Source organism: Cynocephalus volans, chromosome 8, assembly GCF_027409185.1.
Source record: "Cynocephalus volans isolate mCynVol1 chromosome 8, mCynVol1.pri, whole genome shotgun sequence".
Taxonomy (NCBI): domain Eukaryota; kingdom Metazoa; phylum Chordata; class Mammalia; order Dermoptera; family Cynocephalidae; genus Cynocephalus; species Cynocephalus volans.
Genome location: NC_084467.1, coordinates 14,561,207 through 14,795,587, shown reverse-complemented (window position 1 = coordinate 14,795,587; position 234,381 = coordinate 14,561,207). Strand labels below are relative to the sequence as shown.

The window sequence follows — 234,381 nt, the reverse complement described above, 5'->3', positions numbered from 1 at the left end:
GACAATTATTCTTCCATAATTAAAACAGGTAGATTTTTTAGAGTAGGGATGATCAAAAACAAACAAAAAACCCCAAAACAGGAACAAAAGAATCAAAAAAACAAAAAACAAAACAAAAAAAACAGAGGCACACAATGTCTGGTGCACTTTTATTCTTTGTAAATTGTAAATTGAAATGTTTCAGAGTTACTGAAATTACTTTTGAATAGTGAAGGAGATACTGGTACTTTGTATGAATCAGCTACTTCAATTTTTGTTACCAAGTTGTTTAAAGACTGTAAAAATTATGGTGAGTTTCTCCTTCAAAACCTATCCCCACCCTCTATTTCCCAGAGGTCACCACCAAACAATTTGGTATGTATCCCTCTAGACCAAACAATGTTCTGCAACTTGATGTTATCAACTCATGGACTGCTCCCGTATCAGCAGACTGGATCTCCCACACCACTTTAAATGGTCACAAGGTTGAAATTCTTAAGTGTTATTCCATTAGATTTTTTTTTTTTTTTTTTTTTTGGCAGTTAGCCCAGTTACAGGGATGGAACCCTTATCAGCATCATGCTCTAACCAACTGAGCTAACCAGCTAGCCCTCCATTCAGATATTTTTATGAGATCAAACACTCTTTCAGGAAAGTATCTTATATTATTTAGGCCATTTTTCCAGAAATAATTTATAACATAAAGGATGTGTACACATCCACCTCCCTGTTTTTTAGGGGTTGAGTGATGTGAGTTGAGACTGACCTCCAACCAAGAAGCCTGTTTTCCAACCAGGTCTAAGGCTTATGTAAATTTCTGATCCATGATAGTGAGAAGGTGCCTTTTCCGGTACAGAGACTAAGGCCACTTAGGAAGGTGTCTTTATAAAATAGGCACAAATTTATATTGAAGCACACTCTCCTCTAATATCTGCTAATGTGTAATGTGAACTAATGAAAGTCAAGAAAACAAACTAAAAATACATTTAAAAGGCACACTTAGAAAAATTTCATGATGCTTCTTTATGGTTCCATGTGCTGTGATACGAGCTAAACTAGAAGACTGATAAACTAGAATGCCAGTTTATTGATGACAATGTAGGCTATAATTTGCAAAGAGGGCCAGAATACTTATGTCTACTAGCTGGAATATGAGGGTACTTGAAAAAGTTTGTGGAAAAATAGAATTGGCTCTGGCTGGTTAAGTCAGTTGGTTAGAGCATGGTGTTATAACACCAAGGCCAAGGTCAAGGGTTCAGATTCCTGTATCAGCCAACCACCAAAAAAAAAAAAAAAAAGAAAAGAAAAACAAAAACAAAAATAGAATTGAAAGATAATATAAATCTCTCCATGAACTTTTCTTTTTTTAAAGATGACCGGTAAGGGGATCTTAACCCTTAGCTTGGTGTTGTCAGCACCACGCTCAGCCAGTGAGCGAACCGGCCATCCCTATATAGGATCCGAACCCGGGGCCTTGGTGTTATCAGCACCGCACTCTCCTGAGTGAGCCACGGGCTGGCCCTTTTCCATGAATTTTTTGAAGTACCTTTATGTATATTCTCTTCTATAAAAAAAAAGAAGCTGATATTATAAGTTAAAATGCTAGTATATGTTTGCTTGGTTATTATGGAATTAGAATAGGGGATGTGATATCCTACTCATGGTTTTTACTATAGGCATATAGCTGCATAAAAACGAGAATACTCACTTCCACAGAATACTCACTGTCCACTTTCAGGACAGCCCCTCCCCTCTCCCTACCACAAACAGTGCTAAACAGTACAGAATTTGGCTCCACTTTTCCTAGACATTATATATATATATATACTACTTTCCTTCTGTTCAGTATCTGGCACATACCAGACTTTCATATGTCATTATACTCTAAAGCTTTCCTAATTATAAAGCAAAGGGATCACAAAGCAAATTATTAATAAACAACAGGGTTTTTTTTCCCTTTTTTTTATTTAGACAATTTCAGACTTAAAAATTGCAAGAATAGTACAAGAATTCCCAGATACCCTCCACCTAGATTCCCTGAAGGCTAATGCCTAGCTCTTAATCCTGTTCATGACACCAGGTAAATTCTGTACTGACTGGGCCAATTGTTGAGCTAAGGCTGGGTCTGGAGTCCACAGACCCCTCAAGCTTGTTCACAGACTAGATCACAAACCCTTCACATGCCAGGCTGGGTCTGCAGACCCCTCACATGCCAGGCTGGGTCACCAGACCCCTTCACACAGGTCTATGAGCTAGATAACTGGCCAAAAGGTCCTTGGAGCCATAGGTTGGAAAGCATGGCTGCACTGATGCCTGAGAAACACACCCGCACGCCTGCTTCACTAAAACACTCTCACTCAAGAACACAAGCATAGCAACAAAACTAAAAAAGATACATGGTGGGGCCGAGCCCGTGGCGCACTCGGTAGAGTGCGGAGCTGGGAGTGCGGCGACGCTCCCGCCGCGGGTTCGGATCCTATATAGGAACGACTGGTGCACTCACTGGCTGAGTGCCGGTCACGAAAAACGACAAAAAAAAAAAAAAAAAGATACATGGTGTGCATGCGCACTAACTCCACACACACACCCACACACACAATTTGCTTACATAGGATGCTGAACCACACCCAACCGGACCTGAGATGAGGGCCCTGACCAAACTATTCTATTTTCTCAACACTTAACATTTTGCTGCATTGCTTTATCCTTCTCCCTAGACCTCTCTCTTCTCTCTCAATCTGATGGGTCAAAACTTTCCTGACAGTGTAAATCCTAAAAGATGGGAATAGTAGACCCGAGGACTGAAAAGTAACATATTACAAAACTCTTCTGATATTTTTCATCTTATGTAAATTAAGTTACTTGATTTAAGCTCAATTAATATTTCTAAGTTTCAGTTTGTAGAAGTTTGTGAGGCAAGCATTTATTAATTTACACTGGCTGTTAAGGAACATCATTGCAAATTTGGATGTCCACCCTATTGTACTGGTTTCAATAACTTCAACCTTGCTCTTTCCTTTCTTGGTTTCCTGTAAGTCTAGCTTCCTGCTATTCTGTAAAATTGACATTCTATTCTAGTCCCTGCACAATTACCAAAATTATTTCTCTTTTTCTCTTTTAAAGCAAGAAGGCTGCAAAGCACATTTTCTTTTTTGTTTTAAATTCATACCATATGAAATGCAATATTATAGGAAAAACAATCAATACTTGTAAATTACAAATAATTGTATCATGTTACTAAATTGAATTAGGCATCTAATCTAATTTCTTTTATTCTTGGTAATTAGGGGAAAAAAATCTTTCTTGTAAGTTACCAAAAAGGATCTGCTCTTCATTTGTAGTTTTCAGGATTGTAGTAGGAGTTTCCACAAAGTATGCACTTGTTCTTATAACTTTGTAAACACTCGAGAATAGATTGACCTCTTGTCCCCTGGGAGCTAATAGCTATGGTTTATATTCATTTAATTGTTTCTAAAAACATTGTTATCAAGATTTATTTCAAGCAACTCTGTATCTGATGGATTTCTTTTTTTTTTTAAATAAAGATGCCATATCTTATTATCTCTTGCTTTTGAGGCTCCTGCAGTGAGGCACATTGACATCTTGTTTGTTTTTAGATAGTTCGAGGTATAATTACAACCACTAAAGTGTACATTCATTGAGATGGCTCAATGAGTACTCTGTGTATAGGTATATCCATGTAATTACAACTTGGGTCAAGATATAGAACTCTTCCAGCTTGCATCAGGCCTCATCAGTGCCTCCACACTGATCTTTAATCCATACTGTTCAGCAATGGCTGCTTAATTTTTTTCTTTCATTGTATTTCCTGTAACATGTCTATATCATATCTTTAATCAACTAAAAAATTTACTTCCATTCCTTGCCCAGACACTTGGAATTAGGAGGGAACTAGTATTTTAAGTCCTTCAGTTAATTCATAAAAACTAGTTACTATTCCTTAGTTTCTATCTTATTTTCTTGACCAGACTATCAGAAGCTTGTGTTTCAGGCAGAATTCTTTTTTTAAACCTTTGTCATCTAAATTTAGAATGCAAATGACATTCCAAATCTTTGTGGCAACACAAGAACAAAAACTCCAATACTAAAATAAATGTGGTATTTATTTATTTATTTTTTATTTATTAAAAGATGACCAGTAAGGGGATCTTAACCCTTGACTTGGTGTTGTCAGCACCACGCTTTCTCAAGTGAGTGAACTGGCCATCCTTATATAGGGATCTGAACCCATAGCCTTGATGTTATCAACACCACACTCTCCCAAGTGAGCCTTGTCTGGCCCTTAAATGTGGTATTTGTAAAGGAAGATCTTTATCTGGAGTACTTTCTCCAAATCTCTGAGCCAGAAATATCAAAAAATATATAATAAATGTGAATTTAGGTACAGGTGCAAATCTCCCTGTGATCTCTATTTGCCTTTTACTTTCTCTCTTCCAGCTGCAGCAAATGGAGGGGGTGGGAAAGGAACAGGAATATTTGATCATTTTGTTAAGGGAAATTTCAGGTTCTGCTGGCTAAATCCAGGTTCTTGATGTTTCTTTTTTTTTTTTGTCGTTTTTTTTTTTTTTTTTTTCGTGACCGGCACTCAGCCAGTGAGTGCACCGGTCATTCCTATATAGGATCCGAACCCGCGGCGGGAGCGTCGCTGCGCTCCCAGCTCCGCACTCTACCGAGTGCGCCACAGGCTCGGCCCAAGGTTCTTGATGTTTCCAACAGAACTGAGCGAGACACGCCAGAGGCAAAAAGAAAAGAGCAGTTTTATTTAGCAAAGTAAGAATACACTAAGGAGAGGATGGAGCAGGCTCCAGCTAAAGTGTCTCAAGAGCCTGGATAGTTACATTCCCCTGGGGGTTTAAGTCCTCTTAGCTGGATTCGTGTGGTTTGGTCATTGGTTGAGCCCTGAGTGTAGTCTCTGTCCTATTGGTTAAAATGACTGGTGACCTAGCTGGTGGGAGCTCATTGGTCCGAATGAATGGCACCCAAGGTTGGGGGTGGGGCTCCCTATCTGGAATTGTCTTTGTTTCCTGTGGCAGCTTTTGCACATGTGCATGTGCCTAAGTCCTCAGGGAACCGGTTGTCCCATTTGCAAATAACCAGGTTTCCTCCTTCTGCTCTTGTCTCTAGCTTCCTGCCTCATTTTCCCTGAGAGACATGATCTCCATAAATCTTTATAGGTTGTAAAGGGGCGATGGTCCATCTTCTGTAGCTGTTTCTTGCTGGAGATGGGTGTTGGCCCTGCCTACTAGGGATCACGAAACTCTCACCCTACCTGATCTAAATGGGAGAGCTGGACTAGGGGCAACTAGTTGTGATCAGTCTAAGGCGTGTCAGTGGGTGAGCTGGTGTCTGGCTTGGGCAGTGTGAGGTAGGAGCCAGTGGCGGCTCCAAGGGGTTGATATCCTGTTGCATGATCACCTGTAGTTTTATGGTCTCTAAATAAGAAGAGATAAATTTGGTCAAGAGGTTTAGTAAACAGGGTCCAAAAACCAGGGCCAGAATTAGCATCACCAGAGGTCCTAATAGGGGCAAAGCCATGGGAACCAATTCTAGGTATTTGACCAGGCACCCCAGAACTCAGATGATTGTTGTCATAATTGTGAGGCTCTATCTGCTAATTTCTTTGCAGCATCCCTCACTAGGCCTGATTGGTTAACATAGAAACAATATTCTTCTTCCAAAAATAAGCAAAGTCCACCTTTTTCAGCCGTTAAGAGGTCTAATCCTCTTCTATTTTGGAGAACCATCCCCGCCAGTGAATCTATCTGATCCTGGAGAGTTAGGATGTTTTGGGCTATTTCATCTAAGCCATCTGAGAATTCTTTGGATAGGCTCTGGTAGTATGTTAAGGAAGTTGATAGACTGGCAACCCCAGTACCCACCCTGGCAGAGACCCCCAGTCCCACTAAGAGGGGGATAAGTTGTATGGCTCTCTTTGTTTTTATGTGTCATTAAGGGAACATTTAAGGACTGACTGATTGTTGGGGGCAATGTTGACTTTGGGGAATAGACTAGGGTACAGGTACCTGTCCAGTTCGTGGGGAGGCACAGATAGGAGTTGGTGCCGTAGAGAAAGAATGTAAGAGGGGTTTTAAGGCAGAATTTCATATTGATAGTAAAGAGATGGATTAATTTGTTGTTTTCATTTTCCCAAGCAGAGAGGCTTCCTGCTAAAGTTGCTCCAGTGAGTGGCTGGTATGGTCCCTGTGAGGTGTCTGGGCTAGAATTAGTCTTGTTTTCACAATGTAAGTAATATCTAGAGATATCGATAAGGATCCAGGTGGTTAGGTTTTCATATGATGGCACCAGGAGGCAATTTTTGGCTATGCTTGTTTTTTCCTGGGAACAGTCATGCCAAGGGAAGATGTGAGTGCATTGGGTAGGCCTCCCTTGGCAATAGTGGGAGTTTTTATTTTTTAGGGCAGTAATGTTGAGCACAGGTCTCCATGAAAACCATACAGATTTTTGAAAGGGTGCTGTTTGAGTTACTTGATAATTGGACCAACCTCTGGATCTCTACTGTATGGTCACAGAGGGACTGGTCTAAGGTACCTAATGGCTTGCTGTGTGTGGGAGCCTAAGTTCTTTTGATGCAGATGGGTGCAGGGAACTTTAAGTGTGGAGAGTTGTAACGGGTCCCCAAATTGGGGGTCTCTGTGAGTTTCGGGTTAAATTTTGTTGGTAAGACCCGAGTGGGTTGACTGCCCTTGCGGTCAGAGTGCGTTTAGTTGTTTCTGATAATGTGGAAATCCCGTAAGTTCTGTATATTCACTGAAGAAAACGGTGGGCCCCCTCTGTATTGGAAGTGGGGAGTCATTTTGCTGGTGGCCCACATTTGAACAGGAACAGGGACAGCTGTATATTGGGTGGAAGACAAAGACAAACAAAGCCAGCAATCTTTAGCTAAATCTGGGTTAGAAGAATTCAAAGGACTGTGTGTTAATTTTAAAGTATTATATACGTATTTTGTAGTGAGGATTTCTGCAGTGGGTGAAACTTCTGCAACTGTAATGTCAATCACACATAAACCAATGTAGAAAAGGGGTGCTACAAGGTTTTCCATGCTTCTTAATACTTATCTTTAGTGGCTAAACTAAGTGAGGGCAGAGGAGTTCTTTGCCAGGGGGCCTCACGTCTTCGCAGCGGCACAGGTATAACAGTGATCCAGCAAAGAAGACGGAGGTCAGGAGGCAGAGAAGGATGATCCACATCACAAGGTCTGGTGGTGAGAATCCTTTATTTCCTTCTAAAGAGCCCCTTGAAGTCTTCTAAAGGCTCCCAGGTGTAGGCTGTCTCCTTCAGGGGTGGGTCACCATTATTTTCCTGTAATGAAAGAGGAGCGGGCTTCACTCTGTAGAGATGAACCCAGCTATCTATTTCAGCTATGTTTATTGCTGAGGGGTTGCTAGGATTACTGTAAAAGAGCCCTTCCATTTACGATTTAGTTGTTCTTTGGGGGTTCCTTCCAGGTCTTCATTAGGACCTGGTCTCCTAGCTTTATCCAAGCCCCATGAGTGTTACTGCCAGGAGAAGGTAAGACATGAGCTCTGTATTCCCTTAGGGCTGCTTGGAATTGGCTCAAATTGGTAACGTATTTTATAAGGCCTGAAGCCTTGAAATCCATGACCATATCTGTTGAAAGAAAAGGTCCGCCATACAGCATTTCACAGGGGCTGAAATTAAGCTTCGCCTTTGGGGTATCGCACCCCTCTCTTAAGGGCAATGGATAGCATAGAAATCCAATGTGTAGAGGTTTCCTGGCATAATTTGGCAAGACTACATTTTAGGGTTTGATTGGCTCTTTCTACTTTTCTAGAGGACTGTGGCCTCCAGGCGGGATGTAGAAAATATTGTACCCCCAAGGCCTTTGCTATCTCCTGGGTCACATGGGAGGTGAAGGATGGCCCATCATCACTTTGAAGACTGTAGGTGAGTCCAAACCTGGGAATGATTTCCTTGAGAAGGGCCTTAGCCACTTCGGTGGCCTTTTCTGTTCTAGTAGGATAAGACTCTATCCATCCAAAAAAGTGTCTATGAAAACCAGCAGATATTTATATACCCAGCATGGAGGCATATGGGTGAAGTCAATTTGCCAGTCTTCTCCTGGCTATGAACCCCTTTGCTGGACTGGCTCCCACAATGGAGGCATCCTTGGCCCTGAGCTGTTGTAGGCACATAGAGGACAGGCCCTACAAACCTGTTCAACTGTTTGTGCCAGCCCTCGGGCTGTAGTGACCATGGCCAAATTTGCCTCTCTTCCCAAATGAAAGGCATCAGGTACAGCCTTGATAGCCTTCCATTGGATCATCTGTGGGAGCAAGAGTTTGTCTCCTGTCATCCACCATGACTCTTGTTTATGGCCCCCTTCAGTTTGGGCCTTTTCTTCTTCTACTTGGGCATACTGTGGGGTCATGGTTTCCCCTTTGAAGGGAAAGTGGGCTAGGGTATTTTGGGTTAGAGATTGTTGTGCTGCCAGTTTAGCTTCTCTGTCAGCCCTTTTGTTTCCTCTTGCTACAGGAGAATTTTCCCTTTGGTGCCCTCTGCAATGTATAACAGCTACTTCCCTTGGTAGGTTAACTGCTTCTAAGAGCTGTAAAGTCTTGGGCCCATGTTTGATGGGAGATTATTTGGTGGCTAATAGTCCTCTTTCTTTCCAGATAGCTGTGTGGGTGTGTACAAGGCAGGCATATTTATAATCAGTATAGATATTTAGTCTCTTTCCTTTCCCCAAGGTCCAGGGTTGGGTGAGGGCAATAATTTTGGCCTTTTGTGCTGAAGTCCCCGGAGCTAAGGGCTGAGGCTCCATAACTTGAGTTTCATCCACTCCTCCATATCCTGCTTTTTCTCCCCATGGAGATTACAGCTGTTCCCATTGGTGGGCCAACTGTCTTTTGGGTTTAGTAAGGACTGATCTTTTAATTCTAGCATACTTGGTATGGATTTGGGAGATAGTATGTATGCAAGAGTGGATGCGGGAGGAGTCAGTTGGCATAGGAGGCTGGATTCAATAGATTGCAGGTCTTTAGGGCCACCCCAGGGTTATCTATGAGAATTGCCTGATACTTGGTCAATCGTTCTCCCACCATCCATAAATGTCCCTTTATTTCAAGGACTGACTTAACCTGATGAGAGGTTAACACCTCCAAAGGCTGCCCCATACTTATTCTTGCAGCCTCTTTTACCAATAAAGTGGTAGCTGCCACTTGCTTTAAGGCAGCTAGGCCAGCCTGTAGGAGTGCCATTGAGTTTCTCTGAAAAGAATGCCATGGGCCATAGCTGTCCCCAATTTTTGAGTCAGGACTCCCAGAGCTATTGCTCTTTTTTTCTGAGACATACAGAGTAAAGGGTTTAAGCAAATTAGGGATCCCTAATGCCAGGGCTTGTTTGAGATCACCAAAGGCCCTTTGTTTCCATTGCATTGTAAAGGAGCTTGGCAATAAGGCCAAGGTTGGGGATCCAAATTCAGCAAAATCCTGTCATGCCCAAGAAAGACCTAAGTTGGTGTTTGGTTTTTGGATACTGTAGAGTACAAATTGCTTTAAAGTGGTCTGGTGATGGTTGATGTGCTCCGGGAGTGGGGACATACCCTAAACATTGAACCTTCTGTAGTGAAATCTGTGCTTTTTTCTTTGAAATTTTATAGCCCCGTTTGGCCAGGAAGTTAAGAACTTTTATTATATTAGCATTTGATGTCTCTTGGTCTTGGCTGCAAATGGGAAGGTCATCCATGTATTGCAGAATAGTTCCTTTACCTAGTTTTATATCCCTAAGTTCCCTTACTAATGCCCAGACAACAGGTGTGGGCCGTCTCGAAACCCCTGTGGAAGCACAGTCCAGCTGTACTATTGTTTTTGTTAGTATAAGGATCCTGTCACTCAAAGGCAAAAAGATATTGAGAATCAGGATGCAAAGGCATTGGGGAAAAAGCATCCTTAAGGTCCAGGACCATATACCATTGGGTGTCTCCAGGGAGCTGGGACAAAAGGCTACAGGGGTCTACCATGAGTGGGTGGATGGGTACCACTACCTCATTTACCACCCTTAAATCTTGGACCATTCAGTACTCTCCAGTTAGCTTAAGCACCAGCAAAATGGGAGTGTTGCAAGGGGACTGGAAAGGCCATAAAAGACCAAAATGTAAAAATTCTTTTATACTTGGTGCAAAGGCCTGTTTGGTCTCTAGTTTTACCGGATATTGTTTTCAATTGGGGAAAACACTGGGGTCCTTGAGTTGTATTTTTATGGGGACCGCTGTCTTTGCCCTTCCTGGCTCTCCAGTATACCAGGCAAGGGGATTGACTTGTGTATCATATGGTCAGGAATGTTATTTAGAGTTTGAATAATCAGTAATCTTGGAGGCCTATGTCTTAATTCCAGCTTTGACAGGGCATCCCATCCCAATAGAGGGGAAGGGTAGGTAGGGACTATTAGAAACTCCTGTAGAAATATTTCATTCTCAAATTGGCAAGTTAGGGGAGGTGTGAAGTGGCTGATCTTATTTTTCCCCTCCATACCCATAACAATTGTGGATCATGAGGAAGGTTTCCCTGCAAAGGTAAGAAGACAGAGTAAGTTGCCCCTGTATCTAAAAGGAAGTGAACTTGCTTACTCATAATATCCAGAGTTACCTGGGGTTCCTGGATGTTTATAATGATGTTACTGGACAGGGGTGAGGAGGATGACTGTGGGCCTCTTCAGTTGCTTGCCTCTCCTTCCTGGACTACTAGAGATTTTGTTGGCCACTGCCCCTCTTTGGGAGCATGGGCAGTCATATCTCCAGTGCCAGGGATCACCTTCAATATTTGGCAAAGGTGACATGGCTCTAGGGGTGGTTGGATGCATTCCTTAGCCCAATGTCCATTCTTTTTGCACTTGAAGCAGGAACCCACAACCTTTTCTGTTTGACCTTTAGGTATACCCTTGGATGGTCTCTGAGTCTCAAGGTCTTGCCAATCATGACAGCCATAATTTTGGCCTGTCATTTTTCCTTGCTCCGTTCCTTTTTTCCTTCATCAAGATCATGATTGTTAAATGCCATGAAGGCTGTATCGAGCAGTATAGTCTGATTTGTCTGTGGCCCCAGCTGTAACTTTTGCAACTTACATCTAACATCAGGGGCCAACTGACTTATGCAATATTGTCCTATCAGGGCTCAGCCCTTAGGTGAGGCTGGGTCCAAATTGGTGAACCTTCTAAATCCTTCTTCTAATCTATCAAAAAAGGCTGCAGTGTTCTCATCCTTTCCTTGGATGATTCCCCTCAACATCATAATTTACAGGCTTTTATATTCCTTTTTTCATGCCTCTTAGCAGGGCTTTCAAGAACTTTGTCCTTCTTGTCATTCCCCCTGTGGTGTTGTAATCCCAATCTGGGTCGGTCATGGAGACAGTTTCCCCTCCTGGATAGTTTCCCCTGAGGGTTTCTAGCAAAGGTTTCATCTGCTTTTTTTCATGCCGCATCTAGGATGTGGTCTTTTTCTAGAGAGATATAGCAAGTTGAAAGAATAGAGAGGTCAAAAGTCAAGGACAGGGTCTAGAACCCATCTGTAAGTTTATCAGGGTCCTCTGAGTATTTTCCCAAATTTTCTTTACATTGCTGTGTGTGTGTGTGTGTATATATATATATATATATATATTTTTTTTGTCTTATTCGTGACCGGTAAGGGGATCGCCCCGCACTGCGCTCAGCCAGTGAGCGCACCAGCCATTCCTATATAGGATCCGAACTGCAGCAGGAGCGTCGCCGTGCTCCCAGCGCTGCACTCTCCCGAGTGCGCCACGGGGTCGGCCCTACATTGCTATATATTTGTTATTGCAAAGGGAACCTGGACCCTAATGGGGGTGATGACTGATGAGAACAAAGCAGGGCAAAGAGTGCCCCTTCTTGTATGGGAAGGTCTAAAGAGGGGGGCTGAACTGTCCGGGGAGGGGAGAGGGGTCACAGACGGTAGACATTGGACAATATGGACAGGGCCTATTTTCCCCTTGAGAGACAGGTGGATGTTGAAGCAGTGGGTCATCAGTTAGATCTGCGACTTGCTGTGGATTTTTGGGATTGGTCTTTGAAATTTTATTGTATAATGAGGTGTCCTGATGCACAGCCATGAAGGTCTGGACATTAAGGAACCTCTGAACATTTGCCTTGCTTTCTGCAAAACAGATCTAGTTGGTAGATCTTGTTGTAATTGGTGTTTCCCTTTAGAGGCCACAGCTCTGGCCCCCAAGTTTATATTGAGGCCAGGCCATGCTACAAAAAAAGATCAAGCATTTTTTCTTCAGATTGTCTGGGTCAAACCTGTCCCAATGGTTAAGGAGGCATCCGAGAGGGGAATCCAGAGGAATGGACTGAGGGCTTCCCATGATCCTCCTTTTTTGTTTCCTGGCCAACGCACCACGATGTTAAGGGAAATTCCAGGTTCTGCTGGCTAAATCCAGGTTCTTGGTGAAACAAAGAATTGGGCAAGACATGCCAGAGGTGAAAATCAAAGAGCAGTTTTATTTAGCAAAATGAAAATATACTAAGGAGAGCATGGAGCAGGTTCAAGCAAGAGAGTGGCTCAAGAGCCCTGATAGTTACATTCCCAGTGGTTTAAGTCCTCTTAGCTGGACTTGTGTTTTCTGGTCATTGGTTGAGCCCTGAGTGTAGTCTCTGTCCTGTTGGTTAAAATGATTGGCACCCTAGCTGGTGGTCCAATCCAATGGTGCCCAAGGTGGGTGAGGGGAGCGCCCTGTCTGGAATTGCCATTGTCTCATGTGGCCACTTTTGCGCACGTGCATGCCTATGTCCTTGGGGAACTGGTTGTCCCATTTGCAAATAACAACGTTTCCTCCTCCTGCTCTTGTCTCTATGTAGCTTCCTACCTCAATTTATTTCCTGAAATCTCTCTAAGAGAAACTTTGCAGATTAATTTTCCTCTTTGGTTAAAGATTATTGTCCCCAAACCACTACAAAATTCTTGGTCTCCAGCCTTTCCTGAGGGTTCTGCTTTAATATCCTGAAATAGTGCAATATTTACTGTGTTATGGAAAGCTTTTCCCTCTTTTTTTGTATTTTTATGCTTATGAAACTTGCTGTTATTATCATCCACTGGTAAACAGACACTAAAAGAAAACCCCTGTTATCACTGAAGCCACATTTTCCTTCAAGACTGGTCTTGATGATATTTTATTTCTAATGTAAAATAGGTCTTTTCTTATTTAAAGTGCAGATTAATCATCATGTACCAATTTATTTATCAGCATTACAACCGGGAACAAAAGGAGCTCTTCCAAAACGTAGGGGAGAATCTCGGAGCTTTAGAAATTTCAAACGGTCTTCAGAATTCCTGCAAAGATTTCTTTGTTTAGGCTGAGTGCAGGCCACAGGGCCTAGAGTTTGATGCCCTCTACCAAGATCTCACACAGATTGTCCTCGAGTCGTGCATATCTTTCCTCCAGCCAAATTGCTAGTCTGTTAGATCTGGTGCCCACATTATTTTATCGTCAAAAATCTCAGACACTAATCCCCTGTGAATAAAAGCTTGCATTCTCACTGTTAATAGAGAAATGGGGAAAACGGAACCTTACGAAGCGAATTGCAAAGCGCGATGCAAATACGAGATTGTAAAATGATTGAGGATAATCCAAACACATAAAAAATTTGAGCGCGAAGAGAATAAGGATTAGTGATTAAAATAATAGCGAGAGGTGCTACCGAATTACTATTGGGGAGAAATGGGGGGAAGAAGCGGGTGAGAGTGGGTAGGCTTCGGTCTCTTCTCGTCTTTAGACGTCCCAGGTTGGGGCCATTATATTCGCCGATACATCATCAACTCTGCTGCCCCGGACTTGTCCACTGAACCCAAGTCCCAAACTTACCTTTCCTACGTGTCCAGAAGCCACACAGCTCTCATCTGCATAAGCAGCTCCCAGGGCGCAGGCGCGGAGGTTATCGCTCCCTGGCGCATCCCAGAAGCGCTACGTTCTGCGCAGGCGCATTACCTCCGCCCCGCCCCGCCCCGCCGGTCTGCTCTTCCTGTGAGAGCAGAGAGGCGGCCCCACGCAGCACGTTTATGGCCGGCGACTGCGTCGCGCAGTCTGATGCGGCGGATTGCGTCACTTCCGCCCCTCCCGGGAGGCGGTGCTGGGCCGGTGGCAAGCCCCCGGAGGGAGCCGCAGTAGTACGACGGAAGATGGCGACGAGCGGCGGCGAAGAGACGGCGGCAGCGGCGGCAGCGGCGCCGGCGCCCGGGGCCCCGGCCCCGGGTGGGGAGACGACCCCCGGCTGGGAAGTGGCGGTGCGGCCCCTGTTGTCCGCGTCCTACTCCGCCTTTGAGATGAAGGAGTTGCCGCAGCTGGTGGCCTCAGTCATCGAGAGGTACCGGGCGGCGGCCCCGGCGGGGCGGCGCGGGGGGGGGGCGGGGAGGTCGATCCGGATCGTGTGGACCCACTTCCCGGGCCTCCTCCTGCCACTTGGAGACCCCCTCCCCAGTCACGGCTTCGGGGCTCCCGGGCCCTGGGAGACCAGGACGTGTCCGGGGCTCGTTCTTTCAGCCCATGTAAATCATCCGTGCCTCAATTTCCCCTCCCAAGCAAAACTCTGAGGCCGCCCTTACAGGAGGGCGTGGCCGGACACGTTTGAGAGTGACTTTGAGATGCATCGCGGTGTGAGGGAATGTCACCGGAGCTGCCCCCTGTGTTAAGGTCAAAGCACAGATGAGTTTGCATTTCTCGTCCGCACTCATCCCCCTAGCCTGGGCCGGAGCGGAGCCCAAGGTTTAAATTGGAGACCTGCCACTAAATTTAATAACGGTCTGTCCGCGGTGCTGTGATCACTGGGGACACGTGCTGTTTCTGTGACTGAAGCCACTGATGACTTTATTTCTCCGTTGCACTCCTTGTACATTTCTAGTGTAACGATCTTTGATTAAAAACATTTCGGTGTGTGAGTCTGAGAGTCATTTTACCAAAGGAATGTTCTCTCATTTTCTCTCTCTCTTTCTCACTCAGGATCTTCACACTCTTTTACAAATGAGACTATTGGTTTGTTAATACATGGTTTCGTCTTTTTGCACAGTTGGGTTCGTACAAAGGTGGTGACAGAGTGCCTACCTTTCCCTGACATATGCTCAGAGCAGTCTTCCCTTAGTTTAATAGTAGATTTATGCTTTTAAAGCCAATCTCACTTTGATTCTTCTAGCCTGATCTTAACTTCAGCAACTCCTGGCTATTGCTGACTGGGTCATTGGTTTTGGTAACTTCACAATGAACTTTACAGATGGATTTTCCTATATAATCAGTAAGCCAAGAATGTTCTGAAGATATATATTGAGAATACTCTCAAATTATGTAGCCTCTTTTATTTTTATTTTTATTATTTTAAACATTTGGATTAGCGGTATTTTTTCCTGAACCATAGTTGTCATGTTACTTATAATGAACAATGTTCCACTCTTTTCAGAACATTTATTTTTATGTTTTCATGGACATGAGCTGAATAGGTTATAAAGTCATTTGTCAATACCTTCCTATACATCCTCTATTCTGGGTCCACGCCTTTTAAACTATTGTAGTTGAGTAACACTCTCCAACCCTGGGAAAGAGCCAAAACCAAATGCATCAAAATAGGCTTCAATTTTGCCATATGAGTGATAGCGGCCCCTCCCACACCCTGTATTAGCTGAGATAATCGAGTTGTCTGTGTTTGTAGACATTAGTAAGACCTCTCTTTATGGTTTAGAAAAGAAGTCCAAGCTGTTTAGTAACACAAACTTTTATTGGAAGGCACGATTTTTGAAGTCTCTGTTCTGGTTTTTCTGGCTCAGTTAACTTTAAAAACCTGTTGTGTGTCCTTGTCAGGGTCTGTGAGAGGAGCATGATCTTAAGAAAAATTTCCAAAAGAAATATCTGGCTTACAGGTTTCTTTAGAGTGAGAACAACTAAACATGTCAAATACTCACTTAGGTGTAGAGCAGAGGTTGGCAAACTTTCTGTAAAGGACCAGAAAGTAAATAATTGTGGGTTAAGTGGTCTCTGTGTAGATTGCTCAACTCTGCCATTGTAGCATGAAAACAGCCATAAATAATACATAAATGAATGAGCGTGGCTGTATTCATAATCTTATTTAGGGACACAGAAATTTAAATTTCATGTGATATTTACATGTCACAAAATATTCCTTTGATTTTTTTTTTCAGTCATAAAAAAAGTGCATAAACCATTCTTAGCTATGGGCCAGACAAAAACAGGCAGCTGGCTGGATTTGGCCTGCAGGCCATAGTTGGCCAATCCCTGGCATAGAGCACACATATACCCTGCTATCAGTATTCTGTTTCTCAAAAGTTTTCTTTATTTACCTTTCCAAAAACTGAAGTAGGGGCCTCAGAATTGTGGAGTATTTCTTGCGTAGGGAGTTACGGCCACAGAGTATATTAGCAGGTCAAAGCCAACAGTGTATGGAGCTGAGGTGGGATACATTTTCTAGCTAATCAAAGGTTTAGATGTCTAGGCTGTTACTTTACTGATGTGGTTGCCACTCCCATCTTCTGCAGTTCCCTTGTTTCTTTCTATTGTTATCCTTGCCGTGTTTTTCTGCCTTGTCTCCAGGGACCTTCTATTTGGTAATCTACTACAAAATTATCTGTGGTAATCTACTACTCTCTGCTTCCCTTTTTGATGTCCTGGCTCCATCATGCCAGCTCTTACTTCCTATGTGGCAATCTGTGCATCCGTTGAATTCCTCTGTTTTGACACACACTCTAAGAGATTCCTCAGTACTCCACCATTCTGGTTTCCATCTCTATTCTTTCTTACATTCATAGTTGGAATTGACCTTTTGAGGAAAAGATAGATAAAAAATTCCTGGGTCCAAACTCAGTTTGTTAAGTTTGTTTGACTCTGTAACCAAACTAAATGAAGGAGGAATAGATTAGCATGGATAAATTGGGAAACATACACTCAAAGCTATCTTTAGATTTTTGAAAGAAAAAGATAATTTAGTTTATTTAAAAGGGAGTTCATTTTCATTTCTATTGCCTATAGCTAGGATGTCTTTTAGTAGTAGAGACTACTAAAATCTTTTTAACACTATCATTGATAGTTTAAAAAAATCTTTTAAACACGATTACAGACCAGAATTGGAGCTAGAATTAATTCAGTGGAGCATATGACATAAATTAGTGTAATTGCTGAATGTAGCTTTCTGTGTTAAGGTACAGAGAATTTCTATTTTAACTCTGCAGGATCTGCTGGTGAGCATGATTACCATTGAACAATGTGATTGACTCTTTGTAGATAAAAAATATGCATGCTCTTTTTCCCTGAGCCAGTCCTTCCTGGGCTGACCTGGCCTCTTTAGTGATAAGCCTTTTTGAGAATCTCCGCTTCCCAAATATTTGATAGAATTTAGGGCAAAGAGGCCTGCTTGGCAAGGGGGAGGCTTGTATAACATTCCCATTAGATAAGGCACATTGATTTCCTAAAAATCTTGAAAGGGATGCACTAATGCTATGATCTTTTGAACGTATATACTGCAGGTCATAAGTTGATGATTGACTTACAGGAAGGAAATAAAAAAAGCTCACCACCAAAAGATGGAGTATAATTGTGAGTTTAGTCCTCATGACTAATGTTTCTATGTCTTAATATCACATTCACTACAGATTTGTCAAGTATGAGGGCAGTATTGGAAAGAAAGCTTTCAGTTCTTCAGTTAACACACAGCAGACCGTGTGTGTGTGTGTGTGTGTGTGTGTGTGTGTGTGTGTGTGTGTGTGTGTGTATAAATAAATGAATAAGCAAGATTGTAAGTATCATGAAACAAACATTGGATTTTGTACTTGAGAGTTCATGAATCTGATGAAGGGAATGGGGCTTGTGCAGTTTCCATGATTAATGAATGAGTTAGGTAGTATGTTATCTAAGAGGGAGAGATTCTTCCTCTGTGTTATATTTGCTTTCTATTATAAGAGGTGACCCCTTAGTCTTTTATTATGCCCCATTCTCAGATTTCCATCTCTTCCTAAAAAAGAGCTGGATATTTCCAGATGTTCACCAGTTATTTTTTCACTTACACATCAAATTGGATTTATCTGATCTGGCTGCTTAGCTGCGTTTCCCTTTGTACTCTGCATCACGTTTATTTAGTATGGAATATAAAAGCTTTGGATTCCATGTCTATCAGCAGTGTTTCAGGCTCAGTGGTGCTATTGTTGCAAAGTTTGTTAGAAGCAGCAGGTGTTTTAGGAAGATAGCTTGACCAACCAGTGGAAAGACACACTTTTACCTTTAAGTCTCCTTATTTTTCTTCCTTTGTGTTATGTTTGCTTTCAGTTTGTTCATTCCTCCCCTTCCTACCTTACTTCTTGCCCTTTGTTTCATTTTTCCATTTCTTAGCATCCTCTGCTTTCTTGGTGTCTGTCAGTTTCTTAGGGAATGATGATGGGGAAGTATGGCTTATATATACTGTTTGTTTACAATTCAGAGATATGACAATGTTCATTATTTCTCTGTTCCCTCCTTCAGATCTTTTTATTTATTTGTTTATTTTTAATTCTTTGACTTCAAGTCTTTTAAAACAAATTTTTCCCCGGTTTGTTCTTATTTGCCCTCAGTAAATTTTAAGTGGGGCTGAAGACTACTCATTTTTTTCTCTGCCAATGTCCAACTTTCCCCAGAGTATATTCTTCCTGTTTCTTTATTGGAGTAAGGCTGTTGTATGTTTCTAGGTGAGGAAGTTGGGTTCATTAAATCACAATGAAGTGACACTGAACCAGGCAATTAAATGAGTTTATTTCTATATTTTGGATATATTTTATTATCAGAATGCAAATGAAAGCAACAGAATAATTTCATCTTTTGGGTGGGCAGTTTTCCTCTTATGTTTGGTAAACTGTTCAGCTGAAAGAAGTGGGGGTAAACAGCTCTGAACTTTTGAAATAAATCATGGAAGGTAAATAAACTCAGTAAAACACAACATCAAATTACACAGTAGAAGAGCCTTAGAACAATGAGTAAGAAAGTGTAAGGATGGAAGTGAAGGGCAAGCTTAGTAGCGAGTTTTCTGCTGACTGTATGAGCCTTGCAAATGTGTTGGTCATCAGGAACTTTGCGTGCTGCTTTGTGGTTAAAGGTTTTTGTTTCGTGCTTTTTATCTATCCTGACAAATAGGGGAAAATGACCCTTGGTGGGCAAGAGGATCCTTGCACATCATAAGTGCTCTATAAATATTTTTTCTTGGTGAGTGAGTTATTCTAAGATAAGGGACTTATATCTGATACATACCTGTTTATCCTTGACAAGTCCCCAAATAGCAAAGTGCTTGCCATGCCAAACTCTTAAATGTTATTTGAGGTGTTTCATCACTCACATTGGCACCTTTCAAACACTTGTCTTTTTGGCTCTTGTGTTCATTTGGCAAGAGGATAGTCCTGCCAGCAGTGAATGGAGTCCTCACTCTGTTTATGTTTCCTTTCCTAGGCTGATACTTCTTGCTGGGGAATTAACTTACTAAAGAAACTATTTTTTTTTTTTTTTTGGTCTTTTTCGTGACCAGTACTCAGGCAGTGAATGCACCGGCCATTCCTATATAGGATCCGAACCCGCAGCGGGAGCGTCGCCGCGCTCCCAGCGCTGCGCTCTCCCAAGTGCACCACGGGCTCGGCCCCTAAAGAAACTATTTAGCCACATCTCTCTGCTCTTCTTATTTAATAAGATGCATTTTAGTCTTGTCTTTGCTTTCATGTTTCCTGAATTGTGGATTAGCATCTGAGTTATTAGAATGACTTAAATGTATCCAGCATTTAGACCTAGTTGGGCTACAGATTTTTACAGAAGAGGGCATTTCATCAGCTAAAGATAAGGAATGTGGTTTTAAAAAAAAAAAATCACTGAATCTGTTGTGATCTAGCTGTTGCCTACTTGTGGGGGGTGGGGAGTGAGGTGGAGAGGATGACTCTTTTACCTACTGAATTTTGGATTTTAGCACTGATCAGATGATTTCTTACCTTGAGTTGTTAAGTTACTGTGTACTATGGCTAGCCTTGTTTGGTCTTCAAAATGGGTTACTTTTTTGGGGGAGGGGTGCAGCTGGCTGGTATGGGGATCTGAACCTTTGATCTTGGTGTTACCAACATAGTGCTCTAACCAACTGAGCTAACTGGCCAGCCCTAAAATAGATTATTTTAATCTGTATTCCCAACTAACAGTATTTTGAGTGCTCCAGTCTACCCCCTTTTGGCCATCAATAACGAAGGCATTATTAGCTTTTGGTGTTTGCCAATCAGTAATGTACGACAAATTGGTATCCTGTTATATATTTTACTTGCATTTCTTTAGTTCTAAATGAGTTTGAAAATGTTTTCTGTTTCTTAGCCTCTGTGTCTCACTAAGCTTGATACCTTGAACAAGATACTTAATTTTAATTCTGTAAGGTTCACTTTCCCAGTCTTGAGTATGGAAATGATAATACTACCTACTAAGTAGGGTTGCTAAAAGGATTAAATAAGGTAATGCCTATAAAAAGGTATCTGGCACATAGGAAGCACTAAGCTGGCTGAATTGTTTTCTTTGCAGTGAATCAGAAATCCTGCACCACGAGAAGCAGTACGAGCCATTCTACTCATCTTTTGTTGCACTTTCCACACACTATATTACAACAGTTTGCAGTCTCAGTAAGTATTCCACTCTTGTCATTCCCTTCTGAGGGCTCATGAATAGGGGGATTGTTTATCCTCTTGGTAGAGCGTCTGAACAAGTTGTTAATGAGGTCTATGTTTTAGCACTCCTAAGCTGTTTACCCAAGAGTGGAGACAACTGTCGGCTGTGATGAGGCTCCAGAGGTTACCTTACCTAGGCCAACTGAGTGGGATTTAAAAACTACTAGGCTTGGACACCTGCTTCATAACCATTAAGTTAACCTCCCTTCTCTTCTTAATCAAAACATTTTATTGATTTAATGCATGTAATTATTAGTATTTTAATTTCTTGGGGGTTGGTGGTAGTGGTGAGTACTGACTTCTGTGGTTAGCAGCCACTAACCAAGCCTCTTTTCCTTGATTTTGTTGAGAATGTGAATTCACCTTTTATGTTCTCTGGTGTATGAAGGGATTTTGACTTTAGTTCCCCATTTTCTTTATTTTTCTACCCCCAAAGTGACCAAACCCTACTTTACATTATTTCTGAATTTTTCCTTTTTCAGTTTATTTTTTTATCCTAACTCAGTAGTTCAGAAGAATCCTAATTATTTGTTTACTTGAGTAGTTTGCTAAGCAAGTAAACTGAATGGAAACTATAGAGTTGCTCAATAATCTTTTAGTGTCCGATGCTGTTTATTACAGGCACTGGCTACTGGTGGAAGCATCACTTTTAGTATGTAGAAACTTTGTGTAGGAGGCCATTGCAAAAAGTAATTTAGAATCTGTGGGAAAGGAGAGAGAGTATAGTCTAGTGGTTAAGAGTGTGAACTCTAGAGGCAGACTGCCTGGATTTGAATCTGGCTGTGTGATTTTGGGCAAGTCAGTTACCTTGTCTGTGTTTAAGTTTGCTCTTCTGTTAAAAATGATGGAAGGAGATAATAATAATATCTACCTCATAGAACTGATTTAAGGATTAAATGAATTAATATATTTTAAGTGCTTGGTACTTAGTATGATGTGTTTCCTATTATAATTATGTTAATAGTCAGTAAATGCAAGATGAATTGATCTATAAGCACTTGATGGTTATTAATGCCAAAATGCCTTGTTTGCTCCTTGTGCTGTTAGTTCTCAATAATTTTTATCATAGAATAATATTGGGGATGTTGGACATAAGGAGCTTAACATTTGTTTTGCTTGATTTACTGATTGTGAGGCCGAATAGTCTGAGATTAAGTAAAATTTATTACTTTTTCAGTTCCTCGGAACCAACTTCAGTCGGTGGCAGCAGCCTGTAAAGTCCTAATTGAGTTTTCTCTACTGCGTCTGGAGAATCCAGATGAGGCTTGTGCTGTGTCCCAGGTGAGAGTGATGAGCCCATTTTTGGCCCTTATTTTGCAGTAGGATTGTGAATGACTAGTGGAATTGATGGACAATGGATGGCATAAAGCAGAGGTTGGGAAACTTTTCTGTAATAGGTGAGATAGTGAATAATCTTAGGGACATATGGTATCTGTTGCAACTAGTCAACGTCTGCCTTTTTTTTTTTTTTTTTTTTTTTTAAAAAGATGACCGGTAAGGGGATCTTAACCCTTGACTTGGTGTTGTCAGCACCACGCTCAGCCAGTGAGCAACCGGCCATCCCTATATGGGATCCGAACCCGTGGCCTTGGTGTTATCAGCACCACACTCTCCCGAGTGAGCCACGGGCTGGCCCCCAACGTCTGCCTTTGTAATGTGAAAGCAGCCATGCATGGTACATAAATAAGTGAACGTGGCTGTGTTCCAATGAACTCTATTTACAAAAACAGTGAGCTGAATTGGGCTGTAGTTTGTCAACCTCTGGTACATAGGGCTGTGGAGTCTTTTTCAAGGATTGCAAATTTGCATACCTACAGTGGCCAGGTAACATAAAATGAGTAAAGCATGCTAGTTGAGAAGGTTTCAGGCCCCAACTCAAGGGGCTAATCACTGTTTGGCTCTGGCTGATTATTGCCATGCAGGAATAGAGGCTCAAAGTTGCTATATCTGAGAATTATTGAGAAATTTAAGAAGCCTGGATTTTTTTGTGAATCCTTCCATTTTTTAAAAAAGCTAGCCATAAATTCAAATAAAAAAAAAAAACTTTGAGAACAACATAAATCTGCAAGATGGGGACCATCGGCTTGCAATCTTTGCTTTAGTGTTTTTTTTTCCCTTCAAATTGCGGTTCTTTATATGAACCTAAATATGGCCCTGTGCCAGTTAGAATTCCCAAAACAGTAGAATCTTCTGAAAGACATGTTTAAATTTTTTTTCTTTTCAGAAACACTTGATTCTCCTAATCAAGGGTCTGTGCACTGGCTGTAGCCGACTAGATAGAACTGAAATTATCACGTTTACAGCAATGATGAAATCTGCCAAGCTGCCGCAAACAGTGAAGACACTTTCAGATGGTGAGTGTTCCTTTGACAGACCTGGTTATGTGGCTACCTCCATGGCCAGCTTTTTCCTGTTTTGCCTTCTAGTGGCACTGTCTTTATCTCGTTTTTTGCTTTTGTATTTTACAGTGGAAGATCAGAAAGAGCTGGCCTCACCACTAAGTCCCGAGCTGAGGCAGAAGGAGGTACAGATGAATTTTTTGAACCAGCTGACCTCAGTTTTCAACCCTAGAACTGTAGCATCACCGCCCATCAGTTCACAGACTCTGGTGAGTTCCTTTAGCCAAATGTCCTCATCTTTGTGAGATTTAAGACCATAACACAAGGAAAAAAAAGTAATGTGTTTTATGTATGTATGTGATATAAAATGATATACATGCCTATGGTAGGAAAAAAATTGAAGAATACAAAAAAAGTAAAATTTATGCCAACTTCTGTTCAGTTATCACTATTTTGACGACCATTCTCTAGGCATTTTTCTTTTCTTTTTTTTTTTTTTTTTTTAAAAGATGACCGGTAAGGGGATCTTAACCCTTGACTTGGTGTTGTCAGCACCACACTCAGCCAGTGAGCGAACCGGCCATCCGTATATGGGATCCGAACCCGGGGCCTTGGTGTTATCAGCACCGTACTCTCCCGAGTGAGCCACGGGCCGGCCCCTCTAGGCATTTTTCAATGCAAATAAACAAATATAAAGAGCCTGTGCAGTTTTCTGTAAAAGGCATCACTGTATACTAGTTGAAGAATATATATATTTTGTAAAGCTATATATTTTTCCCCTCTTGGGAAAGTAACCTATATTTTCTCCAACATTAGTGAGGAATTTACCCATCATTAGCTGGAGAGTCTGAAGTGTATCCATGGAGCTGTTGCTTACTTTGGACAGTTGGTTTGGTTCTGAACTCCAAGGCAGCAGGCAAGGAACAGATGATAGTGTCTTGATAAAGCCCTGTGTTTCTCTTCAGGTGGAAGGAGAAAGTGATGAGCAGTCATCCATAGATCAAGCCTCTGCTCTCAGAACCAAGAATGTGTTTATAGCTCAGAATGTGGCTAGTCTTCAAGAGCTTGGTGAGACTCCCAGCTGTTGTCAGAAAGCTGATTTCTCTGCTTACCAAAATTCCTTAAGTGTGCTTCTTCCATGTGGAGAAGAATCAAGCATCAGATGGAGGCATGTTTGTAATGTTGTGCCTTTTTACTAATTCAGGTGGCTCAGAAAAACTACTTCGTGTGTGTTTGAACCTGCCGTATTTCCTACGCTACATCAATCGTTTCCAAGATGCAGTGTTGGCCAATTCCTTCTTCATCATGCCTGCAACAGTAGCAGATGCCACTGCTGTTCGTAATGGGTAAGGTGCTCCACGGTTCATATGCTTTAAAGGAATATAACTGGGTAGTTTTTCATGGCATGCTGATTTTCTTTTTTTTTTTTAAAGATGACCAGTAAGGGTATCTTAACCCTTAACTTGGTGTTGTCAGCACCACGCTCTCTCAAGTGAGCGAACCGGCCATCCCTATATAGGGATCTGAACCTGTGGCCTTGGTGTTATCAGCACCACACTCTCCCAAGGGACCCATGGGCCGGCCCTGATGTTTTTTGACTATCAAATTAGAGAAGGAAGTGATTCTAAGAGACACTTTTGTTGCCCTTCTCTTCTGTTATGTTCCAGTTTTCATTCACTGGTGATTGATGTAACTATGGCATTGGATACCCTTTCTCTACCTGTGTTGGAACCTCTTAATCCTTCTCGTCTACAAGATGTGACAGTCCTCAGCCTAAGTTGTCTCTATGCAGGTGAGAAGTTATTACATCTAGTCCCACTTTCTTAGTCAAGCACAGGTATATTTCCCGGAAACCATGAGAATCTTTCTCACTACTCTGTTGTCTCCCCCTTCACTTGTTCTCTTACTCCATGGATCATCTAACATCATTTCTAGGTGAAATGAGGTCTCAGTAGCATCTTTGTGAATGGTCTTGTTTAACTGTTGGCATCGTGTAGTATGTACATTTAACTTCATAGTATGTGTAGGTATTAAGTATCTACTGTATGAAAAACTAAATGCTAAGGACCGTTGGGATGTTGAGATGAACAAAGTATAGTTCCTGCCCTCAAGGAGCCTATACCTGAGCAGTGGAGAACAGACAGGGCTAAACAGAATAATATAAAGCAGGGGATGATAAAGGCGTTAAGAGAAGTGTAGAATATTTGGGGCACACAAAGAAGGGAGAGATTGAGTGTTGCTGTGGGAGCAGATTTGAAGAAGTCTTCATGGAACAGGCAGTATCTCTTTATATTGATAAATGTGAAGAATGTTATTCTCGATGCTCCTATAAAATCCTCTTTCTTCCTGTTGATCATGGTGCCTTGGAAATGGGGCCTGAGAGCTGGTGTTTACTCTCTTTTAAATTATTGTTAAAGTGACTTTTTTTTTTTTTTTTTGTCTTTTTCATGACCGGCACTCAGCCAGTGAGTGCACCCGCCAGTCCTATATAGGATCCGAACCCGCGGCGGGAGCGTCGCTGCGCTCCCAGCGCCGCACTCTCCCGAGTGCGCCATGGGCTCGGCCCCTTGTTAAAGTGACTTTTTAATCCAAATCACTTATCCGTGGTTTTAAATTTGAAGACATACCATATAGCCCTAGTATGTTTTCGAAGGTATAGCAGTTTCAGAAGTTTACTTGATTCACCATGTTAGGGTTTGAACAGGACAGGCTGCCTTGGAAGCATCAAGAAATTGCTGAGGTTGACTCATCTCTATACATTCTTTGAACAGCTTTAGTTTGAATGTCTGTGTGCAAATAGGACTAAAGATAAAGGTGTCTCTGCTCTTAAGGACATTACTGTCTTTTAGACAATATTAGTAAATAACATATATGTAAAAGAAACTGAATGAGGTGAGGAGAAAGTGCCATGGAAGTTTAGAGGAGGCAGAACTCTTGAGTTGGGGAAGGCAGTAGTCACAGAGGAGTTCTGATGTTATATCTCTCTTGTTAGAAAGATAGGATTTCAGCTTGGCTATCCCTAGACAGGCAAAAGCAGTACCAAAAGTATCCTAGAATTTGGGGGAACATACTGCTAAATGGGTGTGTAAATCCATAGGTTTTATGGGTATTAGTGGGTGTTGTGTAGCTGAACCAAAAGTAGGACTCAGTTAGAAATGCAAGCTAAGTCATTTGGACTATATCCTATGAACAGTAGAGACCATTAAAGATTCTGAAGTGCGAGAGGATCTGAGCTGTATTTTAGGAAGAACATTCAGGCGGTAGTATGCAAGATATTTTGGTGTGGGGAAATACTGGAGTCAGGGAGACTGGTTAGGAGGAATTTGTAGTCATTCAGGCAAGACACATTTAGGGCCTGAGCTAAAGCAGCAGCATTAAGAGTAGAAAGCTAAAGCGGGCCGAGCCCGTGGTGCACTCAGTAGAGTGCAGCGCTGGGAGCGCGGCAACACTCCCGCCACGGGTTCGGATCCTATATAGGAATGACCAGTGCACTCACTGGCTGAGTGCCGGTCACGAAAACGACAAAAAAAAAAAAAAAAAAAAAAAGAGTAGAAAGCTAAAGATTCATGTGAGATACATTTTTCCAAGGTGATTTCTGTGTTTAATTTTCTAGTGCTCTACGTTTGATCTTGCATTTTTAATTTGGGGTTTATTAATTTTAATTTCCAGAGAATTTCTTAACTATCACATGGATTTCAATGTATTTAGTCAATAAGTAATTAAAGTAAATAGGATTAAAGATTCCTTAAAAATTCATTGTTGGATTAAAGATTCCAGACTTGGTTTGTTGTTGAGATCTGATCACTTGGGATTTAATTTAAAGAAAGGGATTTGGCTTTGATGTCTTTCAGAAATACCAAGTATGAGGTTTTTTTTCATAATCTTTTTTTTTTTAAAGATGACCGGTAAGGGGATCTTAACCCTTGACTTGGTGTTGTCAGCACCACGCTCAGCCAGTGAGCGAACCGGCCATCCGTATATGGGATCCGAACCCTGGGCCTTGGTGTTATCAGCACCGCACTCTCCCGAGTGAGCCACGGGCCGGCCCTTTTTTCATAATCTTAAAAAAATTTATTTTTAAAAAGATGACTAGATTTTATGTACATATGTATGTATTTTTTGGGGGGGTGGCTGGCCAGTTCAGAGATCAACACTGTGCTCTAACCAATTGAGCTAACTGGCCAGCCATAGATTTTATTTTTAAAGCAGTTTTAGGTTTACAGAAAAATTGAGCAGATTGTACAGAGTTCCCATATAACTCCTCTTCCCCATACACAGTTCCTCTATTATTAACAACTTGAATTAGCATGGCACATTTGTTATCATTGATGAACCAATATTTCTTTGTTTTGTTTTTTGATGAACCAATATTGATACATTATTATTAACTAAAGTCCATAGTTTACATTGGGGTTCCCTCTTTGTACTGTGTAGTTCTGTGGGTTTTGACAGATGTATAATGTCATGTATCCATCATTACTATATCACACAGAATAGTTTCACAGCCCTAACAATCCCATGTGCTCCGCCTATTCATCCCTTACCCTGCCCTACTAACTACTAGTAACCACTGATCTTTTTACTGTCTGTTGTTTTATCTTTTCAAGAATGTCAAGTAGTTGGAATCATACAGTATGTAGCCTTTTCAGACTGGCTCCTTTCAGTTAGCAATATGCATTTAAGGTTCCTCCATGTCTTTTCTGGATTGATAGCTCATCTCTTTTTATTGCTGAATAAAATTCCATTGTATGGATGTAACACAGTTTGTTTATCCTTTCACCTGTTAAAGGACATCTTATTTGCTTCTAGTTGTTGGCGTTTATGGATATAGCTGCTGTAAATATTTGTGTGCAGTTTTTTTATGTGGACTTAAGTTTTCAGCTCATTTGGATAAATACCTAGGAGTGTGATTGCTGGATTGTATGTTAAGAGTGTGTTTAGTCTTGCTCTTATGGAGTTCATTTTCAGTAATCAAATTATGGAATTGCTTGTGGGTGGGATGTATTTTTATGTTCCAGTTTTGGTAGATTCTTGGAAGGACTCCATAATTGGAATCTATGCATCTTCCTTTTCAGGTGTGAGTGTGGCAACCTGCATGGCAATCCTTCATGTGGGTAGTGCCCAGCAAGTGCGGACAGGGTCCACAAGCTCCAAAGAAGAAGACTATGAAAGTGATGCAGCTACAATTGTCCAGAAATGTGTAAGCTGAGTATCTGGAGATATGGGGGTCTTGATTGTCCCAATGCAGGAATATGGCCAGTTCCACTTTCTTCCTTGATAGAGGAAGGGACTTAAGTATTCTTTATTTTCCTTTTCCTGGGTAGTAGGTCTAAGAAGGAGTCATTCAGCTTGTTTATTTGGCATATTGGTTTGCATAGATGCTTACCTTTCTCTTGGCTCTGTAGAAAACACAGAAACTTCGTGGTGGAAGTCGACCTTGTAAAAGATTAGTCATTCATTCAGCAAATACATTTGAGGGCTTCAGTGTACTTTTTGGGGAGACATATAATAAGCAAGATAATTTCAGATAGTAGTAAGTACATTAAACAAATTATGTTCAAAAGTAATCGATGTGGGGCTGGGGATTGGGTGGAGGTATTGCCTCTGAGAAGGTAACATTTGAACTGAATGAAAAGAGGGAGTCAGCTCCATATGAAGATCAAGGAAAGTGTGATGGAATTGTATCATTGAAAAGTGACCTGAGAATGTTTAACTCTTCATGTTAAATTAATTTGGGTGGGATTTAGTATTTATAATGAAATACATCAACTTATGTATTACTTAAGATTTTTGTGTCTGTTTGATATTGGACAGCTTGAGATCTATGACATGATTGGACAGGCAATCAGCAATTCCCGCCGCGCTGGTGGTGAGGTAAGACGCATGTGTCTGCTGCATTCCTATCTTGTAGTCTCTAAGATGTGGATATCTCTATGTTCATATTTTCATTTTGTGCCTTTTACAACAGCACTATCAGAACTTCCAATTGCTGGGTGCCTGGTGTTTGTTAAACAGCCTTTTCCTCATATTGAACCTCAGTCCTACTGCCTTGGCTGATAAGGGGAAAGAGAAAGATCCACTGGCTGCTCTCCGAGTCAGAGACATCCTTTCTCGTACAAAAGAGGGAGTGGGCTCTCCTAAACTGGGGCCTGGAAAAGGGTATGTGTCCACTTGATTGTCACTAATGTTTTGTTTTATTTTGTTTTCCTGCCATTTTATATTGATGAGGAACTAGTGTAGCTCATCTCTATACCAGTAGGAAAAAAATCGCCTTCTTACGTGGTTTGAATTTAACAACTAAGATGATGACCATGATCTACTGTCTCTACATTAAGCTGTGTGATTTTGGATAATTGACTCATTTTTACTGATCCTATTTTCTCATCTGTCGGAGGGAGAAAATAATCTGTGTAATGTGTTTTTTAGGATTTTTAAAGAAGGAAAATGCTTCTGTTTCTAACGTAGCCTCGTTTGACTTGGAGTTGAGTACTCACATGTTTAACCTGTAAGGTGAGGATATTGTCAGGTCCTCCTGGTTTGCTTCCTAAAGCATTTGCTACTATTTTAATGAAGTTTGGGCAATAAACCCTGCTTGCTAGGAAAGAAGAGTTATGATGAAGGTGATGTTCAAAATTTTGTTTTCTAAGCCCGGGCATTTCTGGGTTTTATTTATTCATTCAGTCCCTACCACGTACTAGGCTCTATTCTAGGCATTGAGGATACAGCACTAAAGAAAAGCCATGTTCTTGCCTTTATGAAGTTTTATTTTCTTATTTTCTATCTGGAGAAACTGTAAATGAATATACTGATAATTACAATATTGATTATGATATATAAGGGTTTTGAAGAAAAAGAAGCCAGAGTAAAGGGCTAGAAGATGACAAGGGCTGTTATTTTAGTTAGGATAGTCTGGAAAGATGACTGAAGACAGGATGTAAAGACCATATATGAGGTGACAGAGCAAGCCATGTTAATTATTTGGGGTAGAATTGTTCAGGTTTGATGTGGAAGTATAACTGGCATTTTTGAGGATCAGCAAGGTCAGTGTGGCTAGCATAGAGAAATTGAGGGGGAAAGTGGTAGAAAATCAGGTCAGAGAGATAGCCAGTGGCCAGATCATCTAGGGCCAAATGTGATAAGTAATGTTAGTTGGTTTTCAGCATGGGAGAGACATGGTCTGATTTAGTGATTTGAAAACCCAGCTGCCATGTGGCGAGTATACTGCAGGGGCATAAGACAGAAGGGAGGGGAACAGTTAGGAAGCTAACGCATCACTCCAAATGAGAGATAAAGGTGACTTGGGTGGTGGTGGTAAAGGCAGAGAAGATAGGTCAAGTGGGGATATGTTTGGAAGGTACAGCTGACAGCATTTGCTGATGGCTTGGATGCTGAGTGTGAAAAAGATGACAACAAAATATTTTGGCTTGAGCTTCTGGGTTGTGTTATTTACTGAGATGAGGAACATAGGTTTAGGAGTAGGTGGAATGGGAGGAAGAGGAAGAAACAAGTAATTTAATCTTGGCTGTGCTGAGTTTGAGATGATTGTTAGACCTCTATGTGAGATGTTGAGTAGGCAGTTGGTTATGTGAGTTTGGTTTTCAAGGAAGAGGTCAAATTCTGGACTTCATCAACACATTATTCACTGAGTATCTTCTCTGTCCCAGGCTCTGTGTTAGTTCTGTAATGCTGTAATGAACAAAAAATGGACACCTTCTCAAGAGATATGAAGTAGATATTCATACAAATGTATGTCAGGTTGTATCTAGAGAGTAGTATAATAGAGGCATTTGACCAGCCAGGGAAACCAAGGTAGGCTTCTCTGAGGAAGTGCTGATGGAGCTGAAATCTGAAATAGGTATTGAGATGGTAGGTGATAGATAGTAGGCAAGGTAGGGAGGTAAGAGTGTTCCAGGTTGAAGCGTAGTTTGTGATTTTATGAGTGACTTTCTACACTTTAGGCATAGTAAAGGAAAATGGGAGAATGCCAAAAGGAGTACCCTTAGAAGTAGCAGTTACGCTTTGCTTTTTCAGATTTAAAAAGAATACATGTACATTGTTTAAGTTACAAACCATACAGAGAAGCAGGAAAGGAAAAACAACATTCCAACTTTTACCACTCAAATTGATAAACACTCTTCCAGACATTTTTCTGTGCACATAGATAAAATACATACGCTCCTTGGCTTATGTTGGGATTATATTCCAAAAATACCATTGTAAGTTGAAAATATTGTTAAGTCAATAATGCATTTGATACAGGTACACCTAACCTGTTGAACATCATACCTTAGCCTAGCCTGCCTTAAACATGCTCAGAACACTTACATTAGCCTACAGTTGTGCAAAACCATCTAATGCAAAGCCTATTTTATAACAAACTGTTGAATATCTCATGTAATTTACTGATGTTCTGCTGAATGTATATTGCTTTTGCACCATTATAAAGTTGAAAAATTTTAAGTTGAACCATTGCAAGTCAGGATCGTCTGCATATAAGTTTGTAAAAATGGATCAATGTATACAAACTACTGTAGACATCTTTTTTGTGACACTATTAGAGAGTCTAATTTTTTAATGGCTGGCAGTATTCCACTACAGTAGATGTACTATAGTTGATTAATTCCCTATTGATGGACACTTATTTAGGTTGGTCCTAATTTCTTGTTTTGATAAGTCATGCTTGGATAAACATGAAACATAAACTTATAGAAACGTCTTTAATTGTCCTCTTGGGGTGAATTTCTAGAAGTATAATTCTTACAACAAAGAACATACATACTGGAAATGTTTTGCCAAACTGCTCTTCAGAAAAGTTATACTAATCTGCATTCCCACCAGCAGTGTGCATATGCCCATTTCACTGTGCCTTCTTTGTCACTGGGTATTAGTCTTCAAGTTTGCAAATCTTAGAGGAGAAAAATGCTATTAAGTTGCTTTTTATTTGTATTTCTTTTATACCCTAGTTTGTGATTGTATTGCATTTCATATATTGGTTGGTCATGTTTCTTTTTTGTGAACTGCCTACGGCCTCTGCCTCAATTTACCCTTTGGTGTTTGTCCTTTTTTTCTTACTGATTTACATGAGCTTGTTGTATATTAGCTATATTAACCCATTGTCATGTGGACATTTCGGACAGAAATTGTTTCACTCAAGTGTGATATAAAACTTTCTGTTTTTATTCTCTTAGATTTGTTCCCAGATATTTTATAAAAGTTGTTAATTTTAAACAACTAAGAATAATTCTTTAAAAATTCAGTCAGCTTTTTCCGCCCGCTCCCCCCTCCCCCCGAGCGCTGCTCCGGCTCCAGCGCGCTCGCTCCGAGCTCCGGGCTCCTGCCAAGCTAGCGCCGCCGTTGTCTCCCTCCGGCCGCCATCATGATCATCTACCGGGACCTCATCAGCCCAGATGATGAGATGTTCTCCGACATTTACAAGATCCGGGAGATCGCGGACGGGCTGTGCCTGGAAGTGGAGGGGAAGATGGTCAGTAGGACAGAGGGTAACATTGATGACTCGCTCATTGGTGGAAATGCCTCCGCTGAAGGGCCCGAGGGCGAAGGTACTGAAAGCACAGTAATCACTGGTGTTGATATTGTCATGAACCATCACTTGCAGGAAACTAGCTTCACGAAAGAAGCCTACAAGAAGTACATCAAAGATTACATGAAATCAATCAAAGGGAAACTTGAAGAACAGAGGCCAGAAAGAGTAAAACCTTTTATGACAGGGGCTGCAGAACAAATCAAGCACATCCTTGCTAATTTCAAAAACTACCAATTCTTTATTGGTGAAAACATGAATCCAGATGGCATGGTTGCTCTGCTGGACTACCGTGAGGATGGTGTGACCCCATATATGATTTTCTTTAAGGATGGTTTAGAAATGGAAAAATGTTAACACATTTGGCAATTACTTTGGATCTATCACCTGTCGTCATAACTGGCTGCTGCTTGTCATCCACACAACACCAGGACTTAAGACAAATGGGACTGATGCCATCTTGAGCTCTTCATTTATTTTGACCATGATTTATTTGGAGTGGAGGCATTGTTTTTAAGAAAAAAACATGTCATGTAGGTTGTCTAAAAATAAAGTGCATTTAAACTCAAAAAAAAAAAAAAATAAAAAAAAATAAAAAAAAAAAATAAATAAAAATTCAGTCAGCATTTAAATGTCAGTATCTTCACATGACCCAAAAGAATTGATAGTTTAGATTCCAAAAATCAGTAGATTTGGAGGAGTTCCGTCTTGTCCAGGAGTTCTTAACCTGAAGCTTGTAGATCCTTAGGTAGTCTATGGATAGGCGTAAGGGAGATTGTGAACTTCTGAAATTACATGCAGATTTTATGTGTATATACAATTTTTTTTTTTCTGGGAAAAAGTCCATGGATTCTCAAAGGGATCTAAGACCCCAAAATGGCTAGATCCCCTGTTTCAGAGGTTGTAATTCATTGTTAATTATTTTAAGGTATGTGTTTTCCTTTTTCTTTGTGTAGGCATCAGGGATTTGGGGTGTTGTCAGTAATACTGGCAAATCATGCCATCAAGCTGTTAACATCTCTCTTTCAAGACCTGCAAGTGGAGGCTCTTCATAAGGTGAGGAGGTTATACTCATGGGAATCAGCATATTGATTGCTAGATTCACTTCTGGGTAAGCTAACTTAATCCATCAACTCAGGTTTTTCTTTCTGGCTAAGTTCTATCATTAATTCCCCTTTGTTATCATTACCTTCAGGGTTGGGAGACAGATGGTCCCCCTGCGGTCCTGAGCATTATGGCCCAGAGCACCTCCATACAGAGGATTCAACGCCTGATTGACTCTGTCCCACTGACAAACCTGCTGTTGACATTACTCTCAACTGCCTACAGAAAGGTGTGTAGGAATCAAGCATTGATAATTTGGAGGAGCTTTTTATAATTATATGACCTTGAAATGACTAAGACTGACCATATACTATGGCCTTTATAAAGCCAAATTTGTGGTAATGGTTTTGAAGAAGGGAGAAACCCTTAACTGGTTGAACGTATCCAAACATTTGAATCAGTTATGGATTTTCAGTGTTGTGATAATGTGGCTACACAGTGATTTGTGTCAGCTGGCATATGAAGCAAAAACAGGATGCTGTGGAAAGCTCCTTTTTAAAAATTCTTGTCCTATCTCTGGTTGGGAATGCTTTTGTAGGATAAATCAGTGATATTCCTAAAGGAGCTATTAGGAGAAATATTTCTTGAATTTAGAAAAAAGAACGAGATATGGAGAAAACTTTTCTTGTGGTGAACAAGATTAAGTAGGATGGCTTCCTTTTTGTAATCATTAATGACAAAAACCTCCTGCTTTCCTAGGCATGTGTTTTGCAGCGGCAGAGGAAAGGCTCCATGAGTAGTGATGCCAGTGCCTCCACCGACTCCAACACCTACTATGAGGATGATTTCAGTAGCACGGAGGAGGACAGCAGCCAAGGTAGAGACCGCTCTTTTCTCTGTCCTAGAGATAAGCCACAGAATGCAATAGGAGCTTTCCCAGTAGGTTCCTTTCGTTTCCTGTTTACCCTTTTGTTTTCACCTGCCTTGCCTAATCCTTCATTTTATGTGTACGCAAAGATGAGATGTTAATTAAAAGCAGGTTGAGCTATTGAAGACTGAATGGTGGGTACTATCTTCAGCCAAGCTGAGGCTGCTTTTCATCTCGTTCTCTCCAAAATCAAAGTACATCTCAGGTGTTCATATTTCTTCCTATGTTGACCCATCTTGTGACCTCTTCTCTGAGCTTTCCCAGTGAAACTCAAAAGGTCATGTGTGATGTGTTTGGTTTGGCTGTTGTCGTAGATTCGTAGCTTAGGGAAGAGTAAGGAGAGAAACTCAACACTGTTATAGGGCCTAACTAACATTCCCTCCTGCCTTAGTTTGGAGAGAGAGTGAATGAGATAAATATCTGGAATTCTTCTTCATAAATAATCAGGTTTGTGGGAACAATATGAAATATTGAGAGTGGTGTGATTTTTATTATCCTGGGGTTTACAGTTGATAAGCCAAGTATAAATTTGCTCTTGAAATGTTTGGCTTGTTGCCAGTTAAAAATAAAACAAAGTTGTTTTTCTTCCTTTGTTGGGCTCCTTTAAAAAAAATTAGTTTTATTGATGTATAACCTACATACAATAAAACACTCTTATTTTACCATATACATTTACATGTGTTTTGACAAATTTATGCAACCTTGTAACTACCATACAGTCAGGATATCTTTGTGTTCCTTTCAATTCGGCACTTTTAGAAAGCAGATGTATGTACCAAAATTGTATTTTTAATTTGTTATTTTTGTTACTTTCTCTTTCTCTATTCAGATGATGACAGTGAGCCTATTTTGGGGCAATGGTTTGAGGAGACCATCTCCCCCAGTAAAGAGAAAGCGGCACCTCCACCCCCTCCCCCGCCTCCTCCGCTGGAGAGCTCTCCTCGGGTTAAAAGCCCCAGTAAGCAGGCCCCTGGAGAGAAGGGCAACATTTTGGCTAGTCGCAAAGATCCTGAGTTGGTAAGAGTGGATTTCTAAGGTTTAGGGGAAGGGAAAATGGGGAGAAGGGACGGGGTGTGAGAAGCAAACCATTTCAACTAAAACATTTTGGAGGTTGGGTAATGTTTAAAGATATTTTTGCTTAGGATTGATGTGTATTGATTATGTTTCATTAAATAATTTATATTCCTGCTATTGTTTTTCTGATTGATGCTTAGTAGCATAGCCTTTAGAATTAGACTGAAGAGGTAGGTTTAAATCCTACTTGTACCATTTATTGGCTTTGTGACCTTGGGCAAGAATCTGAATTTCTCCAAGCCTTAATTTTGTCTCCTGTTGTATGGGAGTGATTGTACCTGCCTCTAAGGGTGTTGTGAAGACTTAAAGAGCGAATACTTTTTTGGAGGGCGGCTGGTTGATATGGAGATCCGAACCTTTGACCTTGGTGTTATAACACTGTGCTGTATGTAACAAGCTGTGCTAACTGGCCAGCTTTAGCGAGAATACTTTTAAAGTATGATACATCGTAATGCTTGTTAATTATTAGTTCATCCAATATTTATTGATTGTCTACTGTGTGTCCGCCGCATTCTGTTACTATATCAGTGAATGAGTTAAATAAAATTCTTACCTTTATATAGCTTACAGTCTATGGACATAAAACATTTACACAGCAATTCAATTTGATCGATTGATTGATCGGAACTGGCTGGTATGGGGATCTGAACCATTGACCTTGGTGTTATAACACCACACTCTAACCAACCGAACTAACCGGCCAGCCCTTCAATTTAATTTTAATAAAGAAGTAAAGAGACGAGAATTCTATAAATGTTTAATAATCATTAGTACAGGCTTCAGGGCTGGCAAATTAGCTCAGTTGGTTAGAACATGGTGTTGATAACACCAAGGTCCAGGGTTTGATTCCTGTTACTGACCAGTTGCCAAAAACCAAACAAACGAACTAACAAACAAAAGGATAATACAGGCTTCAGAAATGAATATATCAATAATATTTTAGAGCTGGACAAAGACAGGACTTTAGAGAAACAAAAGAACCATTTCTATTTGGAAATCCTGTGTCTTCATGTAATATTGTGTGAAGTCTGTTGTATTAAACTGGCATACCATTTTGTGTAATTGGTAGAATTACATGGGAAAGACTCATAATTAAACTTAGTTCCATTGAAAATGATTTAAAATCTGGTTCTTTAATTCATTGTGTTTATTGCATGAGACCTATGGACACATTTTATTTCCTATTTGTGTTCAGGGTTTGTAGGAGCTCTGGGTATTCAGGGTTTGTAGGACCTCTGGGCGTATAACCCTGATATGGGCTTTTTTGTGTTCCTTTTAGTTCTTAGGTCTGGCTTCCAACATTTTGAACTTCATCACCTCTTCCATGCTGAACTCTCGGAACAATTTTATTCGAAACTATCTGAGTGTATCTCTTTCAGAACACCATATGGCCACCCTGGCTAGTATCATCAAGGAGGTGGACAAAGATGGACTGAAGGGTCAGTGGATAGGATATGTGCCTGGTGGATTTTTTTCTAGTGGCATTTGGCTGTTGGCAGGGTGGTTGATACATGACATAGCTGCTTGGTTAATTGGTTTTCCCATTTACCTTCAAGGGTCATCAGATGAAGAGTTTGCTGCTGCTCTCTATCACTTCAACCACTCTCTGGTAACTTCTGACCTTCAGTCACCTAACCTGCAGGTTTGTGTGCCCTGTGACTGTCTGGTCAAGACCTCTTTACACCAGCTCTGTAGGCTACCGTTGTTCTATTCCTGTTGTTAAGGAACAGTTTGTCATTGAATCCAAACTGGAAAGTGTGTTGAGAGATTATTCTGATATGCCCCTGTATACTTTAATTAGGATTATTTCAAGACAAAGAAAATGTGTCCTTTATCCCCAAGTCAGTAAGCTTAAAGAAAAGGAGAAACTACGAAAACAAACTCCCGATGATTAGGCTAGTCAAAAAGTAGGAATACACAAGAGGGCAATTTATAAAAAAGAAATATAAATGGCCATCCAACATAGGAAAAAATATTCAGCGTCACTGATAATTGAAGAAATACAAATTAAAGTGCATGTTTTAAAAGAATCAATCAAATTACAGGAGATAGATGCTATTATAAACATTCCCACTAGTAAATCCACCGCCAAAACAAAGTCTAGGACCTTGATTGTGTACTTCTAGTCTTACGGTTCTCTCTCCCCCCTGAAGTTGCTGATACCTTGAATCCTAAATCTCAAGTTTCTCATTTCCTTACTTCCATATATGTATATATATATATCTATCTCATCTATATTCCTTAAATTAAAAAAAACCCATTATTTGCTTTTATCTTTATAGCAAATGCCATCATGCTCTATGTAATCTTTTCAGGCTTTTTTCTCTTAATATTATATAGTACTATATTGCCAAGATTCATCTATATTGTTGCATATTTCTGTAGTTCTTGTTTAGACTGTTGTATGATATTCCATCATGTTTGTGACTATACCAATTTATTCATCTCCTCTCCTCTCCCACTGATGGATATTTGAATTGTGTCCAGGTTTTGTTGCTATCCCAGATGTTGCTATGATCTTTCCAGGACATGTCCCTTATGATAAATGGACAAGTGGTTCTCTTGGGAATATAACTAGGAGTAGAATTCCTAGATTATAGAGTATGCGACCTTAAGCAGATAATGCCAAACTACTCTGTAAAGTAGCTGCACTAATTTTTACTCCCACCAGCAGTGTGTCAGAGATCATGTGGATTTACTTCCTTTCCCAACATTTCGCAATGTCATATTTTGATAATAATTTTCTTAACATGGTCAAGGTTAGCGGTTTTCAATCTGTAGTGTACATAAGGATTCCTGGGGAGTTTGTTAAAAATGTAGATTCCTAGTTACCCTGATACCCCCCCCTCCCCTAATAGAATTTAGTTTGGTAGTTTTCCAATAATTTGTGCTGAGACTATTTTGAGAAATTTTTTGTTACTTTTAAGATTATTTCAGTGGATTCTCAGAATCAAGATACAATTCAAAGGCTTGTAAGTTGCCCCCAAAGGGATAAAAGCCAAGAAGTTATTTCAAGAGGTTAGAGTTGATTCTCGTACTCCCAAACTATTTGAGAATTTTCTTAAAAATTTCTTTTGTTGCATAAAAAGATGATTATAAAACCCACTTATCTACTGTCATTTGAGAAATTTGATTTTTTTTTGTCTTTTTCGTGACCGGCACTCAGCCAGTGAGTGCACCGGCCAGTCCTATATAGGATCCGAACCCGCGGCGGGAGCGTCGCCGCACTCCCAGCGCCGCACTCTCCCGAGTGCACCATGGGCTCGGCCCGAGAAATTTGATTTTGGCAGAAAGAGAATATAAATTGAGTAGAAGAGTTGTTGACCTGTCTGAGATAAAGAAAAAGAAATGCTTCAATTAGTATATAGTCTACAATACCTTCTTAAACTGTATAGGGTCAAGGTGTTTTGCCAAAGTTGTCAGCTCTTTTCCCAGATGTAAGTTTATTTATGGAAGTTTCAGAGTTCAAAGACTTGTCCTTATCCTGATTAAACTTGTCCAAAGAAATAGGGAAGAAATATTTTTCTCTAGAAAATAAAAGTCCTTAAGAGTCTAGTAATGATGTTACCCTCTTACCATTTAAAAAATAATTGCAGACCTTGTGTGGACTTGCAACCTGGTTGCCCTTAACTACTGATCTTATGGCAAAGGAAATCCTTAAAGCTTTTTCATTCCATCTCCAAAGATGGGACTTTAAATTCTTCCCCCAAATTTCTTTGCTATGTTAGAAGAGAGTGAAAGGTAGTCCATGTAATCTGTCTGCCATTGCACCCCCCTATCTTGGATGTTGCTTTTTAGGAGTAATGTATAAAGCCTCTTTACCCAGATTGCCTGATTTATGTGGCAAGACACACACAGACACACACAGACACAGACATACACAGACACAGACACACACACACACAGACACACACACACACACAGACACACACAAACACACACACATAGACACACACACACACACTGTCCTCTAAGGATACTCAGTGCCTCAGTCTGTGAAAGTAATGGAGTAGAAGTTATGTCTTAAACATTGTCTTTGACTGTCATAGCAATAAAGGACTATGGTTCTGAGTGCGTGAGACCAGTAGGCCTACTCACTACTTAGAGAAGAAATTGAAATCTACTTATCGATGACTTTTGGATGTCTTGGCAAGTAGACTTTCTGCTGCAAGGCGTGGGAGATGTGCTTGGCATGGCTCCTCTCTGCTTTCTTCTAAATTTTTCTAATAAAGCAGTCTAGTAAGCTGGTCAGGGTAAGAAGGTAGCTGAGGTATTCTTTTTGGCGTGCTAGATTTTAGGATTTCTCTTGTTGGAAGTCTGTCTACCGAGGCTCTCTTTTATACATATTTATTAGCACTACTAGGAACAGAGTGTCCTGCTAAGTACTATGGGGAAATCAAAGATAAGACAGAAACCCTGTTGTCTAGGAATAGAGTTTGGTAGGTATACAAATAGCCAATTTAGTATAAAATCTGTTGAGTGTCCAAATGGGGAAAGTGGAATAGAGGGTGAAAGAAGAGGGAGAATGCTTCTAGTTTGAGGGATATAGGCATGGGATTGGGAAGGTAAGACTTCAGAGAAGCTGTAGCATGTGTTCAGAGGTGGAAAGGATGGGTATTGTTAGAATACCAAGTAGCGGGGCTGGCCGGTTAGCTCAGTTAGGCAGAGTGTGGTGGTGTACCATTGTGATCAAGGGTTCAGATCCTTGTACTGGCCAGCCACCAAAAAAAAAAAAAAAAAAAAAAAAAAACCCAACCAAGTAGGGAAAACGGCAGTAGCAAGGGTGAGGTGCTGTAAGTAGAGGGCACAGAAGAGGGTTCACTTTGTTTTCAATTAGCAATAATCGCGCCTCGGATAAACCTCATTGGCTACGATACTGCCACTGCGCAAAGCTGAAGAGGGTTCACTTTGGCTGAAAGAGGATGTCAGATAGTTTGGGATGTATCATTAAGGGGTCTTGAAATCCATATGAAGGAGTTGAAGTAGTGGAGAGCCACTGGGCTGTGCTTTTATAAGATTAGTATGGTAGTAGGGTGGACCTAGAGAAAATGGAAGTCCAGAGTGTCAGTGGCTGTTAAGTGAATTAGGACATGGCAAGTGTTTAAAATAATGCCTGGCTCAAAACCACAATGAAATACCACTTTATGTGTCTCCATTGGGATGGCTATTAAAAAAAACACACCAAAAAACAGAAAACAGGTGTTGGGAGGATCTGGAAAAGTGGAATCCTGGTTCATTGCTGATGGGAATATAAAATGGTATAGCTGCTGTGGAAAATGGTAGGACAATTCCCCAAAATACTACATATAGAATTATGTATAATAATTCTACGTATATATATATGATCATGTACATTATATATACATGATCCAGCAACTACACTTATATACCCAAAAGAAATGAAAGCAGGAACATGAGCAGATATTTGTATACCCACCTTCATAGCAGTATAATAATTCACAATAGCCAAAGGTGGAAGCAACCAAAGTGTCTATTGACATTTGAATGGATCAACAAAATGTGGTACATCCAAACAATGAATATTAAGCCTTAAAAAGGAAGGAAATTCTGGCATGCTACAATATGGTATGAACCTTGAAGTTAGAAAAAAAAAAAAATAGTGCTTGGTACATAGTACCAGTACCTACTAAATGTAAACTGCTATCTTTATAATTTTATTATTATTTAATATGGTTGTTTTGCAGTGATCTAGGTTCATTCACTCAAATATTTATTGAGCACCTCACCTACCATGTGCCTGGTACTGTTGTAGGCACTGAAGAAATAAAGATGATGAATTATGTGGGATCACAAGAAAGGTGGGAGATGTGGTGTGAATAAAGGACAGTGTAGAGATCATCGGAAATTATGTTAATGGGGTGAAGGGCATGGAGAGGAAGGAGTCTTAGGTGTTGTTTGTTTTTAAAAAAAACAAGAGACAAGAAGGATGCTATTGTCATTAATAGAAACAGGGAAGTCATGAAGGAGAGTTGATTTGGTGGTAGAAATATTGGGTTTCATTTTAAATATGAAGTTTTGGGGTACCAGTGGGGTGAAGATGTCTAGAAAATAGTTGAAAATGTGAGTCTGAAATTTTGGAGTTTAAAATTAAGATTGACACGAAAATCAACTACAATGTATATTGAGAAGTTAAAATAAAACAATAAAAAAACCCAATAAAAAATAAAATTAAGATTGATAATACAGCTTTGGGAGTTATCCACAAAGGGGCAGTTGTTGAAGAAACGAGCTGGGTGGAAGTTAGCAAGGGAGCTGAAGGCTGAGGCTGAAACCTCAGGAATGCCAGCCTTAAAGAGGGATGTAGGAAAGGCCCGAGAGTGTAGGGAGGAGCCAGGGTCCTGCTGCAGTGTGAGCTGTGGTGCAGTTTTACTTCGTAGAGAATCAGTTACCTCACTTAGAGCAGATAAAGGGTGGAATGGTAGGGAAAAACCTGGTTCTTTGGAATCTTAGCTCATTTCATAGGGCTCTGAGGCCTAAAAAACTGAAGCAAAGGTGAAAACAAACAAATCCTCACTTAAAAAATATTGTAGAGATAACATTATAAAGAGTATACGAGGGATCTTCAAAAGGTTTGGCAAGTGTCATTATCTTTTAATTCTGTTTTTCCACAAACTTTTTGAAGTACTCTGGTATGTTGTCCATAGTCCATATGTATGGCTGTATGTCCCTTCATTTAAACACACAGATTTTTTCCTTCATTTTTTCCAGTATTACAGTTGTGCTACAGTTAATATTTTTGATGTAGCTCAGGTAAATTATTTTGTATTTTTTTTCTTTTTATTTTAAAATTGTTTTTCTCTTTTTAATTTATTTTTAATTTTTAATTTTTTGATGTTTTTTTTTTTTTTTGGAACTGTTTCCTTGGAGTGTGGAATTGAGAAGTCGTTTATGGCTGTGTTGTGCATAGTGGTTAAGAACGTGGGTGTGAGAGCTAAACCTGGCTTCATCACTTAATGACCTTATGGCTGTGATCATGTCCTTCAACCTCCTTCATCTGTGACACGGAGCACATACACTCACCTCCTGCCAGTGCCCTGTACAGTCAATGTGATAGTGTGTGTACAGCACTTAGCTTGATGCTCAGCCTGTGGTAACTGCCTAATGAATTGAGACTGCTCTTGAGATCTGCTGCATTTTGATTAATACTCATTTCTAAGGAATGGGGTCCTTGAGGATGTTTTATAAGAATATAATTTAATTTGGCAGACTTAGAAATTTATCCTGAGGTAACCATGGTTTGTGTCTTCCAAAGACAAAGCAGGGCGCGTGTGTGTGTGTGTGTGTGTGTGTGTGTGTGTGTGTGTGTGTGTGTGTGTGTGTGTGTGTGTGTGTGTGTGTGTGTGTGTGTGTGTGTTTCAACTGAGAACAGAGCTGAAAGAGAAGCTCATTCAAAAGACATGCTAAAAGTGGAGGCAAAGAACAATCTTAGTGTTGAGGGTATAGTGGTGAGCATAGCTGCTTTCCAAGAACAACCTTGATTAGTTTTAGACGCCTTGACATCTCATAGGCAAAATTTCTCTGCTAATTCTGTTAATACAAGTTGTTGAATCTACAGGTTGTTGGATTTTTCCCTTTTGGGTGTTATTTGTGTCATGTAACTGGTTGTGAAAGAAAAACTGTTGGCTATCACAGTTGTTAAAGAAGTTTTCTTTTGAAGGCACCAACTTTTCACTTTCTATACAGTTACAAAATTAACCTGATTCTGTTTATCTCAATGCATTTCTCCTTTCCAGGAGCCCATTTCTGACACTACTTACCTATAGATGTTAATGGGGATTAGTAATTTTTCACTTCTATTTTTTCATTTGTTGAACCAAATGATATTTCTCCAAACCACTTCTAAATCTGAATTCTGGGTCTTTCTTTCCTTAAAGTACTTCATCCAATATTAAAAAACAAACATTAGAGAACAATATGAGTAACCTTTTGATGTTATCCCATGTCTTTTTCCTGATGGTCTCTTGTATGTCTTTCACATCAGAACACACTGTTGCAGCAGCTGGGGGTTGCTCCTTTTTCTGAAGGCCCTTGGCCCTTGTACATTCACCCTCAAAGCCTCTCCGTGCTTTCACGCCTTCTGCTCATCTGGCAGCATAAAGCTGGTGCTCAAGGTGACCCTGATGTCCCTGAATGCCTTAAAGTTTGGGACAGGTAAGATAACTCCAGAGAGTTGTTTTACTTTTTTATTTGTTGGGACTTCTTTGTATTTCAGCTGTGGTGAGGCATTGCCATGATGATAGTGTTTAGAGTGGGGAGGGTAGAAAGGAGTGATGGGGGAGTTGCAGGAAGATGTGCTGTTAAAAGAACAAGTATGTAAACTGTGGTCTGGAAATAGAATCTTCCTGTAGCACATGGGGGATTTGCTTATAATTATTAGATAGAACCTGAATCCTGAACATAACCAATTTTATCCTGACCTGGTTTTTTGAAAAAGAGGGAACAGGGAAGCCAATTCTGTCCTTGATTATTTTGCTTACGACATGAAACCACTTAGAGTGATTTGCAGTCTTTTTTGGACAAATTTTAAAGAATTTTTTTCCTTGGGGGAAGCTCAGATTAATCATCTAAATCCTCTTTAGAAGGACCTGTATTTGCCATTTTTGTTTACATGGTTAGGAGTCTTCAAAGCAGTTTGTTTTCCTAAAAGGCTTTGCTTTTCTTTTTCCCATTCTAGGATCAAATAGCTTTAATGCTGTATTTGAGAAACCATAAACCTCCTTGAATGCCAAAGACCCACTATCTTTTTCCTGGTGGAGTCTTGCAAAAAGGCCAGGAAGTGGGGTGAGGGGCATGTGGTGAAGGAAACTTATTAAAACACAAATCTCTTTCCTAATAGCCAATGGCAGTGGAAACAGTTGGTTATAGTCATTCCTTTCCTTTTTTGTATAAAAGCTCTTCTGTCAAGTTCTCTGAATAGTATAATTTCTTTTCTATTGCTTTAGGGTCTATTGAATTATTTTTGACTATTATCATATAATGGTTTTAATCTATATTGTAAACTCTGAAAACGAATTAAATTATGAATCAAAGTATAGGGAAAAGTAACTGAATTGGTTCTACCTGCCTAGGTTTATTAATTAAAAAGAAACAACAACAGTATTTTTTTGGGAGCTTGAAGTTCTTTCCATTGTCACAAATGGCAGAGTGGGTATTAACACCATTGTGGCCACAGTTGAGAGAGCTGAAAGGTTCTTGGAAATGTTTTTGTGGCCAAATCTGATGTTTTTGTAGCCAAAATTTAGTTTTTGTCTTCTCTTTACCATGTAGGTTTTTTCTTCCTTATATTAATGCTTGGGTTTGAAAAGTTTCATTCTTCCAGCATTTGATGTTGTAACTCTTGGCGGATGTTCTGACATTTTCCCACCAGACATATTCTCCTTTTCTCTGTGGTAGGTTTTTGTCTACAATGAAGCAGAATGCCCTGCAAGGGCTGGTGCCCAATGAGACAGAAGATTTGAATATAGAACACCTGCAGCTGCTCCTCCTCATTTTCCACAACTTCACTGAGAAAGGCCGGCGGGGCATATTGACACTTTTTGTACAGATCATCCAGGAGTTGAGTGTCAACATGGATGCTCAGATGCGCTCTGTGCCTCTCATCCTGGCTCGCCTCCTTTTGATCTTTGATTATCTGCTGCATCAGTACTCCAGAGCCCCTGTGTATCTGTTTGAGCAGGTACAGAACAACACATTCTTTCTGTTTTACTGTTATTGAGGGCTTTAGTCTTCTCAAAAGTTACCATGATCCAAAGCCCAAATGACCTGCTTACTATAGGTTTTAGGTGTTCATGGCTGTAGGTTTATGGGTAGGATTAGGAAAAGCACTGAGATTTGTGTGTGTGCAGTTGCACTTTATGTTTAGCCAGAAGCAGTAAATGTAGATTACTTGCCTTGATGCTTTTGTTAAAATTGGATTGTAGGCTATATTCACTGGTGTTCTTCCTTGAATTACGTAACCTGCTTTACTTGTCTCACAGTGGCCCTCAATGAGTAATCATTAGTGGTTGAATGATGGCCAAGCAATACATTTTATAGATTGGTAAATTCCTTTGTTGTGAGGCTCCAAAATGAGGATGTGAGGGCCAGTTAAGGGTTATGTTCAGCATTTTAAAAAATGTTTCATTGAGCCCTGTTCCCTTTATGCTCCATCAAAAAATGCTTTCCAAAAGAAGTCAACAGAAAAATCTTTACAATTTTATTTTGGTTTGTGAGTTTCCAGGCTTTGGTATGTCAATCTGTTATCATGTCTGGGATGAAAAGCAGGATGGTTACTGGGTATCTTTCTTAATTTGATTATTTGTGTTTTAAAAGGTGCAGCATAACCTGCTAAGTCCTCCATTTGGGTGGGCAAGTGGACCTCAGGACAGCAGCCGCCGCCGGCCAACCACCCCTCTCTATCATGGGTTCAGAGAAGTAGAAGAAAACTGGTCTAAGCATTTCTCATCAGGTCAGGAAGGAGGCTGTCAATAAGAAACTGGCTCACTGATTCTTATTGGCAGGGTTGGATTTGAAGCCTGGAGACTCCTAGAGGATCATTGGTCCATTTATTTTAGTCTATTCTCCATGGGTGGTAGATCACGGATGGATTCAAACTATTTTTAGAAATGGACTCCCTATGTACTTCACGTTTATTTTTTTAAAAATTGATATGTAAGAATTAGGAATCCTTATGTCTGGCTATAGGGTACAGTATATGGATTCTTTTTTTTAAAAAAATTTATTTTATTTATTGAATCAAAATCGATTATACATATTTTGGGGGTTGAACATTGAGATATGTTGATCAAATCAATATTACTAGCATATATATTGTTACAAATCGTAATTATTCTTTATGCCCCTTGTCCAATATCTCCTCTCCCCCCTCCCTCCCCCTCCCCTGTCTAATTACCCTAGATTTCTTCTCTCCTTCTGAAAGAATAATGGTTACTCTGTTAATTTGTTGTCTCGATGATCTGTCCAACGCTGAGAGGTGTGATCAGGTCCCCCAATATTATCGTAGAGCAGATGCTTCTTCTGAAATGGGTCACTCTGAAATGGGCTTTGTGGAGAGAGACATCCTCTTCTTTTTTTTTTTTAAAAAAGATGACCGGTAAGGGGATCTTAACCCTTGACTTGGTGTTGTCAGCACCACGCTCACCCAGTGAGCAAACCGGCCATCCCTATATGGGATCCGAACCCGCGGCCTCGGCGCTCCCAGCGCCACACTCTCCCGAGTGAGCCACGGGCTCAGCCCAGACATCCTCTTCTTTATCTCTGCTGGTGACTCTCCTTGTGTGAATGCACTCCAGTGGTTGGCGGGCCATCTGCGTGGTGGTTGTGGTGTCCAGCTACTTTCACGGCAGCCATGATTATTGTAGTGGCTGTGGTGGGCCACTCACATGGAGGTGATGTTTTTGGTATACTCCTTGGCGCTGGCAGTGTGCCTGGTTGTGGGGTTTGTCTGGTTCCCTTCTCCATACCTCTGATCCCTGGGTGGGTCCCAAGGCGCTGGCGCCATGTGCCTGGTTGTGGGAGGAGGGTCCGTTTCCCTTCTCTGTGCCCCAGGTCCACGTGTGGGCCCCAGGGTGCTGGCGTGGTGTGCTTGGTTGTGGGAGGGGGGGTCCCGTCCCCTTCTCCATGCCTTGGGTCCCTGGGTGGGCCCCAGGGTGCTGGCGTGGTGTGCTTGGTTGAGGGGGGCAGTCTGGTCCCTTTTTCCATGTCCCCGGTCCCTGGGCAGGCCCCGAGGTGCTGGCGTGGCATGCCTGGTTGTGGGAGGAGGGTGTAGTCCTTGGCTCCATGCCTCCGGTCACTGGGCAGGGCCCAAGGCACTGGCTTGGTGTGCCTGGTTGTGGGAGAGAGGTCCAATGCCCTTCTCCATGCTTCAGGTCCCCGGGCAGGCCCTGAGGTGCTGGCATGGTGTTCCTGGTTGTGGGAGGAGGGTTCAGTCCCTGGCTTCATGCCTTGGGTCACTGGGTGGGCCCCGAGTTGCTGGCTTGGTGTGCCTGGTTGTGGGAGAGAGGTCCAATACCCTTCTCCATGCCTCAGCTCCCCGAGCGGGCCCTAGGGTGCTGGCGCAGTTTGCCTGAAAGTGGGAGTGGGGTCCGGTTCCCGGATCCAAGCCTCTGGTTCTCAGGCAGGCCCCAAGGTGCTGATGGTGTGCCTGGGCCGGAACTAATTTTTTGTCCTTTGCTTCTAACACCGGGGAACTCCCCATGGGAACCAGTACTTGAGCAGTGTGGTTGAGTTAAATTGCTGCTTTGCTGCTCTTTCCCTAGGGAAGGCTTTTTTTTTTGCAGCTCAGGGTTTAATGGTTGACCTTATAGGTACTTCCGGCTCTCCAGAGACATGTTGGATCTGTTTTCTGTAGAATCTGTGATCTGGGCCTGAGTTTTTTCATCAAACTGCACCCCATGCAGTTCTGCATTCCCGACCATTCTCCTCTGAGTGGTCCTGCACTGATTGGGGGGCTGATCGGCTGTCCTTGCTGTGCCTGTGTTCTCCTGGCAGGCCCATCTCCCCCACAGCCTGTGCTCCAAACACTTCACATGGGATGGGCCCTGTTCCCTTCCCTTGCGATGACTCACCAGCCTCTGAATGGCTCCCTTTGTTCGGTTGTTCTGGCTCCTCACTCCTGTGTGCATCCACGGGAACCCTATTAGTGGTCTTGATGTCCTGGGGGCTGCCAAGGCCCTCTTCTCTCCTGCTGCCTCCAAGTAACTCCATCTGAAGGGCACAGCTGCGGCTTCTGCCGGCTCCTGCTCCATGCGCTCATCGGCTTGAGCCTTAAAGCAGCCGTGGCCCGAAACACTCAGAGCAGCTTTTTCTTTCTTTCATTGTGGTTTCCCCCACCTTCATGAACTCCATAGTTCTCTCCTCCTCTTCCCCTGAGCTCCAGTGGCCCCACCTTGGCTGATGTTACATTTTTATATTTGTAAATTGTTTGATTTGTGGGAGAGAGTGACGCTGGGAACTGTCTATTTTGCCATCTTGACTGGAACCCCCAGTATATGGACTCTTGACGCTCTTGAGTGATTAAATTTAATTTTCCTCTTCCCTTAGGGATATGGTTCTAATCCACAGGCTAAATTTCCTTCTGGGTCTTGGTGGTATACTATTCTGAAAGTAATGGGAACGTGATATTCTCTCCAGTGTTTCTTTTCGTATAGTAGTTTTCTGTTCTTTTGACGAGGTATCTCTTGTGTTCAGTTTTAGTGTGTGTAAGTTCTCATCCTGAGAATTATTAGATGTTAAGTGTACTTTGTGAAAACTTTCATGAAGACTTTAATATGACTTTACTGTTATCTCTCATTAGTTAGCCCCTTTGATATTGGGAAAGTAGCAATTTAGTCTAGTGATAAACTTTTATTGATATGATTGTAGAGCACCTTAGTTAGCTCCTAGAGCAATGATTCTCAAGTGGGGTGATTTTGCCCTACCCCAGGGGACATTTGGCAATGTCTGGAGACATTTTTGTTTGTCACAACTTGGGGTGTGCTACTGGCATTCAGTGGGTAGAGGCCAGGGATGATGTTAAATCTCCTATAGTGCAGAGGACAACCTCTCACAGCAAAGAATTATCTGGCCCCAAATATCAGTAGTTTCACAGTTGAGACACCTTGTTTTAAAGTATTTTCTTTATTTTTACATTTTATACATTAGAGTTGAGAATGAAATCATTCTATTAATAATAAGCACATTGCTTTTCAGATGCTGTCCCACAACCCAGATTCTACTGTGTCCTGTCCCCAGAAGCCTCAGAGGATGATTTGAACCGACTTGATTCTGTGGTACCAGGAATTTTAAAGTCCCATTTTATATTTGGGTTAGATGGTCTCCAACAAAATGAGCTTGTCAGGGAGAAAGGGAACAACTTACTTTTAGTGATGAGGGAATTTGGTCTGTATTAAAATTGGAGGTTATTCTAACAGTAAGATATTTTAAAATTTATATGGTAGGCTGCAGTTTTGCTGTAGGGGTCATCTTTTCTGGTGGTTGACACTTCTGACACTTTATTTCTGAAGACTGTCTTTGTTTCAGTGGATTAAAATATTTGCTTCATTCTCTTTCTGAAGCCTGAGGTTGTGTGCTCACAATGGCCCACAAATTGAGTGAGGTTCCAGAATGGGAATCTGCTGCAATGAGAAATTACTAGGTATAATTAGATGGGATATTTTGTCAACCATGAGGTTAGATGATAGTGCATGGATAATAAGAAAAATATTTCAAAAAATAAGAAGAAATTATTGTTTTTCTTTCTTGATGTTAGGCATATGACGTTCTTTTCTCCAAGCTTGTCAAGTATGATGAGCTTTACACTGCGCTGACAACCTTGCTTGCAGCTGGATCCCAGCTTGACACGGTCAGGAGGAAGGAAAACAAAAATGTAACAGCCCTGGTAAGACCATGGAAGCCAGGGAAGAGTTTGAGCTATGATTAATCATTGTTTCATAATTTCTACCAGAAATTTTCTTCTGGGATCTAATCAGTGTATTGAATATCTGTTTGCAAAACTGATTGGTACTTCAATATTTTTATGTAGTTTCATTGGTTATGTTCATCTTAGAGATAATTTTATCATTTTTACATTTTTTTGGTTAGCATTGAGAGAAATGTGACTTTGAGAAACAACAGCTCCCTAAGTGCTCTGTCTCCTGTGAATGCTGGGTGATGGGTGATATTGAAAGCCTCACACTTGAGCTTTTCCTGTGATCCCATGAATTTGTCTCTGTACTTTTAGAATCCATACTGCAATTCTAGGCCACAGAAAGGGCCGGCTGATTGTGGGCCTGCCAAGCAGAATGTTATGCTCTCTTTTGGTTAATTGGTAAATTATTGGGGAGCCAGAGTTGTCTTAGAATAGCTTTTTTGATCTGTGAAACATGCAGAATATGTAAAAGTTATTTATATGTATATTTTACCATTTTTCTGTTTTATTATTAGATGTATTCTCTAGAAAGATCTGGAGAGCAGGCTCAGGGGCCAAATCTCAGTTGAAAATCAAGACTCCACACAATTCTACTTTAAAAGCTGTATTTGGAGCAGTTCTTTCTGTTAGGAAGATCTTGAGGCAGTACTAAGTGCTACCTCTGTGACTGCTGCTTTTGCTTCCTCTAGGAGGCCTGTGCCCTTCAATATTACTTCTTAATACTGTGGAGGATCCTAGGAATTTTGCCACCATCAAAGACTTACATGAACCAGCTGGCCATGAACTCATCTGAGATGAGTGAATGTGACATCCTACATACTCTGCGATGGTCTTCCCGCCTCCGGATCAGCTCCTATGTCAACTGGATAAAGGTACCACAGTGGAACATGGAGCTTGCTGTTAAGGACTATTTAAACCCAATGCGCTGTGTGCTTATGGAAATTTTTAAATTTTAAGATAATGAAAACTTTGGACTCTATATTGATCTCCTAAACACTTTTTTTTTCTTTCTGTCCAAATAGGATCACCTTATCAAACAGGGAATGAAGGCTGAACATGCTGGCTCTCTCCTAGAATTGGCATCCAGCAAGTGTAGCTCAGTGAAATATGATGTTGAAATTGTAGAGGAATACTTTGCTCGACAGGTATATTACTGTTAGAACCATAATGACAGAACTTGACTTCTACCACAGCCTTTTGCCACAGCTAACTAATGTCTTGGATATTTTTAAAGATTTCATCATTCTGTAACATTGACTGTACTACCATCTTGCAACTCCATGAAATTCCTAGTCTGCAGTCCATCTACACCCTTGATGCTGCTATCTCAAAGGTCCAGGTCTCTTTGGATGAGCATTTTTCTAAGATGGCTGCTGAGACTGATCCGCATAAGTCATCTGAGATCACCAAGAACCTACTTCCAGCCACGTTACAACTGATTGACACCTATGCATCATTCACGAGGTACGACAAACTGCCTGTCCAGAGATGCACAAGTCCTTTTCACTCTGTGCAGATCCCTCAATGACTCAGAGTTTTACATTTTTCCTTTTTATCAGCTTAGGTTTTCTTTTTTCCTTTGGTAATGGTTTTTTCTCTAATATGAAGGGGCACCTGATGAGGGAATTTTCAAATAGCTCAGGAGGAGTCAGGAGGAAGTTTAAATATTTTCTGGCATTTTACTTGAAGGATACAAAGAAAGATAATTTAATTTTTCTAAACACTGTCATTTCTGTAACTGATATGAAGTTCTTTAAATACTCTTTAAATTTCTTGGTATGTAGTTAGAGAAAATTTTTTTAATGAATTAGAGATTATTTTAAAATTTAGCTCTTTCTGTAACAAACATTGAAAATTGCATGCCCTGTAGACTTTGGTATATGTGATGTTTAAATATTTAAAAATTCACTTTCAGTATATAAAAATTGGGAGATTATTCATAAATTGAGATTTCTGGCTCTTCTTAAATTGGAAGAAATGGCAAAACGGGGCCTGACTTCCCACATGACAGTGATGGACTAGAGCTGAGAAGTGACTTCCCTTTGCAGTAGTTCTTATCTGGCTCCCTCAAGCTCATTTCCTTTATGTGGTCCCTGTAGGATCTCACTATTCAGCTCCAGTTCTCTGGGGCTTTCATGACGAAAGGGGCCTGGATCTTTGTCAAACTTAACTAACCTCGTCTTTGATTGGGAATACCTTGCAGTAGAGACAGCTGTTGCTTGAGGCAAATTTTCTGAACAAATATGAACAATAAACATAACAAAGTACCTGCTACGTGCCAGGTACTTTTCTAGGTGCTAGGGATATAGCAGTAGCCAAAGCAGACCACGTTATTGCCCTCTGTGAGTCTATAGGATCTAATCTGGCCTATTAGGTCAGGGCTTTCCAAACTGTGCTGTTAGTAGATGTTCCTGGTCAGCTAAGTTTGGGAAATGTTGAGTAAATTAAACAGGTTTTTGTTTGTTTCATTTTTTAAAGTATAGTACTTCTCAGAGCCTTTACTATATACATTACCAATCTTTCAAAGTGGGGGAAGAGAGATAGATATAGTATTCACTGTTTCCCAAACTTGTCGTGGAGTTATGTTTTGAGAGCATTTTGGAGAATGGAAAATTCTTTGGAAAACAATTACCCATTTGAATTCTTATGAGACCAGGAAGAGGCAGGCATTATCAACTATATTTAATAGATAAGGAAACTGAGATACAGATTTTTCAATTTGTCTAGGGTTAGTATATTCTAACTATGATCGGATTAGATTCCTACAGCTTGAACTACCCCCCTAATTTTTCCTTCAGAGCCTATTTGCTACAGAACTTTAATGAAGAGGGAGCCACTGAAAAACCTTCCAAGGAGAAACTGCAAGGCTTTGCTGCTGTTTTGGCTATAGGCTCTAGTAGGTGCAAGGCAAACACTCTGGGTAAGTGAATGAATGTGCTTTTGAGTAATACTATTACTACTGCAACTAGTATTACTGCATCTCTCCCTCTCCACCTGTCTGTTGGCATTCATCATTTATTGGAGCCTTTCTGTGTGTCGAGCACTTACATGGGTTTATCTGTTTTGATCTTCACAATAACTGTATGAGGTAAGTGTTGTTATTATCTCTTTTTTACTCATTAAGAAACTGAGGCTTAGAGAAGTTATTTGCTCAAAATCCTATATTTTGCAAGTGATGGGGCTGGGATCCAAACCAAGATCAGATGGTTCCAAAGCATTAGGCTATTTTGCCTTTAGCACAGATACTTGTTTTTCTTTTCTTTTATAGAGATTAGGAAGACTAGCAAGTTACTACTTCATGCTTGGAAAAATCCCTATCCTGGGTTAGAAATGATCTGGTAGAAATTTAGGATGGAAAATCAAAGGACTCGAGCAAGATTGGAGATAGGTGCAGTAGTTACCCTTTAAAATTTATAGCTGTTTGTATTTTCCTTAATTTAAAGCTTTAAGTACTCCTTAAATATTCTGGTTGTTTCACTTAGTACTACTTAACTGAATACTGTTCTAAATGTGCATTAATGATCCTTGCCCTCAAGATTTGTCTTAAGAAGAGATAAATGATACTTATTCACAGAAAGGGAGCATATGTTTAATGGTGATTTTAGACTGACTTGCAGTGACTCACCCTGATTTTGCATCTTGTTTTCAGTTGGTGTATTTTTTTGTTGTTGGCTGGTATGGGGATCTGAACCCTTGACCTTGGTGTTATCAGTGCCATCAATACTGCGCTCTAACCAGCTGAGCTAATTGGCCAGCTCTTCATTGTCTTGCAAGATTAGAAAGTGAATATGATGGGAACTGAAAACCTTACTTTTGAGATTGTTAGCTATTAAGCAATTAGCTGGTTCTTGGACATAGTATTGCTATTGAAATATCCATCTAAGCTGTCTGAGTAATTATTTTGACAGCCTGGGCTATGGTGGCACTTCTTTTTGCATTTGGACTTGGCTTTTAAAATGCTTTGTGTCATTTCTTTTTGTGATTAATTCCTTGTCCTTTCTCTTGCCTCCAGGTCCAACACTGGTTCAGAATCTGCCCTCTTCAGTGCAGGCTGTGTGTGAGTCCTGGAACAACATCAATACCAATGAATTTCCCAACATTGGATCTTGGGTGAGGCCCTATCTGATCCTGGAGTAGAACTGCTAAGCAATGATCATTCTGTGTTCTCTTCTTATGCTTCAGGTTTAAAGTAGCTACCAAGAGATTGTCATAAGTTGCAACAGTATTTGCTATAGCTCAATCAGTAGTCAGTGCATGTAATTACCCAAGTGGTTCTCGTATGGTCCTTTAGCTAAGAAGTCCGCATGTTACCAGAGGACAAACCCCTTTATAATCTCTGAGTCTCAGTAATACTGGGACATGATTAAATGTATTAGATGTAAAGTGCTAATTCTCAATAAATGTTAACTCTGTTTCCTTTCCTTTTTTAGGTTTATGTCAGGAATGGACTCCTTTTGTCATAATTTTATGGGGTAGCTTTTAAGTTCACTAGGCTTTTAGATTCTGTTGAGCCTTCTGTCAGTTTACTTGATGTTAGTGTGTGTTCTATTTAAACTACCTCTATTAACAGATTATTCTGTTATTTAAGTTCTTTGGAAAAACCAAGTATTATAATCTTGTTATCCCTGCTTTGTAATCATGACCTCTATTTACACCACCCAGAGCTAACTTCAATCTTTGTAATGGAGACTAGATGCATTGCAAAATCCAGATCCTTCTCAATCATTGCAGACAAACAATAGTTTTACTGTTAAATATAGTATATTCTAATCATTTGAAGTGGTATTGGATATTTGTTATATTTAACTATCAACATTGTACTAAAATTTGTCAACTGCTTCCTTCATCCCACCCCACTTTCCTCCCCAAGATGAATGATAGTGCATACTGAGTAGAGGTCATTGTTTACAAGCCTCAATGAGGTCTTAGTTTATGTCAGATTTTTTCCATGTGAGAATTTTATCCAGGGTAGATGGTCTATCCATTCACATCTGGTTTGCTTTCTTTTAGCGCAATGCCTTTGCCAATGACACCATCCCTTCAGAGAGTTATATTAGTGCTGTGCAGGCTGCTCACTTGGGGACTCTTTGTGGCCAAAGTCTGCCCCTGGCTGCTTCCCTGAAGCACACCCTCCTCTCTCTGGTCAGGTTGACTGGCGATCTCATTGTGTGAGTACCTAGGACATAGCCCTAAGCACTCTCTACATCTGTATTCTGTTGTATCTAAAGGGGGACAATGAGAGATTTTATAACTCTATATTAATGCTGTTCTTGTATTCTTTAGCAAAAAGAACCTGTTGCTTTAGAGGAGAGTGTGAGCATTTACCCAGGATGATTTTTAACTTAGATCTGAGGGGCAGCACAGTACTTCCTCCTCTCTTTCTGTGTAGTATTTTTCAGAAAAAGCATGCTGGCTTTAAGCCATATTGTGATTTGGAGGTGTTTTGGGTTTAAATTTTAAAGTGATAGTGACAGATTATGTGATATTGTTTCTCCAAAATCATTGTCGTTGTAGGGACTAGGGCAGGTCAGTGGAATGACTATTTTGTCTTCTTGTACTTAGGTCACAGGTAAAGTCATATATTGCCTTAAATGTGATCAAGATTCCTGGCAATTCTTCTAGCAAACTTGTCTAGATTGGATTACTTATTGAGGTTTCAGTTAATTTTCTTTTTTGAATATTATAAAATGTTTTAATAAACAGATTTTTTTCATATGGAAATTATTTTTGCTTCTGATATAATAATAAAAAATAATATTAAATTATACGATTATACCTATTTAGAAAACAGCTACCAAGGGAAAAAAGATTGGAATAAAAGCCCTCTCCCCAATAAATAATTGAATTACCCTATCCCTGCCTTACAGCTTTTTGGAGGAGTAAATTCATTAACTTGGTTCCATTTTTCTTTGCTGAAGTTGGTCCGATGAGATGAACCCGCCACAGGTAATTCAGACCCTGCTACCCCTTCTTTTGGAGTCCAGTACTGAGAGTGTTGCTGAGATCTGTAGCAACTCCCTGGAACGCATCTTGGGCCCTGCAGAGTCTGATGAGTTCTTGGCTCGTGTTTATGAGAAGCTGATCACTGGTTGTTACAACATTCTGGCCAATCATGCGGATCCCAATAGGTGAGCCTGATTCAGAAGAACAATCTGTTGTGAAATGTACCAACACTAGCTTCTTTATATCATTAATTAATGTTACTGTAATTGTGCTTTTTAACAGAAAATTCTGTATTTGTGTGCATTTTGCATTTGTGTGGAAATGTATGAAGAATTATGTGGAATCTTCTTTTGTGGTTAATTCTTAGGAATCAATTCTTAAGAAAATAGAAGGCCTAATGTTCAGATTTGGAGACTTAAAATTAAATAATTCAACAAGTGCTTTAATGGATGTGATGAAGTGTACAGAGGTGCTTGATAAAATTAGTTTCTAATATTTTTTGTGACCATACTTCTGAAATGGTTGGTCTGTGGAATTAGGAAGTCCCACCACATTGTTTGACCTTGATAGTTTAGTCCATGTTGATGTAGATGAGTCATAAAGAACAGTCACGTACTTTTACCTCACCGAGAACTGAACAAATATAGGGTCTAAGTGTTGGGATTTCCTGTCTCTTTGTTGTTGAAGAGTCCAGGTTTTAATCAAGGACCCTTTTTTTCCCCTTTTTCTTTCTTTTTTTTTTTTTAACAGATAAAGAATTTGAGGCAATTTAGCTATGCAGAAATGATTCATCCAAAGTGTCTCCCACGCCCCCCCCCCCAAAAATCACTAGCAGAATCTAGATTAGGACTCTGAGCCTCCAGATGTCTTTCCTGTTTAATTTCCTAGGAAAGAGGGTAGTAAAATAAAATCAAAGTGCTGCTGTTATTAGTTCATTAAACATTTATTGAACATCTACTGTGTGCCAGGCTTTATATTAAGCTTTGACAAAGGAAAATTGAGCGTTGTCCTCAAAGTCTAGTTGTAAAAAACAAACTTTGGATTTTTAAAAATCAGTATGGGGAAGATATTGAAAGAGATTTCATTATTGGTAGTTAATTTTTCCTTTTGATCCTCAGTGGACTAGATGAATCCATCTTGGAGGAATGTCTCCAATATTTGGAAAAGCAGCTGGAAAGCACCCAGGCTCGTAAAGCTATGGAGGAATTTTTCTCTGATAGGTGAGCTGTATTTCACTTTGTTCAGTGAACATTTTTTGAATGCTTCCTGAGAGCAAGGAGCTATGTATGTTGACTTAGGTATTCTTCCTCAGGGAATAGTTAGGGCCTGCTTAAGTGCCTATACCTTGTTGGGGGTAGGGTGGTGGTGGTGGGGGATAGGTCAGTTGCTGACTCCTTGAGGTTATTGATGAGGGGGTTGATTTTATGAACACCTTTTGTGTTGATTCACCAGTGACCATTTCCCTAGAAGAGATGAGATTGTGAAAAAATAGAAACAGATGCCTTTTTTGTGAGGCTTAATGTGATTCTTCCATTTTTCCCCCCTCCTGCCGCCAGTGGAGAACTTGTGCAGATCATGATGGCAACAGCCAATGAGAACCTCTCTGCTAAATTCTGTAACCGAGTTTTGAAATTCTTCACCAAACTCTTCCAGCTGAGTGAGTGACAGCTTTTAAGTAATCTTCTTATGGGAACTTTGATGTCCAGTTAATACTGTGCATATCTTCTGCCCAAGTTTAACTACAGCATGAAAATGCTAACAAGTGGAGAGAATCCCTCAAAGAAAGTTTGGAAGGAAGCTGAAAACTTTCTCAGAGCCCTTGCCTTTTCCTCTTTCCTGGCTCACACTTTGCCCCTTCTTTCCCTTCCCTGGCCCTTCTTCACTGACCTTAGCCTCTTGATCTGTTGTAGCTGAGAAGAGCCCTAACCCAAGCCTTCTGCATCTCTGTGGCTCTCTGGCACAGCTGGCTTGTGTGGAGCCTGCGCGTCTGCAGGCCTGGCTTACCCGCATGACCACATCGCCCCCAAAAGATTCTGATCAGCTGGATGTAATTCAGGAGAACCGGCAGCTGTTGCAGTTACTGACCACATACATCGTTCGGGAAAATAGGTAGAACAATTGCATTTATGTCATGTGTCCCTAACAACCCTGAAATATGTTGATATTTGCAGCTATCTTTCCTCAGGCTACAGTTTAAGCATTTTCAGCATTTCCTTGTCTCGCTCTTGCTAGATTCAAGGAATCCAGTATAGCTCCTTGGTTTTTCCCATGGAGAAAACTTTTGGAATACTTGGTCAGTCAGTCGCAACCTGAGAATGTTTTGTGCTCTAATTAGCCCAAGTCCAAAGCTGGGATTGGTATATATAGTCATATATTTAATGTTTAATTTAATACTTCTTTTAGTTACCCTTACAAATTTGAAATACACGGAATGAGATTGCTGTTGGTCACTCACAATTTGCTTTTTTCTTTTCCACCAGTCAAGTTGGGGAAGGTGTGTGTGCTGTGCTTCTGGGCACCCTGACCCCCATGGCAACAGAGATGCTGGCCAACGGTGATGGGACTGGCTTTCCTGAACTTATGGTTGTGATGGCCACCTTGGCCAGTGCAGGTCAAGGTGCTGGTCACCTTCAGCTTCATAATGCTGCTGTGGACTGGCTGAGCAGATGGTAAGATGATGAAATTGTAGGAACCTGTTTATAGCTTACAATATTTCTCTTAGAGAAGAAGGGGGTAATTTCAGGTTACTTTCTTGGTAGCACAGAGTGAGTATAAAAGAAACTTGATCTTTTTATTGGGGGTTGAGGAGGTGGCCAGTAACTGCTCATTTTAGACTTTATCTTCTTTATTTTCTTAGTAGAGTTTCCTGTTCTTTATTCCCAAGAGACCTCTTAGAAAGAGTATATCTAATGTCAAGGATAATTGTGAGACCAGAACACCCCAAGCTATGCAGCTATGCATTACTTACATAGTTTTCTAAGAATGCTTTTGCTTCACAGTGTCCACAAATTGATTCAAGGTTCATGAAGATGATTTCTTTCTTTCGTTCCTTAGATGATTTTGTGTTTCCCCCTCCCTTTTTTTTTCCTATGGGACAGCAAGAAATACCTGTCACAGAAGAATGTGGTTGAAAAACTGAACGCCAATGTAATGCATGGAAAGGTAGGTAAGAAGAGCAAGAAGTGGCACAGTCAGGGAGCAAGGGGAAAGATGATTCTTATCTTTGTAATAGGTGGAAGTCTCTTCTTCCTATTGGCTTCTATCCTTGGCTGGCCCACAGAGGATAAGGCTGATAATCTCCAAGACCTAGAAGTGTGTAATTGCTAACTGTGTGCCCTCAGGCCTCTTCCGGGTGGCAAGAAGTGATAGGAAGGAAATATTCTGATAAACAAACATCCTATTGAATCCTTTTTACAACATAATGAATTCCTGCTATTCTAAGATATTTGCGTGCTATGGAAAACTGTCCCCCTGCTTGTGCCTTGGAACCGTGCACTGCATTGAGTCAGTGCTATATGGGGTTATAGACTACCTCTTCAGCTCCAGTACAGATGCTAGAATTGTTCAGTTTGCCTGAAGGTTCAGGTCACTATGCTGATAGAAGGGATTTGAAGCTGACAGAAATTTTGCGTTCAGGCATTTTTCGCCCTACCCAACCCATGAACCTGACAGGTAACTAAGAGCAGATAACTGGCCTCTGAGACCCATCACAGTACCATTCATTTCTTCCTCCTTTCTTGCTAATCTTTATCCTTTCAGCACTGAAATGTCAGAGTGCAGAGCAAAGGAAATTAAAAATCTGAGTCTTTGGTGCCAGACTATTGGGTTTTTTAGGCAAGCACGAACTACCTGCAGTGGTTTGCTGGAAAATTTTTCTCTTGATCTCTGAAGCTATTCCTCTCCTTCTGCATTAGTTTAAAACTTGGTAATTAAAATGACTTTTACTAATGTTTAAAAAAAATGCTAATGGTAGTAATTCTAATGAGAACCTCTTCATATTCATAATGTAGTCTTTTCTTGCATGAGTTTAGTCCCTATTTTTACTCCATTCTCCTAATTTCAGTTCCACTTCATCTTATGTGACTTTGTCAGGAGTTATCTTTGTGCTCAAGAATGAATGAATGCACCCTAATTCAGTAGAATTTACTGACCAGTTATATGTGCGAACATAGTACTTAAAACTGGGGAAGTCGATAATTAAAACATGTTTTCCATTTCTGTTTTTATCCATTCCTTTTGATCTTGAGCTTTATTGGAAAAAGCTTGAAAAGACATATTTTACATAGTAACAACACATGGAGAGCTGAAGTTTCTGTGTGATCTTGGTCTTCTCTTGTAGCATGTGATAATCTTGGAGTGCACATGCCATATTATGTCTTACTTGGCTGATGTCACGAATGCCTTGAGCCAGAGTAATGGTCAAGGCCCAAGTCACCTCTCAGTGGATGGGGAAGAGCGGGCCATTGAGGTGGACTCTGACTGGGTGGAGGAGTTGGCAGTGGAAGAGGAAGATTCCCAGGCTGAGGATTCAGTAAGTACTAAGTAACCTGTAAGTTTTAACCTCTAAAGGGCATGCTAACAAGTGTTTGGCTCTCTTTTTTAGCCTCTTGTGAGCTTCAGAACTCCCTAGTCCTTGTTGCTTTCTTCTAGCTTATGTAACTAATGCCAGGTTCTAATTTTCTAGGCCTGTAGAGCAAACCCTGGGATTCTAATCTCTTGGGGAGAGGACTTATTAATAAGCATATGCCTTTCTTCTATCCAAAGTCATAAGTGATTGCTTCCTCAGTCTTTGCATCGAAAATGGAATTTTAGGGTTGAGTTTTTCATGGAGACGGTGGGAGCTCTTTTGTAGAGAAAGCATAAAATTTATTTATTTATTTATTCATTTATTGGCTGGATTGCAAAGGGATTCAAACCCTTGGCCTTGGTGTTATAACACCATGCTCTAACTGACCGAGCTAACTGGCCAGCCCAGATTTATTTTTGTCTTTACCACAAAACCCTAGTGTCTCATCTGAAATTGCAGCAGATTTTCAGCTAGATAGCTGTTTCTAATTGGGGCAAGTTTCTGTTGGTCATTTATGAATTGATTTACTCTCCATAGGGTGTTGAAGTGTGTGTTTTTGTGGGTATCTGTGTGGAGGGATATATTTTATATTAAAAAGACTTATTGTCATTGAAGGATGAAGATTCTCTTTGCAATAAACTCTGCACTTTTACGATTACACAGAAAGAATTCATGAACCAGCATTGGTAAGAATAGCTCTTCCTTTTAGGTGAGGGTTTACTGGGCCTTGATTGTTGGGACTTCTGATCTTATTTGCTTGTCCTTGTTCCTTGTAGGTATCACTGTCACACCTGCAAAATGGTTGATGGGGTGGGTGTTTGCACAGTATGTGCTAAGGTATGCCATAAGGATCATGAGATTTCCTATGCCAAGTATGGATCCTTCTTCTGTGACTGTGGAGCCAAGGAAGATGGCAGCTGTTTGGTGAGAGATTTGGAACCTTCACTAAGCTATAAATGGTGACTTGTTAGTGACATGGGAATACTTAAGCCAAACTGGATAATTCCCTTGTCACCTCCATGGTACCTGGGTCTAGGAATATGTTTTGGTTCTGTCACTGATGATCTGTACAATCATGGCCTAAGCATTTCACTTAAAATATTAGAACTAGCAGAGTCCTTAGAGATCTTGCAGTCAGTTTTCCTAAGACCTCCCCACAATTTCGATGTTATAATCAAGGCCTGATCCTGTGAGTGGGTAGAGAAGTTAGATATTAGGTGAATACTGTGAAGATCAGAATGTAGGCTTTTGGATAACATTTAAATGCTTTGCCAGTTTCTCTGGGTCAGATTTTCTTCTAAGACTTAGGTAGTATTTCATCTGTGCTTATGGCAAGAATTCTGCTATTTTCTGTCCCTAGGCACTGGTGAAGCGAACTCCTAGCAGTGGCATGAGCTCCACCATGAAGGAGTCAGCATTTCAGAGTGAACCCAGGGTTTCTGAGAGTCTGGTGCGCCATACCAGCACCTCGCCAGCTGACAAGGCCAAGGTCACCATCAGTGATGGAAAGGTCATTGATGATGAGAAGCCCAAGAAGAGCAGCCTGTGCCGCACAGTAGAGGGATGCCGGGAGGAGCTACAGAACCAGGTGGGGCTTACCGATGTTCCCTAGTGCAGTGGTAGACAGAGTTGGGAGCTGGCAAGTTTGTGTGAGAGTAATTGATGTACAAGGCTCCCTTTGCAACTCGTTTTCTCCTTACTCTTAAGTTTACCCACTTTCACAGTGTGAATACAGCTAATGTTTGTTGTTAGTCATTAGGGAAGGATTTATGACTGAAGAGTATTACGAACTTTATGGGGGTGGGTGGGAAGGTAAGTTTTAGTTTTATACTCTAGAGCACCCTTTCTTGGTTAGAGTTCTGCATCTGAATGCAGAAAATGATTTGAGTGATTATTTTCTCAATTTTCCCAAGGATGGTACTTAACTAGAACCATTGTAGATATGTAGGAGAGAATTTAGCTAATTATATATGATGATGCCTTTGTGCATTAGGGTATCTATTTGGGACCTCTGGATTAGAAATATGACTCTAGAGTCAGTAGCACAATAGCTTATTGACTGGAATCAAATCCAGGATTATGGAGAGAATGAGAGAATGGCAAGAATATTTGACTAGAAGTGAGGAAACTAGATTCTGAAGATAGTTACTGGCAAGATTATTATTATGAGTATGGCCCATTCTTTTACTTTTTTTTCTTTTTTTCACTTGTTTATTTTGATTTTTCTCAGGCCAATTTCTCCTTCGCTCCTCTTGTGTTAGACATGCTCAATTTCCTTATGGATGCCATTCAGACCAACTTTCAGCAGGCTTCAGCTGTGGGGAGCAGTAGCCGGGCTCAGCAAGCCCTCAGTGAGCTGCATACAGTGGACAAGGTGGTTGAGATGACAGATCAGCTGATGGTGAGTGCGTCAGGGTCATGAAGTTGGTGGTTGTAGGAACCAGCAAATTTATTTAGATCCAAAATGTGCTAGGTACTCTGAGGAATATACTTAGAACAGTCAATCCTTGGCTATTCAGCACTTAGAATCTAAGATTTCATGACATCCCCAGACCTTATTATGAACAATGTAAAAATCAGCATATGGGGCATGTCTTCAAAAGAAGGGAATCCAGGGTCATTTGGATCAAACCGGGGAATAAATTCCCTTTTTTAGTTCATATAAATATACGAACTACCAAGAGATGGGGAATTCCATTTTGGGGCAATAATAATATAGTTGTCCCTCAGTGTATGTGGGGGATTGGTTCCAGGAACCCCCTGTGTATATAGCAAGATCTGCAGATACTCAAGTCCCACAGTTAGCCCTGAGGGAACCTGCAATGTATGATAAGCCAGCCCTCCGTATTCGCAGGTTCATATCCCATGAATGCTGTATCTTCAATCCGCAGTTGGTTGAAGAAAAATCTGTGTATAAGCGGACCCAAGCAGTTCAAACCCATGCTGTTCAAGGGTCAACTGTAGTTAGAATTTTTTTAAAAGAAATAGAAAATCTCCTTATTATATCTTCTTCCCTAAGATTTATCCAACTTGCAAAATAATATTTTGTCCTCTTTTGCTTATAGCCCTTTAGGAAACTTTCCTTTAGTTCTTCGTATGACATGGTTATAAGCTATAAGTTATTATTCACTTTAAAACCTGGTGCTCAGCACTGAATGAAAGTGACGTGGCAGCAGTTCCAAAAGAGAAATGAACAAAGATTGTGAGTGAGGTACATGACTAGATCTCACAAGGAAGCTATTTTTAAGGGAATATTATTCACTTGGAAATACAGATATACATATGCACATATATTCTGGTATTTTATTAAAAATCACTCACTGTTTCAGAACAGTGGTTTTTAGACTTTAGATATTAAAGGTGAAACTAAAAAATTTTCGTGTGGGGTTGGTGACCCATAAAGTTACTGACTTTTAATTTTAATTTACCAGGTTAGATCAATGCATAAAAAAATTTCATCTATCAAAACCATTATTTTATGAAAGAGGACGTTTTAACATTTTTAAAAAGGCGAATACTTTGTGTTAAATTTAGCTTTATGAAAAATTTACTATGTTGATTTTACTGGACTGATGATAACATTGACAAATTTATCCAGCTGTCCGTGTGTTGGAGGTTGAAATCCATTGCTTTTGAGTGACTGAATTGTTCTTCATTTCAATTACATGAATAGTGTATGAATCCACTGGATTTTATTTGCTTTATTACAGCCTACTTTCTCTGCTTCCCTATTTGCCAGGTTCCCACCTTAGGCTCCCAGGAAGGTGCCTTTGAGAATGTTCGGATGAATTACAGTGGAGACCAGGGCCAGACTATTCGGCAATTGATCAGTGCCCATGTGCTTAGACGGGTGGCTATGTGTGTGCTCTCTTCCCCCCATGGACGCCGCCAGCATTTGGCTGTCAGCCATGAGAAGGGCAAGGTGGGTCCTCCAATTCCTTCGTGCTCATTTTAGGTCTTGTTTAAACATCTTAAGTGCTAGGCAAAACAGGTAGATGACCGTTCTCCAATTGGCCCCCTTTGGGAAAAAGTCCATTGGGTTCCAAGAATGATTTAGGGACAGATCTCATTGAGCTTCTTTACTTGAACCCTGAGTTATTTGATTAGACCTAGAAGTGGTATGGCTAGGACAAAGACTCTGATTAGTAAATCCTCATTCAAAGCATATTCTTCAAGCCCTCCAGGGAAAGGTAATGACTAGCAGTAACATAGGACATCTTGGCCTCCCGTCTTGCCCAGTTTGGTCACTCTGGGGAGCATAAGTTGAGAAGCAACAGTCTTCATAGGAAGACTGTGTTTTCTTTTCTTTTCTTTTTTAAAAAAAATTTATTATTTTGAAAAGATGACCAGTAAGGGGATCTTAACCCTTGGCTTGTTGCTGTCTGTACCACACTCAGCCAGTGAGCGAACTGGCCATCCCTATATAGGATCCGAACCTGTGGCCTTGGTGTTATCAGCACTGCACTCTCCCGAGTGAGCCACGGGGCCGGCCTGGAAGACTGTGTTTTATTATTTAGTCCTCATCTGCCCTCCCAGCCCTCTAAGGGCACAAAGAAGTTTATGTGATTGTATAGAACTAGTAGAAGCTGGAAGAGTGCTAGGTATTTTAACTCATGCTTTCTTGTCTTTTGGCCTCTCCATCACCACTAATGTTATTTTAACCTTATCTTAAGTGAAAATATGAATAGTTCTTAAAATAACTATAAAATAATTTCAAAAATGGTTTCATAGAAACCTGAAAAAGGACAGTGGTACATAAGAATTGTTTAACTGTTTTGTGAAATGATTCTACAAAGAGAAGTTAGTTTCATTTCCCCTCTGTTCTGTCCTCACTGGAAAAAAGGAATGAAGGACATTCCATGCCAGGAGAAATAGAGGCTAGTATTGGTTTAGGATTTTTCTAAGAGACTTTTCTGCCAAAAAAGCCTGTGAATTAACATTCCTACTGAAGGAGTTTTTGTTATTTGCTGTGTGTTTTCTGAGAGGGCCAGGGTTAAGAATAAATTGGCAATTGTTTCTTTGTAGATCACTGTTCTGCAGCTCTCTGCACTCCTGAAGCAAGCAGATTCCAGCAAAAGGAAGTTGACTCTGACCCGCTTGGCTTCTGCCCCAGTTCCTTTTACTGTGTTGAGCCTCACTGGAAATCCCTGCAAAGAAGATTACCTGGCGGTTTGTGGGCTGAAGGTAAAAATCCTTATCCAGGTTTGATTAACTTGAGCTGTGGACCCTACTCACCTTCTTTCCCATTTCCAGCACCGCTTTTTCTTATTTCTTATACTGTTGAGATTAAAACTTAAAAGCTATTGGAATGCAAAAGACATCTTTCTCTGAATTTCTTCCAGGTCTTCCAGATTTCTCCTATATTAGAAACAATCTTTGTGTGTTCTTGACATCTGTCTATGTTACTAGTAAGTTTAAATACAAGTACTGTCTGAAGGCAGGGAATATTAGGGAAGAAAAGAAAACATTAGAACTCTGAAACGAATGAGCCTACTTTCCAAATCATCTTTTAACCATCTTGTTTCCTAAACTGTGTGTAGGACTGCCACGTGCTCACCTTTAGTAGCTCAGGCTCTGTTTCGGATCATTTGGTATTGCACCCCCAGTTGGCAACGGGAAACTTCATCATCAAAGCTGTGTGGTTACCTGGTTCGCAGACTGAGTTAGCAATTGTCACCGCGGACTTCGTCAAGGTACAATTACAGCTCTTTGATGATATGGTCCTAGAATTGTTTTGTTTTTATATTCAGAATATCTGATCTCCATTATGTGCTTGCTTCTCCTAGAAATTAAAAATAAAAAATGAACACAGTTTGTTTCCCTTTTTTATGTGGCTGAGCAGGAGCTTTGTGTATAAGCAATGTGCAATAGATTCTGGTTCTACCCTCACAGTGTGAAGTATGCACCCATTACTGTATTTGTTACAGAATTTGTTTATGTGTATCTGTCTCCTACTCATTCCTTGAGGGAGAGTTAAAAAATATTTTATTCATCTCTATATGCCCAGTGCCAAACACTTCGTAGTTTGCTGAATGGAGAATGAATGTCCATTACTCAACAATTGCAGCTATTTGGATGCAACAGGATATTTTTGGGATAGGACTAAAATAGATCTCCCTTATTTAGTCTTTCTTCCGTCCTGCAGATTTATGACCTGTCGGTTGATGCTTTGAGTCCGACCTTCTATTTTCTGCTGCCAAGCTCAAAGATAAGAGATGTTACCTTCCTCTTTAATGAGGAAGGAAAGAACATCATTGTTATAATGTCTTCAGCTGGATACATCTATACTCAGCTAATGGAAGAGGCCAGCAGTGCCCAGCAAGGACCCTTCTATGTCACTAATGTACTGGAAATCAATCACGAGGACCTGAAGGTTAGAGCACCTGTTGTCATTTCTTTCTATTCCAGATTTAACTATTTAGCAACTCCTCTGTTGTCCTTTTTTTCCCTTTTTCTTTCTTTCCTTTTGCTTCTAACTTTTTACCTAATAGTAAAAACTCTTGTCCTTCAGAACTAAACTGATTCAACTTGAAGTTCCTTTATTCTTGGGGTATTTAGGAAGTTTACCCACAGGGATGTCATGCTTAGAGTAGGAGAACATATAATCATGATTTAAAACTAATTACTAGCATAAACTAGAAGCTGGTAGCCAATGCAACATGAGAAGCTAATGCAAAATGTGTGTTTTTATTTGTCCCGACAGGACAGTAACAGCCAGGTGGCAGGTGGTGGTGTGTCTGTCTACTACTCCCATGTGTTGCAGATGCTGTTCTTCAGCTATTGTCAAGGCAAATCATTTGCAGCCACCATCAGCAGAACAACACTAGAGGTGTTGCAACTCTTCCCCATCAACATCAAAAGGTGGGAATGAGATTTAACGTTCAACTTTCACAGTGCCCACATTTAACAGGGGATCTCCATTCCTCCTAGGTATGGGCGTCTGTTCTGAATCTGGTGAAGCTTACTTTTCTCCAGCAATCCTCTCTCTTCCTTTCTAGGTAACTTTAAAATTAGGCAGCATTCAGGGCTGGCAGGTTGGGCTGCCTGAATGGTTTGTCCTCCACTGTGGACACCCTAAGCTGCAAGAGGTAGTTTGGGGTACCACTGTTACTCAGAAGGAAAACCTATAGTCAAGGCAGCAAACATGATTTTAATGTGATTACTGAGTTTTGAGGAGGGGAATATACAAGTTTCTCCTAGACACTCATCCTTACATAAGACCCTTTATATTTCCATCCAGGGAAACTTACTCTAACAGTAAATAGAACATGATATCAGTAATGGGGGCATGGCTGGAGTTGGGGGACATAGAGACTTGATCAAGTTTCCAGATAACAGAGGAATGTGAGATAGTGAGAGATCTATTTAGGGAGGAAGAAGAAGAAGTTTAGGGTCTTTTCTTGTATTTCTTATCTGCCGTTGAAGAGCCATTACAGCACTTTTTCTCAGGCCTTTCTTTTGGGAATTCCCTGGTTGGGATGAAATAAGATGAACAGCAATTCACACGTATCTCAGTGTGCTTGGAGATTCTTATAGGACAATGAGTAATCGGCCTTCAGCATCTCTGTGTACCTATGCAGTTGACAGCCTCTAGGCACATGGGGCCACCCGTTCCTCAGATTGTGGAGCCTAGTAGTGGAGATTCTAAATGAGGACTCTTCCCAGGGGCATACATTGGGGTGTATGAGAATTTGCATGTGGCTCAGAATAAAATTGACCTGTGAATAATGAGTCCCTAGCCAAGGATATTGCTCTGGTTTCATGTAGCTAGTTAGAAGATGGCCTTCAGGTCAAGAAAAGAACTATTAAATGGAGATTGACACCCTAACTGTGGCCAGTTTTGTTGTCTGCAGTTCCAATGGTGGCAGTAAGACTTCTCCTGCCCTTTGCCAGTGGTCTGAAGTGATGAACCACCCTGGTCTGGTGTGTTGTGTCCAGCAAACTACAGGTGTGCCACTGGTAGTTATGGTGAAACCAGACACTTTTCTTATCCAGGAGATTAAGACTCTTCCTGCTAAAGCAAAGGTCAGTGCCAGATTCTATCATCACTTTGCTGTGAACCTGATCTCTTTTTATATTTGTTTATTTATGTCCCTTTCCTAGCTCTTTCAGTGGAGGTCTATAAAAGATTTTTGATCCATTTTCTCCTAGATGTCTTTTCTTTGCCACCTTTTTCACCTCCCAACTGGCTGTGAAACCAGTTGCTTCTCTGCCTCTTTCTCTCTGTGAATTTTGATCTATAGGTATGGGAACGAACACTCTCCTTTGTCCCCTCCTCTAGATCCAAGACATGGTTGCCATCAGGCACACGGCCTGCAACGAGCAGCAGCGGACAACAATGATCCTGCTGTGTGAGGATGGCAGCCTGCGCATTTACATGGCCAGTGTGGAGAACACCTCCTACTGGCTTCAGCCCTCCCTTCAGCCTACTGGTGTCATCAGCATGATGAAGCCTGTTCGAAAGCGCAAAACAGCTGCAGTCAGTAAGTCCCCTTCCCAATAGACTTGTGGGGGAATGGGAATGGTGGTCCTCTAGACAGTGACTCAGAATAGACTGTCGTACATACACTCATGCACTGCATGATGTTTTAGTTAATGATGAACCGCATATATGAAGGTGGTCCCGTGAAATTATAGGTGTGCATAGGCTATACCGTCTAGGTTTATGTAAGTATGCTCTATGTTTGCATAAGGACGAGACCGCCTAATGACATAATTCTCAGAATGTATCCCTACTGTTAAGCAAGGAATGACTATATCTGTGAAGAAAAGGTGCCTGTCCTGCTTGCATATTTTGTAAAGTTAGAGGTATGTGCTAGCTAATTTCCCGAAATCAGAGTCAAGGTTCCAAATGGCAAGCACCCATTGGCTATTCGCTTCAGGTCAGCAGTTCTTTGGTGCCCAGTAAAGAGTTACGTCTTGAACCTCATTTGAGAGATTTTTCTCTTTGGGTTTAGGGAAACTGGCTTGCCTGAAGGATGGAACTGATTGAAGAGTAGATCCCTTCAGTAGGTTAACTTCCCACTGAGTAGTGAGGAACCCATCACAGGTCTTGCTCTTGACTGATAGAGGACCCTTCAGGGAAGTGAAAGCTTGACTTAAGGAGTGAGTGAATCTGGCTAAGCAAAGACCATCGGAGGGATTATCACATTATCTTAAATTTGTTCTAGAGTCTATGTTTGAGGTAGTAGTGTAGCTTATCCACTTGTAAAGAAATGGTTTTTACTGTTTATTTTAAATAAACCAGCTAAAAGAGAGCCAATTGTTGTTAACTGCATACCCAATACCAACACCAGATTTCTCTGTATTGCTAGGATATGTTGTAGGTACTAGGGATAATAATCACTGGAGAGCTAACCGCATGTAGGCATCATGCTGATGCAAACATAATTCATAGTTTGCTTAGAAAGACTAGCATGTGTGAGTGTAGGCTCAGTCTGGGAGGAGTCTTTATCTGTGGCATGGGAGCAGAGGTGGATGAGACTACGCATACTGATGCTCTCAGGCAATCTGGTACTGTTCTCTGCAGCAACTCGCACGTCTAGCCAGGTGACTTTCCCCATTGACTTCTTTGAACACAACCAGCAGCTGACAGATGTGGAGTTTGGTGGTAACGACCTCTTGCAGGTCTACAATGCACAACAGATAAAGCACCGGCTGAATTCCACTGGCATGTATGTGGCTAACACCAAGGTGAGTACTGCTCTGAGCTGGGTCTAATCCCTGGATAGCAGGACTCATAAATACTATGGTTTGAAAACACATCTCTTTTTAGAACGCATGTATAAAGCATATGTTCAAAGTTACTGACCCTCAAATCTAGTTAAATTGTCCCTCGAATAAATGACATTCTTACTACTCAAGCTGAAGGACTCTCATTCGACAGGCTAGGTTTCCATCGTTACCAGCAAGGTCACTGCAGAGGGCAACAGGAGATTGTTAATGCTAGGGAGAAGGAAACCTGGCATTGAAGAGAATCGCCTCTGTTTTTCCATACTTAGAAGCAAGGAAGTCATCACAGGGTAGTTAAAAGGATAAAAGTTTAATCTAGGTTCACACACTGAGACAGTGTCAGAGGAAGGATTCAAACTCTGAATTTAGGAACTTCTATTAGTTTTCTGATGTGTGCCTTTTCTCCTGTAGCCTGGTGGCTTCACCATTGAGATTAGTAACAACAACACCACTATGGTGATGACTGGCATGCGGATCCAGATTGGGACCCAGGCCATCGAACGGGCCCCGTCATATATTGAGATCTTTGGCAGAACTATGCAGCTTAACCTGAGCCGCTCCCGGTGGTTTGACTTCCCCTTCACCAGAGAAGAAGCCCTGCAAGCTGATAAGAAGCTGAACCTCTTCAGTGAGTTACCAACCTTGGTGCAGACTCTGTCCTCATGCTGAATGCTGCTCATTATGGGCCATTGGTCTATGGCTGTCCAGTATTCTGGGGTCCTGCTGCTCCACTGATTTCTCTGTGGTCGCTGTCCTCAGGAAAGAAGTATGCTTGAGAATGGGAGGTGTAAAGATAGGGTAAAACTCTGTCAATATGTTAAGTATTCACTTCTGTACTGTTGGGTCAGCCTCATTGATGGTGCTGTTTCGTTTTAGGCAGAGAGGAGGCACAATTGGTATGTGAAATCATAAGGCTTTTTTAAAGCACAGATAAAGTCACACATCACTGAGAGGTGTTTAGCAGTTCCTCAGTGTGCCACTGAAAATTTTAAACCCTTAGAGTACAAATCCCTGATCCTTTCTTAAGACTGGCATCTTCTGTGTTATTTACTGGCCACCTGTCTGATATTGTTTCTCCTAGAAATAATTGCCGTTAGTGTGAGTGAGGATGATCTGAACTTTGAACAAAGGAAGTACTTAGAGACCCCTGGTGGTGAAGGGTGGGAGATACAGTACCCTGATAGTGCAAGAGGATGCTTGTGGTGATGTTTAGGGACTCTTCTGAGTAGGGGACTTAATAGGCTTTTGGTCCATGGAACTGTTTTTATACGCATTCAGCATCTATACATGGTTAAAGCGTTGCTGTGTCTCAGGAGGTAAAGTTCTTCTATGTCTGTAAAACTGTTGTAATTTTCTTTTTTGCCTAAACTGGTCTGGTCTTTGCTTTGGAGGGGTGATGTTAGCCCTTAGAGAATGTGCTTCCTAAAGGCTTCTCTTGCTTATTACAGTAGGGGCCTCGGTGGATCCAGCAGGTGTCACCATGATAGATGCTGTAAAAATTTATGGCAAGACTAAGGAGCAGTTTGGCTGGCCTGATGAGCCCCCGGAAGAATTCCCTTCTGCCTCTGTCAGCACTATCTGCCCTTCAAACCTGAACCAGAGCAATGGCACTGGAGACAGTGACTCAGCCACCCCTACTACAACCAGTGGAAATGTCCTGGAGAGGTACCAGTGCTGGCAAGAGTTGGTTTCAGCTTTCACCATTTTCCACTCTCACTGTAGAACCTTCCTGTGTCTTCAGAGGGTCAGCTTCTAATAACCATACCAAGTCTAGCCTGTGATTTTTAAGTTTTCACATAACTCCCCCACATCCAGTGTCTCCCTAGTGTGCAGACAAAGCCTGAAATATGTGCTCAGAGTCATCTGATGCAAGAGTCTCTGCCCAGATAGAAGTTCTGTCCCTTTTCTTAATGCTCAGATACCCTTTGGAGTAGCCAGATGCTGCACGGTAGAAGGTGCTTAAGCCAGTATTCTAGATTGGGATTCAGCTTTGCTGAAATTATGGGGAAATATCCTCCCTTCCATTCTGATCTCATCATCTTATCTTTCTCTGCGGTAGCTTCTTGTGTGGTTTGTCAGTAAGAGGCTGTCTGCTGCATCTTGCAGTAGAGTTCAGAGTCTCCCTAAATCTCCCTACAGTGGCATTCTTAAGCCTTTTGCTTAGCTTCTTTGTGCTAGGTAGCTGCTGGTCTGCCATGGTAGATGAAATAATTCATGATGTAAGATTTTGAGTTTCTTACATTATAAGTCATAAGAGTAGCCTTGCTTGGAATCACTGCCTCCCACCAGCAGTGCCCTCCCCCCTTTTATTTCTCTTTCTTTTTTTCCCCTTCCCTATTCATACATGGTTTGCTTAGGATGTGTTTTCAGGTTTCTCTGAGCTTCACATTTTTTTCCTTTTTTTTCCTTTGCTTCTCCCCCAAGTTCTGAAACTGAGTCCCTAACCAAGCTGGACCGGTTAGTATGCCCTCTTTCTTTTCTCTGCACGAGTGAATGTGTGTCAGAGAGCAGTGTAACCAATGGTGTGGCTTTGCGTTGACTCTGCTTCTGTTTAAAAGTCCTGCTTCTTTCTGTTCTGGTCATTGCATGGCTACAGAGCTATCCATGTGTATAAATGGAGTATCCAGAGGATTGTAAGTGCATACTTGGTGTTGGCCGTGTCAGACTCTCTCTCTCAGCTCTCTCTTCCTTACCCCAGTCCTCTCTGCTCCCTCTCTGTAGCGGGTGAGAAGAGGGTGAGGTGGAGAGACAGACAAAAAAGTCCTACCGTCTGATAATCTACCAGAGAGCTTGCTCTGTCCAAATGTGTTTCATACCTCAGTGCCCTCTTCCCTAGTTCTTTATTGCCTTCCTCTACGCCTTAACCCTTTTCTCTCCAGCTACTTTCTCAATACTTTTCTCTCTCTGTCCAGGGCTTCAGCTGTCAGAATGTTGGTCTTTTTACTATGCCACATTAAATTCAAAGGAGTAAGCCCTGGGGAGCATGTTACTTGGAACCTTTAACAGTTGGGCTTCCTATTTCTTCCCTGAGGGAGAATCGCTCAGTTTTCTAAAGATGCTTTGTACTATCCCTTGAATGTTGGCAATTGGCATGTACCCCAAAATACACTTTGTTCTCTTCCCCATACTTAGGCACTCATAGGAAATGCCTTTGTGCATTTTCTTGATGGTGTAAGTAAAATATAATTTCAATCTTCCCAGTATAAGATGGCTTTAACCTTTCTTTTTGTGTATCCCTTTGCCCATTGATCTCTGGGCACCTGAGCTTTGGGTCTCATTGCATCAAGACTGTTAAGCCCATCTCAGTGATCCCTGCCACAGGCAGCAGAAGGAAGCACATTTATCCTTTTTGAGGGAGAAAAGCCCTGTCTTTGAGTTACGGATTATGAACATGGCCTCAGGTTGATCTCCGAGCAGGAGCCAGGTTCTCCTGGCCTGTAACACAGGAAACGATATGCATGGTGCCTGTGGCAGGTCTTATTGTGCTTTGATTTTGTATTTGGCATTCATTAGCTGTCCCCAAGGTCTTCACAACTATAGTCTGCCTAGTCTAAAGCACAAGGCAGAGAGAACGGTTGTTGTACTCAAGCCAGGTTTTCTGTCTCCCCAGGCTGGTTGTGAGTTCTTTAGAAGCCCTGGAAAGCTGCTTTGCTGTTGGCCCAATCATCGAGAAGGCAAGTTACTTTTTCAAAGCATGTGGGAGCTTTCTGAAGAGGCAGGAAGTCAAGGGAGTTGTCTGAGGCCTCGAGGCCTTGCAGCTAAAGAACATTTATAGTATAATCTTGATTTGCAAAGAAGCTCCAGAGAACTCTTCAGCTTAAGGCCTTTTGTCCTACTTTTGGGGACCCATAGTGAGAGTGTGTAATAGAATAAGATGAATACTGGTACAGGAACACTGTTTTGGGAATCATGAGCTTGGATTCCATTTCTTTACCTATAGTGTAGGAGGATTATAATTTCTGAAAATCTTTTTTTTTCCTCTTTGCAGTGCATGGAGTGTAACCTAGCCCTGATGGTCTAGAAGGAAGGAAGAGGGAGGGCAGAGTGTAGATAGTTCATTCTGCATTGAGTTGGTGGGATTAGTGATAACCCTGCTGTTTTTGTATTAGGAGAGAAACAAGAATGCAGCTCAGGAGTTAGCTACTTTGCTGCTGTCCCTGCCTGCACCTGCCAGTGTCCAGCAGCAGTCCAAGAGCCTTCTGGCCAGCCTGCACACCAGCCGCTCGGCCTATCACAGCCACAAGGTAATCTCTCTCTGCTCCACAAAGTAATTTCTCATTTCTGCTAGAAATCTCTCTATTTCTACAAAAGGCGCACTCTCAGGGGTGCCTTTTGTAGAAATGGAAGTTACGGTCCTGACAAGGAATCAAGTAAGTTTATTTTTCATGTGTAAAGCAGCACATAGCGGAGTAAGGTGGAGAAAAGGATAGCATTGAGATTAGTACCTAGTCTAAAGTTACTCCTGAGAAATCAATGAATAGCACTCAAAACTGAGGATAAGCCGGCTGGTGGGCTGCTGGTTTGCACTTAGTTTTCTGTTACTTTAACAGGATTAGCAAGACTTAAGAAAGAGAGGGAAGGACATTGAGTTTGGGTGCCTTCTCACTGGGAAAGAGTGAGGGGAGGGAAGTCACTCAGGAGATAAGGACTGCTGATGTTTTCATTCACCCAGCAGTGGTATGGTGTGGAAGGTATACTGGGTGGTGGGCCCATTGTTGAGTGGTGTTGGGGAGCCTCTGAAGGGGAAGTCTGGGGAGAGAGGGTCTCACCTGCAAAAGTAAGGCGCCACCAAAGGAGCTAAGTCAGACCAATTTCCATAGATGGAAAAAATGACAATTCAGAGTCACGAGGACATAGGGCTTTGAGAGAAACTGCCAGCCCAGAAGCTGTGGTTAGCTTTTGTGTCCACATCCCAGAGAGTTGAGAAGTGTGAGTTTAACCTGATGAGCCTTTCAAGGAAAGGCAATTTGGAAACATAATCCTTGGGTAATAAGAACTTGTTAAGAAAGGACTCTTCTACTGCAGGAAAGAAATGTTGCAGTTCTGGAGAATTGGGTGGATTCTAATTTTCCTGCACTACTTTGATACTGTTTGCATGACTTTTGATTTTTTAATGACTTTAATATTTTATGCAGTAAGAAGTTTAGCTATATTGGGCTGCATTGAAGATTTGTTCGAAGTAGTTGGTGGTAATGAACCTGTTTTCTTGAGAGGAGGTAACAATCCTGATACTGCTGTTTGCATTAGTATCCAGCCCTTGCTTATGGTTGATCCTCTGTGATCCTGGTGTTTTATAGGATCAGGCCCTACTGAGCAAAGCTGTGCAGTGTCTCAACACATCCAGCAAAGAAGGCAAGGATTTGGATCCCGAGGTGTTCCAGAGGCTGGTGATCACAGCTCGTTCCATTGCCATCATGCGCCCTAACAACCTAGTCCACTTTACGGAGTCAAAGCTGCCCCAGATGGAAACAGGTGAACTAGGCTTATGTGGCTGTGGTCCTGAAGTCTGCTTAATACACCTTCTTTATCTTCTCATCCTCTTACTGTTCTCACTGGCTTCTGCTGACATCATGCTCTGAAACAAAGATTTTACTCCCTGGTCTTTATATCTTGTAGGGCTTTTGACATTTGGATTATACAATTTCACATAAATCCCCTTTTCAGTGCTTAGCCCTTTGATTATCTTTGAGTTTATTTAGTGTTCTGGACATCAGATATAATCTGTGTCTGACGTTACTCCCTCTTGTGATCTTCAGAGAAAAGCTAAGCTTGTTTGGGCACTGGTTGCTTGAAAGTAATAGGGTCATATCTCTTGCTTTCATGCTATTCTTTTGCCAGTGTTTTATTAATAAGTGCAGCGGCCCTTCTCAGGGCTCGATTCTGTTTCCTTATCTCTCCTCACATTGGCTGGGTACCAAACCTGTTTTGCCATTATCAAATAGAGTTTATTGATGCCTTTACTATTCTGTTATTTATATGCTTCCATATGCTGTCATCACCTCCTTCCTCCTTCTAATACTGTTATCCTGAAAACATTCTAGAGTAATCTCAGGTGTTCCCCTAGGTTTTAGAGGTTGAACAGTTGGAACTGAGATCTTTAAATCTGCTGTGAAGATCCTGAATGCTCCCACTTCTATTTAATTCTAACATAAAATGTTTTCTGTGATATTCCTTTCCCAGACTGTTTTTTTCCTAGATGTGCCTGCTGGAGTCTAGGGATAGTTGGCATATTGATTGGGGCCCCACTTGAAACTCCCTCCCCAGGCAAGCTTCCTTGACCTGAGTTAACCTTAAAACAAATTAAATTCCATCTCAAATTTACCACCGTTAATAATTTTTTTCTCTGGCTTAGAAGGACTCGAGGAGGGGAAAGAACCGCAGAAGCAGTTGGAGGGAGATTGCTGTAGTTTCATCACCCAGCTTGTGAACCACTTCTGGAAACTTCATGCATCCAAACCCAAGAATGCCTTCCTGGCACCTGCCTGCCTGCCAGGTATCATGTTGAAGGGAATACTGGAATCTTGACATAAAGGGAAGCCTGATGTAAATTCTGTCTTTGAACAGCTATGACCTTAGCCTTTACTCTTTATCATCCATTTCTTCCAGAATTAATAATTGAGAAACAGAAAGCTGTGAGAACAGTGCATTGTTTCCAATACAGAAGTTTAGTAGTATGGCCGAGAGTGGAATTTTCTGTATCTCTTCATGAGAGGTTGAATATTTCACATAAAGAGACACGCGAATGTGTGCATGTGCATGTGCGTGTCCTTAGAGGTGTTTATAACTGTTTTAAAAAATCTTTGAAAAAGAATTTCAAAGCCAGTTCAAAAGGTAAAAGTTAAGTATCAGCCTTGAATTATTTTCTTCCCAAGGTACTGCTGCCTTTGGTATCTAACCTCTCACGTTATCAGAAGTTCAGGTAGAAGAGTAAGGATCTGAATGGCAATATAAGAAAGTAGAACATCCCTAGTGCTCATTTGTGTTTGGAGGTTACATGGGAAATAAACCTAAAAGGCATGCCAAGGTCATGTTTTGTCATCACTTAAGGTTTGGGGATAGATAATAGGAGTATTAAGTTTTTGCATACCTCTTCACATTTCCCCACTTTGTATTTTGATATCTATAGAGAGTGGACTACTTATTTCTGTGATGCAGTATATCTAGAAAGGCTGTTGACAGTTTGGGAGATTAGAAGACTGTTAATAAAACAAGTCACAAATAATGATGACAATCTACATTCTGTGTGTGTGTTTTATTTGTTTTGCTGTGTGTGTTTTGTTTTTTGTTAGCTTGAACTTTATGTGCAGGTAAGAATTTGTACTTTTGTCTCAGACTCTCAAGTAGCTAGAGGTTTTTCCAACATATTTTCATATAATACTTTTCTCCCCTTTAGGCCTAACTCATATTGAAGCCACCGTCAATGCTCTGGTAGACATTATCCATGGCTACTGTACTTGTGAGCTGGACTGTATTAACACAGCATCCAAGATCTACATGCAGATGCTATTGTGTCCTGTACGTATTATAACCCTAGATAAGTCTCATCAGCCTGGGAATGTGTGGAAAAAATTTTTTAATAAATTTATTAAATTAATGAAATAAAATAGACTTAAAGGAAGGTGATGGAATTGAGACTTTCAAATATTAATAAAAACTTTAGGATTTTACTCCATGGAAGAGAAAGGTTTGGAAAAGGGATGGACTTGGTCTTTCTTGTTCAATGCTGAGTCCCAGGGATTAGTTTGGTGCTTGTTACCTAGTGTGCTAGCTAACTCATGTAAGTATTACTTAAATGAGGGCATGAATAAATGCAGTACAAGATTTCTGTTTCCAGTGACCCTGTCATAGAAGCTAAGTATTAGAAGAAGTACTGAATTTAGTACAGAGAAAAGATGTATACTAAAGGGCCTGATCATCTGATGAAAAGGCAAAACCCATTTGTGGAGAGCCAAAGTGACTTCAGGATCATATGACCTCCTGTTTATCACAAGGAACTAAGAGATAAGAAGGTGGTAAATGGGTCTTAGTATATGCCAGGCCAAGAAATGGGGCAATTTCACCTGCTGAACTTGGTCAGCTGGGTTGCAGATGAGAGTGGATATGTCTTCCAGATGCATGTAAGGGATTGACCAAGACAGGAAAGTATTTTATAAATAATTTCATAAATAATATAAAACCTAAGTATGATTGTTTCCTTTTAAACCTCAGGATCCTGCTGTGAGTTTCTCTTGTAAACAAGCTCTAATTCGAGTCTTAAGGCCCAGGAACAAACGGAGACATGTGACATTGCCCTCCTCCCCTCGAAGCAACACTCCGATGGGTAATGTCAGGTTTGGGTTTAGGCTCGAGTCTGTGTGTGGTGGGGGAGTGGGGAGAAGGGAGGTATGGTGTTAGGATATGCTGCCCATGTTGACCAAAGTCCTGGAGACTTTCACTTATATGTCTATTTTTTTCTTACCTTACCTTATTCCATAAAGAATTTAAGGGAGTATATAAAAATGCATATAGTAAATAAAATTGAGGCCATGAGAAAATAAAGATACCATAGTACAATCAAGACATGAATACAGAAAATCTGCATCACAATGTCCTACATGGTCATTAAGTGAAGATCTTCCCAAGAGCCATAGCAAAAGTAAAATAAGAACAGTTACAAAAATCACAATGACCAAAGATAAAACATAAACCTGTTTTTCAAAAAATATGCTTTTCCTGGCACAAAAGCTCTCCCTTAAGGACCCATTTCGTTGCCTAAGGGGCAGAAGCCTCACTGGACTTACCTACAATATGTTTGATAGCAAATTTCACAGAGATTTCCCTCATTGGTACACTTGGACAGTCAAGGGCATAGCATTTTACATTTTAGTAGGAGCAGTTCTAGAAGGTGACTGAATTATATAACTCTCTGGTTACATGGTTTGATTTAGAAGTAAATTTTAATTGAGAGTTGCATATGTAATTTAAAATTTTCTAATAGCCACATTATTAAGAGTAAAAAATAATGAAATGTATTTACTAATAATTTAATATATGAAAATTATTTTAACATATAGTGAATATAAGAAGAGATTATCAATGAAATATTTTGCATTTTTACTGTCTTTGAAATCCAGTGTGTATTTTACACTAGTGGCAAGTCTCCATTTGGTCCAACCACATTTTAAGTACTCAGTAACCACATGTGGTTAGTGGCTACTGTATAGAACAGTGCAGATCTAGAGGAATGCATACAACTTTGTGACTTGCAGACAATCTTCCTTGAATATCATTTATCTTATCTAAGCTTTCCATGAGTTAGGCATTGGTTTGTCGCTCTTTTCTCTGGCAAGAACCTGGAATGCAGGTAGTTTATGTTTCTAATTAAGGGCATATTTACATGCTTTAACAATCCATTGAGTAGAAGGTGAGGTCTTCATCCTCTTCTGACAATTAGGAGTCTCACTTGGACTTCTTTCTTATTAGAAGGCCTTGCTACCTTCACACAGAAGTGGGCCCAGGAAGGACCTATCATGGTCTGGATCTTATAATGATTACGGAGTGAAAATCTCACTGACCTAGCTGTTTTGAAAAAGTAGGGAAATAAACTCTAAAGTGCCGTTACCGATAACAGACAAACATCTCAATTGTATTTTTTTCCTGTCCAATTCAAGGTCTCCTGAGAGTTGATGGGAGTTTGTGGGGCCTACTGGTCTTAGATTTCTCTGCTTTATGGAAATCCCTTTGGAGTCCGATGTGGTTTTTTTCCTCCATCAGCTGAAAAAGTCTATTCCTCTAGGTGGCAAACTGTCACTGCCACAGCCATCTTCCCAGATTCTGCTAGGCCCAAGAAGCAAGAGAGCAACACCAGGCATAGCACCCTGGAGTTTCTCCTCTAAAGCACAAGGAGCCAGCTGGTGGCTTGTCTTGGGTTTTTGTTGCTATGTGACTAATCACACCATATGCTGAGGGAGGAAAGAGTGAGCACTTTCAGGTGACTGGGGTTTCTTTGACTCAGGAGACAAGGATGATGATGATGATGATGATGCAGATGAGAAAATGCAGTCATCAGGGATCCCGAATGGTGGTCACATCCGTCAGGAAAGCCAGGAACAGAGTGAGGTGGACCATGGAGATTTTGAGATGGTGGTGAGTCTCTGGCAGCAGGAGAGGGGAGGAGGAGCTTCACAACTCTCCTCTAGTTCTTATTCAGTGGACTTCCAGAAGTTACCACTTACCATGGGACACTGACAGAGCTTTCTCTCTGCAGTCTGAGTCGATGGTCCTGGAGACAGCTGAAAATGTCAACAATGGCAACCCCTCTCCCCTGGAGGCCCTGCTGGCAGGTGCAGAGGGCTTTCCCCCAATGCTGGACATCCCGCCTGATGCAGATGACGAGACCATGGTTGAACTAGCCATTGCCCTGAGCCTGCAGCAGGACCAACAAGGTAGAAGGCAGTGCCAGTAACAAAGTGGCCCATTGGCCTTGCACAGGAAAGAGGGTTTGGTAGTTACTGATATCCAGCTGACTTAGCTTATCCCCAGATTTGGGGAGAGGTTGATCTGGGTGAGAGCTGTTCAGAGATACAGGTGGAGAGTGAGAGGGATTGTGGTGGGAATTTCACTCTGGTAGCCGATCTCATGGTTTCTGCTAGTTTGGTCTTTTGGATTATTTCCTCCTGAATCTGTTAGATTCCTCCAGCCTGTGTCCTGCCTGAGGTGATGAACTTCCTCTAGGCCAGAGGGGGTCATATGCTGGTGTTTAGAGACTCTCAAGGGCAGCAGGTGGCCAAAGCAATGCTGTGGATGGGGTCTGGAGGGGATGCTGTGCTCACTCTCCACTTGTTTCCCAGGCAGCAGCAGCAGTGCCCTGGGCCTGCAAAGCCTGGGACTGTCCGGCCAGGCACCCAGCTCTTCCTCTCTGGACGCAGGAACCCTCTCTGACACCACAGCATCAGGTAACTGTCCACAGCAAGGAGCATGGCTCAGGGTCCCAGGACCCTCAGGCCTTGTTTCCAGTGCTGTGAGAGTGTAATGGGCAGCGGCTTTGACAGGCCATTCTGGACTTCCTGCTCTGCCTTGGCGTTGGAAGTACGGGTGTGGGCGGTGCAGGGATGCAGCTTGGTGACGGCGCTTGTAGCTCTGCTTCCTTACATTTCGCATGCTGCCTGGCTTCAGTTCATTTCCTCCCTAAAGGCCGATTGGCACCAGGTCTTGCTTTACAGCTACTAGCATTCTTTGTCAGAGTTTGAGTATTTTAGACAATATTAAAAGGGAGACAAGAAACAGAGCTCCTACCTTAACTTTTTTCTCTTCATTTGCAAATAAAAGTGAAGCTGCAAGAAGCTGGATTGTGCTTCAGAGTTCTCAGTCAACGTGGCCAACCACCAGGGGTCTGAGCTTGAGAGGTAGAGCTTTTGTAGAAAATTAAAATTCATAGGAAATCTTCAGAACTCATTTTGTCTCTCCTTTCATTGTCTTATCATCTTATAAGAAAAACAGTATTTTCTGAATAGAGTTGGATCAAACGGAGACACTTGATCAACCCCCGAGTAATTTAAGAGTTGATATATAGTTTTTCAGACTGATGCTGCTTTGTATTTCTTTCTTTCTTTCTTTTTTTTTTTCCTTTTGGGCATTTTACCTTAGATAGATAAGAAAGGGAGAAATTGGCTGTCCCTACCTGCTGCCATGGCTTGTTGCTTTTCTTAGGTCTCTTTAGTTGCTGTCATTTCAGGCTGTGTGGTCACTGTTGTGTTGTGCCAGTTGTGTTCCTATTGTGCTCCGTGGCTGTCTTGGCTTTCCTCCCCCATGTTTCTCATCTAGCATTTTCCTCCTGTCTCAGCTCAGCCCTGATCCCAGATGCTGTGGCTGTCTCTGGGGAATTTCCTTGCTTCATTATTAGCATCTGATAAGGATGACTAGGAGGTGGGAAATTTCCCAATGAGCTCCCCTCTGGACCACTTGATTAAAAAAAAACAAATGGTTGATTCAAGAGCTCATGATAAATGATTTCCTGACATAAACACAAATTGACTGATTACAAAACAAATTTCATTAAAATTCAGAGTTCTATGCTTTGAATGGTAATGGCCAGTTTCAGATCTCTCAGTAGCTGTCAGTAACACCTAGATAGTGGTGACCATGAAGCATTTTAGCTACAAAACAGCGTCCATGTCACAGATTCTTACTGAATCTCTACACTGTTCTACTTGCACTGTAATGTAACAGCTAAGGAAATGTCCAGTGAACTGGGTTTTCACTTCTGTCTAATTACTGTTTGCAATGCACTGTGTATAGTGTTTGTTCCTGTTAGTGATTAACTAGCAAAGCAAATCTTTCCCATTTTTCTTTGATGACAGGATATATAAACTGCATTGTGTCCTGTGCACTATGTGGTTTGATGCTTTTGCCCCAAGGGTTTTTTTTTTTTTTTAAAGCCTGTAACAGCTCTCGTTACTCTCTCAGCTCCAGCCTCAGACGACGAGGGCAGCACAGCAGCGACTGATGGTTCTACCCTTCGGACCTCTCCTGCTGACCACGGTGGTAGCGTGGGCTCGGAGAGCGGGGGAAGCGCAGTGGACTCAGTGGCTGGCGAGCACAGTGGTAATGTGCCTGGGGCTCCTGATTTCCTTGGGAAGAGGGATGGGACAAAATAGGAATCCCTGCCTGGGTCCTGGGTTTGGATTCAGCAAAGAGAGACTCATTGAAAGTCATGTGGGATTCATTTGACCTCAACCCTGGAGTTTTAAATGTTCAGTGATAATAGCTTAAGCTCAGTTAATATTGAAACATTTTACAGGTGAATTTTAGTGATCTGTTAGTGGAAGAAAAGTAATGACATGAGTAATCCCAGATCGTGATTAATCTAAAACAATTATGGTGTGGCCTTGTAACCCCATTGTCCTATGATTATTGCTTCTTATCTATTGTCAGGGGAGGTATTTTTGGGAAGTCATCTTGTTGATGACCTGATATGTTAACAAAGCAGGTCATCCCGACAGTATACTAGCTGGTAAGGTGGGGCTCTAGAATGAGGGAGCATGAGAAAGCCATTTTGGTTTGACCTTGTAAATCAGTCTGTGGTTAACAATTGAATATGAACCATTGTTATGGAGGAGATTAAGAGTAGCTAGCTGGTAATTTCTAGATTCCCATATCAACGTATGTTTCCTCTGGTGTAGAAGATAACAAATTTATCAGCAGCTGAGATTCAGATTATTCTTGAAGGTGGGTCTTATGTACTGTAGAAGGGTGAGTGGCTACCATTAGAGTAATTTAGCATACTGCTGTGGGGCCAACCCCAAGATCATGAATTCAATCATTCTTTGGATTAGATAAAAAATTTCTAAAGCTACCAGTGATCTTCTGGCCACTGCCGACTTCAGAATGCATTGGGTCCTATCATGCTTTGGGAGTTGATTTGTGCTTTTTTAACCATTTGCCTCTAGTATCTGGCCGGAGCAGTGCTTATGGTGATGCCACAGCTGAGGGGCATCCAGCTGGACCAGGAAGTGTGAGCTCAAGCACTGGTGCTATCAGCACCACCACTGGACACCAGGAGGGAGATGGCTCAGAGGGAGAAGGAGAAGGGGAAGCCGAAGGAGATGTCCACACTAGCAACAGGTCAGGACCTAGCCATTCACAGTTAAGAGGACTTCCTGTCTGAGAACATTTCAGGAATAGGAGGATCGATAAGTTGTAGAAGTAGAGTGGTGATAACAGTATATTTCTTTTTACATATAGCGGTGATAAACCCATGAAACAGTTGAAAATCTTAGGAAGTGTTCCAGATCTGTCTTCTTTGTCCTATTAGAATTATATCAAATCAATTGCAGAGAGAATGGAAAGTGGTCATTCGATTAAGGCTCCCCTAAATCCCTTAAGTTATCATAAACCTACTACCATAAAAACATTTGTATTTGTCTTCCTCACTCGAATCTTTCTTTCTTTTTTTTTTTTAAAAGATGACCAGTAAGGGGATCTTAACCCTTGACTTGGTGTTGTCAGCACTACGCTCTCCCAAGTGAGCTAACCGGCCATCCCTATATAGGGATCCGAACCCATGGCCTTGGTGTTTCAGCACCACACTCTCCCAAGTGAGCCATGGGCTGGCCCCTACAAATGGCACTTTTTGAGGCTCAACAATGATAGTTATTAGCTATATGATACTAGAAATAGCTCCTTGTTCAGCATATTTATGAGGTAAAGGAAAAATATGACAGCAAATACATGTTTATGATTAGAAATGCCAGTGGTGGAGCATTTTGAAATTGGAAAGTTATCTATAAAATCCTAATCTATCTGCCTCAAGAAATTGTTCTGGTGTTTTGTACTGGATTGGTGAAGTGAATGAATTCCTAACTAAGAATTGACTATAGAAGAGGAGGAAAAATATCAAAGAATAACACTTGTGATAAAATGTTTGTTAAATTTGTTGAGGCCAACAGTTATCACATTAGTGCAAAAGTAATGAATCAGACTTTTGAACTGAATGATTTCTATCAGAAAAAAACAATCATGCCGGATGCAGTGAGGCATCAGAGACATTTTAGGAGGGCATCAAACAGTGTCTCCCACATTCCTGTACCCTACTGCTTGAATGTAAATCACTTACAATATCTCCTTGGATGAAGGTGACCTCTAGCTCTGTTAACTGATGGAGTTTTTAACATTCTAACATGAAGGGGCTTTCTATTTAATCTTTTTTTATTTTTCTTAATGATTTCTAGGTTAATTCCATTGTGTGCAGATAACAATGGTCTCTGATTTCTATTTTTTGTAGTTTATGTAAAAATTTTTTTATTCCAGTGTACCTTTGTCTTTTAATTGAATCAGTTGAGTTCATTTATAATTAATCTTAATTGCTAATATATTTGAATTTGTCTGTTGTTTACTTTGTGCTTCTTATTTGTTCTGCCTATTTCTGTTTATTTTTCTTTCCTTTGCAGCCTCCTTTTGGGTTGATTTGCTATTTTTTTCATTCCTTTTTCTTGCAACTCTATGAGTCTGCACTTTTAGGTATTTTAATTCTTTTTAAAAAAATGTCTTTTTAAAGCCTTCAAGACGTTGTTGCTGTTTTATATAGTTTATATGGTCACTGTTTGTTTAGCTTTACTCAGTGTTTTCCACGTGCTGTGTCCAGTATTTCTTTGTGCATGTCAGACCTTCCGTCTAAGATAATTTTCTTCCTGAAGTATATTGTTTAGATTTCCCTTTAGGAACGTCTGCTGTTTGCAACATCTCAGATTTTGTTAGACTGGAAATGTCTTTATTTAACTCACATTTGTGGATGTATTTTTGATGAGCATGACATTTTGTCTTGGCAGTTCCCTCCTCCCTCCCCATCCACCCCTAAAATTGCAAATGGTATCCACTTGTTTCCTGGTTTTTGTTATTGCCAGTGAGAAATCACCTGCTATCATTAACTGTTTTTCGTTTGAAAGTAATGTCTTTATTTCTCGTTTATTTTGTCATTGTAATTTTACTAAGATATGTTTAGGATGGATTTCTTTACATTTGTTTTGCTTAGTAGTCTTTGGAAATCTTGAGTGTGTGGGCTAGTGACTCATTAGTTCTGGAAAAATCTTATCTAATAATCTCATCAGATATTGCTTCTGCCTCATTTTCTGTTTTTTCTCTTTCTGTGATTCCAATTAAATAGATGTTAGACCATCATATTCTCTTTTCCATGTCTGTTGATAACTCTTCTTTTTTTTGTTTCTGGTGCTTAATTATTTATAATTTCTTGAGATCTATTTGAGTAGCATTAAAAAGCATCAAATATATAGGAGTAAGTTTGAAAGATGTATGACTTCTTCGTTGAGAACTATAAAACCTGATGAGAGAAATTAAAGAAGACCCAAGTAAGTGAAGGAATATACCATGTTTATGGATTGAAAGACTCATTGTAAAGATGACAGTTGTAATCTCAGTCACAAATCCCAGCTGGAGTTAACGCATGTGTCAAAATTAACAAGCTGACACTAACATTTATTTGGAATTGTAAAGGGCTAAGTTTAGCCAAGGCAATATCAAAGAAAATTCATAAAGTTTAGGAGACTTAATACAACTATAGCTTATGATAAAGCCATGGTAAGTAAGACTGTGATATTGGTATAAAGATAGACAAATAGATTAATGGAACAGGTTAGAGTTCAGAAACAGATTCATACATACAAGATCATCTGGTTAATAACAAAGGTGACACTCGTGCAATGGGAGAAAGGGTGATCTTTTCTTTTTTTTTTTTTTTGTCTTTTTCGTGACCGGCACTCAGACAGTGAGTGCACCGGCCATCCCTATATAGGATCCGAACCCGCGGCGGGAGCGTCGCTGCGCTCCCAGCGCCGCACTCTCCCGAGTGCGCCACGGGCTCGGCCCTGATCTTTTCAATAAATAGTAATGGATCAGGTGGAAATTGATATAGGATAAAATGAATCTTAACCTGATCTTATACACAAAAATCAGTTGAATTATAGATATAAATGCAAAAGGTAATATCTTTTTGGTTTTAGAAGACACAGTGTTTTCATAACTTGGGGTTGGCAATGATTTCTTAAACAGAAGACAAAAAGTAGTAACCAAAACAAAAAAAATGTATAAACTGGTCTGTATTCTCAGCAGCTAATTCTTTTTCTTCCCTGCTCTCAGTGTTAAGATTTGAGTTGGCTAATTTTTAAACCTTCTTTTAAAATACATATTTGAAACTATATAGTTCTCTTTAAAATTCCGTCTTAACCTTGCTTTGGCTGCAGCCCACATATTTTGATAATTATTTTCATTGATGTTCAAACTATTTTCTAAATTCTGTTGTAGTTAAGTCTTTGGTCCATGGGATATTTAGAAGTATGTTATTAAATTTCCAAACATTTGAGGATTTTCTAGTTATCTTTCTGTTACTGATTTTATAGTTTAATTTGACTTTGGTTGGGGAACATGCTATGTGATTTCAATCCTTCGAAATTTTTTGAAACTCATTGTTGCTTCTAAAATGATGATGTATCTTTTTAGGATTTTTGTTTGTTTTTACGAGGAGGATTAATTTAGGTAACCTAGCCATATTGGCAATGGAAGTCTCTATAGTGGTTTTAAGTTAACTTTTTTTTGTGTGAGTACGTTAATAAATAATTGGTCAACGAATTGTTTTTTGTTTTTGTTTTTTGTTTGTTTGTTTTTGACTGGTAAGGGGATCGCAACCCTTGGCATGGTGTGGTCTGCACCATGCTCAGCCAGTGAGCGCACCAGCCATCCCTATATAGGATCCGAACCCAGGGCCTCGGTGCTACTAGTGCCGCACTCTCCCGAGTGAGCCACAGGGCCGGCCCAGTGAATTGTTTTAAATAATAAAACTGAATTTTACTTTAAGTCACTAAAGAAAGGGAAATTGCAGTTTTTGGTACAGTGTTTAATTGTTTTGTTTAGTTTCAATACTACCACCTAAGAGTTTGAAAATAAGCATGATCTCGGTCCAGGTCCAGACTCTGCTCATTTTGTTGTCTGTTTCTTTTGTGTGTGAGTATTTACATGTATATTTCTCCAAATCTGAAGATATTAATCTGCCTCAAAACAAATCCATTTTGTTATGTTTTATCTACAAAACTATTGAATTGTGGCTGTCATCTCACCTTTCCTCACTGGCATCTCGTCCGTTCCTGAGCAATTCTTATTTATTTGTAGTCCGCACCCAGCTTGCCTAATTATTAATGGATGTGTGCGTGGACTTTTATGTGTTACTGTATTGTGAAGAACAATTAGCTCATTCCTTTGAGTTCTTTTTAGAAGGATAATCCTTTATTATTCAAGTAAGACCCTGTATTTCCCTTCAAACTCTTATTTTGAAAATATTCTTGATACCTGCTAGACTATGTAACAGATGAAAATCACACATTTAAAAAAATATATATAGGCATGTGGGTTTTTTTTGACCAGTCATGGGATCGCAACCCTTGGCATGGTGTGGTCTGCACCATGCTCAGCTGGTGAGCACACCGGCCATCCCTATATAGGATCTGAACCCGCCGCCTTGGCTCTGCTAGCACTGCACTCTCCCAAGTGAGTCACGGGGCCGGCCCTAGGCATGTGGTTTTTTACATACAGTCCTTAAGGTAAAATGAGGCAAGAACAGTTTACTAATCATGAAAGTGAATTTGTTAATTTATTCAGCAACTATATTTTTAATCTGCGTGAGATTGTGTTAAGTGAGACTGCCAACCAACTTGTCAACAGGACCTTAATTAATTAATTTTCATATTGGTTCTCTTGAATCAGCATATTAGCTAGAGGTCCAGAGACACACACTTAGTACAGAAGATCAGCTGTATATCTGTAGATGAAGAAGGCGGGGTGGGGGCCAATTGAATATATGGGAAAACTCAATGGGTCTAGTTGGTGACGGTGAAACTGAAATTAAATTTTACCGTAGGAAAATAATGGCAAAGTGTGAGAGTAAAGAGTTGGGAAACATGAACTAGAAAGGGTTGGGTCACTGTGCAACTGTATGATACAGAATTTATGTATAGAAGAATTCTAGAAAAAAATGTCTGGAGACAGAATGGGCCATGTGTTGGAAAAAGCTATAAATCTTGCAATTGGAGGTTTGATTTTGATGCTGAGAATGACCAGGACCTGATTGCTTGGGGAATATTTTTAACTTCTCTGTAGTAGGTTTTCTTGTAGTACCATCAGTTGTATTTTAAAATAGTTTTGCTTCCTTTTTAACAGAGTGAGATTTCTCCTTCTATGTTGCTGGTGTACTAAACAGGCATTTCATTTTTGCGGGGGGTGGGGCAGGGGGGCGGTGCTGGCTGGTACCAAATAGGCATTTCTTAACATTTTTTTTTAATGTTACGATTGTTCCTAAGCATTAGGCTACTTGTTTACCTTGGTGGCAGGAGGGAAAAACTATATTTAACTGATTTGTGTTTGTGTGCTAGCTTATGTTTTGTATGTTTTCCTTGGCCTTTTAGGCTACACATGGTCCGTCTGATGCTGTTGGAGAGATTACTGCAGACCTTGCCCCAGTTAAGAAATGTCGGAGGTGTCCGGGCCATCCCGTACATGCAGGTATCTCTTAGTTCACCTGGGTCTGTTTCATTACAGTTAGACCATCCTTAAACACACTCACATCTCTCTTCCAGAGGACCTAGAAGCCTTTGTTTGGTGTTAGGTCACAGAATAATAGAATACAATTTTGAGCTACAAGACACAACCCTTCATTTTATAGATGAGTATTTTTTAAAAATGCCCAAGGTCATTCAGCTAGTTGTTGACAGAGTAAGGAGCAAAAATCCTGCTCTTGAGATTCTAGTTCTGTAGTATCTCTCTATATTTTTGTATTAGAGTGTGTTCTAATAGTCGTCGATCTTACTAGCTGCTTTCTTCAGAGGTATAATTGTTCTTTAATTCTTAGCTCAACACACTGCTCAGTCTTAAGTCACTTTGGTTGGATATAATGTAGGTTAGTCAATTAATCTTGCAAACTTTCTGTAAAACATTTTCTGTAATGCTAAGTGTGGAATATATCAAAATTCGACTCTTTTGACTTTGGGTAACTAGAATTTAGAATGCTTTAATGGATTACAGTTATGAGTGACAGAGAAGGCAGGAAGATTGCAATTTCTTCTAAATCATTCTGTGTTTAGAGTTGTTGTTCTTTAGGAAATTTTCTTACATGTTTTCTCTCTCTTTGACTTCTAGGTCATTCTGATGCTTACTACAGATCTGGATGGAGAAGATGAGAAAGACAAGGGTGCCCTGGACAACCTGCTCTCACAGCTTATTGCTGAACTGGGCATGGATAAAAAGGTAAAATTGGAAAGTCATGCTATGTGAAAAGCAGGGACTGGCTGAGGTTCTTTCTCAGGTTCTTATTCCTCTCTTAGAGTTCAAGAGAACTCTTTGAGTTTCAAGGGGTAACTACCCACTGAGGGCTTCAGTTCTGTTGAGTCAACAGAAGTGTATTCAGTGCCTGCTTTGGCCCAGGCATACTTTTGGATCCTGGGCATAAATGAAGAGCAAGACGAAGTCCCTGCCCTATGGACCTTTTGTAGCTCAACAAGGTGAAAGCATTAAATTAGTTGTTTGTATTATAATATGGCCTCCTAAGTGTATCAGGCTCTAGATACCCCAGATATCGTCCATAGGTACTTGGAACGTGTTCTGTTTTTGATTCAATCTGAGGAACACTTAGGGATGATAGGCTTGAGGGCATCTCGTTCAGATGATGCCTCAAGCTTAAACTAAGTGTAGGCTTCTGGGCTTCTGCTTCTGTCTGCAGGATGTTTCTAAGAAGAATGAGCGCAGTGCCCTGAATGAAGTCCATCTGGTAGTAATGAGGCTCCTGAGTGTCTTCATGTCTCGCACCAAGTCTGGATCCAAGTCTTCCATATGTGAGGTATTTTTGCTTTGAGCTTATGGTTTGGGGAAAGGTAAGAGGATTGTCTGGCTGGTGCTGGGGCTGGGACAGAGGTGATAGTTCTCTGTTAGAATAAGGCCTTTGTTGCCTGAGGGGGTAAGAGTCTCAGCTTCACCTCTCAAGAGCAGAACTTCTACCTTTTTCAGAATCCCTTCCAAGCCCTGGTCTTTGCAACAATCCCTCCAATGGAGGGGGTTAAAGGGTTTGGAAATTCCATTATTGAAAATCAGAGTCCTGTTCTGCAAGGCACAGAGTGGCTAAGAGGATTCCCCTAGTGTATGTTGCTATCAGGTATGGTAATAAAGCAGAGAGAAAGCGATGTGTGTGTGTTGAAAGGAGATTAGCACAAAGCAAAGAAGGTAGAAATTGAGGCTGAACTGCATCCAATCTTAATGAGCTTATGAGCTGTGGGGTTTGCTAGGATTTGCAAGGCTCTTCTAATGGTCTTATTTACAGTAGCTTTTTTCCTACTTTTTAATGCATGTGATCACTCCCCCATTTCCTTTGGAAGCTGGTTCTATGGAAGAGCTCCTGGGGGGGGGGGGCTGAGGGGGGTGTTGCTAAGAAGTGCCTGTAGAAAGTTTTCTCTCAGCTTCTTTTTCTAGTTGCTCAGAGAAAAAGAGAAAACCCATCCCCTCCAAGGGAAAGGTCATCTAATCCTTGCCTTCTTGGCCGATGGCACATGTGTGTAGAGAGGTTAGAGTTGAGAACTAGTGTTTCTTTATTTCTCTTACCATGTAGATGTTCAAAAGAGTTGGGGAAATGTTTGAACCAGTTGGGAAACTTTCAATGCAAGAGACTGATTAACTCACTTTTGTAATAGCTAGGACTATTGTGAGTGTTTCTTATCCCCGATACCTGACTAGATCTCTCACTGTTTTTACAAGCCATTCTTACCTTCTCTGTTTGTTCTTTCTTCTACTCAGTCGTCTTCCCTCATCTCCAGTGCAACAGCAGCAGCCCTGCTGAGCTCTGGGGCTGTGGACTACTGCCTACATGTACTCAAATCACTGCTGGAGTACTGGAAGAGCCAACAGAATGATGAGGAGCCTGTGGCTACCAGCCAGTTGCTGAAACCACATACTAGTTCATCCCCACCTGACATGAGCCCATTCTTTCTCCGCCAGTATGTGAAGGTAAGGTCTTTCCTTGGTTAAAGAAATGCTCCTGCCCATCATCCAGAACACTTTTCTCTTTACACTCAGTGAATAAAGCTGAAGGACAAAGGGGGAGGAGCTGCAGGAGAAAACTAGGTTTCTTCATGGGTTTTGATCTCAGCAGGATTTAATAAATGACCACTTTTCCTACCCTTCTGTTGGGATTCTGATTCCTGCCACTTTGTAAAACTGAGGAATTGAATGAAATCAGTCAGTCATCTCATTTCACATTAATCTTCTTAGAAAAAGATGAGAATGTATAAGGTAACTTCGTCGGTACTGAGTCATGCCCTCCTGTGTATGTCAGGTATTCTCCTTGCTGTCCCTTCCAAGAGGCCCTTAACATGCTAGTTAAGAATATGGGCTTTCTGATCAGATGAGCCTGGGAACAGGCCCATTGATTGTTCTTACTTACCAGCCTTGAAGCGTGGAGTTGTTCTACCTAACCTCGGTAAGCCTCAGTTTCTACACCTGGAAAATAAGGATACAAACATTCTCTGCTTTGTAGGGCTGTTGGGAGCATTAAGCGAGGTGATGTTTGTAAAGGACTTAGCACATGCTTAGCACTTACCAATGCTCAATAAATGTTGATAATTATTACCACTCTACTTCCTTTGAGTCCACACAGTGCTAGATGAATTGGACCAGCAGTGTTTGGACTAGCTGTGCATCTTACTGCCTACTCAAAATGGTGTTAAATAGGATAGGAAGATAATAGGCATAAAATGTGTAAATCATGTCCCTCTCTTTTTAAATAACCCTTTAGTGGTTTTCCATAACTTCTAGGCCAAAAAGTTTTCTGAGGATCCAGCCACCTACTTGACCTTTCTAGTGCTGTCACCTTCAACATCCCTACATATAGCCCTGCCAATCTACATTTCCCCAGTTGTGGCATGTTGCCTTTGTACATGCTGTTGCTTCTGAAATTTTTTCCTCTACCTCTGCATCCCTTTCTTCCCCTATGTAGCCAATTCCTTGTCCTTCCTCAAGACTCAACTCAAGCATTGGATCCTTCTCTAACACACAGTTCTCCACTATCAAGTCTGATTGAGAGCACTTTTTCCTGGGATCCCAGAGCACCCTGTGCACACATTCACTTTTCTGTCTTTCCCTCCAAACTATCAGCAGGGACCATGTTTTATTCCTATTGACACCTCCAGTGTTTGGTATAGAACCAATAAATTACTGGGGACTGAATATAAGTGACACATTGTACCTACAGACTGTTACAGATTCTTCGTGTGGGACCACAAAGCTTGCAGGATATCTACTGTTTGCACTGTCCTCAAATCTCTCAGTACCCTTGCCTCTTTGTGGGATGTGAACCCAGGTATCTTAACTGGGTTTAGTGATCCCAGCCCCCTTGGTTTATTTAAGTATTTCATGTTATCATGGGAAGTTTTGGTTCTAGTTAATGGAATACATCTCATAGAAGTCAGAAATCCTTACCCACTACCATTTTTTCAATTTTTTTTTGCTATTCTAGCTCTAATTTTTGTGTAAGCAGAATACAATCAACTCAGTGTCACAAACCACACAGTGAAATGTTAGAACTTTTAGGAGCTGTGAGATTTCTCTCCACTGTAACATTTGCATATAATTAAATTGCCCTTGGGAACCTGGAGTCTTCTGGATTTGTAAATTAAACTGTCAGTCAGTGATGACTCCACCTTAGAAAGGCACCCTTACATCTTCAACATGTAGTATGCCTAGAATAAGCCAGCCTTTTTCCTAATTATGGTCATGGGAACTTTGCTATCACAGGTTCTCATGCAAATGTTCTTCTCCCAGGGTCATGCTGCTGACGTGTTTGAAGCCTACACTCAGCTTCTAACAGAGATGGTACTGAGGCTTCCGTACCAAATCAAAAAGATTGCTGACACCAATTCTCGAATCCCACCTCCTGTCTTTGATCATTCATGGTTTTACTTTCTCTCAGAGGTAAGTGAAGGTCCTGAGCAGTATGCCGGTCAAGGAGAGCACACATCTGCAGTCGCTTTTGTGGCCCCTTTCTTGTTCACTCTCATTCAGTATTTCCACTTGCAAAGTCCCTCTCACCCTTTTAGGCTTGCCATTCTGGAATATACTATATGGTGGAACTGTGGAAGATGTGTGTCAAAGCAAGCCATCTGCTTTAGTTTCTGATTCTGTGTGTTTAACTTCCCCACATATGATGATAATGGGCAAGTTTAGTAATTCATGTTCTAGTGTACTAGTTATCTTACCAGAAAGATTTCAAAATTGTGTACTAGTTATCATACCAGAAAGATTTCAAAATAGGGAGTTGGTTAAATAGCTATTGGAAAACCAAAAAGACAGGGAACATTGAGGTAACACAGGGATAGTAGTTGTAAGAAGCAGCTGTCATCAGCCCTGTGTGTGAAGAGGAGAGGTCGGGTGGATCAGGAACATAGCTCTCTCAGGAGGGGGTGCTCTGAGGGGATGTGATGTGTTTGATTTTGGCAGTACTGAAAGAAGCCGAGGATTAGAACTGCCAGGGTGGCTGCCAGAGTGCAGGGCTGTCACTAGGACTGCAGGTACATGGGAGGTAGCAAGCCCCCCCTGCTTCCTCCTGTCTCCAGCTGCCTTCTAGTGCCCCCTATTGGCTGAACCTAAGAGGGAGCCAGCTTGAGAAGGGGCAGTGAACTTAGCATAGTACTGGACTGGGCAACACGGAACAGAGTATGGTGGAATGGCTTTGGAGTCAAGAGACAGTAGCTTAATAGCACAATAAGCATGAGATTAACTTTGGGAAGAAGAATCTCTTAGCAAAGCCCAGATGGCTATTTCCAGTTCTTTAGCTGTACAGACCCAACCTCTTCCCTAGCTCTTTTACCTGAGAATGAAATTTAAGATGACTTTTTCTTTATAGTTTCCTTTTGGGTGTGCTGGAGTGGAGGCCAGCTTCCCTGTAGATTCCTAGGTACTCAAGGAAGAAGAGTATGAATATTGCTTTTTTTTCCTCTTTGATTTCTTTGTCTGCCTTTCTTTTTCCTGGTTCCTTTAAGGAATACTTCAGGTCATCAGAGGCTGGCTTGGCTGAGAGGAAATAGCTTGGTTTGTGTTTCTCACCAGTTTTAATAATAGTTTCATTAAAACTGAGCTTGCGAGAGCCCTGGTTGATACAAATACTGTCCCAGAGTCATTTACTGTTTGTGGTGTTTATCCCTTCAAGTACCTGATGATCCAGCAGACTCCGTTTGTGCGCCGACAAGTCCGCAAACTTCTGCTCTTCATCTGTGGATCAAAGGAGAAGTACCGTCAGCTCCGGGATTTGCACACCCTGGACTCCCACGTGCGTGGGATCAAGAAGCTGCTAGAAGAGCAGGGGATATTCCTCCGGGCAAGTGTGGTTACAGCCAGCTCAGGATCTGCCTTGCAATATGACACACTCATCAGCCTGGTATGAGGGCTGGGACATGGTAGGGCAGGGAGAGGGCATGTGATGAGGCTTGGTCAAGTAGGTAATAAATGGAGCATCCAGGGCTTTTAAATATTTAGAGTGTGCCATGGCCAGGGTCGAGGTCAGGGCAGATCCGTAATGCCTGATTGGGCGCTATACCATGTGGAGTTGGCTTCAGGGTCTGGACTCCTACCCGACTTGGCAATGGTTTCTCCATTGTGAGTGATGGTGATTTGAACTTCTTACTAGTGTCATTTGATTTCTGTCATGGACAGAATCACCCTGAAATTTGTGCATTTCTTTTTTTGTCCTTGAATACTAAAGAAATGATGAGAGTTGGAGTATAAAAATGTATCAGTGCCTAAAGAGAAACTGTTTGGACTTAGGGGAGTAAATTGAATATTTTGCATAAGATATGAACATTTAGAAAGAATATCTTCAGGGCCGGCCTGTGGCTCACTTGGGAGAGTGTGGTGCTGATAACACCAAGGCCAAGGGTTTGGATACCTATAGAGGGATGGCCAGTTAGCTCACTTTGGAGAGCGTGGTGCTGACAACACCAAGTCAAGGGTCATCTTTAAAAAAAAAAAAGAAAGAATATCTTCAATATTAATGACTCCTAGTTGGCTCATCTAGTGTCCTTGCTATTGTGTTTATAGCAAGAAAAAATGTAGACTAGATTGTGATCTCCTATAACTAACCTTTGCTGCTGCTTTATTGAATAGTCTGAAGGTTCCCAGAAAACAAAGGGCCTTGCGTGGTAGAGAGTAGAATAGAGGCTGGCTCAGTAAGAGCCCAATTAGAATGTGGACCTTAGTCCCAGGTTCACCACACATCCCAGCAAACTCTTGCCTTTCACAGAAGACCATGTTCAGTTTGCAGTTCAAAGCCAGAATGATGACAATGCCAGGCAGCAGCTGTGATGTTTGTTGAGGCTGCTTGGTGGAGTTACTCATTTCTCATGATTGGTTTCCATTTCAGATGGAACACTTGAAAGCCTGTGCAGAGATTGCTGCCCAGCGAACCATCAACTGGCAGAAATTCTGCATCAAAGATGACTGTAAGCAATTCTGCTGCTTCTTTTGGTTGCTGTTATTCATTCATTCCTTCAAGAACTATCTTTTGAGTCCTACTATGTGCTGAGCATTGAGCTAGATGCTGGAGGTATAGGCATGAGCAAGATTTATAGATAGAACTCTGCCTAGTAAAGAAGACAAGTAAAAACTTAAAGAGTGGTTAAAGCTGATGGTAAAAATTTGGGGTACTGTGAAGCATGCAGTGGGAGTATCTGACCTTCAGGCTGTGGTGGTAAAGCTATAGAGGAGTAGGTAGCACCTAGAGAATCCTTTATTTAAAGGAGTGGGGCCTGGATCCCGTCTCTGTTTAGTTGTTATATTGCTTTCCAGATGTTTCCACACAGGGCATAACTTCTACTTGGCAATGTTGAGCAGAGAACTTGGGAAAGAAAGCTGGTGGGAATAGGGCAGTCTGTGTGGGCAGGTTGCTCCTGTTCTTATGTGTAAGTAGTTGTAGTCGTCTCAGAGCTGAGCTGCCATCTCCTCTGCTTGCAGCTGTCCTGTACTTCCTCCTCCAAGTGAGTTTCCTCGTGGACGAGGGGGTGTCCCCGGTGCTGCTGCAGCTGCTTTCCTGTGCGTTGTGTGGCAGCAAAGTACTTGCTGCTCTGGCAGCCTCTGCAGGGTCCTCCAGTGCTGCTTCCTCCTCAACTCCCGTGGCAGCCAGTTCTGGACAAACCACAACACAGTCCAAGTCTTCCACTAAAAAGAGCAAGAAAGAAGAAAAAGAAAAGGAGAAAGATGGTAAGAGTCACCTTCTTGTCTTGGTGACCAGGGGGATGTGTTTAAATCCTGTGTAGCACATGGTTTATTCTGTTCTTCGGAAAGGTCTTTTGTCCCGTTTTACAGGGGGCCTAAAACCCAAATGCTCTCTAGTGTCTACTTTTGGTCTCATTTTTGGTTATGGTGAACGTGACGCCTTAAACAGTGTGACTTCCCATACCAAGTGACAGTAGTAGGAAAGTTCAAAGTGCACTGAACATTTTTAATAGGCCAAGTTTTTTCCTGCAAAATAATGAAACTTGCTCTGTGGAGTGGTTGTCAGAGATAAAGTGAAATGATGTTTAGTTGGGCTGGCCAGTTAGCTCAATTGGTTAGAGCACAGCCTTGTAACACCAAGGTTAAGGGTCTGGATCCCCATGCTGGCCAGCCACCAAAAAAAAAAAAAAAAAAAAAAAAAAGAAAAAAGAAATGATGCTTAGTAAACTGTTAAATGTTCTACAAATATAAGCTTTTTTAGCTGAGCCCTTACCATCAGTTTTACTGCTTTTCATGGTCCTTGGAGACCTGAGATAGGTGATTACAGGGCTTAAGAGCAATGGAGGTGGTCCACATTCCTCCAATTAATTATCAGAAGTCTCTGTAAAGGTTTATAGTTGTGTTGACTGTTGGAGACAGCAGACTTTTGAAAGGAGATTCCTCCTCTAGTGTAACCATATTTGTTCGGTACCAGACTTACGTAGGCATTTTGTCCTGTGGTTTTTTTTGTGACATTATTGTATGTTTCATTTGGCGCTGACATATTTGTCCCCCAGTAAACAACTGGAAATGATTTTGCAAAATAATCACCATTTAGTGGAAACTTGTAGAAATGGATAGAATTCCCTCCTTCTCCATCTGGAGGCCTAGGCCTTAGGACCCTAGATGACTTCTTCCAACTCTTTAGCCTTCAGTCCTGCCGTGATCTTGCAGGTGAGAGCTCAGGCAGCCAGGAAGACCAGCTGTGCACAGCTCTGGTGAACCAACTGAACAAATTTGCCGATAAAGAAACCCTGATCCAGTTTCTGCGATGCTTCTTATTAGAGTCCAATTCTTCCTCGGTGCGCTGGCAGGCCCACTGCCTGACGCTGCATATCTACAGGTATGGCCAAGGCTTGCTTTGGCAGATCTGAACAGGGTGCACGACATAATTCTGTTTTTGTTTTATGTTACGTACTCATGGTCACAGTGTCTGTATTTACACCAACCTGAATCCTTTTGAGTGTTAGAAATTTCTTCATCACACTATCTGCTTTTTAGTTTGGTTTTTATTTATTTATTTATTTATTTCTCTTTTTTAGTTATTAAACTGATATCAAAGGCGAGAGACGATCTGTTTTCCATCATAAGGCTATATTTAGGAGTTTGCAAATGGAACAGGCTTGACTCTTCATACTAAAAAATCTCAGTTTCTGCTCTGGATAATGTTGGATGATGGAAATAGACTACCTCTTAAGATAGTAAATGACTATACTACGCATCTGTTAGGACTGATTGTCAAAAAAGCAACAAAACCATTCAAACTTTTCCCATAGTTGTGGGGAAATAGATACATCTACACGAACAATACCTGGGCTTTGATGATAAATAAAGGTGCCTAAGGGTTTTCTGCTACTTGGTAATATGAGCTGTCATTTATCTACAGAAACTCCAGCAAATCTCAGCAGGAGCTCCTGCTAGATCTGATGTGGTCCATATGGCCAGAACTCCCAGCCTATGGTCGTAAGGCTGCCCAGTTTGTGGATCTACTAGGATATTTCTCCTTGAAAACTCCACAAACAGAGAAGAAGGTAACAGTTGATTTATGGTCAGAGGCTAACTTGCCATATTGAACCTTTTTTCTCTTGAGTTAAGAACATTATGGCCAACCCAGATGGGGGGGTTATACATGAGTACTTCAAAAAGTTCGTGGAAAAGGAGAATTAAAAGATAATATGAATTTTTCCATGATCTTTTTGAAGTATTCTCATTAAAATATTTAAAAGAGATGAAATCTCTTTTAAGTATACCCTATGCATTTCTTATTAAGCACTCCCAATATGTTTATCATGTAGATACTATACACTAACAAATAAGTACAATCTGAATTTGACTTAGTCAAAAGAATTAATGTCAAGTAGGGGAAGACGATACAGCTTATTAAAGTTGCTAGGGAAGGAAAATGTTCCTGGTTTTGCTGGTGGCCCTAATTATGTGCCAGAAGATGTTTCTGCAATTAGATAACCACTTCATGGCTTCTCCATGAGAATAAAAATTATCTTTCGCCAAAGTTTGAAAAGGTGACCTATCACTAAGATTGTGGAAACTTCTACCCTGATATGGTATCATATTGTACTCCATAAATATATACAGTTATCATGGGTCAATTAAGAAAAATAAATTAAAAAGAGAAAAAAGAGATTGTGGAAACTTCAAAAGAAGATAGAATCTCTTCAATGGTTAGGGCTTATCTCTGTGTGATTCTGAATGGAGACTGAGAAGTCTAGTACTTCTAGGGCAGTCTTCAGCTGGAAAGAAGATGATAAAAGTCTTTTCTAGTAAGACTTTCCTTTGGGCTTTAACTATATTTCTTTACTGAATTCTGTTTCAGTTGAAGGAATATTCACAGAAGGCTGTGGAGATTCTGCGGACTCAAAACCACATTCTTACCAATCATCCCAACTCCAACATTTATAAGTGAGCTTTGTTTTGTTTTCTACGTTTTTGAAGCTCAGTCAACATTCTGAGTGGCAATTTGCACGTTGGTAGCCTCTTCCATATGAATTGATAAACCCCTAGGAGAATAGTGAACCTTTCTAGATAGGGTTAGATCCCTCCCATGTAGCTCAGGGCCATGCACATAGAAGGTACTCAAAATGTAATTGCTAACCTCAGGGTTCGGTAAGTAATAGTGTAAGGAGGTCTCTAGTTTCAAGGGTTTAAGTCTAAATAAGGTAAAACAAGTTTACAGGAAATATCTTCCTTTAAAAAAAAAAAACTTATTAAAGAGGACATTGATTAAAGTGACAGTTTTTTTTTGACTTAGTAGTGACTGTGCTTTAAAAACAAAACTTTATTGAGATATAATTTATATACCATAGAGTTCACCTATTTTAAACATATAGTTCCATAATTTTTAGGAAATTTAATTATGACTCTTCTTTGAGTCAAATTTAGAGCATCGTAGGATTGCACTGAAGGACAGCTAAGAGACAGGAAACATCTAAGGCCAATTAGGTGAAATTTCCTTCCTGTGACTTCTGAATCTTTTGGGATTTCTCATATTTCCTTGTGTTTTCATTAGGGTAGGGCTCACTGTGGGGGATATTGAGCCATGGCTTTGTCATTGTTTTCTTTGTGAAGCTCAGTGTTTCCTAAAATGAAGGTTCTTTGTGCTGAGACTGGTTTCTTTCTCAGCACCTTGTCTGGCTTAGTGGAGTTTGATGGCTATTACCTGGAGAGTGATCCCTGCCTGGTGTGTAACAATCCAGAAGTGCCGTTTTGTGTAAGTAACGTCTTTCACAAGGACTGTCCTGAGGCTTACAGGTCCAGATAGTTTCTCATTTCCAGAGATTGGTTTCTATCTCATAGATGTTTCTTTCCTAACGGTCGGTCACCAGTAGTATGGATCCTTATCTGCCACACTTGCTACCTTGAATAGAAACTTCATCCATGGGTGAAGAGTGGGTTACATTGATGAATTTTGAAGAAGGTGGGACGAGCTGTTGTTAGCCTTGAACTAATCCTGTGTTTCGTGTGTACTCTTGTATTTAGTATATCAAGCTGTCTTCCATTAAAGTGGACACACGGTACACCACCACCCAGCAGGTTGTGAAGCTCATTGGCAGTCACACCATCAGCAAAGTGACAGTGAAAATTGGGGACCTGAAACGGACCAAGATGGTGCGGACTATCAACCTGTATTATAATAATCGAACTGTGCAGGCCATCGTGGAGTTGAAAAACAAGTATGGGCTTTTCAAACTTGGGGAAGGGGTAGTGGGTTTATAAGGCTCAACACCAGTTGCTGGCTTTGGTTCCTGGAATGGGGTAAAGCAGCACATCCCTAGAGACCTATTATGTCCTCTTAGCTGCTTCATTTATGATGGAGGGACAAAAAACACCAGTTCCTCAGGGTGTTGACAAAGAGTATTTTAAAATTAGTCTGGAGGAGCCCTGGGGGCCTGTGGAAGCTCTTCACCAGCTTGCTGTGGGAGGGGAAGTTGAGTGAGGGGGCCTCCATACCTCCTTCTCATCCTTATTTTAACTAGAGCAGTTATATTCTTATATAAAACCTTCTATATTGGGAAGTAGATGTCATTTCTTGGATTAAAACAGCTACACTCTTGCTCATAGAGCAGAGAGTATTTCTCAAGAAGGTTCTTTAGTACACGTTACTTCCATTTCTACATGGTGCCTTCCTCTCTATCTGCTGGTGTTGGGTCTTCCATAGCTCATGTGTTCCAGTGTCTGAATCAGGGCATGTCGTATATGAGCCAAAAGAGGCACTACCCTGGGTTATAGTGTTGACTTTCACAGAGACAGATCTCTTTTTGAAGTTTCTGACATTGTTGTTGGACAGAGAACACAGGTAGTTGCTACTTGAATATTATAACTTGCAGTGCTATTCTGCACAGAGAGTGGAAGTATTACTATTATTCTAGGAGGCAGAATAAGGCTAGTAGTGTACCACATCAACAAATACCTGTAGCTCTAAAGGAAGTTTTCTCTATTTCCTTTGAAAAGCAAAGTTGACACTGGTGACCTGAAAGTAGAAGCTGCCCATTAGGGTGACCCATTTCCCTCCAGAGGAGTTGGATTTGATTTCCTGTTGTGTTGAGTCAGCATAGCCAGTGGTAGACGGTATGGCCTCACCACATCCCAGCTCTACTACCTATCTCTGTGACTTTGGAGAAGTTATTTAACCTTGATTTCCGTAACTAAAACAAAGATGAGTTCCCACTTTCAAGGTGTTATATTAAGGATTAAATAAGTTAATCACTCACTCCTAAGTTATTACATGGCTTTTGCTTTTATGACTCTACTTAGCACTTGTTCCAGACCCTGGTTATGTTTCTCTGCCTCTCTAAAGCAATCTTGCTTTATCCTTCCAAGGTAGTTGTCATGATGGGAACTTGGTGGCAGTCATCATCATTGTACCTATTGGGATTATAGGCTTCAGTGTGGCCTACTTTTGGAGTAATGTCTTCCCTTGACATGTGCCTCTGTAGTTTTTCTGGACTTCCAGAAGTTATCACATAAGGGCTGAAAGCACTTGTGTGGTCTATGCTTTTTTATAGAGAAAAGATAGTGGGAAATTTTTAAAAATTAGTTTCCCGTTTTTTGGGATATTTCTTTAGAGTAACCACTTAATTGCTTTAGAAAAACCCATAGGGCAGTCTTTCTCTTCATCTCATCAGACCATCTCACTGAGGGTTAAATGAGAGGATCTCCAGCCCTCTGACCTTCTATCTGATACTCTTTCTCCTAGGCCCGCTCGCTGGCACAAAGCCAAGAAGGTTCAGCTCACACCTGGGCAGACAGAGGTGAAGATCGACCTGCCATTGCCCATCGTGGCCTCCAACCTGATGATTGAGTTTGCAGACTTCTATGAAAATTATCAGGCCTCCACAGAGACCCTGCAGTGCCCACGCTGTAGTGCCTCAGTCCCTGCCAACCCAGGGGTCTGTGGCAATTGTGGAGAGAATGTGTACCAGTGTCACAAATGCAGGTAAGCCAGTGGTTGTCCCTCAGGCCAGGGTCATGCACACTCCCTTTGTTTTTCTGTAACAGTCTCAAGTGTGGGCAATTTCAGTGTCTGGTGCCCTTACAAATCTTAGAGGGTTATGGGTATATAGAATGGGTCAAAGGGTAGAGAAGGGGGTGGGGGACAGGAGGGAAGTGGAAGAGTGATGTGTGCATGTTTATATTTGTGCTTGCCTGTCCCGTGGCAGGGGTGTGGGGCTGGGAGGGAGATCCTTAAGTTCAGTTCTGGGTCTTTCTTGTTACCTGGTTGCTTAAGTCATTTTCACCTTTTTGTTATTTTCCCTTCAGTGGTCCCTGCAGTAGTTTCTAGAGTATAGATGTGGCACAATCCATCTCCTCAAAGTCACCCCTACCCCACCAAACCTCTGCTGCCTCACTGACCCAAATGCTTTGGTTCTTCAGATCCATCAACTACGATGAAAAGGATCCCTTCCTTTGCAATGCCTGTGGCTTCTGTAAATATGCTCGCTTCGACTTCATGCTCTATGCCAAGCCTTGCTGTGCAGTGGATCCCATTGAGAATGAAGAAGACCGGAAGAAGGTGAGGCCAGATCTGGCTACACTCAGGGCAGTGGCCTTGATCTAAACTTCGGGCAGAGCTGGGGCCGTGCAGTGTGCTTTTTCTTCTAGTCCAAGGCTTCCTTAGCTCAACACCATTCAGGTCCCAGCTTTTGAGTGGGAGCAAAGAATGGTGTAAGATATATTGGAACACATGATTTATGTAGGATTTTGGAGAAGTGTTGGTTGGTAATGAAACTAGAGTAGCTCAAGGAGGAAATAACTTTGGATTTGGAAGGGTAGGAAGAAGTTGGACAACTTGCCCTGCATCCATTCCACAGACTGCTTCATTTGAGGCTATTGGCCTTCCCGCAGTACTAACTCATCTAGGGGCTGGTTCCCAGACAGTGTGGTGTGGTGGATCTGGATATTAAAGGACAGTGAAAGGGAGGACCTATTGGGATAGCAAAAGAACATTCGAGAGTCAGAAGGACAAAAGTTCCAATTTAAAAAGCAGCTGTGCTTTATAATACTTGTGTGACCTGGCAGTAATTACTTCTCTCAGAATTGTATTTTATTGTATATCATATATGTATATTGTATGTTATTAAAAATAATATACATACCTCATAGTCTTATTGTGAAGGACAGAGGAGAGGGAATGTGTGAAACGTTGTGTCTGACCTATAGGAAATGTTTCAGTAAATGGTTAGCATTTAGGATTACTCAGGGAAAGTCATTGTGCTAAAAAGCCTTCACACAGGTCCTTGTCTCTTCCTGTATAGGCTGTTTCCAATATCAATACACTTCTGGACAAAGCCGATCGAGTGTATCATCAGCTGATGGGACATCGGCCACAGCTAGAGAACCTGCTCTGCAAAGTGAATGAGGCAGCTCCAGAAAAGCCACAGGTATCCCAAGCTAAAAGGAGCATTTAGAGAGGGCTTTGGGTCATAATCAGAAGACTGGCCCTGGAAGAGATTATTTCAGGGTAGAAGTCTAACAATAACTTACCCCTTGGGATTGCAGGATGACTCAGGAACGGCAGGGGGCATCAGCTCCACTTCAGCCAGTGTGAATCGTTACATCCTGCAGTTGGCTCAGGAGTACTGTGGAGACTGCAAGAACTCTTTTGATGAACTCTCCAAAATCATCCAGGTAGAGAAATGGGAGCAGCTTTTGAATGTGTTTTGTTGGAGCATTATCGATATTATTTTCAAAGCAGTCCTGTTGCTCTTATCCAGCAATTCAGTTCTTGGTATTGCACTTGCCCAGTCCAGCTAAAAAGGCAGGCAGAATGGCTGTACCAAAGAACATCTTTCTCACTGTGGTTTCTGGCACTTGTCAGAGAGCTGAGTTCATGCTAGAAAACTCAGGATAATAGAGATGGGAGGTCAGCATAGATTTGGTTTTTTTGGCCATCAACAGCCTATCTTTTAGAAGAAGAATTACTGGTTTTAAAATATTAAGTTCCAAGATTCTCTTCTCTCTCTTTCTGAAGTGCCATGTTTGCCTGGTGGAACGATAAGGGCACACCAACTGGAGTCAGCCAGGGTGGGCCATGTGATGGTTGGAGTGTTACAAGCCTGATCTCCATGGGATGGGAGGCTGGCTGCAGACAGTGGAGAGCACAAGTTTACCTCCTCCCCACAAATTGCCAGTGTGCCAACTTCGCTACATGTGTGCAAGTTTTCTGACCTTGTCTGTTCTTTAAGAGACAGCGTTAGTGGTAGTTAAGAGCATGAGCCTGCAATCAGTCAGTTCTGACTCTGACTCTTACTTTGGACAGGCCAGCTGGCATGGCTCACTGTAAAATGGGGATAAAGTTTCCTCCTCTGTAAAATGGTGACAAAGTATCTGACTTGTAGGGTTATTGAGAAGGTTCAATTTTATAATGCATGCAGAGTTTTTCTTTTTTTCCAAAGCAAAGTTAATTTTCTAATTACTCCTTATTGTAAATGCTTATTTCTTCCACTTTTGTCTTTTTGTTCTTAGAAAGTCTTTGCTTCCCGCAAAGAGTTGTTGGAATATGACCTGCAGCAAAGGGAGGCGGCCACCAAATCCTCCCGGACCTCTGTGCAGCCCACATTCACTGCCAGCCAGTACCGCGCCTTATCTGTCCTGGGCTGTGGCCACACCTCCTCCACTAAATGCTATGGCTGTGCCTCGGCCGTCACAGAACATTGTATCACACTCCTCCGGGCCCTGGCCACCAACCCAGCCCTGAGGCACATCCTTGTCTCCCAGGGCCTTATACGGGAGCTCTTTGATTACAGTCTCCGCAGAGGGGCCGCGGCCATGCGGGAAGAGGTCCGCCAGCTCATGTGCCTCCTGACTCGGTTAGAGCCTGCATCATGATTATGAGCCTAGTAGTTCCTGCTGACTACTGGGGTTGGTGGCAGAGACAATGCTGGGAGCACTAAAGGGGCAGAGAATTGTGCTTCTCACTACTAAACAGGTTAGGTAGCTTACCAGAGAGGAGGAGTGAGATGATATACAGGGTGTAGATGAGCAGACTTGGGGAGCATTGAAACCCAGGTTTTTTTATAAATGGTATAGTTGGATTTTACTTTGTTGGTTCCAGTGAGGAACACTGAGAAAACTGTCTCTAAGTCCTGGTGAGGAAGGAGAAGGGAGTGACTGGACCCTTGGACTCACACATAAGAAGAGAGTGGAGCAGTGGGGCCTAGGGATCAAGATCCTGGACTCTGGATCTAAAAGACCCAAGCTCAGTATCTGATACTTTGCACTACATGCCTTGGACAAATTATTTAATTTCTCTGAGCTCCCATTTTCCTCATCTGAAAAATACTGATAGTAATAAATGGTTTAAAGGCTTGTGATTAGGATGAATGAAACATTTCAGTAAATAATAACTCATGTTTGTTGAGTACTTAGTATGTACCAGACACTACACCCAGAGTTTTATGTGGATTATTCACTGAGTATATGGCATACATTCTGAAACATGTTAGGTGCTTTATAAATGTTATTTGCTATATTATTTATTCCCTCATTTAACAAGTATTTATTGACCATCCCCTGAATGCCAGGCACTGTTCTAGACTCTGGGGATAGTCGTAAATGAAGTAAAGTCCCTACCCTCATGGGGCCTACATTCTAGATGGCGAGAACTGCAGTAAACAAATTATTACACAATATAATATCATGAAATAAGATCGTGAAGAAAAACAGGCAGGAATAGGGACCCTGATAGCAGGAGGGCAGACTGTTTTGGGTAAGGTGGTCAAGGAAGATCTCTCTGAGGGGGGTGATAGTTGCACAAAGTTCTGTGTGAAGGAAGGGAGCGAGCCATTCCAGTGTCTCAAGCATGAGAGGCAGGCGTGTGCCAGGAGCACTGGGGAGCGACAGGGAGGCCTGTGCAGCTGGAGAGAAGGCTGCTGTAGGAAAGCACAGGGAGAAAGATTAGGTCAGCATTTCCAGGGGCCAGATCCTCTAGGGTCTTGTGGGCTATCCTAGGACTTTGGGTCTTATTCAAAGTGGTTGGGAAGATGTGATATGGTTTATGTTTTTGTTATTATTAATAATAATAGGAACATTATTACAAAGGAGCATAGATAGGATATGTGGGTGCCTTGTGGGAAGTGACATGGAGGCAGTTGAAGAAGATGAGGAAGTTGTGACACAGCCTGAGAGTGGACCCCTAGGTTTTGGAGACTAACACATCAGATAGCACCTGGGGGCTGTGCAGCCTTGGGCGTGGACCCTGTGCATTAGTGCTGCCCTTCCTTCAGTTAGTGTCTGTTCCCAAGAAAGGCCACTGTGACATGCCCTATTTTATTGCAGACCAGGTTTTGTGAGGCTAAAGTCATCGTCTTGCCCCTGGGAAGGAAGTAGCAGATTTTAGGCTAGGTGGTCCAAGATATTGATTTCACTTTCTCTGGGCTCCTTCAGGCAGAAAGGAGGGTCACAACCAATTGTGAATGACAGGCTAACAAGTTCCATTTCTTTGCCTCTCCAGAGACAATCCAGAAGCCACCCAGCAAATGAACGACCTCATTATTGGCAAAGTCTCCACAGCCCTGAAGGGCCACTGGGCCAATCCCGATTTGGTGAGCAGAACTAGGCATCTTCCCCAACTCCTCCCTCATGGTCCTCCTGTGTTCCCTCCTCCATCCAGCCTCACTGTGGTGGCTGAGGAGACAAGGAGCAGCACACTTGCAGGGTCACATCCCAGAGTGATTTTCCCAGGTTAGAACCCGGAGCACAGGGGTCTCCATCTCTCCTTTTCCTCCTGATTAGGCCACCTCTGACCAGATAGTTAAGTTATGAGTCTCTGTTTGGAGCCTGGACCTAACCTTGATCCTTGCACTGACCCTTCAGATCCTTCTCTACTCATGTCTCTTCCTGTTGGCCTTCTAGGCAAGTAGCCTTCAGTATGAAATGCTGTTACTGACAGATTCTATCTCGAAGGAAGACAGCTGCTGGGAGCTACGGCTACGCTGTGGTGAGTTAGGGGCTTTTCAGAGAAAGAAGGCTCCTAGGCGCGGTCCTGACACCAGAGGGGAGAGGAGAAGGGAAAACGACACTTACATAGCCTCTGTTAGGACATGTGTGGTGTGTTGTGATTGTGACTCTGCCTTTCTTGACCATCCACAGCCCTCAGCCTTTTCCTCATGGCTGTGAATATTAAGACACCCGTGGTTGTTGAGAACATCACCCTCATGTGCCTGCGGATCTTGCAGAAGCTGATTAAACCACCTGCTCCAACTAGCAAGAAGAACAAGGTAGTGGGCCAAGTGGGAGATTCTAAGAGCAGGACAGGTCAGCTGCCCACCTCACTCCCTGGCCAGGGAGTGCCCTGCCATGCCTCTTCAAGTTCTCTGCCTTACCTTGAACCCACCTGGCCTGGATGGGCACCAGTGCTGCCTTTGCCTTAGTTCAGCAGAGAGGGATTGGGACTTTTCAGAAGGAGATTGAGAATAAGATAACCATGAAGATGTAAAAACATAGTGCAAAGTCCTGTGAAGGACTGCCTCTTTCTCCAGTGATGTCAGATGACTTGTGGCTCCCAGAAAACACTGTGTTCTTTCCTACCCCTGTGCCTTTGCACATGCAGTGTTGTGCAGTGGTAGAAATCCTAGGCTCTGAAGCAGACTTCTTGAGTTCAAATCCCAGATCTTTCATTACTAGCATTGTGACATTGGGCAAGTTACTTATGAGTTTCTCTATGAAAAGGAAGACAGTCTCCACCTTGAAGTGTTGTGAAAAATAAATGACTTAATGCTCAGAACAGTGTCTGCCTAAATTAGTTCTTAATAAATGTTAGTAATGGCTATATGCTGTTTTCCCTGCTTAGAATGTTCTCCTCTACTTTATTAGCTGCTGCTTAGAAGATCTAGTTCTCTACTGGGCTAGTTGTCAGTTCCTTGAATCCAGGGACTGTCTTATTAATATCTTTTAGCATATAATAGTTGCTTAGTAAATTGTTAAGTGAATGAATATAACCAAGTTTTTCATCCTAAAATCACTGTGGATGAGCCACAGGTTGATTTGCTTATACCAGCTTGTAGAATATGCAGGCTGTAATTCTTTCTCTTGGCCATCTCTGAAGCTGTCTGTCTCCAACTCACCCTGGTCCTTCCTTGGGCCATTCTGATTCCTGGTCCATCCTGATGGACTATCCCTTGGTGGGGAATAGAGTCTTCATGGCAGGAAGATAGCTTTCTGAGTGATAAGCACTAGGGGTTATGGTTAGGGAGGAAGCTGGACATTGAACAATTTCCTTTTTTTCTTGCCCATGTCTGCCCATACAGTCCTCAGAAAAGACAGGACTTGGGCAACCTCTTTCCTCCTTTCCTTTGATGAATGAAGGATTATTTCCTCTCAGAGCTGATTTCCAGCAAATAAAATCGGCCTTTGGTTGAAAGAGGAAATTCATTCCCACATAACTCATTTTTTCCACAGTGAGAGGCAAAAGGAGATTTTCCCAGACTGACTTACCCTTTAAGCACTGAGGCCCAGTGTTAATATTCCCATTTTGCTCAGATTTAACCTAAAGAGACCAGTAGTTCTCAAAATTTGTCTCTCAGACCCCTGGGTATTCCCAAGACTTTTCAGGGAATCTGTGAGGACAAAGTTATTTTTAGAATTATTCTAAGACACTGTTTGCCCTTTTTACTCTACTGATTTTTGTGCTGATGGTGCAGAATCCTCAGTGCTGGGTGAGCCAGCTGGTGCCTTAGCAGGAAAAGGCGGTGGCACCACACTGTACTAGCAGTTCCCACTGCCATGCGCTTTCATCCGAGAACATCCTTGATGAAGCAGTACCAATCTCCACTCTTGAGTACTTATCTTTTTAATGCTCAGTGTGCAGAATGGGAAGTATACAAAAAGCGACCCTGCTGCACCTGCGAGTACCATGGTTGTCCTGAGGAAAAGAAACCGAGCCAGCTGCGTGTGTGCTTGAAAGAATGACTGATGGGCATATGGGGGCGGTTCAGGTTGAGGTACTTAGGTGACATTTTCTGCAAAAATGAATGAAATGAGCTTGTCACTTTAAGAAGAATTGACATAACTCTGTGAACCAGTATTCTTTAAATGACCAATGCATGTTACAGCATCATGCTGGGCAAAAGATGAACTTTAGCGTAACGGACTATGAAAAGTTTACTGGTGTGGTTTCAGAGTCCACATTACAGCTAATCCTTAAGAACCTGTAATTTGTTGAACTTTGGTGTGGTAGCAAAGAAGAAAATCCACGATTAACTAAAAAAAGCTATTAAATTATTCTTCCCTTTTCCAGCTATATATCTGTGAGGCAAGATGTTTTTCATACCCCAGCCAAAACAACATATCACAACAGTTTAAACACAAAAACAGATATGAGAATTCAGCTGTCTTATTAAGGTAGTCATTAAATGATTGTCATAAATACAAAACTCCTTTCTCTAGATTCTTTTTGTTTTGGAAAATGTAAAAAATGTTATTAGGTTGATAAGTAATGAATTTGTTTTTTCTTATTTTAAAATGAATTGCTAACTATTTTAAGAATTTCTCAGTTTTAATTCTTAACAGGATAAATATTGGTAGATATAACTGTATAAACAGAAGCTCTTTGGAGTCCCCAGTAATTTTTGAAGAGTGTAGCAGGGTCCTGAGGACAAAAGTTTGAGAAGCACTGGGTTAAGAGTGCTGTCTGGGCTCTTTGCTGTGCGAGCTAGCTCTTGTTACTAACAGTTCTTTACATTCTGGAGATGGCACAGTGACCCCTTGCAGGTTTATGCTTTGGGAAACTGCAAATCAGCCTTGGGATAGGAATTAGTGCATGTGGCGACGGGATTGTCCGTAGGAAGCCAGCAACATCTCACGCACAATAAAAATCAGTGACCTTAAGTGCAGCATGGAGATGCTTCTGCTAAATTGGATCAAAATAGTTTAACAGGAATACCTATTTGGGCATAAAAGATATACTTGTTTATCCTCTTGATCTTCTTGCCTTTGCACATCATCCCTTGGGGTGCCAGTGTCATTCTGTTGGAGCTGTAGCTTGGGTGTGCTCTCAAGCTCTCTCACTTTGCTCCTCTTGCTTCCTCCAGGATGTCCCTGTTGAGGCCCTCACCACAGTGAAGCCATACTGCAATGAGATCCACGCCCAGGCTCAGCTATGGCTCAAGAGAGATCCCAAGGCATCCTATGAAGCGTGGAAGAAGTGTCTTCCTATCAGAGGTGTGTCTCTCTCTTCAAGACGTGGGGAACCAGTCTCTCCTGCCCCTGTCCTGACAAGCCCCCCTTTTCTATCACTGTTACTTACCTATCCCCGCAACCCTTGGCCTTTCAGGGATAGATGGCAATGGGAAATCCCCCAGCAAATCAGAGCTTCACCATCTCTATTTGACCGAGAAGTACGTGTGGAGGTGGAAACAGTTCCTGAGTCGTCGGGGGAAGAGGACCTCCCCCTTGGATCTCAAACTGGGGCATAACAACTGGCTGCGGCAAGTAAGTGACCGTCTCCCAGGCTCCTCACATACTGTGCCCTGGCCCCCAATGCTGAGCAGTGTGTGTCTGCCCCTCATCACATGTCTCTTCTGCTTTGTCTTCTTTCTCTTTGCTATTCTTTCTTCCTTTCAAATAGGAAGCAGGTAGAGGTTCTTGGTTGCAGCCACCAGCATAGTGGACTGGCCAAAACAGAACTTCCTCTGCCTTTCTTGTCAAGCTCCTCGTGCTGTCTGCTCTCCTCCCTGACTCCCTAAAGGAATGAAACTTCAGTGCCTATGCTTTCCTCTTCTCCTTCCATCTTTCATGTCTTCTGCTGTCTTTCGCTCCCTCTTCTTTCTAGTTAATGTTTTAAAGGGTTAAAGTAACTATATGTTAGAAGATCTATTTGTTCATTGATATGTGAACAAGGAAATACTTAGTTTACATTAAATGAAAATATTTAGCATATAGATGTCTCCAAAGTCTTTGCTAAGGAAAATCCTTGCTTGTCTTTTTTCCTACTTCAGTCATCTTAGGTATGTTCTCCAAATTACTTGATGGAGAAATCTCCATAGAGAAGTAGCCTCTTTCCCAGTGTACAACAGTCAGGTTTTGTGTTAGTTGTTGATTGTTACCTTTAACCTTTTCCTCAAGAGGTTTCCAGAGGACTTCTTCCAGATGGGTGGCAGTTGACTGTGCCCTGCTGGGGGCCTGGTGGACAAGGCATCGTTTGAGCCTGGGGCCTCCCCTCTCCCATGTCTTGCAGGTACTCTTTACTCCAGCAACGCAGGCTGCACGGCAGGCAGCCTGCACCATTGTGGAAGCTCTAGCTACCATCCCCAGCCGCAAGCAGCAGGTCCTCGACCTGCTCACCAGGTACTATTTGGGGGTGGGATGGGGAGGGTGGTTAGACTTCATCTAGAACATTTTCCTCTTTCCTGGGGGAATCCATAGGTCAGGGTGATGGACGGCACATCTGGGGGTGTGTAACCATCTCATTCCATGTAGAAGGCCACAGAGAAAACAAAGTATTAAAACGCTGAATTTTAGTGGTGGTAGTAGTAGTAGTAGTAGTAGTAGTAGTAGTAGTAGTAGTAGTAGTAGTAGTAGTAGTAGTAGTAGTAGTAGTAGTAGTAATAACAGCAGCAGCTAATATTTATTGAAATCTTTTGAGCACATAAATGTTTGGCAAGCATTCCCTGTGTTGTGCATTATCTTATTTATTCCCTGTGGTGTGCAAGGAATTCTTCCCAAGTGTGGGAAGTTCCCAAGTGAAAAGTCTGGAGTTTTCTCAGTCATCCTCTCTCCACCCTGTAAAAGGTGCAGAAGATGGAAAGAGAAAAGGGGAACTGTTGGGCTTCTCTAATAGTGTCCTGTCCCTCTTGATGGCAGTTACCTGGACGAGCTGAGCGTAGCTGGGGAGTGTGCAGCTGAGTACTTGGCTCTCTACCAGAAGCTCATCACTTCTGCGCACTGGAAAGTCTACCTAGCCGCTCGGGGAGTCCTGCCCTACGTGGGCAACCTCATCACCAAGGTATCCCACCCCAGTAACCAGCGCGCCACCTTCCCTTAGTGCTCCTTTCGTTGTGCTCTGATGCAAACTTTGTGTGGTTCTTTTTTACTGAGAAAACACATTTGTTGAAAAGATTATTTTTATGACTTTATTACGTTTATCATATGCCCACAGCAATCTATTGGAGGTGTGCAGGCTGTTGCCAATTTTTAAGCAATCCTCTCACAGCAATACAATTGTCCCTGGTTTCTTGGAGAGAAGTTCTGCAAGGTTTAGAATAAGAAGATGTGACTACTGAGTGTCTTTGGTTGGTGCTGCCAGCTCCTGGGACAGTGGTAGAAGTGACTGGTATTGTTAGCAGTGCTGTCACACTGTGCTTGTCATTCTGTTTAGGAAATAGCCCGTTTGCTGGCCCTGGAGGAGGCCACACTGAGCACTGATCTGCAGCAAGGCTATGCCCTCAAAAGTCTCACAGGTAGGGAGAGTGTGTGGCCCTTCCTTTAGGGCATCCTTGGTATGTTTCAAGGACTGACCCTTAGTTCCTTGGGTGCTGGGTTTCACTCACTTCCCTCTTTTATTGACTGTAGTGCAGATTTAAACGTGGCATATTTCTCCTTATGGATGTGTTTACGTTTTTGAGCTATTGACCAGTTCAGTTCATTGAGCATCTGCTCTGTGCCATGCACAAGGATAGATTTTTCCCTGCTTTTGAAGACACCTACCTTCCTTGCTTATATTATCATGCAAAGCTCTTGCAGCAACTTTTTTCCTGTCTCCACAGGCCTACTTTCCTCCTTTGTTGAGGTGGAATCCATCAAAAGGCACTTTAAAAGTCGCTTGGTGGGTACCGTGCTGAATGGATATCTGTGCTTGCGAAAGCTGGTGGTGCAGAGGACCAAGCTGATTGATGAGACGCAGGATATGCTGCTGGAGATGCTGGAGGACATGACCACAGGTAGTACTGCCAAGCGGCCTGGAACTTGGAGCCTGGGGCTGGCTAGTGCATCAGTCTGATGTTCCCAAGTTCTGCAGAGCCAGAGGAGGGGTGGCAAACATCTCCCTGCATTCAAAGAAAGAAACTCATCTCTCAAGAGTATTGGTTCTTGGAGTTGTAAGTTCTAGAGCTGGGCTCAATCACTTTGGACTTTTTATTTGAGCTCATAGAGCAGGATAAGGTCAAGAGTTCTAAGATCTGTCTTTGATCAGTTATGGAAAATTCTCAGCCACTATCTCCTTAATTGCTTCTGCTCCATTGTCTCTCCCTCATCCTGTAGAACTCCATTTGCACTGTCATCGATATCAATTCACCTCTTTTTCACAGTGTTCATCTTATTGTATGTTTATGCTGCATTTTGGATAATTTTTTCAGTTCATTGATTTTTTTTCTTCAATATGTGTAATATGTTTATTCTACCCATTGAGTTCTTACAGTTGTAGATTTTTATACTCTTGTTATTCACATTTCTCATCTCTTATAATCTTTAAGCATATTACGCATATTTGTGTCTGATAATTCTAACATTTGCAATATTTGTAGGTCTGATTCTGCTGTTATTCTGGCTCTTGCTCATTGTGTCTTAAGTCATGTTATATTTTGTGATTTTTGACTGTGACATCATATTTTTGAGGTTTATCTGTGGAAGTTCTTTAGGACTGAGTCAAAGATGAGTTTATTCAGAGAGGATTTATAACTATTCTTTGAGGCACTGCAGGGTGCTGCTGTCCCAGATCTACCTTCAAGGAAGTTCTGAGCTTCACGTTTTTTAGACCTCCTAGGTAATTTGAGGTTTGAGCCACAAACCCTTATGTGGGGATAGGTTGTTATGAGTTTTCAGAGATTTTTTTTCCCCCTCTACTCAATTCCAAATTTTGAGAGACAATTTCCTTTCAGTTATTTGTTCAGGGGAAAGGGAGAGCTATTTCTAATTGATCCTTATACTAAGAGTATAGCTCTTTTGGGGTGTCAGATTTGTGTTTTTTTGGGGGGCGGTGGTTCCTGCGAGACTCCTCCACCTCAGTAGATTTGAGGCTTTGTATACAGCTTTCAAATCCAGCCAGGCCGTGGAAACCAAAGCTCACGGAAAAAACCACCTTCAGTGTTTTGCTTATCTACTTGGGTTCCTGATTTCTCTTAGTTTTTGGTTTTTGATTTTTCTTTGCCAGTGTGGCAGCTCACTGCTACATCTTTATTCAACATTCGAAATTGTTTTTAAGTGGTGGGGATAGGTCAGAGGACCTCCTATGCCATATTGCCTGATATGGGGTCCTTCTGATGTCATTTTTATCCTGCATGCTGAGCTGGTTTGTGACCTTGTCAGTGGAACCCCTTTAAAGACCATATTTCTTCCCCTTCATGTGACTTGAAGTTGTCTTTTTGGCTGTCTTCCTAATCTTCTAGAACAAAGCTTAAAACTATAACTTGCCTTTGATTTGACTAGAATACAGTTAGGATTATTATTTGACATTTTGTGAGTGCCTGTTTTTGGTAAGATGTTGTTAAATGGAATAAGGCATTGTTCTTAAGAAGGTTTTATCCTTAGAGCTAGAAATACACACAAGTATGATGCAGTATGTTGACTTGTGCATTAAAGATTTTAAATTGGATGTGGTCTGAGTATAAAACCAATCACCATAAAGTTTCCAGTTGAACTATTGATATTGCTGCGTAGGGCATTTAAAGGCTTACCGGGCAGAAAGAAACCGTCAGTGATGGTACTTCATTTAAAGTCTCATCTCAGTTTCTGTGGGTGAAGCTCTTTCTTAACTAAATTTGCCACTTTGATTTCTGGCAGGTACAGAATCGGAAACCAAGGCCTTCATGGCTGTGTGCATTGAGACAGCCAAGCGCTACAATCTGGATGACTACCGGACTCCTGTCTTCATCTTTGAGAGGCTCTGTAGCATCATTTATCCCGTAAGTAGGGTGGCGTTTCCCATGGCACTCAGGTGTCAGCTTGAGCCACTTTGCCGTTAAGCCTCTTGGTGATTCATTATAGTCTTGATGAATCTTACTGGCACTGGGCCGTTTAGTTAATGTTTTAGGGAGATCCACTGACATAAAACAGAAGCAATCTCATAATTTTCCTATGTTTAATGTTGAGAAATCTAATGACTTTTATTGGTCTTATTTCCTAGACTCCAGGTCAAGATTAGCTTTTTTTTTTAAAAAAAAACTAGGTCCAAATTTCCATTGCCAAAATCCCATGCTTATCAACCCAACAATGAGTTGTGGAAGAAGCAATTTTGACCTAGAGTGTAAAGACTTTCCCTCACTTCCTTCTTCCCCCCGCCCCCGCCTTATTTTGCACACACATGCAGCATGTGTGTTTTTTTCTTAAGCTGAGCTATATAGAAGCACCTGTGATCCAAAAACCCACTCCTGCTGATGAGAAAGGATGAAATATGCCAGTACCATCAGTTAACGATGCGAGGTCATTGGGTTGGGCATGAATGTTGTGTCATATAGAGAAGCCCTCCTCTTGACTTCAGGATCATCATTGATGAAGTCATCTGGCCCCAGATTGGTTAGCATCATATGAGATGAGCAGGAGGAGAAGGAAAGCTCCCCAAACTTCATTTCAGTAACACAGCTTTTGTGTCACTCCTTGTCTGCTTATTGCGTTAGCTTTTCTCTCCTAATCCACCCTTGAGTTTCAAGAGGCGATACTTGATGTTTAAGGCTATTTGAACTATATTTGGATTTTTTGTTTTTGTCTCTTTTTTTTTTTTTTTTTTTTTTTGGTGCTGTTATTCAGATTCTAACTGAGGTTGCTGTGGGCACAATGCAGAGTACTAATCACTATATGATCATAGCCTATATTTGGATTTTTAAAATTACCTCTGAGCTTCCTATCCTTTATATCTTTAAGTGTGTACAAGGCTTGAAGAGTTTGGTGTTTCCCTCAGAGTGTCCATAGAACAAGATAGCATGGTATAAATCTCTGCCTCTGCCATTCCTTCGTGCGTCTTTGTCTCTGTCCTTTAGGAGGAGAATGAAGTCACTGAGTTCTTTGTGACGCTTGAGAAGGATCCTCAACAAGAAGACTTCTTACAGGGCAGGATGCCTGGGAACCCGTATAGCAGCAATGAACCAGGCATCGGGCCGCTTATGAGGGATATAAAGAACAAGATTTGCCAGGACTGTGACTTGGTGGCTCTCCTGGAGGATGACAGTGGGATGGAGGTAATGAGCACAGGACTGTGCTGCTGGGTTAAGAGCGTGGGCTGGGATCCAATCTAGGTGCTTCCCCTTAGTGGCTGATTAACCATGGGCAGGTAGCTTGCTTTAGCTTCCTCATCTGTAAGTTGGGGTTAATGATACCTGCCTTCCTACCTCACCTGGTGTTAAGATTAAAAGGGCTCTGCCTAATGCCTGGCATGAAGTAAGCAAATGGTTAGCGGCTATTGGTTATAGTGGTGGTCAGTTTTTATTATTGCTGCTTTTGACAGAGGCTTCCCAATGGTTCCAAGTTGAGGTCCCCAAGTACTGGCATTTTAGCCCCTCTGCAGATTTATGGCCCTGTATCTGATACCTTCTGGCAGACAACCTCTAGGGTCTGGCGTTATATACGTGATGAAAGGCATGTTGGGTGAAATAGAGAAAATTGCTTTTTCTGGTGCTGATCCTGAAGTGGACTCAGGATAGGAGAAGGTCCTCCGCAGGAGTTTCTGAGCTGGAGTCCATGGCTATGTAAAGGGTGTTTGTAACCCTTGAAATTGTGCACACAATTCTGTGTGTTGTGTACATGTGCAGTTTTTGAGTGGAATTGTTGATGGAGAGGTCCATGATGCACAAAAATTTTGAGTTTTGAACCACTGCCATAAAGTGCCCTTTGATCTTAAAATGTATTTGCCTTACAATTATTTGCAATAAAAGCCTCATCTACTTTTCTTTTCAGCTTCTAGTGAACAATAAAATCATTAGTTTGGACCTTCCCGTGGCTGAGGTTTACAAGAAGGTCTGGTGTACCACGAATGAGGTAGGTGCTTGTTTTCTTGTTTGGTGGTGTGGTTTTACTTTTGACTTACGCAGACTTGTATCAGCAGGAGCTGTTGTTAATCATCACTTAACCTAGCTTGTAGCAGCACTTTTATGAGCTTTACTTCCCCTGTTTGAAGTTGTGTGGAGAAAACTGATCATCTTTTCCTCCTTTGGAGGCATCTGAATAGTGAAGCTTGAGGAGCTTCAGAGCATGAGCATTTCCCCTCTGTGCGCAGCGCAGGCTGGCTGTGCAAGTCCTCAAGCCCCAAAAGTTCAAGACCAGCCAGTGTCTGAAGATGCACTGTGATGGGGACCCTCACTGTCCAGGGCCCTTTTAGGATGGGCATGTCTTGACTAAGATTAGTTCTCAGCTTTTATGGGCCTGCTAATTTTTCTAGTAGCTGTGTCAAGGAGCATCGTTTCTGTTTTTACTAATTGTGGAGTTGAAACTTCAACAGGCAGTATTCTTGAGGAGGGGAAAAAGGAAATGGTGGAAGTATGGGGTGCTCTGGTCCTTCTGGTCACCTCAGTGCCATTTGTCCATTATGGAAGTCTTACAGATTCCACTTCACCTTTCCCTCCTCTTAGTCTCTCTCTCTTCCTTCCTTTCCTTTCTTCCTATGTCCTTTCCTTCCCCTCCATTCTCTCTCTTACTCCCATTCCTAATCTTTGGTTTCTCTTAGCAAATGAATCAAATAGGTAACTTCATTATAGAAAACTAGTGAATCAATGAAACATGGCAGACTTTTCTATACTTAGTTCCAAATGTTTCTGTAGAGTTTAAGAAACTAAATTAGCAGCTTGCTGTAGGTACATTTTGTCTTTTAGTTACACATTTTTGCCTCTCCTTTTTGTTCTCCTGCTGTGCTGGGAGTCCTGGTCCCTGTTTACTGTTGGTCTACTGCCAGCTGGGTAGATGTAGCACTATTGGCAGAGAGACAGGCAGAAGACTGTCTCAGCCAGTGCATCTTGTCACCAATATGTTAGCATCAAAACAGAACAATATAGATTTAATCCCTGATGTGCATAAAAAATTAAGACCAAGCGTCTGTGAGCACTCTTGTAAATGATGTAGTGAACCCAAAGAATACACGTGAACCATGTACATTCTTTTGAACCATGAAGCAAGATGGAAGTTGAAAACCATTCGCCCCTCACACTGATGTGCTTAATGCACTGAGGGGTTCTTCTGGACAAGAAGCTTTTTATCTGGGCCTTCAACTTCCCTTCTCTACTTTCCCCTCCATTTCCTTGATAAACAGCCCATATCTTTAGCTACTGACCAGAACCTGTTCTGTTTTCTGTGTCTCTAATTGTGTCTGTGGTTGTGCTCTCTCTGAGGAGTTCCCATTGGGCTTCCATAGCTGGAAGCAGTTCTGGAACTGGCCTTTCTGACAGGTTCTCTCCCTCCAGGGTTTACTGTCCTTTAGCTGAGCTTGGGCTTGGAGGCAGGTAGCTTGAATTAGTGTGGTACCTCGTCACCCACCTAATTTCATATAGTGTGGCTATGAGCTCCCATTTATCATCTCCAAAATGAGAATAATATAATATGTTGGAGTGCCTAGTACAGTACCTGGCACAGAGTGAACACTTAATGATCCTCCAGTTTAGTAAAGTTGCTATAATCTAGTAATTTGCAAGAGGCTTGTTTCTAATCATTCCAATCAGGTTCTGGGTTTTAGCTTGAAGAGGTTTGGATGAACCGTCTCCTTACTGTATGGTTATATGAAGACCTCAGAATCTCATTGGCAAAGATTGATGTTTTCTCTTTTTTTGCTTTTGATTCCTGAGACTTGATTCGAAGCTCTTTGATCTAAATGATCTTGCTTGTTCTGAGTAGTATTCCCTGTTAGTTAGAGAGGTTTCTACTCCTGAGGGAACACAGGCTTGGAATTAGACCCGGACTGGATAACTTTGGATAAGCTGTTAACCTTGTATGAAAGGATAATATAAAAATAAAGTGCTTAATTCACGTAGGGCCTAGCATAGAGTAAAACACTCAATTAATAATTGTTATATGGGCCCGACCCCGTGGCTCACTCAGGAGAGTGCGGCACTGGGAGCTATTACATAGTGTTTCAATAAAATTGGATGAGATAATGTCTGTAAAATACTTCACACAATGCCTAGCCTGTAGCAGACACTAAAGAAAATTAGCTTCCTTTCCCCTAAGTGAATTGCAGTGTGTTTGGATTCTAAGAGATGTTGTGGTTAAGACCTTGTAGAAAAATGGAGGTTCTGCACATTACTGAGGCAGTAAGCAAGACCAGGTGTCAAGCCGTTTGCACTTTTCTGGGCCTATGTACAAGTACCTTTCTCCAATTTTCTCTGCTCAGGGAGAGCCCATGAGGATCGTTTATCGGATGCGGGGGTTGCTGGGTGATGCTACTGAGGAGTTTATCGAGTCCTTAGACTCTACCACAGGTATGGTCTTTGACAGACAATGCTACAGATTGAATTTGAGGCTTGGGATTAAAGAGCAGGTCACGTGTCAGGACTTAGGGGTATTCTCAGTAAATACTCTCTTGTATGTACCTTTGCATCAGAATAGGGAGGACATTACTTCTCCAACAGGGGAAAAATACAGGCCTCTATGGCCTGATCCAGACATGTCCGGGAGTTGGAAAAAATCAACCTTTTAGGGAAAAATGCAATTAGCAACATACTTGACTTCAGATTTACTTTAGCTTAGTGTTTTTTTCCCCCTCCATTGATGACAGTGGTGCTTATATTCCCATGTTTGACTAAATAATTGTAATTTTCTTGAACCTTGAAAAAAGCTCCTATTGGTATGAGATAGTGTAGTTTAGTGTCCAGTACTGACCAGTTTTATTGGCTACATCTTTATTGAACATATGGAAAAGGACTATCAGCTATCAGTCTGAAAGAGGGCTGTTTTGTTCTGGGCTCTCTGTTTTATTCTCATCTTCACCTTCCCTCTGTTTCTGCTTGGCTTCCCTTCTCCCCCAGATGAAGAAGAAGATGAAGAAGAAGTGTATAAGATGGCTGGTGTGATGGCCCAGTGTGGGGGCCTGGAATGCATGCTAAACAGATTGGCAGGGATCAAAGATTTCAAGCAGGGACGACACCTTCTAACAGTGAGTTGGGGACAGCAAGGTGGAGACCAACCTTTTGGCTTTGCAAGAGGCCTCTGGCCTCTTGTGGCCATCATGCCATGTAACCCTAGAGGGCAGCATGGTGCCACGGACCAGTGCAAGCCAATGAAGGACCTGGCAGCTTCCCTGAGCCCTCTACATCTTAGGCCCCCCCCCCGCCCCTCCTCCTGGTCCACTCCCCGCAATAAAACAGTGTGATGGCAGCCTTCTGTGATGGCTCTTTAGTTATCTGTGGAGCCAATGTCTGATAGTCTTTTCCCAAATAACAGCACTTAAGTCAGTCATTATTATCATTATTATTTTATTATTGCATTTTAAGTGGAATTTTTAATGTAACTTATTTCTTGTATGGTAGGATTTTGTTTGGGTGTTCATTCAGCTATCTTGTCAGTAAGGATTAGAGGCTTCCAGAGGCACCACAAGTATTTTACACTTCTTTTCACCCCTCAGCGTATATGAGGACAAATATTATTGTGCCTGTGTTTTAAATGACCTTCTTGGTCCTGAGTTTCCACAGCCCATGAGCTCTGGGATCATTCTGTTTACTATTAATTCAGAGTCTAAGTTAGTGCTGGGATTTCCCCAATACAATAGAGTGTCACCTATTCCATTAAGAATTGGGTGTCACTGCCACGGTTTCAGAGATAGTAGAGATGTACCCAGCCCACAGGAGCTACCTCTGGAGCACATTGCTATTTGAAATGCTAACCTGATAAGGGAGCCAAGCCATCTTACTGTGTCCCCTTAAGGTTCACTTCTCCCTGCTGTCCTCTGCATTTCAGGAAGAGCGCCTGCTGATTGTATATGACCCCTCTTAGACATTTCTTTCCTGCTGGTCCCCACATCTTACACTTCAGATGGTGTCATGGGTTTTGACTGGCTTTTCTTGTCAGGTGCTGCTGAAATTGTTTGGTTACTGTGTAAAGGTGAAAGTCAACCGGCAGCAGCTGGTCAAGCTGGAAATGAACACTTTGAACGTCATGCTGGGGACTCTAAATCTGGTAAAGAATGTGGGCTGCAAATGATGAAGAGTGGGCCTTGGAAGTCCTGGGTGGGGGAAAGACATCTCATTTCCTCTGGGCTCAGATGAAATGGACTTGTGGCTTCTTTAAGCCCTTCATCTGTGCAGCTGACTGCTGTGGAGGCTCAGGTCATTTAGCTGGCCCTTCTCCTATTTGCTCACCCCCATGCTGCTTCCATGGCACCCCAGACCTGAGTTCAGATCAGAGACAAGGACGGCAGTCCCCAAAACAGTCCGGACAACACACCAATGGAAAGTAGCATCCCTCTTCTTGGGGCAGCCAGGAAAGAGATCTGGAACATCACATTTTCACTGTCCTAAAAAGCCCACACACTTTTGTTCCTCTCAGAACACGCATACACGTGCATACACACAGTCTCTGAGAATGAAGTTCTTGAAGAAGCAGAAGCCATGTGAGTGGCTGTGGCTTTATCCTGAGAGTGACTGGCTCTTTCCTCCTATAGGCCCTGGTAGCTGAGCAAGAAAGCAAGGACAGTGGGGGTGCAGCTGTGGCTGAGCAGGTGCTTAGCATCATGGAGATCATTCTAGACGAGTCCAATGCTGAGCCCCTGAGTGAGGACAAGGTAAGTGGGGCCCAGTCCCTCCATCAACAGACACTGGGAGCCTGCACTGTTTCAATACCAACAACAGGCTTGTTTGTTTCTGGCTAAGCTCAACCAGGGATGACTGAACCTGCTCAGGTCATAGGAATGGCAAGGCTCAACTAATAGTGACATCATTGCATTGAAGCCTGAGATCTTTGAATTCAGAGGAAACAAAGCTGCTAAGGATATTCTTTCACTCAGAAGCTGCTCATTAATGGAATCCTGGCATGTCCCAAGTTATAGACAGGGGCCTTAGTCCAACCTTTCATTTCACAGTTGAGGAAACTCAAAGTCCAGAGAAATTAAGTGAGCTCTTCAGTGTTATATAGTTGGTTACTGTGGAATCAGGCCTAGAACCCAGGTCTCCAACCCCTGTTCAGGTTCTCTCCATTGACTGCACCTCTCACTTCCTCCATTCTTATAGATGCTAATGGTTTTGCTAGAGCTATGACCAAATGAATGTCCAGCCGTCTACATTCTCTTGGAGGATTGGGGGGAGGATTATATTGGTATATTTTGACCACCTGAGACTATTAACAGAGACATCACAGAAACTCAGAAACTAATTTATCAAGTGAAACATGCTGTTAATTCTCCAGGAAGTGCTGAGACACAGTTCTCCTAGGGCTACTTCTGGTGGCTTTGATGGAAGTGGATGACCTTTGGGGGTCACTTGCTGCAGCCACAGACATGACCACATTAATGGGCCTTTCACCTTCTTTTCTGTTGCAGGGCAACCTCCTGCTGACAGGTGACAAGGATCAACTTGTGATGCTGTTGGACCAGATCAACAGCACCTTCGTTCGCTCCAACCCTAGTGTGCTCCAGGGCCTGCTTCGCATAATCCCATACCTTTCCTTTGGAGAGGTGGAGAAAATGCAGATTTTGGTGGAGCGATTCAAACCGTACTGTAACTTTGATAAGTATGTTGCTTGGATTTCTTAAAGCTAAGTGAGAGTCCCCACAAAAATTCTTAAATAGCTTTGTGAGACTCCTGAATTTCTGGCTTTTAAGAGGCTCAGTCTAGTTGGTGAGTCAGTAGTTAAAATATATTGTGTTAAAGTGGCAGATGTCTAGACAGAGAAGGTGCAGTGGTTAGTGAGACTGGCAAGGGGTATGACAGAATGGAGGGAGTAACGTATGCAAAAGCATGAGAAGGCAAGAGAACGTTGTGAGTTTGGGAGACATAGAAGGTAAGAGAGAGAGTGATAGGAGTCAGAAGAGTCTTTATGTCCTGTTAAGGAATTTAGACTTGATCCTATAGGCTGTTGAAGATTGTTAACCAAGAAAATGACATGATCAGTTTCTGTTCTGCCTTTCACACCCTCAGACTCTTAGCTCTTTCCTCCTAGGTATGATGAAGATCACAGTGGTGATGATAAAGTCTTCCTGGACTGCTTTTGTAAAATAGCAGCTGGCATCAAGAACAACAGCAATGGGCATCAGCTGAAGGATCTGATTCTCCAGAAGGGAATCACCCAAAGTGCACTTGACTACATGAAAAAGCACATCCCCAGTGCCAAGAAGTAAGAAGCCCCTCCCTCAGAGTGCCTGCTTGCCTTTTCTTTTTCCATCATTATCTTGGCGTAAAGCTTCGTGTGTGCCCTTTTGCCCTTCTTGGGGCCTCCATCCCCTTCTGGAAACTATCAGGGTGACCACTCCACCACTGCAGAGTCCTTTGGGGCTAAGGGAAAAGGATGGCAGCTTGTTGGTTTCTATTAAGAGTACTCATTTCTATCTGGCTTCTCAGCTGGGTGTTCATTGTGATTCTTTTTGATACTCTTGAAGGGTCACGTTTAAACAAGAACTGGGAATTTAAACACACTAGAATCAACAACTGGTTTCTAGGTAGTCTTTACTTTCTGGCCTGCTAATACCTTCCTTTGCTTTGCAGTTTGGATGCTGACATCTGGAAAAAGTTTTTGTCTCGCCCAGCCCTGCCATTTATCTTGAGGCTTCTTCGGGGCCTGGCCATGCAGCACCCTGCCACTCAGGTGAGTAGCCAGCATGCAGGTGGACCTCATTCTACAGATAGGACATGTAGTGTGAGGGAACGGGAACTGTATACTCTCTTCTCATCTACCACTGACTGAACAGCTATAACCGCCTTGATTTACCTTGATACGTGACTTGCCCTAATATGTAAGACTGCTAGAGTAGTAAGGGAATCTCAGGGGTCACTAGTTCATCTCATTGTGTGCAGAGAGGAGGGAGTTATCTTTATGGTTACTTTATTCAAGTCATTCTTAGGTGGGGCTTCATTATCTTCTTGGTCAGCTGTGCAGCAGTTGAACTGTGAGGGTATGGCTGACTAGTGTGTAAAACAGTTTGGATTTCTGGCCACACTCACTGGGACATTTGTAATACCACCACTGCCATTTTCTGCTCTGCCTCCAGTAGCTGAAAACTTTGTTTTAAGGGAGGCCCACCCATTCCACTGTGCAGCTCATTCCTGATCTCTCCCCACTGGGCTGAGGTGTCTGCTAACCCCTCAGAAGTCCTAACTGGCCCTAGAGAGGTGAGCGGGGTTGGATTTTTTTTTTTTTTTCTGATCAAAGTTTTAATTTTGAGGTAACTGTAGATTCACATGCTATTGTTAACAAATAATACACAGAAATGGTATGTAACCTTTACCGAGTCTTCCCCAGTGGTAACATCTTATAAAACTATAGCACATATCCTAACCAGAATATTGACATTGATACAGCCAAAATAAAGGACAATATCATCACCACAAGGATCCCTCTTGTTGCCCTTTTATATATCCTTGGAACATCTCTATTTTGTATATGAGTAAATCAAGGAACCGAGTTGTGATTTGGCCAAAGGTAACATGATGAGCTTGAACTCAAGTCAGCTAGTTTCCAGGCTTATTCCTAGTTACTAAATTGAATTATTTTCTTTAGAGTAAGGCTTTATCTAGTTAGATGCTACTCCAAATTATCACAGGACTATTCTTGGCCATACACTATACAGCAGACACAACAACAACTCAGCATTAACACTTCTGACCATTCAGTATTCTTTCAACATGTCTTTATTGAGCACCTATTGTGTGCCTGATCCTGTGCTAGGCTGAGACATTGATGAACAAGACAGTCACAGTCCGTGCCTGCCAGGAGCTTACTGTCTGGTGGAGTATATAGGCAAATGCACAATAATGACCAAATGATGAGATAGGTGCAGTGTGCAAGGGGTCAAAGGAAAGAGGATTTTTAAGAAGAGATCACTACACCTGCAAAGGCTCGGAGACAAAAGAGCTTAAAGCCTTCCAAGAATTGAAAGCAGTTGCATATGGGAGGTGAGGCATGGCTGGAGCTGCTGAAGGAGACAGAAGCGTGATTCCAGAGCTCGCTCTTCGATGACATGTGGGTCCAGAGATGCTCTCTTGAGTGCAGTGCCCTTGATCATATTATAAAGAATGAATTGGAGCGAGGTGAGATTGGAGATAGGAAGAACAATTTATAGGCTTTTATCACAACCTAGGTGAGAGAAACAGCAGCCTGAGCTAGTTAGTGAGTAGATTCAACAGAAATCTGGGAGGAGGAATAAATGGGATTTGGAGGTTGACTGTACACGAGGGGTGAAGAAGCTGGATGAATCAAGAACTCTGTTCAGTCTCTGGACTGGGTGATGAGGTGAAGGGCAGTGCCATTGAAGGAGATGGGGAACATAGAAGGTTTGAGTGTAGGGCAGAGGAGAGCTCATTAGATGATACTATGAACGTGTGGTCTGTCCTAACCAGAGTGTAAGCTTAATGAGAATAGGGTCTTTGTTTCTCTAGCACCTAAAATGCTGCGCACCCCCCCCCCAAAGTGTTGTTGAATTGGGGTACCTGTGGAAAAGTTCAGTTGGGGTTGAAGTATGGGCTCAGCATTTAGGAGCATGAGACGTGAGATAACATGTAATTTTGCTGAGGTGCAAATTTGAAGCATACCTGCTGTGAGAATAGATTTATGAGCTAGTGAGTGACCTGAGTTGAGTGCTGAGCTTTTGCATTGCAAGTTGGCTTTGTTTTCAATTTATTGTCAAATACGTAGTGATTGGTGTTGGTTCACTTGTGACAGAGGTGGTGGTGATTTTGGGGATGCAGTGATATTTCTCAGCGAGCTCACCTGGATGGCTTTTTCGGACTATACCTGCCTTCAGTGTTCTGACGTTCTCCCATTCCTGTTGATAGTGTGTTGCTATAGTGCAGGGACTGTCAACCTTTTCTTTTTTAAACATTTATTTTTTATTAGCATATTCATTATTACACATCATACTTATTCTTTATGCCCCTTATCCAATCTCTCCCTCCCCTTTCCCCCTCCCCCCTCTAATAACCATAGATTTGTTCTTTCTATCTGATAGATTAACTGTTCCTCTGTTCGCTTGTTTCCTAGATGATCTGTCCAGTACTGAGACAGTTGTGATCAAGTCCTCCCCTGTTATTGTAAAGCAGGTGCTTCTTCTATTACTCTGGAGTGTGCTTTGTGGAGAGAGAGGACCTCTTCCTTTTTTTTTTGTTCTTCGCTGGTACCTCTCCTCGTGTCAATGCAGTTGAGAGTCTGGTGTGCTATCTACATGGTGGCTGTGACTGCTGCTATAGAGACTAGCTGCTTTTGCGGCAGCCGTAGCAATTGCGGTGGCTATGGAGGGCTACCTGCGTGGAAATGGTGTTTCTGATGTGCTCTTTACCTGGTTGCGGCTGGGTTCGGCTTCCCCTGGCTTCATGCCTTGGGGACCTAGGGCGGTGACTGCCAAACTTTTCAAGCACAGGGGTTTCTTGTTGATATCTATCTTTAGAAAGTTTAAAAAAAAAAAAATCTCCATTCCTACTTGTAGTAGTTGTACCTTTAGTATCCCTAGATTGAGAACTGTGCTCCCAGTTTGGTGGACCCAGAAGGCTCCTAGATGAAGAACTTAGGGCAGTCCCTTATGAACATCCAGGGCCTGCTCTGTCTGGTGAGTTCACCACTCAAGCTTCGTCATGGCTGCTTCTGTCTTACCAAGGGTAAGGGTGTTTTCTCCTGGCCTCTTTCTACTTCCATCGTGCTGGATGCTTTACATATGTCACCTAATTTTTAATCGTTACTGCAATCCTGGCACTGTCCCCATTTTATAGATGAGAATACTGTAGCTAAAGAGCACAATAACTGGTCAAAGTCAGTGGCAGAGCCAAACCCTCTTCCATTTGTCTGTATCTTTCAGAGTGTAGAGTCAAAGGATCTGATTGCAGCTGAGCAAATGACATAAGATTATGCACATTTAGTTGATTTTCTAAACCTTTAAGGTCCTGGGAAGAAGGCTGGCCTACGTGATTGGAGGCATGCATCTCTCTGGTCTCTTATTGGCAGGTTCTGATCGGAACTGACTCAATCACAAACCTGCATAAACTGGAGCAGGTATCCAGTGATGAGGGCATTGGGACCTTGGCAGAGAACCTGTTGGAGGCACTGCGGGAACACCCGGATGTGAACAAGAAGATTGACGCAGCCCGCAGGGAGACACGGGCTGAGAAGAAGCGCATGGCAATGGCCATGAGGCAGAAGGCTCTGGGCACCCTGGGCATGACGGTAAAGTCACCTCCCAGGCCCACCTTGCTCACACTGTTGATGAGGATTTGGCCATGGGATAGCCATCTGTGCTTTGGGCTAGAGCTGGGGTTGAGGACAGTGAAGGTGAAGGATGGGCAGATGGAGAAGAAGGAACGAGGTGTGCTAGACACTCTCAGAGGTGAGACTATTATTGTTCTGCTATATAGCTGAGACTCAGGGGTTAAATGACTTAGCAAGTTCACAAAAACAGTAAAACTAGTGATAATAACCATTATTTATGGAGGATTTGCTATATGCCAGGCACTGTGCTTAAGCACCTTACATGTAGGATTTTATTTAAGCCCTCAAGTGCTTCTATGAGGATGACATTATTGTTCCCATTTTCCGGATGCAGTAACTGAGACTAAGAGGTAAAGTAAATAGGCCAAGGCACATAACTAATAAGCAGTTGACAGGATTTTGAGTCTGGGTCTGTTTGACACAAAGGGCTCTGTGTCACTGTCCCGCCCTGGAGGAAGCAGTTGTCTTACATGCGCCTTCCCCAAACCAGCAAACTTGAGTGTCAGCAGTTTTAAGACTCACATGGGAACAGTAAATAAATCATAATGCAACAGATGTTGGCAGCTGAGACTTGGTATTACTGGCACAAAGAAAGGGGACTTTTTTTGGTGGCAAGTGGCGACTTGCCAGGGTTCCAGCTGGATGGTTTCCTCTGCTTCAGTGATTCCTGTAAGAAGAGGAGAATAGCAGAAGAATCTGGGTTTTTACCCTCATTCGAAGAGGGCTTTCCTCTCGATGTCTTTTTAGAGTATGTGGGAGGTTAGCCCTGTTCTTGAGCATTCCTAAGCTGGGGTGGGAGGCAGTGTGGAAATCCCTTTCTCACATGCCACCTGGGTTCCTGTACAGACAAATGAAAAGGGCCAGGTCGTGACCAAGACGGCGCTCCTGAAGCAGATGGAAGAGCTGATCGAGGAGCCAGGCCTCACGTGCTGCATCTGCAGGGAGGGATACAAGTTCCAGGTACAGCTGCTTGGCCTGGGCTTTGGTGGAATAGCCTGGCCCTTGTTCCAGGTGACATCCTTCACCTGCAGGCCAGTTTGTTCTTAGACCAGGGTCAAGGTTTGCCTCTTGAGAGACTGACAAAAGGATCAGCTGTTCTCTTTCAAGGCAGAAAGACAAACTGATTTGAACATTAGCTATCATCGTCATCATCATCTTCATCACTGACAAATGGCACTCGTTGTATTCCTTCTCTGTTAGGCCTCATGCTCAGAACTTTATGTAAACTGGATAATTTTATCTTTAAGCCTGTAAAAAAGCACCAACTATGGGTAAGAAAACAAAGTCAGATGGCAAAGCCAGAATTTCAGCCTGGGCTTCTCTGACTCCGAATGGGGGCTTTAAAAAAACATACAATGCTGCTTTCATTCAGGATAACTGGAGAGAAGGTCAGAACCCTGACTTTCTAGGCTCATCCATACTAGATTATACTGGAAAGCAGCAGAACAGCAAGTGACCTGTTTGCTCCCCTGAAGGTCTCAGGGGTGGCCTCTTCCTCTCCAGTTTGAATTTGCTCCTCACACCCAGGCTATGGAAGAACAGTGCCCTGGGCCACCAGCTGTGTTAGTCCTGCTGTAATGCAGGCTCCTCAGAGCTGCCTGACAAGTTGGAAAAGCAAATTGACTCATCACGAAGGCCTTTTCTTGTTCCTCTTCACAAAGAAAGGAAAGGTGGCTTAGGTGTACATGTCTTTCTCCATCTGCATGGCACCCTCTTGTTGATTGCTCCTGCACTCCTCATTACTGTGCCCAGCCAAGTGTATAACCATTTGACTGAGGGACTGCCCATCACCTACTCCCTGAACACTTCCCCAGTTAAAGCAACCAGAATCCCAAAGCATTGCCTGGGAAGGTGGATACTCAGTTCCCTCTTTTTCTGCTTCACCTTCCAAAGCCTGACTTGGAGTTTCTCCTCACCTCTCAGCCTTTTTATGTTGTTGTCTTTGCAGCCCACAAAGGTCCTAGGCATTTATACCTTTACCAAGCGGGTAGCCTTGGAGGAGATGGAGAATAAGCCCCGGAAACAGCAGGGCTACAGCACTGTATCCCACTTCAACATTGTGCACTACGATTGCCACCTGGCTGCCGTCAGGTAGGCCCTGGCTCTTGTGGCATGGCTCCTTCCGTAGGCCTGCCCATACCTTCCCTCTCCTCATCTGCACTTCAGCTCTAGACTTATGTTACTCAGAGGAGTGGGCCTTGGGCAAGAGTGGAGGAGTGGGCCTCTGGATTTGGAGGAGGTGGGCCTGCCAGCCCTTAAAACATATAGGCCCACAAGCTATTCTTGCCGTATGGGGAAAATATGCTTTGGCCCAAGGCTGGTGATAGCAATCTTGCTTACCTGAATCAGTGAAGAGAATCAGAAATGCCTCATTCTCTCTGTAAGTTCAGGAGCATGGGCTAATTTCCTTCCACACCCTCCCCTCACCCCACTCATGCAGGTGCCTGGTTGCCAATTAACTCCAGCAGTCACTTGTCCCTACTCTCCTTCCCATCCAGGTTGGCTCGAGGCCGGGAAGAGTGGGAAAGTGCTGCCCTGCAGAATGCCAACACCAAATGCAATGGGCTCCTTCCAGTCTGGGGACCCCATGTCCCAGAATCAGCTTTTGCTACTTGCTTGGCCAGGTGAGTGTAGAGCATTTTCCAAGGTAGAAAGGAGGGGATTCCTAGGAGATGGGGAAAGATCAGCTATCAGCCCAGTGCCTGCTGACACCATTTCCTTTCACCTTCATTGGGAATCCATGTCTCTCTTTGCTTCTGACTGGGGAACTGTCCAGAGCAGACGGGGTGAGGGGGAGCTTACTAAAATGATAACCTGACGTGGCCCATCCACAGAGTGAGGGAAACCGGCACCCTCAGCTTCCGGGGTACTATGTAAAATTTCTGGTTACATGCTACCTTTCCTCCTTTGTTGATCTTATGGCATAAGACACAGGACCCCTGACTTGGTACTTGAGGCCAGAATTTCCCAGATTCATGTCTATGGTCTGTGGCTCTGAGGTTTGAATAACGAAATGGCTTAGTGGCAGGGGTGATATTGGGCTCCTTTAAAGGCCTCCTTGGTCCTAAAATCTAGTTTAGAATAGCTGTAAAGCTTCTCTGAGGTCCTCATGCCTTGCTGATGCCTTTTGGAGTTGTGCCCCATCCCAAGTCCTATGTTAAAGCTCAGGGGAGAAAAGGTACTTAACAATAAAATAGGCACCTGCTGGTAATAATGGGCAACATATTTAAATACTTACCATGCGTTGTTATTATACACATTCTATAGGTGAAGACATGAAGACACAGAGAGGTTGAGTAACTTACCCAGTTAATCAGGGACAGAGCCCAGATAGATAGGAATGTGTATTGACAGAGAAAAAAACTTGTATTTGGAGGCTGGAGAGATTTTTTTAAAAAAAGATCTCAATTAGCTTTATTGTGATTCTAGAATTGGGCAACATTTCATTCCATAAAATAGAGTAAGTGTTCCTGAAGAGATCATTCTTATGGGTAGGTCACCCTGTCAGTCAGAATGGATAAGTTCTACATTTCTTCTTCCAAAATGTATTTCCAGATGTGGCCATGATGTGTCCCATTACATTTTTCCATCAAAAAATGATCCCCCAAAAGTGGTGGATTCTCATCAAAACTTGGAGAGTGTCACATTTAGTCAGAGCAGAAATGAAAATGTCCTAAGTCTTGTCTTTTTCCTGGCCCCAGCCCTTGTTCTCACCTCTCCTTTCATCCTTCTGTCTACTCGTTAACCTTTGCAGCCGTTAGGCCGGGTGCTGGCGGAGGGGGATTCTGTCTTCCAAAGTGGGTTTTTACCAGGAAACTCACTCTCATTTCAGCATTTGTTATTTCTCCCTAGGCATAACACTTACCTCCAGGAATGTACAGGCCAGCGGGAGCCCACGTACCAGCTCAACATCCATGACATCAAACTGCTCTTCCTGCGCTTTGCCATGGAGCAGTCGTTCAGTGCGGACACTGGCGGGGGTGGCCGGGAGAGCAACATCCACCTGATCCCATACATCATCCACACTGTGCTTTACGTCCTGAACACGTCAGTATCCTGGGCCCCAGTGGGTGGCATCTTGGCTGACTCACCCTACATTCCTCTGCCCAGTAAGATCCCCTGGCTTTTCCATCTCCTCCCTGGTTAGTTCCAAGGCCAGTGTGTGATCTAAGGCAACTTTTACTGGGGTAGCGATGTTCAGCTGGCTTTTTGGGTCACACAGAATAAGGCAGCAAGGGTGATTTCCTTTCCCAAACTGTCTTATCTCCCACCATGGGCAGCCCAAGGCTGCATCGGTGGACTGACCTTCAGTTCACAGGGGAACAGGAAATGGGAGAAACCAGGCCATTGAAGCCTCTACTTCAGTGTAGCCGCTACTTCTTCTAGTTTCAGACCATTCGATTGAATGGGGGAGGCCATAGGTTGGAGCTGGATCTCAGTCATTGGTCAAGGGCAGATGAGTTGTTCCAGGTGAAGGTTCCCCACTAAGGGGATGCATAAGAACTAAGGACTTGTTTCATAAGTGGAGATCTGGATTTGTTATATCTGTTGTCTCTCCAGTAAGTAATGTTTCTGGCAAGCGTGAGGGGAAGGGAAATGTTGAAGATTTTCTGGGAAAGTCAACTGAGAAGGAAGGCGGCCAGAAAAAAAATAGATTTGTATTTTTATCCATATGCACATTATGGAACAGTTAGGTTGATACCTAGAAGTGTAATTTTAAAGAAGCACTTAGGCGGGTAGAGAATATTCTTCTTAGCTCGTGGATTTTATTTAAATGGTTTCATACTTGGTGGCTCCATCCCCTACCCAGAGTATGACAACTCTGTTGGGCAGACAGCTGGCAGCCTGTTGAAAGGCTGTGCACAGTCCCCCCGAGGCAGCTGTGGTGCAGATTAGGCAGCAGGACAATCTGTCTCTTGTCCTTTCTGGTCCTCTCTCAACAGTTATTTTCTCCTTCCCTCTCATTTCCTTGTGAGATAAAAGGTGACCTGGAGACCGCAGGCTTCCTTGTAAACACGCAGGGGCAGGTCTCCATCTGAGTGCATTGCGTCATCTGCTGAGCACCTCACACAGTCAGAAGCAGCCCCTGGCAGCATTGACGGCACACATGTCCCACTGTTCAGACTCTGCTTCGGGTCTGAGCAGTGCTGATTACCAGTGTTCTTGGGGCCCTTGACAGAGCCCTTGGTATCTGCAGAGACCTGTCTTTTGGCAGCTGTGAGGTAGAGTGGAGTGCTCCATTCTCCAGGGAGAAAAGCAGACCCAGTGAGGAAAAAAGTTTTGTGATTCACCCAGCTGGAGTACAGCTGGTGACTTCAGGAGTCACTGTGCTGCTCAAGTGCCAGACATTCATCATTCATGCTGAGGTCCTTTCCTTGGAGAGGGAGTTGGCTCACTCACACTTACCTTGGTCAGTCAAAGACTAAACAGTAAGCTTCATGCAGAGGCACTGTTTCTCAGCTGCGACTGCTTCCCTAGCTGGCTATTTGACATTGGTGTGAGCTTGATCACAGGGGGCTGGGTGCCTGTCATTGAACATTTGTGTGTGAAGGCAGGTATGTCACTCCATGGCCACCATGAGCCAGAGCCAAGCCTGAGCAGGTCGTGCAATGGCAAAAAGCCTCAGCTTCTCCACGGTTCTGGAAGGTCAAGTCAAGTGTATCCATCCATTCCATCCATTCCCGTTTTGCAGGCAGTGGAAGGAAGCCTGGTGTCTGTGCACTCTGCCCTCCTACTTCCCCACAGTCCAGCGACTGTGGCATTGCCTTGTACAGACCTGGTAACTTGGATTCTAATGGCTTCTAGTGTTGTGTGTTTTGTTTTGTTTGTTTTCCCTCCAAGGAATTAGGATAGGGTCTCAAGCATTCACGGCATGAGAGCAGAATATAGCCAGAAATATATCACCAGGAAGGACTTGGATGATCTCTTAGGGCTGATTTAGTGACCACTTGTCAAAGCTTTGCTGTTGGCAGGAAGAGGAAGTTAATGACGGACAGGCTCTGGAGCCAGACTGTGGGTTCACAGTTCAGTTCTTTCCCCAGAAATACTCCTCTGTAGTTTCCTTTTCTGTAACATTGGGATAATGGAACCTTTCTCATTGGGTTCTTGTGAGGATTGAATGAGATAATCCATGTGAAGCACTTAGAACAGTGCCTGGCATTAAAGTTTGTTGTGATCATTGCTGTTTAGGCAAGAGTGAGAACAAGCAGCAGCACTCCACCTGGAGGTAGCTATGTTCTAATGCAGGAGAGGACACAGAACATAAGAAAACAAATCAAAATCGGGAGCCTAGCAAAGGAATGAGATGCACATTTAGTGCAAACCATTTAAATATAAGACTTTGTGGAGTATGGGAGAATTCAGGCTATGGACTCAAGTGTGGGAAATCTAGATTCACGTTTTGGCTCCATCACCTATTAGCTTGGTGACTTTGGGCATGTCACTTCACTTCTCCAGGCTTCCAGAGTCATTAGAATTCCATGTTGGAGTGTTTTGAAAGTGCCTGACACCAGAGTGCGTTTGGAATTGTGTCAGAGCTGAGGTGGGGGTGTGAAAGGGAGGCAGGGTAGGTGCCACCAAGAAGGGCCTGGAAGGGGAAGAAGGGCTTGGATTGCCAGAGAGGAGGTGGGAGTGGGGGGGTGTTCAGTAACACACATTTTCAACAGAGTTCACGAGAAGGCAACAAACAGCAGATTCCACATACATACCACCCCCCACCCTGCTGCTGTGTCCTGCTTCACCTTGCTTTTGTCATGCCCCTTTTCTTCCAGAACCCGAGCAACCTCCCGAGAAGAGAAGAACCTCCAAGGCTTTCTGGAGCAGCCCAAGGAGAAGTGGGTGGAGAGTGCCTTTGAAGTGGACGGGCCCCATTATTTCACAGTCCTGGCCCTCCATGTTCTGCCCCCTGAGCAGTGGAGAGCCACACGTGTAGAAATCTTAAGGAGGCTGCTGGTGACCTCGCAGGCCCGGGCAGTGGCTCCAGGGGGAGCCACCAGGTCAGTACCTGCTTCAGGAAGCGGTTGCCTGGGTTATGTATTCCTGGTGTGTTTAAAAGTTGCTTAGCAGTACATAGGTGCTAAGTGAAGGCATGGTCATTTGACGTAGCAGTTGATACTGACCCTTCTCAGTCTTTCACACCAAGAGTCTGGGCCGATGGTCACTCTAGTGTTATGGTCAGCCACTAGAAAGCTGGAGCCAGGCTTACCTGCTGTAGAAAATTGAAGAAGGAAAGGCAGCCAGGCACAGGGTGATAGAACTAACGAGAAGATTAGGGCTGGCAAGGGGCTAAGACAGATAACAAGGTTCTCCAAATCTAGCAGGTTTTGGCACAAACTTGTAAGTTCCAGCATGGCTGCAGTTGAGAATTTTCTTTTCTAGTAATTAAGAGCTTGTCATTCTCCCTCCTTGGTTATATTCCTATCCTATCTGTCCCATGTTCCATGAGCCTGTCTTCTTTTGGATCCACTTGCTTCATATGGACACTCCCCAAAGAAAGAACAGCATTTCAGGAAGGAAATAGTCTTTGTTTTTATGAACTTGTGCTGCGAGTTGGGCCAGATGGGAGTGTCTTGAGAGAAACAACTGCAAACAAAAACTTATCAACAACAACCAGCTCTTTGAGATACCACCTCAATTGCTGTGTACGGAATGGACTCCATGTGCACCACTCAGGCCTGTGGTGGCCCTGAAAAGTCTGCCTGCCTCGGGGAGTACAGAGTAGGGTATGGGTTTGGCAGCTTGCTTCTGCCGTTAAGTGAAATGTGCCTCTGCTTCATTATTAGAAAATCTGTCCCTATGATTCTGCCTTAGCGTGGTAGCCACGGGGTCATTTCCACATTTGCAGACCAACAAGGGAGAGCAGAGGGGGAACTTTTAGGCCTATGATAATGACAAACCAAGTGGAAACAGCATGTGCCTGAGTTGGCACACCTGGTATCTTTCCCTCCATCAGCTCGGGTTTATCAGGTGTTGCTAGTCTGTAGGCACCTCACGTGCTCAGAGAGATCACGCTAAAGCTGTACTGTTGAATCTGGCCAATATCAGCTTGCATGTGTAGAGTGGGAGGGGGCTAGTCTTATTCGATTCCTACATAACTCCTGCCCCCTTTCCAAACATATCACTTTCCAGTGTTTCCCAAGAGCCTGAAGCGTTAGTAGTTAACTAGCTGCTAGAAATCAAGAGTTAGATCTTGAGAATACTAAATTGTCGATAAGTAAGACTCAGCCTGCGTCCATAGCAAGTAGAGTGGCCTTTTATTGGGCACATGCTCTCCATGGCAAGTGTGAAATCTAAATCCACAGGAGCTGTTTTGCTTTCAGTTAGGAGACTAGAATTCATTACTGTCCCAGGCAGTTAAGGAAAAGCTGATTTAGTCACAGCTTAATTAGGAAATCTAGTGTGAGCTACATTCATGAGTTGCCATTTTCTGTGTAGCAGTTTAGTCACCTTCGCTAATTAGCTTTAAATAATTAAGTTGGGCCGGGTCACTCAAGATTCCTGCTTACCAAAGCAGAGCAGTCATAGAGAAGGACTAAACTTGGTCATGGTCTAGAGCTAAGAGGCGCTCACAAAACAGATTGGAAGAGGTGCTGAGGGTTTGCACTGTGTTGGGACACCCTTGGAGGAGAGACCATTGCTGGAAGGGTATTTAGAGGGTGTCATCCTGGTGTCACTGGCAGCAGGCTTTGCCCAACATAAGTCCTGTATGTTATGGCATGGGCAGCAGTAGCAGATTTATAAAAAGGCATCTCTAGAGAAGCTGACCTCTTCTGCATGTTTTACATTAAAAAAAAAAAAGGTTCCTCTGCCAGGAACTTAGGCTTCCCTTATTTAAGCCTGGGACTTAGGCTTCCCTCAGAGCCTTATCTGTTATCTTATCTGCCAGGGTGCAGAATTGCGGAGAAGTGGATTGTTGTCTTCATCCATGGGCCTGCCGTATAGTTCCTTAGGCTGCAGCACCCACATGTGTGGTAGGCAGGGGAAAAAGTGGGTGCTTTGGAAGATATTGGGGCCAAGGGAGGGCACAGGAAGCATATTTTAGTAAGCAGGAAATTGTCTCATTTCATTATTATTTTACTTTACTTTCGTGAGTTAATTAAACATTTACTAAATGTAGGTGTTGATGGCCTGTCCCATGCTCGGCAGTACCTTCACTTGAGGCCCATATAGTTTTAGCTTCTATAATAAATAACATCTATGCTTGTTTTATTTTTACAATTCTTACATATACACATGCATTTTCATACTAAACATTTTAATATGGGTCTGTTTCGTCGTGGGATGTGTTCCAGTGTGTTGCCACGGTATAGAATACTCCATGACAAGGGTTCATCCAGCCTTAGTTACTTATTACAGATGTGATGGCTGTTTGCAAACAAAACCTCTTATAGAACTTGGGTGGTAGGAACTGAGTCCTGGCACCGATATTTCACTCCCTGTGCCCAGGAGAGTCTGGTCTTTCTGTGTTTCATAGTGGCTTTACCTGGTGTAATCCTTCCTCAAACCAGGAGTGTCTACTGAGAAGGCAGTGGATGTTGTCAGACACAGCCCCCCATATTCTGAGGGACAGATGGATCTTTAATCCTGAACTGAGTCACTAGCTTCAGTGGAGATGATACTTATTAGAAACAAGGGGGTGTGGTGAAAAGCTCTGGGATTATCCCAGGATTTAGGAGGTGTCGAGGTGGTTGCATGCTTTATCCTAGACATTGCTATTGCTCAATGCCAATTTTCCACCACTGTGCTGTTTTTTAACATAGCGTGTGTTTGACAAATTACTATTTGGCTGGTTTAGGTCCACTGACTATAAAATTTCTCCTGGTGGGAATGTAAAGACTGAAGTAGAACCTTGTTTCTTGTGTCATTTGTTAGGTACCATCAGAGTCTAAGAGCTTGTGTAGGGGCTAAACACAAGCGAAATACAGTAATCCTCTGCATTTCTTTAAGTCAGTGGCCTTTGATTGCCAGGTTGCAACTTATATCTCCCCCCGTTTTTCCATTTTACTCTCATTTAGAAGATGAGTACTAAGAGATTCAGGTGAATTTTCATGGAACGGTTTTGTAATGAATAAATTTTGGGGTCTTAGGGCTTCAGAATTTCTTGCCCACAGCTGCTTTTTTCCAGAAATACAGGAAAGTAGCCGGAAATGTGATGCATAGATTACTATGACTCTTCCACTGTTCCCAAAATGTTTTGCTCTGTCCTGTTTTGTTCTAAGTAACCTCCTAGGAACTTCATGGGATTTGATTTTCTTTTCCAGGCTGACGGATAAGGCAGTGAAGGACTATTCTGCTTATCGTTCTTCCCTTCTCTTTTGGGCCCTTGTTGATCTCATTTACAACATGTTTAAGGTAAGGAAGCTGTTGGAGGCCCAGCTTGTTTCTGCAAGGGTGTAAAATGTCTGTGCTCTTGGCTCTGACCCTGTGTCAACATCTAGATGGCTGCTTCTCCATTTTGCTCCTGAGAAACAAACAGCCCCTACTGTGGGAAGGGATTTACACTGTCAACCTATACCCTTACATCTGTGATGGACATTTGTGGCCAAGATCTCTCCTGTCACCTGCTCTCAAGCCTGCTCCAGGGCCGGCCCGTGGCTCACTCGGGAGAGTGCGGTGCTGATAACACCAAGGCCCCGGGTTCGGATCCCATATACGGATGGCCAGTTCGCTCACTGGCTGAGTGTGGTGCTGACTACACCAAGTCAAGGGTTAAGATCCCCTTACCGGTCATCTTTTAAAAAAAAAAAAAAAAAAAAAAAAAAGCCTGCTCCAAAGGCCACTTCTCTAGGAATATCTTCCCTCTGGAGTGACCCTCTGTTGCCCTGGCCCCCTCCATTTGGATAAACTCTGTCACCCTGTACGAGTCTGACTTACTGCAGCCCAGCTTGTCATAGAACACTCCTCTCTGCCTTGAGAGAATCAGAGTGTTTTGGGGTGGTTCCTTTTATTATCTGAATGAAACAGCTCAATCAAAGCATGTTGACAATTCCCTTTGCTTTGGAAAATGCAGATGTGAAATGTGTAGGTAGTCACTTGTTGGAGGTTGTAGGTTCAAGTGACACAGTGAATAATAAGGGGGCTCTATGAGGAATAAAATTAATTTTTGTTATTCCTGGAGGCAAAACATCCTTCGGGGACAGCTTTGATGTGTATGGGATTGAAACAGCCTGACTGACTTGAGGCAGAGGACGAGGCAGCATTAAGTAATCTTCCTCCCTGTCCCTGTCTTCTGTTGTTTCTTGTAGAAGGTGCCTACCAGTAACACAGAGGGAGGCTGGTCTTGCTCTCTAGCTGAATACATCCGCCACAATGACATGCCCATCTACGAAGCTGCTGACAAAGCTCTGAAAACCTTCCTGGAGGAGTTCATGCCAGTGGAGACCTTCTCAGAGTTCCTCGATGTGGCTGGTCAGTATCAAGGTTTTACCTTTTAAAGGTTCTCTGTAGCAAAACCTTTATAGTCTGCCTTTGTGGGGCTGACCATGGCTTTATCTTCACACATCAGAAGAAACACATGTGGGAATTGCCCTGCCAGATACCACCAGAAGCCCTGGGAAAGATATGTCAATGCTAAGCAGCTGGTAACGCGGCCATCAGGTCTGCAGGTACTGAGCACTCATGGCATCCCAGGCACTGTGCTGCTCATCGCACGTGAGCTCAGTTCTCGAGGCAGCCCTGTATGAAGTAGGAACTGTGATTATCCGTGTTTCACAGATGGGGTAACTAAGGCTTTCAAGATTAAGTAAGTGACCAAGGGGACATAGCCAAAGAGTGGTAGAGTCGCTTTTTGATTCTGGCTTTTTATGACAGTTCAGAGAATTAATGTGAGAATGGGAGCACACCTGTCTTTTTCCTGCGTTTTGGGGACTGAGATCTCTTAAGTCACAGCTGCCCCCAGGGAGATGTGGAAGATTTCTACTTTGATTCTTAAGTAGATGGTGAATATCAAGACAGAGCAAAGCGCATTTGTGCGTGTGGAAATAGGGTAACACTTTGAACTGCTGTCCTGTGAGACGTCACACAGTTCCTCCTCACACAGCTAGTGAAATTGAAGTTCATTATTTTCCCCCATGTACAAATCTTTGTATAGCAAATTTGTCATCCTAATTGCAAACATGTTAAAATTTGGATTTCAAAACTAGGCATCAGGTGACAGCAGGGGGAGATGCCTTGGGCCCATGCCTGGGAAAATCCCCCTAGAAAATTCAGTGCCCTCTCAGGTTGTGGGCGCTGCTGAATTACAGCCCCTGTCAAAGCCATCCTTACAAAGGGACAAAGCCAAAGCAGAGGTAACTGAACCTGCTGGGTTCTTTTTTGTTAGCTTGTTTCCCTCTTACTTTTTTCTGATGTTCATTATGGGAATTTTGTAAAGTGTAAAGACAAGAAAAAATTCCTTCCAGATTCCACTGTCAAGAGAATCCTTCCATTAACTTTTTCTCTATCTTTTTATCCTCTGGGAACGAGACCTGCTAAAGGTCTGGAGGGATGCTAAGTGTGAATTCCTCTTTCGTCCCAGCTCAGTGCCAACTGAGTGACTTTTCCAAAAAGCCCCTGGGGCTGCTGCTTTGGCCGTTCTTTGCACTGGCCTCTGTGGAATCTCTATACTGGGATGGGCCTTTGTTGACCTGGGGCCTCACTCTGTTGTCTGGGTGGTCACACACTAGCACTGCTTACCTCCGTGTCTCTTTTAACTTCCCCAACTCTTTGCTGCTCCCACCTGCATCTTTTCAGCCCATTTAACCACCGTCGGACCTTAGCACATGCCTTGCTTTTTACAGAAGGTTAGCCCTGACTCAGAGCAGGTAGCCTGTCTTATTTGTCTGTGTCCTCAGTGTTGAGCCCTGTGCCTGTCACACGAGACTGAAAGTCAGAGCTAGTGAGAGGAAGAGGAGGTGGGCAGGGGAAGGAAGCGTTTACTTCAGTTCAGGCTTTGTTTCAGCCCTGAGTTGGGGGCAGCACCACTGGCCTGCAGTAGGGGAGAGCCAGAGCCCCTGTCAAGCAGGGGGCCTCTAGGGCCTTCCATTCCTAGGTCAGATTATTACAGCATGACTTTATGACTCCTTTTAAGCTGTTAGAAAATTTCAAAACATCAGACACACCCTATTCAAATGCAAGAACAAAAACACCTTCCAAAGCCAACAAGAAACGGTTTGTGCTACTCATCCTTCCATTAACGCAGGTGCTTGGGAGACGACTTCAGTTTGGACGTTGTCAGGCCTTCACCGTTAGCAGCTCCATGTCTGTTTAACATGAGGCTTCAGTGTCTCCTGTGCCCTGCTTGGTGAGGGAGGGGCGGGTCACCAGGGAGTTGATGGGGATTGAGGACCTCTGTGTAGTGCGCACTTTCACGTGAAGGGCCTCATTTAATCCCCCCTGTGAAGAGCGAGGGCTTCTCACTGTCCATTTGATAGGTGAGGAAACAGCTCCTGAGCTTTTGCAGGTTGCCCAGGAATCCAGGACTAATGGTTGGGTGGAAGCTCAGAAGAACCTGGGGTCCTGCTACCCTACTCGGCTCCTCCCAGCCCTCAAGGGCAGTGTTGTTGACCTTTCTTTGGTCCCAGATCCCCGAGAAGATGCTGAAGGCTGTTGGCACTCTTCCTTCAGAACACCGCCTTGCATTTTGCACCACCATTCAGTGCTCCTTGGAGCCAGGTTTAGAACCTCTGCTCTGGGAGCTCAGGGGTTAGCTTCTGCCACTTTACTCCAACAGCAGCATCTGCTTCCGGAATAGGGCTCTCTTCCAGAACAAGGGTGTTTGCTCAGTGACTATCTCCCCAGTCACTGCTGAGCTCTGAGCAGCCGTGTTGGAGCTTGTTGGGGTACAGTATGTTCTCCGCGTGGATGCGGTAGTCATGACTCAGTGGGGCTGGGGGCTGTGCACACTCAGTCCTAATCATCCTGTGTCTGCTATGTTTGCCAGGTCTCTTATCAGAAATCACTGATCCAGAGAGCTTCCTGAAGGACCTGCTGAATTCAATCCCCTGACCATCCACATGGAAAGTGCTGCCGAAGACTGAAGCTGGCTGGCCTTCCATCCCTCTGTTCTTCCCTCCTGTGCATTGATTTTCCCCCACGGGATGCTGCATCATTACCCTCCCTGCTCCTCTCCCTCAGTTTTTCTTGGAGTGGCTTGGGGTTTTTAGGCTTCCTGTTTTATCTTGTGTGTGTGGTGCACTAGCTATGAAGTTGTCTGTAACCCAAGCCATCGAAGGACCTGTACATACCTAGGAGCCATGAGTTGTCCTGGCCAACTGAATACGTGAGTGTGCACATCTTGAGAAATAAACAGTGACTTAATACACATTGAAAAGAAGGTGTTGACTGCTGCTGAAACCCAACCGTAGTGACACTGGCCACAGGGTTTCCCTTAATGCACAGCCCTTTCTGGTGTCAGCACAGGAAGACTGATGGATCAGAATTGCTTTCTCTAGGCCTCTTGTCAGCACTAAACGGAGCCTGTCTATTCCTGGCCAGCAAGTTGAGGCACTGCATTTGAGGGCTATGATTTTTCCCAAAACAAAGCCCATGGCCTCACTCTTAATTTTTTGGCATTAAGAGCTGGAACCCAAAGACGTGTAGCCCAGTGATTGTCTAGTCTTCAACTGAGGGAAGGCTCAGTGGAGCAGGTCCTAGTCTTTTTTGACAACAAAGGCCTTGGGAGTATTTGACATTCTCATGCTACCTATGAATTAGGAATCCTTTGGTGACTTCTCTTCAGGGTTGTCATGCTAAGAGAGGGCCTGGGACAGACTTAGGATCAGAATAATGATAGTAGCTGCCATTTACTGAGCACCTTTTCTGCCAGGCTCTCAACACATTCTTATTTCTTTTCTTTTTTTTCTTTTTTTTTTTTTTTTTTTTTGGTCCTTTTCTGTGACCGCGCTCAGCCAGTGAGCAAACCGGCCATCCCTATATAGGATCCGAACCCGCGGTGGGAGCGCTGCTGCACTCCCAGCGCCGCAGTCTCCCGAGTGAGCCACGGGGTCAGCCCCAACACATTCTTATTTCTAATCTGAAAACCCTGTAAGAAAGGAACTATGAACTTACACCGCTTGCCCAAGGTCACCCAGCCAGGAGCTCCAGAGGGATTTGTGCTTCTGAAGCTGTGTTCTGAACTCCTGTGTCTGCTGCTTCAGGGGCCTCTGAGACCTGCTCCCCCACATTGGTGGGCACTGGCCATCTCTAGTGAGGCACCAAGACTCTCCCCAGACTTTAGGAAAAGGCTGACCCAGATGTGGTCTCATGGGGTGGAAGAGCTTGCTAATGCCTGTCTTCTTTTGTTCCTTATGGGCTGCTTTGCCAACTGCTCTGCATGACATCACTCTCCCCTGTCCGGGTGTCCAGTTTGTGTGGCTTGCTCCTCAGGCCAGACTGTCTGAGACTGGGTGTACCTCTGGGCCCCTTTAGAAGACTTCCACAGCCGGGATTCATGTCCCTACTCCACACTCCTGACCGGGCATCCACAGGCAGGCATGAGTGTCATTCTTGGACTTAACCAGAGAGACAAAGGCCTTTGTTTCAAGGGCCCAGCTGGAGGCCCTGGCAGAGCAAAATGTGCACGCTGCACGTGCATGAGTGCACTTCATGTTTGTGAATCTGGCACTGTTGAAGCATGGTCAGGCTCTCACGCCTTTGTTCAGCTCCACTGCCTGTGTGCTTCCGCAGTCCCCTCACCTATAAAATGGAACTACTGGTATCTGCAGGGTAGGAAAGTGACAAGATTTCCATGAGATAATCTGCCTGCTGTGTAGTAAGTAAATAGTAGCTTCTCTTATTATTAATGAATTGTTTTAGTCTATTTAGATTTCGCCTTTTCTTTAACAAGGCTCCATGTCTCAGGTGAGGTCCAGGTGTGTAAGGAGGATGAAGACCTTGACCGTGGCACACTTACATCTTACCCTGGGAAAACCACAAGTTCATTTCTTCTGCATATCTGTTGTCTCCCACTTTCTCCGAGACACCACTTTAGGTGTATGGTAGTATGTGGAATTGCTATTATACAACCTCCTGGAGTGGAGTCAATGGGAGCAGCTTCATCTGGGACAGCAAAGCAAGAAGGGCAGGGGATGCCAGGGTAAACAGCAAAACGGGGCTGCTCACGAGGCGCCAGGCTTGCTGTTTCACGCGGCTCCTTGTAGGTTGAGCCGTGTTCATTGTTACACCTCAGGGCATGCAGTGTTGACAAGGCACCAAGGCCTGCTTCTCTGCAGTTTGCAGAGCTGGAGTCACCAAAGCACATTATGAGGTATTCACTTATTTTTGTCTGCCCTTTGTTTTTTAAAATTTCATGCAAAGGCCTTGGAGAATTTTGGCTCCAGCCCAAACACATCTTGATTTCACCGATACAGCCTTTCATGGTGTCTTCACAGTGACTCTGCCACAGTCCCAGACAAGCTGCTGACACGGCAGCCATGCAGGTTTCAGGGTGGTGCCTTCAGTGGTGTTTGAGCAGGAGTGGAAACTGGTCTAAGATAGAAGTGCACCTCCCTAAGCCCGTGTCTCATGACAGGAGCATGAGAAGGACACCAAGCAAAAGCCACTTAGCCCCTCTCCTGGCCTGAACCATTATCTGAGTAAATAGCTTCTTGGGTCCCTGTCTTTCTCAACAGGCAGCCCCCGTTGGGGAATTAAGTAGATTCCAGACTGGTTACGCCTAATGATAGCCACAATTTTAAGTCCCTGAAGTCCGTGTTGAGCAATAAAGCTGGAGGAGAGATGTCAACACCTTCCCTCTACAGCTGCTAAAGCCTCCTGTTTTTCCTCCTTTGGTCTTGCATCTGTCCTGGTGCACAGCTTTCCAAGTTCAGTAGTCTGTCAGAGAATGGGAGGCTGGCCGTCCCCCTTTTTCACTTGGCCCTCTCTGCTCCTCCCCTCACCACGTATGTGTATGAGACACCAGGTGCCGTGCCAGGCTCTTTGCCTTTCATTCTCGCATCAACCCTACAAGTTAGGTGGTGGTGTTTCCACCTTACAGATGAGGGACAGACCCCTGAGGAGAGATCTTGCCTGCTGGGAGTCGGGAGCAGACAGGTCTGTGGGACTCCAAAGGCTGCTCTGCATCCCTCAGCTTCCATTTGTTCATTCCAGCTTCTAGTAAGTGTTTTTAAACGTGCTTTTGTACATAGTAAAAAAAATAAAATTTTTTTTTTTAAAGATGACCGGTAAGGGGATCTTAACCCTTGACTTGGTGTTGTCAGCACCATGCTCTCCCAAGTGAGCTAACCAGCCATCCCTATATAGGGATCTGAACCCATGGCCTTGGTGTTATCAGCACCACACTCTCCCAAGTGAGCCACGGGCTGGCCCGGTCAGTTGCTTTTGCTCTAACCTACCTGTGGCCAGATTCTCATGCCCATTTGGCCATTTAGCAACCCTCAGCTGGGCACCTAGTCTGTGCTTGGCTCTTGGGCACAGTTACTGCTACTTTGGCCAGGTGGGCTTGTTAGGTGCGTGGGAACCAGCCAGAAAAGAGAGATTTACTCTGCTTCCAGACGTCTTGATGGGAAGGCCACTTCCCATCACCTTTGCACCCTAGTCCCAGCTACAGTATGCCCAACCCCTTGCCCCTCTGCAGTTCATTCTCCAAGCACCCAGAGTGGTCATTTAAAAATGCAATTCAGAGCACCCACCTGATCCCTCCCTGCCCGCTTGTTGAAATCCTTTCCATCGGTCTTACTGCAGCTGTAACTAGCTTGCTTGTTCCTGTGCTTATTTAGTATTTGTCTCCCGAAGCTCCATACTGCTATTGACTACCTTTTATTCACTGTTGTATCTACCTAGAACAGTGCTTGGTCCATAATGGATACTCAGTAAATATTTGACTGAATGATGGATCTATACCAGGATCTACTCGGGTAATAGGATCAGCTATTGTTCCCACAGCCCCGTGCAAAATTCTTGGACAATAATTAGTTTATCAAAACTTGATTCTGGTCTCAGGCTGGAACAGTGGGCCCATAAATTCCTCTCCATTCTCTCCCCTTTGCTGTTCCTGTAGCAATACTGGGCTGAGGTCCCAGAACATGCTGGAGGCAGAGCCGGGCTCAGACCCAGGTTGAAGTACCCAAGTGTTAGTTCTCGCCAGGGCTGCTGCACCGTGCGTACCCTTCTGTCACAGATCACCCCAAGGGCATGGCCATTCTTTTGCCTGGAGCTAGCTCTGGTCTCCCATGCCACAGCAAGTCTTCTCAAGCTGGGGTTTTTCCCAGCAGCACCAAAGAGATGGCAGACAGGGACAAGGTAGGTCCCCAGGCTGAGCTCCCTGGAGCAGGCTGCCGATGGTTACCCATGGGCAAGGCCAGGACTGCATCCTCTGTCTTCTCTTGGTCAACATGACCCTCTTTCTGCCCCAGGACTGGTTGGTTGTGGCTCAGATGCAGATGAGAGAGCACATCAGTCATCAGACAGGAAAGGGGATGAGGATCAGTCTTTACTTAGTGCCCATTAGAAGCTGGTATTTCACCTACAGCACCTCATTCAACCCTTGCCACCATCCCATGTGGCAGGTGACACACCCTTTTCCAGATAAGTAAACTGAGGTGCAGAGGCTAATCTGTCTAGGCTCACACAGCAGAGAAGGGTGGAGCCAAGATTCTACTGGGTTCGAGGTCTACTTGGTTCTCGAACCCCTCAGAGAGAATGTTGCTGGCCTGGTGAGAACTGGTTGCGCTTAATGCTGGAGTGAGAGGACCAGAAGGGGGATAAAAGGTGAAAGATGACCTTGGAGTGTCACCCACTTGGCTCCCTCCTATCCTGACAGCCTTGAGGGTTAGTGATAGTGCACGTCCCAAGACTGAGACAGCTGCATAGTGTAAGCTCTGGATTTGTGGGACTGCTCCCCATCGGGTGGTGGGGGCAGAGTGGTACAGCGGTCAGAGTGAGGCTCTGGAGGGGTTGAAGCTCTGCTCTGGGACTTGGGCAAATTTCCTTCTCTGTCTTTGTGTGTGAGGATTCAATGAAGGTATGCAGGAGGTCCTAGAACCTGGCACAGCCCAGGCACAGCTGGACTTAGCTGTGATGGTCAGTGGTTATCACAGCAAAGTGTGAAGAATTGCAGGATGTCAGATGAAGAGCCCTTGGGAATCACATCACCCATCTCGTCTTTGCGTGTCAGGACAGATGTCCACCCCGACACACATACACACGTGTGCATGTCCACACACCTTCCACAGTCACACGAGTTCAGTTGCTTTGGTGATGTCTGTTTGCTTTTATTTCTGTCTCTGCTGCGCTGTTTCCTGCCCCAGGAGAGCTACTCCCTTTCCTACCCGTTCTTGTCTGTTGCCCAATCTCGGAGCCTGGCCCGGTCTCTGTGTTTGCCAATTCGCCCCCTTTGGCTTCCTTGACAAGCCTGGAGAAGCTGAGCAAGGCACGTGCAAAGCCGTCTGGTGCTGCTGCTCGGCCGTGTCTGACCCCGCCCTTCAGAGTATCAGGGCCTCAGCCTTGGGCACGAGGCCCCAGTGCAATCTGCCCTGGGAGGCTGCCTCCAGCCTCAGCAACCCCAGTGTTGCCCCCGGCCATGGTGGCCAGAGTTGGCACCTTCCCCTTTGCCCCAACTTCAGAGCTTCAAGGTGAACTCTGACCCCTTCACTCTAGGGCTGGGGACACGGGGCACAGAGAGGAGAAAGGGACTTGCCCAAGGCCCCCAACTTGCAGTCTCTTGCTCTTTCCCGCTCCCCAGGCCAACAGGCTCCTGGGCACATAGGGCTCAGGTGGCAGTCCAGGCTATCACCCAGCAGCGTGTGGCTGACTTCCAGTGGAAGAATCTGGAGAGAGGTGCCAGGCTTGGCTTGGCAGTGGGGAGTGAGCTGGTGCTCTCTTTTAGGAGAGAAAATGCCAGATGGCGTAGAGAGCATCCCACCAGCTCACCTGCTCCATCATGCCGGGCTCTCAGACCCAGTGCCAATCTCCAGCATCTGAGGGAGGGTGGGTGCTGCCCCCTCTGACAGCCTCCTGGGACATTGCCAGAGGTTGGCTGGGCCTCTTGGGAGCAGGGACATGGGTTCCTGGGACATGTGGGGCAAGGTAGCTGTCGGGGCAGTAGCTGCGCAACTGCCACAGAGGCAGCAAGGCCTGGGGCTGGGTGGGAGCCACAGGGTCTGTGCTTCGTGGGTCTGAGTCCAGGGGGTGGGGACAGGAGCAGAAGTAGCCCCTGGTGATGACTTTACAGGGGAGATCAGCGAGAGCTCAAAACTCTTGCCCAGTGGGGGAAGTGCTGACTCAGGCGTTAGGCGTTCTTTGCGTGGAGTGAATCTGATGGGATCTTGGGCTTGTTGCTGTTTGAACTCTGTCCCTCAGGTCTCTCTGCCACCTTTGCCCGATGACCTTGTCACCCCTTCCACCCCTGCTGTTGCCCAGCCTGGTCGGTCTCCACAGGGACCCCTGCTGGACCTCCTGTCAGGCTATTAATGGCTTTAGAAATTTGGGGACCCCACAATACTCATGTTTACTGAGTACCTCCTCTGGCCAGAGCACTGTGCCTGGCGTGATCTCTAATCCTCGGTTACTGATGATCTTCCTGTTTTACAGATGAGGAACCTGAGGCTCAGAGAAGCAGACTCACTTGCCCAAGGCTGCACCACATGTAAGCAGGATGCAGTCCCTGTCTGTTCATCCGATCTGAGCCCTGCTCGTTCACCTGGTCCTGCTCCCCATCCAGTCTGGCACAGATTCCATTAGATCATCCCAGGAGGACACAGCTTTGGGAGCCAGGGCTTGGCCTGGTGCCCAGCAGGCAGGCAGGGCAGCCACAGCCAAAGGTTGACTGGCTGCACGCTGGGAACCATGCTTAGGGCTGGGGCAGATGAGATGCAAGGCCCTGGGAACCAGCTACCAGCTGGGATGACAGGCCAGTACGTGGGCCCCAGTCGGCCCTAATGCCAGGGCAAACAGGGCAATTAGGAGGTGGCTTTTGTTTGGTGGGGCCTCAGTGCTGGGCTTGGAGCTGTAAGCTGCTGGTGGCCCTGGCCCCAGTCACATGGCCGCTCTCAGTCTCGGCCCCTTCATGTGGCAGGAATCTGCTTGTTCATGGGGACGGGGTCACTGCCCTGCAGAGTGTGACTGCAGACATCCAGACAATGCCACTCTGTTTCCTCTCCCGGCTCCGGAAGTAGTAGCTGGGGGTGCTGATTCTTTTCACGGCACAGCTTGACTGGGGCCACCTCCCTCCCTCCTGCTCCCAGCAGCCAAAATGGCTCCAGCCACCTCAAAACTGAACTCATGGGGTGTCCCAGGCCACAGCTAATGGGCCCGCTCCCCTTTACATCTCCCTCCCTGCGGTTTTTGCCCTGGTGCCCCTGTCCTCGGCGCGCCTGCGTATGCAAGGCTGTATTCAGTCACTGCCCTCACGCTCGTGTCTCTCGGAGGCAGGCATTATCAGTTCCATTGAAAAAAAAAGGGGGGGAGGCTCAAGGATGGAGGTACCTCACCCAAAGTAGGGGCTCATATGAGGCTGCCAGGTGAAATTCAGGGTGCTGAGTTAAATGTGAATTTCAGATGGACAAATAAATGTTTTAGTATAAGTCTGTCCCAAATATAGCATGGGACAATTTTTCAGTATAATATAAATATGTCTCATGCAATATTTGGGGGCAGACTTATACTAAAAAAATGACTTGTCATTTCTCTGAAGGTCAAATTTAACTGGGTATCCTGTGTTGTTATTAGCTAAATCTGGCAACCTAGTTCAAGTGTTTGTTGAACACGTGGATTTAAGCAAACTCAGGCCCTGACCTGGAAGAAGCCCCACCTCCACTTGAGTGGGAGAGACGAGTCCTAGACTCTGGTCCCCCTTGTGGGTGCCAAGGGAGCAGCAGGTGGCAAGCCTGGAAGCTGTGTGAACCTGGCATTTTTGGGGAACTTCCAGGTTGACAGGTCTGGAGTGCTGGGGACAAGGCCATGAGAGGTCTGGTGAAGAGGCTTATCTGTGTGCCATGAGGGGCCCCGAAGGGGTGTGAGCCGGGGAGGCAGGTTCCAGAAACCTCAGCTTGGCCTTTCTACAACAGAGCTTTCCCTTCACAGAACTGTGCTGAGACTTCGAGGGCCCTCCCCATCTCTTCTCTCCAGCACCCCCACCCTGCATTGCTCAGCTCTGTGTGAGGCCCCGGAGGCCAGTGCTGGGTTGTAGAGTGGCTAGGGGCAGAGTCTGAGGTCAGATTTGGGTTCAGGGCTGGCCGTGTATTCTTGGACCAAGCCCTTCACCTCTCTGGGCCTCAGTTTCTTGTGTGAAATGAACATGCCTCATTGGGTTAACCAAGGGAGCACCTGCCTGCACAGTGCCTGGCACACAGTGAGAATCATTAGGGTTAGAATGACCCACCTCTGAGGAGTCTTCACAGACGTGACTTGGGTTCCATCTAAGAAAAACGTGGCCGACAGCAGGCCTCCTACAGGGATGAGAGCTGTTTGGACATAGTGAGTGTCCCACCACTGGAGGCATCCAGGCAGGGGCCAGTCCACTAGCCGTGTGTCAGACATGCCACATGGGGGACAATGATGTTGAAGGCCAACTCCAGTGCTAAGGGCTGGGTAGCAAGTGGAAAGTTCAGGGGCTTTGGTGTCAGACAGTCCTGGGCTCTAATTCTGCCGAGGGAGCTTGGACAAGCTGCCTCACCCCTGCGACCCTCAGTTTTGCCTCTCATAAAAGGCGGTCAGCATCCCTGCCTCACAGGATAAATGTGACCATGCGGGCGAAGTGCCCAGCTCTGAGTAGGTGCCAAAGAGTTGTGGGTTCTAGAAGCGTCTCCCTGATGTGGGAACAGAGGCTTCTGAGGAGCCTTTCATGGGGCCCGGCTGGGCGCCGCCTAGTCCCCTCCCTGTTACTCTGGCCGGTCCCTAGCTGGTGGGGCTGGGCTGTGGTGAGAAATGACTGCCAGTTTCTCAGAGTCCACAGGGAACCTGGGGAAAGGCAGCGGTTGAGAGGAGAGAGAGCCCTGCGCTTCCCCAGGGCCTCCCTGACAGCTCGGGTGGGCCTGGAGCATGGGCTCTGTGGTTCCCTCTCTGACAGGGAAGGGGCGGCAGCTATGAACCAGTCGGGAGGGATGGGCACAGCAGCAGGCTAGGCTCCCCCAATGCCACATTGTGCTGCTCGGAGCACCCACGCAGGGTTGTGCCCAGCCTGGGAGGGCTGTCAGCACAAGACGGCCCACGTGTGCATGGATGTTTTCGTTCTGTTAATTCCTGGAGGGGAGAAGGGCCCTCAGCACTCTGGTCCAATCACTTTTAGAGACAGGGAAACTGAGCCCAAGAAGTGCAGGGACTGGCACAAGTTCGTGGGTATCCGGTGCTGCTGGGCACGCAGCCTCGTCAAGAAGCTGGTGTAGGTGCTGTGTTCAGAGGAAGGGCCCCAGAGCAAGGCCGGGCTGCCCGATGCTTCCCAGATCGCAATAACGAGCAGATGTGTGCCTTGCTCCATGGCAACTGCTTAAGGGGTGTTTAATCCTCACAACCAGTCTGTGAGGCTGGCACTGTTACTATCCCCATTTTACAGATGGGGAAACTGAGGCCACCTTATCGTAAACTATAGAGAAGGGATTTGACTCCAAGTCCACCCAAAGCCACCATCCATGACCGTCTTCTCTTTACCACCTCATCTTGGTCCTCGCCCAGCCGGACACTATCTTAGAAGTAAATGGACTTGACTGGCTGGGACAGTGGAGCAAACACCGAGAACATCTAATGTCCTGGAGGCTGAGTTGGCCGGAAGTGGCAGGTCAGTCCAGGAAGACTTGCTAGGGCTGCAGCAGCAAATATGGCCTACTTTTGTACAGCCTGCAAGGGAGAGTTGTTTTTACTTTCTTAAAGGGTTTGAAGAAAAAGGAGAGTATGCAAGAGACCATATGTGGCCCTGAAAGCCTAAAATATTCACCATCTGGCTCTTTATGGAAAAAGATTGCCGAGCCCTGGTTCAGACAAAGCCCAGCTGAGGGATCCGTGTTGGATTACAGAAGAGACACACAGGCCTTGGGGACCACTGCCAACCCCCAACAGCCATTCTACAGGCTGTTTGCCCCCTTCTCTCACCAAACACCAGGGAGAGGCAGCTTCGGGGGGAGAAGGAGACTGGCATTGGGAGTCAGACAGACCAGGTTTCAAATTTGAGTTCTGCGTCTTGCTAACTGTGTGGCCTTGGGCAAGTGCATTCACCTCTCTGAACTTCTGTTTTCTCATCTGTAAAATGGAGATGGTAATAACTGTCTCGAAGAGCTGTTGTCAGAATAAATAATAATAACAGCAGCAACAAGATGAATTGACACTGTGCTACCAACTTCACGTTTGACCTCCTCAGTCCTCAGCAACCTTAGGAGCCCCATTTTCCAAGTGAGGAAACTGAGCCTCAGAGAACTATAAGGACTTATCTGAGGTCACTGTGCCAGTGAGTAGCTTTACTGGGAAACCCTGGCAGGTGCTTCCAAGCTGAGATGATGCCCAGGTTCTGGCCCAGGGAACCATGCAGGATTGGTGTCACTGTTGCACAGTGGAGTTGCTGAAAGACCAATACAAGCAAATGGGCCTGGACAGTTAAGGGAGCTTCCTGTCACAAACAGCAAATCCAGGGGCAGGGTGGACCCAGGAGTGGTTGATGCAGCAGCTCAGCCAGGCCAGCAGGGATCATGATCCTTGGGGTCAGCTCTGCCTCCAGGCTGGCTTCACTCAAAGTCCTATAGGTCTACCGTGCCCACCTGAGCATGTCCAGAGGAAGGCAAGGCACGCTAACTCCTGCAACCACATCTCAGGAAACCTCTCCTGGAAGCCCCCAGAGGCTTCCCCATCACTTGTCAGACGGGCCAGAAATGGGTCCCTCACCCATCTCTATGCCAGTCCCTGTCAGGAGACATGTGCCCCTCCCCAGGGTGGGCTGGGGTGGCACTTGAACGTCCCTAGGCTCACTGGGCAAGGGGGAGGGGGTGGGGATATGTCTGCCTATCCATCCCTCAGGTCGCCTAGCATCCCTCACTCCCTGCATTCCTGCTAACAGAATGGTCAACACAGCCACCACACTTTAGACACTGGACATGGCTGTGCCCATGGCCACTGCCACCCGCCCCTCACTAGACCCTCCACAGATCCTGTTTCTCTGCATCACTGGCTCTAGATGCAGTCTTGGGGGTGCCTCTGATTGGCTGAGCTCAGGTCACATGACCATGTGCCCACAGCAAGGGAGGCTGGGAAGGCCTTGAAAGGAGAGTGGGCATGTCCTCTGCCAAGACTCAGGATGGGGAAGCGGGGGTCCCAGACCAGGAGGTGGCTCAGATGCTGGGTAGTCAGGCCAAAAGTAAGGACACTGTCCACTACAGACAGACATCCAGCCTGCCCCGACCTCGAAGGACAGAGATGATAGTTTACAGGGAAGCTCTGGTGTCAGGTGACCAGCTCTGCCACTCATGAACACTGTGCACCTTGTGCAAATTGCTTAGCCTCTCTGGGCTTCAGTTTTCTCATCCATAGAGAGGGATAATAATACCTAGGGGAGAACTAAGTGCAATTATGACTGCTAAACACAGCACAATGCCTGGACGAGCAAGAATACCTGCCTGCCATTAACCACCACACAACTGTTAACCATGAGCTGCTGCAGTGCCTGGCACAGGGCAGGACCAGCAGACATCCACTGAGCCTGCTCCTAGCCTGTGACACAGCGCTCACAAGACTCAGGTGTCCAGAGGAGGCAAGAGGAAAACCTAAAGAAAGAGGCTGTAGGACTGAGTTCCGGTGGACCAAGGTAAAGGACAGCCCAGGATTTTTAAGGGAAGGAGAAACCACATCTGACTGGAGGGTGGTGTGCAGTTGTCTGGGGAGGACTTTCCAGAGGAGGCAGTGCTCAAGGCAGGGTTTCCTAGGTTGAGAGAGTAGGATGTCAGAGGGGCAGGGATAGCTTTGGTGGAGGATGTCTGGAGGGAGGCCAGCCCCTGAAAGCCTGGGTGTGTCTTGCCCTGGGACTTCCTTGGAAAAGGCCAGGTGCCAGGTGTTTGGGTGGTGGGAGCTGGGAAGGGCTGCAGGTGCAGGGTGCAGCTGGGGGAGGCTGGGAGATTCGAGGAGGGGGATGGCAGGGTAGGGGGAGGCTGAAGAGGTGGTTGGGCCTCAATGGATAGGACGGTGGCTCTAGCTCTGGCTGCCCTGCCTCTCTGTGGAACACAGGCCAAGCCCCTGCCTCTCTCCAGGCTCCGCTTGCCCATCTCTGACACGGGGGGATTGGAAGAGACCAGCCCTCCTCCTGGTGCTCCTGAAAGCCCCCGGAGGCTTCTGCCTCCTCCAAGAGATCCTGGAAGGCTGGACAATGATGCAGATTCCTGGCCCGCCCCAGCCCTGCCCCCCACGTTTTGGGGGTGGGAGTGAGAACTGTCCCACGGCACTAGTGGTCCTTATGTCCCCTTCTGTTAACATTTTGGATAAAACGAATTCCACACACTGAGCACCTATCAGGTACCAAATCCTGGGATTCAGAGATGGAGAAGGCACGACTCTTGCCTGTGACAAGGCCAAGTGGGCCCCAGGTCATGTGAACCCTGTTCTGAGTGGGACTAGCACGGGCAGCCTGTGGGTTTCTTCCCTGGGGAGCTCTGCCCTGCTTTTCTGATGGTGATGGTGATGATGGTAGATGTTAATTGAACACTTAACTCTGTGTGGGGCCCACTCTATGTATATCATCTCATTTGACTCCTTCAGCCTTAGAGTAACTCCTTAAAGTAGATGTCAGTATTGTCCCCACTTTATAGAGGAGGAAGCTGAGATTCAAAGAAGGTAAGTATTTTCCCTGAGGTCACATGGCAGGGAAGTGGCAGAGCAGGGGGATAAACCCAGATGTGGCGGATTTCAGAGCCTAAAGTCTTGGGCCCCTTTTTTGAACGGCTTAATCCAGAACATGCACAGAGCCCAGAAGCCATGGCTGTGAGTCTGGATCCCTGCCCTGTTCCGAGCCCCAGCATCCCCCAGAGGTGCTGAGCCACCTGTGCTGCTCAGCTCAGCAGTGAGGCTGTGCAGGCAAGATCATCTCCTAGAGGGGGCTGCCCAGGACGGACAAGTCCCTGTCTCCTGAGATGGGAGTGGGTGGGTCCCCTTCAGCCAAGAGCCCACCTGGAGGCTAGGGTATAAGCCTATGACACAGGGAACCATTGTGGGGTGGGGGTTGGGGGACATGGTGGTCTCCGCTCTGAGTCAGCTGAGTTGGTCTGGAACCAGGGCCAGCTCTGGGCTCAGTGTTCAAAGCCACTAGTGGAGCCAAAGGCTTTGACGAATGTCAGTGACACAGAAACATAACCACACTTTGGTCAGCTGTCATCATTCCCCAGATGAGCCCTGTTTGGATCTTGTTAGGAGCAAGAGAGCAGGAGACCCTGTCCTCAGTCCTTCCAGACTGACGAAGGGAACCCCAGTGTGATGGGGGAGATAGAGTCCTGATATTAAAAGCTTCCCCAACCCCAAATCATAGTGATCTGCTCAAACAAGTACACACAAGTCACTTAGGTGACCTGGGATAGTGCCACCCACCTTCAGCAGGACTGGCCTCTGCAGTTTAGGCAAAAATCCTCCTTGGGAGTTGCAGGTTGCATGAGACAGGAGGTGTGTGAAAGTGCTCTGGCTCCTGTGGTTCCACAGGGAGGCCAGGCCTAGCCCTGTCCCCAGCTCTGGAGTGAGTTTGGGGAGCTGCTGTTCCCGACTCTGGTGAGTGTCAGGGCCCTTTCTGGTCAGCTAATAGGGATTTTCACCCTGCAGGGCACGAGCTGCCTTGTGGTATCACCTCGCCTTCAAGGCCTGGCCCAAACTCACCCTCCACTCTAGATAGGCATTCTGTTCCATCAGAGCAAGCCACATCCCCATCCCTGTCCCCATCCCTGTCCTCCAGCCTGGCTCAACCACACTCATCTCCACACCACTGCCCCCACCCTCTCCACCTGGAGAGCCGTCCCCCACCTCCTCCTCCCCGCAACACTGTGCTCCTGCTCCCTCCTTCCTCACCTTACGTCTCCCCACCTGCTCTGCCTGCTCTTCCATGGCCTTGTGTGGCCTTATTCCCCCATTTTACAGATGGACAAACTGAGGCTGTGGTTGAGGATGACAGAGGGGCCTTGCAGGGCAGGGCTGAGTGAGTGGTTTCCAGAGACTGGTGTCTTTTTTTCCTTCACATGTAGCATTTGGTTGTCTTTTATTCTCTTTTGTTCTAGAAGACCTCCTCCCCACCCCCACCTTTTCCCCATAGCGATGACTTTGTGAAGTTTCACTGAGCTGGTTCCTCTACCTGTGTGTTTTCTGTAAACTGGAAGTCGGGTCTGATAGCTTGACAAGGGCCATGTTAAAGTATCAGAAGCACAGGTGCTGCTGTGTGGTTGGTTTGCCTCCTGTCACAGCAGGCTGCCTGCTGTTGGTGGTCCTGAGCTGGCTTGCTTGGTCCAGGAGGGGACCACTGGATTGACCGATGGCTTCTTGAACCCTTCCTTTCTTGGTTCGACGTGGGCATGCTGGCAAGAATTAGGCATGTTTCTCATGTTGTCTGCCCCAAGAGAACACGGAATAGCCCCTGCCACGGAATAGACAGGAGCTGTCCCGTGTGTCAGCGGGTGGAGGCCATGATAGGTGATGAGACTGAGCCTGGGAAGAGGCGACCTAGCCATGGAGGAGAGAGGAGTGATCAAGGCTGAGCCCAAACAACTAGCAGGAGTTGGCAGGACTCGGACAGGCATGGGCGGGTGTTGAGGCTGGCAGGGAAAGGGTGTTCTAGGCAGGACGGCCAAGGGGAAGGTGTGAGGCCAGTGCAGTGTGGGGTTGTCGGGGGATTGCCAGTGGGATTTGTCCCTGGACAGGGAAGTGTGTCCCGAAAGCAGGGCCAAGCACCCTAGAGACCTTGCTGACCACTGAGGGGCCGCCAGTCACACCGGCCACCCCTTCCCAAGGCGTGTGAGGCCCGCTGAGCTGAGCTGCTGCCTGAGCCACCTCTGCTGCCTCCCTCCACCCGCTGACTGTCTCCACTGGGACATCTTCATCTAGAACACCTGCCGACAGTGTCAGCCATCGTAAAACCTGCTCAAAGAGACACTGCTTCTCCTCCCCCTTACCCCCCAGCTCAGCCCTTTCTCCAGCTTGTCCTCAGGAAAGCCTTGCTGGCCTGTGACAGATGCTGACTTAGACACTGAAATGTCCCCTCAGGTCCCCAGTCAGGCCTGGGGGTGGGGGCGGGGAGAGCTGGAGTCCGTGCCACAGCATCTGACACATTGCACCCTGCCTTCCTCCAGATAAGGGGGCAGCCTGCTCTCCCTGCCCTGCCGCTGTGACACATTGCTCCATCACCCCAGGCTAGGAGGCTGTGGCATCATCTCCTCTTGGGCAAGCTCCGTCTGCCTGGGTGGGGCCCCCACCAGGTAGAGACTGGCACGTGTCTGGGCACCTGAGCCCAGGCAGGCTGGGAGTGTGGACAGGCAGGCAGCCACACAGCCAGGAGCCTGAGGTCCTTGGAGATTTTCCCAGCTTGCCCTGGGTTGGACCACGGTCCTTCCATCGTCTGGGGCCTGGTCTCCATGAGGCAGGAATTCTTGTCTTGTGACTCTGGACCCAAAGTTTAGAGTCAATGGAAGCTGACTTTCAGGAGATGGAGGAAGAAGCAAATACCCTGTGTGTGTGTATTCCTAAGTGCCAGGGTGGGACTGGAGAGCTGGGCAGGTGGCCCCAAAAGGTGATGAGGCCACCTGGCCTTTCTGTTCCTCCAGCAGGCCAAGCTCCTTTCCACCTCAGGGCCTTTGCATGTGCTGTGCTTTCTGCCTTTCCTCAAAGGAGCCTTTCCCAGGCATCCATCCAATGTTGCCCATTTCATGTGCTGTCTCTTGGTCCTGTTTTATTGTCTTCGTGGCAACTTGCCACACTTTGAAGTTACTTTTTTACTTGCTTGTGTGTTAACAGGTGGCCTCTCCCACTGGTCACTGCTTGGTCACAGCCCTCCCTGGCTTGGGTGATTTCTCTCTCTTTTTAAAAATGACATATGAAAATTGTGTATATTTACTGTGTATAGCATGATGTTTTGAAATATGTACACATTGTGGAATGGCTGAATCAAGTTAATTACCATATGTGTGACCTCACAGACATCATTTTTTTGTGATGAGAACACTTAAAATCTACTCTTGGCAATTTTCAAGTGTCATTAACTATAGTCACCATGTTGTACAACAGATCTCTTGAACTTATTTCTCCTCTCTAACTGAAATTTTGTAACCTTAGACCAACTTCTCCACCGCACCTCCCACCCCCGAGCCCCTGGTGACCATCTTCTCTCTGCTTCTGAGTTTGACTTTTTTAGATTTCACAAGTAAGTGACATCGTGCAGTATTGATCTTTTTGTGCCTGGTTTATTTCACTTAACATAATGTTCTCCAGGTTTATCCCTGTTGCTGCAAATGACATGATTTCCTGCTTTTTAAAGGCTGAATAGTATTCCCTGGTGCACATGGTATACAGATTTTTCTTATCCATTCATTCATCAATAGACATTTAGGTTGACTTCATATCTTGGCTATTGTGAATGACGCTGCCATGAACGTGGGAGTGCAGATGTCTCTTTGACATACTGATTTCATTTCTTTTGGATATATATCCAGTAGTGGGATTGCTGGGTCATGTGGTAGTTCTATTTTTAATTTTTTGAGGAGTAATTACCTCCTAAGTATCAGATAACTGAGATCCCCAAGGATAGAATGCAATCCTGTTCTCCTGTACTCCTGGCATTGCACTATGGAAACTTGAGGATTTCTATCAGCAGCCTCACAGTTTGTTTTATCTTTGGCCTTTCAAGGACACACACCTTAGGGAAACTGAGGCAGCTCTCAGCTCATTTCTATTCCTAGCCCTGTTGATTGGACTTGGGCTTGTCCCTGCCTGTTCAGGTACCTTCCTGACTATCCTGGTGGCAGGGATCACGTTTGTCATGTCTGAATACACCCTAGTGCCTGACTGGGCCCTGTGCACAGTGGGTCTCTGCAGTCTGGGTTTTGAAAGAGGTTGAGGGCAGCACCATGAACCAGGGGCCTCGCCATCCCTTGGCTAATATGTGCCCCCCACCCCCCATGGAAGGCATTTTGTGCAAGTCTGTCCTTTACCAAGACCATAGTCCTGCCCCCGATGTCCCCTCTGCTGGCCAGGACCTAGTCCCCCACCCTCAGGGAGAGGAGCTGGGTCCCCCCCAGAATGTCTTGGGGAGGGCGAGGGGCCCTTTATGATTTCTAGGGTGGGTGAGGCCTTGGAAACACCCAGAGGTCCTGCCTGGTGGGCATTTGTCTGCTCAACTTAGGAGGCATCCCTTATCCGGGCAGTGCCGAGACTCAGTTCCCTTCTGTGGAATGTGGGAGGACAAAGGCTGTGGTGGCTGTCCCCACCACAGGGGACACGTCCGCAGCAGGGCCAGATAAGGAGTTCTGTGCTGTGCTCAGCTCAGGGCTGACTCACTGCAGGCACCTCTCCCAGGCACCCAGCAGAGTCACCCCAGCGCAGGAGCCTGGCTTCCCGGTGGCTCGGGGCCTGTACACGTGCGGGCTAATGAGCGTGCCCGCCCGAGCCGAGGCCTGAGCGCAGCAACAGATGCTGGCCGAGTCAGCGCCCTCACCCACAGGCGGGCCCTGGCACTGGCTCCTGCTGGCTTCGGGGGTTTTGGCCTGCGCTGGGGCTGGGTTCCGCCTGTCTGAGAGGGGACGCCCGTTCTGGGTGCTGGTGGGCTTCCCTGAGGGATAATGAGGCAAATGCAGTTAACCCCACACAACACACAGACTTGCCCCTTTGTTTGCTGGTCCTAGTTAAAGGGGATGTGTGGCCGGCTTCTAGGAAGAGAGGGTGTGGGCCCCAAACTGCCGCCCATGATGTCTGCTCCAGATTGTGAGCTCTGAAGGGCAGGGATGGAACTCCTGGTCCCACCAGGTATGATCTGGAGCCACACACCTGGGAGGCCTCAGGAGGGGTTCAGGGGTGACATGAGCCCTTCTGAGCCATGACATCCCCCAAAGAGTGACGCAGAGTGGTGGGGTGTCAGAGGAAGTGTACAAAGCATCCTGAGTGTGATTCCTGGATCTGACACCACCGAGCTGTGTGATGTGGACTTGGGTCAAGTCTCTTTCCCAATCTGACTATAAAATGAGTTTACTGCTCCTCCTTACCTCCTAGGGCAGTTGTGAAGATTCAGCAAGTGTACCAAGGACTTTGCAAACTGTAAAGTGCTGTAAAAATGGCAAGCTGTTTTTATTATCTGCCTTAGGCAGGCAGATCACTCCCAATTCCTGAGTTCACCCCCGGGGAAGCCTGTGGGCCCTGCTGAAGCCATGAGCCATCAGGAGCAGAGGAGCTGGTTGGCAGCTCTTCGGAAGGGCTGGAGGTGGGGTTGCTGCCTGTCCGTCCCCAGGGAACAAGTCCTGGCTGAGGCTGAGAACTCCCTCTAGTCCCCTGATGGTCCAGCCGAAAAAAATCACTTGGCAGAGAAAATGTGCTCATTCTCAGGATTTTTTTAGGGAACATGGTGATCAAGAGCTTAGGGTCTGGATCAGACAGACCTGGGTTTGAATTCTGGCTTTAACACTTGCTAGCTCTGGTAAGAAGGGTATCCATGGGGGTAAAAGTGGCCCAGAGGGGGGGTCAGAGCCTGAGCTAGGGGAGAGGGTCACCCATGGAGGGGTTAGAAGGCTGTCCACATGGGTGGGGGAGTGGCCTACAGAGGGTGTCAGAACCCCAGCAATGAATGCAGGGTGACCAGGTGGAGGGGAGGTCTGGCGGGGAGGGCATGAGCCTGAGAGGGGGACGGAAGGTATCCCTGTGTGTGTGTCGGTGGGCGGGGTGTTGATCAAAATGGTAAATGTATTAAGGATAAAGGAAGCCCAGAATTTCATATCAGAGAGGAGACTTACAATTATGGAGAGGGAGAAAACTAAAATGAACACTGTGGTGTTGGAATTTGAGGTATCACTGTGCACTCATGGTTTTCAATATAAGAGAAATAAATACAGTTGTAGACGTGCTCACTGTGTGTGTGTTTGTGTGTGGATGTACTTCCTGCCTGCCCTCTCCAGCCCTCGTCTACTGGGAACAGCAACTCTCCAGCAGCCGTGAGCACACCTCACACCCAGATAGTGGTTTCTATATACCATTCTCCACTACAGGAACCAGAGCTTCTCAGAGACGCGGCTGATTCTAGCCTTGGGGAGGGAAGACAGAATGAATCTGAAATATCTTTTTGTGCCAGAAAGTCAGGAAATGCTCAAAGAATGTTGGAGACATGTCAGAATGCTCCAGGAGCCACTTGAAGGGGCAACCACTGACCAAATCTGGGATGATTTGAACGTTAAAATAAATGATAGTGATGGATTATAACCTGTTACATACGATAAGAAACCATGAGTCCATATTGCCACAAATAAATAAATAAATAGAAAGTTTGATGAGAAATGGGATATTTATATAATCTCAAAGTATCTCCTCACAAAATACTTATTAATTACAGAGGGAGAAAGAGTAACTTTACCATGGAGAAGCCTGGCAGACACCCTCTTAATCAAGTGACCACATCCAACAGTACCGCTAATCCAAAGCACCCTGTAGGTGTCACCTGGGATAGTCCTGCCACAAACGCATAACCTGAATCTAGGGATGAGGAGACATCAGCCAACCCAAATTCTACAAAACAGCTGACCTGTCATCTTTCAAAGTGTCAAGGCCATGAAAGGAAGTAGTAACTGGCCCAGACTGGAGGAAACCCGACCATCTCATGCAATTCAGGATACTGAACTGGGTCCTTTAGCTACAGAGGGCATATTTGGGACATTTGGCAAAAGTGACATGAGCTCTGTGGAGTGGAAGGTAGTAATGTATTAATACTACCTGATTCGATGGTTTCACTGTGGTTGTGTAGGGAAATGACCTTGTTTGTAGAAAATAAACACTAAAAAATGTGGGGATAATGGGGCATTATGCTGTCAACTTACTCTTCAGTGGTTCCAGAAAGAAAATTTTAATATTATACATGTAGATTTTCCATAAGTTTGCAATTGTTTCAAAACTTGAAAATATTATTAGTATAAAACCAAATAAATAAAATAAACAACAAAAGAATTCCAAAAATGAGAGCGTCTGAGTGCAGCACTTAGGCAAGTCCACAGTAGTATGTGCTCATCTAATGCCCTTGGTTGTGCTGATGACTGGGGAGCTTCCTGCATCTGCTGGTCTTGTCTTCTCTTTCTGCTGATATTTGTCATTTCCCTTACTGTTCAAAGGTAACCTCCTCCAGGAAGCCCTCCAAGAAAATGTCATATGTATTGGTGATTCTGGTCACCCAGCATCTTCTGGGACCTGACCTCCGGCTTTGCTTTAACTCACAATTGCTTGTAGCACAGGAAGCAAAGGAGGGGGGTGGGTCAGATGACACCCCTGTCCCCATGCCCTCCTCCTGCCGTCACCATGCAGCATCTTCTGATCTGGGTGTTCACCCTCTTCCTCAGAGCAGGCGTCTTCTCAGAAATCACCACCCAAGGTCAAGCCTGTTCCCGTCACTCCGGTCCCAGAATCACAGCCAATCTGGTTCATTGAGTCCATTCCCCTGCCTCCTGGCATGGCTGTTCTTAAACTGACTCGGCAAAAGGGGGCCTTATCTTCTTGCATTTGCAGGGAACATGTGGCAGCATCACGCAATCCTTGCTGCTGGGCTGCCTCAGCATACGTCTGTGCATTTGCTTGTTTGCTCACTCGCTCACTCGTTCATACAGTTCTTCAGGGACAGGAGCTGTGTAGCCCGGCCAGTGACGGTGGCAGTGGTCAGCAGCTACCCAGCGCTTGCCCTGTGCTAGGTCTAAGCTGGGGGCTTCACCCGTGTTAGCTCATTTAGTGCTTGCACAGTGTGGTGCATTGGCTACGGCTGCACCTCCATTTTACAGATGAAGAAACAGAGGCACAGAGACCGAGTCCCTTGCCACAGTGCTTTGTCCGTGGTGAGTTTTCAGGTACTGTGCCAGCGGCTTCACTTACCTCTGCTCATTGATTCTGACAGCAACTGTGCGAGACCCATATTATCCTCCTCGTTTTTTTAGGGGGCCCGAAGCTTATACAATTGGCGGTGGGGGGACAACTCTTTAAGAGAAAGAATACAAAATAGCTTACTTTTGTAAACTGGACAAAAACGCCCAAGCACGTGAACCTGTCGCTAGGCTCCTGCCAGGGCCGTGGAGAGGTCTTGGAGTCCCTCGTCCCTTGGCTTCCTGGTAAATCCGCCTGTGCTCAGACAGGTGTAGTAACTTGACCTGGGTCCCTCAGCTCGTGAGGAAGCTTTGACTGCACTTCCTGGGTGAAACTGCCCTCTCCTTTGCCCTTTCTCCTCAGGCAGGCCCACTTTCTGAATCTTGCCACACTCTCAAGGAGAGCTGGGCCAGCTGTGGGAGGGGCTCTGTCTGGCCTGGGGGTGAAGGTGGCTTGGGCTGGGCTTCACAGTCACCTTGGGAACTTGTCAAAAATGCCTATTCCTGGGCACTCAGCCCCTCAGATTCAGATTTAGCAGGTCTGGGGCAGGTTTGGGAATCTGTATTTTCAACAGGAGAGGCAGGTGTCCCTAGGTGAGGCAGATGTAGATACCCCTTTGGGACCCACTGCTCCAGGGACACCCCTCCTGCCCCTGGAAGCTCTGCGTGTGGCTCCCTTCCAGGCTGGGCCTGGCACTGCGGGCAGAGGTCTGTGTTAACATGCTGTAGGCTGAGCGGGCCTCACTCTTTAGGTATGCAATTAGCAGCCCCGAGAACAATGCCCTTGTTTTAATCATTACCCTCCGGAATTTGTTGCTGCTTTCACTGCAGTAACAAACTCTGGCTGGGAACAGGGAGAGAAGCTCTTTCCTTTCCTCTGGCATCCCAAACACCTGCTGGATGGGGTGGTGGGAGGCAGTGGGGTGTTGCGGGAGAAGGGGAGACACCTAATGTTGTCTGGTGCAATCTGGGAAGACTTGCTAGGGGAGGTGGCCACTGGAAGGACTCAAAGTGGCTGGAATTTGGCCAGGTGCTGGGCAACTGATGGTAGACTGTGTAGACACCATCCATGCCCTTTGGGGCTCTCAGTCTGTTGGAGACCAACAAGTACAGAAGCCACCGTACCAAGAGAGACAAATGTGGTCATGGGTGAGATGCGCAGACAAACTTTCTGGCTGGAAGGACAGCTGTGTCGAGGGCTTGCGTCCCATCTGAGAGTGATGTGTGGCAGATTGTACTTTTCAAAGGTGGCTGCAACACTGTCTCCCATTCCACTTGCTCTTCTTGTGACGTGGCCTTGACAGTCCTCCCATTCAATTTTGGGGTCTGTGTCCCCTCCTTTGAACCTGGGTGGAGCTTTATATGTGCTGCTTTGTGACCTCCAAGCTTAGGTCATAAAAATGCCTTTCCATCTTGCTCTTTTGGAACCTGGCCTCCATGCTGTGAGGAAGCCCTAACTAACTAGTCCATGTGGAGAGACCACATGGAGAGACCATGTGTAGGTGTTCCAGCCAATAGCCCTGCCAACGTTTCACTGACAGCCAGACACATGAGCCAGGACCGCTCCAGATGATTCCAGCGTCCACCCATCGAGTCACCCCAGACTTTGAGTCTTCCCAGCTGAGGCCCTGGACAGCACAAAGCAGAGTCAAGCCATCACCAATGTGCCCTGTCTGAATTCCTGACCTACAGACTGAACCTAATTAAGTGCTTGTTTTAAGTCACTAAGTTTTGGGTGGTTTGTTAGCCAACAGTAGTAACTGGAACAGACAGTGACCTGCTGAAGGACTTAAGCAGGGGGCAACGTGGTCAGAGGGATGTTTTGGAAAGTCCACCAGTCTGCAGTGTGGAGAGTGGATTGGACTGAGACTACAGACAGGGGGACCATTCGCCCAATCCCTCAGCAGTGCGGGAATCCTGCCACATGGTACCAAATGACCATTCAGCCACTGCCTGGACACTTCTGGTGACAGAACACTCATACCACATCACCAGGCTATCTTCGTCCTGTCCCATAGCTCTGAGTGTCATAGAGGTCTTTCTTGGGTCCAGATGAAATCTTCTTTCCAGAAGCATCCCTGTTTCAGACACTGTTCTGTCCTCTGAATTCCCAAGGAATCCTTCTTCCCCATTCCACCCCTCAAAGGTTTGAGGATGGCGGCCAAGTACTGTACTTTTCTGCAAAATTACAGAAAAGTAACGCGTCTGTGTCAACTGCTCCTCAAATGGGCTTTGAGTTGTGCAGACCTGTGTTCAGTCTGGGCTCTGCCACTTCTAGCTGGGAGGCTTTCACCTCCCTGACCTGTGTCCTCACTGGGAGGACAGGGGTAACGACAGCGCCCGCTTCATGTCGCTGTTGTGAGAGTGAAAAGTGTCTGATGCAGAGCAGGGGTTCCATAAATGCGGGTTCGTACACTAGGGCCATCACCCTTGGCCTGCTGCCTCTCCTGGCTGTCGTGGTACACAGATGAGAGCAAGGGCAGGAACGCTTCACACACTGCAAATTCCCAGAGTGGGCATTGCTATCGCTCATCTACTATTATTTAAGAATAACTCAGCATTGGTCTAAACAGCTCCTGGGGACCAGGCAGTGACTAAAGGGGCAAGGGCCAGCCTTCAGGGAACACTGGGAAGATATTGTCCTCTGGAGTCAAAGGCAGCTCTGTTTGTGACTGTCATCCTCTCTCCCCCAGCCTGGCTGCTGGCCGAGTCGCCCACAGTGATGATGGCTCTGAACACGCCTTCCCTACTGCCACCATTTCCTCGTCAGGTGTGAGGACACGGTCAGCAGCAGGGCCTTCTGAAAGGGCCGAGGGTGCTGAGGGGCTGTGGTGATGGGGGAGTGGGGTTCATAGATCCCTTCCCACGCCTCTGTGGACGAGACCCCTGGGGTGCCACTTGGTGCAGGGTTTCCCCGGACATTACCTGGTCAGTTCAACCCACCGTGATGGTGTGCTGGCAACTGCACCGGGCTCTGTGTTGGCCCAGATGACACAGCTCTGCCGGAAATGGAGGGAAAAGTAGAGGAAACTGGGTCCCCTGCAGGGAGAGAGGGGATGGGCCCCATTTCGGCCATAGCATCTCCACTTGGATCTGATTGATATATTGGAGTTCCATGTAAGACTTCACAAAAAAGCGTTCTTTATCTGAAACAGAGTTTAAAAACATTTGCTGGATCCCACTGAGCCTGGAGTGGGAATGGGTTGCCTGGGTCACATAGCCAGGCAGTAGCAGACATGGAAGCAGAGCCCCATGGAGTAGACATTTGCTCCCTGCCTCCCCAGGGCCCTGATCTCCACTTTCCCATTTCCCCATTCCCAGGTGGGGGCAGGATCCAGGTGGAGCATGTGATCCAGACTCAGCCAATCAGTGTGAGCCATCCATGCCTCTGGCCACAGGGATTGGCTTAGAGGTGGGCATGTGAACAAAGCAGGACCAATCAGAGTGAGTCTCAGGACGGGCTGGGAATGCTGGGGCTGGTGCTTCTCTTTGTGCTGGAGGTGATGGGGGAGGCTCATAGCCCTGCCAGAGGCCTTGGGGTCAGGACCATGTGGAGCCAACTTTGCAGCAGACAGGGGAAAGATGGGAAAAAATGTGTACTCTTGGTGATTTTTACCGTAGCTGTATCCAGCCTCACCTGAAGCCAGAACTGCTTCTGGACTTTTCAGCTAAGAAGTCTTTTTATTTTGGGGGCCAGTTGGATTCAGATTTTTAGTTGGTTGTGGCCAAATGCATCCGCCTGCTCATGCAGGTCTCCGTTCCCAGGCCTGGGCTATTGTCATGACCACCAGCTGCTTCTAGACTCATGGTCTTTTGACCTCTGAGCCCTCCCAGGTTGCTTTCATCCCCTCCCTCTAGAGACGCTGGCAATGGGACCTAGACGAGGTGCCCACACCTGGCTCCTAGCCTGGCCCTTGGAACTGGTGGGGCTGCCTTTCTCACCGAGGCCACCCCTCTCAGCCCACCCACCATCCCCAGAGCCACAAGCCTCAGGCACTAAACACCCTGAATCATCCACCTTCAGAGACCTCCGCACCTGAGCTATGAGGAAGGCACCTTCTCAGCCGAATTCCCCTCTCAGCCTCTGTCTGGGGGCGGCACAAGGAAAGCACAGAAGGGGCTGTCCCCTAGCCAGTCGTGACCCAGCTGTGCCCCGGGTGTTTGGAGGTCACACAGAGGCTCGTCCCACAGCCTCTCTTGCCGCATGTCAGGACAGCAGCAACAACAATTTTATTACATGCCTGCTGTGGGACAGATGCTGTGCCACGCACTTTCGGGGCAGTCCTTTGCTTAATCCTCATGACTGCTCCAGGCCAGCACAGGGACTCTGGAGCCAGACAGCCTGGGTTTATTTTATTTTTAAATTTTTAAAAAAAATTTTAAATAATTTTTTAAAAAGATGACTGGTAAGGGGATCTTAACCCTTGACTTGGTGTTGTCAGCACCACGCTCACCCAGTGAGCTAACCAGCCATCCCTATATAGGGATCTGAACCCGTGGCCTTGGTGTTATCAGCACCACACTCTCCCGAGTGAGCCATGAGCCGGCCCCCTGGACAGCCTGGGTTTAAATCTCAGCTCTGCCACATACAAGCTGTGTGACCTTGAGCAAGTTACTTAACCTCTCTGTGCCTCAACTCTCCCTCCTATAAATTGGGACACCAAATGATAGACTCTTGAATGAGGAATTAATACACATAAAAGTGTATTAGAACACACTAGAATGCCCAGCGCATAGTAGGTGCTGTGTAATGCTAGCTATTGTTATTATTCCTAATTTGCAGATGGAAAATTGAGGCTAAGAGAGAATGAATGACTTGGCTGACTAAACCAGGTCTGCATGATTCCAGAATCAATGACCCATTTTATGGCCACTTGAAGTAACTCCCCAAACATGTCACCTGAATGGTTTTCTGCAACTGGGACCAGCCAGGGCCTCAGGGTTCAACAGGAGATAAATGTATGAGGAATCTAGCCTGGCCTTTGGAATCCAGTTTCAGACTTTTAAAGGAGACTCTAGAGATTCTATCTGCACTCTCCAATATGGTAGACACTAACCACATATAACTTTGAGCCCTTGATATGTAACTAGTCCAAACTCAGATGTGTTGTAAGCATAAAAATATATGCTGGATTTCTAAGACTCATTAAAAATAATATTTGCTAAATCTCATTAATACTTTTTTATATTGACTACACGTTGAATTGATAATATTTTGGATATGTAGGTTAAATAACATTTTATTAAAATTAACTACACCTGCTTATGTTTACTTGCTAGAACATTTGGGACTCACATTCTATTTCTATTGGACAGCGCTGATCTGGGCCATTATTCCATTTTGCAAATGAGGAACATGAAGCTCAGAGGTGTGATTTTATTTAGTTAGTTGCAGTTTTTTGTTGGCCAAGCTGAGCCTCCAAAGTTCTGCTGTAGGGTTCTTCCTAGAAATGCCTGTTGCTTCAGGAGGCAAGAGGCGAGCTGGTCTGCATGACAAGGAGCCTTTGGCTACAAAGATCTCTTCTCCATGCCACTGTGGCTCTGTTCTGTCCCTCACTGGCTGCCCCCTCCCCCGGCACCACCTCCACACTTACCCCACCACGCCCTCTGCCCGGACCACGACATGAGAGAATCACCCAGAGCTTTCTGAGAGGCCATGTAACCAACCCCCCAGTGTGCTTGAGGGACACGCCTGCCGAACTGCTCTAGACGGAAAACCTGTCCCTGCTCTCAAAGACCTCCTGGGATGGAGGCTCTGTCATCCCTCTCGTTTTGCTCATTCCAGACTCCAACGTTCCTTCACCAAGGTCTTCCTGGTGTCTCACCCACACCCTCCGTGCTGCAGCATGGGCCTCCTTCCCCTTAAGCTGGCTCCTAAGTGTTTTCTCAAAGAATGGGCTGGGCGTGGAGGTTATGTAAAAACAACATGGAACCTGCTGGAAGGAATGAGCTTAGCAGAGGGAGCCACTGCCCACCTTCCTGGTGGTGGCTGCTAGATCCCTCTCTCACTCTAAGTATCCTGGAGGAGTTAAATATGAGTGATCTTGCCCTGTGGCCTCCTGAGCCCTCACTTCTGGGTGCCCAAAGCACATTGGCACCCCGTCCCTTCCCCAGAAAGAAAGTGAAACTTTCTAATACCATCGTGTAGACAACAGTGTAGGGTATTGCCTTTTGAACACTTCAAATAAATGGTGCATGTGAAGTTTCTCACCATTACTCGCACATGGTAGGGCATAATGCATCTCAGTTTCCCCTTCCCAACCCATCTCCCCTCCCTGTGTACCACCAAAAAACCAGCTCTTGGGAAAAGATTGGCCTCATAAGACGGTGAGTTCCCTATCACTGGAAGTCACTAAGAAAAGTCTAGAAAACCAACAAACAGATCTGAGACAGTCCTGGTTTCAGGCACTGAGTAAGTGCTTTATACATGTCTGTTGACTTAAGTGATTGTGATTCCTGTATTGGGAAGGAAATGGTTCTAGAACACTGCTGAAACTCGACTACACACCAGAATCACCTGGAGAATTTGAAAAATACAGATGCCTGGATCCTACCATCATGGATTCTGACTTAACTGATCTACAAGTGCAGGCTGGGCACTGGTATTTTAAAAAGCTTTCCAGTTGATCCCTGTGCAGCCAAGTTTGAGAACCAGAGTACAAAGTTTCCTTCTAACTCCAGGGTTATAGGATCTTTTATAGTACAACATGGTGACGATAGCAGAAAACAATGTATTGTATCCTTGAAAATTGCTGAGAATAGATTTTAAATGTTCTCACTGCAAAAAGTATAAGAGGTAATGCATATGGTAATTAGTTTGCGTTAGCCATTCCACAATGGATACATATATCAAAACGTCATGCTGTATACCATAAATATACACAATTTTTATTTGTGAATTAAAAAATATAAAAAAAGTCTTGTAAAGTCATTTACACTTTAATATAAATTTAGGTCAAATTTACGTCATACACTGTGTGATATATGTAGTTTAATAAATGGTTAAAAAATACAGTCTCGGATGTCAGAATATGGATCCACACCACAGAGCACAGCTAGGATTTTCTTTGTAAGAGGGAGGCAGAAAAGGTTCAGAGGAGTCTGCTGAGTCTCAAAACTGACGGTGAATGGTCTCCGTGTAGTTCCCTGGGCACACCCTGAATGCAGAAACTTCTGGAATGACAGTTGAAACAGGAGCCGCCAGTCTGATGAAGGAGGCATACCCCTGACTCGTGGAGTTCCCAGTCAGATGGGGGAGGCACAGCCCTTACCCTCAGGAGGCTTCCAGTCTAGGGAGGACCATCTCTGCTCCCAAGCTCTCAAATCCATCAGTATTTTCCAGTTTACAAAGTGTTTTTGTACCTACCATCCTCATGAGTGATTGGTGTAATGAGGGGGAGACACAGTCCCAGCTCTTGGGGAACTAACTTGAATAGGTGATCTTCCTACTCTTGGGGGACTTTCTGCAGAACTCCTCTCCTCAGTATTCTGGGGCAGTTGGAAGAGACATAATTACTCAGTGTCCTTAGGAAGCCCTTGGTCTGATGCCTTCCAGGGTCCCCACCCTCCAGTGTTTGGGTGGAGGACAGGGAGGCTGGGTCCCTGTTCCGTGGGAACCCCCCGGGCTACTGTGGGAGTTGGCAGTCCCACGGGGCCTGCAGCACGCCCAGGTGTAATCGTCTCTTTGGTTGTTTGTCTCCCCTAAAACAAGAACTCCTAATGGGCAGGGACTCTGTCTTACTTTTCCCTGGATCCCCAGAAGTTTTGCTGACTGACCGATGGACCAACTAAGCGAACGAACGAACGAATGAATGGATGGGGAAGAGGGAGGGGCTTGCATGCAGACTCTCGTAGAGGCAGCACTCTCTCTCATCTGCCCTGGACAGCCTTGAAGCCTCCTGCCTGCCTCCTCAGAGTTCCTGAGTTCCCCCTGGGGCTCGCACACATCTGTGCAGGTGTGGACTGTTCATCGGTCTTGTAAATATGTGCCCAGAGATCAGGTGGAGCCTGAGACCCACAGGGGAAGGGTCACAACTCTGCCAGCAGGGATGTTGTGACTTGCTCAGTTGGAATTGTGAGGGGCCCCAAGATCTGGGATGGGGCACAGCTGCCTCCTTTGCTGGTGGCCCCTTGCCTCTCCTCTTCCCCGTGCAGAAAACCGCACCTAGAAAGACTGGAAGGAAATGTGCCCAAATAAAACAGCAGTTGTCTTAGGAGGGGGGGCAGGAGGTGATATGTTACTACCTCCCTGTTTCCAAAATTCCCAGGCACGACCTTGATAACGAAGCAAACCTGAATATTTTCAGCGTCCTACGCACAATCTCCCCTGGTTGTCCCCACCTGGCTCTGCCCCTTCCCTCGGGTTTAGTTTAATTCCTTGAGATTCACTGGAATTTATTCCAGCCTCAGCTAGCAAGCTGCCCACGGCGGCCTTGTTTCCCGGTTGGTCTGATTCCTCCGAGGGCTGGGGTTGGGGGTGTGCAGAGTCTGTTCCTTCCCCTGGTTGTCAACAAGGAGTCCATGCCAGGAATAGGCCCCACACAGCCACAGGGCTCACCCAGTCATGTTGCTATCTGACTGCTGCTCCCAAGGGGGGCCACATCCATTCCAGGTGGCGGAGATCCTGGGTTGGAGGAGGGAAAAGTCACCTGCCCATCCTCCGCCCTTGCAATTCTCTCACCACCACCAGAATGAGTTTGGGCTTGTGTCTCCACTGGGCCCTGAGATCTAGTCCATTCATTTCTTTATTCATTCATATATTTAACATCTGGGCATCCTCATTAGATCCCCGGTGACCACCTGGTGAAACTGCCACCACCTCTTGCCTGGCCCTTCTCACTTTCCAGTCTCCTCTCTTGCCTCTTTGACGTGTCCCCCTCCCAGAAAGATTCAGCACACACCTCCTCCTCCGCACCAGGTCCCATACAAGGTGCAGAGGCCAAACATTAAAAAAATGCTCCAGTTTGAAGGAACGTGTGTCATCTGGTTGGGAAGAAAGATGGGTAAACATAATCTGGGTAAAATGTTTAACACATCTGAAAGGAACGGAGCAAGAGGGCAGATGGGGTGGGGTGAGCTATAGTGACATCAGGACAGGTGCCCCAGAGGAGAAAGGGAGAGAAGGAAGATGGGCTGGGCTGGGGGACACTGCAATCGTCTGCGACAGGTACGGCCAACTTCACCCGACTCAGGGCTGGGGTCATCCCCGCCACCTTCTTTGTCCATCCTGCCCCTTCCCTCTTCCCACTGTAGGCAGCCACCAGGTGGGGAGCCAGGTGAGAAGGGGGTCCTCACCAGCTGACACGGTTGCTGCACCGTGACACTCAGAGCTAAAGTGAGATGTGGGGATTATCTGTGAGCCTCAATGATCCTGGCTTTGTTCTCTCTGTGTCTCGCCCTGGCTTTGTTGCAGGGAGGTCGTGTGATTATCCACTACATTGCTTTTGGCAGGACCTCGCAGCCCAGAGAAACAGGCCTCTTTTTCCTCCTCCGTCCCCTTCTCCTCCCTGCCCATGGCGTCCTCTGGCCACTAGGTTCTAGGAGCGTGAATCCGGCTCATCCTACACTGGGTGTGAGGGACAACATGTGTCTGCTGTCTCCAGAGCCTGCTGATAAAACTCTTCCACAACGAACTGACCTGCCTCCCAAGGGAGTTTGCTTGGTTTTTAAAGAAGAAATAAACAGAAACTGATTCTTACACCTGACAGTGAGTTCCCAGAAGGCACCGACTGAGTCTTCTGTGCAGAATCATGCTGCTGAGTGGGGCGGAGGAGCCTAGAACTGCTGGCCGATGTGACCTGAATTAGCACGAAGTAGAGAAGAGACCGTGGGGCTTTAGGGAGGGCACTGGGATGTGTGGCTAAGCCTCTTTGCTCCTGGTGACCATCTCCTTTGCAAAATGTAATGTTTAGCTTGTTTTTGGCTCACAGTTGGGAGAATTTGGGCTTGGGGAGGCAAGCCAGGATTCTGATTTAAGGGCCATGATGGGGGTATCCCATCCTGTGCAGGTCCTTGAGGAACTAAGGTAGCGGGAGGCCAAGTCAGAACCCTACCCTGGGGTCCCGATCATGCTGGGTCTGGGTCCCATCAAGGTCACAGCCTAGTGCTGAGCTGGGCTCTGGTTGCCAGGGAGACATTTGGGCCTGTGGTAGGGATTTGCCAGGGAAGTCTGAAAACATGACCGGCTACACAATGAGCGGGGCCCTGTGCAAAATGAAAGTGTGGACCCCTTGTTGAAAAGTTATTGAGAATTTCAGGTGGTGAATGTAGGATATTAAACCATGTGTGGGCCCTTCTGAGCCGTGGGTGACTGCATAGGTAACACACTTGTAAGGCCAGCTGTATTGGTTTGCTAGGGCTGCCATAACTGGGTGGCTTAAAATAACAGAAAATTAGTGTCTCACAGTTCTGGAGGCCAGAGGTCTGAGATCAAGGTGTCAGCAGGGCTGCTTCCTTTGGAAGGCTCTGATGGACACTCTGTTCCAGGCCTCTGCCCTAGCTTCTGGTGGTTTGCTGGCAACCTGTGGCATTCCTTGGCTTGTAGCTGCATCATCCTGATCCCTGTCTTTATGTTCATGTGGCGTCTCCCTGTGTGTCTTCATGTCATCTTTGCTCTGAGCATGTCTGTCTCTGTGTCCCAATTTCCTCTTTTTAGAAGGACACCAGTTATATTGGATTAGGAGCCACCCTAATGACCTCATTCTAACTTTAGCTCTGTAAGGACTCTATTTCCAAATAATATCCCATTCTGAGGTTCTGGGGGTTAGGATCCAATCTATCTTTCGGGGGAAGAAGGCACAATTCAGGCCAGAACACTGGCCCTGCTGACAGGCCTCCTTTGGCTCAGTTCAGCTTGGGGGACATTAATAGACACCTGCTCTGTGCCCGGCTCTCTCCTGGGGCAGGTGATCCTACCCTGGAGGAGCCTCCTGTCCCCATGGACCCCTCTGGCAGGAGGTAGGGTGGACTCTCGGGACCTGGTGTCTGGCAGGCCTCTGCCCTGCCAATGTGTCTTTGGAGGGCACAGATCCTGACTCCTCCCAGCTGTGTCATAACCCAACCATCACCCAATGGCCACCAGCTCTGTTGCTGTGGCGCCTGCTCTGCCTTCCACCTCTCACCACAGGTGCTGTGATGGGGCTCTGGGAGCAGCCGTTGCCTGGGAATGACCACTGTTGGTGTCCCTTTCTCCGAGGGAGCTGTGTCACGAATCCGTCATCTCCTGGTGCTGCACTCACTAGTGGGGTGACCCGTGCACCCCTTCTCTTCCTCCCACTCTCTGTCTCTTCCTCTGTAGCCTCAGGTCACTAGGACCCACCTTGTGGTCTGCTGTGACCTCTGGAAGTCGTGTGTTTCATCAACATTTAACATCGCCTAGAACTCTGCAGAGGCAGCAACTTGAAGGGACGTTTCCAGGGATCTTGGTGGGAAAGCCTGAGCTGACCCTGGGGGGGTCGAGGTCTCACAGATGCCCCCTCCTGGGGCAGGTGTGTTAGGGGCATGACTGGTGGGGGGTGGGGTGGGGTCCTGGGCCCTCCACCTGGCGTACACCTGAGGCTCCTGTGTTTGGGCTTAAACCAGGGATGATGTCATCCATTCTTTCCAAATGAGTATTAATTACCTCTGGAGAAAAGTGCCAGCTCCCTCCTATTGCTTTTCTTTTTCTTTTTTCTTTTTATGAGTGTGATGTGCTCAGCAGAGGCAGGTGAGAGAGAGCCTGTTCCCCTTTTAAGGGCAGGGCGTCTCCCATTCCCTGACTCACCCACCTTGCTTTTTGGCCCCTAAGCATGCACCTTGCCTGTTAAAACTGTCCCAGGCACCACCCCTCCAAGGAGGGCGGGTCCCCATCCCCTGCCCTTCATGTTTGGGAGGCTGACTCAGCTGTGAAGTCACTCTTGGCTGGGTTCTCAGACAAGCACCCTCTTGCCTGGCCTACTGGGTTCCCACTGGCACCCCAGCCCCACCTGTGCAGGTGCGTGGCTGGTGAGCGGAGCCGAGCTCCAGATCCATCTGCTCCCTGGTTTTCATTTGGTGATTAGCCCAACCCCCGTGGGCTGAAGGCTGACTCTGGGCCAGGCTCCATGGGGTATAAAGATGAAGGTCTTCCCAGTCCCTGCTGGGCCAGAGGAAATGTGCACACAGAGATTTTGTGCAAAACCATCTGCTGCACTGAGGAGGGAGCACCCCACTGCCTGGGGGTTGGGGAAGGCTTCCCGGGAAGGTGATTCTTGGAATGAGTCTTGAAGAACAAACCAAAGCCACTAGGAGAGGGGAAAGGGCATATCAGCCAGAGGGAACAGCATGTGCAAAGGCCCAGAGACACAGTCGTGGAGCAAGAACAAAAAGAGACAAGTGCAGGGTGGGGGTGGGGTGGACACAGGGCCGGACAGTGGAGGGCTCTATGCCACACCATGGTGCTCAGGCCAGGACACTGGGGGCCATAGAAGGGTTTGAAGTCAGAGAGTGACATGGCCAGATTCAGTTATTAGTGCAGTGATGCGGGCAGCAGGGTGGGGAGGATGGACAGAGGGTGGAGACAGGTGGCAGGAAGCCTAGTTGGAAGCTTGTCACAACCATCCAGGGGAAGCAGGGAGAGGGTTTGGACTAGGGCAGGGCAGGGGACAGAGAGGACGGAGTGGGCTTAGGAAGCTCAGGGCCCTGGCTGCAAGAGGGAGCCGGGAGCCTTTCCGAGCTGACGTTTCTGGCCCCAATGCCACTTCTCCATGACGTCCCCCTGTCGGTCAGCTCACACAGCATGTCACCCCTTATATCACTAGACCCAAAGTGCATTCATGTCCACCTTCTGTGTGTGTCTCCACCCGCACTCCTGAGGGTGGAGTGGGGAAGTGGGTGCACCTGCTGCACAGGTGAGGGCACAGCTCACAGCAATGGCCCGGCGACTCCCCCAAGCTCCGTGTCAGGCTCCTCACCAGCGGCGAGGGGATATTCTCATCGGGCAAGTGCGGGACTTAAACAGAGCCGGCACACGGTCCATACGTTTAATTATGTGTTGTAGTTATGAATGAAGCCCCCTGCCCCCTTGCCTGCCTACAACTACGCGGGACCCTAGGATGTGTGGAAAAGACTCCCGTCTCCTGCCCTCTAAGGCATGTCTGCCGGGGCATCCAACCCCCACCTGGAAAGTGAAGAAGCAAGCCCATCTTCCAGAGTCTCTAAATCGGATGCTGCCCTCATGCAGGACAAACGTGACTGGCCAAGGCAGGGTCGCCTGGCCAGAAAGGGCCGTCGAGGAGCTGCGTGGCTAAGGGCTGGCTGCTGTACGGCCTCCCCCAGACCCCTCATCTGGGCTCCCTGTTCTGTCTGACGGTGTGTGCTCTTGAGCCAGCTGTGGGGTCCAAACAGGTGTGGCCTGGGCATCTGCTTCTCTGCTCCGTCAGCACCATCTGCTACTCCAGCACGTGCTGGAAAACAGTGGGTGAAAATACATACCTAATAAAATTGTCAGCAAGAAGCATTTCTTTGTGTCCACTGTAGGAACCCGGCTCACTCAGCTCCACCTATTCATTCTTTTTGTCTCTCTGAATAAGCTGAGCAGGGACTTGGAGGCCAGAACTCTTCCACCCTTGAGAGAGATGCCAAAGAAATTGTTAGGCTCATGTGATGCGGTACTTATTAGCTGTCTGTAAAAATGACGGCCTAGAAACATATTCGGTAACATGGAGCTAGGTCCGCATGATATGGTTGAATGAAAAGAGCTGGTTAGTGAACGGTGTGTGGAGTATAATCCTGTGCTGGCAAAATACATGTTGTAGACATGCCCAGAGAGAGTCTAGAGAGAAACCCATCAAAATGGTCACAGTGAGATACTGCTGGATGGAAGGTTTACAGGTGATCTTTACTTATTTGTATCTTTCTGGATTGTCTAGAATAGGGGTTGGCAAACATGATGCATGGGCCAGATGCAGCCCGTGGCATGTTTTTATACAGCCCATGAGCTAAGAATGGTTTTCACGTTCTTAAAGTGTTATAAAAACAAAACCCAGAAGACTGTGTTATAGAGAGCATGTGGCCCACAAAACCCAAATTATTTAGGCCCCTTACAGAAAAAAATTTGCTGACCCCTGGTCTAGGAAAAAAATAGCATTGGAATGTATTACTGTTATGATAATAAAAACAGCAAATTTTTTCCTTAGCAAGCAGAAGCAACCAGAATCATTTCATTCTATTCGATCACACACCTATGAGTTGGGTACTATGCTAGACTCACCCCTCCCTCCCTTCCTTCTGTCTCTAAAGTTTTCCTGGCACCTTCTATGTGCCAGAGGCTCACAATCTGATGCAGAGACAGATCCGGGAACAAGTCACCATGACCCTTTGTCGTAAGTGCTACGGTGTACCGGTTCAAGGGGGATGTGGGAGTGCTGGCTTTTCCGGGGAGATGGTGAAGGGTGCTGCAAGGAGGACTTAGCTTGAGGTCTCCTACAATCACCCGGGAGTCAGGACAGGACCTCAGAAAGGTGATTCAAAACACCGGGCCACCTAGGCTGGGCCCCAGTAAATGGCGCTTGGAGCTCCCTGGACGGGGGTGATCAGGGGTGGTTTAGTGACCAAGAAGGGACTTGTTTGAGGACTCTAAGAGTCGAATGAATGTCAACCCATGGAGAACAGGAATGGAATGTTGGGTTGGCAGGGGACTGGGACAGTCAAAGGTCAAATGAGATGATGCTGGGAAAGACATTTCATGGGAGCAGGTTTGTGAAGTGGGGATTTGTGGGGATGAGCCTGGAGAGCAAGGCGTCAAGTGCTGGGGTGATGGGGAGTCCCAAGGGGTTCGGGTGGCATGACAGACGTAGCCTCACATGGGCCGGGCGGGTGGGGCACGGCAGGTGGCTGGAGGCAGCAGGCTGTTGCAATGGTGCCCTGCTCCTGCCCAGCTAGCTTCCTGCAGCTGAGTCCTGCAAGGCCACACCTCCCTCCCATTGGTTCTGTCAAACCAGCAGAGGGAATTGGGAAACCACTCTGTGGGGCAGGGGTGGGAAGGCTCAGGGACACCCCTTCCTTCCTCTTAGTCACTGGATCTAACTTTCGGTACATCTTTCAAGCATTAGTCATGCCTGAGATTATCGTGGCTTTCCTAGCACCCGGGACAACTGAGGCAGGGAGCCAAGCAGGCAGGGAGGCACTGACCTCAGGCTGCCCACCAGTTATCCCTTCTCTTGGGTGCTGAGATTTAGAGAAAAGGCCAAATGAGCAGGCCAGTCCCAGTCATGCCTTCACTCCACTGGGATTTCTGAGCTGGGGCTTTGTCAAAGCAGACCATGGTTCAAACCCCAGCTCTGCCTCTGTGTGACCTTGGGCCAGTCACTTCACCTCTCTGGACCTGTTTCCTTATCCTAAAACTGAGATAATGAAATCAGTCCCCATATACGCATGAGCACTGGCTGCATATATTATGCCCATAAAGTACACAGTCGGCTTGCAATAAACACTCGTTGCTCTTTTCCTGGCATATAAGGAAACTATGTGAGGCCAGGCTCTGCCTTCCAGGGGTTGCCAATGTAGCTGGGACAGAGCAACGCCCTTGAGACAATTAGACCCACTCACGGAGCTGAATAATGTGACAAGACTTTGCCCTGCCCTTTGAAACAGCAGTTAACACCCCAGACCTCCGTGGCTTGCTGAGCTAATCGCTAACTATGCTCTGGTCATACAGGGGTTCTCGGGACAGTTTCTTGAACATGCTGGGTCCTACAGGGCCTTTGCACTGTTGGTTGTCTCCACCTACAACACTATCCTTCTACTTACCCTCGCCACCCACCTCACTGAGATCAAATCAGCATCTGGGAGGGTGGTCACCACAGCCAAACTCAGAAGAGAGAGGCCCAACCCAGTTTTAGCAACACCCCAGGGAGAATAATTATTCCAAGAGGTATCAGGAAACTCTCTAGGTAAGATTGAGTTTAATTAAAAAAGAAATGACAGCCACCTGGCACTTTAGGGGGTGGGAAGAGGAGGGAGAGAGAGCCAGGAAGCAAAGCCAACAGCCCGGTGTCCCCATAGCCTTGGCACCTCGTTTCCTAGGAGGCCTCCCCTCTCCCAGAAGGGGTGGACGGCTCCCTCGGTGTGCCCACAGAACTTGGAACTTGAGCGAAGCCTGGGCACATTGCTTTGCAATGACTGGGTCACATGTCTTTCTGCCCCATTGGGCTGGGCTCCGTCTCCATGGTGGCTCAAGCCAATCGTGCCCAGAAGGCTGGTGGTTCACAGTGCATAGATGTCAAACCAGACACGAATGCAGGTCAGATCACCATCCTCATTCCCCCAGCTCCTTACTCCATAGCAACGTTCTTGTCCCCCTGCCCCCCTCTTTTTTTACAGCCCTACTGAGGTGTAATTCGCATTCCATAAAAGTCACCCATTTAAAACCCACCGTTCAATCAGTTTTGGTCAGTGTATATAGTCGGGCTGCCACCCCCACAGTCAAATTACAGCCTGCTTCCAGGCCCCCCTCAGAAGATCCCCCATATGTCTTTGCAGTCTGTCTCCAGCCCCAGATAACTACTGATCTGACTTTTGTCACTGTAGTTTTGCTTTTCCTAAAACTTCATATAAGTGAAATCAGACAGTATGTGGACTTTGGTGTCTGGCTTCTTCCCTGTCTCTGAGGGATAATGTCTCTGAGGTTCATCCAGGCTGGAGCCTGTATCAATAGTTTGTTCCTTTTTGTTACTGAGTAGCATTCCATCGTACAGGTGTACCACATTTTGATCAACATTCTGCTGAAGGGCGTCTCGGTGGTATCTTTTTTTAATATTATGAATAATGCTGCTATGATTATTTGTACACAAATCTTTGTGTGGACATGTTTGCTATCACTTAGGTAGACATTTAGGGCTAGAATGACTGGATCATAAGATAAAGTGCTTTTTAGAAAGCATGTTAAGCTGTTTTTCAAAGTGACTGTACCATTTTGCATTCCCACCAGCGATGCACAGGGTACCGGTGTCTCCAATATCCTCTCCAACACCTGGTATGATCAGATGTTTCGGTTTGTTTTTTCGTCTTAGCCCTTCTAATGGGTGTGCAGCAGCACAATGTTGAATAGAAATGGGGAGAGCAGATATCCTTGCCTCGTTTCTGATTTTAGGTAGGAAGCATCCAGTCTTTTACCATTAAATAATTAAATATGATGTCAGCTTAGGTTTTTCACAGATGCTGTTTATCAGATTGAGGAAGTTCCTCTCTCTTCCTAGTTTGCTAAGAGTTTTCACTGAGAGTGGATGTTGAATTTTGTTGAATGCTTTGTCTACATCTATTGAGATAATTCTATCATGTTCCTCCTAAAGAAAAATTTACCTGATAATACGGTATAGCACATGCATTGATTTTTGGATGTTACGCCAACTTTGCATTGCTGGGACAAACTTTACTAGGCCATGAGGTATTATCCTCTCTCTGTATTGCTGGGTTTGATTTGCTAATACTTGTTAAAGATTTTTGTAGCCGTGTTCCTGAGGAATATTGACAAAGTTTTCCTTCTTGTGATGTGTTTGTCTGGATTTGGTATCAGGATAATACTAGCCTCATAAAATGAGTTGGGAAGTGCTTCTTCTGTCTGTGTTTTCTGAGTTTCTCTAGAATTGCTAGTGTTTATTCCTTAAATACTTGATAGGATTCACCAGTGAAGCCATCTGGGCCTTGCTTTTTCTTTGTGGAGAAGTTTCAAATTTTCTATTCAATTTCTTTACTTGATATAGGTATATTTACATCTTCTGTGTCTTCTTGAGTTGGTTTTGGTAATTTTTTCCTTTCACAGCATTTGTCTATTTCCTCTACATTTTCAAATTTGTTGGCGTAAAGTTGTTTATAATATTCTCTAGTTGTCCTTTTTATTCTCTTATTTACATTTATTTTGTAATAGCTTTACTGAGGCATAATTAATATACAGTAAGCTGACATATTTAAAGGGTCATGCACACCTGTGAAAACATCACCACATCAAGGTAATGCACAAATCCATCACCCCCAAATTTTCCTTGTGTCCCTTTTAATATTCCATTATATTCTTCATCTCTTAAAATTTGACTTGGTTTAGCTCAGTTGGTTAGAGCACAGTGTTATAACACCAAGGTCGAGGGTTTGGATCCTTGCACCCATCTACTATCAAAAAAAAAAAAAAAAAGAATGGTTTGGGCCTTTTTTAGGTCTTCTGATCTCTACTTAACGTGTTCAGTCTTTCCTCTGGTTTTTAAACATATAAAATACAGTCATAATATATGTTTTAATGTCATTATCTGCTAATTCAAATATCTGTGTCAATTCTGGATCCATATCAATTGATGGATTGTCCGCCTCGTTATGGGTGGTATTTTCCTGCATTTTGCATGCCTAGTAATTTTTGACCTGTGAATTCTACCTTGTTGGATGCTAAATATTTTTTATTCCTATAAGTATTCATGAGCTTTTTTTCCGGGACATAGTTAAGCTACTTGGAAACAGTATGTTCTTTCTGGGTCTTGCTTTTATGGTTTGCAAAATGGGACCAGAGCAGTGTTACTACTAAGTCAAGACCCTTCTGAATACTCTACACAATGCCCTATGAATAAAGAAGTTTTTCCAGTCTGGCCAATAGAAACCGGCACTATTCTCAGCCTGTGTGATCCCTGGTTACTGTTCTCTATAATCCACTAGAGTGGTTCTTTCCATGGTCTTAGGTAGTCTTTTCATATTCATGCACCAATCAGTACTCCAATGCACATTCTATAGGGACCCTCTGCAGAACTCCGAGGTTCTTCCTCTGGGCAGCTCTCTCCTCTTCTCTACTCGGCCCTGCAACTCTAGCCAACTTAGTCTTCCTGGAATCTCAGCTGTTTCCTCAACTCAGGGATTCTGCTGGGCTCCACCTGTGTTCCTCTTCCCTGTGCTGTAACCTGGAAACTCATTCAAGGCATTGAGCTGGAATAATTGCAGGGTTCACTTCATTTGTTCCCTGTCTTTCAGGAGTTGTAGACCTTTATTGCTTGCTCTCCGTTTTCTTTAAAACTCTTGTTTCATATATTTCATCTGTCTTCTCAGTTGTTTTAAGTAGGAGAGTAAATTGAATCCCTATTATTTCATGTTGGCTGGGAGAGAAAGTTATCTTGATTATCCTTTTAATGTCTATAGGATCTGTAATGATGCACCCATTTCATTCCTGATATTCGTAACTTGTGGCTTCTTTCTCCTTTTTATTGATCAGTCTAGCTAAAGATTTATCACCTTTATTGATCTTTATAAAAATGAGCTTTTAGTTTCATTTTTTTTTTTTTTTTGGCAACTGGCTAGTACATTGGTATCTCTAATTAATTGTTTTCTACTTCACTAATTTCTGCTCTTTATTACTTCCTTTCTTGTGCTTACTTCAAGTTTAGTTTGCTCCCTTTTTTCGAGCTTCTTAAGGTGAAAACTTAGATGATTATTTTTATACCTTTCTTCTTTTCTAGTATAAGCATTTAAAGGTACAAATTTCCCTCTAAGAACTGCTGTAACCAAATCCTGCAAATTTGGATATGTTGTGTTTTTAAAGTCAACATAGTTTTCTAATTTACCTTGTGATTTCTTCTTTTGACCATGAGTTGTTTAGAAGCATTTTATTTCATTTCCACATATTTTGGGAGATTTCCCATATTTCTTTTTGTAACTCATTTCTCATTTAATTCTTTTGTGTTTAAGAAACATACTTGCATGACTTCAATCCTCTCGAATGTGTTGAGATTTATTTCTGGCCCAATACATCGTTTATTCTGGTGAAGTTTTCATGAACACTTTAAAAGAATTCTGCTTTTGTTAGGTAGAGTTTTATAAATGTCAGTTATATCAACTTCTTGATAAGTGTTGTTCAAGTGTTCTTTATCTTTCCTGATTTTCTGACTACTTTTATATCAATTACTAAGAGAGGAGTATTGAAATCTTCATGTATTTGGGGGCATCATTATCATACATATATACATTTATAAGTGCTATATCTTTATGCCATATTGATCCTTTTATCCTTATGAAATGTTTTTCTTTGTCTACAGTAATACTCCTTCTCTTAAAGTCTATTTTGCTTGTTATTAATATGGCCAGTCTAGCTCTCTTATGCTTCTATTTGCATGGTATATCCTTTCCCATCCTTTTACTGTCTTATCAACAGCATATAGTTGAATCCTGCTGTTTAATTCAGTCTGAAGTATTTCTGCCTTTTGATGGGAAGTTAAGTCCATTCACTTTTTTTTTTTTTTTTTTTTTTGTGACCGCGCTCAGCCAGTGAGCGAACCGGCCATCCCTATATAGGATCTGAACCCGCGGCGGGAGCGCTGCTGTGCTCCCAGCGCCGCACTCTCCCGAGTGAGCCACGGGGTCGGCCCCTAAGTCCATTCACTTTTAATATAATTATTGACATGGTTAGAAGTGGTCTGAAATTTTGCTATTTGTTTTTTACTTGTCTCCTGTCTTTGCTGCTCCTCCATTCTTTCTATACTGCCTTATTTTGTATTAAACAAATCTTTTAGAATGTAGTTCTCTCTTTTTTTTTATTTTTGTGGGTTTTTAGTGATTGCTGTAGGCATTGCAATATGCATCTTTACCTTATCACAATCTGCTTCAAATTAATCATGACTAACTTCCACCAACTTTGCACCAACACAGTTCAACTACCCACCCTCTGTGCTATTGTCATGTATGACATCTGTCTACATTATAAATCCAGTGATCGTGTTATTTTATTTTATTTTTTGCTTTTAGCAGTCACATATCTTTCTTTTTTATATCTCTAGTTAAGAAAACAAAAGAAAAAATAAATCACATATTTACCAATTCCGGTGGTCTTTATTCCTACCTGTGGATCTGGATCACCATTAGGTATCATTTCCCTTTAGTTTAAAGTTTTTATTCAGTTTTATAAAGTTTTGATTCAGATCTGCCAGCAATAATTTTTATCAGTTTTTATTTATGGTGAAATGTCTTTATTTTATCTTTACTTTGAAGGATAGTTTTAGTGTACAGAGAATTTTGTATTGACAAGATTTTTTCTTTCAGCACCTTGAAGATGTCATTCCAATGTCTCTGGTCTTCATTGTTTCTGGTGAGAACTCAGCTGTTTATCATATATATCATGCGATGTGTCATTTTTCTGTTGCAGCTTTTAAGATTTTTTTTTCTTTGTATTTCAGCACTTTGACCACGATGTAGCTAAGTGTGGTTTTCTTTTGTTTAGGCTTCTTGTTAGGCTTCTTGGATCTGTAAGTCAATGTTTTCCACCAAATTTAGGAAGATTTGGCCATTATGCTTCAAATTCTTTTCCACCCTTATTTCTCTCCTTCTGGGTCTACACTCATACAATATGTTGGAATGTTTAATATTATCCTTCAAATTTCTGAGGCTGTTATTTTTCCTCAATCTATTTTTCTCTTGTGTTTTTTAGTTTGGAGAATTTCTACTGATTTATCTTCATGTTTACTTTTTATTTCTCCTGCTATCTCACATCTACTTTGAGCCCATCTGGTGGATTTACATTTATTTATTTTTAGTTATTGTACTTTTTAGTTCTCGAATTTCTATTTGGTTTTTAAATAATTTTTATTGCTCTATGGAGTATTTCTAGTAATTCACTCATTCCTACTATATTTTCCTTTAATTCTTTGAACATATTTATGATATCTTCTTTGGAGTTTTTATCATTTATATTAAACCACTCAGAGTCTGTTTCTGTTGACTGCTCTTTTGTTTTCTTTTAGGGGTCACCCTTCTCTGTTTCTTTACATTTATATTAGTTTTTGGATAAAACTGGACATTGCAGATAATACATTGTGGTAACTCTGAATTGTTTTGTTTTCCTCAATTTGTTGGTTTTAGTGGGCTATTAACTTGCCTGGACTCAAACTGCCAGCTCTGTCTCTTCTACAGTGTGAAGCTGCGGATGTCTCTGCCCATTTTGATTTTATGTATTTAACTTGGCTCCCGAGGGGTCTTCCCTGCATCTGAATCATTCAGGGTCAACCAATGATTGGGCAGAAGTTATGCTCAGACAACTCAAGCCAATAAGAATTCAACCCACTGTCACCTGAGCTCTTGGTGGGTTGAGGAGCTTACTCAAATGTTCTAGTTTCAGGCATGCTAAGAAGGAGAGGGAAGAAGTTTTCTAGAATCTCCAGGCTTTCGATTATCTCTGGACTTTCAGAGGACTTCCACATTTATGCTTAGTTTAGAAGTCACCTCAAGTTGTATGAAGAGTTCATTATCTTAGCCCTTGTGTGACTTTCTCACTTTCAACATCTCCTTGTTAAATACGTTACCTCTGAGCCACGTTCACCTTTGGCCAGGGAAGCTGTTTGTTTTATTGCTCTGACTAGGAGAGTTAGGAACACCTCCAGGTATTAGGGCCACCCATTCATTGGTCCTACCCTCAGTAGCAGTTTTTCCCGAGAAAAGACTCGTCAAATTGTTACTGACCTTTGGTCAATTTCCAGTGCTCTGAAATAGTCATTTTCAAAATAATTTTGTCTAGTCTTATACTAGAGAATTCTTAATTCTAATGCTGACATTACTGGAAACCTTGCCCTTTTCATTTTTTTTTCAGGATTTTATTTTATTATACAACTAAAAACAAGTTCATCATAAGCATTTGGGAAATAAGACGACTTTCTCAAGTCACTCATAATCTATTGCCTAGGTAATTATTGTTAGCATTGTAAATATATCCTTTCATATCTTTAAAAACATATCCATTAAAGAAAAACAAAAATAGGACCATTTGGTATACACTAGTTTTTAAAAATTGATGTAAAATATACATAACATACAATTTACAATTTTAACAGTTTTTAAGTGTACGGTTCTGCAGCATAAGTACATTCACATTGTTGTACCGTCACCACCATTTCTAGCACTTTTTTGTCTTCCCCAACTGAAACTCTGTACCCATTACACATGTCCCCATGTCTTCCTCCCTACAGCCGCTGGCAACAACCTTTCTACTTTCTGACTCTATGAACTTGAGTACTCTGGGTACCTCACATTAGTGGAATCATACAATTATTTGTCTTTTTTTTTTAAAAGATGATCAGTAAGGGGATCTTAACCTTTGACTTGGTGCTGTCAGCACCACGCTCTCCCAAATGAGCTAACTGACCCCCTATATATATAACTGATCCCCCTATATAGGGATCCAAACCCGTGGCCTTGGTGTTATCAGCACTGCACTCTCCCAAGTGAGCCACGTGCTGGCCCTTATCTGTCTTTTTTTGATTAGCTTATTTCACTTAGCATAATGTCTTCAAGATTCATCCATGCTGTAGCATATGTCAGAATTTCTTTCTTTTTAAAGGCCAAATAATATTCCATTGTATGGATGTACCACATTTTGTGTATCCTTTCACCTGTTGATGGACACTTGGGTTGCTTCCACCTTTTGGCCATTATGAATAATGCTGCTGTGAATGCGAATGTGCAAGTATCTGTTTTAATTCTTTTGGGTATATACCCAGAAATGAAATTGCTGTATCACATGGTAGTTCTATGTTTGCTTTTCTGAGGAATCATCACACTGTTTTCCATGGCAGCTGCACCAGCAATGCACAAGTGTTCTTATTTCTCCACACTCTCACTCACACTTTTTATGATTATTTTTTATAATAGCCAGTCTAATGGCTGTGAAGTGGCATCTCATCATGGTTTTAATTTGCATTTCTCTTCATGCGCTTATTGACCATTTGTATATTTCATTTTCAATTCCTTTCTCCATTTCTTAATCAGATTGTTTGCTTTTTTATTGTTGAGTTGTAGGAGTTCTTTGTATACTCTGTATATTAATACCTTATCACATATATAATTTGTAAATATTTTCTCCTGTTCCATGTATGGCCTTTTCACTCTGTTGATAGTGTCCTTTGATGCACATGAGTTTTTTATTTTAATGAAGTCCAACTTATCTATTTTTTCTCTTGTTGCCTGTGCTTTTGGTGTCACCTCTGAGAAACATTGCCAAATTCCATGTCATGAAGCTTTCCGCCTATGTTTTCTTCTAAGAGTTTTATAGTTCTAGCTCTTATGTTTAGCTCTTTGTGCCATTTTGAGTTAATTTTTGTATATGGTGTAAGACAATGGTCCATCTTCACGTTTTTTGTGAATGTGGCTATCCAGTTTTCCCAACATCATTTGTCCACAAAACTATTCTTTTGCCATTGAATGATGTTGGCATCTTTGTTGAAAATCATTGGACCATATACACAAGGGTTTATTTCTGGATTCTCACTTCTATTCCATTGGTCTATATGTTTGTCTTCATGCCAGTACCACATTGTTTTGGTTACAATAGCTTTGTAGTAAGTTTTGAAATCAGGAATTGTGAGACCTCCAGTTTTGTACTTTTTCAAGATAGTTTGGGCTATTCAGGGTCTCTTAAGACTTCTTGTGAATTTTGGGATGAGTTTTTCTATATTTTCCAGAAATGTTGTCTGGATTTTGATAGGGATTGCATTGAATCTATAAATAATATACATTGTTTTAAACTATGTTTTCCAGAAAGTATTATAAACATATGAACAATATATAATGAATATCTTTATATCTGTAATATACTTTAGTGACATCATTTGTAATGGCTTGTAGAGCTAGGGCTGGGTCTGGACCTCAAAGACCGCTCAAGCCCATTGTCCAGACTGGTCACAAACCCTTCACATGCAGATCTGCAAGCTAGGTAACAGGAAAAAGGTCCTTGGAGCCTTGGTTAAAGGAATAGTAAGCTTTATTCAGCACACATATGTCTAAGAGTTAGGCAGTCCAAAGAGTAACTTAGAAACTCAACTGCTACCAGCAAAGTCCACAGAAAAACTGAGCAGCTACCAGCAAAGTAAGTAAACATGCTCTATTTTTAGGCATGAGCTCTCTGCCGGCCAGCTGCTGCTTCACAAACTCAAGAACACACAATAGCAACAAATTAAAAAGGATACATGGGTGCGCATGCGCACTAACTCCACCCCCATACAACTTGTTTACAAAGAATGTACTGCACCACCCCCAACCAGACCCGAGGCAAGGGGCCCTGATTAAACTTTTCTATTTTCCTCACACGGCTGCATAGTATTCCACCCTATGGATATATTATAATTTACTCACACCCTATTGTTTGGCATTTGGGTTATCTCCCATTTTTGGTATTATTAAGAATGTATGGTGACTATCCTTATACCATTAACTTTTCCTATACAGCCTTTTTGGGGGGTGGGATTCACCACTGAATTTTAATTATAGAAAGAAAACTGGTATGAGAAGGAACTTTAAAAACTATTTTGTTGTATTTCCTCTATTTTACAGATGAAAAAGCAAAGGGTAAGTGATTTGTGGATGGCCACACACCTAGCTGTGGCTGGGTTTGAATCCTGGCTCTGCCACTAATCAATGAGATGAGTTTAGGCAATTTCCTTAACTTCCCTTCATGGGTAATGGGGTAACAATACTTGACTTACAGAGTAAATGAGGTAGCTCATAGTCCAGCATAAAATAGGCACTCAACAAATACTTCTTCCTCTCCGCCCTCTTATGCCGGAAACTAGAACCTGGGGCCTTTCCTCATCCAGTCGTTCTATTACTGCAATCAGAAGCCGGAGACACTAATTTCATTTTCTTGCTTAAAGGGAAAGAAAAAAACCCTTTCTCCTCCTTCTATCTATCTAACCATAATCCTTATTACCTTAATTAATTGAAATTTATATCAATCATAATTAACATTATCCTATTATTATATTTTATTGATATTAATTTATATTTTATGTAATGTAAAATTATAATTTGTATGAATTATTTTCCAGGCATTGTTCTAAGCCCTTTATGAATGTTTACTCATTTAACACCTGCTAGCTGAGAAAGTTTAAATTAGCTTGGACCGAGAAAGAGCAAATCTGGCCAGCCATTGGTCAGTTGCGAATGACAGACATGGATAAAACCAATGGTAAATTTCCAAGAAACACTATTTCTCCCACGGATGCACTACAGCTGTACAATGTTGTAACAACTCATGTACTTGAGTGACGATTGCTTTCTTACTGAAAAACTTTGTTCTGTAAAATCATAGACTACCAGAAAGCTTGCTGCTAGTAGGAATCTTGGAGAGGGGTGGAATGTGAGGATGAAACACCTCACTCTTGCCCCGAGGATCTCGGTCACTTTGATGGAGAAGCAGCCCCGATTTCCAAAAGTGCAGAGCTGCAGATAAGGACTTTCCAGATACAACATTCCACATTGTTATTTAACTTTGTAGTTTCCGAGGAAACAGGGCCCTGGGTCCACTTTGCAGTCCAGAATTGATGGTGATGCCTTTACACACAGCTCAGCTTTGCTTTGAGACCGTCAAAACATTGTTTCATATAAATTTTACCTAAATGCCATTGTTCTTTAAAATTCTATAATAATGCTGTTGTATCCTTTGGTTCCTCTCGTGTGTATTCTCCCTCATTGCAATAGGTCAATCAGCGTGACTTTGTCAGACTGCAGGTGGTCTCAAGTTGATTGGGCTAGGACAGAACTTTTTTTTTCTTTTGGTTGGCCGGTACAAGGATTGAACCCCAGACTTTGGTGTTATCAGCACTATGCTCTAACCAACTTAGCTAACCGAGCAGTTATTAGGACAGACTTCTAAGCCTCAATTTCAGGGCTGCCCTCAAGAAACCTGGGCTGCATGTCACCCCTAGTCCAAGGCTTCTCAAACTTGAGTTTGTACCACAAGTGCGTGGAGAGCTTGGCAAAGCACAGATTGCTGTCCCCCCACCTCCTAGGCTTTCTGATTCAATAGATCTGGGGTGGAACCTCAGAAGTTGCATTTCTAGCAAATTCCCAGGTGATGCTGATGTTGCTGCTTCCAGGGACCATACTTTGAGAACACTGCCCTAACCCACATCCTCTTATAATAAAGTTGTAAGGATTAAGTGAAAGTGTGTGAAGAACGCGGTTCAGAATTTGGCATGGACTAAGTACTCACTAAAGTAAGCTATTGCTATTATTTTAAAATGAACTACCCGGATTCTCCAATAACCCACTCACCATCCATAATTTATTTTAATACAGTGACAGATTTGCTCTTGTGTTCCTTTGAAAGCTTCCAGTCTTGGGGGGAGACAGGCAACTAATTACTTACAACATAAGCAGGATGAAATAAGGTTGAAAATACAAATTTGAAGTTATATCGTACATATGTAATTTCACATATTTGCCCTTACTGAGTATTTTTATCACCAGCATTTCACCATGTCATTATTAGAAAACCTCCCAAACCAGAAATATTAGGTATGTCTATGCTGAATTTTGCGTATCCATTCTGTTGGACATTTAATTTCTTCCAACTGTCACTAATATAAATGACTCTCCTCTGAAGATCCCTGTGTCTGAACTATTTATCAGAACCACGGATGACTTCTAGAGGACAGAGGCCTAAAACAGGGAGACGGTGGGCCAAAGAGCATGAACTTTTAAGTGTCCTGATAGCTGTCATCAAGTTTCTTTCCATCCTAGAACAGAAAGGTTGCTGGTAAAAGCTTCCAGATGGTGACATGCGTGCTCCTTTCAGTAGATTTCAGTGATTCTAAGCACAGGGGTCCCAGCAACAGGCTCAGCGCATAGTAACTGTCTCTCTTCCCTTTCACTCTGTCTTGCTGAGACCAAATTAACACGGAGCCCGGATTCTCCCTGCTTCTCTCAACCCTTTTCTTCTTTGGTCAAGAGGGCAGTTTTGTAGTCCAGTGAGGCCTTATTTCGGCTTCCTCTAACCCGTCCCTAATGGTGCATGAATTGTTTTATGGGTTTTCAGTGAAGTGTGAGGCAGTCAATTCCTGGTGACCTTTCTTTAACCCAAGGCTTGGCTGAAGTTTGAATAAACTGAGGCAGGCGGTAACAGAGCACGAAGTGGCTAAGTCTGTGGTCAGCCCTCATATAAAAAGAAATTGCTTTCAAAGGGAGTAGCCACCTCCACCACCATTGCCAAAGATAAAGCAGCCTTACCTGTGCACAGAGCATCTGCCATGGGCATTTGCCGCGCCTCCCCATCCTCAGCTTCCACCTGTTCAGTCCTGCCCTTGCTTCTCAGGACCCCTGCCAATCCCACCCGAGAAACCTTCCCAGACTGAGTGCTTTACACACATCATCTCACTCAGTACTTGCACAGCCCTGCAAACACCTGGTGGCCCCATTCCATAGCCAAGAAAACTGAGGCTCCAAGCAGGGGAGCTTGCCCAAAGGAGAAAGCAACAGAGCCCTGGGTCAGGTCACCTGTCTCCAGGGACCGGCTGACTGCCCCATGTCAGTCCCCAAGAGTCATCTGTGGATCACGTGCCCGGCCCAGAATCTTTGCCTGCTTATATTGCGTTTGGAGCCCTTGTACACAAAACCGTTGTCTGTCTGGTTTAATTACTATCGAATACCTCGGACGCCTCTCATGCCATTCTCGGGATAACCCAGACTTAGCACAAGGCTGGGCCAGAGATGCTTGAGGACTCCCTTTCGCTTTTCCTTTTCTTTCCTTTTCCTTCCTTCCTCTGTCCCTCTGTTCCCAGAAGGAACAATTTTGGATGACAATGCTTGTTGCAAGAAACTATATTGAGGAGGGGAAACATCTTCATTTCCACCCTTGTGGTTCAGCTATTTGTAGCAGGAGACCCGAGTTATCTAAATCACATTTCCCTGAACCCATTGTAATCTTAAAGCAATAAAAATTCTGGGTAGTCCAATATTTAATATTCATGAAAGTTGATGTAGCAACTTAATCTGCAATGTAATAGCCAGGAGTTCCACATAACAAGCCCCATTCTGCCCCCTCCTTTCTTACTTCTTTCCTTACATATTTTCCAAGTGGCCTCTCTGTGCCAAACACCGGGCTGGGAATGCAGTGGTGACGTTGACAGTCTCGGTGTTCTTGGTGCTCTCACTGGGTCAGGATGACAGAGAGCTAACAGTCAAGCGAGGAGTCAAGTGGGAGGTTGTCCTTAAGCATATTTTTGTGTGACAAATGTTGCCTGGATCTTGTACCTGGATTTTCTTTGGCTCCCGGAATGAAAGGATGGGAACCACCTTCAGTGTACGATTTATTTTTCAGCAGTCACACAAGGATCCCACTGTCCATCCGCTGCTATCACCTGTGGCCCATGGATGCTGTGTCCTGGGCAGGCAATCGCTGAGCTTAGCTGGCTCAACTGGCCTCCCATGGAAAACTGCTACTCCGTGCATTGGGCTTGAGTTTTCTGTCCCTAAAACCAAGCATGGTAGTGCTTTTTCTAATCACAGAAAAATAAAACTAATGGGTAGAATATTTTCAGTTATCAGTTTTCTGGTACTTACTGCCTCTTGTGCACACCATGATGCTGTCTTATTTAGCCCCAAATTTAGTTTAATCCATCGGTATGTCAGCACCACGCTCAGCCAGTGAGCAAACTGGTCATCCCTATATGGGATCCGAACCCGCGGCCTTGGTGTTATCAGCACTGCACTCTCCCGAGTGAGCCACGGGCTGGCCCTAATCCATCGGTATGTCAAAATGTTTCCTGCAAAGCCACTTGATCACACTGGGGAATGTTGGAGCCGGAAACCACCCTCAGGCCACTCGCTCATATCTCACTCCTGCCCTTCTTGCATCTGTGCTCCCCTGGCCCCTCGCCCCTTGCCGCTCCTCCGCTCCTCCGGTGCTCCATGCAGGCTGACCTTCTCTCTGGCCTGGGACCAGCCATGGTTCTGCAGGGTCTTTGCTCACAGCTTCTCTCTGCCTGGGCAACGCCTGCTCACCCTTCCCATCTGCCACTCTGTCGTCACTCCTTCGGGAGGTCTTCCCTGTCTCACCCCTGCCCACTCCAGACTAGGCCCAAACCCCCATTACAGGCACCGATAGCTCAGTGCTAATTGCAGCTGTATTTTAACATTCATTTATTGGGATCATTGACTTTTGGGATAATTTGATTCATGTCTGTCTTCTCCACCAGAATGTGAGCCTACAAGGGCAAGGAGAGGAAACTGTGTGTGCATGTGTGTCCATATGCATGTGCACGTGTGTGTGCATACATGTTGTTCATGTAGATATGTTATGTGTATGTGTGTATGCATGTGTGTTTGTGAAAGTTGTGTATATATGTGGGCATGTTTATGTATGTGCACACAGGTACAAGGGTACTTCAGAAAGTTCATGGAAAGGGCTGGCCCGTGGCTCACTCGGGAGAGTGTGGTGCTGATAACACCAAGGCCACAGGTTCGGATCCCTATATAGGGATGGCCGGTTAGCTCACTTGGGAGAGCGTGGTGCTGACAACACCAAGTCAAGGGTTAAGATCCCCTTACTGGGACATTGGTGGGGGGGAGGGGGAGGAGGGAGGAGGGAGGGAGGTTTTGGTGATGGTCAACAATAATCAGCCACAATGTATATTGACAAAATTAAAAAAAAAAAAAAAAAATATCCCCTTACTGGTCATCTTTAAAAAAAAAAAAAAAAAGTTCATGGAAAGACTCATACTACCTTTTAATTCTATTTTTCCACGATCTTTTTGAAGTACCCACATACGTGTGTGTGTGTGTGTGTGTGTGCACGCACACGTGTGCATTTTTCCTTGCCATAATTTCCATTGTGCCCAGCCTGGTGCTTGACTAAGCCCTCAACCAACATTTTTGTGGACTAAATGAATATGTTGTGCTGTCTATGCCTTTAGAAAACTTAGTAGTGGTTTCATGTTACAAACAGAGCAACTGAGGCCGAGACATGACTTGCCTGGGTCAAGCTCCGGCAGTTAGAAATGGGCAGCGCTGGGATTGAAATTTAGGCCTCTGATCCAGCCCAGTGACCTTTGCACTGCTCTGAGCTGCCAGCTCCCCTCGAGGTTTGGCAGGTTCAACAGAAGCAAAAAGTTCAGAGGACGTTTACCGCAAGGCAGAGTATTTACCAGCCGATGACTTCACCTCTGCGGCAGTGAAAGGCTTTGCAGAAAAGAGATGAAAAGAAAATACCTTCGCAATGAATGAGCCGGGCCGCCTGTAGTTCAGGCTGACTCACCGAGAAGTTTTCACTTTATAAGGACTTTCTTGGGCTCCCCTCCCCCGGTGTGCCTTCTGCCGTGTGTCCAGGCCTGGGCGAGGGTGAGCGGGGTGAGCCCGGGCTGTGGGGCTCACAGCACGCTGGAAGTGGGGCTCAGCCGGCTGCGTGTCGGGCCCATCTCTTCCCCTCCTTGAGTGTCCCCCCTCCTCGGAACAGAGCCACCACCAGCCTGTGCGCATAAATGGGGTTGTGTTAATAGCACCCATCCAAATTTCAGTGGGTCTGGTTGCTGGCTGCTCCTCTGGACGTCTAGTCCCTGCAAAACCCTAACTGGTTAGGTCTGGGGGTCCAGTGTGTCTCCCAAGTCCCCATTGCTCACCACCCCCAGCTACATTCACCCCAGCCCCTGCCCATTCATTCTTTCTTTATTGCCACCCCTCTTCCCTTCTTTGTCCTTTGCCCTTGGAGTCACCAAGGGGGCCTGCTGTGAAGGAAGGTGGCAATTAATGCCAGGAGGCTGTTTTCCAAAGCCCCCACCTCCCTGGGCCGTGGGTGCTGTGTCCTCTGCAGAGTTGGGGCAGGAGTTCCTCTTTGGGCAGCACTGCCTGCCCCCTGCCTGGGTTTTCCAGGAGCCACCTCCTCCTGGGCACATACACCGTGTCCCCTGCCACAACCCCATTTTCCCTCTTCTTCCAAGCAATCCCTCCCCCTGTGAGCCGTTCATTCCCACCCATGCCTGTGTGCTGCCTGCTCTCACCTGACAACCCGTCAGGGGGTCCTGGGCTGTGCTTTGATCTCTGGCAGTGACGACGATGGAGATCCCAGCCACTTCCAGCCACCCTGGGAGGTCAGATTATCACCTGCCCATTTCAGAGATGGAGAAGCTGAGGCTCGGGGAGGTGAAGAAATCTGCCAAGCTCTCACAGCCAGAAGGGACAAGGATGGCATGAGACAGACCTCTCCGATGGATGGCACTCACCTGCACCCATCACCAGGTATAATACACTCGCCTGGGACCCCAGCCTGCCGCAGAGGCTCACATGCGGTCATGGGGTGGGGGGAAGCCCAGAAACAAGAATCTTAGGAATGTAGGAAGGGGCCTAAGTTGATCTCAGGAATTCTAGGCACCTGCCGGGGCAAGTAATGGGAATAGTTGGTGGGTGACATCATGGAATGGTGACGACATTGCCACCATCGATGTGTGTGTTCTCCGTCCGAACTCGATAATGACAAAGCCCAGGGCTGCGGGTTAGGAAGAAAGTGTGGATTGTGGCCCAAGGCCACAGCTCTCTCAGGTGGGAGACAAGACAGGTGTGGGCTGAGTAGTGACCCTGCAACCCCCTAAGAGCCAGGGCCCACTGCCGCACAAGGGCACTCTGTCTGTCCTCAGCTGGTGCCCACTCCAGGGGCAGGGAACAGACTGCTACTTTTAGTATCAGGTGGAGAGCAGGGGTCCATCCTGTTTCTGCTATTTCCTAGCTGTGGACCTTGCGCAAGTCACCTCTCCTCCCTGAGCCTTGAGTTCTTGTCTGTAAAACGAGACTGTAAAGTTTCCTCCTTCACAAGGGGGCTGGGAAGATTATATGAGATAAAGTAGATAAAGGGCTCTGCATGTCACCATGCTCACTAAATGCAGGTTTCCCTCCTTCTACCACGTGGATATCAGCGCTAATCTCCATAAACTTTGGAGAGAGACCCACCCGAGGTTGGAATCCCACCTGACCCATTTCCTGGCTGTTCAACCTTGAGGAAGTTACTTCCCCTTCCCGAGCCCCAGCGTCATCTGTAGCCATGGGGGTGGTGGCTGCAGCACAGTGGGGCTGGTCGCCAGGCTCCAATAAGACAGCATATGGTGATATCAAACGGTGAGCAGGGCCTGAGTTTCTGCATTTCTGACAAGCTCTTGGTGATACTGATGCTGCAGATCTGGGCACCACCCTGAGTCATGAGGTGACAGATGGAGGCCAATGACAGCATGGGGGGAGTGGGCTTGAACAAGAACCTGCCGGAAGACTTTTAAGTGGGCTGCTGCCTTCAGGATGCCACCGAGCTGAGATTGGAGCTAAAGATTGTTTGGCAATTAATCTATTTTAATCAACAATTTGTTTAATCAACAAATCTGTCAGTGATTGGGGTGGAGGGTCACCTCTGTCCTCTTGCAGCCCCAGAGTAGGGGGAGACCCACAAGTGCCTTTTACATCCCAAACCATTAAGAGCTATGTTGCCCCAGCACAGGCACTTGCCCCAGCCTACACGTCAGGGGAGGCTGGCTGTGGGTGGGGACCCTCAAGCGGGGTGTCCCAGGGTGAGGAGGAGCTGGCAGGTAGAGGAAGGCAGGAGTGGTGTCCAGGCAGGAGAGCTGTGGGAAGCGAGAGTCACGCAGGCCCCCACCGGGGACAGAGCCTATCTCTGTGTTGTCATTTTACAGCCTCGTGTGGAGGAAAGTGCCTGGGCTCGGGAGGCAGGGAGAATTGGGGTCACAGCTCTGCCATGACATGTGTTCTCACTGATGCTGGGTGACTTTTTCAAGGGACATCCGCTCCTGGGGTCTCAGCTTCCTCTTCTGTAAGGTCGTGATTCCCATCTGAGTGGTCCAGGGAGGGGGATAGTTAAAGAGGCCCCAGCAGTGCAGAGTGAGGCTCTCAGCAGGTGCCCAACTACCATGAAGTCTTCCCCAGGTGACAGGGAACTCCACGTCCAAGCACGAGGGTCGCTGTCTCCCAGTGGCCTGCACGGGTGGGCAAGAGAGCCCCTGCCTTCCAGTGCTCAACATGCCTCCCCGCCAGCCAGGCCTTTGGGTGAGGAAGGGGACAGTGCCTGGGTCCCAGGTAGATTGGTTTGGTCAGAGCCTCAGATCTTAATCCCCTCATTACTGCCTGGCAAGAAACCAGAGACCTGGCTGAGATAACAGGGTCATCGTGGTAAACGCGCTCCTCCTGGGACAGAGAGGGAAGAATAGGGACAGACCTTGTCTGTCCTCCCCTGGTGTGACACCCGATAGCATTCTACCTCCCAGACCGCGCGGCTGCAGCCCACTCCCCTCCCGCCCACTCGCTTATTTATCTCTCTCTCTCAGGTGTATCTGTTTACCCCGAGGGCCCAGCGTGGTGTGGGAGAAGAGGGCATGGGAATTGGCATGGGATCTGGGCTGGGTCCCTGGGACCCAATCCTTTGGTTGCGCGGCTTACCTCGAGGGTGGCCAACCATCCTGGTTTGCCCGGGACTGAGGGGCTTCCTGAGATATGGGACTTTCGGTTTTAAAAGTAGGACAGTCCCAAGAAAACGGGGATGAGTTGGTCACTCTGTTTACCTCTCTGAGCCTCAATCTGCTCATGTCTAAGTGGAGGATAGTTCCCTTCTGTGGGAGGATTGAATAGGATAACGTGAGGCAGCGTCCAGCACATGGTGAGTCCTCAGTGATCGCTTCAGTTATTCGTTTCTCTGCCTGGAGGAAGTGGCAGGATTGACCTTGGATTTCTCACCTCCCTATTCCCAGGACCTTTTCAAAACAACACAGAAGCAGACCTGGGATAGCATCTGCACTTGAGAAATCATTAAACCCATCTGTTGTGCTTTTGCCCAAAATGCCTTGAGATTGACAAGGCTTAAGCAATGAACAGAAGACTGGAAATCAGGAGGTTGGGCCCACTCTCAACTCTGCTGCTAATTTTCCGTGTGACCTTGGGCAGGTTGCTTTGCCTCTCTGGGCCTCATTTTTCCCATCTCCAAAATGGGGGGCTGGACAGGACAGTCTCTAAGCTCAGTGGTCCCGCAGTGCTGGTGCTTGTTACCTGGTGAGCTGTGGTGGAGGAATTACTGAGGATGGAGAGGTTTGCTTGGCACAGATAAAGAGGTGAGGAGAGAGGAGGAAAGAAGCTTCTGGCACCTCCACCAGCACAACTAAAATTTGAGAAATGGCATCAGATGGAAAATGCCAAGGGTGTCTTAAAGATAGAGCAGTTGCTGACTTCTGCAAAGCAGCCTGGGCAGAGGTCTCATGTGCCAGGCTTCTGGGCGTTTGTTACGTGTTCCTCTGTTTATTTGTTCATTCTTTTGTTTCTTTCTTCCTCCCTTTGCTAATTAATTTATTCACTCCTTCTTCCACTGAGAGGCACCGTAGCATGGTGATGGATAGCATGGACTCTGAAGCCCGTTTGCCTGGGTTTAAATCCCGGCTCTGCCACTTGTTACTGATGTGACCTCTGCAAGTACCTTGACTTCTCTGTGCCTCTGTTTCCTTATCAGTAAAGTGGAGACAGCAAAAGCGTCTGCCTGTGGGGTTGATTTTTTGTGTTATACGAATTAATGTATGTAATGTGCTTACAACAGGGCCTGGCGTGTACAAAGTGTTATATACACATTTGCTATGACTGTTTGTTTATTCTCTCACCATTTACTAAGAGGCAGATACGTGGCAAGCACAGGGCTGGGTGGCCACAAGGGATTCAGACTTGAAGGACAATCCCTGACCTTGAGGGGGGTCACAAAGGGCTAAACAGGCAAAGTCACGTGGTCAGTGTTGTGGTGCAGGTAAGCACAGGGTGCTATGGAAACACAGAGGAGGGGCACCCAGCTTGGAGGGGATGGGTTAGAGAGGGGGCATGCATCTGGGAAGGCTTCCTGGCAGAGGTTGGCGCTCGCTAGCCAGGAGCTGAAAGAGGTGGGGTCGCAGGAACCTCTGGCAGCTTGTGCAAAGGCTTGCAGGGGAGAATATGAGTGCTCAGGGAACAGACATGGATTGGTATGGCTTGCTGGGGGGGGTGGGATGGGCGAGGTGGTAGATGAGACTGGAAGGGGAAACAAAATCTCAATTATGCTGGATATTCCAGGACTGCTAAAGAGGATAAAGTGAGAGGTGAGAAGGGGTTTGGACTTGGCAGTGGTGGTGGGAAGGGGAGAAAAGATGGGTTCCAGGGAGTCATGAGAGAGACTCAACAGGGCTGGGCGGCTGGTTAACCACGGGGGCTGAGGAGGGGCAGGAGTTGAGGATACCCGCAAGTTTCTGGGTGGTGCCATTAACTGAGATGTTCTTTTTTGGGAAAAAGAACAATTTTGAGAAGGAGGGATAAAGGCGGGAGCTCTGGGGGACTGGGAACACACTGTTGGCTTGGTTCTGGACACATCGAGGTGCCTGTGGGACACCAGGAGGAGGTATAAGAGTGAGATTTATCACAGAAACTCAGGGAACTGGCTATGGACAGGCCTATTTCTTGACCCAAGCCACTATGACCAGCACCCTCCCTTTGCAAAGTCCTCTAGAGCTTCAGCGACAGGCTCCCGTCTGATGCATGGCCTGTTTTTCAAGGGGTTAGGTCTGAAGACACCCTGCAGTAATCTACTGCTATTGCTCTTAGAAGGAAAGATGACTCACTTGCATTGTATAGAAAGTTTCTCTTTTCTGTCCTTTAGCTGAAAGAACTTGTGCATACGCTTACCTTTTTTTCCCCCTCCAGAGTCAGTGTAGTGATTTCAGTCTTTTTAAATGTATTGAGATTTGTTTATGGCCCAGCCTTTGGTGTATCTTGGTGAATGTTCCTGTGTCCTTGAAAATAATGTGTACTCTGTTGTTGGGTGGGGTGTTCTATCAATGTTAACTAGATCAGGTTGGTTGGCAGTATTAAAGTCTTCTATATCCTTGCTGACTTTCTGTATACCTGATCTATCACTTATGGGACTGTTGAAATTTCCACCTCTAATTATGGATTTGTCTGTTTGTTCTTTCAGGTGTGTCAGATTTTGCTTCAAGTATTTTGAAACTCTGCTGTTAGGTGCATATATATTTAGGTGTGTTATATCCTCTTCATTAATTGATCCCTTTCACATTAATAAATGTCCTTAATGTCTGATAATAACCTTTGTTCTGACATCTACTTTCTCTGATATTACTATAGCCACTTAAGCTTTATTATGAGTAGTGTTTTCCTGGTATATGTTTTTTTCATCTTTTTACATTTAACTTACGTGTGTCTTTATATTTAAAGTGGGGTTCTTGTATACGGCATTTAACTGGGTCTTTTTTATAAAAATCCAACTTGACAATCTGTCTTTAAATGGGACTGTTTAGAAATTTACATTTAATGTAATTATTGATATGGATGAATTTAAATCTTCTATCTTGCTGTTTATTTTCTATTTATCCTATCTCTTCTCTGTTACTTAATTTCCCTTTACCTGGTTTCTTTGGGATTGATTATTTTGAAAGAAACATTCCATTTTATTTTCATTTTTTTTTTTTTTTTTTTTAGTGGTTGCTTTAGGGTTAATATGCATCTTTAATGTATCATGTAATATTCACATAACATTATACCACTTTACATATTTTTTAGTCAGAGTTCAATCAGATAAACAAAACCACCGACAATGACATAAAACAAAGGATTTATTATAGGAATTTGACCTTATACAATTATATGGAGTTGGCTAACAGTCTATAAAAGGCTATTTTTGTGTGTCTGGTGCTGGTATATTGACAGTGTAGGGAAGGCAATTGAGAAGGGGAAATAGATTTAAAGTGAGGAAAGAGCAAGAACCAACTAGAACTTACATGTCATTTTTTACCTCTTCCATGATGCCAACTTCGATGATGGGAATGACTTACAGGAAAAGCTGGAGCCTTGGGCCGAGCCCGTGGCGCACTTGGTAGAGTGCTGCGCTGGCAGCGCGGCAACGCTCCCGCCGCGGGTTCGGATCCTATATAGGACTGACTGGTGCACTCACTGGCTGAGTGCCAGTCACGAAAAAAAAAAAAAAAAAACGACCAAAAAAAAAAAAAAAAAGCTGGAGCCTTTCATCATGAAGCTAAATACACACTTGGGTCAGGGGTCAGAGAAACTGAGAGACGGTCAAGCAGAAGCTGGAGGAACTGTGGGCCCAACTCCTGCCCCATGACAACAAGGTGACCCAGCAGTTAAGTGACAGTGTGTGAGCTGCAACAGTACCCGGTGTCCCTGCACCAGCTTTCTGAGTGACAAATCGCTGCTTTACTCCACCCTCAGAATGCTGCACAAACTGTCTCTTATGACCCACACTAATTCAATACTATATAGGGAAAGGAATTCTAAGAAACACAATTCCAGCTTAGCTTAGTTGACACAATACAAATCTACTACAACAGATAATGTAAGAAACTTATAACAGTATGATTCCATTCCCCATTCTTCCCTTTTTGTGCTATTTTTGTCATATATTTTGCTTTTACCTATATTATAAACCCCTCCATACACCGTTGTTATTTTTGCTTTACATAATCAGTTATCTTTTAAAAGGAATTGAAAAATGAGGGAAAAACCTTTAAATTGATTTATAGGTTACCATTTCTGGCATTCTTTAATCCTTTGTGCATATCTGAGTTTTCACCCAGTATCATTTGCCTTTCACCTGAAGAAATTCCTTTACTATTTCTTGTAGTGCAAGTCTGCTGCTGACAGATTTTCTCAGCTTTTGTCTGTCTGAAAAAAGTATTTTATTTCTACTATTGTTTAAAGGGTATTGTTGCTGAATATAGAACTCTAAGTTGATAGTTTTTCCCTCCTACCTTTCATCACATTAGAGAAGTTCCTATTGTCACCTGGCTCAGATAGTTTCTGATGAGAAGTCTGTGAACACTTATCATGGATCCTCTGTATGTAACATGTCTTTTTTCTCTGTCTACTTTTAACATTTTCTTGTTATCACTGATTTTCAATCTGATTATAATATACCTTGATGTAGGGTTATTATGTTTATTCTGTTTGGGGTTTGTTGAGCCTTTTAGATCTGTGGGTTTATAGTTTTTATTAAATTTAGAAAATTTCCAGCCTTTATTTCTTCAAACATATTTTCTGTTCCTTTCTTTCTCTCTCTCTCATCTCCTTTTTGAACTTCAATTACACCTGTGTTAGGACATTTGATGTCTTATCATAGGTCACTAAGCTCTGTTCATTTTTTTCCCCAGGCTTTTTTTTTTCTCTATGGTTCAGTTTAGAAAAATTTTATTGCTATACCTTAAGGGTCAATGATCTTTTCTTCTGCAGTGTCTAATTTGCTTTCGCAGTGTCTAATTTACTCCATCCAATAGATTTTTCATTTTAAATATTACATTTTTTCATCTCTAGAATTTCCACTTGATTCTTTTTTACATCTTCTATTTTCCCCTTTATTATGATTATCTTTTTCTTTAAATACTTCAACTTAGTTATAATAACTATTTTAACATCTTTGTATGCTAGTTCTATCATCTCTGTCGTTGCTGAGTTTGCTTCTATTGGCTGATTTTTCTTCTGGTTATGAGTCACATTTTCCTACTTCTTGGCATATGTAATAATTTTTGACTGGATGCTAGACATTATGAATATTACCTTGTTGAATGTCTCAATTTTGTTGTCTTCCTTTAAAGAATGTTGGGCTTTGTTCTAATAGGTACCTAGGTTACTTGAAAATCAGCGTGATCCCTTTGAAGCCTGCTTTTAGGCTTTGTTATGACCGGTGGGTACTAGCCCTCATTTTAGGGATAGCTTGGCTTGCCACTAAGGCATGACCTCTGTGAATGGGTTTTCAATAAATTCTCACCACTCTGGATGGTTGTAACTCAAATGTCTCCTGTCTTGCGTAGCTCTGAGAATTGTTTAGCTTTCAGGTTTTCTGGGTTTTTTAAATTTTTATTTATTTTTATTTTTGTTGTTTTTGCCTAGTCTCATGGAGTTTCATCCGATGTATGTGTGACTAGAAGTCAGCAACAACTCAAGAAGATCCCATGCATATTGCTGGAGTTCTGTTTCTGCACAGGTTTCTCCTTTCTGGAACTTTGCCACACAACTTCTAGCTGTATGCCTGAGCTCCAGTCTCCAAATCTTCAATTCAGCAAGATTACTGTATTCTGCTTGGGATGCCTCTCTCCAAACCATAATCTGGAATATGATCCCAGGTAAAGAAAACTAAGACAGTCATGGGACTCCCTTCATTTGTTTCTCTTCTTTTAGGCGTCACATCTGGCCACACCTGTTTGGAAGCTGTTTTATATATTTTGTTTGGTTTTCTAGTTGCTTACAGTGGGAAAGTAAGTCCCATCCTTGTTCCTTGCAAAGTAATTCTTGAAGCTGAAGTCAGGAATTGATATATAGAAAAGCCCTTGAATGGTTCAGTCTAAATGCTACCCCTCTCTCAGGAATCTTTCCTTAGCTTCTGTCTCTTCTAGGTGTATGACAATCACACTGTGACATAATTACATATAAATGTGACTCTCTCAGTGGACTCTAAGGACCTTGAAGGTGGACACAGGGTCTCTATCATCTTAGTAACTTCTCTGAGCCTAGCATGTGATAGGTTCTTGGAAAGTGAAGCTGGATTTCCTTGTGTGGCTTGGCAATGAACTGAAGTGACCCTGATGAGGCAATGGGTATCCCAGGCTGAAACCCAGGAGGGCAGGCTCTCTCACCTGTGTGATCACCAGTGGGCAGACTCCCAGGTAAAATCACAAGGGTGCATGATTCTTCCTTATTAGGTGGGGGACTGGGGGATTGGTTAAAAGAATCCAGACCTGTCCAGACTTGCCAAACACATCATCCTGACATTAGAGCCCACAATGCCTCCAATCTTGACGCAATGGAAAGGCTTGACCACAGATGCCCTGATAGTGTCAGACAGTCTTCTAGAGAAGGCCAGACCAATCCCTGAGGGGTGGGACCCTGGGCTGAGTATCCAGGAGCAGAGGCTGCTGCTTCTCTTGCCCAGATTCTCTAGAAGTGGAGCAAGGATGGGCAGTGTTGAGGCCAGGGCTCTAGCCTAGCTTTGAGAACTCAATCAGCTGACTCTATTTCCCCAACTGCAAAATAAAGCCTCAGACAGGATGGTCTCTAAGGCTTTTTCCTGCTCTAAAGCAGGTCCTGGGAATCTGTGGTTCTCTGAGGTGGTGATTCTAGGATTTTAATAATTGATGGTTCTGGGACACCGGTTTTCCATGGCTCTGTGATTAGAACAACCTGTGGCTCTTGAATGATCCATGATGCTGTGACCCTAACCTTGTGTGGTTATGACGGCCACCATCGGGGATGATTCTGTGGCAGTCTGTTATGTGGCTCTGTGGCCCTGGAGCATCACTGCACTGGTGTCCGTCAACAGCAATGGAATGGGCGTTGCTAGGATCCAGCTTTCTTTTTGTGTGCTCAGGAAGAACCCGAACCTGCTCCTCGTTCATTGTTCCCAGGGTCATTAATTCCGAGTGACTCACTTACAGGAGCCGGAGAGAAACAGAGGTGCAGGAATGCCAGCCTGGCTGCCCTTGGCCTGAAAGGGCTGAATTGTCTGTCTGCCTGAGAGAGCCTTTGTGCTTGGCTGTCTGGGGAGGGCCTGGCTGGGCTCAGTTGGCAGCGGGGGCCTGGGCATCGCAGCACTGTGCCCATTCTAGAGAGGGGTGTTGTCCTCCCAGACCATCCTTTGACATCTGGCTTCCTTGATGATCCTGAGCTCCACCAGGAGGGGTGAGCAGGAGGGCAGGGCAGGGGTTCAGGGCTGATTCTGACCCCCAGTTTCCTGGGGCTACCTCTGGCTGGGCTGTGCCTGTTTTTCCAGCCCTGGGTGACACCCTTGATTCTGCCTGGTCCCTAGCCTGAGACCGTCTGGGGCATGCCATGCAACTCACTGAAGTTGTCTGTGCCTGGTTGTGTTGTCTGACTGGGATCCCTTGGAATGTCTTTGTTTCCATTTCATTTCCCCTAAATGAGAACTAGGATGCTGCTTCCTGCCTGTTGGCCTGGGGATTTGGGACAAACCCTTAACAATCCCATCCCTGAACTGTGGCTGCTTAAGGTCAGATCCCAATACACAGGCATAGGCTGGAGGAGAAAGCGAGGACAGGTGAGCCCCCGCTCTTCCCCCTATTTCCTGTGTAACCTTGGACAGCTCCCTTCCCCTGTCCGTGCTGCAGGGTCTCAACCCTGAAAAATGGGCGAGCAGTAGCCACCTCACCGTAGCTGTGGGGAGACATCCATGACAACGTGTGGATAAACATGCTCTGTGGACTAGGGGTTGGTTATTGTGCAGACAACAGGGTTAGTTCTCCAGGAGCACGTGCGTGCAGTAAGCCCATCTCCTGGTCCAGACCCCACAGAGAACGTCTGGTGGGCGCCCTATCTGCCTCTTGTGGAGGGAGTCTCAACTCTCTTTCTGAGAGGTGAGAATTTGGTTGGGAGAAATTCATTTATCCATTTATCTGTTCCTTCCTTCGTTCACTCATTCATTCCTTTATGCTTTCATGCAAACATTTACTCATCAAGCTCAGACTACATGCCAGTTATTCATTTAGGTGCTGGTTTATGTTGTAGAAAGTCAACCTAGAAAAGGATTTTATTGCACTTTAGCCTTGAGAGGGGCATGGGGGATGTAGGGGTGGCCAAGCCAGCCTAGCCCTCAGCCCTTTTAGGGAAAACAGTTCCCAGCATGGGTTAAGAGCAAGCATATTGAAGTCAGACAGGTGTGGGTCTCTGCCATTACTTACCTTGCTGTGTGACCTTGGGCAGATTACGTAACCTTTCTGAGTCTCTGCTCATGTCATCTGTAAAATGGGGAAAGTAATGGTGATCCCCTGCCAGGGTTGCTGTGAGGACTGGATGTAATAATAAGATTTAGCCCCATATGACCGAGGATAGGCTTCAGCGATGGCAGCTCCAGGATGGAGGTTAAGGTCACAGGAATCGGGTGGCCTATGTTTGAATCTCAACTCTGCCACTTGTTGGCTGAGGGGCCTTGGGCAAGTCACTTGGCCTTTCCTGCCTCAGTTTCCTCTTCTGTCAAATGGTGCTCATAGGAATTGTGAGGATTAAATTTTTAAAAATGTAAAATTAAAAAAAAAAAAAATAAAAAAAAAAAAATAAAAAAATAAAAATGTAGATCATGGAGCACAAAGCCTGGCATGTGGCAGACCTCAGTAAATAGTAGCCAACAGTATTACATATTCCTCATATGACACCTGAGGGCCCAGCCTACTTGGGCTTCATTCAGGCTCTTCTCAGGGAGGTGTATGGCCCAGGGGGCGTGCAAGATGAGCTTTTGTTTTATACGTATATATATTTTAAAATCTCATCCTTTCAAAATTTCTATTTTGTATATTAATGTATATTTTATAATGTACATGGTAGTATAATTTATCTATAACCTATAGGTACAGAAATCTATACATTTTGAGATTGAGCAGAAAGGTTGAGAGACCTCTGCTCTGTCAGTGGAAGAGCCTCTTACTCCCCATCGTCCACCCCGTGGAGGACACGGGTGGGATTCTGTGCCCTTGGACAAAGACTCTGGTCACATGGCAACCAGGGACTCATTTCTTGAGTTTGGAATTTCTTTATAAGGAATGAAGCTGAATGTCCCACATCCCTGGCCCAGTTGGTACCACTGGAATTTCTAGATTCCTAAGTCACTGGTGAAGGAGGCACCCCTTCTTGTCCCTTGAGTTTCCCAGGAAGGGTTTGGTCTCTGTTTTGGTGCCTTGTTGTGAGGTTTCCATGGGGCTGCCTTAGCTCGGTGATTGCATTGATCTGGGCTGCAACACCCCTGCTACCAAAGCCTCCACAAGGAGGCCACGCCTGCAGCCTTCCTTCCGGGGCGAGGTGGAGAGAGGAGGAGGAGGTAGGCTTGTCCCTGCAAAGTGCAGCAGTCACTGGCCCGGGAATGAAAACCCTATAACGGATCTGCAGCACTAGGCTCACGATGAACGAGAGGGGAATGCTGTCCAGGGCTCTGCCGGACTCTCAGGAACGGAGCGTTTACCCTTCCTTGTTCTGAGGCCAGCTTTCTGTTCCCCGTCTGTTCCAGCATCTGACGTCTCGGGCTTCCAAGGGATCTGAGAGTGAATATGGGCCTGGCACCTAGGCTGCAAAAGCATGTGTTCATTCACTCACTCATTCATTCATTCACTGAGATTCACCTATCACATGTCATACCCTGCACCCGCATTTTGGGAAACAGTGGTGGACTTGGTAGCTTCCAATCCTCAGGCAGCCTGCAGTCTGGAGGACCTGGTCAAGTAATAACCCAACTGAATCAGAGCAGTATTATGCAAACCTTCAAGAGTATGATGAAACTAGGAATCCTCCCACCAGAAAATGTAATAAGCACATGAGCATGTAATTTTGCCTACAATTTTAGGATGTTTATGGATTCCCCTGAAGTCCATTTGAGAATCCCAGATCAAGAGTTCCTGAATTGAAGTGGGAAAGTTGCTGACAGAGCCAAGCCAGGAGGCTGTAGGAGGGTAGAGTTAGGGAATGCTTCTTAGTCTAGGAAACCAGGAAGACTTCCTGGAGGAAATCACACCTATTTATTCAACAAGCATTTATCAAGCATCTACTAAATGCCGTCCCTTGGAAATATACCACCAAACAAGAATGGCGACATTCCCACTCTCCCGGAGCTTACAGTCTAGTTGGGAAGACAGAGAAATAAACAAGCAGGTAGATGAACAACATGAGAATCTCTGGAGGTGATGGGGGATGCTGTGGGGGAAGATCAAGTTGACGTGCCAGGCAGAGGCACTAAGGTTCATAGAAAGGTCCTGCGGCAGGTGTGTTTGAAAGAAGGCCAGCGTGGCTGGAGCTTAGTCAGTGATGTGACATGGACAAGAGCCAGATCACACACACCTGTCGTCTGGGGTAGGAAGTTAGGATTTTACCCTGAGGGTAATGGAAAGCCATTTTTGTTTTTAAGTTTAGAATTTTAAATTTGCACAAATGGAAACAGCGTATGTATCATGTCATTCTATGGTCCACCTTTTTTTACATCTGACAATGTTTGATAGATATAGATTTAAATTAGTTAGTATCTTTTAAACTGCTATTTAGAATTTTATGGCACATGCACATTCATTTTATCCATCCACTCTCATATTGATAGACATTTAGGTTGTATCCTATTTTGTGCTATTACAACTGATTCTGAAGCGGGGGAATTACCAGGTTGCAGGGTGAGCACATATTCAACACAATGAGAAGTTGCCACTTGGCTCCCCAAAGTCATCATACTAATTTATATTCCCCCTGGCAGCATCTGAAAGTTCCCCTTTCTTTATATCCTTGCCAACAGTTGATATGGTTGGCCTTTTAAAATTTTGACGATGTTTTGGGTGTAAAACGCTAACTCGCTTTAATTTGTGTTTCCCCGATTACCAGTGAGGTTAAACATGTAATTTTATATTTATTGGCTCTTGAAAATTTCTTCTCTTGTGAATTGTCTGTTCATAGCCCTCGCCCATTTCTCAACAAGGCTGTCTTTTTCTAATTGATTTTGGGAGTTGTTTATATATTCGAGTTACTAATCCATTGTCTCTTGTAAATGTTGCAAATACCTTCTCCCACGCTGTTTATTGGAGCGTTTGAAGGAGAGGAGTGACATGATCTGATTTACATTTTTAAAAGATCACTCTGGCTGTGGTTTGAAGAATGGATGGGGCGATGGGCATGAGAAAAGGGGAGACCAGTTAGGAGGTCATCATTGTGGCCCAGGGAGGGATGATGGTGGCCTGGACTAGGGTGGGACGAGAGGAAACAGAGAAAAGTGGTTCCAGGGGAAATTTTGGAGATAGAGGTGACAGAACTTGCTGATGGATGGGTCGGAGGTAGGAAGAAAAGATAGGAATCAAGATGACTCTAGGCTTTTGGCTGGAGAAACTGGGTGGGTGATGATGGCATTGACTGAGATGGAGAATGACAGGTGGAGAAACAGGTTTAGGCTGGCAGTGGGGGAATCAATATTTCTGTTTCCAACACACTAAGCATGAGGCAGCCTGTAGATATCCAAGTGGTTATGTCAAGTAGGCAGTTGGATCTATGAGTCTGGAGTTCAGGGTGCTCAGCCAGGGCTAGGGATAGACATTTGGGAGTCATTGACACATGGATGGCATTTAAAGCCATGAAACAGGATAAGATGGAAAAGACAAAGGGACCCCAATTGAGCCTCAGCACATGCCAACATTTAGAGTTTGAGCAAAGGTACACAATCAATAAAGAAGACTCGCCCTAGAATGTAACTCCACGAGGGCAGGGGCTTTGTTCTGTTGACTGCCTACTGCGTAGCATAGGGTTTAGCACATAGTAAGCTCTTTGTAAATATCTGTTGAAGGAATACATGGAGAATAAATCAATGAAAGAAGACACTGAAAAGGTGTTGTCAGTGGGGTAGGAGGAGGAAAATAAGGTATCATGAAAGCCAAGACAAAGAGCAAGATTTCAAGAGGATGAAAATAGTCGATTGTGTTGTCAAGAAGCTGTGCGAGAGCTGGACAGAGAAGTGATCATTGGATTTGGCAACACAGAGGTCATTGGTGACTTTGGCAAGAGCAGTTGGGGCTTAAAAGATGAGGAGTTTGCCAGGTCTTACGAGCCAGGGGGCAGGATGGGGGTGAGGAGTGGGAGTAGCATGTGAAAATGCCAGAAGACGAGAAAATGGGGCTGGTTCATGCCACCGCAAGTTGTTCCAGCTGATGGGAGGCCACAAGAGAGGAGGCTGGGGGTATAGCAAGGCAGAGTGGGTTTCAAGGCAGAGGGGAGGGGAGAGGAAGGGCCGGTTCCACGGAGATCATGAGCAGGTGGACAGCAGCCTGGTGGCTTTTGAACACAATCACTTGAGCTGGGGTGAAGGGGGTGACCAAGTTTGTCCATGTGTTATTCAAGACTTGGGGACAGAATTTCAATTCATTCCAATTCAAATTACCTTAAGCAAAAAGGATTTTTTTTTTCCCCTGTAGAACTGAAAAGTCCAGGGATAGATCCAGCTGGCTTTGGGTGCGAGACTTGGACTGTTTCTTCACTGTGTTGGCTTCCTTCTCAGGCAGGCTGCTCCTCACAGGGGCAAGATGCCCACCCACATCCTATGTGCTTTACAACCTGGTGGAAAAACCCGACTCTGTTTCCAAACTCTGCAATGAGTGGAGTCTCATTGGCTCTGTCTGCTGGTCACGTGTTATTCCTGAACCAATCACTGTGGTCAAAGGAGGGTGCTCTGCTCTGATTGGCCAGGCCTGGGTCACGTGGCCATCCCTATAGCAGGGGTGAAGAAGATTCTACCCCAGGCCATTTTCCTTTGGAAAGTCATGGTGCCAAACACAATGATGCAGTGAGGAGGGGTATGATTCCAGGTAGGCAGACCTATAGAATTCAACAATTACCCATAGATTTGGAGAATTTCAAAATATTTAAAGAAAAAAAATAAGTTAAGAGGTCCCCCAAGCCAGTGCTATCCAGTAGAAGTAGAATGTGAGTTACATAGGAAACTAAATTATCTAGTACCCGTGCTATAAATGAAAAAGAGAAACTGGTGAAATTAATTTTAATAGTATATTTTTATTTATTTAATTAGGTCCAAAATAGTATCATCTCAATATGTAATCAATTCAAAAAGTATTAATGTAAAAAGCATTATGTTCTTTTTTCATGTTAAGTCTTCAAAATCTGTCTTTTACACTTACAGTCCCAGTGCTAAGTTTTCTTCCGAGATACCCAATATATTTAAATGTTATCCTATTTACAGTTGAAAAAAGTAGGTTCTCATATGTAAGCCATTCCAAATGTACTTAGAAATTCTCCAACGACAGGCTGTGTATCCGTTTTTAAATTTAAATTAATTAAAAATAAATAAAATTTCCAATCCATTCCTCAGGCTCCCAGGCCACATTTGAAGCAAGTGGCTACCATATTGGATAGCACAGCCCCAATCCACATGTTTGCTTGACCGATGGGGCAGTGAGGTCCAGAGAGGTGGGTGACCTGCCCAAGGTCACTGAGCCAAGCAGGAACAGACCCTGTCCCCTGAGTCCCTCAGGGCTGTTCCGCTCCACTTCACTGCCTGCCCTATTTTCAGCAGGACGATGAGCACCGACCTGAGAAGCAGCAGTTTCAGAAGCAGCGTCAGAGAGTGAGGCCCTGGCTCATTCTGCACCGCTCAGCCATGAGCATCCAGCTGGCACCAGGGACAGCCACAGCTCCCGAGGCTCAAATTCTTCCTCAGACTGTGCACTTCTCAGCGTTTCTTTATTTTATGTTGATCCTGTCTGTCACCAGTCTCCACCACCCGGTGATAAATATGTGGAGAACGAGTGTATAAATGACTTTAGCAAGCATTTATTGAGCACCTACTGCATTCTCAACACTGCACTGAGGCTTAGGGACACAGAGATGAAGATGGCCCAGCTCCTGTCCTCAAGGAGCTCACCTCTGGCTCAGGGAAAGCAGAGTGGTGAACAGAGCACCCAGGGTGTGCATAGGGTGGCAGGGGGTGCAGCACAGCCGTGCAGGAGACGCTGTGGGAGCGCGCAGATCACGTGCCTGCGGTACGGGAACCACCGGCATGCGGCCTCCCGGGCAGGTGGAGTCGCTCAGGAGCTGGATGGGACCTTGGGAAAACCCGTCAGGAGCCCACACCTGGCACTGCTGGGTGTTGGGCCTCAGCCTGTGGGTGTGGGGGTGTTTGGGTAACAGCCCAAAGGCTAGGAGGGGTTGTTTTTGTTGATGTTTGGAACTGAGAGGGGCTATTGTTGGGCGAAGTTTCAGCGTGTTGGTGTGTGAGGCTGGCTCAGGACCGTGGGCGGGTGCTGGCTGGGCTGTCGCTGCTGTCAGCGTCCCTTCATCGAGCGCTTCCGGTGGCAGCCTCGCTCTGTCTTTCTCGCTGGCCCTCCCTCCCTCTCTGTCTCACACATGTGCACACACACCACGCACGTGTGACCAGCCACATAATTTAATTTGTGGAGTCCAGCACAAAATGAAAATGCAAGGTCCCTTCTTCAAAAGTTAAGAATTTCAGCATGTCCTAGGCATCGATAATTAACAATCATTTACTGCATGTTATCAAAAGGCTAGAAGAGAGAAGATCAAATGTTCACATCACAAAGAAGTGATTGTTTTGCAGTGATGAGCATGCTAACTACCCTGACCTGATCGTCACACACTGTGTACGTGGATTGAAATATAACTCTGTACCCCATAAATATGTATCACTAGTACATGTCAATAAAAAAAAGCCAAGCAAACAAAAGTCGAGAATTTCAAGACAACAGGAGAGCCTTCAGCCGAGCGCAGGAGCCTTCCGAGCCTGGGCCCCCGTGGTGGCACAGGTCACACGCCCGGGAAGCCGGCCCCGCACACATGCAGACACACAAGGTCGCTGCTGTTCGCACCAGCCTGTGTCTTCCCTTCTCTCCACCTGCTGTGAGGGAGGCCAAAAGCACGCCAACCAGTGCCAAGTGCTTCAGAGATTTGTTATCTCGTGTCGTCTGTCAACATCCAGATGTAAACAGTGGCTGCCAGGCCCACTTGACATATGAATGAGGAAACAAGATGCAGAGGAGGACCTGGGACTCGAACCCAAAACTTACCGAGTCCAAAGCTCAGACTGGTTCCACGGCACCCCTGCCTCTCCTCCTAAGAGGGATACACCACCGCATTCTTTGTGTTCTTTCTGTCTTTTCCCTGATATTCTTTTCCTCTGAAGTTTTAGGTGGGGAATTTGGCAGAAAAATGGAATCACCAAATCCATCTAGCCTTGTGAGATCACCCTTCCCTTCCGTGAGTGCCCGCCATGGGGACCCACGGGGTCTCCACCCCGCCCTGCTCACCAAGGACTCTCAGGGGCTTGTGCTTCTCTGGGTCCCAGCGACCCCTTCCTGTCCTCCTCTTCTCTCCTCCCCCAAGTGGACTCACGAGCAGCTCCATCTTCCTTCAGCTCCTGCTCAAAGCCTCACTCACCTGAGCTGCACAGGCTTTTACTGAAATTTGGGATCACAGATAGAACAGCCACCATTTTGAAGGTGACATTCGATACTCATCTTCTTAGCAGTCTCTGAGCCACCCCTGCCTCCCAGGGCTCCTTCCTGGCTGGAGTTTCCCCTGAACCCGCCTTCCACGTTAACAGACTCCACACCCGCTCCCTGAGCCTCCTTACTTCTGTCTCTTCTCTCCCTTGTTCCCAAGCTGCCTCTCCCCCTGCTTTCTGCGGATGTCCCATTCATTCATTCATCAGTCCTCATTGAGTGTCTGGCATGTGCCAGGCACTGCTTGGTGCTGGAGACACAGGGAAGAGCAAAATGGACAGGTCTGCACCCTGGTGGGCTCCCAGTCTGGTGGGAAGATGAAACACCCACACAGATTAGCTTCCGAGTTTTGGTTCTTTTTTTTTTTAAAAGATGACTGGTAAGGGGATCTTAACCGTTAACTTGGTGTTGTCAGCACCGCATTCTCCCAAGTGAGCTAACCGGCCATCCCTATATGGGATCCGAACCCGTGGTCTTGGTGTTATCAGCATCGCACTCTCCCGAGTGAGCCACAGGCCGGCCGGAGTTTTGGTTCTGATAAGTGCAATGAAGTCAAAGGGTGGAAAATGAGACCCATTTTAGGTTGCACGGCATTTCAGCGAAGACCTGAAAGATAAACAGGGGCCAGCCTGGGAGGAAGGAGAGGGAACGACATGGGCGGGACCCCCGGGCAAGAGGGGCTGAGGGATCTGTGTGGAATAGGAAGGAAGTCAGGGCGCCCGGACTGGAGTGGGCAAGGGGGAGTGAATGGTGCACAGGAAAAGGACTCAGGGGAATGACATTGAACTCAGAACAGTGGTCACGCATGGGAAGGAACTGGCACTGGAGGGTGGGGGAGGGGTGGGGTTAAAGATGACCCCGGCCTTCCATGTTTTGTTTGAATATTTCACCGTGAGTCCGTTTTCGTGCATTACCTGTGTAATTAAAAAGTTAAAACTAAAGCTAACATACATTCATTGCAAACCCTCTGAAAATGCAGTTATACAAAATGAAGGGAAAAAACAACCCTTAGTACTACACCCCAGAAATAACCATTATTAAGATCTTACTACATGTATCTTTCCAAATCTTTTGTATATTTTTCTGTGCTTAAAAAATAACCATTATTAAGATCTTACTACATATATCTTTCCAAATCTTTTGTATATTTTTCTGTGCTTAAAAAATAAACGTATGACTATATTAAACATACTATTTCATGGACTGCTTTTTTTTACACTTTATACTGTATTGTGAATTTGTGTCATTAAATATTTTCCCAAGCCAAGTTTTTTCTTAATGGATGCATTGTATTATGCAGCTTGGATTTACTATTGTATGTTCACATCCCCTGGGGTTGACACAGCTCATTTCTAATTTTTCCTTCTTATACACAACCTTGTAAGTGCATCTTCATACAGTTGTCCAATTGCTTATTTAGACTACTTTTATTAGGAAACTATGCTGGACTAAAGCTATTTTAAAGCTTTTGATACACATTGTCCAGTTGCCTTCCATAAATGGGACGCCCACGGCAGACTGAACCAAGCAATATGTTCCCAATAAACCCACTTTGCCTCAAGCTTTTCAAGAAGAGCTCCTCATCCACAGGGAGAAAATGTTCCCAAGAAAATCAGTGCATCTTCCTCACAGGAGACCTTCAGAGAAGAAAGAGATAAAAGTCAGTCGGGGTCGATCTCCAGAGGCAGAGGTGCACAGGCAATCTTTTAAGGTCCCTTCCAGAACTGGATTTGAGGTTTCAATGACAAGACAAGCTGTGGAACCAGCATCAAGGCTAACCTTGACCTCAGGTTGCGAATGCAAAGGCCCCTGTGTGGATCTCTGAAGATTTGCCCTCAGAGAGCCCAGGTCGGGAGACCAACTCCCATTTAAGTCCAGAGACAGCTGCAGTGTGGATTTCCTACAGCCTCCAAGTGTAGCCAGCGTGAGAGGTGGTGTACACCTCCCCAAACCAGCCCCAGGCCTTTTTAAGAGGTGAGAAGAAAGTTGTATGATAGAAGTGTTCTATCATGAGCCAAAAATGTGACCAGGAACTCTCTGGAGTTGCCCGGGGGTTGGGGGGCCTCACCCATGGGCTAGGGAGTCTGTACATGACTCCAGGGCGGGCTGGAGGCAGCTCCTTCAGCAAATCCTCAGTTCTCCATCCTTTATACAAACTCTTCATCTAACCTTCTCCATCTTGCTTCTTCAGTCCGATGCACACAACACATTGACAAAAAATAACCATCTGCAGGACCCCAACATGCAACAGAAATAACCACCACCCCTGCAAGCCCCAAGTGCTTCTCCTGCACTAGCGTCTGCTTGGTTTCCTGCAAACACTAAGTGTATTGATAAATACAATGAAATAATAATATCATTGTTGGCTCTCTCATCCCACATTCAATCACTTCCTTTTTAAAATTAAAAACATTCACCCATGTGAAATATCTGTGAGATATAAGTAACAACAGTAATAATAAATCTATGTATCCACCATCCACTTTAGGAGAGCTGACATTATAAATTCCCTAAGCATCCCCCGTATCCCTCCCTAAGCTCCTCTCTCCCTCCCATCTGGAGGCAATAATCACCCTGAATTTCGTATTTATTATTCCTTTGCCCTTTTCTTGATCATTTCCTCACAGATGGATGCAGTCCTGAACAATCCATTGTCAAGTCTGGCAAGCTTTTGAACTTTGGAGAAATGGAATTGTATTGTATGCATTTTCCTGCAGCTTGTGGGCTCTTTTTTTTTGCTCCATGTTATGTTTGCGAGATTCTCCCACGTTGTTGAATAGAGCTGCGATTCATTCATTTCACAGCCATAGCATACCGTATTGTATCAATAAACCACAGATGATCACTTCATTCATCTCCCGATGCACACGTGTAAGAATCTCTAGATGACATACGCAGGAGTAGAAATGCTGGATAGTAAGTATGTGAGTCTGAACTTGACAAGACAATGCCAAGTTGTTCTCCAAAATGAGTTTATACTCCTTCAAGAAGCATCTAAGAGCTCACATTGTTCCACAGCCCTCACACACTTTGGTGTTGTCAGATTTTAACATTCTTGCCAACCTGGTGGGTGTAAATTGGCATATTATGGAGGCTCTAAACTTGCCTTTCCCTGATTCCTAATGAGTTTGAGCATCTTTTCACATTTACTGGCAATATTTGTTTCCACGTCTGTGCAGAGCTTGGTTATGTTTTCAGTCCTGTTTCTATTGTGTTGCCTTTTTCTCAATGATTTATTTTTAGGAGCTCTTTATATATTCTGACCCTAATACTTTCTAAATTATATGCACTCCAAGTACCAATTCCCGATCTGTGGCTCCTCTTTTTGTTTTCTAGATGGTGTGTTTTGTGAACATAAGTTCTTATTTTTAATGTAGTGGAATTTATCTATGTTTTCCTTTATGGTTTGTGCTTTTTGCGCCTTTTTAAAGAAATCCTTCCCTCCCCTGAGGCCATAGATATAGTATCCTACATTTTCTTCCAAAAGTTTTGCCTTGCACATTTAGATCTTTACCAGCTGGAATTGATGTTGTATGAATAAGGATCTAGTTTCAGTTTCTTCCACATGGATAAGCAACTGCCATGGCTCTATTTATTGAATAGTTCATCTTCTACATTATTTTGCAAAACCATGTCTTCTATGGATCTCATCTCCAATTATGCTTCGGTCTGCTTCTGAACTCTCTAGTCTGATCCACTGGTCTATGTGTCTATCTGTGAGCCAATACCACACTATCCTAATTACTAATGCGTTAAAATGAGTCTTAATGATTGCTTTGTACTGTGTGTATTGATACCTGGTTGTCCCAGACCTGCCCCTTGCTATCCATCTTCAGGAATGTGCTTGGCTCTTTTTGGCCCCTTTGCTCTTCCTCATAAATTATAGGAAGAGTTCATCATGTGCTGAGAACACCTTATTGGGATTCTATTTGGAAATGCATTGAATGATAACTTGTGCAGATATTATCTTTTATATGGTTAGTACTTAGTTATATTTACCTACATGTTTGCCTCTTTCCCCCACCCCTGCCTATTGTTCTATCTTGCATTTTAGACTTTACATCTGGGTACTTTCTCCTTCTTTCCGAGGTAGATATTATAGATTTCTTATAAATTCCTTTGGTGAAGATTTGTTGGTGGTCAGCACACTCAATATTGGTTTGTTTGAAAATTTTGTCCTTGAAAGATAGGTTTGCTGGGTACACAATTCCAGTGGACAGTTATTTTCCCTTGGCCCTTTGAAAATGTTGTTCCACTGTCTTCGGGCTACAGTTGTTATTCTTGAAAAGTCAGCTGCCCACTAATCCTTGTTTCTTGGTAATCTGTTGTTTTTCTCTCTGATTGTATTTACTCTTTGATCATGCTCTCCTGCAGGCTCATTGTGTTATATAGAAATGTGGACTTAAACTTCTTTCTTGCTTGAGATTTACTGTGCTTCTTGATTCTGACAATTCATGTCTTTCATCAATTCTGGAAAACCCTTAGCCATCATCTTTTTCATTATTGCCTTTCTCCCATTGTATTAGTTTCCTGTGGCTGCCTGTAACAAATTTCCAAAAGCTCATTGGCTTAAAACAACATAAATTTATTCTTTCATAGTTCTGGAGGCCGTAAGTCCTAAATCAATATCACTGGGCTGGAATTAAGGTGTCAGCAGGGCCATGGTCCTTCTGGAGACTCTAGGGAAGAATTCATTCCTTGACTCTTCCAGCTTCTGGTGGCAGCCAACATTCCTTGGCTTGCAGCAGCATCATTTCAATCTTCAGGGTCATCATTTTCAAATCTCCTCTGCTCTGTGTTTGTATAGACTTCTCCTCTGTGTGTTGCCAAATCTCCCTCTGCCTCCCTCTTGTAGGATACATATGATTGCATTTAGGGCCCACCCAGATAGTCCAGGCTAGTCCCCCCATCCTATGACCTTTAACTTAATCATATCTGCAACACCGCCCCCCCCCCCACACCTTTTGCCATATGTGGTAACATTCACAGGGTCTAGGGATTAGGACATGAGTATCTTTGGAGGGAGAGTATTTTTCATCCTACCATACCCATTTTCTCTAACATTTCCTTACAGAACTCCAATGAGATGTATGTTAGACCTTCCACTCTGTCCTTTATGTCTTTAATCTCTTTTTCATGGTTTATAACTTTGTCTGTCTGTGTTACCTCTTAGATAATTTCTTCAGTTCTATCTTCCGTTTTCCCAATTATCTCTTCAGCCCTATATAATCTGCTTTTTAATACAGCCATTGATTTTTAAATTTTGATTTGTATATGTTTCATTCCTAGAAGTTCTATTTGGTTCTTTTTAAGTTCTATTTGGTCATTTTATAGTCTCTTATTACATATTCAGTCGATTCTCTTTTTAATTGAGTCAATTCTTTAAATTGAATGTGGCTGGAGAAAAATTCACAACTCTTTGGTGAAATTATACTGTGAAAATGATCAGAGAAATAAGCTGGCAGCTGGAGGGGGATAGAGAGTCACAAAAAGAAGGAAAGAAAGTCAAGAAATTACCTTAGAGTAAGATAGATATTTGTATGGTGATGAGAATGACCCAGCATAGCAAACGGGCCAGTTGACACAGCAATGTCCTTTCTAGCAGAAGGGTCCATACCCAAAGCAACAGGGGGAACAGCAGAGCACTGTGTGACATAGGTTAGGAACAAGGTGAAGGGCGGGCGTGGGCTGTCTTTTCCAGTTGCTTTTGCTTCCTCGGCAAACAGGAAGGTCACTAGCTGAGAAGGAGAATGTGGAGGAAGTGTCTGAGCTATGAGAGCAGGAAGGTGTGAGATGGTCACAGAGGGGAGTATGAATGGACTGGGAAATGCAGGGTGGGAGGGAAGGGGTGGCTGCCTGGCAGCACAAAAGGCCCAGTGGAGCTCAGAGGGCTGAACTGATCAGCAAGGTTGTATGTTTCTAAACCACAGGTTTGACCAGCCCCTTCCCTGCGTAACATCCCTATTCAAGCCCCCTGCTCCAAACTCCTGTGTATGGCATTCAAGGTCTTCCATGACCGAGCTCTGCTAGATCCCCAACTCTGCCCTTCACACCCTGTCTTAGTCTGTTTTGTGCTACTATAACAGAATACCACAGACTGGGTAATTTTTTTTTTTTTAAAGATGACTGGTAAAGGGATCTTAACCCTTGACTTGGTGTTGTCAGCACCACGCTCTCCCAAGTGAGCCAACTGGCCATCCCTATATAGGGATCTGAACCCATGGCCTTGGTGTTATCAGCACCGCACTCTCCCAAGTGAGCCATGAGCTGGCCCCTGGGTAATGTTTAATAAACAGAAAATTTATTTCTCACAGTTCTGGAGGCTGGGAAGTCCAAAATCGAGGTGCCAGCTTCTTTTGAGGGCCTTCTTGCTGCACCAACCCATGGTGAAAGGCAGAAAGGCAGAAAGAGAGAGAGAGAAGAGTGGGCCAAATGCATCCGTTTATAAGGAACCCACTCCCTTGATAACAAACCCACTCCCGTAATAATGAAATTAATCCATTTGTGAGGGCAGAGCGCCCATGACCCAAACACCTCCCACCAGGCCCCATCTCCCAACGCTTCCCCATTGGGGATCAAATTTTCAGCACATGAATCTTGGGGGACACATTCAAACCATAGCACACCCCAGTGACCCAGAGCTGCTTCAGTTCCTGCACATATTTTGCACCTGTCTGCCATGGCACTGGCCGTTCCCACTGCCTGAGACGCCTTTCCCTGCACTATCCTCTGGCAGTGAGTCTGCCCACAGATTCACTTCACTCTGCCTCTTGCCCTTCACCCTGCAGTTCCCTGTATGGACTTTTGTCATCTATTACAGCTCCCATAAAACTTCATTGCCCTCAGTCCTATATGGTTCTGCCTCCTCCACCAGGCTGTGGGCTTGTCTGGGGCTCAGGCCATGTCCTGTCCTCTCTGTGTCCCCAGCATTCTGCACCAAACAGGTGCTAAGGCAGTGTCCTTGAGAGGATTGACTGATGGCTTCTAGAAAAGAGCTGGGTCAGGCCAGCAGGGTGTTACCCAGAGAGTCAACAGTGGAGTCTGTTGAGAAGAGACAAGAACAGAAGCCAGGAAGCAGAGCCAAAGCCTGAGGTCAGGGGAAAGCAGGCCATGCTCCTGAGTGGAGGGCTGAGAGGGAGGTGGTGGGGGAGCAAGGAGGGGACAGGTGGTGGAGCCACATGGCCATGACACAGGCCTCCAAACTCCAAGTGCCTGGCAGGATGCTCCTGTGCTGTGACCCGGTCCTATGTGCTGGGGAGGGACACAGTCTTATCAGGGCGAGGGGAGCAGGTTGCTGCAAAGTGCTTTTCCCTGGGAATTCTCTGGGAATCAGACCTCTCAGGGTAGGAGAGATGAGGAGTCTCCCAGCCCCTCATTTCCAAGAACCAAATGTTCAACTCCCACCCACCCTCCACACATGCACACAGGGAATGAGATCAAATGGGTATCTGGAGACCGCTTGGGGTGGTGGCAAGGGCAGCACCAAGGGGCCAGGCTGCCCAGTCCCCAAAAGCTGTGGCATTGTGGACAAGCCTCTCTGAGCCTCAATCTTCGCATGTGTAAAAGGGGGATGATGAAGATGACACATAACCCAATTAAAAATGGCCAAAATATTTGAATAGATGCCTCCTAAGAAGATACACAAGCGGTAAGCACACCAAAAGCTTTTCCACATTTTCGTCATTAAGGAAGTTTGAATCAAAACCACAATGAGGTTCCACTTTACACCCACTAGGGTGGCTGAACTGAAAAAGGCAGACAATAACAAGCATTGGTGAAGGTGTTGAGAATTGGAACCTTCACACTTTCTGGTAGAAATGTCACATGGCGCAGTGCTTTGGAAAAGCATTCTCTCACAGTGGTGAACAGAGTTACCATGCGGTCCAGCAATTCTGCTCCTAGGTGTCTGCTCAGGGGAGGGAAAGCAAATGTCCACAAAAATACTTGTATGTGAATGTTCTTCGTAGCCAAAAAGTGGAAACAATTCAAATTTCCATCAACCGTTGAAAGGATACACATGGCATACCTATGCCATAGAATATTATTTGGCAATAAAAAAGAATAAGGTACGGAAGCATCTACAACATGCAAGAACCTTAAAAACATTATGCTAAATAGGAGAAGCTGCACACAGAAGGCCATATATTGTTTGCATCTATTCATATGAAATGTTCAGAATAGGCAAATCTATGGAGACAGAAAACAGTGAGATTAGTGAAATCAGAATTAGTGAGTGCCTAGGGCTGGGGGGGGTGCTGGTTGGGGGGAGTGGGGAATGTCCATAAATGGGCAGTGTTCTAACATTAGATTGTGGTAATGGTGGCCCAGCTCTGTAAATAAACTAAAAAACATTGAATTGTACACTTAAAAAGGGCAAATGTTGTGGTATGTAAACCATGCCTCAATAAAGCTTGTTTAAAAAGGGGGTGGATGCTGTAATAATGTCCCCTTTGCAAGCGTGTTGGGGGGATTGTGTGAGAAATCATATGTATGGTGCCCGAGTGCCTGGGACAGCAGGTGCCTACAGCAGGTGCACTGGGTATCCCCACAGCCCCCCCATCACCCCACAGCACACTGGCCCTGCGTCCAGCTGCTGGCACCTCCAGTTCTCTGCCCGGGGACTTTCTCATGCCACCTGCACAGCAGGAGTGAAGTGCTGGGGAATTAACACCATCACTCTCTGAACACACACATAGCAGCCCTTGACTCAATGATGGGCAGGAGTTGGTGTACGAAGACCCCAACTTGTGGTCTACATGGGCTTCCAGGAGTTCCCCATTGGGACTGAGCTCTGACTGCCCAGGGAGGTCTGGCTGCCTTCCCTTCTCTGTGTTGCTTCTCCACTCCCCCACTGGTGCATCCTGGGATCACCTCCCCAGTAGTGATGTGTTTAGGTACATGAATCCCTCGTGTGTCAGTGTTCCCAAGCACCAGTTGGGATTAGGGTCCAGATGGGGCTCATCGGGTCTCATGCTCATAGTGTGCTGTGCAATGCTGGGCTCTCTGTTCTCTATTCTGAGGATGTGGCATGAGGAGGAATGACTTACCCTGGGAGGTGCTGAGGCTCAGAGAAGGAGAGGGACCCAAGGATTGTGTGAGTTGGAGGCAGTTCCTATGATGACAAGAGTTTGGTGAACAGAAGATTTACTCTGTACTTGGCACTGTGCACAAAGCACTTCCCAAGAAGTAGTTCATCTTCACAGCAGCTCTGTAAGACAGGAGCCACTGTTCCCATTTTACTGAGTTGGAAATGGAGGCTCAGAGAGGTTAGTGACTTGCCTAAGGTCACACAGCTGTTAGGTTGTCTGAATTCGAACCCAGGGCCTGCGCTCTTTGCCACTGCACTCCCCTGTCTTCCACGGAGCCCTGTTTTGTAGCTGACCCAGCTCCTCTCTGTTTAGACTCATGGAGACTTTGGTTTTACCGGGGAAGCTCCAACTTTCTCTGCATCCTGCTGCTGTGGCCCCCAGCCCAGCTGCAAGGACAGCATTCAGGCGTGTCTCTGGCTTTTTTTTTTTAATAGATTTATGGTTGGGGGGAAGCCCACTCATAGGAGAGAGCCCGGGGCTGGATGGGGAACAAAGATGCTGCCATGGCCTCCTTTGAGGTCCCACTGAGTCAGGGACAAGGCAAGCCTCTTAGTTGGTTTCCTGGCCCATAGACCAGTTTTTATGGGGCACTCTCCTCTGATTTCCAAAGGGCTGGCAGGGCCACTGTGGCAGCAGCTCCTGGCATGTCCCCAGGACCCCATGAGAAAGCAGACTTGCACTTGGGCAGGCTGAGTTGTGCCCAACCTCCTCCCCAGGCCAGTTTGCTTTGCTTAGCTGGGAATAGGAGTGGAGTGGAGGTGAGGGGGGAAAGGTAGGAGGGAACTTGCTTTTACTGAGTACCTAATCCAGACCTGACACAGTATCAGGCACTGGGAAGTCATCCCACATAGATAAAAGTCTGTCCCCAGTCCCACAGAACCCCTGATCAATAGCGGATGGGGGGACAAAGAAACTGTTACAAATACAGTGCAGTAATAACAGCAAATATGTACTGAGAGTTTACTATAGGTAGGGGATTCACAGGCATCATCTCACCCAGTCCTAACATGGACCCCAGGCACAACCTGCTATCGCTGCACACATTTCTCAGGTGAGGCAGCTGAGGTAGGGAGAGGCTTAGTCCCTTGTCCTAGAACGCACAGCTAGAACTGGGAAGAGCCAGATTGGAACCTGGGCTGTCTGGCTGCAGAACCTGCAGGCTAAGCCACCAGTTTTATGCCCTCACTAATACGGGGGGCCACAGAGGCAGCCCAGGGGAGGGAGGGATCTTCTCTGCTGGGAGTGAGAATGGGGTACACAGTGGTCCTCATACTGATGTCTGATTGAGGCTTTGAAGGATGAATAGGAGTTAGGTGCAGAAAGGGCAGGGAGGGCAGGGAAGGTGTTTTCAGCATGAAAGACGGCCTGTGATAGTCCTGAGCTAGCATGATAAGTTTGGGGAGTTACAAGTCGGTATTGCAGGAGCATAAAGCATTAGCAGGGAGAGGTGAGGCAAGGCTGGAGACCAGTTCAAGGCACAGAGGGCCTGTATTGTCCTGCTAAGGCATCTGGACTTTGTATAAGACACAGTTCCTGCTCTCCAGGGGCCCTTCCTGAGCTGAGTGACATCATCAGGAAATGATAAAGAATGATCCACAGCCATGCTGGTGCAGCACCTGTGAGTGGGGGAAGGGCGGAGGACGAAGGGCTGCCCTGGGTCTGGAAGGGATGGGCAGTTTGGAAGGACTTCCTGAGGGAGGGACCATCTTCCCAGGCTTAAGAATGGGAAGAAGGGGAGGGAGGGTATATGAACAAAGATGCAGAGGTTAGCAAGTCCCAGGTGTGTTTGGGGGACATAAAGAGGCTGACGGGGTAGGAGTTGTGGGAAGAAAGATCAGCAAAGTGTATGTTATTTTCAGTTCTGTACACTCCTTGCCCCTCTGGAGTCTCACCTGGGTTCAACTCCTGACTTGCTGCTGACTAGCTGTGTGACCTTGGGTAAGTCACTAAACCTCTCTGAGCCTCAGTTTCCTCCTCACCTGTGAAGTGGGTGGAAACAAATGTGACAATCTCCCAGAGTTCCGAGGAGGGATTCACTCACTCTGGCACCATCACCAGGATCTTTGCCATATCCACCAACCACCTCAACCAGGAGTTGGCAAACTTTTCCTACAAGGAGTTAAATACTCAATATTTTAGACTTCGCGGGCCATTTGGTCTCTGTTGCAACTACTCAGTTCTGCCATTGTAGCATGAAAGCAGCCTTAGCCAAGATGTTAAATGAATGAGACTGGATATGTGCCAATTAAACTTTCTTTATGGACACCGTAATTTGAATTCCATATATTTGTCATTATCACAAAATACTATCTTTCTTTTGATTTTTTTCCAGCCACTTCAAAAGGTAAAAACAATTTTTAATTTGTGAAAGGTACAAAAGCAGGCAGTGGGCCAGAATGGACCCGTAGGTCATGGTTTGCCCATGCCCGATCTAGGCTTTTATTTCTTTAAGACTTTCTTTACGCTCACCTTTTACCTAAATAAGTTCATTTGAAAAGGAAACTTTATATCACACCAATATCACTTAAGATAAATAGAAGGTGACCATAAAAATAACTATGATGAAAACAAACTGGTGTTATTAAATTCTAGACAGGCCTGGGGAAGGGTCTGAGCCTGGGGCCTATTTTGTCTTCGTTGAAGAGGATAGAGTGGTGTTAAGGGCAGGTGGGAACCAGGCTGAGACTTTCTCCTTGTCAAATTCAGAGGGGAAAGAAAAAGGGAGAAGGAATGAACAGGAGGTCATCTCACAATGTAAGGATGTTTTTTAACATTGTGCCTTGTCCGCCCTGAAATCATCTTGGGGTCCTCAGTGGGGGACAGCACAGATGCAATTTCCTAAAGCACTTAGGGACACGCCTGGCTGTGTTTCTGGAGACCGCTGGTGACAGCATGGTGTCCTGAGTTCTAATCAAGATTGCTGACTATGGGGAGAAAATCCCCGTCGCTGACCAGCTTGTGGGGCATGAGTGAATCTCTCTGTTAAGTGTTTTGAGATTGCCTGTTGAGAAAGTGATGGGTGGTGCAGAGAATTATTATTGTTAATAAAATACTAATCATAGTCATGGTGAATCCAGGTTGATGAGATGTTAGTGCCCGAAGGCCTCAGAGCGTCTTTTAAAAGCAGCAGTAATATAATTTAAATTGCCACCAGGATGAATCAAGAACATGAAAGTCAACTGAGATAGCCTCATGACCCCACCTGTCCCTTCCAGACAGCAGGCTTGTCCAGGGCTTCATGAGTCTCCTGAAGACCAGAGAGTAAGGCTGTTGGGAATTTTAAAACCCTGAGTGAGATGATGACATCTGACGGTGTGGGCCTCAGTGGCCTCAGCTGAGAAATGGGCATAATGATACTTTACATGTAGGGGAAAGGAGCTGGACCAGATGAGCTCTTTTGGTCCTGGTCCACTTGTACCAGCTCTTACCTGATGAGATTCATCCTGGTACCCCGGTCATCATAGTGTCAGGTGCTCTCCATCTGGGAGAACATACTCAGGAATTGCAAACTTGCTGTCTGGGGCCAATCTGGTCCTTAGATGTGTTTTATTTGATTGGTGTTGTTAAAATTTAAAAAAAACAACTTTTGGGATTTATTGCATATTACGAAGTTGTAACACTCAGACAGAAACCTACACAAGACATGATTGAATGGCTCAGTGAACTGTCACCCAGTGAACAGCTGGGTGACCACCAACCAGGCGTGAGAGATAATGTGGTATGGCAGGCCCCCAGGACTCACCCTGTGCCTCCTCCGGTCACTTGATACTGTACCATACTTATTTTTTAAATTTTAGTTTGCGTACTGTCTTTTTTTCTGACACCAAAAGGTGTGGGATTTTCCCACACCCATTCTGCAATTTTCCCACATTAAGTGGGTGTCCAACAATTCAATTCTGACACTAACTACTTGGAATTAGTGCAGACCCCATCAGTTAAGGGCTCAGTACCCCCCACTTCAGATGCCAGTCGCAAGTCCTGAGAGGTCAACAGCACTTCTGACAATTAGCTAGAAACCAGGGGGGTCTCCTGACCCCCTCGTCAGGTTCAATAATTTAGTAGAATGACTCACAGAACTCAGGACAACACTTTGCTTACATTAACTGATTTGTTATAAAGATAAAGGATACAACTCAAGAACCGCCAGGTGGAAGAGATGCATAGGGAGAGGTACCGGGGGAGGGGTGCGGAGCTTATGCGTCCTCTCAGGGCATGCCACCAACCCAGAAGCTCTCTGAATCCCCCATGGTTTAGGGGTTTTTCTGGAGATTCCATTATTTAGCCATGCTTCATTAAATCACTGGTCACTGGTGCTTAGATCTCCAGCCTCTCTCCTTTCCCCAAAGGTCAGAGGAGGTGCTGAAAGTTTCAGCTCTCTCTTTATGGCTTGGTCTTTCTGGTGTCCAGCCCCCATCCTGAAGCTATCTAGGAGTTATCTCATTAGCATACAAATGACAGTAAATTCCAAGCATTTTTGAAGCTGCCAGGAACCAGAAACTGGGGACAGAGACCAAATATTTATATTTTATTATCCCACAGACTGTCTTTAAGCAGGGGCACACACACTCCAGTTGGCCACAGACCCCACTACCCCCTATTGCCACACGGCCCAAGTCATAGATTTGTGCTGCTTGCTCAGTCTCTGTAGGCATTTGAAGTTGTGGTCCCTGCTTAATAGATATTTTTGTCTTAACAATCATTGAAACACTATTTGTCATAATAATAATAAAAAATAATGATAATAATAAAATAGCTATTAACTATTGCATATTTATAATACGCCAGGGACAGTACTGAGCACATCAGATACAGTATCTCATTGAATCTTACAGGATTTCTTCCAAGTAAGGACTCTTATGTTCTCCCACTTTTCAGATAAGGAAACCAAGGATCAGAGCATTTGAGTGCATTTTCCAAGGTGGCACCGTGAGTAAGGCAGAAAGCGTGCACTGAGCCCTGAGGCAGGATGGGGTCATGTGGGGAGTACAACTGGCTCTAATCCCTGGGGAGCAGGTTTGTGGTGTGGGAGCAGCACACAGAGGGGCCCTTTAAACCCCCTAACAGCAAGGATCAGGCTGTGATGACTTCAGAAGTCTCTGAAGTACAAAATCATATTAATAAATAATAATGACCATTTATTAGGTACCAACTATGTGCCAGGCATTGCTCTGAATCCCTTACAATGCATTCCCTTCTTGAATTGTCCCAACAAAATATGAGGTCAGGACTTTTACCATCACCCTCATTTTACAGACAAAGAAACTGAGGCGCACAGAAGTTAAGTAACTTGTTCAGTGTCACCCAGCTGATAAGTGGCAGAGTAGGGATGCAAACCGAGGCAGACTGACTCCAGAGCCCACTACAGGGCTATTTCACCAAATAGTCACTGTAGGCCAGGCATGTTTCCCAGATGACTTATGCACGGGATTATTTCTACTACATCTGCTTGCAATATGCTAGATTTCTCTTTTAATCCTCATATCAACCTTACGAAGTAGATTTTTTTTTAACATTTAAAAAAATTATTTTGACACATTGTAATTGTACATATTTATTGGGTACAATCTGATGTTTTGATACACACATGTTATACTGCAGTAGATATTATTACCCCCAAGTTATAACACTGTGTTCTGACCGACTGAACTAACTGGCCAGCCCTATTACCCCCGATTTAAAGGTGCGAAGACTGAGGCTTGGAGAGAGAATTGCCTCTTTGCCTCTCCCACTGTTGAAATATTACCTATGAAGCCAAGTTGGACTCGAAAGCTACTTTGTCCTCAACACCCCCCAGGATGGTGGGAATGGTGGGGGCAGGACAGACAGCATCGGCTTTGGAGATGGAAATTTGAATCCCATCTTTACTACTACTAGTTTCATGGCTCTGGGAAAACTATGGAGCCTTGTTGAGCCTGGATGTACTCAAAAGTACAATGGTGGAAGTTATACCCGCCTCAAGGGCTGCTGTAAGCCCCAAAGGAGATAAGTTGCTCAGAGAAGAAGGCACATAGTAGGTCCTCAAAAAATATCTGGTTCATTGCCCCTAAAGCCATGTCTTGTTCTGTGTTCTCCTAACATTTCACCTGGTGTCTCTCTTGGTCCACTTACCAGATATGAACTGTGTCCTCATTATTTAGGTACCTGCAGCTGGAACCTTCCGGAAGTCCAGGGCCATCTCCCACACATCTTCAGATCCCCTGCTTTGCTCAGGGCCTTTTATGCAGCCATCTCCAATAAATATTTTTTCAGGTGGAAATTACTTTTCCATTTTCTCCTTTTAAAAAGTAGTAAGTTGGGCCGGCCCGTGGCTCACTTGGGAGAGTGCGGTGCTGATAACACCAAAGCCCCAGGTTCGGATCCCATATAGGGATGGCCGGTTTGCTCACTGGCTGAGCGTGGTGCTAACAACACCAAGTCAAGGGTTAAGATCCCCTTACCGGTCATCTTTAAAAAAAAAAAAAAAAAAAAAAAGTAGTAAGTGCTCACTGTAAACGGGGAAAGAATTTTACCTGCCTCGATCATCTTGATGGGAGGATTGAATGAGATAACCCTGGTAAAGTGTCTGCCCTTGTGCCCAGCACAGAGCTTCCTAACTATTGTTATTATTATTAATTCGGAAAACACATAAAGGTATTTCAAAAAGTAAAAATCATCTGCTGACCTTTTGGGATGTCCTTACAGATTTTTTCCTATGTATATAAACACAGACAACCCCATAGATATAAAACAAATGAAATTTTTAAAGTGGATCATTCTGCGTTTTATAGTGAGCATTTCCACTTCAGTGATAAGTGGAGGATATCTGTCTATGCCAATAAATATAGATGTGGATTATGCTTCTGGATTGCCTTGAGTACTACAGTTTATGGATGTGCCATGACTTATTTGGTCATTGCCCCGTTACTGGACACTTATTCCTATAATCTGTTTTGAGTTGGACTGGAAAGTGCAAGGCAGGTGTAGACCAAGGAAGCCTCTTGCTACCTGAGGCCTCTGCGGTTACAAAACAGCCATCGGGGAAGTCACCAGGCTGACACAGTGACTTCTGGCTGGCGAATAATTTCAAAGTTGCATCAAGGACAATTAGGGAGACATCCCTGTCGTCAGGGCTGGGATGAGCTCAGACGCATTCCTCCTTTTCATGGCACCAGCAGGGGCAGTCCTCCAGGAAGAAGGCTTCTGACTCACCTTTTCTTACAGTCACCTCCCAGGAGTGTCCCCATTGCTGGGAACACTGTTTCAGCAGGAACGGGACCATGAGAGCACAGAGGACCTGCCCTGCTTTCCTCCAAGGGCTTCCCCAGACATATGAGAAACCACTTGCAAACCAGAAATCAGAGGGGAGGTAGGCGAGGATTTCCTCAGTACGTCTTCTGATGGGGAGAGAGTAAGCCAGTGGAGAAGACAGGAGGGGCCCCTAGGGTAAGGGTGCCCCCGCCCTCCCCTGCCCTGTGGTTTCTGGAACTCCCAGGGTCTCCCTGGCAACAATCCACTCATCCTGTTCCCCCTTGCAGCTGCAGAGTCCTCCCATGGCCTAAGGCTGGTGTGGACATTGCAGAATCCATGCAGGACTCGGCTTCAGATTTTGCACCTATGATCTCCAGACCCTAGAACGGAGGAAAGAATCTCCCCTTGGCCTCCTAGCTTCTCCCCTCCAAGCCTCAGTATCTCCATCTGTAAAATGAGAATGATAGTTCTTCCCTCAAATTAATGGAGTTAGAGTAGAGTGAAATGGTGCCTGTGAAGTACTCAGGGTGGTACCTGGCACGTGCCACATGCTCCACGGGCTGTCACTGTCAGAGCTGATCCGAGCAGGCTGAGTGAGATGCCACGGGTGCGTGCAGAGAAGGTGCTCAGCACGCCTTGGTTCCTGCGGTCAGGGATTCGTCTCTTTGGGCAGAGGTGGAAGAGTCACTTCATGCTGTTGGGCACTTTATAAAGCTTTCCAACGATGATAGAATGGGGCAGGAGAGGCCATCTCTGAGAGGGGACTGCTGGCTTTCGTATGACCTCTAAAGCTGCCCCGAGGCAGTATTTCCCCTCTGCCAGGAGTCCTTCCAAGGACGAACATAGCATTTCATTTAGCTCTCACCAAAATGCTGTGAGGTAGAGGTCACATTCCTATTTTACAGATGGAGAGACCGAGGCTCAGAGAAACCCAGGATCACACATCCGGTAAGGAACTATCTCATTAAGCATTGGGCTTTAAATTAATGAGGGCACTTCAAAGGGAGGGACCCTGTGTCCTTGGGGCAGGACTGTGGCCTGGGACCGGGGTGACAGGGTCTGGCTTTTTCCCAACGGAGCTCTAGGTCACATAGAGGGTATCTTTCCCTCTCTCAAGGAGCCCTCGCTCATGAGATGAGGAAGGGAGTGACTTCGTAGAAATGCTACAGAGGAAAGAATGCTGCAAGAGAGAAGAACAGGAGGCCCCTCTCCTGGTTTTGGGGAGTGGTGGAGTGGCTTCTAGGAAGAAGTGCTGTCCTCGCACTCACCAGCAAGTCTAAAATCGAAAGGACTGGCTATTCTTAATGTTAGCCACAGGGCCGGCCCATGGCTCACTTGGGAGAGCGTGGTGCTGACAACATCAAGTCAAAGGTTAAGATTCCCTGAACCGTCATCTTTAAAAAAATAATAATAATAAAAATAAATAAATAAATGTGAGCCGGGATGTGCAGCAGTCGGCACTCTCGTGCACTGCTGATGGGGGTGTAAAGTTGTATGGCCAACGTGGAAGACCGGTTGGCAGTATCTGCTAATGCTAAACATACGCGTACCCTATGATGCAGCAATCCTGTCCCTAGGGCTATATACCCAAGAGGAACATGTCTTTGTTCACCAAAAGACATATGAGAAGGTTCACAGCAGCTCTATTCCTAATAGCCCCAGCCTAAGAAACAACCCAAATGTCCATCTGCAGTCGAATGGATAAATAAATTGTGATATGCTTCATACCATGTAATATTATTTATATCACACACCATGTAATATCACACAGTGAAGTAATAGAGCAAAACACGGCTACACACAACTACATGGATGAATCTCATACACATAAGGTTGAGCCAAAAAAGCCCAAAACATACTGTATGATTCCATTTAATGAAGTTCTAGAACAGTCTAGAAAGGAATCTAGAGTGAGAAAAGCCAGCACCCGATTACCTTCAGGAGCTATCTACGGAAAGGCAGCACGAGGGGGCCTTCTGGGGTGGGGAATGGCCTGGTGGGCACGTCGGGGTGTGTGTGTGTGGAAGCTCATGGAGCTGCGTGCTTCGTATTTGGGCGCATTACTGAGCATAGGTTATACCTCTATACAGAGTCAAAACCAGACCACACGCTAAGATCTGAAGGATAAGTAAGAGCCAGCCAGTGAGGAGGGGGACAGCGTCCTGGAGGAGGAGCTGGCATGTGCCAAGGCCCAGAGGCAAGAGCGCACGGTGCTGCTGCTCATCATGGGCTCATTCCGTGATGCCCCATCCCTCGCGTCTCTACACCTCTTGCCACGCATTCGAGGGTTTCTGCTAACGCTGTGGAATAGGTGGGCAGAAATTTCAACGGCTCACTCCTGCAGTCCGTGTTCGAATGTTCCACCTTGGAGTTGTTGTGGAGAAGCTACAGCCAGAGTGGAAGGAGGTGGCCTTGAAATCAAAGCTCAGCTGTGTCGTGAGTTGTGTGTTCTTGGATACGTCCTTTCCTCCCCCCGAGCCTCAGTTTCCCCATCTGTGAGAAGGGTCTTTAACAGATGGAGTTTTAGTGAGACAGTCAGGGAGAAGGTGATGCTCAATAGATGCCTGTCCTGTGGGAATCAGGGAATGAGACCTGAAAGCAAGGGCTCCACGCCAAACACATGGCTCCCCCTAGAGTGATGCAGCGTGGTCCTCATCAGGTCCCTGCAACCTCCAGCCTTGATTTTCCATCACATGGTGCTCAAACCTCCACCTAGAACAGTGCCTGGCACATGCTGGTGGTTCAGAGAATTTTGGCTCACGGCAGCCTGGCACTGTCCAAGCGCTTCACACACGTGGACTTGTCTGATCCTTACAGCAACCCTATGAGCTACTACCGTCCCATTTTACGGAGGGGGAAACTGAGGATGGAGAGGTTGAGTAACTTGCCTAAGGTCACCAGGTTAATAATTGCTGAAGCCTGGCTCTGAACCCCATGCTCCTAACCACACTGCCATGTAGCAAGAATATATGGTGCTGCCGGGGGCTGCCTTCATGAGGCCTCTCCCCCAGCCCCCAGGAGGCCTGGAGAATGTTCCAGAAGCAACCATGGTTCTCCCAGGGCTGCCGACCAAGATCAGTGCTGTCAGGGCAGCCAGTGGGACTCTTTGGCACCTTGACTTTGGTGAAATCCACGCCCTTTTCAAGGAAGGCAAACTCACGCAGAATAATTGTGGAGCCAACAAGAAGCTTAAGCCACTTGTAAGCCCGGAGGTGCCCGTGAAGGCTGAGGCCCAGCAACGTGCCGCCGCTACCAAAATGAGCAAGAGTCGCCCTTTTTGCCAAGCTATTTTTTTTTTTTTTTTTGGCTGTTGTTGTCATTATTGTTTTTTGGAGAAGAGAAATGGGACACCTCAAGAATTCGCCTGTGCTGCTTAAAGGATTAATTTCCACCTGCAGCATCATGCGGACTCGCAACCACTCCCTTCCCTCTGTGCCGTCATGTTTTACTGCTCTCTTTCATTTCACTATGAAGAAACCTGATGGGAATGTTCTAGAAACTGCAGCCTGGGGGTGGGGTGGGGAAAGCAGTTATTCTCTCTGGCAGCAGGACTGAGCTTTGGTGCCAGAGAGGGCTACTGGGTGTGGGATTACGGGAGACGCTTTTCTTTCCTTCTTCTTTATGCATTTATGGGCTTTCCACATTTGCTTAAGCAAAAAAAGTGAAAAAACGATGATGAGAAGAGTTAACACTTACTGAGCATTGCTGGCATTTATTAAGCATTTATCGAAGATGCTGATGTTACACGTATGAACTCATTTAACTCTTACAACCACCTTATGGGATAGATGTTCTTCTTAGTTCTATTTCCAGATGAATAACTAAAGTGTAGGAAAGTAAACTAAGTAGAGTAATGAAAAATTCAAACTATTAAAATTTTAAAAAGAGGTGGTTAATAAAAAGGAACAAACTACTGATACGCGCTACAACATAAATGAACCTCAAGAACATCATGCTCAGTGAAAGAAGCCAGACACAAGAGATGGCATGTTGTAGGGCTCCATTGATATGAAATGTCTAGAAAAGGTAAATCTATAGAGACAGATAGATTAGTGGTTGTCTGGGGCAGGGGCTGGGAATGGAGATTAACAGCCAGTGGGCACAAAGGATCTTGGGAGAGATGAAATATTCTAAAACTGATTTATAGACATGGTTGCACAACTTGGTAAATTTAGTAAAAATCATTGAAATGGGTGAATTATATGATATGTCAAAAATTCCTCAATAAAGCTGTAAAACAAGAAAAATGTAATTTGCAAATATAACATTTACCGAGCACCCATTATGCACTTTAGAGGAATTTCTCCAGTACTGACAGCTCATTCATCTGTTTATCTGGACTCATCTTTGTTGAGCACCTACTATGTGTCAGCTCCCATGCAGGATGTGGTTTATAGTGGGGAGCCAGACCTGGTTCTAGTTCAAGGTCCTTGCCCTAATGCAGGTCATGATCCAGTGAGCATTGGAAGTTTGGGGACAGGAGGGGTGGAGATGCAGATGAGAAAGCCAGCAAGGACAAGAGAATATACCTGGGGCTGCCACAGGTGGACGTGGTGCTGACAGAGCCCAGAGGAAGCACCTTTAACCCAGACCTGGGGGGTGCTGGGACAGGAGAGAAGGTTTTGTGTCTGAGGCTGAGACCCAAAGAAGGATGAGGAGTAGTTACAGGTGAAGTGGCTGACAAGTGGGGTGGGGAGATGAAAGTCATTCGTTCATGCATTCCCTTCTTCTTTTATTCATTCATGCAGCAACTGTTCCTTGAGACCCTGCCACATGTCCGGCAGGTTGACAGAGCAGGCAGGGTGGCCGTGGAGATGAGGCGGTGGCTATAAGAAGGGCCTTGTGGGCGAAGTTATGCCTGTTTCCCCAGTGGGAAAACGGAGCCTCAGAGAAGTGAAGCGACTCACCAAGTTATGTGGCTGGAGCAGAGTTACCAACACAAGCCCATCTCTTGTCTCGAAAGCCCACCTCTTTACACTCTCCCCTCATACCTCCAAGAAGAGACTGGACAGGTTAGACACACCACTGTGATTTTGAGGGCCATGGAGTGGTGTCCCTCTAGAAAAAAAACCCATCCTTGTTCAGTGGGTGGAGGCTGGCATCCCCTCCAGGGATGTTCCTTTGTTAAAACACTCTCCACCTGCAGAGGACCCACCCTTAGTCCCCTTTGGATCTTGAACTGGGGAGCCAGCATGAGGGTGTCCAGGGCTGAGAGGAAGGGACCACTGAATTCCCTGTCTGGCTCGAGGTAGGACCTAGCATTGGACAGGGAG

General features: G+C 44.5%; 2 protein-coding genes and 1 pseudogene across 6 annotated transcripts; 2 read left to right on the top strand and 1 right to left on the bottom strand.

The window, feature by feature from the left end:
- The first annotated feature begins 14,148 nt into the window (after positions 1-14,148).
- On the top strand, positions 14,149-142,397 carry UBR4 (ubiquitin protein ligase E3 component n-recognin 4). 5 transcript variants are annotated; one of them, XM_063105279.1, is made up of 108 exons: positions 14,149-14,352; positions 20,547-20,644; positions 21,867-21,970; positions 22,914-23,043; positions 23,158-23,297; positions 23,994-24,096; positions 24,233-24,374; positions 24,696-24,820; positions 28,104-28,228; positions 28,843-28,902; positions 28,997-29,187; positions 33,526-33,625; positions 33,765-33,902; positions 34,373-34,490; positions 35,371-35,558; positions 36,895-37,054; positions 37,172-37,257; positions 43,618-43,787; positions 45,030-45,312; positions 45,948-46,083; positions 49,326-49,405; positions 49,885-50,013; positions 50,733-50,915; positions 51,066-51,188; positions 51,278-51,507; positions 52,842-52,963; positions 54,056-54,153; positions 55,054-55,211; positions 55,962-56,171; positions 57,105-57,206; positions 57,543-57,643; positions 57,897-58,095; positions 58,467-58,655; positions 59,085-59,148; positions 60,326-60,517; positions 61,169-61,239; positions 61,330-61,477; positions 61,914-62,141; positions 62,784-62,954; positions 64,293-64,475; positions 65,579-65,737; positions 66,094-66,246; positions 66,699-66,926; positions 67,257-67,382; positions 67,484-67,551; positions 68,407-68,578; positions 68,835-69,036; positions 70,083-70,246; positions 70,697-70,913; positions 71,734-71,950; positions 72,710-72,742; positions 73,896-73,959; positions 74,395-74,529; positions 75,583-75,757; positions 76,641-76,778; positions 77,679-77,800; positions 78,494-78,605; positions 80,280-80,410; positions 80,532-80,709; positions 81,115-81,219; positions 82,730-82,867; positions 83,713-83,887; positions 89,230-89,326; positions 89,960-90,067; positions 90,540-90,656; positions 91,604-91,813; positions 93,626-93,775; positions 95,010-95,237; positions 96,219-96,297; positions 96,809-97,054; positions 98,003-98,171; positions 98,715-98,859; positions 99,660-99,745; positions 100,466-100,553; positions 100,823-101,016; positions 102,540-102,779; positions 103,217-103,355; positions 104,098-104,223; positions 104,342-104,470; positions 105,308-105,651; positions 107,295-107,385; positions 107,696-107,780; positions 107,933-108,060; positions 110,872-111,001; positions 111,114-111,271; positions 112,017-112,126; positions 112,643-112,784; positions 113,157-113,238; positions 113,545-113,718; positions 115,556-115,677; positions 116,749-116,946; positions 117,662-117,742; positions 120,081-120,168; positions 120,715-120,842; positions 121,754-121,861; positions 122,346-122,465; positions 123,219-123,409; positions 123,839-124,012; positions 124,381-124,480; positions 127,826-128,044; positions 128,933-129,046; positions 130,035-130,177; positions 130,585-130,710; positions 131,939-132,133; positions 134,857-135,081; positions 138,346-138,436; positions 139,330-139,492; positions 142,005-142,397. In XM_063105279.1, exons 1-108 carry the CDS (start codon positions 14,168-14,170, stop codon positions 142,067-142,069), a joined length of 15,621 nt encoding a protein of 5,206 aa, XP_062961349.1. In that variant the 5' UTR covers positions 14,149-14,167; the 3' UTR covers positions 142,070-142,397. The 5 variants fall into 5 exon arrangements, with proteins under 5 accessions (XP_062961349.1, XP_062961348.1, XP_062961351.1 ...); XM_063105278.1 differs by having other exon boundaries at positions 76,638-76,778; XM_063105281.1 differs by lacking the exon at positions 72,710-72,742 and having other exon boundaries at positions 76,638-76,778.
- LOC134383830 (translationally-controlled tumor protein-like) lies at positions 32,290-32,994 on the top strand. The gene has a single exon (XM_063105284.1). It carries the CDS (start codon positions 32,405-32,407, stop codon positions 32,924-32,926), a length of 522 nt encoding a protein of 173 aa, XP_062961354.1. The 5' UTR covers positions 32,290-32,404; the 3' UTR covers positions 32,927-32,994.
- Positions 40,436-40,509, bottom strand: LOC134385288 (U4 spliceosomal RNA; annotated as a pseudogene).
- Positions 142,398-234,381: the final 91,984 nt, after the last annotated feature.

Excerpts from the sequence above, each read along its gene's own strand:
- LOC134383830 (XM_063105284.1), top strand. The coding sequence starts at position 32,405 with ATGATCATCTACCGGGACCTCATCAGCCCAGATGATGAGATGTTCTCC.
- UBR4 (XM_063105278.1), top strand. The coding sequence starts at position 14,168 with ATGGCGACGAGCGGCGGCGAAGAGACGGCGGCAGCGGCGGCAGCGGCG. Across the intron at positions 49,406-49,884 it reads TGAACCGACTTGATTCTGTG|GCATATGACGTTCTTTTCTC; the intron begins GTACCAGGAATT and ends TCTTGATGTTAG. Across the intron at positions 102,780-103,216 it reads TACCAGTGTCACAAATGCAG|ATCCATCAACTACGATGAAA; the intron begins GTAAGCCAGTGG and ends TTGGTTCTTCAG.